This window comes from Stenella coeruleoalba (genome assembly GCF_951394435.1).
Source record: "Stenella coeruleoalba genome assembly, chromosome: 4".
In the NCBI taxonomy this organism is placed as follows: Eukaryota; Metazoa; Chordata; class Mammalia; order Artiodactyla; family Delphinidae; genus Stenella; species Stenella coeruleoalba.
The window spans coordinates 44,261,508-44,549,865 of NC_137149.1; the positions used below are offsets into that span (position 1 = coordinate 44,261,508).

The 288,358-nt window shown below is 42.6% G+C and overlaps 5 protein-coding genes and 2 long non-coding RNA genes across 9 annotated transcripts in view; 3 read left to right on the forward strand and 4 right to left on the reverse strand.

Moving 5' to 3' along the window:
* Positions 1 to 26,314: 26,314 nt before the first annotated feature.
* Positions 26,315 to 142,408, reverse strand: LOC307185365. Of its 3 annotated transcripts, none has more exons than XR_013828022.1 (4): positions 142,001 to 142,408; positions 119,225 to 119,313; positions 61,898 to 62,003; positions 26,315 to 28,294 (listed from the first exon to the last, which is right to left on the reverse strand). It is a non-coding gene; the product is annotated as an uncharacterized lncRNA (long non-coding RNA). The 3 variants fall into 3 exon arrangements; XR_013828023.1 differs by lacking the exon at positions 26,315 to 28,294 and adding an exon at positions 48,886 to 49,008; XR_013828024.1 differs by lacking the exon at positions 26,315 to 28,294 and having other exon boundaries at positions 60,843 to 62,003.
* Positions 142,409 to 155,191: 12,783 nt separating this feature from the next.
* Positions 155,192 to 172,553, reverse strand: QDPR (quinoid dihydropteridine reductase). Its single transcript, XM_079920646.1, has 7 exons — positions 172,354 to 172,553; positions 170,006 to 170,098; positions 166,189 to 166,285; positions 163,857 to 163,997; positions 159,490 to 159,598; positions 158,384 to 158,467; positions 155,192 to 155,889 (listed from the first exon to the last, which is right to left on the reverse strand). The coding sequence occupies exons 1-7, from the start codon at positions 172,450 to 172,452 to the stop codon at positions 155,784 to 155,786; spliced, it is 729 nt and encodes a 242-aa protein (XP_079776772.1). The 5' UTR covers positions 172,453 to 172,553; the 3' UTR covers positions 155,192 to 155,783.
* A 1,978-nt stretch (positions 172,554 to 174,531) lies between these two features.
* CLRN2 (clarin 2) lies at positions 174,532 to 185,952 on the forward strand (the record flags this gene model as incomplete). Its single annotated transcript, XM_079920633.1, has 3 exons — positions 174,532 to 174,796; positions 183,016 to 183,195; positions 185,687 to 185,952. Exons 1-3 carry the CDS (start codon positions 174,544 to 174,546, stop codon positions 185,950 to 185,952), a joined length of 699 nt encoding a protein of 232 aa, XP_079776759.1. The 5' UTR covers positions 174,532 to 174,543.
* Positions 185,953 to 220,100: 34,148 nt separating this feature from the next.
* LOC307185568 lies at positions 220,101 to 232,176 on the reverse strand. Its single transcript, XR_013828096.1, has 3 exons — positions 232,053 to 232,176; positions 223,798 to 224,253; positions 220,101 to 220,215 (listed from the first exon to the last, which is right to left on the reverse strand). It is a non-coding gene; the product is annotated as an uncharacterized lncRNA (long non-coding RNA).
* Positions 232,177 to 232,542: 366 nt separating this feature from the next.
* Positions 232,543 to 257,922, forward strand: LAP3 (leucine aminopeptidase 3). Its single transcript, XM_079919510.1, has 13 exons — positions 232,543 to 232,727; positions 235,105 to 235,220; positions 236,529 to 236,583; positions 237,046 to 237,151; positions 238,805 to 238,964; positions 240,277 to 240,441; positions 243,118 to 243,276; positions 247,931 to 248,055; positions 249,265 to 249,353; positions 250,228 to 250,330; positions 254,343 to 254,422; positions 256,221 to 256,330; positions 256,789 to 257,922. The coding sequence occupies exons 1-13, from the start codon at positions 232,626 to 232,628 to the stop codon at positions 256,976 to 256,978; spliced, it is 1,560 nt and encodes a 519-aa protein (XP_079775636.1). The 5' UTR covers positions 232,543 to 232,625; the 3' UTR covers positions 256,979 to 257,922.
* Positions 257,923 to 261,261: 3,339 nt separating this feature from the next.
* On the forward strand, positions 261,262 to 268,488 carry MED28 (mediator complex subunit 28). The gene is made up of 4 exons (XM_079919743.1): positions 261,262 to 261,430; positions 263,445 to 263,511; positions 264,484 to 264,596; positions 265,890 to 268,488. Exons 1-4 carry the CDS (start codon positions 261,272 to 261,274, stop codon positions 266,085 to 266,087), a joined length of 537 nt encoding a protein of 178 aa, XP_079775869.1. The 5' UTR covers positions 261,262 to 261,271; the 3' UTR covers positions 266,088 to 268,488.
* The window catches only part of FAM184B (family with sequence similarity 184 member B), a gene marked incomplete at its 5' end in the record, with an annotated part of 110,934 nt that continues 89,318 nt past the window's right edge, over positions 266,743 to 288,358 (reverse strand). The window contains 8 exon segments of the mRNA XM_079919742.1: positions 266,743 to 268,639; positions 270,458 to 270,657; positions 271,483 to 271,587; positions 273,321 to 273,438; positions 275,447 to 275,593; positions 277,236 to 277,414; positions 280,242 to 280,405; positions 283,352 to 283,505. Coding sequence (XP_079775868.1) covers positions 268,546 to 268,639; positions 270,458 to 270,657; positions 271,483 to 271,587; positions 273,321 to 273,438; positions 275,447 to 275,593; positions 277,236 to 277,414; positions 280,242 to 280,405; positions 283,352 to 283,505 — 1,161 coding nt within the window. The 3' untranslated portion in view covers positions 266,743 to 268,545.

Consider the following 288,358-nt stretch of genomic DNA (forward strand, 5'->3'; position numbering starts at 1 on the left):
TATATGGTGGAATTTAAAAGGCCTTCTCTTACGGAGGACAAACTTGTGGTTACCCAAGGAGAGGGGAACGGGGGTGGCGGAGGGATAACTTAGGAGTTTGGGATTGGCAGATACGAACACTGTGTAGAAGCTGAGTCACTTTGCTACACACCAGAAACTCACACAACATTGTAAATCAACTATATGTCAATAAAATAAATACATACGTGCTTGCATACATATATACATACAAGGTCTTCTCAGTCTCTGGGACTCCATGAGGCTGCGGTTTTGCTCAAATGACTAAAAGCTTAAGAAACAAGGAACACAAACCCCACCACCACCCCTCAGAGTCATGTACGGGAGGGTTAAGGTTCACAGATTGTGTGGATCAAGGGTTTCTGGGATACAGTGATGACTGTCGTACATTTGTAAATCTCCTTTCTTTGTGCACTTGTACAAACCTGAATATACGCTCATCCCTATTCAATGAACGGAAGCTTCAAATCCAGTAGAAGCATGAAGCAGTGACAGAGGATGAAAGAGAGTAAAAAATGATTTGCAGGAAAAAGTTATAAGCAATGATGTACAGTCCAAGGGAGTAAAATGTCCACGCCAGGAAAAGAAGGGGACTAACGAGATTCAGGACGTGGGTCTCCAAATCCCACCCTCCCCTTTTCCTCCCAGTTTGGTGCCGGTGGGGAGCCATCAACAGGCACCAGCAGATCTTTTCAGCTCTGAGTGTTCCCACTGGGAAAGGGGGAGGTATCAAGGCAGACGCTCTGGTAAGTGTGGGTGAGTTTGACGTCAAGTTTACGAGCCAAATGGCATTTGCTGAGTTCCACCTCTCCGGATGCCAACCAGAACAGACCCACAAACTAAAGCCACGCCCCCCTTTGAAGTCTCTCTTGGGCCCTCGATCATGGTAATCTTGCTTTCCTCTAAAAAGAATAAATGACTCTTGGAGGCTAAGACTGGGCTGCCCTGTAGACATTATGACTTGGCTTCATCGTTGACAGACGTGGCTCCTCAAAGGCCACAAGAGGTTCTTCTTTCTGTGTCCAGCTGCCCAGTCCGAGCACCCCAGGCTCAGTGCAGCCAGCGCATTGCAGGCTCTGGAGAAGTTGTGGTCAAGGACTGAACCCCTCCACCGACTGGTCACGCTCTTCCCATGTGGGCATTCCTAGCCGGCATCTTCATTCCTAAGCCTCTTTATCTGAGGCCTTGGGCAGAGATCTTCAGGCATCTCTGCCAAAGCCCCCTTACGGAGGAAAAAGGAAACCCTGAAGGCAGGTTTTTCCACTCTGAGTACCCATTATTTTTCCACTTTCAGCCATTCTCCTCTCCCCTCTCCCTCCACCCCAGGTCCATAAAACTGCTGGAGCCTTTCATTCAAAGCTCCCTCAACTACCAGACAACCCTCAAGTCTGTGCTGATCTATCCAACCCTCCATGAGGACACTACTCCACAGCGGCGGGAGGGGGAGAGGACCATTTCTTTCTCTGGTTCAGCGTCTCCCTTACGCCATCATGGCAGGCTCCCCTGTTAACTTTCGCGTTGGCTCCCTGAGGCTTTCATTGGCAGCTCCTATACCTGGCAGCTCAGCACTCTCCCCAGCTCTGCTAAAAGCCCCTGAAATAAATAAATAATTACACAGAATGAAATAAAATATCAAATGGAATTTCTAGTGTTGTCTTAGAATTTGGGCCAAAGCCCAAAGCTGAGAACAATAGGTGATAAAGAAAACCCACTCCACTCCCCTGCAAACTCTAACAAAAGGTACGGGGGGTAGACCACCCCGTCACCATGTCCTAAGAGGCAGGCAAAGCGGTCTGTGGATCTGTGACCCACAGTCCACCTGTGTCCCCAGCCTGGAGAGTCGGAGTGGAGTTACAGGTGGGTGGTGAAGGGCTCTCTTGTCCCCAGCGATGCCATAGCGCCAGAGCAGAGCGTGACAACAGACTTCCTGGTGGAGATTTCCAGTACCCTCGTGCAGAGACCAGAGAAAGAGTCCAAAGGTGAGAGGCTGGCTGGAGCTGCTGTTGATGTCAGAGAACAGGGAGGGGCCTGTCCTTCTGGAGTGTCACAGGGCAAGATGCCTGACGCTCCCAGTGGGCAGAATGTACGCTGCACAGAGCCGCCTGGCCTTTGTCATCTTGAAAGGCCTGCCCAGTGGAGTGAGACCACGCTAGCAGACAGAGGTGACGTGTGGTAAAGCATCAGAGAAGGAACTGTGGGACCAGGCTTCTCAGAAGCGCACCTGGGGCAGAGGATGGCAGGGAAGGGAAGGGAAGCCTTCAGCAGGAGGTCTGGTCTGGATGAAGAATGAGCAATTGTTTATCTGCGCTGACAGAGGACGCTGGGCAGTCAAGAGAGAACTGCTAACAGCACCAGCTGCCCAAAAAGGTCTTCTTCTGCCTCTCATTCCTTCCTCATCCCTCCTCTTCAGCCTGACTCTGAACATGCCGTAGAGGTCCAGTGGGGAGTAGAGGAAGAAGGTGAAAAGTGGGATGTCAGGCCACAGTGCTCCTTCCTGCTTCTGGTCAATAGGACCTTAAGTTAACTTTGAGCCCAGAAGAACAGAAAACTCCTTAAATTGGACGAGGAACTAAGGTTTTGACATTAAATTAGACTGAACTATTCCATATCTAAAAACAAGATGATTTTAAGACTCAAAAATTATCATAAAAGCCACAGAATCTGCTTGCAATATCATCCTTGGCAAAACCTTGCCAAGCAGGTTTGAATCTGTGGTAGGTGAAAAATAAAGTTATTTTCTGATCTTATCTTACCAAATATAGCTTGTTCCAAAGCCAGCTAGAGAAGCAAAAAAGCAGCTGAGAGGGAGACAAACAGGGATGAAATCTGCTTTAGAAACTGCCACCAGGGAAGGCTGAAGAGGCAACAGAAATGGGGAGAAGGAGCCATCTCTGTAAAGAGAGGAAAGATCATTTCCCTTCCTTCCATGCTGAGCGAAGGTTATGTGCAAAGGCCCTGAGGCAGAAAAGAGGAAGCTGTGGAACTATGAGGTCAGGAGCAGGACGGAGCACAGGCATGATGTTGGAGTCAGATTGTACAAGGTGACATGGTCTACAGTAAAGAGTTTGGTTCAATTCCCAGGGCATTCAGGGTTTAAGCTGCAAATGCCACAGTCCAACTTATATATTTAAGATCACTCTTTACATTGTTTGAAGAATAGATTGGGGGCAGGAGTAACAGCTGAGGCCTATTGGAAGGACGCATTGTACTTTGTAGAAAAGGCACAATAAATTCTCAGTGGTTGCTTTTCTCAAGTTTACAAACTCTGAAAATCAGAAAGACTGGTGGCCCTGGTACTTCAGGCTCCCAATGACTAAAGCAATCTAATGAAATTTAAAGACAACAAAAACAAAAAGCAAACAAACAAAGAAAAAGAAAAGACTCTCTCGCATGAAGCACTGCTGTGCGTAATGAGAGCTATATAATGCATTACATGCCTGTACATAGATACTGTCTCTCTCAACCACCAGGAAGCTCCAAACTAGATTTTAGGTTCTAGTGCAGTAATTTTCTCACCTCATCTTCTTCTCTATATACACAGTTTCTAACCTCTCTTTAAACATGATTTCAACATGAGAATGCGCTCTTTTGTTTTTCATGAACCACTTCAAATCCATTTTAAAGGTTTTTTGCACAATCTGCCACAAAAGGAAGAATGAGAATTTTTTTGAAAACAATGTTGCCAATTATCAAAAAATATATATTTTGATGCTTTTTCTCACCAACAGTTACACTGAACAATTCACCTCTGGCTTGACATTTTTTGGACAGCTGACCCACACAGACCTACCACCAGTCCTTGAAGGTGAGCTGCAAAAACCTCCTGGTGTTTGAGACAATTTTTCAGGAAGCCCCTCCCATTCTTACACCCTCCAGCCTAATTTTAATGGCTTCTATACATTGAGCACTTGTTCTGTGCCGGGCACCATGCTAAGTACTTTACATATATCATAACAATCCATCATCACAAAAACTCTTTAAGGTAAGAGCTATTATTATATATCCCTACTTTAGAGCTAAAGAAACTGAAGCATGGAGATTTTCAGTAACATGTTCAAGTCAACTAGATGGTCAATGGTGTCACCAGTGTTTCCACTCTAAATCCATCTGCCTCTAGTGCTAAACTTTTGGGTTTGAGACCCCTACCTTGACTCCCAATGCACTGCCCACCCTGATCCACCAGATGGGATGTTTACCTACAACCTCTCTAGCTCATGGGCCTTGTTTGTCTGCCACAGGCACTAGCCTGGCCCTTGGGAAACTTCAGGACTGGCTCAGGACCTAAGCCACCACTCTGTGTCCATGTAGGGGCTAATGGGATCAAGAGAGCCCGTGGTGTGCTAGGTCAGCTTGTCATGGTTTAGCAGGGCCAGTCATGTGCGTCACCTCTCTGTTATACATTCAACGACATCATGTTGTTAGCTTGAAATTAGCCACCATGGGAGTATTTACACCACAGAAATGGGCAAACACAACAAACCAGGGCTTTGTTGGAGGGAAAACCACATTTACCAGTACACCACTTGGGACAGACAATAGGAATCATAACAAAACCATCTCTTAGACAGTCTTTTTTTCATAGCCTTTGATAAACAAATCATTCTTAATTCCCAGGACCCCATCAAAAGAAGTTCAGGTGAAACTGTACATGTGGGAGCCGGGTCTTCTTGCCCAGAGGCAAATATCCTTCTTGAACCTGTGATGCTCTCCTTGCTGCATTAAGAGAAACGGGCTAGGAAACTTTTTTATGCTTTCCTACATTCTGTCGAGCTTGCAGTCTTGCTGGAAGGAGGGAGCCATTCTCAGGTGCTGAATTGGAAATTGCTTATTGGAACAGCTGCTGCTTTCAGCTGAGTAAGCAGGACATTCAAGGGTGGTGCTTTCCAGCTATGGTGCTACAGCCAGTTAAATATTAGTGTTAGGGGTAGAAAATAAGAAACAAAAGGAAAACCATCTGATGGTTTGATAGGAGCCACAGCCAGACGCTTCCTTTATACTTTTAAACATAGTGTAGGGTGAAGAAAAGGATGGGAACACCAAAATAAGGAAGGCTCGCATCTGAGCCTTGGCTCTTCCACTTGCTACATGTTCTGATAGGACAAAACGGTAGGAGAGAAAGCAAAGGTATAATGGGTACAAGGGAGCCATTTCAAGTCAGACGAAAAGACTCTTCTCTAGGACAGGAACTCAGTGATGATTTTAGTACAACACTCATTCACTTGCTTATTCAGTTTGCTGGGCACCTACTATGTGCCGTGAGATAAACTAAATATAGTTGTGACCAACAGAGGCACAGTTCCTGTCCTCATGGAGCTTACAATCTAGTGTGAATAGAAACATTCAATGTGTAGCACTAGTTAGGTGTGATGTTTGTTATGATAAAGAAAATAAATGAGCCATGGGAACAAAACAGGGAGGAATTGTGGCTGACCTGATGGAGGGACCACAGAATAAAGTCCTGCTCACAGAATGAGAGGGCAAATGGCTGGAAAGCCAGAACAGATGGGTTGACAGCATGACCAAGATTCATCAATCACTCTTGCAAGGGTCCTGTAAGAGCACTAGAATGGACCAGACACCATGGGTTTGGAAATCAGAGACCTGGGTTCAAATCCTTACTCTACCTCTGATAAGTTAAGTTATTTAACCGCTATGAGCTTGGTACCTTTGTCACGTAGAGGGACGGTGATACTTACCTTCCGGGCTTACTGTTTGGATTAAGTTAGTGTCTAGTATAGGACTCAGCATGGTGCATGCCCTATCACACGTGCTCAGTTAGTTATAGCTAGACATAAAGATTAATCAATGAGTATTTTTTAAATTAAGGATCTCTTAAACTGCACACACAAGCCACTTGGTGAGTAAGCGCCAAAATCTCTATCAGCAGAAGGATTTAATAAGGCTTAGTGGTCCTGTCCTGTAAGGTAACTTGAGAGTTTGCACAGCAAGAGGTTTCGAAAGTGCTTGCATTAAACACACCCAGAGTTGTCAGCATTTGTTTGCAGCAGCAGAACCATGCACTGTCTTTTCCAAGCTACCTTGTCTTGCTTTACCCAAAATGTAGTTCCCACCTACAGGGATTCTATTCCCAGATTTCCCCACGTGAATTTCCATTTCATTCTTTTCAATAAATAGCAATTGGATAAATATGTTTCCCTTTGCTTGCAAAACCTTTCTTTTAAACAAATTCATGAACTGGGGGGGGAAAATTCATTGTCAGATGTGCCAACTTCCTATTAGGGAAAACAGGGTCATGACAGAGACTTAAATCCTCCTAAAAGTTTGAGTTGGAATAGATCAATTCAATAGCTTCCCTGAAATGTGCCACCTCGTTTTTCATCTCTCTGGAGATGTATGCAAATGGCAAAAGTCTACAATAGTTTTATACATTGGAGTTGCAGCAGGGGTGATAGGCTGAAATGCATTGTTTCCTTTATTCCTTTGCTCACCTTTAGTGTCAATTACCAAAGAAGATAACAAAACGCAAGTTGATCAATCTCCCCACTTTAATTTAGCAAGACAGGTCAAAATGGCTTTGTTCCTTGGCCGACATGCCAGGGAGCTGTTTTCACATATTAATGTGACATGACTTGGAGGATCATAATAACTATGACAAGATAAAGGGAATTAGTTAAAACTTAATTAAAACCACATGGATAACAAGTAGAACACTGTATGCTTAGTAACCTGAATTTTTTGTTGCTGGATTGGCAAAAAAAAGGAAGATGCTTTGCAGCAAGCACAAGGGCCCCAATTAATAGAGCATTGCATCGCGGTCTGAAATAATCCAATCCAAATCAGAATCAAAAGGAAATGAAACTGGTGATTCTGATACCATCAGCCCCCTCCCGGCCCACCCAGGACAGAGTATGAGAACAAGGGTGGAGTTCTCATCAACCCAAAGATTAGAAGCACTAAGTCAGTGGTTACGACATTGTAGTATGCTTATTAAAAGGTTTGTTATAAAGCAGAAACGAACACACCGTTGTAAAGCAATTATACTCCAATAAAGATGTTAAAAAAAAAAAAGAGCTCTAAAAAAAAAAAAAAAAAAGGTTGATTCTTGGGATCCATTCCAGACATTCTGATTCGATGAGCCTGGCATGGCAGATCCAAAATCTTCATTCTCAGCTAGCCCATTTCAGTGTTAACTTACTTCTAATAAAAATATATTTGGAGCAGAAACTAACACACCATTGTAAAGTAATTATACCCCAATAAAGATGTTAAAAAAATAAATAAATAAAAAAATAAAAAAAAATAAAAAATAAAAAAATATATTTGGTTACAGTAGACAATGTGGTGAGCTACTATGAAGTTATGTAAATATCCTGCTCCTCCTTCAAGTTTCACTGCCTAGTTTTAGCACCCATGGATGAGCCTTACCTGAACCAATTATTACTATCATGGTTGCAAAACGGTGATTTTTCAAACTCCTATATTTACTAGTTGGCATTTATTATTTTTTTCTCTATATCAATTAGGAGATATTATTTCTTCCTCGTTCTTTTCTACATTTATTAGTTGGGATTTTACTATAGGGAAGAACTCTCCCATTGATTGAGGATGGATACTTACTTTATTCAGTGGGTGACTGATCCATTACTATAATTTAATTTTAATGCTCATCTTGTCCCATATTTGAGCAGAGGTAGCCCCTTCAAACTGGCTCCTGGAGACTTTTAAGCATGTCTTTACTTTATGGGCAACAAAATATTCCAGGCTTATCTGTACTTCCCTGCCCAGCCCTGGAATCAGACATTTCTCTGAGGAGCCTTCATTCCTCTTAGTGGGTATGGGACAGTATTTGAAAACTGAGAAGGATCCAGCATCATTTTTGTGGTATTCCAACCAAGCACGCATATGGTAAATATAATTGTGAGGAAACATCAGACAAACTAAAATTGAGGGTCTTCCATGAAACAAGAGGGCTGCCCTTTACAAAAATGTCAATGCTCAGTAAGGCAGAAGAAAGGAGACTAAAGGGACACGCAAAGCAGATATAATATGTGATACTGGTTTCGATCTTGATAAGAATCTTCAAAATGCTATCTGAAGAATATTTGGAGGACAATTTGAATTGGGGTAGAATCTGAATGACTGTAGATTAAACAGTAATACTGTACTAATACTAAATTTTCCGATTTCATGAGAATGATAAATGTTATAATATGTGGTGGAGGGTATATAGAAGTTCATGTACTATTCTTGCAAATTTTCTATCAGTTTAAATCTATTTCCAAATATAAAGTTTTTTTTAAATGGACAATATGGCATGAAGGCAAGATTTCTAAAGTGTGCTACTGGTCCAGATATAAATGATGATTTACTCGAGCAGACAAATTTTCAGATATAACAAACACATCTAAGCCATAATTTCACCAATATTGGTACTTAGAGGGGGCTACTCTTAAAGAACGACTATCAGTAAATAATTGCACAGGTGCTAGAAAATCCCTTGAAATTCTTGTTAAAATGCAGATTCTAGTTCAGTAGGTCAGGGGTGGGGCCTGGGATGCAGCATTTCTGAAAAGTTTGCAGATGCTGCTGGTGCTTCTGGTCTGTGGACCACTCTCATAGTAGCAAGGACTCAAGGCACTGAGGAGAATGGCTACGCGTAGCACATTCCATCGAATTTTGTTTCTCTCTCTCCTATGCCTTACCACTTGTTCGTTTTCTAAAGGCGGCAGTTTACTGAAAGAATTTACTAAGAAAAGCCAACCAAAAGATGACCAAAAAAAAAAAAAGTCTAAGAAATTCACAGCTCTACACTAGAGGTTGATTAGGGTCAAAAGAAGTTATCTTTAAACCTAATTAAGATAAAGGATTCCTCCGTAGGCTGAGAGAAACTCCAAGAGCAAAAGCTCCGAGGACACGTCAACTCCTGTCAGATTTCTGTCAGAAAAATGTTCCATCCAGGAAGCACACTGACAGCCTTGAAGGGTGACAGTCCTGACTGTAATTCTGCAGGCATTTTTAATATTATAAAACTCAGGAAGTAATAATAATACCTTAATACTGATCGGTTGTTTTAAACTTTATAAAACCCTTTTGCATGCACTAGTGCATCCCAGTCTTGACTTCTTAAAGCTGTTATTGTTCCTGTCAAATTAGCGGCTCTGGATTCCTTCAGAGTAGGGATCATGCCTTGCTCATGTCTGTCTCCCCAACATTTGGCAAAGGTCTGGCTTCCGGCAGGATTTCGACAAATATAAGTGTGAAAAGAAACTTTTCCTCTAGTCCTCAAATACGTAATAGCACATTTCATTGAAATTATCATAAATTATTATGATTCACTATTATTTTATGTATCTCTAAGAAAGAAAAGATGTTGCCGTGTAAACCTTGTGCACCACTGATTGTAAGACACACCCCAACTTCAGAGCTGTTGAAATGTGCGGGAGAAACGTGCATCTTAGAATTGAGAGATGGCAGCAGTTGTTCTCCACTATGGTGTCACCCACCCAGCGCAGACTGGAAATGGATAATGACCAAATGTGGGAGGGAGGGAGACAAATAGAATCAGGGAGAGGTTTCTTTTTTTTATATACTGTTTGATTCTATTTAAGTCACATTCTAGAAAAGACAAAACTATAGTGATGAGCAAACAGAAGAATGCATGAAGTTATATATATTTTTCAAAAGAAATCAAATTGTACTCAAAATTAGTGAATTTCACTGTATAAAAATTATACCTCAATAAAGCTGATTTGTAAAAAACAGGGTTTTTTTTTTTTTTTTTTTTTTTTTCAATGACTTTGGGGCAGACAGGAATCCTTCTCAGACTGTAGTCAAGTTGGCTGCCATCTTTTTTCCGGAAAAGCATTGCTGAACTCACACCTTTACAGGAAAAAGCACAGACCAGGTGAAAGAATCCATGAGACAGTGTTCCAAGTCCAATGGCCCTTTAACAGAAAGCATAATGGAGAAGGAGGAGGAAAAGGCGGCAGAGGAGGGATGGGAGGAAGAGAAGGAGGAAAGGGAAAGATGCCATTACGGTCTTGTTACACAAACCTGTGTAGTAGCTATCAGGGGAATCCAGCCCTACAGAAATCCAGTGAGCAAGGATGCTTGGAGGAATTGCAGAGAAAAAGACCAAGAATTCTCAGCCTCTGGTATAAAAGCCTTGATGCAGGGTAGACACCTTTCTGCTAGGGGTCAAGGAACCGTTTTTGTGTGTTGTCAAAGGAGGCTATCTCAACAGGTATTCATATTAAATGCCAGACTCTAGGGCCCAGTGGGACAAATGAAGAAATCTGAATGGCCCCCGAATGAGGTCATCCCTACCTAAGTGAGCCACATGTCACCATAACTCAGAGTGACAGCCACACCGCATGCTGCTCTGCAGCTGCTTTTCTTTGGGTTGAAAGGGCATTTGTTGAGATTCTCCCCTTAAGTAATGACCTTGGACAGATTACTCTGTGTTTGTTTCCTTGTCTATAATATGATGAAAGTAATAGTACTCACCTCATCTTGATGTGAGGATGAAATCAGTTTATCCATGAAAACCTTTGGAGCAGTGCCTGGTGTAAGGCAATCACTTCAATGAATGTTAGTTATTTTTACTACTATTATCTGATATATAATTGTGCATAATTGAAACAACGACATGATTCAGTGCTGGACTAGGGACCGTGCAACAGTTTGCATAGGCTGGCAGGGTTCCCAAATTAAAAAAAAAAAAAAAAGTCTTCCGTAGGCAACAGGGAAATGAAAACAGACAGACAAACCACAACGGCTAGAAAGAGTCCAGTTCTAGAAAGCCAGGAGCATGAACTTGCGGGAAACACGGCCATGCCACTTCCCGAGAAGTCACCTCACCACAGCAGAAGTTCAGAGACCAAGCTGCCGGTGGCCCGACCCACCGCCCGGCAGCCCTGCGTCTGCTTCCGGGATGCTGCGTAATATTCTTATGCGCAAAAACATTAACCTCCAGAATCAAATGTGTCTGTTAATCAACCAACACACCACTCACACGGCCACCCTCTCGCAGCGTTCCCCCTCCGGAGTGGCGCCGCAGGCACATCTCATTTGTCAGCTGGTTCAACTGCTTCAGCGTGACATAATTTGGAAATGGGAAAGATCCCAAATTATCTTATCTTGAGGTGACAAATCAAGTACAGTGCCCACAAGCTCAGACAGTTCACCTGCCAAATAAACAAAACGCAACAGGAGTAAGGGTATCAATCTTGTAACAGTTTAGGGAAAACAAGTTTATTTCTTATCTGAAAGATTAATGAACCGGGCTGTAACCTCACCTCTAATTGTGGCTGAACAGAAATTAGGTGCTGTTTTTAATCTATTCTGCAGTAACATCATAATGTCATGTGACAAAAGTTCATAAAGAAAGGGTCTACACTTCTCTGTGGAGTTATTTAAAATATCCAGTGACTAGTCATTAAAGCCAAATTATTAAATTTTTCTCAGATACACTGCTATTTTTTAAATATATATATTAGGTGAAGTCAAACTAATAAAAATATCTTCTTACTAAATAAAACTTTGTTTTCCTATTATAGACAGCTATAAAAAATGTATATTTACTTAGCTTATTACTGGTATATTTTTAAATGCTGTATATCTTTCTGACATTTTGCTGAACTTACTTGCACCAATGGCCCCTCAGTTTATTTCTTCCACTTGATTCCCCTAGCTTCCATATCTGAGTTGGGACCAAACCCTTGAAAATCTGGGGTGAAGAGGAAAAGGTGGCAGCAGAGGAATGAGGAAAGAGCACTTGGTTGCCTTTAGGACTGATAACCACCAGACTGAACGCTTTTGGAGGCTCAGTCACAAAGTACAACACCTGCTCTATCTCAGAATTCTGTTCAAAATAGTTGTATATTTCATGAAACTCCACATGGTTAAAAATAATCATACCCAGGGAGCTCTTTTCCAAGTGGAATGTATAATGTGTTTTTCCATCCACAAGACTCTGAATAAGTACAGGGGAGAGATTGATCCTGAGGAAAATCAATTTTATTAGAGAAGCAAGGGATGGTGATGCCTAGAGAAGCAAGGGCAACATTTCCCAAGAGCTCCCAACTGGGGAGGGAGGCTGGAACCTTGGGCCATGTTTACACTGCTGATTTGGGCAGTAGAATTTGGATACAAATTCAAGCTGAATCTTCTGTATTGTATTCATGTATAAACTAATTTGAAAGGAAAATGATAATGAACCAACACTGAAGTTTAGCCATTAGTCTAGGCGATGAACTGTGCTCACCTGATAACCTAGGAAATTCTAGGCACATCCAGGTGAAATGATCCTTTGGCGTGTGTGTGTGTGTGTGTATTTTTCAATTGAGATATTGTTCCATGTCTAAATTATCCAAGCCATGCATAGTCAACACACAGCAAACATTCAAGATACGTTACATGTATGTAAAATGGGCCTTTTTACTAAGGGGTGAATGATCAGCTGACTGCAGGATACCTTCATTTAAGAGGAAAGTAAGAAGAAAAAAAATCTGAAAACATATATATATATATATATATATATATATATATATATATATATATATATCCGAAACACTTTGCTGTACACCTAAAACTAACACAACACTGTAAGTCATATACTTCTATATATTTTTTTTAAAAGAGGAAACTAAAAAGCAAGGGGAGGAGGCTAGAACCCACTATTTTCTCCTTGTGAACACCTCACTTCTTGTACCAAAGAAGGCTTCAACAAGTGGAAGGAAAGTACACACCAAGGATTTCTGACTGCCCCTGCCAAAACTTTGATCTGGGAACCTCTGTAATTCTGGGGGTGTTCCTAGCTGGAACACTCTGGCCGAGACTTTCTTGGTCTCATGCTCGTTGGTGAAGGACACAAGGTCTGATTCTGCTGCTAAGAGCAGAGAAAAGCATTCAAGTACTGATTCCCTTTGTCCATGGCCATGAAATCTTCCCAGTGACTAGGAAGACTTAAAGAGAAATCCATAGAGTAGGCATCTTCCTTTCTTCTCACCAATAAGATCAAATCAAGACAATAGCTTCATCCCTCACAGTAACAACATAAGGACTTGTATTTAGGACCTACATAAAGGCACAGGGGTAAGTGCCTCCCTAAAAGAATAGGAAGACATCATGCAGCTTAATAAGGAAGGAAGATCTGGAAACAAATAATTAGATATACCGGTGTTACACTCAGATAAATGAAAAGTGCTACATGACATGAAAAAGGGATCCACAACCCCTATAAAGAAGCTATGGAAGCCTCCCTGGAAAAGTGTCATTGGTTTGGGTTATAAATGACAGGAAGGAATTGGTCAGCTGGAGAAGCAAAGGAAGGATATTCTGTCATAAGGAAACAGCATCGCAAAGGCATCAACGTATCCAAGGGCAGAGTGCAGCCCAGGTCTCTGAATAGTAAGCAGTATGGGAGTGCAAACACAAGATGAAGCCAGAAAGGTAGAGAAGGACAGGTTCTCAGGATCTTATTTACCATGTTAAGGAGGATGGCATTTTCCTAGGGATGAAGTGGAAATCCAATGGAAATTTGAAGTCAGGGGAGCAATAAAGTAGATTGGATCGCTGGGGGCTCTGTGGAGGATGAGAGAAAGGGCAGAAAAACATTTATGGAAGCTTTTCTAATTGTCTAGGTTGAAGAAGATCCTGGCCTAATTTGAAGTATTAGCAACAGGAATAAAGAGGAGTCCATCAGAAAGACATTTCTGATTTAGAATTATAGAACACATTGGCCAATTAAATAGGGAGAATAAAGGAGGAGAGGAGAAATGGATGACAAGATTTTTATCTTGAATGGTTAGGTGGAAATTGACATGATTAATCAAGAAGGATCAGGTTTGGACAGATTGGGTTTGAGATGCCAAGGGGAAGTCAAGCACTGATGTCCAGTGAACAATGGGGAATACTGATCTGGTTAGGAAATTTTACTTGTAATGGGTTCTTATGATTTATTTAGTTCCTCAAATGTTTAGAAATTTTGACAAGTATTCAGAGAGAGTAAAAACTATAGTCTATATCCTCTTAGAACTTATATTTCTAGAGAATCTCAACTAAAAATTTTGCCTATTCAAGTCCTTTCCAAACTTCCACTTTCCTCCATGGCACAGATCAGTTCCCATCTGCAGGAAGTTTTCTTCTGTTCCCAGATCTCATAGTTATCTCTCCCTCCTCTGAACACTGCTGCCAAAGTGCATGTTAACAATACCTTTCCTTTGGTATTTGTATGAAACTTGTGCCTAATTTTGTCAGTTAAGTTTTCACAAATATGTGCCTTGCTCTTCCCAAATAAATTGAGGATATCTTCAAAGGCAAGAGCTATACTCCATTCTTCTTTTATTATCTCTAAAGGTCTTGCACAATGTCCATTAGAGAGTGGCAGCTTAGTTGAGCCAGACTTCCTGGGCTCGAATCCCAGCTTTTTCACTAACTTGTTATCTGGGGCAAGTTACTTGCTCTGTGTCTCAGTTTCCTCATCTAAAATGAAGGCAATAACCATACCTACCTCATAAACTTTCCATAAAAATTAAGTAAGATAGTGGGAAGCAGCCGCATAGCACAGGGAGATCAGCTCGGTGCTTTGTGACCGCCTGGAGGGGTGGGATAGGGAGGGTGGGAGGGAGGGAGACGCAAGCGGGAAGAGATATGGGAACATATGTGTATATATAACTGATTCATTTTGTTGTGAAGCTGAAACTAACATACCATTGTAAAGCAATTATACTCCAATAAAGATGTTTAAAAAATAAATAAATAAATAAAAATTAAGTAAGATGACAAATGCAAAGCACTTCCTAAGTTCCTAGGATACAGCAAGAGTTCAACAAATATTTGTGTCAGGATAAGTTAGGATGTGCTGTGTTAACAAACAACCTCAGTGTTTCAGTTATTTAAAACAATTAGGATTTATTTCTTCTTCATGCTACACATTGAATGGATCTATAAGGGACTTCTGTTCATCACATCACTCAAGGACCCAGGCTGACTGTCAACATTATCTTGAACATTGCTGGTTGCCATGTCAGAGGGAAAGAGAGGCTGGAAGGTCTTGCACCAGCAAGTAAATATTCCATAATGTAGGTGACATGTCACACTTACACTGAAAAGTCATTGGCCATTGTGGTCATACGGCCTCATCCAACCACATGGGGACAAGGAAGTACAATCCTACCATGTGCCCAGAGGAAAGGGGAAGTGAATCTCAGTTGAGTATCTCTAATGGCTACCCAAATATTTGTTGTGCTATCGTTGTTTTGTTGTTGCTTAAACAAGTACTTAGAATACAGTCAGATTAATACTAGAAACTCCATTTGTGTTAGCTACTAGCAGTATAAGTACCACTGAAGTTTTCATGTGAACAATGGAGAAGGAGGAAATTAGATGAGTTTGACATACATTTAGGAATTGGAATTGATAAGAGTTGGTGATAGATTGGATGCTGGAGAAGGAGGAGTGCATGTGACAAAGATGAATCCTAGGTGTCTGGCTTGACTAACTGGCAAAACACCATCATCTCCTGCCAGAACACCTTCACTAACTTTTTAATGGGTTCCATTATATCTACTCTTGATCTCTAGCAGTCCATTCTACACTGCAGCCAGACTGATCTTCTAAAACCCAACTCTCATGTCACCCTGCTGTTTAAAACATTCAATGTTTTCCTCTTATTTTTAGGACAAAAGTCCAAATTTATTAATGCAGCCCCAAATGTTCTACATGTTCTCACCCCAGCATCTTCTCCAGATACATTTCACATCATCCCTGCTTTGCTCTCTATACTCCAGCCCAATTGACTCTTTTTCTGTTCTTCAAACTCAGCCTGTTTCTTTCCACCCCAGGGCCTTTACACATGCTGTGCCCTCTGCCTGGAATTCTCCCACCACCACTCACTCCTCACTTGGCTAGATAACAGGGCTTCAGATACGACCTCTGAAGTTCACTTCCTCCAGATCAGTTCTGGAGCCCCCTTCAGCAATTTCCCAGCACTTGGTACTGCTGGTTTATAGCACTTGTCACAACTGTACTTCATTAGTTAATAAAAAACTGTTTTATATCTATCCTCCTGATAGACTGTAACAGAGATTTTTGTCTCTTCTGTTCACGCTACTCTATTTCCAATGCCTAACACAGCTCTCAAGTCATAATAGACCCTCAATAAACACTTGCTGAATGAATAAATGGATGAACAAACAAATATCTTTGTAAACAAAATTTTTAGGACAGTATAATAGTCAATATAGGTATGATTATAAATTATCCAACCATTCTCCTATTTCTGTCCATTTAGATTGTTTTCAAATGTTTACTGCTATGGTAAAAATAGAGACAGCGATGTAAAAACAAAATATTATTTAAACATCTGGTGCTAAAACTTCTTTTAGGAGAGAAACTTTATTAGGGGAAAACTCTTAGTAAGAGTTTGGAGGTACAGTGATATTCTAAGGGTTGTATGGCTACTGGCCCCCCAAACTTCAAAGAACAGGAATTAACTGGCCTCACTGAAACAGGAGATGGAATTTCTCATTGTTCTGACAGAAACAGAGCAAGTGGAAGGGAAAGAATGGAGGAGCGAAGAGAGAGAGAGGCGGGCAGGATGTGATGGTGGGTGCTGGGTGGCCACGAGAGGGGCCCTGATCACAGGGTGACCCAACAAACCCTGGAGAACAGAACATGGTTTGTAGTGCAGCCGTCCCCATGAATCTTGGCTTTTAGGTAATATTTTTGGTGGTTTTTTCCTCCAGAACTGATGCAGGAGCTGGTTTTCATGTCTGGATTGACATGTGAAATGAGAAGCTGCATGAAAAGAAGGAATCAGGAGGCAGACAGTCAGAACATCTCCCACTTTTATCCTGATCTCCAAGGGGCAGGGCAAGGAGAAGCTAGCTCACATCTGGTTGCAAAAACAACCTGAAAACATACCTTTGGAGAGCAATCTCTATCTATCAGCTATCTATCTATCTATCTATCTATCTATCTATCTATCTATCTATCTATCTATCTATCTTCCTATCTCTCTTTCTCAATCTTTCTCCCATCTAAGATTGTCTCCTTTTAGGATAAATTTCGAAAACCAGAATTACTGGATGAAAGGTTAAACACACGTTTATAGTAAAATGATTTCTAGCCATTCATATTCCTACTTCTTTTTTCAGTGAGAAATTCTACAGAATAAAGCAGTGTTGTCCTCAGAAATGGTTGTCTTGGATTACAAATTCCAGTTCTTTTGGTTAAAAGTCATCCCCCTAATACTCTTTAAAACTACACACACAGTAAGTCCTTAATAAGTGACTATTGAATTAAATTCCCAGCACTCCTAGTGCTTAAAACTTGTCAGTTTTTATTTGGACTTTTTATTCTCCTATTTCTAAGAAGGCTGCAATGTCTTGATTTTTTAGATCATAAGTCCCTCTTCTCCTGACTTATAAGTATCTCAAGTCTTCAAAATCATGCTGTATATGTTACAAGAATCTTGGTTCTGTGAATTTTCTAATTCTGTAAAAGTTTTATTTTTTAAAGCATCTCAACACACATACTCCAGACTAGCATAATAAGTTCACAATGATTACCTAAATCTCTGAAATTCAAGTAAGATTTTGCTTGTGCTTAGTTTTTAAAAATGTAAAATTATTTTTGGCCATTACTTCCTTTTTTACCTAATTGATCCTTCTCTTTAATGTATTTCATTAAAAATCTAGCCAATATCATAATTAACCATATGGTTGACAAAAGCAAAAAGAAACAGAGTAATAATTTCAGAATCTGTCAAGGTGCCATTTTATTTGGAATCTGTTGACCCAAGTTAGAAAAAAAAAATGAGTAGCTCTAAGACAAAAAAAAAAATTTAATCTTTAATAATCCACTGAATAGCCATTTTGCCCTCTATTCATACTCTATCAATACTTTAAAGTTTTTTTAAAATCAAAATTACTCTCACGCTGCTGTTGATCACTTGGCCCAATACATTTGTGGTTGGGTTACTCTGACCATATAATGTTTTCCAGGGCATAACAATATCACCTTTAGAAACTTATTCTACAGTTGTACTCTCACAAAGATCCATGTACAAGAAGGTTTATTATAGCATTGTTTGTAATATAAAAAGGCAGGAAGCCATGTAAATCTTCAACATTTGTGGGCTAAATAAAGTGCAGCCAATAAAAAAAGAATGAGATATAATTACACATGCCAACACTAAATGAACTCTAAGATATAATTTAAGTGACCAAAGCAAACTGCAGAACATTGTGTATAATATATATTTTACATGCTTAAAATATTTCACTCGAAATTATTTTTATCTAATATTTATTATTATTAACTCATGATAATTGTTTCTTCTAGGGAAAGCAGTAGAAGACTTGGATTTGAGATAGAAAGAAAACTTACTTTTCACTGAAATGTTTTCATTTTTTACCGTGAAAATATATTAATTTTTAGTTAAAAGGAGACAATAAAATGGGAGGAAGGAGAAACTTTGCATCTATATGTCATGAAAACAATGAAAATCCCTATCAATTTCAATTCATGGTAATCAATTCAAGTTGCAATTAGCTACTGTTTTATCTCAGACCCCATCAGCAACATGCCAACATCTCACCAAATCTTACTAGAGTTTTAACCTCACACCAAACAGTCATTTATTCAGTCATTCATTTATTGAATCACTCAGTTCATACTGTGGGCCTGCACTATGCCAGGCCCTGTCCTGGGACGTAGGAACACAGCTGTAAAGCAAGAACAAAAACAGTTCCTGACCTCCTCGAGCTCCTGGTCTAGCTGGGAACACAACCTTCGAAGTAAGTAACTGGATGTATGTTGACCAGCACTGAGGGAACATGTGGAGAGGCTTACACCAGTCTCCGTGTCAAGGAAGACCTCTAAGGAAGGGAGGCTTAAGCTGACACCTGTAAGATATGTAGGAGTTAATCAGGTGACCGGGCTTGTAAGGCTTGTTCCAAGAAGAGATGGGCAAACAGTCTTTAAGAGATGGCTCCAGCTAAGAGAGAGCTCTGCTTGGAGAGAATGAAAGACATTAAGTTCAGAGGAAAGGATGAGGAGTGATGAGGCTGGAGAGACCATCCAGGGGCAGATCTAGTGTACCTGAACACGGTTAGGAATTCTAGACCTCACTCTAATGACAAGAACCACAGCAGGGCTGTAAGCATCTGTATTAGTTTCCTAGAGCTGCTGGAACAAATGATCACAAACTGGGTGGCTTAAAAAAAAACAGAAATTTATTTTCTCACAGTTCTGGAGACTAAAAGTCTGAAACCCAGGTGTCCACGGGACCATGCTCCCTCTGGATGCTCTAGGCGAGGTGCTTTCCCAACCTCTTCCTAACTTCCGGTGGTTGCCAGCAATCTTTGGTGTTCCTTGGCTTGTAGACACGTTACCCCAATCTCTACTTCTGTTACCACGTGGCTTTCTCCTCTCTGTGCGTCTGTGTCTCTGTGCCCAAATGTCCCTCTTCATATATGGAGTCTGGTCATATTCGATTTAGGGCTCACCCTGATCCTGGATGACTTAAATCTTAATTTGATTACATTGGCAAAGACCTTATTTCCAAATAAGGTCATAGTCACAGATTCCACAGACATGAATTTGGGGAGGACACTATTCAACTGAGTACAGCAGGGACATGATATAATCTGATTTATATTTTAGGAAAACTTCTGATGATACTAAGGGTAAAGATAAGGGGGGAGAAAGATGGGAAGGAAAGAGATTAACTTCATAGACATCTTTATTATATGTTGAGGTTTATTTTGAGGTCCTACAGGTGTCAGACATTGAGCTAACAGCTGTTTCCGTGACATCTTGTTCAGTCCTCACCCAGTCCTGTGAAGAAAGTCAGAGAGGCGACTTCACCTGTCCAGGGTCACACAGCAACACTTCAAACGGGGATCAGACAGGCTCTGGAACCAGCACGATTTCCCTCACTGCAGGCTCAAATCGGAAACTTGATGAAGGCAACGGGAATCCTCTGATATGGATTACCAGGAAGTGGAAACATCATCACACTAATAGAGTTCTGTTTGCAAGCATACTTCCTACTCCTTATGCAAAGCCAGGGCAAAAGGTGAGCAGCTAACATGTCCTAAAGGGCAATCATATTGTAATGTAAGGGAAGCTGACAGTTCCAATCGCTGTGTCCACTGATTCAACACTGGGTCAGAAATGTTTTTTTTTTTTTCTTTAAAAAAAAAAAAAAAAAAGACCTAGGTAAAATCTGTGCTTCACAAACACAAGCTCATATTAAAATAAGCCTGCTTTTTTTTTTTTCTTTTTAATAAGATGAAGAAAGTTGAAGCATTATCTGGAAACTCATACAACAGAAAAGAATTCAAAGGAAAAAGAGGTTAATTGGTGGGAATCGTTTGGACCCATAGCTGATACTGATCAAAAAACACAGCCAGCTGGATCTTCTCCCCCTTGGCTGCTTTGCCTCCATAGTCCACAATTTTAAAGATGGATTGAAATTTTAAGAAAAGACAATGAAGACCAAGGTTATTCCCTCTTGAGCTCAATAATTTTCGGTGGGCGGGGGGAGGTGGTGGGAGGTGAGATTAGTATTCCTGGTGTAGGTTATAGTGTTTATCACCTATCACAATTTTATAATCTCAAAATCTGACCAGAGCACCCAACTTTCAATTTTCTCTTTTTGTTCCATTGTCTTTTCCTTTCAATATATAAAAGAGAAAGGAAGGGAGGGAGGGAGGGAGGAAGGAAGGGAAGAAAGAAAGGAAAAAACTGGAAGAAAAGAAAGTAAACATGAAATCCCAAAAGGGAGAAGAAAACAATGATCCAATCAATGATTCTGATATTTATTACTGGTTAAAAAATAATAATAATAATAAAAATGTTAAATCAAGGCTTTATTTTAAAAACTGTTTCCTAAAAATAAAGAATAGATGTGTTTAAAAGCAATTAATAAGCAGTTTTTATCTAGGAAGTGAGTGATTTTTGTGCAAAGAGGGAAAAAAGGCTCCAGGCTTTGCCTCATCTCCTAGAAGCATCCCATATTCTTAGATGTGATGTTGCCTTGGTAACCACAACTTGGTGACCTCGTTATTTCAACCTAATCCTGCTTTGAAATTATAGTTGCTCCACCCTTTTGCCTGGCTAGCCTGATAACATAATCATTGTAAATGAGGATGGGAAAAAAAACAGCAGGATACAGTCCCTCCGGTGACACAGGACCGGTCTCACCTTATCATGGAAATAGACGAACAATTAAACGGCATGAATCTAAAACCCTAAAATTAGATTTTCTTATTTTTTATATGGCTTGTTATGCTTATTTTCAAAACCTACCAGTTGATTCAATGTAGCAGAGTATCTTGATATTACTATATGAAAATGGAAATTTCCTATTTTTGTTAAAAGAAAAAAATGAAGGAGTGCTAAACTGTCAAAGGTGACATTCTTAATATGCTATTGTTTTGCCCAACAGCCTAATAGAAGCAGGAATCAGAATATAATTTTTTAACAAATAAAATGACAGCATCCGGGTTTGTTGGCCCAGATTAGCTTCCCCTAGCTAAAGCCCCACAAATCAGTTGTCATCTTGAATTCAGACTTCTTTCATAACAAAGGGGTCTTAGGAGACTGCATTGCTTGAATTCTGAATACAGCAAGTGTAAACAGAGTTTAAAGGAAAAGTAATGAACTCATTTGTTTCAATTTAGGTGCTTTGAGATCTCTGTTCTGCTGGGAAAGGGAAGGAAATTCCGTTCTCTTTCTCAACTCATTTCCTCATTTTGTGTTCTAAAGTGGCCAGGGTACAGGGGTGCTGGATTCAGATCTCAGTAAAATTTTCATACTGCACCCAATTCATACACTGAGGAGTCTGAGTAGCTGTGTAACTCTGTCTCTTAGGCCCCTGAGCTCCCCCCAGTTTCCCCTCCAGGAGACCTTTCCTATATCTGATGGTCACACCTCAGCTTGCCTGTTGTCTTTCCAAGAGATCCCCAATTGTGGCATTTGGAGATGGGGGTGGGAGGGAATCATATGACTTGGCTATACTCCCCCTCTCCCCCAATTCTCTTGGTGGCAGTGGTTCCAATTCCTCTGCCTCTCCACTGTGTTTTTACCAAAGAATAACCCCTGGATACTGGTGGATGTGCTGTTGGCCTCACTGTTGACTGTCAACAATGGCTCACAGGTGAGAAGCAAGTTCCTGGTCAGGGTCATCATCCAGAGAGAAGCCTGAACCACATTGGATATGCCCAGGGCATAATACCACCCACGCTTGTACGCCTTCTCCCTGCAAAAAAAGACAGCCACCACCACTAATTTCTTATAAATATCAACACTATTATGATATTGTTTTAATGATGTAGGGAAAGTTGTAGCTTCTTGAAAAAACTATGCCACAGATGCACGTAGTTACTTTGTTATTCTGTCCCCACTGGACCAACTGTAGAACCAGGACCAAGGGATGTACTCCACAGGTAGACACATCAAAACTCATTATGAGAAGAAATTTCTAAATAGTACAAGCTTTCCAAAGACACAATAGACAGTCTCAACAACAAAGGAAATACCAAAATATAAAAACCTAACAACACATACCCTTGACCTCCCAGAACAGATACGAGAATAAATATTATATCCTACTACCTTCTAAGTATTCATCAGATAGTGTACTTTTGGCTTGGGAGGTTCTTAAATGATATACATCAAGCATCTGTGTAGGAACAAGCAAAGAAGAGTAATAAAATTATGAGAATCATGGTAGGATGAGGGTAAGGGACTGATAACAGACAAGTGTTAGGTCTAGGCTGAGAATAACTCAGCTAGTTATTGTAGGATCAAATGATAACACATGCAAAAATAGATAGAAAAAGATAAATCATGAGAAAACTATAAGGAATTATGATAAAATTGGTAGCTAGGAGCGCTTCAGCTTCTTGAAAAGTGGAGAGATGCAAACTCTGCCTGATGAAACCATTCTACTGAACCTAGTCGAACCAGAAAGAAACAAAGTTGAAAAGGATGACAAAGGTGGCTGGAAGCAGAGAGGGGAATCTATAAAGAGAAGGCATAATACCGCCAGGGTTTGGACAATGAAGTGTCCTGATTCATTTCTCACGGCTTCTACTCTGCACCCAATGGCGTTGTCAATAACCAAATTCCCATACCTTTCCCACATCTCCTTCACCCTACCTGGGATCACCTCCCATCTCCTCCATCATTCATCTCTTTCCTTCTTCTTCAGCTTGCCTATCTCCCATTTATGTTTTGGGTCTCTTCTCAGTTGTCACTTCCCGCAAAAACTCTTTCTGGACTCCCCCCCATGCTGAAAACAAGTCCTTTCCTGTCCTTTCTCTAACTCTATGTTGTTATTGCTTCTGGTCCCATCTTCTCCACCACCACCGTCACACCATAAACTTATAAACCCTGTGAAGGCAAGAACCATGACATTTACCCAGTGCCTGGTGCATAGAGTAGACACTCAATGAATTCATTCATGCATTTATACGCTCAACAAATATTTACTGAATATACATTCTGTTCCAGGCACTGGAGTAGAACCGTGAACGAAATGGATTAGTTGCCCATCTTCATTTTTGGGAGAAGGAAAGATTTTTTTTTAATCAAGTAAACAAAAACGCTCAAGATGGTTAAAGATTGCTGTAAGTGGAATGAAAAAAAATAACAGGCTGATAACATGGAAGAGGAAGATCTTCTGTTAGGCCCACCTCTTTGAATCCTTGCAGAACTTGTCACCAGCAGCTTTAAGCCATGCTCTCTCTCCATGGGGCACTCACCAAGGGCTCGCAAGGCATCAGGTGCTGAGGTCCTTGGGGAGATGTCAAGCCAAGGAGGGAAACTGGCTTGTAAGCCAGGGACTCCAATCATGGGTGTAAGTGCTATGACAAACATGTGATGGTGAGGGCAAAAGAATAAGTACGTGGAAGACTGGGGAGAAGTGTTCCAGAAGGGCTCCTGGTGAAGGTGACACTGAGCCTGGAGACTCTGAGCCCCAAGGGTTCTGGGACCAAACTACCTGGGTTTGAATACCACCTCCACCACTTACTAGCTGTGTGACATGGATGAGTCACTTAACTTCTCAGTGCCTCAGTTTCCTCAAATGTAAAATGAGAGTAATGATAATACTCACCTTACAGGGTAGCTGTAAACTATTTAGAGGAGGGTGCGCACTTCGTGAGTGCTATGTGTATTGACCACTATTAACATTTTTCAGGATGCAGAAGAGTTAGCTCAATGAAGAAAGGGAGGTGGAAAAGCATCCTAGGAAGAACAAGTATCTGTGGAGTGAAGGGAAGAATGGCAATGGCTCTAAGAGGCCAAGTCAGTTGGTCAACAGGCTCTGCCTTTGTGTACGAGTGACCATAGCGCGGAATTCACTGGGCCTAGCACTGCCCTATGGGTTAAGAACAGACCCAGGAGAAAGAGATGATGTAGTCTCTGTCCTGTGATATATTATATTCAACAAGACTAAACACACAAGAAGAAACTGAAGAAGGATCTGAGACAGCATACAACCAGCGCTGAACTAGGTAGCCAGATGTCAATGATAATAAAAAGAAAAATAGGATTACAATAGCTATGTGTTTATATTGCCAAGCACTGGGCTAAACACTTTACACGCTTTTCCTGCTTGAATTCAGCTTACAAACATCCACATTGTGACTTTCTCCAATGACAAAACCTCCAGGAGATTTCACTGAAGGAAGAGATTGGCCTTACTGCCTCATGAGGACAGGAAAGCTTGAGCTAGGCTTTAAAGGAAGGAATGAATTTGAATAGAGGGATGGGTGAAGGAGGGACTAGAGCAGGGCTGTCTGACGGAAATATAGTGTGGGCCCCAAATACAAGCCACGTGCATAATTTAAAATTTTCTCATAGCCATGTTTTTAAAAAGTAAAAAGAAACAGAGGAAATTAACTTTAAAAATATATTGATTTAACCCATTATATGTAATTATTATTCTATCAACATGTAATCAGTATAAAACATTATTAGTGAAATATTTTAAATTCTTTTTTTCTGTATAAAGTCTTGGAAATCCAGTGTGTATGTTACACTTCCAACGCATCTCAGTTTCAAGTAGCCATATTTCAAGTGCTCAAAAGCCGCATGTGGTTGATGGCTACCATCTTGGACAGCATGGGTCAAAAAAGAAAAAAGAACTGGCATTTATACCCCAGTGTACATAGCAGCACTATTTACAAGAGCCAAGACATGGAAGCAACCTAAGTGTCCATTGACAAAGGAATGAATAAAGAAGATGTGGTACATATATACAATGGAATATTACTCAGCCATAATAAAGAATTAAATAATGCCATTTGTAGCAACATGGATGGACCTAGAGATTATCATAGTAAGTGAAGTAAATCAGACAGAGAAAGACAAACATCATATGATATTGCTTATATGTGGAATCTAAAAAAATAATACAAATGAACTTATTTACAAAACAGAAACAGACTCACAGACATAGAAAAGAAACTTATGGTTACCAAAGGGGAAAGGAGGGGGAGGGATAAATTAGGAGTTTGGGATTAACAGATCCACACTACTATATATAAAATAGATAAACAACAAGGACCTACTTTATAGCACAGGAACTATACTCAATATCTTGTAATAACCTATAGTGGAAAAAGAACCACTATTTTTAGAAAAAGTTCTAAAAAAGAAAATATATATATATATATATGTATAACTGAATCACTTTGCAGTGCATCTGAAACTAACACAACATTGTAAATCAACTGTATTTCAATTAAAAATTTTTAAAAAAGAACTGGCATAGGGACTTGCCTGGTGGCACAGTAGTTAAGAATCTGCCTGCCAATGCAGGCGACATGGGTTTGAGCCCTGGTCCGGGAAGATTCCACATGCTGGGGAGCAACTAAGCCCATGAACCACAACTACTGAGCCCACGTGCCACAACTACAGAAGCCCGTGCACCTAGAGCCCATGCTCCACAACAAAAGAAGCCACTGCAATGAGAAGCCCACGCACCGCAATGAAGAGTAACCCCCCGGCTCCCCGCAACTAGAGAAAGCCCACGCACAGCAACGAAGACCCAACGCAGCCAAAAATAAATAAATAAATTTTTTTTTTTTTTAAAAAACTGGCATTTGGGCTTCCCTGGTGGCGCAGTGGTTGAGAGTCTGCCTGCCGATGCAGGGGACGCGGGTTCGTGCCCCGGTCCGGGAAGATCCCACGTGCCGCGGAGCGGCTGGGCCCGTGAGCCATGGCCGCTGAGCCTGCGCGTCCGGAGCCTGTGCTCCGCAACGGGAGAGGCCACAGCAGTGAGAGGCCCGCGTACCGCAAAAAAAAAAAAAAAACTGGCATTTATCAAAGTCTCGTAAGTCCTCAGCCGCTTTTGTTTTTTTAAACTTTATTCACAGATAATGTGTTAAAGAATGACATTCATTTTTAATTTTTTATTTTTGGCTGCGTTGGGTCCTCGTTGCTGCGCGTGGGCTTTCTTTTTAGTTGCGGTGAGCGGGGGCTACTCTTCATTGCCGTGCACGGGCCTCTCACCGTGGTGGCCTCTCTCGTCCTGGAGCACCAGCTCTAGGTGTGCAGGCTCTAGAGCGCAGGCTCAGCAGTTGTGGCGCATGGGCCCAGCTGCTCTGCAGCATGTGGAGTCTTCGCGAACCAGGGCTCAAACCCGTGACCCCTGAATTGGCAGGCGGACTCCCAACCACTGCGCCACCAGGGAAGCCCCACTCAGCCACTTTTTTTTTTTTTTTTTTTGCGGTACGAGGGCCTCTCACTGTTGTGGCCTCTCCCGTTTCAGAGCACAGGCTCCGGACGCACAGGCTCAGCGGCCATGGCTCACGGGCCTAGCCACTCCGCGGCATGTGGGATCTTCCCAGACCGGGGCACGAACCCGCGTCCCCTGCATCGGCAGGCGGACTCTCAACCACTGCGCCACCAGGGAAGCCCTCAACCACTTTTTATACACTATTTAATCTTCTCAATCACCCTCTTAGGAAAGTATTATTATCCCCATTTTACAGATGAGGACACTGAGACTCTAAGAGATTAAGTCGACAGCTAAATAAGTGGCTTGACCTAGAATTTAAACGCAGGCCCAACCAACTTCCAGCTTGGGCATACGCCTCAGGCGAAGATGGTTTAGTCAAACACCACAGGGGGCTTTATTCTACAAAGCAAGATGGTGCTTGAACAAGGAGAAACCACGCAGATCCTGGGGTCAACTTCTTCTCAACAGCTTCTTCCCCAGGCCTCACAACCCACAGAGCTGGCTTCTGTAGCCTCCAGGATTTGGAGGAGGGAAAGAAAGTGAAAAAACAAACAAAGCTTTCCCTTTCCAGTTGAATAGAAATCGAAGCTTTTGCATTGCTCCCTAACAGCAAAACTACAAAAGGATATTGTAGGAGGCAAAGAAGGGCACCCGTGGTCTATAAATATTGAACTTTTGTTGCAGGGACGTGCAGGATGAGGAAACACTTGGCTACTTCTCCACTGGTGGAGCAGGGTTGCCATACACCCCTTGGGGCCTTCATTTTGTTGTCAGTGACTGTTTCTGTAACTATTAAGAGACGAAAGTGGGTATAAACAGAATTAACAGTAATTTATGATCTGAAAAGAGACAGCAGGAGTTTGAAATCTGTCTCCATTAGGATACTCTCCCTGCACTCCACTGGAACCCCAAGCCACGGGATCCAGTAGGAAAAGGGTGTCTATCCAGCGGTCCTAGCAGGAGAGATGCTTTTCCTTATGCCCAAAGGTCAAGGTTCAGCCACCTTTCCAGAGGGATCTGGCCTGTGCTGAGCACGCTGCTGGGACCCTATCTCCAGTGTGGGGAGATACTGTGCTTTTTAGATTTTTGTTTTATTTATTTCTTGTTCAATGATCCCCCCCTGATTTCTACAGGGCCCTCCAAGCCTGCCCCTCTTACACCTCAAACATTGGCAAAGCCCACCAGGAAAACTGACAAGAGAGATACTCATCAGCTCTTCAATTGGAAATTTTCTATGCGGTTACCTTTGATAAATCCCGATTCTCTGAGACAAAGGTTTATTCCACCATCTAAGGCAAGTTTTATGCCCTTCAGTTTCACTTTGCCAAACCTACTTTTCAAGTCAAGGAATTGCAAGGCCACAATATGTAGCAACTTCAGTTGGAGTGAAAAGGAAAGCCAATTGAGTCCCAGTATTATTGTTTCTTTTCTTTCTCCTTTCTTTTGGTATGGGCATTGGGATGCCCTGGCCCGGCTTAGGACACAGTCTCTGGCACGGGCTTACAGTCCACTCAACATTAATGTGATCACGCCTTCGGATAAATCTTGGGCCTAAAGGAAGAGACAAAAAGAAAATTTCATAAACCACCCCAAATCTGTTAGCTGAAGTGCCACATGTTTCAGTCCTTCACCAGCCAGTCTCAGATCGCTAGCGACCCCAAGTGGCCAACTTCAAATGATGGTAATTTTTTTCTGCAGAAAAGAAACATAAGGTTTTTTTCCTCCCAAATCCTCATAGAATTTAAAAACTGCGGAGCTGGAAGATCCATTAATGTCATCTGACCCAACCACCTCTTTTTATAGGAAGGAGGGGTCCAGGGAGGTAAAGAGGGGCTCCAAAAGTCACACAGCATGTTAAGGTCAAGTTGGGAAGCAGTATAAGGAAAGGTTGGAAGAGATTCTATGGGACCGGATTTTAGTTCCTTAATGGAAGGGAAAAAAGTTCTTTTCCCCCAGGCCACAAAAGAAATATTGCTATTACAAAAGAACTGCCACGGTGAGGGTGCGTGTTCTAACAGATCCGAAGTTCCATTAGGTACACGCCAAATGCACACATTTCTTTTTTCCTTTTCTATGTCTAAACTGACCAGGGCACCTTAAATTAATCATGTCAAGTGTGGTGCCAGCCTGGGAGAGAAGGAAGAAGTCAGAATTTGGCAAACGTGGATTAGATGCTTATTCCCAAAGCCTGAGCCTCAAGTAAAGAAAAAGTTGGCGTTTGGTTTCCATCCTTATAACAGCACAGCTGAATGAGCACTATCATTCCGCCCTTAGAAATGAGCTAATGGAAGCTCAGGGAAATTAACTAGCTTGCGCAAGGTCAGTCACTACTACAGTGCAAAGCCAACTGTCTGCATGACCCTCCTATGAATGCCTCGATTTATCCATCCATCAGACGGGATAATAAAGCCTGCCTATAGAACCAGAAAATGCTAATGTTAGAAACGCTCCTCAGAGGAGCCCCCTTCCAAACAAAGTGGACCCCTACAATATATATAAAACAGACAAAAATGATTAGTGTCTGTTTATGATAAAGTCCGTCGAAGACAACATGTGTGCTGTTTTAACGAACACCAGGATATCCAACAGTCTCTAAAACAAAACCTGGAACCTCTAAGGTTTCACTCCAGGTCAAATCTCCACTCTTCCCCGCTGTGTCATCTCTCCCTTGAGGGTCTCATGTGGTCTCCTCCTGCCATCAGAGGGCTGGACCCCTGGCATGACACCCCCTGCTCTTGGCAGCTCTGTCCCAAGTACGCACAGAAGTGCCTTTGCTGTCGGCCCTGAGCACCATGGAGACAGTCTGGAATTTTCCCAGCGTTGTTCCTACAATTACTGCAGGAGAATAGAAGGTGAATGAACACAGAGGGTGAGAGAAACCTAAAATCTGTCTGATTTACAAAGCATGAAATTCTCATCCAAATTTTGCCAGAAGTGGTTCTCTCCAGACCTAGCAATTCCTGCTCTGTTCCAGGAAGGGTCTTAAGATAGAAACACTCCAGGTAAATTGTTACAGTCCTGAAAAGTAATGTGACAACATGCTTCAAGGTCTGTGAAAGATATTCTACCCTTTGGCTCAGTAATTCCACTTCTAGCAATGCACCTTAATGAAATAAACAGTGCAGACAGTAATTTATACACGAAGATTACCATCACTAATTTATTCTAATTACTTAAAAAATGGAAGCAAATTATACAATAGAGCTTATGACGTAACCAGAAGATGAAAGATTATGTAACCATCAAAAATGACGTTTTCAAGATAATTTTAATGACACTAAATGGAGAAAAAAGCAGTTTAAATGGCATTAAATGAAAAAAAGCAGGGTGCAAAACTGGTACATGTCATGTCAAATATTTTAAACCAAAATAAGAGAAGTGTGAGTGTAGAAAAAAATAAGAAGAAACCTGCCAAAATGTTCATGACCAAATGGTAAGACTGACCAAATGGTAAGATTAACATTGATTTCTTTCCTACTTATTATTTTTATTTAGCTTTACTATGAGGTTGCATTAATTTACAATCTGAAAATAAAATAGTCTTTTTTAAAGATATTGACTCTGCAGCACCCAAAGCTGATGCCCTTTCTCAGGCCACGTCCTCCTTCCTTCTGCTCTGCCCTCACCTTGCTCCTCCAACTCAGTGCTTTGTCCTCTACCCGCCTCACTTCTGCCATCCTTTCTGCTTGTCTAGCTGAGAGATCACATTCATGACCCAGCCAATGATGTGACCCTTCAAGAGACCCCTCGGAGTCATATTTGTCAAGATTCATGTGCCCCTTCTCAATTCTTTACCATTCAATAGAGCAACCCAGTGAGACCTACATACTGAGCATTTTAGAATGCTCTTTTCCTTCCTCCTGGTTGAAAGGCAGGGTTTTTATAAATTTGGAATTCATTCGACTAATATTTATTGAGTGTCCAAGCCCTGTTCTAGCAGGTCCCTACCCTCAAGGAACTGGCATTCTGGTGGGGGTGACAGATAATAAATAATCATACAAATAAGAAGAATATCAGCTGTGATCACGCCACACTAGGAGGGCCTAGGCGGCTGCTGAGATGATTACGCTTCAGATCTGTGATGGCAAAGACAAAAGGGAATATCCAGATGCACTCTGATGATGAGCTGGTTGGAAAAGTCCAACTTCTCCAGGGCTCGTGCACTGGTGGTAAATGTTAGAAGAGGCCAAGGATTCTCGAGAAGAAAGCTGTGGGAGACTTGGAAAGGCGGACATGCCCACACTGGGCAGGGCCAGCTGACTCCCACTTCCTGATAACCGCCCCCCCGCCCTCCCCCGTCAAGTGATGTGGGTTAGGAGAGAGACACCCGAAGAGGCTCGTAAAGGGATTTTTGAGACTTAAATATCCCTGCCCAAGAGAGACTCCTGTAAATGGGCTGTAGGTGACCTGTTGCTTACTTCTTGTGTGACTTACAGTTTTTTACCAGAAGAATAATAAAAGCCTTAAAACCACTAGTAGTCATAAAGGTTTTATCTTTATAAAGTTTCATCAGTGAATACCTTAGAGTCAGTTGAATGTACAATAGATTTAGGAGACTTGAGGCAGGGTGCACTGAGAATCTAAACTATAAAGAAGAGAAAACCTCAGACTCACCTCTGCTTTCCCAACACAACATTGCGCGCACGTGCACACACACACACACACTCACTCACACCCATCCTCCCTTCCTGGGTCACCTATGGGGTCACTTGAGCATGCATTCAGAAAAATCTCCTACTTTTCTATAACTTCCGTAACACTTCTTTCGAGACGTAAGGGATTTCAACAGGGCAGAAAGCTGTCATTAAATCACCAGAAGACTCACTAAGCACCAAACAGAGCGGAAAATATTTGAAGCTGATTGTAACAGATTAAGGCAAAGGGGTCTGTCTTTGAACAGGAAATCAGGGGACCTAAGGGGGGTGTTGGGGGAAGGGAGAGAGCAGACATAAATCAAGGAAACAGCATATACCCCACTGCTCTTGGGTCCATGTAAAATTTTTAGAGAAAACTCTAGAAAATCAAAGTGCCGATCTAGCTCCAAATACATCCCCAATGTCCACTTCCAACTCCCAAGAAGCAGGAAGATGAAGTGCAATAAAGCATCTTCCAGCTTTCCTAAAACTCTTTTAAATGAAAATGAACCCCTTGGACTATGCTGCCCACTAATCTGGCCTCCAGCACTTCCTTTCTCTAATTATTTAAACCAAATAGCAAACTGGCACTTAAGCAGATGCTCCCTTGTTCCCTGAATGTTCAGTGTAGGCTTTGTTTCTCCAAGTGTATTAATGGGCCTCAGAGGCTGAAGCCATAGCTGGTGCTCTCACTGAGCCCAGGGCTACTAAGGTGTTCAATATGTGTTTACTGATGGACTCAAACCGAACCTCAAAAATGTGAGGGTCTATAGATACATATTCCCTGTTAATAAAATGCATATAAGCGGCCAGACTGTGGAGAGAAAGGGTTTATGAGCCATTGGTAATCATCATAACGGTAAATAAATACCTCTTTACGATTTACAAAGCACTTTCATGAACTTTATCTCTTAACTCCCATGACAGACATGTGAAATACGTATTGAGGTTAATTCTCCAGTCCCAGCACCTTTCTGAGACTATAACCAGATGGACTAATTACTCAGTTCATAAAAGAGTATGCCCACTCTAACCCCAGGAATCCCAGATCAAGATGCGTTGGCAGAAGCATACAGCAGTGAGCTTTCCTTGCAAGCCCTCAAAAAGACAGAGTCTGTAAATAGAGCTGCAATGAACATTTTGGGACATGACTCTTTTTGAATTATGGTTTTCTCAGGGTATATGCCCAGTAGTGGGATTGCTGGGTTGTATGGTAATTCTATTTTTAGTTTTTTAAGGAACCTCCATACTGTTCTCCATAGTGGCTGTACCAATTTACATTCCCACCAACAGTGCAAGAGGGTTCCCTTTTCTCCACACCCTCTCCAGCATTTATTGTTTCTAGATTTTTTGATGACGTCCATTCTGACCGGTGTGAGATGATATCTCATTGTAGTTTTGATTTGCATTTCTCTAATGATTAATGATGTTGAGCATTCTTTCATGTGTTTGTTGGCAATCTGTATATCTTCTTTGGAGAAATGTCTATTTAGGTCTTCTGCCCATTTTTGGATTGGGTTGTTTGTTTTTTGGTTATTGAGCTACATGAGCTGCTTATAAATTTTGGAGATTAATCCTTTGTCAGTTGCTTCATTTGCAAATATTTCAGCTCTATTTACAATAGCCAGGACATGGAAGCAACCTAAGTGTCCATCAACAGATGAATGGATAAAGAAGATGTGGCACATATATACAATGGAATATTACTCAGCCATAAAAATAAACGAAATTGAGCTATTTGTAATGAGGTGAATAGACCTAGAGTCTGTCATACAGAGTGAAGTAAGTCAGAAAGAGAAAGACAAATACCGTATGCTAACACATATATATGGAATCTACGAAAAGAAAAAAAGAAAAAAAAGGTCATGAAGAACCTAGGGGTAAGACGGAAATAAAGACACAGACCTACTAGAGAATGGACTTGAGGATATGGGGAGGGGGAAGGCGAAGCTGTGACAAAGCGAGAGAGTGGCATGGACATATATACACTACCAAACATAAGGTAGATAGCTAGTGGGAAGTAGCCGCATAGCACAGGGAGATCAGCTTGGTGCTCTGTGACCGCCTGGAGGGGTGGGATAGGGAGGGTGGGAGGGAGGGAGACGCAAGAGGGAAGAGATATGGGAACATATGTATAACTGATTCACGCTGTTATACAGCAGAAACTAACACACCATTGTAAAGCAATTATACTCTAATAAAGACGTTAAAAAAAAAAAGAAAGAGTCTGGACAACAGCAGCTATAAACAGCAAAGTAAATTCACTGGGGAAGAGAAACTGTGGACTTATTTTTCATATTCCTGCCATTAATTGATTCATTTTGTGTTCATGGGAATTTTTATTTTGTGTTTTTAATATAAATTTTTGAATAGTTTAACCCCTGCCCCACAAATATCTGACACTAAAAAAAAAAAAAAACCTACTAAAATGAGCTGGGGAAAGAAAAGCTAGAAAATGGTTTATGCATCAAACTATTTCAGCTTTGCTTACTTTATTTTGACAACAAAACCATAGTGTGAACCAAGAAACTCATTAATAAACCTGTTCTTACAATGTTTCTAGACCAATTTTTCAATTTTAAAGGCTCTGAAAAGTGAGTTCAGGATTGTACAGTTCTCCAAAATTTTCAGACTTTTCATGTTATAATGTCTATAATTTATTTTAAAGTGCATCAGTATAGGAAGTGTAGTGTGTGTGCACGCGCACAAGGGTGCGAGCATGTGCATGTGTCTAAATTAGTTTTAATCTACCCCATAGGGTAGGTTAGTTAACATTTGAAGAACCCTTATCAGAAATATACACCCCAGGAGTATTAATTAACATTTGAAAGATCCTAATTAGAAGTCCCAACTCCAGGAGCTCCATGACAATCACTTCAAATATCAAATTCCCAATCTAAAATATAGGGTTCATTCATTCAGCATAAGGAATATTTGAAATAATTTCAAATATTGTTGAAATGAATAGTGTTCAAACATGCAGATTGGTTTGAAATACCACACAGGTATCTCCACTACAGCATAAGTGGAGTATAAAAATCTAAGGAGCCCAACGGTCTGCTTCAGTGGGAAACCCTGGCTTGGTCTCATTTTAATACTATGTTATACTTGATAGAGAACTCTGTTCCCTCAGCCAACTGGAAAGCTGGCTAATCTTACCTCTAGATGGACTATTGCTACAACTGCCTGCAGTAAACCTTTCTTGCAAGGTGCTTTCAAGCGTTATCAAAGGGTAGAGAACTAGAACTTCACCAAGATGACAAGATCATAGCTATGACTGCTGTGGGCCCTGCTTGCTAATAAATGTCTGCACCGCAGCAGAATTCATTGTAACTTCATGGTAACATCACCTGATAACAAGGTCACGGGGGAAGGGACCATGGCTCTCACCTACCTACGATCCTTGGAGGCAACCAATATCCGCCAAAGCAACATGACAATTACAAACTGACAGGACAGTTTGCAACAGCTCAGCTTGAACTAATACTACTGGAATATGTCAGGAGTAGAATAATGTTTATGCCCCTGTACCTGCATTCAGCCCATAGGAAAAGGCACTTCATCCTCCCTTCTATGGGGAACTTTGGGGAAGGCATTTCCCTCTCTCTCTCTCTCTCCCTCTCTCTCTCTCTCTCTCTCTCTCTCTCTCTCTCTTTCTCTCTCTCTCTCTCTCTCTCTCTCTCTCACACACACACACACACACACACACACACACACACACACACACACACACACACACACACACACACACCATGCAGGTCTCAGATTCAGATTCAAGCCTAAATTATGGTATCCAATCCATCTTTCACCGGGTAACGAAAGGTGGATTCTTGGGAGCCTGCCTGAACATCACTTAATAAAACAGTCCTCCATTCATCACTGGCTATTGATCCCTAGGTGTATATTCCACTGGTTGGAAACAGAGAAGAGGAAAGATGTGTGCTCCCTGAATCACTATCAGAATACTCTGCGCCCATCAAAATTATTTTTTCTAACAATATTTAATAACATGATAAAATATTTACAACGTAATTGTTAGTGGAAAAAAAGCTTAGTGTTCAAGAGGATATGTAGTATGGTTTCATTTTTGTTTTATAAATGAAGGATAATAAAAGAAAATATCCCCCAAACGTGTATCTGCTCATCTCAGAGAGATGACCCTGCTGAAGGTTTCTATTTTCAATCATTATACTTTCAAAATGCTTTGCAATGAACAAAAGCATTTATAACCAGTTAAAAAATGTTACTGTAACAATTTAAATATTTACTCTTTCCAGGGTGGGCTCTATATCACTGATGTTCAACAGGAATATAATGCAAGCCACATATGTAATTTTTAATTTTAAAAGTACGAAGAAACAGGGCTTCCCTGGTGGTGCAGTGGTTGAGAGTCCGCCTGCCGATGCAGGGGACATGGGTTCGTGCCCCGGTGTTGGAAGATCCCACATGCCACGGAGCGGCTGGGCCCGTGAGCCATGGCCGCTGAGCCTGCGCGTCCGGAGCCTGTGCTCCGCAACGGGAGAGGCCACAGCAGTGAGAGGCCCGCGTACCGCAAAAAAAAAAAAAAGTACAAAGAAACAAGTAAAATTAATTTAAATAATATATTTTATATAACCCAATATACCAAAATACTATCATTTGAATGTGAACTCAATGTAAAATTATTAGTGAGATATTTTATATTCTCTCCTTTGTACTAAATCTTCAAATAATTTAGGGTATATTTTACACTTAGAGCACTAGCTGTATTTCAGACTGGCCACATTTTAAGGTCTCAATAGCCACATGTGGCCAGTGGCTGCTGAAATGGACAGCATAGCTCTGTACACTAGCAACAGAAGAATCAACATTGAGATCTCTCCTAATGTGCTTTAGACCTTGACATTCTCACATAGTCATATTTTAAAGTTGGGACTGCAAAGGTCCCTGTTTAGAAAGTAAATATTCATCCTTTACACCTCATTTGCTCACTGAGCCATCATCATTGGTAAGGCACTTGGCTGGTGGCTGAAGATGATGAGGTGAAAGAAAGGGATTCTTGCCCCTCTGGTAGCCCACCGTCCAGTGGGAGAGATGAACCCAGACAGATGATTACAACAGCACCTCGCAGATGTGATGATTATACATCCCAGGTATAGATGAGTACAACGGCACACAGATGAGTACAACAGCTCGGATAGAGCGCAGATTCCTGCAGGAGGGACAACTGAGCTGTCCCTGAAGATGAATGGAGTCTTGGCAGAGGCAACAGAATGAGCAGCAGACACAGATGCTGAAAGGGTCAGGCTTCTCTCTGGGAACAGGATGAGGTCAAGGGTGTGTGGGTCCAGGCTGCCCTGGGAATTGCTGTGGGAGCTGGGAGCAGAGAGGGGGCAGAGGCCACGGGGTGGAGAATAAACAGGAGACACGGGATTAGATTCATGTTCTAGAAAGACTATTTTGACAGCTATATGAAGGGTGAATTGGAGCCAAAGAGAGACTGGCAACGTGAGGACTGATTAGGAAAAGACAACCACACCCATGGGGAAGGGGGTGGTGCCTGGCCACACAGGTGGCCGCAGGGAATGGACACAGTGAACAGAGGTAAAATTAACAAAACTTAGCAAGCAACAGGGGGTGGGGTATGAGGGAGATGGAAGAAGGTTCCAGGAAAGGTTGACTCCTACTGTCTGAGTTTGGCTGAGCAGGTGGACAGTCATGACCGTAAAGAGTGGAAGCCCAGCCTGCCACACCCACCAGCCCGAAGAAGAGGCTCGAGCTTGGATCTCTCTCTATAACCAGCTCAGATGCCCTGTCAGGGCCGGGGTCCCACCCTGACCCCTTGCCTTGACTTGGAAATCCCCTGGGGCCTAACCTGCCTCACCAGCCCCTGCCCTAGTGCCCCTGTCTGGACAGAGCCACAGCTGCCCACCTGCCCATCTGCCTTCTTGAATTTTCTCTCCTACTAGGAGGCAAGGGGAAGGGAATCATTTACAGTCATTCCTCTTAAATTTTTTTTCCTCTCAAATTTAATATGAGACTGATTAGAAAAAGTCACTCAGCAACACCAAAACACTCATATTTTCTTTCTAGTGCCAAAACCATATTTCCAGCCAATGTAATTTCTTATATTAACTACGAACATCCAGCATACACCAAAAAAACCTTAGAACTGTTATTCACATTTTTAGAACACTTTTAGTTTCTAGGGCACTTCACTGGTTTCCCATTTGCTTTTTTTTTTTTTTATTTTAAAGCCTTAAAACAATACAAGTTTATTATCTTACAGTTCCAGAGGTCAGAAGCCTAAAGTGGATCCCAACCCCTGCTCGTGACACGCCAGGCTCTTTCCGACCTGACTCGCTCGCTGCCCCTCCCTCACCGCTCCCGTCTTACACCCTGCTTTCCAATCAGACCCGCAGCTCCTGGATTGCATCACACCCTGTCTGTCACCTCCGTCTGCCCCTCTGCATGTGCTATACCTTCTGCCTGGAAAGCCTTCCCCCACCTCCTTCACCTTGTTCATCTCTTTTTTGCCTTAGCTTCCACCTGGAACACTTCCAAGCCCATGCCAGCCCCACCCCAGGCTGCGTTAGCCTCGTCCCTTGGGATCCTTAGCAAGTTGTCCACACCCTCCCCAGGCCTCCCCACACTGGATTAGAAGGGCCTGCCTGTGTCTCTGCCTGCCTCCTGCTCATGAGACTGAGTAGCTTGTGGGCACATCCTGTGTCTTATGCATCCTCTTTTCTGGGTTGAACAGTGGCCTCCAAAAGATATGTCCAAGTCCTAACCCCTGTATCTGTGAGCGGCCTTATTTGGAAATGGGGTCTTTGCAGATGTAATTAAGGCTCTCTAAAGGAGATCATCCTGGATTTGAGTGGGCCCTAAATTAAATGACTGGTGTCCTTATGAGAAGAGGAGAGTCCACACAGAGATGCACAGAGAGAAGGCCATGTAATGAGGGAGCAGAAATTGAAGTGACGTGTCTACAAACCAAGGAACGCTGAAGGTGGCTGGGAACTACCAAGGGGTAGGAAAAGACAAGGAAGGATTCTCCCTCAGAGTCTGCAGACGGAGCAGGCCCTGCCAACACCCTATTTTCAGAATTCTGGCCTCCAGAATAGTGAGAGGATAAATTTTTGCTGTGTTAAGCTACCACATGTGTGGCGATTAATTACAGCAGTTCTAGAAAACAAATACAAGGGATAAAGGTGACATAGGATACGAATGCACATATGATGCCTATATGCTAAGCAAAAAAAAAAAAAAAAAAAAAATTGCCTGCTTATACTACTGTTCGATTCGGGAAATCCCCATCAATGCCTAACCTGCTTCACTTTCTCTGCTGGGTGAATCATCCATGAGGGTAAAGTAAGCCTCTTACTAAAACAAGCAGGTTCATTTTCTTGACTTGACTGCTCTGTTTCTCCCACTGCCCCCCCACTAGGTTACAGTCCACTCCCCACGGTGGAGTCAGGTCAGGTACTGTGGCCCTGTATAGCCCCTGCACCTATGATAGCTCTCCCCCCAGCCCCAGTCTTCCACCACTGGCTCGCCTTCCAACACCAAGTACTGTAGGTTCCTCCTCTCGGCCACATGCTCTCCCAGGGCAAGTTCCAAGATCACCCCACCCCAGCCCTGAACTTCCCACTCTCCCAGGTACATATTCCATGCATCATGGACTCCAGAAAACAGAATCTATGAGTGTGTAATGAGCAAACACGTTTTCCACAGCTATCAATACACTGATAATGATGGTAATTGCTAATTTAGAGCAGCATTAATTAAAGAAGGAGGATCATTTCTTGTCTACCTACAACACATTTTCAGGTTCGAAATCTCAAAATCATACAAGGTATCCTTAAGAATGCCGTTGGTCCTCAAGATGTTTTCTTATTTACTTAAACTGAGATTTGGGAGTTACCTGAATAAGTATGAAGATATGCTGGCCTCCACAAATGGTATCTTTTGTGATACATGGTTTAAAAAGTCAATATCTAATCCCACCATAATTTATTTGCTAATTGCATGCCACAGATAATATTCCTACTCTTTAACTCAGCCAGCACTCCCACTCCCCCCAAAAAATAAATTCCAAGAATGCAGGGAAGGCAAACCAAGCGACGGGTCCATGTTCCTGGAATGCCACAGGAGCTTTTTATCACTAGGAATATGCCTATATGAAAATAAGATCCACACCCAGAAGCAAGATTAGCAGTTCTTTCCATGATGCAGGAAAGGCACTGTTGAGAACTCCAGGGTTTATTTTTGTAATTTTGACACAATTCAGTAATTTTCCAGAAGGTCAGAGGGCCGGCAGCAGTTGGTTGGTTTCCTCTGATACACAATAGTAACATCTTTCCTGGCGGGTCCTCCCACCCTGGTTCAGGGCCCGGTTATCCTCCCTCCTGCTATTGCCAATGCCTCCTGCCCACTCCCTTCCCACAGCCTCTCAATCCATCCCCCCAAGATGCTAGAGCATCTTTCCAAAATCCACATTTAAAGAGGTCATGACCTCTTCAAAACCTGCTTCTCACTATTGCCTTCGGGATAAAATGTGAACTGCTTGGCAGGGCGTCCAAGGGTCCTGCTCACCCTCAGTCACCACAGCCTCGACTTTACTCTAGCAGCAGGTGCACCTGAGCTCAGACCACAACCACGTCACTTGAATTTCCGGATCATTTCTCTCATTGCCAGTTTATAGCATCTCCTACATTAAGAGATTGTTTTGCTGTTTGTCATGCATAGAGCACTCTATTTCATTTACATTTGAAAGCTGCAGTCTCCGTCCTTGCAAATTTGGTTATTATTTAAACTATTTATTTACTTTCATTTGTTTTATTTTTATTGGTTTTAAAATCCTGAAAAGACTAAAAAACATAACAAGCTCCTTAAAAGTAAGCAAAAGCATAAAAAAAAGATAGGTGTGCTAACGGTCTTGTAGTTGGTGGAGAATGTTCTTGTTCTGAGAGACGCTTGCTGGAATATTAGGCTGTGACACAGCATCTGTAACTTTTTCTCGAATGATTCAGTTAAAGAAAAATGTGAATGTGAGAGGGTAAAATTTTTTCCATTGAATTTTAGGCAAACTTGTCACAGGACAAATGGACCCCAAATTAGCTGACTCTGGGAGAAGCTGCTGCACCCGTCAGCCTTCCGAGTCCTTATTCTGCTCCCTCTCGCTCAGTAAGTCTCTGAGATACCTGGTCAGATAACCGCTTGACCTTCCACTGGCTCCTCCGTGCCCTCCCCTGCTGACTTGATCCCCCTCCTTTACAATAATATTCTGTCACCAACTGTCTTCATTCCTACAATTATTGCGTTTGGGGCTGCAGTCAGCTTCCCAGGAGGAATCTGAGAGCTCCTAGGGCCTAGCATCAGGCACACAAAAGGGATTCAAACACCTTTTCCTACAAAGAATCAGTGAAGAAACAAGGAAACGAGTGGAAAGATACCATCTATTTTGTACAGAACTATATTCTTTTACTCACTAGGGCACTTGGAAAAATGAGGTAATAAGAAATGAACTGGGTCTAGAAGAGCTAACACTTAGGGAGCCTGAGGATTTGAGTTTATAAGTAAGAGAAATGGGCTCTGGCAGCAGAGTTTGCTGCTATGCTGGGTCAAGAACCATCCCAGCAGACAGCAGTGGGGACAAGCTCTCTGGATGCAGGGGGTATCGACACTGGGAGCTGAGGAAAGGCCCCTGGGAGCACCAGTCACAGTGCTGTTCTCAGACTTGTTGGAATGTGCTGGCTTCAGCCCAATCCATCCCCGGTGGTTGGTTAAGCATCCCTTGAGCTGACGGCTTCTAGTCTTTTTTAAGTACAGCTGATTTACAATATTGTGTTAGTTTCACAGTAAAGTGATTCAGTTACACGTATATTTTTTCAGATTCTTTTCCATTATAGGTTATTACAAGATATTGAATATAGTTCCCTGTGCTATATGGTAAATCCGTGCTGCTTATCTATTTCATGTATAGTAGTGTGTATCTGTTAGTCCCATACTCCTAATTTATCCCTTGCCCCTTCCCTTTCCTCTTTGGTAATATCTAAAAAATAATACAAATGAATCTATATACGAAACAGAAACAGACTCACAGGCATAGGAAACAAACTCTAGTCTTTTCCTTCTCTGTGGATTCACTGCTTTCCATGGGGCACTCCTCAGAGCGGTTCTCAAAGCCAAGTACGCATCCCCATGTTACAGCAGACCCACAAAAAAGAACAGGGCTTTCACAGCCAAGAATGCTCACAGCCCTGAAATGAGAGATGGTGCAGAAATGAAAATCTCCAGTGAAGCCTGAGTGAGGACATTTTACAGCTACCTCACCTCAGACTATCGCATCACCTAGTACCTTGTTTGACACCATCTTTACACCCATCACACCTTTTAATAAATCTTTTCTCAGTTGTTGAACCTCAACATAGTATAATTCAAACCACCTTCAGTCTTAAATGGGTCTTCAAAAAGCATTTCCAAATTCCACAATATCTTTCTTATTGGATAATCTATCAATGTATATATCACCTGCCATGTCTTCAGAATCGATATCTTCAAACTCTTCAAATATTTTTTTAAATGTAAGGTTTGGGTAATTGGATCATAATCTGGATTCCTACCGACCCCTTCTCACAACCACCTTCATGGAGGGAAGGCAGAGAGGAGTGAAAACACAACCCTTGCAGACACACCAGACTATAGGTAATAAGTACCCATCCTGTCTCTAAACTTGATTCCTCAACTCTAAGGAAGTAACAGCAATTGTGCCAACCTCAAAAGACTGCCCTGGGTAGTCAAATGATATAACAAATGCTGGGTGCTGAGCCCAGAGCATGTAGCAATAGATAGTCAAAGATGCCAGTCTTCTTCCCCATTCTAACAATAGCAAAGTCTGGTATTTACTGAGCGCTTACTACATGTTTCATATATAGTAATTCATTAGTCTTCACAGCAATCCCATGAAATGGGTTTTATTTTTATAGATGAAACTTGAGATAAAAGGAGTTGAAAGTGTCAAACCAAACACTGAAAAGCTACAGGTCGGAGAAATAGTTGAGGTGACTCTATTGCAGCAGAAGAACTTTGAACAATTACACTAAAACTATCTTCAAAGTGTTCAAAAGAGTCATGTGAGGTCACGGAAACAGTAACAGATAAGAGATTCAAAGGCCTGTGCTCCTGTCCTGACCCCATCATTTACTAGTTTTGTGACTGTTGTGGGAAACTCTCCAAAGGCCCACAATACGTTTTGAGACTGTTGCATTTTCCTTTCTCCTAGGCACGTATGCACTTGCTAGACGGGGACCACTGATCTTGAGAGCAGGGAATTCCAAAGTCCTGGTGTCCCTTCCTGAAAGATAGGCTACATATCTGCAGTGAGAGGAAAATAAATACCATCTGCAAATCTCCTGCCTCAAAAGCCCTTTGGTTTAGAAATCTGGCTTGCTTACACATAAGTCCTCCGAAAGGCAAAATGTAAGTTCCAATCAGATGGCAACACGGGCTCACAATTTATGATCCTAGGGAAAATTTTAAAGGCAGCTGTATGTCCCCTACCCTTGTAGAACCAGTTCCTCCAAGGCTTTGGCTGTAGACTTCAGGCAAGATTCCACTGATGTTCTTCTCCCCAGTCCCTCCTCACGCCACTGGGTAACACTGGGGCTCAGAAACATTTGACATGGGGATATCACAACCCACCCCCAGCAGGCAGTAATAACTGGATATGATAGCCTGACACTGTCTGCATAAAGCCCTTTGAATTGCCTCTGTCTCCTGACAATCAAAAGAATTAATCAAGGTCTAATGCAGAAAAGAGAGATTTGTACTAGGTTTGGCAGGCTCTAGGCCACTGACTTTCATTGAATTTGGTCACTTAGGTTCCCTGAAACTTGAGTTTCTTATCCAAATATAAGACAGCAATGATATCTATCTTGACTATTTCAAGGGCCACCGGGAAGATTAAATTTAGGAGGCAGCTTGGCATTGAGGTTAAAAGCTCAGATTTACGATCCAGACTGACTGGTTTCAAACTCCACCTCTGCTACCTACAAGCTACGTGACTGTGGGCGAGTAATTTAACTTGTCCATACCGCAGATTCCTTACTTGAAACAGGAAAAAGCAAAGATCCTATGCCAGAAGGTTGTGTGACAATTCAATTGGTTAATAGATGTAAAGCATTCAGAATGGTGCTTGCCATATAGTTAGTGCTTACGTAAGTGGTGGTTATTATTATGTGAAAGCACTAAAAAAGCCAAAACTGTCATCCAAAGATACTGGTACACTATGGAATGAGCCTTCTGTTCACTTTCTAACAGGAGCCTAGAAGTTTGCTTTTAGAGCACTTCAAAATATGCCCGGCCCAAATCACCAAGTAAAGGTCTCCATTCTGCTTTCTGTCACCCCGAACAGCAGAAAGGAGGACCACTTCCTGAGGACGGTGGTGAAAACTGGAACCATGTGTTATAACTAAATAGCATTTTCCAGCAAATGAAGTACTGGCTGAGCATTAACCCTTCAGTGATCACCACCAATTCACAGGACATCTTTCTCTACCATCCCCTCTCAGAGGCAGACATGAAAAAGTCTAGGCCACAAAAATCCACATGCCAGTGATAAAAATCCTCACTATTTCTGAAAAATCACTGTGAAATTCATCCCCAAACCCTCACTGCATCAGTTCCTGGGATCCAATGACTGAACAATCTATAAACTATGACCTCAATGATTCCATGACTTAAATTCAAATGTAAAGAGAGAGAGAAAAAAAAAAAAAGTTTGAGTCAGTGGCTTAAACTGCAAAACACACAAATAGACCCAAGCCATATGATCTTATTGTGTAACATGGTGGGAGAGATACTGGGTATCAGCAGCGCCAGGCACCCAGAACACTCCGTATGGTCATCGCACCTGTCAGTCACTTCAGTTTTAGCAGGCAGCATGCTAGCTAACGTTACCTAACACATATAAGGTGCTCCATAAACATTCGTTAGAGTTGGGGTTTCCTAAACACTTTCACATACATTATATGGCTTTTAAACCTCAAACTACAAAATAGGCATTTTTACTTATACACTCTCATTTCGCCATTAGCGAAACAGAAGTTCTTATTGGTTCCGGGATTTGCCCAAAATTATAACAGAGCTAATAAATGATACAAATGCAACCCATATCTGCATCTCACGATTGAAGACTAGTGTGTGTGATGTTGTTACCTAAGTATAAGAAAATCACAAGTAACATGGATTTGTTCAGATTAGACTGTCACACAACACCCCACTCCCACCTTATGGGCCTTGCCATGGTAAATGCAGTTGTAGCAAAAATACATTCTTACACTTTGATCAAAATTGGACAATGTACGTGAGAAGGTCAACACTATGCTAGCAGCAGGCCAGCTGAGAACCTGTCTCAAGGGGGAGATTTGACAAGAAGAGGAGAAGGCAAATAGGGCTCTGGGGGGAATAAGCGCAGGAGGATGTAAGCTTGTCAGACCTCTCCTCCCCCACCTTCTCAAAGTCCTCCCTCGACCCATGGCTCCTAGGAGGGGCTGCAGCATTTCTTTTCATCTCTTCACTTCTAGGAGGTTGTGCTGACTCCCCATTTCCTCACCTCCCACTCACTCCAATCTGCTTTCTTAGCATCGCTCATGAAATTGTTCTCTCTGGTACAAAAGAATTTTTCCCCTTCACTTATGAATAACATTAGTATGACAGAATATAAGCGCTCTCCTTTCCCTTCTGTCATTTCAATCAAGTCACTAATTCATATTCATTATAAAATGACTGGAAAAATTAGATAAGAAAAATAAAAATTGTTAAAGTTTTAAATCATCCAGAATTCCACAGTCAAGAGATAACTGCTATTAACACGCTGGTGTATTCTTTCCAGACTTCTCCCATCATACCAACACATATATACATATATATCTTTATAAAACAATACCAGAATATGACTATTTTAAGAACTGTTTGCTTTTAACTCAAAATATCATGCACAGCTTTCCATGTCGGTACATGAAAGCACGTAAACATCGTCAGGAATTTGGCTTAAACTATTTAATTAATTCTCTATTACTGAACATTTAGGTGGTTTCCAACTGTTTGTGATTACGGGCAACACATATGCGCATTCTTGAACATACATCTTCAGGCACCTGTTTTATCATTTCTTTCGGATAAATGCTAACAAGTATCTGATTATCTCATTTAGCGTTGAGAGTCCCTTGATTTTTAAGATAAATTTCAAACGCATTAGCTGAACTCATTTTTAATCTTATCTCCCTCTGCCCCATCATTGCCCCACATATACTGTTGACACCTTTTGCTGTTTTTACCCTCCTGTGCCTTTCCTCCACTTCACTTATCCCTTCCCTCTCCTTTCTCCAGTATTAAAATATCACCTTCTTCTAGAAGTCTTCCATCATCCTGATCCTTCACCAGTACAATCAATATTATACTACTGTCCCTTATAATCATCATCATCACATACATATAGCAATTATTTTGTGCCAGGCAATATTCTAAGAATGTTACATAGATATGTCATTTTATCCTTTCAACAAATCTCTGAGGCAGCGACTTAAACCCCAATTTTACAGATAAACAGACTTAGATGCTTAGGTTTGTTAGAATTTCTGAATCTATGAGTACTTACACAAAATTTTAAACTAAATAAATACATGTGAATATGTGCAGCTCTAACTCAAGGTACAACTTCAGCTGTTTCAATGAATAAATTATTTTTTAAAAAAGCTTAAAAGTGATGTCATTATCTATAAGGAAAGAACTATAAGACGCAATTAAAATGAACTAAGCAATTTAAGGTAAAGCTATTTGGATTTAAAAAAACAGAAATGAAGGCGAACTATGAGTATTCTAGGTTAAAACTCAAGTTCCAGAATCTGGTAAGCACTTTAATTGCCTTTACACATCAGTAAGAATTGGGGAAAATCCAGCCTATCTACACCATTTTAGTTTAAGTAACATGCCTTTTCATCAGGTACTTAACATCCTATAATAAAAATCAATGTTATTACTTTATTTTACCCAGTCAGTCAAAAGGAAAATTGGAATCCCTACTCACAAGAAAACAAAACCAAAACAACACCCCATTATATAGCTGTTGAGCATTTATCTAAGCACATTACATTTTTAAAGCATTCAACAAGTAATGAGTTGAAATTGGAATTGAATTTGCTTTTATTGTCAGAATGTGGAAGTAAACCATCCACTGAATAAGTTACTCAACTATTAAACCTTGACCAAAAAAAACCAAAAAACATTATTGTTAATTGTTTAAACTTCAATACAATTAAAACAACTTTGTTTTCCTTTCCAATTAGCTAACAAAGCCTGCATGACTTTCACTAAATCACTTAGTTTCCACCAAAGGTAAAATACTAGACACTCAATGAAGAAGGTGGCTTCCTGAATGGTGAGGTCTGTGCCAGGTGGTGTGAGAGACAAGACACAATCGACACCCACCCCCCTGCCAAGGACATCCACTTCTGAGGAAGAAATAGACATTATTACAGTTATTCTAAAACAAGCACAGTTACACCATGTATCAAACAACATTGCATAACTTTTTGAAATAAAAAACTATCATCTACTTAAATGCTTTCCTTTTCACTTTACAACTTGTATGCCTTTTGAATTTTGCACTATTTGAATGTGTTACCTCTTAGAAAAATAAGCCTTTTAACCTATAACATGGGGGAAAAGATTAAGAAAAACTAAAATAACAGTTTGGCACACCTGATTTGGTGGAGAATTCCTACCTGCTACGCTTGTGAACAGCTACAAAGATTATCCTTGTCCAAAATATGTGTATTAATCTCTCCATCTCTCAATATTTGTAGTACATCTAAAAGTTTCCCTCAAAAGAAATCCTAAAAGCCAAAATAAGTAAAAACTTGTCCACCCTCTCTCCATTCCAAAGGCATGACCCAGAGAGGCCACTAGAAATACTAATGTTTTTTTATATCTTGGTGGGGTTTTCTTTTAAGCTTTACTTTAAATTAAATTTTAATTTAATTTATTTAGTAGTTCCTTGATAATTTAAATTCATTTGAATAGATTACGGTTCGAAATTCAAAGGGAACAAAACTTTCCCCTTCTACCTCAGTCTCCAGTCACCCAGTTTCCTTTCCTGAAGGCAACGATCAGTGTTACCAAGCTCCTATGCATCCCCCCCAGAGCCCTTCTTAAATCTAACTCCACACCCAACACACTAGGCTGGAGAAAATTTAATATCATTTTAAAGAACAAACTTTTTCAGTATATAATCATGATTTTCATACAAATATAAAATGAATACATGTTAAAATTTTCATTATAACTTATTAAATAATGAACCAATAAGGCAAGGCATTAGAACCAGTTTAAAGAGGAGATCAAAGAACTACACCTATTTAGACAAGTAAGGAATGCCAAAGTGAATTTACAAATGGATACAAAATGAATCTTTCCACATAGCAATAATCAGTTGCATCCCACCAGGCATAATTGACTTGCATTTCTGTAAACAATAATCCTTTCACTAGCATCAGGTTTCTACAACTTACAGTTATAAAATAACTCAAAGTCAATGAAAGACGGAGATAAGCAGGAAGGATGTATTCAGACAGAACACTGAGTAATCTTTGCCCATTTTGGTCTTCCACCATTCTTCCTGATGGTCACTTAGGTGGAATCCTTACCCCCTCCACTATACTCTATGGGAAGGTGCAGAGATCTATCTCACAACAGAAAATTCAGGAAGACTCCTCCAGTCTTCGGTCTACGCACTGCTGACGTGTTCAATGTCCTTGTGGTAGTGCTATGAGGGAAAGGGGTCTTTCATTGTTTCCCAGATGCTTTATTTTGGGTTCTCCAGAAGCAGACCCAGAGATAAGGACTTGAGAGAAGGTACTTTATTTAGGAGGTACAGGTACCACTAGTATGGAAGGAAGGAAGGAAGGAAGGCAGGGAGGGAAAGACAGCAATTAAATTATTGGGCAACTGGAGCTTAATCCCATAGAAAAATTATGAGAAATGCTGCAAAATATCCCCCTCCTAACTAAGTGTCCTAACTAAGAGGTGAGGGAGCTGGGGTATTTATACTCCGACTCCCTAGAGTCATTGAAAGAGGGCTGCTCCCAGAGGTGTTAATTCTCTGGCACTTTTGGCTGACTCTGATGGAGAGCAGAGCAGACCTCCATGAGCAGGAGAAGTACCTATGCCAAAAAGATGTACAGACTGGCAGATAGAAGCCTGCAGGAACACAGGGAAGCAATGGGGTCTGGAGATGTAGGCAAAGCATGAAAAGCATCTGCCTCACATGCCAGGCTTGGATGTGAGAGCCTTGGCTGGGCCTGGAAGCTCTGAAACTGGAGACCTAAACTTTGTGCCCCTCATGGCCTCCCTCCTCTGAGGTCCTGCCCGCTCCTGTCCCAGGTACTCTGAAGGCACAGAACATGGGTCCTAACTACTTACAAAACCACCAATCCCCTGTCCCTTTCTAGTCCTGGGTCCACTTCTCCTCTCCTCTTAGAGATTTGGCCTCCCTGCTCCCAAAGGCACTCACCTCTCTAACTCCCCATGAGACCACCGTAAACCAAAGCCAAAATAGCATGTTGTCTTCAGTCAACTTTGAAGCACATTTCCCTGGAAGCAAAGGAAGCTGGAGTCTCAATCCCCTTCTTGAAACAGAGAGAGAAAACAAGGAGAACAAAACACAAGCTCATGTTTCAAACTTTATCCTGCCATGTAGGCACTCTGCTCCAAGCTGCCTGACAGAGAATGAGTAGTAAAAATGCAGCATCCTCTTCAGTTGACTGTGATCTGGTGGTTTCTGCTAAAGAGCACTCTCCCCACTTGCTTCTGGAATGCCCCAGTGAATAACAGAACAAGAATTTGGCTAAGCTGAGGACCGCTCTGGTCTCAGCAGCGACCCAAAGGCAACCCCCCACTTCAGTGTTCGGAGGGTAGTATTCCTTAGGTTGCCCCTTCCTCCCCACCCCTAAGCCAGAGCTCTAGGGCATATTTCTCCTTAACCCAGGACTGGGAAGTGGTAGCTATAGTCCCTGCCTTCTCTCCACATTTCATTTTCTCATTATTTTAGTTAATTAACTCTTCTATAGTCTATGGTGAGAAAAGAAAGTAGCTACCATTTTTTTGAGAGCCTAGAAAACATCAGCACCTTCAAACACATTATCTCTTAAAAACCACCACAACCCTGCCTTGTAGGAAGCATTATAAGAGAATATTGAGGTCCAGAGAGGTTAAGAGATGTCCCTAAGGTCACAGAGCTACAGTTGGAACTAGAGTTCAAACCTACTCCATGTGACATTTTCCACTGTACCATGATAGGTATTTTATTTATTAAATCCTGACTGGCTTTCATGTCTTCTAAGGCTAAAAGTTCATGCGAGGATGAAAACAATAGAATTTTCTCTCAATTTTTTTAATTTTTTTCAAATATTTGAGCTCTTTCCATTATAATTGATGACAAATAGAAAATAAAGTTGAAGAAAATTCATTACATCAATTAGTGGACATCAAAGTCAATTCTCCATTCTCCAGAAGCAACATTTTGCCAAGCAATTAACAATTTAACTTGACAATCTTGAGAAGAACAGTCTCCAGTGCCTTTCATCAGGCAGCACAATGGTTCCTTCCACGTAATATTTCATCTTTTTTTTATGCTCATAGGATGGAGTGACTGCACTGAAAAGATCAGAGGCTTTGCTGACAGACCGACCTGATAAGTAGCAGTGGATCCTGAGTAAGGCATTCATTCAATCAGTACATGCTTCCTGGGCACCTAAGTACCAGGCTCTTTTGGGCAACTGGTTCTGACTCACAGGAACTATGAGGTAGTAAACGTGTGCTGGTTTAAGCAAGTTTGTAGCAATTTGTTATACAGCAATAGAAAACCCATACAAAGCACAGGCTGCCCTGAGAAAGCCCAGGCTTGAAACTGAGTGGTGAGAATAGGCCCCCCTGAGGAATCACATTTAAGCAGAAGCTGAAAGGTGGGCCGGATCAGCCAGGAATGTTGGGGAAAGAGAATTCCAAGTCCCTTCACCTTGGCTGAGCCCCATTTTCCCCAGATGGAAAATGAGAATTTTCTCTAGGTACCCACCAACCCACCCGCCTGCCTTGACAGCTGTTCTGAGGACTAAGTGAGACAGTGTGTGTGTTATGCTTTACAAGGTGCAAATAACAAGCCCAGTTACAGTGATGGCTGGTGGACATGTTATTACCACTGGTATTTTATGAATAAAGTTCTACTACGGAATGGCTCCCAATGGTCACAAAGCATATGAATGAGCATTTCCTGCCCATAGAGTCTACTCTTTTTAACCCTCCTCTGGCTGGTCCAGGCCTTCCCCTGGTCAGGCTTACCTAGGCCTTCTCATGCAGGCAGGGGGAAGAGGCTGGGTGAGCCCTCTTACCAATCATTTTGCAGATACATTTGTTTCTCTGGGGCAAACCACTGTGGCATTACTGGACGGTTTTCTTACCAGCAAATAGCAAATAATTCCATACTTAGCTCTGGCGGCCCTGCTTTCTGATTCAGTTCACCACCCTCTACCTAATTAAAATGCACTTCCCAAAGGCAGGGATTGTGACAGGTCTTTCTTTATGTTCCCAATACCACGAAAAGTACTAGAGGGGCTATCCCATCCCCCCAGCCCCTCACACACCAAAGTCTGATGGACCAGTTCCTAAACACCCTCCAGATCCCAGCTCAGAATCACAGCCCTTGAGAAACCATCCCCCACCCCAAGTGGTAGAATTAATAATCTCTTCTCTCTGCACCTTGAACCTGCTTCCTGATCAGACCGTATCATGATTTATTCATTGGTGTTGTCTCCTCAACTAGCTGTTTCTTGAGCTCTAACAGCATTTTGAAAGCCTCTGGTGTGCCAGAATCTGGGCATACAGTAATGAATCTAACACAGTCCCTGCCCTGGAGGGGACGCAGGATGTAAGCAAGGAGTTTGAACATAATATGGTAAGTGCTTTGATCCATGTGTGTCCCAGGTGCTTTCAATCTGAAAGGACAATACCTGAGCCCTGAGAATCTAAAAAGTCTTCCTGGAGGAAGCAGCAGGGGATCTGAGCCCTGAAGCATGGGAGAGTTAGGCAGTACTATGGACTGAATTGTGTCTCCCGGGCCAAATCGTATGTTGAAGCCCTAACCATCAATGTGATGGTATTTGAAGGTGGGGTCTTCAGGAGGTAATAAGGATTAGATGAGGTCATGAGGGTAAATCCTTCACAATGGGATTAGGGTCTTTACAAGAAGAGATACCAGAGAACTTGCTCTCTCTCTTTCTCTCCCTATCATGTGAGGACACAATGAGAAGGTGTGTCTGCCTGCAAACCAGAGAGACTTCACCAGAAGTCAACCACACTGGCACCCTGATCTTGAACTTTCCAGATTCAAGAACTGTGAAAAATAAATTTCTATAGTTTAAGCCATCCAGTCTATGGCATTTTGTTATGGCAGCCTAAGCAAATTGAGACAGATGGGCAAAGAGTGATGGGCCTGGATTTTTTGTCAGAAGCAACCATTTAAGGAAAGGCATGGCGACATGAATCAGCACAAACTATGGAGGAAGCTATCAGAACTGCATGTGACTAGTGTGCAAAGTTGAGATAAGCAAGACTGTATGGCCCAGGTGATGATGGCAGTAATTGCCCAACTGACAGGAACCCACTTTCTCTGAGAAGCCCATCTTCATCCACAGGATTAAGCTCCCAGCAGCCATGCTTCTATCACATAACCCTCCTGGGCACAGCTTATTTGACTATGGTGCCCATGTGACCCAATCAGATCTTCTCTAGTAAATTCAGAATTGGTATGAGAATCTCCCAATAAGACCAGGACGTTCTCTTGAATATAGAGATGAAAATGTAAAAGCTATGTGGTGGCCATGCACAGAGAGAAGCATACAAAGATCTTTTCACGATGAGAAGAATAAAACAAGTGGGCCTGGCAAAGAAGGAGCCAGAAAAAAAAAAGAAGGATATCTAGAGTCCATGAAACATCCTTTCTAGTTCTTGCCTCTGGTCACTTGAAATACCCCCAAATCCTTCTGATAAATTCCTTTTTTTTCCTTATATGCTTCAGCGGTTTGACTTGGTTTCTGTGACTTGCTAACCAAAAATGTTGATGTATCTCATGTCTCTGTCCAAGGCCCCCTTTCTCTTAATCATCTTCTCTTTCCTCTTAGATAATCATCACCTAGCCCCTGGATAAAAATACCACTTATATTCTCTCAAGTGCCAAATTTGCCTTCTTCCCTCGCACATCCAACTGCCTACTTCACATCTTCACTTGAATTAGCTAAAGATATCTCAAACATATCACATCCACCAGAATTCTTTGAGTCCACCTTCTGTCCTGAAACTGTTTCCCCCCCGTCTTTCCCATCTCAGTAAATGACACCAGTATTTACCATTCCTCAAGCCAAACACGTGGAATTATCCTTATCTTTCCCTTCCCTCAGTGCCCTCATTCAGTCTTTCAAGAAGTCCTACCACCTCTATCTATAAACTCTATATCAAACTGCCCCATGTCTATCTTCTAAATCCAAGCCACCAAAATCTCTTACTCTTCTACCTCAGTCATCTCCTAACTTCTCTCCCTCTGCCACTCTTCCCGACCCCCTCCCTTTTCTCCACTACAACCAGCATGTACACACAATCATTATTCTCAGAGCTGCCAGAATAATCCTTTTAGAATATGTCAGGTCATGGCATTCACCCATTTAAAACCTTATAATGGCTTCCTGTTGCATTTAAGAAAAAGTATTTTAGTCTATAAGTCCTGATATGATCTGGTCCCTGTCTGATTTTGCTCATATTACTCACCTTCTTGCTTACCAAGCTTCAGAAACTGGTTTCTGTTGCTTTCTTTATTTTTTTTTTCTTTTAAAAATATCTAGGTATTTTTTACCTCAGGCCCTTTACATCTAATCGTTCCACTGTACCCTGTCTCCTCCTTCTTATCATTCAAGGATCAGTTCAAATGGAACCTCCTCAGAGAAGATGCCCTGATCACATGTGTAAATTAGGACCAAGATTAACTATCTCACATATGGTTCTATTTCTTTCAAGCACTTGTAGCAATCTGAAAAGATCTTGTTTATTTGTTGTTTACCTGTTTGTAACCTGAATTCTCCCACTAGAAAAGTCATCACCATGGAGGCAGGTACCTTGTCTGTCTCATTCACTCTGTAGACCAATGTCAAGCCCAATGTCTGAATATAGTAAACACTCAATGAAAATCTATTGAGTAAACAGATGAAACCAAGGACAACACTAAAGAGTTTTTAAATGGGACAGTAACATGAAACATCTTTCCTGCATCATCTATGTCCAACAACAGTATGGAGGATGGATTTAAGGTGGGAAGAGTCTATGTTTTATTCATCTTTGATGAATTCATCCCAATGTCTAGTATGGGATGGTCCAGTCTACTGTTATATAATAATGAGGTTCCCAAGCAACAGCATTTTATCCAAAATCTCATTAAAAACAGACTTGTTTTGGTGTGTTTGGATAGGAGATGGAGAGTTAGAGATATATAAAACAAAGGTATTTTTCTTGTATGCATTTCATTAATAAAGGCATAATTTTAATTGAACATGCATTTTATTAAGACAAAAATAATAAATTAATTTTTTCAAATAAACAAAAAAGTAAACATCATCTGAACACACCAAAATTTTTTTAATAAATTCTCATGATAACCCTTGAATTATAGAGTTTGAGTTTGAAGGAGACGTAAAGATGACGTAAAGATGACCTGGTTCAGTCATCTCAAAGAACAGATATGGTAACAGGCCTGGAGAAATTGAGGGTTCAAGACCAGAACACAAGCTATAACCCAAATTTCTGACCCTCCATCCTGGACACCATCCATTCTACCACCTTGAGTTGGGAAGGTGACACTAAGGGCAGAGTTGGCAAGATGCTGACCCAAAGCAATTCATGTCAAAAAGCCATTGGGCTATTTGAGTCTAAAACTTCAGGCTCTGACTTTTGTGATTTATTCATTAAAAGAAAATTCTTCTTAATCTCAATAAAAGAGGATCTTTCCCCAAAAGAAAAGGAAAGCCAAGTCTTGCTTTACATTGGCAACTCCACTTTGAGCCCTTTTATAGTCCACAACCAGATGTGCACTTAGAGAAACGATCTGTTCCATTTAGGATGCAAAACAAACCACATATAAGGGAACTCTCACCCCAGATCCTTCTCTGAATGTGAAAGGAAATAATAGGGTAAAGCATAAAACAGAAGTCGAAGAGATACATAGGTAATTAGATGGATAACGCAACAGAAATTGCAATCAATGGCAATAGATGTAGGTGTTTGATAAAAGTTGGCAGATGAGAAAGGTATTGAAACTGTGGCTCCATGTGTTTCAATTAGAAAATTCTCAGTAACTGAGGCTTTGGGGAAAGTCTGTCAGTTTGGAAACTTTTGCCTACGGTCATGTTCACTTCATAGACATCTACTTCAGTATCATTATTTTTTGGCCTTTTGACTTCATATTCTAGCTCTCTCTTACTTACTTCCTATTATTGCTTAAAAGTTTGTAGGCTTTATTTAAAATTCACTGTGTTTTTAGCTACACTCATTCAGGGAAATAAACACCAGAAAAGCTGCATTTGGCATGTCTTATAAAACTGCTTCTGGATATTTTTTGCCATACTTGCAACCTGCTTAGAGCTTTAAAACGGATTCCCCTATTTCAACGCTGTTTTCAGGCTGATTGGCTGGAGTGTGGCTGGAGTATTCACCACGCGGAAATTCCTCTTGGTACATGATGAACTCAACTGCGCTCTTAACCCAAATCCAAGAATGTGGGCCAAATTTAGCTTTCTGCTGAAAATCCTATTTACCACAGACATATCTTAGTGTTATCAGCAGCCTTGAATCAGGAAGGATTACAATAGCATGACTATTTTACTGGAGAGTTACAAGAACTTTATTCTAGTGCTTTCAATGTGTGTAAGCAACCATCGAGGCATTCTTTCAATCAGTGATTACTGAGCACCCATTCTGTGCCAGACCCTGGGCTAAATGCTGAAAATACCAAATGATGCATAGTTACTTCCACAGCTCCTGTCCCCAGAACTCATCAACTAGTGCAAGGGGTTGGTGTAATAGCCAGACCCCTCAATTCCCACCTCCTGACATTCATGACCTTACAGAATCTCTTGCCCCTGAATGCGGGCAGGATCTGTGACTTGCTTCTAATCAGCACGATATGGCAAAGATGATGGGACATCACTCCCTATGATTAAGTTACATCATATAAGCTTCATTCTTGCTGGCTTGATAAAGTACGAGGCCATGTTGAGGAAGCCCACATAGCAAGGAACCACAGCTGACTGTGAACTGAAAGTCAGAGCCCTCAGTCACACAGCCACAGGGAATGAATTCTGCCGACAGCCTCAATGAGCTCAGAAGTGGATTCTTGCTGAGTCAAGCCCCCAGATTAAAACACAGCCTGGTTGACACCTTGATTGCAGCCTTTGAAGACTCTGAGTAGAGGACCCAGCTAAGCTGTACATAAACTCTTGACCCACAGAAACTGTGAAATAATCAATGTGTGTTTTCAGCTGCTCAATTTGTGGTCATTTGTCACACAGCAATAGAAAACAAACACAGCAAACTATAGCCTATGAGCCAAATTTGTTCTGCTGCCTGTTTCTGCATGCCCTACAAGCTAAGGAGGATTTTAACATTTTTAAGTCATTGAAACAAATCAAAAGAAGACTATTTTGTGACACAGAAAAATTATATGAAATTCCAGTTTCAGTGTTTGTAAACAAAGTTTTATTAGAAAACAGCCACACCCATTCATTTGTGCATTTTCTAGGGCTGCTTATGCGCCACAGTGGCACAGTTGAGTAGGGGTGAAAGAGACCAGATAAACCAAAAAGCCTAAAATATTTACTATCTGGCCTTTTTCAGGGAAAAAAACAAAAAGTGTCAGCCCTTGATCTCGTGGAAGGGACAGACACTTAACTCGATAAATTACAAACTCAGAAGAGGCATGGGAGCTGGTCCTACTGTTGAGTAAGAGAGTTTTCCAGATGGAAAGTGGAGGAAGGATATCACAAGGAGGGATCAAAAGTAGACAGACAACAAGCTTTGGGGAAATTATTGCATATAATAAGATCTGCAATTTAATCCATATCTCTAAACTGTTATTGTGGTTTGCCTAGGGCTCTTGGCCAAATCATGTCACACATGCTTCTGCCTAAATGAGTCTGGTGATACAGCTGCATCCCCGCTTCCAAATGCCATAAAATCCACAAATGATCACTTTCCAAATTGGAAAGCATTAATCTTGTACTGCCATTCTTGTTTGGGGACTGCAGAGGGGGGGATATTTGTCTACAGTTTAGTGGCTACAGATCATAGTCTGTTATTGGGTTACTTAAAGATTCAGTTTCACCTCATTTTCTTGAATGCTCTACTCCTATCTTTGACACTCACATCTGTTCGTTTGTAGGTGGAACTGAAGTTTGAAAAAAAGGCACACAGTCAGAGCTCCACCCAGGGATGATCAGTTCATTGGCCTTACAGGGTGAATTTGTCAGGGTCTGGTCTTCAGTTTCTAAGTCTAGAATCTCCTCATCAGTGCTATATGTCTGTCATTATTATTATGATACTCTCAGATTTTATCAGGGGTTATAGCATCGTGTGCCTCCAAACTAAATGACCCCCCAAACTACTGCATATTCTGTGACTGCACATCACAATTTTTCTGTCTCCTTTGTGTTCTTGGGTGTGTGGGCACCTCTCCCTTCTGCTGGCCACCTTCCAGTAGCATCCACACTACTAAACTGCTGAGAGCTTAAAAAGGGATAACAAAGGTCTTTAAATTATGTAATTTAAAACAATAATCTACAGAGAAAGAGTAATAATCTACAGAGAAAGAGTGAGGGCCTAAAGTGTTCTTCAATCACTTAAATGATATGAATTTACTGTATTCAGTTGGTACCCTCTTTGGCTTTGAGGAATCCCTTTATGCTCTTGCCTAGTTATCAATTGCATTCCAGGGAGCTAAGTTCAATGTAAGTTAGAAGTTACTACTCTGCTCTTGAAATGCTCAGGGACAGTAGAAAAGGGAAAACAAAACTCTATCCTGCAAATGATTGATCTTCATTCAGTACATACCTGTTTACAGTCAATTGATCTACATTGTGTGTTATAAGAATTTCTAATCAATGTCCTTCAACTTAGATCTAAGTTTGAGGAATTCAGCAAATTGATTAAACCAATCAATGGCTCCATATCTTTAGGGCTTTATGACACTTTCAGAAGCTCAGCAGTTATTTACAGGCAGCAGCAAAAGACAGGACAGTATTGTGGCTGGCTGTTTGCCAGAGTGTCCTTGGATGGTAACTTTCCCCTTCTTACCCCTTCCTCCCTGGGCTCAGCAGGAACTAACAGGCTCTTAGTATTTACTTACTATTTTTAGTTTTAAAATATGGGAGGTGGGACAGAAAATGGGCAGGGAATTCTGTTCAAACAAATATGGAGATAGTGACCAACTGTCTCCATTTGCCAGGGACTGGGGAGGTTCCCAGGATGTGGGAATTTCACTCCTAAGATGGGGAGAGATCCAGGCAAACTGGGATAAGTTAACCACACTGTATATGATACTAATTGTGCTGTGATTATTTTTTTTTAGAAATCCAAAACTGAATTGAAAAGGAAAAAGGAAGACGGTTTTCTAGCAAAAGTAAAAAGAGAAAAACACATTAAGAGGCTCCTGGTGGTTCCACTGATTGGAAAAGTTTATCAATGAATATCAGTTACCACTGCTTGTGGTAACTTGACCTTCCAAGTCTTCCTTACCTCTGAATTTCCCCGCTAAGCCCACATCTTTCTCTTCTAGAATATAAATCTCCCTTGCCAACGGCGCCCGTAATTTAAAATACTTCAGCATAGAAAGTGCAGCACAAAGCACGTTTTCAAAGTTTCACTCCAGGATCCTTCTAAACGGAACTCACACTCTTGAGGGTGCTACTGTGTAAACATTTCCATTATCCTCATCTCAGTTAACACCGGAAGCTTTGATAATTAACAGCATGAGAGTCAGAAATGAGCCATCACTGGTGAAATCAGTGGTTTGTTAATTAGCATCGGGGATATCAGAAAGGAACTCTCACTGGTAAAATTCACAGTATTCAAGAAGATATGCGAGTTGACAACTATTTTAGAGACACTCCAGCTATATTACTTTCTTAAGGCTGCCATAACAAAGTACCACAAAGTCCAGTCCTGGAGGCTAGAAGTCTGAAATCAAGGTGTGGGCAGAGCCATGCTCCCTCTAAAGTCTCTAGAGGAGAATTCTTCCTTACTTCTTCCCAGCTTCATCTAGTATTTCTCTGCAATCCTTGGTGTTCCTTGGTTTGTAGCTGCGTCATTCCAAATTCAGCTTCCATCTTTACATTTCCCGCCCCATGTGTCTCACTATCTTCACACAGCCTTCTTATAGGACACTAGTCATTGGACTTAGGGTCCACGCTAATCCACTATGACCTCAGCTAACTACGTCTGCAAGGACCCACTTCCAAATAAGTTTCATTCTGAGGTTCCAGGTAGACATGAATTTGGAGGCACACTATTCAATCCATCACACTTCCCATGCCTAAAGAGGGTATAAGACCTTAACAAGCCTCTAACTGTAGAGATGGTGCTTGAGAGCTGATTTCTAACAGTGTCCTGCTACTGGGTTGAAGGACTTCTGGTTGCCCGATAATAACTAGATGGCATACCTCTGGCATACAGTTGTCAGCCTCACATGAACCTTTCATCAAAGTGAAGTTCATATCACTGAAAAGTTCAGAAAGGTCGGAGTTCATGAGACTTTCAGAAAATTTGAATGCATTGTCTTGCCTGCTAGACAATATATGCTTGATGAATACATATTTATACGTGTGTAAGAATTTGGTCTAACACTTGCTTTCATTATTACCTGGCAATGAGATTGTAAGAGAATAGTGGTCACCCTCACACATGCCAACATTTTGGTGGCCTCTGTTATTAACCAAAAAGAACCAAGGAGTTGGGCATAACCAAACTGATGTGTAAGGTGTCTGCAATCCTCTTTAACCTCACTTCTTTCTCTCTCCTTCCCTTCTCAGTCAAACTTCTAGAAAAAATAATCTACTCTCTCTTATCTGCACTTCCATCATTTCCATTCACCCCTCAACCCATTGAAACTTGGCTTCTGCTGACATCAAACCAATAGAATGCGTTCCCCAAGGTCACCCATGTTGTTTGAATTGCCAGACTCACCGGATGCTTTTCAATCCTTCTCTTAGGAACTGTGTCAGCAACACTGGTCTCTGCTGAACATTCGTTTCTTCATACAACCCTTTTTCCTTGGCTTCTATGGCAGCCCTTTCTCCTAACCCTCCTACCCTCTTTCAAGGGTTCTTCTCCTTCTTTTTGCCCCTTTACGGTGTGTATTTCTGAGAGTAATATTCTGGACCCACTATTGTTTTCATTCTACAACCTCCCCAGATGAGTAATTCAATTTTCACTGCTCTAAGTGATGACTCCAGAGGCATATTTCTCTAAGCTTCAGATTTGCATGCCCAACGCCTGCTCAATGTCCTGGGTGACCCATGGGGAGCTCCAACCTGCTTGCTTAAATCAATCTCATTGCTTCCCACCAACATCTAGACTTACTCTTGGGTTGACCTCAGGTAAAGGCTGCAGCAGACAAGGCAGAAACTTGACCACTCCCTCTCATTTTCCACTCTCATCCAATCACCAAGTCCTCAACCCATTTCTTCTCTCCCACTACAATGGCCCTGGTCCAGACACTCACAGGTTCTCTCTGTGCTGCTGCAGGAACCTATCCTCTTGCCTCAAGCCCCCTCAAATCTACCATCCATACATATTGTCTAACACAAGAGCATGCCATTCATTCATTTAAAGTCCTGCAATAACCCATCTCCCTTTCTGAAAGCAGGATTTCTCAACCTTGGCACTGTTGACATTCAGAGCCAGAAAATTCTTTGTTGTGGGTAGCTGTCCTTGCATTATAGGATGTTTAACCATATCTTGGTGTTATGCCCCAAGTTGTGACAATCAAAATTGTCTCCAAACACCACCAAATGTCCCCTGGAGGGGTGCAAAATCATCCCCACTTGAGAAGCACTGACCTGGAGAACAAAGCCAAAAATCTCTAATGTATCAAAAATGGACCTTCCTCAGCTGGTCCCTGGCTACCTGCTGACCCTATCTCTTCCCTCTCCCTGTGGTGTACCTGACGCCCTATGAAAAATCTTTATAATTACACTTAACATACTGCATCATAACTAACTCTGCATATGTCTGCATTTCCCATGAACCATGAACTCCTTGCGTCTGGAGGACCATCACTTATTCCTCTATATATTCAAAGCTCATAACAAGTGCAGTGCATGTAAGTATTTAATGTTTGTTGGATAAGTGAACAGTGAATTGGAGAGGACTTGGAAAAATAAAGCAACTTTGGCTTTTGTGCCTACTATTGCTGCATCTCTGATGAGCTACAGCCACACACCCGCCTCTTCAACTTCTGAGCACTTAACCAAGCGTATTCTTATGTGGCTCTCTGTGTCACGGTGTACACTTTGTTTTCCCAGTTAGGATATAAGATCTTCCAAAGCAAAGATCTTTGAATTAAGCTTCCTTCCTAAATCTCACATCCCCTACTACAATGCTGGGCTCATAATGTAGCCTAACAATGACTTTGAGAAACACACTCTCTGTAAAAACTTCACCTGTGGAACACAAGCCTGGGTAAGGGAGTAATTAAGTTGGATTCTACAGTTCAACAATCCAAATTCCAATCCAGGTTCTTTCCACATTTTCGTAGCTCCATAACTTTGGACAATTCATTTAACGTATCTAAGTTTGTATTTCTTTGTGGGGCAAAATGAAGATAGTAATAGTACTTACCTCATCTGTTCAAAAAATATTTATTGATTATTTATTACATGCCAGGCACTGGAGGTACAATTGAGTTCAAAACAAAGTTTCTTCCCACATTTGAGCTTACATTTTAACAGATAAAGACAAACAATAAATATGTAACAGATAAATAATGTAATTCCAGATAATGGTAAGCGCTGCAAAGAAAATATACTAGGGCTTTGGGATATCACAATGGGTAGGTGAGATAACCTTAGATAAAATTATCAATAAAAGCCTCATTGAGGATGGATTTGATCTCCTAAATTACAGAGGGTGTTGTGAAGATAAAATGAAATACATGCTTGCGAATTTCTGAATAATGAATATTCATAAATTGCAAATGTTCTACAAAAATTTACTATTGCTATTACAGGGAATCCCCACTAGAGGGAACTACCGTTCACTGAGTACTTGCTGCATGCCAGGCACATGGCTCATCATTTTACATGCAATTTCCATTGATCCTCCTAACAGAAACAACCCTGAAGAACAGATATTATTGGTTCCATATTCCAAGACTGAGGCTCAGAGAGCAACTTACCCAGGGGTCACGCAGTTGGTAAGTGGTGGAGCCATGCAGGTCTGTCTGACATCAAACCTGTGCTTTTTCAGTTAAACCATGCTGCCTCTTTCTTCATACTGACTTCCTTCAAAAACAAAGAGACAAGAGCACAGCAGTAGAAGATCAATAAGTAGGAGGGGGAAGGAGAAAGATCTATACGAAGTTCATGGTTCACAATTTGGAGTCAAAAGCCCTGGCAAGTCACAGAATGAACAAAGCCCTCACATTAAGGGAAAATTCTTCAGAACTGTTTTGAGAGATGGTCCAGCTTACTGCTCCATCCTGGGGCTTCAGACCTCCTAGATTCCCATGAAATCAAAGCTCAAAGCAGTGACACTTCGTAGCTGTGAAACAGAACTGACAGAAACACTTCCTCAAGGCCCCCCTCAGGACAGAAGTAGGTGGAAATTTTCACTCTGTGAGTCCAACAGAATTTATTTTCTGTAAACAATTTTCTGGGTTTTACCCCTGACTACCAAAGACTCTGCCCAGAAAAACAGGTAAAGTGACCCATAAACTTCCATTTCAGGAATCCGGAGTGTAGAGATGCACCTCGAATTCAATCAAAGTCATACTTTACAGAGTTCGCAGGGTGGAGAATCTGACTGCTCTGTGGATAAATTAACAACCTGCCGAGTGAACACAACCAGACAAGAAAAGTGGGAAATAAACTCCCAAATGGTTCATCCCATCATCCACCAAACATCCATTAAGCATTAATATTGTGTCTGGCTTAATGAAACGATTGCCATTTGCAGCAACATGGATGGACCTAGAGATTATCATACTAACTGAAGTAAGTCAGAAAGAGAAAGACAAATACCATATATCACTTATATGTGGAATCTAAAATATGACACAAATGAACCTATCTGTGAAACAGAAACAGACTCACAGACATAGAGAACAGACTTGTGGTTGCTAAGGGGGAGGGGGGTGGAAGAGAGAAAGATTGGGAGTTTGGGATTAGCAGATGCAAACTAGTATGTATAGAATGGATAAACAACAAGGTCCCACTGTATAGCACAGGGAACTAGATTTAATATCCTGTGATAAACCATAATGGAAAAGAATAAGGAAAAGAATATATATGTGTGTAACTGAGTCACTTTGCTGTACAGCAGAAATTAACACAACATTGTAAATCAACAACAAAAATTAAAAAGTTTTAAAAGTTTTTAAAAAAGAATCAGAAAAAAAATATTGTGTCTGGCTCAGAAGGAAGACACATTCTGCATTACTGTTCATAGTGTTAATTTACTTAACTATATTTGCATTTTGTCCAAGAGTAAACACAACTGTATAATATTTATTGTACAACACGTTCTGCATTTTTTAAATTAAAATAAAAGCGGTGTGCTGGTAAAGGTTTGCCAGCTGTCCAAGGAGGAGTCGGTGGTGAGAAGCCTAATGATAGAGTTTGCCAATTTCCATGGTGTAAATATTTCTACCATGACCAGTTTTGAGCTGCCACTGTGAAATAACTCAGATGAGGAGCTCAGAGAGATGCCAGGAGCTGGGGAGCCAGCTCCAGCACACCACTGAAAATCAGAAGTTTGCTAGTGAACTTTTTCCCCAGCAGCTTGAGAAGAAGTAAAATGTAGTCCACAACTTCCAAGTTAAGAAGACAGCGTAACATAACAGAAAAAGCACAAAATGAAATTTCAGAACCCTGAGTTCTAGGCTTGCCTCTGACTCGGATATCCTGTGTAATTTGGGAGTAGACATTTTTCCCACTCTGAGTCCAAGTGTCTTGTGCCTAAAAGGTGGGATTGAGACACATCAGTAGTTTTCAACCGTGGCTACACATTTGAATCACTGTGGATATTTTTTTAACTACAGCTGCCTGGATTCCACCTGTCAGAATGATTCTGAGGGTTTAGAGAGGTCTCTAGGGATCTTCCTTTTTTTGGTTTGTTTTGTTTTGCTTAACTCCATCTCTCTATATGTATATCTGAGATTGGGGAAGCATTGGACTGTTCTATGTTTTAGGCCCCTCCTAAGCGAAATATCCATATTTCTAGCCTAACTAGTGTTGCAGACAGATTAACGGTGACCCCCAATGATCCCTATCTCCCAGCATTCATGCCCTTGTATAGTCTCCTCCCCTGCTGGGTGGGCAGGGCTTGTGACTTGCTTCTAACCAGTAGAACATGGCAAAGGTAATGGGATGTCATTCCCATGGTTCCGTTACATTATGTAGGACCCCATCTTGCTGACAGACTTGTCCTAGAGATGCTCATTCTCCTGCAGGCCCTAAGGGAACAAGCGGCCATGCGGTGAGCTGCCTGTGGAGGGCCCACGTGGCAGAGAGCTGGGGGAGACACCAGCCAACAGCCAGCAAAAAGCTTCAGTTCTTAGTCCTACAACCACAAAGAAATTAATTCTGCCAAAAATATGAGTGACCTTGGCAGCAGAGTCTCCTCTAGCTGAGCCTCCAGAAGTGAGGCAGCCCAGCTGACACCTCAATTACAGCTTCATGAGACCCTAAAACAGAGAACACGGTTAAACTGTGCCTGGGCTCCTGATTCAGAGACACTGAGATAATAATTATGTGTGGTTTTTAAGCTGCTATGTTCGAGGTAATTTATTATAAGGCATAAAAAGCATACATCCCAAAACACTAGAACCTCATTCAGCTAGAGGTGCTGAAACCAACAGATTCACGCTTCCCTTTTCAAGCCCACTCCACGGCACAAGCTCACCGCATGCAGTGACTGGCAGGATTATGTCACACTTTTTTTTTTTTTTTTTTTTTTTTTTTGCGGTACGCGGGCCTCTCACTGCTGTGGCCTCTCCCGTTGCGGAGCACAGGCTCCGGACGCGCAGGCTCTGCGGCATGTGGGATCTTCCCGGACTGGGGCACGAACCCGTGTCCCCTGCATCGGCAGGCGGACTCTCAACCACTGCGCCACCAGGGAAGCCCCGTCACACTTTTTAAAATATAATTTGATTCCCCTTTTTTTTTTCAGCCTTTAGTTCTATTAAATTGAATGTGCAGATGATGTGACCTTTAGTTCTATTAAATTGAATGTGCAGATGATGTGACCTCACTATAAAATTATATTACACTTTCTGGTTTATAAACTTTATTTCTTAATCTTTACCATGTCCCTGTGTAGTACTTTTATTGTTGTACTACTTTTCTTTTGCTGGGTAAAAAAATTACCACAAACTTAGAGGCTTAAAAACACATTCATTCACAATAGCCAAAAGGTGGAAGCAACCCAAGTGTCCATCGAGAGGTGAATAAATAAATAAAATGTGGATTGGAATACTATTCAGAATATACATATATACACTGAATAACGGAATATTATTCAGGCTTAGAAAGGAAGGAAATTCTGACGCATGCTACAACCTGGATGAACTGTGAAGATGTACACGACGTGAAACATCAGTCACACACAGAAAAAATCCTGTATGATTCTGTTTTTATGAATTACCTAGATTAGTCAAATTCATGGAAACAGAAAGTAGAATAGTGGTTGACAGAGCTGGGGATGAGGGAAAATGGGGAGTTGCTGTTTAACGGGTATCTAGTTTTCAGTTTTGCAAGATGAAAACATTCTGGAGATCGGTTGCACAACAATGTGAATATACTTAACACTACTGAACTTAAAAATGGTTAAGAGTAAATTGTATACTGTGGGTACTTTACTACAAATAACAAACATTTTTAACTAATTACCAAAAAAACCCCACATTTATTATCTGACAGCTTTCATGGGTCAGGGGTCCAAGCTCAGCTTAGCTGTCTTCTGCTCAGGGTCTCACGGGGCTGCAATCAAGGTATCAGGGCTGCATTTTCATCTGGAGTTTCAACTGGGGAAGAATCCACTTCCAAGTTCATCCAAGTTGTTGACAGTTCCCACGTCCTTGAAGCTATATGACCGAGGGCCCTGTTTTCTCACTATCTGTCAGCTGGGGGCTGCTCTCAGCCCCCAGAGGCTGCCTGTAGTTTTTTGCCACAGGGGCCCACTGTCTCAGTCTGTCTGGGCTGCTATAACAAACTACCATAGTCTGGGTGGCTTAAACAGTAAACACTTATTTCTCACAGTTCTGCAGGCTAGGAAGTCCAACTTTCAGGCACCAGCAGAATCGATGTCCGGTGAGAGCCCACTTCCTGGTAATAGATGACCATCTTCTCATGTTCTCACTGGGTCCTCACATGACAGAAAGAGCAGGGAGCTCTCTCTAGGGTCTCTTCTATACGGTCAGTAAACCCATTCATGGTCCACCCTCATGACCCAGTCACCTCCCAGTGGCCCCACCTCCAAATACCAACACTTTGGGAGTTAAGTTTCAACATATGAATTTAGGCGGTAGGGGGACACAAACATCCAGTCTATAGCACCATCTCCATAGGGCCTCTGCTAACATGGCAGTTTACTTCTTCAAAGCCGGCGAGGGTAGCTTCTCTCTTCAGCCTGCGAAGACAGAGCCTTATATAACATAACCTGGGCAAGGAAATGTCATCTCGTTACCTTTGCCATCTTCTATTGGCCAGAAGCAATTTACAGGCTCCTCCTACATTCAAACAGAGGGAGAGACAAGGTTGTGACTCACTAGGAGTCACCTTATGTGTATCTGTCACAACTGCTGACCCCGTTAGTTATACATGAGAAAACTGAAGCTTAGCAAGTTTATGTGACAAACCCAAGGTCACCCATTCAGCAACAGGCTGACCAGAGACCTCTAGCTGTGGACTTCTGGATGCAACTTCCAGGCTCCATGCAGTCCCCACATGTAGGAGCCAACAGGCACTCACTGGGAAGACGGAGGCAGCCCATCTCCTTTTACTGGTGGCAGCAAAGACATCCACACATTAAGAAATAGGTCTCAAGTCTCAGCAGGAAATCAGCTGGATTGTGTGGCTTCTGTGTTTCTTTTCATTACTCCCAAGTTCAATGTCAACCATCAGGATTTTAGGAGCCTATTCTGAAGTCCAATCAATAATCTTGTTTGTAAAAATACTTTGAAAAATGTAAATCACATTTTGTCCCCAAAGAAAAAGATTATCACTTTAAAAATGACTGCACGTTTAGCCAAGTCTTTAAAAGGAAACTGTACCCTGACTTGTTAAAAATCACATCTCTTAGAAGTGAGATTTATATCATATCAGAGAATCTTAGAACACAACTAGAATACATAGTGCTAACTACTGGCTCAGCTTCAAGGAAAAGAGCTTCCAGCAAAGCAAATGGAGGTGAGGTCATACACAAAATAAAATTAACAAGGGAAGATGAAAACAAATTAGTGAGGTCAGCTTAGAATTTAGTTTTTATTTACACCCAACACTCATTTTATAACCTTATGTAAAGGTTTCTACCTTCTGAACCTGCCTGAGATCACCTCCCGGGATTCTCCTCTGCTGGACAAGATTTAGGTGCCTTTCCTTGTCATTGTGATAATATGCAGTGATAGGAAAAGGAAATCTATTCCTCAAACTTGTGAAACTAAGAAATTACTTATATTGCAATTTTTCATATTTATCCCACCTAGTAATGATTGTAGGTTATTGGAGAGTCATGATTACCAGCTAACTTAAAAGAGATTGGTATTCTTCCAAATGCATGCTTTCTGATAGAATGTCTAAAAAACAGGAATGAAGGAAGGAGTGGACTGATGGCCCCTTCCCTAGTAAAAATGAAGAGATCAAATAACATCATGGAGAAAAATGTCACCAAGGAAAACCATGTGCCTTTGTTTCTAAATTAATTATAAGATCCTTACCTTTCAAGTTCATTTCCTATTCATACTTATTGAAACATGCTACTACGAATGAAAGTTCATTTTGAAATCAATATTAATATATGTTTTCATCTTTCTTGGGAAAATATCAAGGAATGTGATTGCTGGGTTATATGGTAAGTATATACTTACCTTTTTAAGAAACTGCTAAAGGTGCTGTTTTCACCTTGTTTTCTAAAGGTGCTGTACCATTTCCCATTTTACCAGCAATGGCTGAGACTTCCAGTTGTTCTGCATACTTACCAACACTTGGTATTGTCAGCCTTTTGAATTTTAGCCATTTTAGTCAGTGTGGCTTTAATTTGGACTTCCTGATTAGTAATGATTTGAGCATATTTTCATAGGCCATTTGTATATCTCTCTTTGTAAAGGGTCTGCTCAAATATTTTGCTTAGTTTTAAGTGGGTTGTTTAGCTTTTATTGTTGGTTTGTAATATTTCTTTATATATTCTTGATATGGAGTTTTTGTTTTAATACATGAAAAAGATAATTAATAAAGGCTTAGACGGTACAAGGGAAAAAAATCAAACTCAAGTAGCAAATAGCCCCAAGATACATATGATTTAAACCTTACAGTTTCTTCAGCTATAAAGACCAGTGGTGGGAGCAGGTCCTGGGCTGGTGTCCCTTCCTATGTGGGTATCTCCATCATCGATATTGGAAAGCAAGCTACTTTCTTTACTGTTTCCATTTAGACGCAACTTCAGCATGCCTTCATCTCCTGTTAGCCTTCATCTCCCGCCATGGTAAGAAGAGAGAATTCTAGCCCACCCGTTCATCATCACCCCAACAAGCTACCGGAGGCGCACAGCTGTGATGAGCACAGGAGCTGTCACTGATCATCAGAAGGAATTATGGACTGGTGTTAAGTGGGAGGATTTCAGGCAACTTACTTAACCACTCTGTTCCTCCGTTTTCCCATCTGAAAGATGGGATGATAGTAGTACTCGCCTTACAGTTTGCTGTGAATATTAAATAGCTCAATTTATTCAAAGCACTTGAAACAGTGTTTGGTGCTATGTAAGCATTTGTTGTCACAATTCTTTCCTTTTGAACTACATGAAAGAGGCTAAATGCATGTTGATTGACCAACTGACAATATAGGTGACAGAGTAAATCATCAAAGAACTAAGATCTTCATGATCTGATACCTATTTCCATTGTCCAACCTTACTTCCCATCTCCCCACCCCCTTCTCAAGCCTGTGCTCCATCCTTGCTAAGCCTCTTCCAGTTTCATAAACTCTCCATCTTCTCCATACCTCTGACCTTTGCACCTGCTGTGCTCCTGCTTGGAACACTGACACCCACATTCCACCCCCCAGCCCCCCACAGTATGGCTCTCCTCACTGCTTCCAAGAAGCCTTCCTTGACCCAAGTCTCAAATAGATGACCCTCTCTGTGCTCCCATGCACCCCTGGACCACTACATGACATCACTTCACGTTCTGTACTGTGATGATATATTTGTTTGCCTCTCCCACTGTCGAGTGAGATCCTTGAAAAGGATCATGTTCACTGGGCCGTGTTCACTGGCTTCCCTCTACTTGGCACAGGACTTGGCATACAGTAGGTGGGTGTTCAGTATACACAGGCTTTTGTTGAATGAATGAACAAATGAATAAATGAAATGCCTAACAACACATGCTATAAGAGTCACTACTATGGGCTACATTGGAAAACCTAATAAAAAAAATCTTACAATCCAATTAGGAAGATAAATCCTAAGTAGATGAAAAGTTAAATAATTTTAAAAGATTCAGATACATAGGTAATTACAAATAAAAATTAAACCCTCTTGTACATGTCACTGACCATGATATCAGGGTGGCAAGCTAACTCCAAATAGCACTGGAAATGCTACAAAGTCTTCTACGCAGGTCCAGAAATCAAGACTCATATTTCATTGATGGTAAGATAACACATTTTCTCAAATTTTAACATCTCAAACTTATGATGCATCCTGTAAATAATGACACATTATAGTTTAAGCAGAAACCTTTCTCTTTCTTAGTGGTACATAAAACAGTGGTGCATCTTACAATCCTTGGTGTTTGATGACATCCATGATGAAATAAGGGGAAAGGGTCAAGGAAATCTAATTATTGTATATGCATTTTTTCCTTAGAGGAAACATCAGAGAATTTAAGAGCTGGATGGTGTGAGGACTTTGCTAATCTCTCCTGTAGCAAGTAATTAAAAATAAATGGCTGCAGGGATCCTGGAAGGTCACTCCTGCCCCTCAATGCCCAAGGTGAATATCTGATGCAGTTTGAGTGTAGAGAGCTTATCTCGGCAGCCGATGAGGATAAAAACCTAAGAGATGAAGGGGTGTGGGCTGCATTAACTACAGCTAAACAGTCAGTATAATACTTCACTATCATTTTTATGATCTTCTAAATGCAGATATTCTTGCACCTCTTCCACCCTGTTTTATGAATTTTATGAAAGATAAAAAATAATTCAGCTATCTTGCAAAGCCCTTTATAACTAACTCCTTCCTCTGCCCAATGATCATTCCTATGTGCAGAATATTTTGAAAGATGATACACGATTTATTTGTTCCATTAAAGACGCCTCCTTACTAAATGAGAGTGTTCCTTAAAATGACATGGTTCCAGCAAGAATCACACAATCACTTCTAGTGACCCAGAAGCTGAAGATGTGTAATACTCATCAGTATACTGCAACGTCCCACTTGGCAAGTATAATGTTTAATTTATTTGATTTCTTAACTGATTTCACACTTACTAGGATTTTCACAGGGTAGTCACACTAATTTTTTAAAATAATCTTCCTGTAATACCGTGGCAGATAGTGAAAAATAGATTTTTGCCAGAAACTGCTTTTTTAAAAATTGCAAAATAGGGATTTTGCAGTTAACTTATCCCATCTCTCCTCTCTCTCTGTCAGTCTCACACACACACACACACACACACACACACACACACACACACAGAGCAAAGCAATGCTCTCCTGTCAAGCTAAATCCATCTTATTTTGATATTTAAACATATCACGTAATTTGTATCTTTAATCAACACAGCCAATTTGGCTAATGCACATGGGGTGATTGGGTGTCTGTGTGCTAATAACAGTGGCTGGGTGCTAATGCTAGGAAAGGCTAAATGCCCGGAGAACAGACTTGGATTAACTGTGAGCATTTGCCTCTTGGCTTTCCTAGAACTGTTTGGTTTCACCTCCATTTAACCTCGACATTCATAAACAGAATCTAAAGGTTTGACAAATAGGGACCCAACTTAAACACAAAACAATGCCAAAAATCCTACACGTATTCCCCAAGAGGGGGTGAATGCAAAGCTGAATCAGACCATCTTCTTTTAACACCTTGCACTTTGACCTCATCCAGTAAAGATGGTTCAAGAATCAAGTAGTCTGTTATTAAAAAGACTTTTGTGTGGGTAAAAGAAAAAAAATGTGTATTTGAGGAGTACTTAATTGCCCATGAAAATATTCAAGGACCTCTGGCCTTGAAGAAATGATAGCGTCACTTTTACCAAGTGTCGTAAGGAACACTATCTAGTGTAATTCTGAGTGAATATAGAATTCTCTTTCCAAATAAGCTGGGAATTCTTGAATATAGTGCAGGCCCACCCTCCTCTGAGTTTCACTTTACGGATCTCCATCTTAAGGGCTCAAAAAACTCTTGCAGCAAAGACACCTATTTAAATTTGGTTAACCCATTGTTACCTAAATGTATTTGACCACAGAACCTTTTCTTTGAGCAAGAACATTTTGGGAATGTTAGCTAAATGAAAAGAAATCCAGGAAAAAGATCAGGAGACCTAAAACCCAAGGTTAGCTTTCCTTTTAGTTCACTGTACAGCTTGGAGCAAGTCCTTTTGTTTAATTCATGCTTTGAGAAAATAAAAGTGTTGGGCTCGATAAGTTCTGAAGTCTCTCCCAACTCATAAATGAAATGATCTGAGAAAATCTGATGGAAATGAAGGTGAGAGGCTGAAAAAAATATTAGACATCACCTAAAGGACTGGGATAAATGAGGTGAGAACAATGACCAAGTAGGTAAAAGGGCATGAAGACCTGGGCAATTCATTCCCAAGAAAGTCTTACTAAGCAACCCAGGAGCAGATCTGGGTCCTTGTCAAGAGAAATCCAGTTCAGACCCAGGAAGACAAGATGCTGAAAACGCAAACAGACAAAACAAAGACAGAAACAAAAACTGCGTCAGGAGGGTGGATGGAGAGTCAGCCATATGTGAGATGAAAGGAGGTCCACGAAATAGCTCGAGGTGAGGGGTTCATGAGTGAAACTGAGAACAGAAACTTGGCAAAACTACCCTTTTTATACCGTGGGCAACCTTCTGGGTTGCTGGACAGGAGTAGGCTGGACAGAAGAATCTGTGATAGACCAGTCAAAATTAAATTATAGGCCACTTTTTCAGCAATATTTGGTTGGCTCATTGAACCTTTTAATAAATTTTGAATGAAATTTGTCTTACACTCAGTAAACAAAAAGGAAAAGAATGTGGTTGAATAAGACCAAAGTTTTCCAACCTAGAATCCCTGGGCTGCTAAGGCTTGCGAAGGTCGTAAAGGGTCGCCAAGTAGCCTTTCTGCTCAAAGAAGTAGGACTGTTGTCACTGCTTTTTCAGGATGCTGAGCAAGAGGCCACTGCCTGGGGTTGGAGTCCTCAGGGACACAGCTAGGGCAGGGGGCCAGCATGGGTTAGGGGAAGGCAAAAATGCAAATGCATGACCAGAAAAACACTGGGAGAATAAGAGCTCAACCTGAACAGCCAAGACTAAGCAACGGTCAGCAGAACGCTGACGCTCTTGGCTTGTGCACCATCGTTAAAAAGAATTTTGAGGGAACTTCCCTGGAGGTCCAGTGGTTAAGACTTCGCCTTCCAATGCTGGGGGTTCAATCCCTGGTCAAGGAACTAAATTCCCACATGCCTCTTGGCCAAAAAAGCAAACAAAACAGAAACAATATTGTAACAAATTCAATAAAAACTTAAAAAAAAAAAGAATCTTGAGCACAGTGTATACCTGCACTGTATGCAAATTACACAGGTATAAAACTGTACTAATAAGTTATATGCATGACAAAATACACACAAAAAAGCAGAAAATTTAAACCAGTGAGAAAAAATAAAGAAGTATAAAGCTTCTAATACCGCATAACTCCTAGAGTGAAAGCACTCCACTTTGGGAGACCATTGACAAAGACAAGATGAGAGCAAAAGAAGATGAAAAACAAGCGAGAGGGGAACCATACAAAGAGATGGCTGCAGACATGTTGGGAGCTCACTGCTTGCAGCTGTACAGCATGGAGGCATCAGGCTGCTTCAAAGAATTAGGAGGAAAGATAACAGGAATCTGAAAGCCCTTTTTGGAAATTCATGACTATAATGTAAATATGGCTGTACCTGTGATAAGGCCACCAGAACTGAAAAACCACAATAATTTTTTAAATTTCAGCTAGAATTATATCCGCTCAATATAGTCATATCTACCTCCTAACAGATGGTATTGCATTTGTTTATGCCTTGACTTTACAAGTGGGGTAAGATATTATCTTTCATCTAATAAGAACCCTGCAAGACAGAACTTTTTTTTTTTTTTTTTTTTTTTTTTTGCAGTACACAGGCCTCTCACTGTCGTGGCCTCTCCCGTTGCGGAGCAAAGGCTCCGGACGCGCAGGCTTAGCGGCCATGGCTCACGGGCCCAGCCGCTCCGCGGCATGTGGGATCTTCCCGGACCGGGGCACGAACCCGTGTCCCCTGCATCGGCAGGCGGACTCTCAACCGCTGCGCCACCAGGGAAGCCCAAGACAGAATTTTTTAATGGAAAAATATATATGGAAGTTCTCAGATGTAAAAATATTAAGAATTACAGGACTAGAGTATCTCTAACTCTGTGATGTGAGGTCATCAACGTGGCCACTTTCCTTCACCAAAACTATTCTTCAAACTGAAAAACCTTCTCGACCAGTGCCATCCAACAGAACTTTCTGCGATAAGGAAAAACCTGTATCTGTGCTGTCCGCTATGGTAGCCCCTAGCTCCACGTGACAATCGGGCATTTGAAATGTGGCTAGAGAAACTGAATTTTACGTTTTATTTATCTTAATAATTTAATTTTAAACAGTCACATGTGGCTAATGGCTACTGTATGGGATAGTGCAGCCCTAGAATAAAATCTCAAACAAATGTATAACAATCAGTTATTAGAAGGAATAAACACAGTTTATGAAGATTTGGGCAGACTTGCTAAAATCCCACAGTCTAATTTGTCAAGTAGACTGAATTCAACAAACCACAAAATCAAAGGATGTTGTTTAATAGGCTTAAGATATTAGACTGTAACCAAAACAAAGAAAACCCACAGATACAAGAGGGTCAATGACCTGAAAAAAAAAATAAAAAGAGAATAAATCCCCACAGGGACCACAATGGGCTGCAAATGGAATAAGCCTGAAGCACGTCTAGAGTGAAGATGATCAGGGCTGAGCTGAGAGATAAGGATATAAAAGTGCCAGCGAGGAATCCCTCCTCTAGACTTGGCTTTTGCATTTTTGGCCTCCACCTCTGAAGAGGGATGAGAAAGAACTGGAGAAGGTCCAAGGAAGAACAAAATGATTCCACTGTTGGATCACAGATTCACAATGGGGAAATACTGGATGCATTGTGGCTTTTTAATCCAGAGAAATAGAATTTGAGGGTAACAATATCTGCCTTCAGGTACCAGAAAAGTCACAATAAGTGGCATCTGCCAGATGGTCCCCATGCACACAGAGGAGAAAATTACACTTAATATACAGCACGGATGATATTCCATTTAGCCAGAAGGAAGACTTATCTATTCATAGGTAATGGTTTAACAGGGAAGCAGTTTCATTTAATCAAAGAGATGTTGAGCAACAGAGCCTGCAGGGACTGAGCCTAAAATATAAATAAGACAGTCCCTGAGCTCAGGACCTTCACCTGGGAGAGCCGTAGGAGCACTATGCACTGCCTCACACCCAACCACCCAACACTGGGACACATTTGTAAGCAAGAGGAAGAGGGCTGTTGACGATTCCACACTCACACCCCCCTCCCCTCTCTACAAAGAGAGTTGTACAGGCACACCTTGCTTAATGCACTTGGCTTTATTGAACTTTGCAGATACATTTATTTTACAGATTGACCGTTTGTGGCAACCCTGCATGGAGCAAGTCTATAGGCACCATTATTCCAACAGCATTTGCTCAATCCATGTCTCTGTGTCACATTTTGGTAATTCTCACAATATTTCAAAGTTTTTCAATTACTAACCTATTTGTTATGGTGATCTGCGATCAGTGATCTTTGTTGCTACTATTGCAATTGTTTTGGGGCACCATGAACCATGCCCATATAAGATAGTGAACTTAATTGAGAAATGTTTTATGTGTTCTGACTGCTCCACCAACTGGCTGTCCACCCCCCTTGCCTCCCTCTCCTCAGGTCTCCCTATTCCCTGGGACACAACCATGTTAAAATTAGGCCAATTAATAACCCTCCAATGACCTCTAAGTGTTTAAGTGAAAGGAAGAGTCACACATCTCTCACTTTAAATAAAAAGCTAGAATGATTAAGCTGAGTGAGGAAGGTATGTAAAAAGCCAGGATAGGCCAAAAGCTAGACCTCTTGTGCCAAACAGTTAGCCAAGTTGTGAAAGCAAAGGAAAAGTTTTGGGTTTTTTTTTTTAATTTGTGGCCATGCCCTGTGGCACGTGGGATCTTAGTTCCCAGACGAGGGATTAAACCCGTGCCCCCTGCAGTGGAAGTGCAGAGTCTTAACCACTGGACCTCCAGGGAACTCCTGCAAAGGAAAAGTTCTTAAAGAAACTTAAAAGTGCTACTCCAGTGAACACACAAATGGTAAGAATGTGAAATGGCCTTATTGCTGATATGGAGAAAGTTTTAGCGGTCTGGATAGAAGATCAAACCAGCCACAACATTCCCTTTAGCCAAAGCCTAATCCAGATCAAGGCTTTAATTCTCTTCAGTTCTATGAGGGCTGAGAGAGGTGAGGGAGCTTCAGAAGAAAACTCTGAAGCTAGCAGAGGTTGGTTGATGAGGTTTAAGGAAAGAAGCCATCTCCATAACATAAAAGTGCACTTGCAAAAGTGCAGCAAGTGCAGATGTAGAAGCTGCAGCAAGTTATTCAAAAGCGCTAGTAAGATAATCAATGAAGGTGGCTACAATTAACAACAGATTTTCGATGTAGACAAACAGCCTCATATTGGAAGATGCCATCGAGGACTTCCATAACTAGAGAGAAGAAGTCAGTGCCTGGCTTGAAAACTTCAAAGGACAAGCTGACTCTTTTGTTAGGGGCTCATGCAGCTGGTGACTTTACATTAAAGCCAATACTCATTTACCATTCCAAAAATCCCAGGGCCTTTAAGAATTATGCTAAATTTACCCTGCCTGTGCTCTATAAATGGAACAACAAAGCCTAGATGACAGCATATCTGTTTACAACGTGGTTTACTGAATATTTTAGCCCACCTTTGAGAACTACTGCCTAGAAAAAAAGATTCCTTTCAAAACATGACTGCTCATTGACAATGCACCTGGTCACCCAAGAGCTCTGATGGAGATGTATAATAAGATTCATGTTGTTTTCATGCCTGCCAACACAACATCCACTCTGCAACCCATGGATCAAGAAGTCATTTCGACTTTCAAGTCATTATTTAAGAAATACTTTTCGTAAGGTTATAGCTGCCATAAATAGTGATTCCTCTGATGGATCTGGGCAAAGTCAATTTAAAACATTGTGGAAAGGATTCACCATTCTAGATGCCATTAGGAATATTCATGATTCATAGGAAGAGGTCAAAATATCAACATTAACAGGGATTTGGAAGAAGTTGATTCCAACCCTTATGGATGACTTTGAGGGTTTCAAGACTTCCGCGGAGGAAGTAACAGCAGATGGGGTAGAAATAGCAAGAGAACTAGAATTAGAAGGGACTGACTTACTTGAATCTCATGATAAAACTTTAACAGAGGAGGAGTTGCTTCTCATGGATAAGCAAAGAAAGTGGTTTCTTGAGATGAAATCTACACTTGGTGAAGACACTGTGAAGATCATTGAAGTGACAACAACAGGTTTACAACAAATATCACATAAACAGCTGATAAAGCAATGGCAGGTTTTGAGAGAATTGACTGCAATTTTTAAAGAAGTTCTCCTGTGGTTAAATGCTATCAAAAACTATTGCACGCTACAGAGAAATCATTCATGAAGGAAGAGTCAGTCAATGCAGCAAACTTCACTGTTGTCTTATATGAAGGAACTGCCACAGCCACCCCAGCCTTCAACCACCACCCTCATCAGTCAGCAGCCGTCAACGCTGAGGCAAGACGCTCCACCAGCTAAATAATTACAACTTGCTGAAGGCCCAGATGATGCAAAACATTTTTAGCAATAGAGTACTTTTTAATTAAAATATGTTCATTATTTTTAGATGTAATGCTATTGCACACTTTATAGACTGCAGTACAGTATAAACACAACTTTTCTATGCTCTAGGAAAGCAAAGAATTCATGTGACTTGCTTTATTGCAATATTTGCTTTATTGTAGTGACCTGGATCTGAACCCATAACATCTCTGAGGTATGTCTGTACTCCACTGGGAGGAAACAAAGCATTAATAAAAGAGAGAGAAACTGGAAACGCCTAACACCATGTACTCAGGTAAATGCTGGATTGGTATATATGGAAAGGCTCAAAGTTCAAAGAAGCCAGTGGGTCTCTTGTCCTGAATCTAGGATGACAGGGTCTGTGGGGCTGAGCATCCCTAACTTATCCTCTCATGTGCAGAGAGCAAGGCAGAACCAAAAGAGGAAGCAAGCTCTGTCTAGGTGAGCTTGGTACCTGGAAATGGGATGTATGAGGGATCCTGCTGTTGATGAGTCCTGGCCAGGGGTGCACACGTGGTGGCTAATGTAATTAACCAGGGCTAACCCAGGAAAACTAGATATAGGGTCACCTCCCTTTAAGGTACTGTACTCTTATTAATTAAACATTCACTTTGCCTAATCAAGGCTCAGGCTTTACCCAATCAGACAGCATCTTCTCTCTTGAGGAGAATGGGTGAAGGTTCCTGCCGCAACTGTTGCAATTACATCACAGATATATTTAAGCACTAATGAGAAATCAGAGAAGGGAGTATAATGAAGGGCAACTGCATATTATGCAACATTGAATTAATCTGAAACTATGTGATATAAAAATATTAATAAACTCCCAATTTATGCACAAAATTATGCAATTATCAAACCATTGTTTAACTCATCAGGAATTGTTTATTTTCAATGTTATTAGGCCAAGGGACTTGTAGAGTGTTTACACTACTAGTACTTGAGCTGGTGAACAGAAATGCCCACCATCAGAAATACTTTGTCAGATCTGTGAGAAAATTAATCTTAAATTATGTTTCTTTGATTTATGTAAAAATTTATATAAGTTATTCAAAAATCTATCCCTCATGTACATTATCACTTCTGTGTATGAGAGCAGAGGAAAGACATTTCAGGAAGAGATAAAAATTATTTGCAAATACATAGAGGCAAGAAGAAATTAAAGGAAGGAAAGCAGAAAGGAAGGAAGAGGGTTTGGAATATCCAAGAAACATTGGGAAGTGGGGGAGGGGAAAATGAGGCTGAAAAAAATTAGTTGTAAACCAGTGATTCCCAAAAGCCAGTCCTCATTTAAGTATCAGGCCATGGTGGAGTTTTCATTGATTCACAGTAACATAAGAAAAACAAGGAAAGTATTTTCTATAAAGCTAAATATATAAAGCGCTCAAAATTTTCAAATTATCCTTTATTATGAGATTATATCTTCCTTAATTTGTTGGCATTAAAATATTTTGTTATGAAATGTTGGCAACAGGAGATGACCGATGACAGGTAGGGTTAGGTATTTTTTTTAATCTCCTTATTTAACAAAATAAAATTTGACAACCCTGTATAGGTCCACAATTTATTTTTCAGAAATATTACTGCTCCATAAAATGCAAGAGACACGGAACCACCGTCATACAGTAAGAAATTTAGATAGTTGAACAAGGTATCAGATTAAGCACATTGAGAATAATTCTAGATATTGATTTTTCAATATGTTTAAATGTACATCAATAATTAAGAGAAACTACTAGAAGAATATATAGAGCATGCAAGTGTTCCAAAAAAAGAAAAAATATGACAAAAAAGTATTATAAATTCAACAAAAGGAGGAAAGAAAAAGGAAACTAAAAAAAAACAAAATAAGATAGCAAGAATAAGTCCAAATGTATCATTAATCTCAACAAATATATCTGGGTTATATTCACCACACGGAAATTCCCAGACTGGTCATGAAAACCAAACCAAACCAAACAAACAAATAAAAACTGTCTGTATGCTTTCTGTAGGAATCACATTAAAATAAGACCTTGGAAATTTAAAAATAAAGTGATGGAGAAAGATAAATCAGGCAAATGCTAGCTACTATTCTTCAATCTGAACACCTCAAAAGAAAATAGTGCCACAATATTAATTTCAGGTGAAATAAAATTCAAAGGGGTGAACATTAAATGAGACAAAAAAATTTTATGTTGATAAAAAATTAAAATCTACCAAATAACTACAACAGCACTTAACAAAATGGTTTCAATATATATAAGGCAAAAATTGTTAAAAAAGCAAGCACAGACTAAACCATAATAGTGGGATGGAATAGACATTTCTTAGAAAATGATTGTTTTCTATACAGAAGTAGAGATTAGGATTTCACAATTAACAAGTTTAATCAAATAGCTATGTAAAGAAGTTGTACACAACAGAGAAAAAATACAGTTTTAAGCACTCGTGAAACATTTAGAAATAAAGGTGGCACAAAATAGCTCAGTAAGTTCCAAAAATAGAGATTATTTCACAATTCATTTTCTTTTTCTTTATCAGTTATCTATTTTATACATATCAGTGTATATATGTCAAACCCAATCTCCCAGTTCATCCCACCACCACCACCACCCACCCCGCTTTCCCCCTTGGTGTCCATACATTTGTTCTCTATATCTATGTCTCTATTTCTGCCTTGCAAACAGGTTCATCTGTACCATTTTTCTAGATTCCACATATATGTGTTAATATACGATATTTGTTTTTCTCTTTCTGACTTACTTCACTCTGTATGACAGTCTCTAGGTCCTTCCACGTCTCCACAAATGACCCAATTTCATTCCTTTTCATGGCTGAGTAATATTCCATTGTATATATGTACCACATCTTCTTTATCCATTCGTCTGTCGATGGGCATTTAGGTTGCTTGCATGACCTGGCTATTGTAAATAGTGCTGCAATGAACACTGGGGTGCATGTGTCTTTTTGAATTACCGTTTTCCAGTAGTGGGACTGCTGGGTCATATGGTAATTCCATTTTTAGTTTTTTAAGGACACAATTCATTTTCATTAGAAATTTACAACAAAAGATAACGAGCAGCATCCAATCCCCAAAATAACTACTTAGAAATTTTAAAGAGCTCTTTTAAATACTTCCAAGTAAAAGCAAAAATCAAAACCAAAATTATAGATTCTTTCAACATTAACACCAATGACATACATCAAAATCACTGAGATGCAGTCTCAGTGGTATTTAGAAGTCTTTGATGTGTTTCTTGGGTTAAATTATATAAGTATTCAAGTCAAGAAATTAAAAAATGAAAAATAAATATAGAGAAAGGGGAAGAAAGGAATAATACATAAAATATAAATTAATCAAATGTAAAAGAAACTGTAAGTACAGAATGAATTTTAAAAATAGCCTTGATCAATAAAATGAAAATTGGTCCTTTGGATGGAGAAATAACAGCAACAATAATAAAACTGGCAATCCTTTGGCATGTTTCATTATGAAGAATAAAAGAAGGCAAAAACAAACTCTTAGGAAAGAGAAGACAGGCATAGCTACAGATACAGAAGGGATTAAAAAACATATAGTAGTTTCTGGAGCCAGACTACCTGGGTTTGAATCCCAGTTCCACCACTTGCTGGGCAAGTTAATAAATCTCTCTTCTGGGCCTCAATTTTCATACCTGTAAAATGGTTATAATAATAGTACCAACCTCGGGGAAGATTAAATGCCATATATAAAAATGCTTAACGCTATTCCTGGCTCCAGAGTAGGCAATGTATAAAGGTTAGCTATTATTATAATAGTATAATTTCAACTTTCATCTAGATGAAATGTATGGTTCTCTAAAAATATATAAATGAGCAAATTTGACTCATGAACTTAGAAACTGAATAGGTTAATAATTAAGAAAGAAATGAGAAATACAAAGATTTAGGACTAATCAGGCATCAGGCCTGTTTTATAAGAAAAGTTCTAAACCTTATATCGACTGTTTCAGAGCATGGAAAAATATGAGAAGTTTTTCAATTTTTTTCTATTGGGCTACCATAATCCTAGTACTAAAACCAGATAAAAAAAGAAAATACAGCACAGACATCATACAAACACACACGTACCCCTCTGGCCAAAACTTAATTACAAACATAAACAGAAAGTTCCAAATACAGGCATACCTTGTTTTATTGCACTTCACTTTATTGCACTCCAAAGATATTGCATTTTTTTTTACAAATTGAAAGTCTGTGGCAAGCCTGCACCGAGCAGGTCCAGCAGCGCCACTTTTCCAACAGCATCTGCTCACTTTATGTCTCTGTATCAATCACATTTTGGTAATCCTCAAAATATTTCAAACTTTTTCATTATTATCATATTTGTTATGGTGATCTCTGATCAGTGAGTGATCTTTGATGTTACTATTGCAAAAAGATTATGATTTGCTGAAGGCTCAGATGGTGGTTAGCATTCTTAGCAATAAAGTATTGCACACTTAATAGATTACAGTATAATGTAAACATAACTTTTATATGTACTGGGAAACCAAAAAAATCGGGTGACTCACTTTATTTCAATATATGCTTTTTGCGGTGGTCTGGAACTGAACCTACAATATCTCTTGAGGTATGCCTGCAAAATGTGAGCAAACCGAATCTGGCACGTATTGTTTAGATATTAGGGGAAATGGCAGGAATGGGTCAACATTAGGAAAAACACGTTAATGAAATTCGCTGTCATAACAGATTAGGAAAATATATATATATACATAATTAGATATTATAAAAAAGAAATATTGTATATAATTATATGTATATAATTACATATATAGTATACATATATTATATTTCTTTTTTCATAATCTGTATGTTTACAATCAGTAATCCTCCCTTATCCATAGGGGATATGTTCTAAAACCCCCAGTGGTTGCCTGAAACTACATATGGTACCAAACACTATGTATAATACTATGTTTTTTTCCCATACATACTTACCAATGATAAAGTCCAATTTATTAATTAGGCACAATAAGAGATTAACAATAATAACTAATAATAAAATAGAACAATTATAGCAATATACTACAATAAAAGTTATGTGAATGTGGTCGCTCTCTACCTCAAAATACCTTATTGTACAAATTTAATGACTTTTCTATCTTAACTAGGCACTTATAACACACTGTGACTGTAACTTTTATAATTTGATGTGACAGAAGAATTAGCATGAAATTTTTTCCCTTCTTCACAATTTCATGGATAGAAGATTCGTTCTTACTCGATATCTCAACATAAAATATTTTTTCTTTTTTTTTTTACTAAGTTGAGAACTTTCCCCTTTTCATTTAAGGGAAGCACTTTACAGCTTTTCTTTGGCATATCCAGATAGCCAGCATCACTACTCTTGAGATCAGGGGCCATTATTAAGGAAAATAAGAGTTACTCGAACACAAGCACTGTGATATCCAGTCAATCTGATAACCAGGACATCTACCAAGTGACTAACAGGCGGGATTGAGGAGGACAGTGTGAGATTTCATCACACTATTCAGAACGGCCTCCAATTCAAACTTTATGAATTGTTTATTTCTGGAATTTTCCACTTACTGTTATCAGACCGTGGCCAACCATTGATAACTGAACCTCAGGAAGGAAAACCATGGATAAGGAGGGACTACTGTACTTCCTAACACATTAGATGTATAAATTCTGAAAAAGTATTTTATAAAATTCAATACTCAGCTTAATTAAAGACAAATAGACAAACAAAATCTTGCTAATAAAGGGTATCTACCAACAGAAAATATCACACTTAATGGTGAAACACTAGAATAATGCCCGCTCATCAGGAACAATGCAGGGAAATCAACTATCTTCACTATTATTCAATATTATGCTAAAGGAACTGGTAATCTCAATAATAGAAGACAAAAAGAGAGATAAATTTTTTTAGAAAGAAAGGGACAAAGCATTTCACTTTGTAGATAATATAACCTACCTAGGAACTCAAAGAAAATCCATTTTCCAAACTACTAGAATAAGAGGATTTGGTAACATGACCAGACAAAAGATCAACATGTAAAATTTGACAGCTGTCTAAACACCAGTGCTAACTTACCAAGACTCACAAAGGATACCTTTTCACTTAGGGTCCAGTTGCAGACGATGAAAATTTCTCTAGCTGGTTCTTTAAAAGCAAGGAATTTATTTCCAGGTTTATAAAATTATTAGAAAGCCTGGAGAAACAGGCCTCACCTAGGCTGAACTTCCAGGAATCATAATCCTCTATCAGGACTGAGAAAACTGCCACAAAGGCAGGAAACCACCTGATTGGAAAGCTGCCGATCATGGATCAGTTGGCTTCTGTCACCATCAGAAAAGAGGTTTTCAGAGTCAGAAAGTTGCTGACACCAGAAACAGAGGGTAATGAATTAAAGGAAAAAATAACCAGCTGTAAAAGAATATATATAGTATAATTCTGTTTATCTTTTAAAGAATTAAATATCACATCTGAAGTGGCTGGATCATAGGGTAGAATACAATAAATGGTAGCTAGGTATTTTTGAACTTTGCAAAAATGTCTGGAATGGTATTTTGTAGGTTTTGGAAGCTACTGAAGGTTTTTCCACCAGGAAAGTAGTCTGATTGGATTTATGTTTTAGAAAGATTGCTCCAGCATCCAAGGGGAAGTTGAGTGATAACAGCAGCTAGCATTTATTGAGTGCTTACTGTATCCTAGGCATTGTTCCAAGGGCATGATACATCTTATTTCATTTAATGTTCACAACCATCCGATAAAGTTATTACTACTATTTTCCTCATTTAGCAGATGAGGCACTTCAGGCAAGGGAGGCTAAACAGTTTGCTCAGAGAGTCAGTGTCAGTTACTGGTGAAACAGGATTCGAATCCAAGCAGTCGGACCTCAGACCCCACAAATTGACACTGATGCCTTTGAATTGAAAGGGAATTGGAGACAGGGACCCCTAACTCTATACCAGTTAGGGGACTATCAAATTAATATTAGTCTGTGACAGATGATGATGATACAGACATAGTACAATGAGGTCTGATAAATATTTTGGTACAAGATAAAAAACGGAGTTTTAGATAGAGGGAGGAGGAACGAAGATGTGAATAGGAAGTGAAAGATTCAAGAATGTTTGGGGTTTCTGGAATAGATAATTGAGGGGAAATTTGTATCATAAGCCTGGACGAGGGATGGATGATGAACATCAGGTTTGGGTTCAGACATGCTGACAAATTCTAGACGGAGATGCCTTTGTCAAGCAGTGGCTATAGTAGTTAGGAGGTGGGAGACGGATGCAGTGAATTTCAAGTACAGGCTCTTCTCTCTCTAGCTGTGTGACCTGGGGCACTTTAATCCCTGTGAGTCCTAGTTTCCTCATCTGTAGAATAAGGATACAAAAACCTTCCTGCCAGATTTTTGTGTGACTCTCAAGTGAAAGAATGAACAGAGAAATACATTGTTGGCTATTAAATGCACACACACACACACACAATGGGATTTAAGAAGCCCTCACTGCTTTAGTAAAAGAATTCAGCCTCGTGTAGATAAAGCATGTCAATAATATCAATCCTTCCCGTACTTTGTTAACTTTTGGTCTTCTTTGATGAGAGTCAGCAGTTAGAACACAATAATGAGAAATCAAAATGACTTTATAGACTCAAGTTTTTAACAAAGTCTATACTTTCATAGTTTTTTTTTTTTAAAAAATGGCTTGAATTGTCTTTCTGAAATCAATACGTTGCATTTACAGAGACACTTTAGGAAAAAAGAACGGTGACTTTTTTAGGATCAATAGCAAATGACATGATTCTTACCTCGACAATGAGCACATCTAAGTTAACTCTTGGGAGCTGGGAAAGGTTTTCCTCAAAACCCAGGCTTGTCCAAGTCTTTCTTGCTCATCTTCAAGGCCCAGTGTCCTTGACACCTTCAAGATAGAGTAAGGGAGTCTTCAAGAGCACGTGCTTTTTTAAGGGTATCAGGCAGTAATGGGTTCGGACTCCAGTTTTATCACTTTTTAGCTCTGTGATCTGCAGCAAGTTACTCAGCCTCTTTAAGCCTTAATTTCCTAATTTGTAAAATGGGTAGAATAAAATATCATAGCATCATAGGTTGTGGTTGGGATTTTTTTGTTTTTAAGTACATGTGTCTTATGTCAGGTATCCCATCTAAGACTCTCAAATGGAAAGTGTGCACAGGAAGCTTTTTAGAGAGTGATACCCAAAGTCAACACCCATGAGGCAGTGAGGGATGCAGGATTGGACAGGGGGATGTACTGCACCGGGATGCAGTCATGACAGAGGCCTCAGCTGATTCCCTGGGGAGCTCTGGAGCCGGGATAGCCCTTCAAAGTAGTCTGAAATTAAGGCAAAGTGTTGGTCCTTTGTACCCCTCATCTGCTAGTCACTGGATGCAGGCTGCCTCCAAGAGGGAGAATAACCCAAGGCAAGGCAGGACTCTTTAGCTGATGACAATTCCTGTGAACTACCAGCTGTCAACACTGGTTAAGAGCTGGAGGAACGATTCTAAAGGGGGATCTGGGTGGTGCAAGACAACATCCACTACAACATACAAAGGAAGTCAGCTCTCTAGATTGTAAATGCTGCAAAGGTAACCACCTTCTCTACTATTTGCTGCCCATACCGATGCTAGTCCCAAGCATATAGTATGTGCTTAATAAATGTTGAATGCAGAGAAGAAGCACAACGTGTTAGTTACTATTATGATTAATAAGCCTTCCCTGATACTTCCTGAAAGGAGGTATCTTGTACCCTCATTGCTTTGGTCCTGTCTTTCCTATTCCCTTATTCTATTCTACCTTGCTACCCCACCATTTTTATTCAATTATTAATATCTCACACCATTCCACAAAACATAAGGTAACCCCTTAATTTTATCCTGTCAGATATTATCTGTCACTCTTCAGCTGAAACATGGAAAGAATAAGAGTCTTCATGGTATTATGGGCAGGAAGAAACCAGATTTACAATCCCATCCCCTAGGAATGTGGGAGCAGATAACAGTGTCCATATAAAAGAACCTGAGGGGGCTTCCCCGGTGGCGCAGTGGTTGAGAGTCCGCCTGCCGATGCAGGGGACACGGGTTCATGCCCCGGTCCAGGAAGATCCCACATGCCGCGGAGCGGTTGGGCCCGTGAGGCATGGCTGCTGAGCCTGCACGTCCGGAGCCTTTGCTCTGCAACGGGAGAGGCCGCAACAGTGCGAGGTCCGCGTACCGCAAAAAAAAAAAAATAAAAAAAAAAAAAATAAAAGAACCTGGGGATGAAAACAGTGGCCAAGACTGGAGGTGTTTTCTCAGATAATGATCCCCTACCCTGCCCCTCACAAACACTCAAGAGGTTAAGTTCCCATTATACCTCCACAGCAGCCTGAACTAATCTTTCCAACACTCATCACCCTGAAAATCACTCTTCCATTGTTGGGTCTCCCACTGGACTACAAGCTGCATGAGACCTAGGACCATGCAACACCATTTCTGGGGCCAAGACTTAAGCCAGGATGCACAAACATAGGTCCACCAATCATTTACAACAGGCATCCCTTCTGAGCGGCCTGCTCAGTCCTGAATGCTCAGCATCCGTGTCATAGCGGTTGTCAAGAATTTTGAAAATCACTTTCTTTTGGCTTCAGGGCTTAGCACAGGTCCTGACAAATGGTAGGTGCTTGTTATGGGCTGGATTGTGTCCCCAAAATTCATACGTTGTAATCTTAACCCCCAGTACCTCAGAATGTGACTGTATTTGGAGACAGGGTCTTTAAAAAGATGATTAAGTAAAAATAAGGCTATTACCATGGGTCCTAATCCAATCCAGCTGGTGTCCTTAGAAGAAGAGGAAATTTGGACCCAAAAGGAGACACCAGGAACTACTGTGTGAGGACACAGCGAGAAGGCAGCCATTTGCTAGCCAGAAAGAGAGGCTTCAGAAGAAACCAAACCTTGCAAAACTTTGATCTTGGACTTTTAGCCTCTGGAACTGTGAGAAATTAATTTCTGCTGTTTAAGTCATCCAATCTGTGATATTTTGTTATGGCAGTCTGAGCAAACTAATACAGTGCTTAATAAATTTTATTGGTTGACATATTGGTTACTTAGGTCTCAGGAAGTAAAGGGAAAAATTGATTATTTTACACACAGTTCAGCAAATATTTACCAACTACTGCCATATGCCAGGCCCTGAGCTAGGTGCTGGATAACATAAAAATAAATAAATAAAATGTGGCCCCATGACCTTTGTGAACTAACAATTGCCTGAAAGTAGTAAATAAGAAATATAAAATTGCTGGGACCCAGGGGGAGAGGGAGCTGCCAGCCCAGGGGAAGATTTCAGTCATGTAAAGAATTCTGGGAGCCCAGCTGAATGATTCTGGCAGGGGCATAAAGATACACACAGGACGTTATCCCTAAGGCCAGGTGTGTAGACCCCAGACCGTACATAAGGGACAAATAGAACTTGGCCTTGCTCATATCTGTCTTTTTGGATCCCTCTGTCCTTGGGCTCCCAGTAGCTGATCATCCTGGGGATAATGAGACGATTCATAGTGTTCTGGATCATTAAAGCTTCAAAAAGGTCATACAGTGTGGAACCAACCCTCCACCAATGATCCAGCAAATTGAGCAGAGCATCCAGGGGACACTGAAAAAACACGGGCAATAAATAGAGTTGCCTTGGCAACCAGGCCCCTCCCCAGTCTGTGATACTATCATTTTTAAAGCCACAGGCAAATGAAGGAAACTGGACATAAGGGCAACATTTGGCTTAATTAGCTCCACCTTAGGAAAGGGTCTTGGAAGTAGACCTTGGAAGGGTAGACCTTGGAAGCAGACATGTGCAGGGGCAAAGGATAAGATCATGAAGAGATAAACTTGATTGTAAATAGCAAGAATTGTATCTAAGTGTCAGAATTTCTTAGGTTCTGCAATGCATCTTCTATTGACAAGGGTGCAGTGAGTGTAAATAATTTAAATGTCTGCAAGCCCAGCACACATCATCGGATTTATTCTACCACAACCACTGCAAGAAAGAAAACTCTGGAGCCAGGAGAGCTCCTGCCCGCATCAGGTATTTGCAATTGGCTTGAGTTACCAGCTTGCTGCATTGATTAAACTCCCACTCCCTTGCACCCATCCAGAAGAACTGAGTCCACCAAAGGAATTCAAGGTGGATATAAGGAGAACCTAAGAGTTCTCTTAGCTTAGAAAACACATTTCCCAGATTTCTCTAGAACCTAGAAACCCTCACTATCTCATGTTTCAGTTCCAATTTTAAATAATTCTCTCTTCTCTCTTCTCTTAAATATGATTCTCATATTTAAGACTCAGTCCTTTGAGAGCAACATATTCCCTTGCAGTTTTTTTTAAAATAACTAAAACTAGAGCAAATGACAGTTTATGTGTTTCCCCAAACATTTTTTCTGGTAAAATCTCCTCTTTTCAGCCTATAACCAAAATGACTTTTTGCTTATACTACCCTAATCCAATGTTTCTGTTATAAAGTAAATGAACGGGCACAGGCCAAGCTCCCAAACATTTCAAGAAACAATGATGGAGTTTAGCAGAAAATAGCTCATAGAAAAGTTTAATGAGCCACAAATGTTATATTTTATCCTACAATGTCACCGCCTCCCTCCATCACCACCCATCCTCCCCCAGACATCTCCACTCCCCAGACACTCTGTTGCTCATGAATCCAGGAGAAGAGGTGAATTTTTCAGATTTTTTTTTTTTTTACATTCCTGGTCATTGTTTCTTATGAAGCCTTATGAACTGAAAAATCTCCCCAACCTCTCCCTTCCTTGAAATCAAGAAAACTAATAAAACAGTCAAGCATGGAATGAGCCGTTACAAAGAAGCAGCATATCATTCGAAGTGGCTTGTGGGTGGATCCACAAAGGGTCAAAGCCACACAAAACCAAACAGTAATGCCAAATTCCAAAACATTTGTATTCCACTGACTGCAGTGAAAGCTAGATGCGTCCTAATTAAACCACTAAACACTTAATACTTGTAATGAGCTTAGGGAATGGAGCTCATTGTTTCATCTCAGCATGCAGCTTTAAGAAAGTTTTTGTTTAATTTGGCTTTACCAATCCCACTGATTTGGGGCATGACCAAACCTCTATTTAGAAAAACCGTTAGCTAGACCTCTAAGAGGGGCAGCACGGAATGGTATTGAGGATATAGGCTTTAAAGTCAAACAGACTGATGTTCAAGTCTCACTTGGTGACTTAGTATAAGACACTTAATCACTCTGAGATACAGGTGCCTCATTGCCAAGTGGGAGTAATCATATCCAATTTGCAGTGCTGTTTTAAGAGTTAAATAAGATTATATTGCTAAAGTGCCTAACACAGCACTGGACCGAGAAGACTCAATAAATTTTAGGAATGATGGTCATAATAATGACAAAGAGGACCACTATGATGATGATGTTGGTGATGGAGACGATGGAAAGGATGAGGATAAAGATGGTGATGTTGAAAAAAGAGGACCAAGATCAGCTATTATTCATCTGCACAGTCCCACTGAATAGGTTCCTCAACTCGCAGAGTTTGAAGAAGAGTAAGCAAGTGCCACACAACCACCAGTTCTGAGCCAGAGTCAGGAGAGGACAGGAGATCAGAGACGGAGGTTTGATGCACATGCAGATGAGAACTTCACCTCCAATAAATCAGTCTTCTCGGGGCAATGCCCCCAGCATGATGCATTCATAAATCAAAGCATCTGTTACGTGGTATATCCACAGACCTGTCTACATCACAAAGCAGGCAATCACATGCCTGGGCTCCCATCTTGTTTCAGCCCAGATGCTCACAGAGATCTGAAACTGTAAGTGATTTCTCAGCTACCTGAGACAAGGAAATTTACCGCAATACAATACCGCAAAAATGAATCTTTGACACTTGATTCATATTTGTACTAACAATTGGAAACAGGAATAGCAGTTCTTTTTAAATATGAGATTCACTGGAGGCTGGGGGAGATGGAAGACTAAGGGTGAGCTTTGCTATGAGGGGTGGTGGTAATAAATGTCACCAAGTGGGAAATATTCGAGCCCTATTCCCAGAAACTGGGAGGCAGTAGCTCAAGGCAGAAAAATGACAATAATTATATTGCTCAGAAGTTGACAGCACGCATAAATCTGGTGCATTAAGCCCTGCCCGTGGATTCGCTTTCCAAATCACATTTCAGCAGCATCCTTTCTGGGAGCTAGAATCCCCTTTCTCTGCCTAGAGGTTTCAGGTAAATTCTGCTCCTGCAAAAGGTAATTATTATCAGACTTTCGCTGGCTTTGCTTGTTTTTTTTTGTTCAGGCAATACAAGTTCCACAGTTTGGTGAATTACCAGCCACAAGGAAGGAGTAGGGCAGACAGTCTTTGGGTTGGTGTTTCTCTGTCTTAAGGTGGCCATTGTGTGTGTGATTTTTCCCTGCTCCCTCCCAGACAAGTCCCAATTGAACCTGGGTTTACGTAATAAATCTCAGAAAACCACTGCTCAGGCAATTTCCAAGTTACTAAGCCGGCCTCCTCAGTCAACCTGGCTTTAAGACTCCATTGGGAGATTGTGCTGGTGTCTGTGTGTATCTAGGAAAATGCATTCAAAATTTGTCATGCTGAAGGAAGGGATTGGACTGTGTCTGGGGAAAGTTCTGTTTCACAGTGCAAATTCTGGAGAGATAGGAAGGAATCTTAGAGTCACACAGTTTTGAAATACAAATTATAAACATTCCTTTTAGTGGCAGATTTTACACTTTGGAGTGAATTTTAAACTTCTGGGTTTGGAAGCAATCAAAGCATTAGAATAGAAGATTCTGTGTTTGAAGGGCCTTGGTACTCCCAAGTTTTAAGTCTTAGCAATAAAAGAAAAATAAGTATTCAGGGAGAACTTCTCTGCTCAGAGGAACACTCTGAACATTGCCATCCTCTGAACTTCTGTGTTGAGACTCAGGACCAAGCAGGGGCTGGTGGTGGGAAAGCACTGCAGGGGGGTCAGATAGAGAAGAAGCCTGGGGGTTAGGGGGCAGGCCCATCCCTCCCCAACTTACGATCTGCCCCTGTCCAAGTCCCAGTGCCCCTCGCCATCATCCCACAAGAGTATACTAACACTTGGAAACCTAAGAGAACATGAAATAGAATGAGTGAATCCAGGAGGGTAAATTGTGGAATATGCCATGATTGCATTTATTCTGAGGTCATGTCAATATCACAATTTGTTCAAGATCAAGACCAAAATTAAACATAAACCAAGAGCACCATCTCACAGAGAGATCTATCTCCACCAGAGTGGCTCTTCCCCCAGCTGCTCCAAGGTATTTTTTTAAAGGACACCTTTGCCAAGCACAACCCCACAGCTTAAGGGACATGCAAGGTGAATGCATTCGTTGCCTACTCCTTAAGCCTCTGCAGAAGGGAGAGAATGTCCACTGTCTCCCACTGTAGTAGTCCTGGTTCTCCAGAGAAACAGAACCAATAAGATAAATATATATGTATCTAGGAAGAGATTTATTTAAGGTATTGGCTCAGGTAATCATGGAGGCCGAGAAATTCCCAGATCTGCTGTCTGCAAGCCAGAGACCCAGGCAAGCTGGTGGTTCAGTTCTAAGGCCTAGAGCTGGAGAGCCAATCGTATAGATTCCAGTCTGGGTCTGAAGGCCTGAGAATGGAGAAACTGGAGTGCCAAGGGCAGGAGAAGATCAATGTCCCAGCCCGAACGGTCAGGCAGAGAGCAAATGCAACCTTCCTTTGCCTTTTTGTTCTATTCAGGCTCTCAACTGATGAGTTGAGTCCCACCCACACAGGAGAGGGCCTTCTGCTTTACTCAGCCTACCAATTCTCACATGCTAATCTCTTCCAGAAGCACCCCACATTCACACTCGGAAGTAATGTTTAAACAGATATCTGGGCATCCCATGGCTCTGTCAAGTTGACACATAAAATGAACCATGGCATCTGCCCAAAGTAGAAATTACAGGAGGAACACAGGGGAGGTTTCAGGCTTGCTCCACCCCTGAAGCAGAGGCCAGCTGTCGAGGAGGCCACGGGAGGGCCACCAGTTCAAAGACTGCTGGCAAGTCCTACGTGGCCACACATCCAAGTCTCATCATCCAACTCAATTTTCTCTAGAAATAAAGCAGAAGTGCTTATCATCTTTCTTTCTTTTTTTCCCCTTTTTTTCATTGTTGTAAACATCCATAACATAAAATTTACAATTTTAAGTATACTGTTCAATAGAATTAAGTACCTTTACTCTGTTGTACAAAGATCACTACCATCCATCTCCAGGACATGTTCATCTTCCCAAACTGAAACTTTGTACCCACTGAACAGTAACTCCACATCACCCCCTCCCCCAGTCCCTATCCACATTACAGTGTGCATCAGAATTTCCTTATTTTTTAAGGCTGAAAACTATTCCTTTGTATGTATACACCACATTTTCTTTAAGCATTCATCTGTGGTTGCACAATTAGTCTGCTTCGGCCTTTTGGCTACTGTGAATAACACTGCTTTGAATACAGGTGTACAAATATCTAGTCTCATCCCTGCTTTCAGTTCTTTCAGGTATATACCCCAAAGTAGAACTGATATCTCCATTTTTCTGACTCCTGCATCCATCTCTGAAATGGTCTTGATCTCAGGCCTAGAGAAGAGTATCATCTATGACTCAGCCAGACCCCAACAGATCAGGCTGCCGCATCCATTTCTGTACGTTGGGCCCTACCCAAAAGACCTCTGGGCGGGTGGGGGAAGCTGAAACCCTACCTATGCATCCACCTGGAGAAGGGTCTTTTCCTAAATCTCCCAAAGGTACCCTGGTTGCAACTCTGCCCGTAGGACTCGTGTCCTTCCATGTTCCTAATTGGGTCTCATCTGGGTCCCAACTGTGTCTGCTCCCCAAGGCCCTTGCCCCTTGCTCCAGGGCATCATTGGAAGAGCTCGGTTTCTTCCTGCCTCTCTCAGTCCTGGTTCCTTCCAAGGGTCTCCATGGTCATTAATGCAGAGATAAATGAAAACCTACCTTCTCAGATAAGACCTTCTCCTCCTGACTAGTATTATGCATCCAGTCTAGGCAATCTGTGTTTGAGAAAAATGCTGAACTCTTCCAAACCATGTGAAAATCCAGTGCTAAAATCCCAACAGTCTGGAGTACAACCATTCCACAGCAATTATTGTCACTTAATACTTTTTTTTAAATACCGAAAGTACCATTCTTTATAGATGCTAGCCCAGATGCCTGACATCAAAGGTAGCAAGAACTCTTACTGATCAACATTTTCCAGTAGCAAAAAGTCAGGGAGCTTCTGTTGCTCTGTTCAGCTTAGTGTTTTTGCCGGGATTATGAAGCACCTCAAAAGAATTAGGTTCAAAACATAAAGATCAAGAACAGGCAAAAATAGTTTCATCCTACAGGAATATGGCAGTGCATTCATTTTTTTAATTGTTGCTGTAGCAAGTTACCACAAACTTGGTATCTTACTTAATAAAGACAATGTGGTTTTTTGTTTGTTTTTTTTTTTTTTTGGCCATGCGCGTGGCTTGTGGGATCTTGGTTCCTCAGCCAGGGTTCAAACCCATGACCCCTGCAGTGGAAGCGTGGTGTCCTAACCACTGGACTGCCACGGAATTTCCATAAACACAAATTTTGTATCTTATAGTTCTGGAGGTCAGGAGTCCAACATAAGCCTCACTGGGCTAAAACCAATGTGTCACAGGGCTGTGTCCCTCTTCTGAGGCTCTAAGAAAAAAAATTTTTTTCTTGCTTTTTCCGGCTTCTAGAGGCCACATACATGCTTTGGCTCATGGCCTCTTCCTGCATCTTCAAAATCAACAGAGATGCATCTCTCCAACCATTCTTCCATAACTACATTTCCCTCTGACTTTCCTCTTCTACGTCCCTCTCCCAATTATAAGGACCCTTGGGATTACATGGGACTCACTCAGACAATCCAGGTAATCTCCCTATTTTAAGGCCAGATGAACAGCAACCTTAATTTCACCTACAACCTGGATTTCCCATTGCCATGTAACCTAACACATTCACGGGTTCTAGGGATCAGGACACAATAATGGTCCTCTTTGGAGGACCGTTATTCCATCTTCCATAGCAGGTAACGTAAAAGAGTAAAACAGGCCAGACACAAGCCCAAAAGGAGATGCTGATTTTTATGTGGAACCTTTTGGTTCTTAAACGTTAGCAGCCAAATCAAGTTAAACCCAAAACAAACACTGTCCAAATCAAACTCCTCTGGAGGCCACATGTGCCTGTGGGCTGTAGTTTGCAACTACTGCTTCATAGTACAGGGCAGTGATTCCTAACCTTTTTTTCACCACCAAAAGCCCCTTTTGATTTCTCCTACTTAGACCCCCAGGTTTTAACAGATCCAAATAAATATTATTTATTAAGCAATTATTCATTTTCCAAAGTTTTATTAATCAAAGAAGCAGATTAACATCTATCATCTGTAAGAACAGCCTGAGATAAGACTTATTAATAATAAAAGCCAATGTAAATTGAGCACTTACTGACTGCCAGGCGCTATGCTAAGTGTTTTCTATGCATTAACTCCCTGAATACTCATAACAATTCTATGAGATCAGGACTATTCTTTCTCCCATTTTTATCAATGTGAAAATCAAGGCTCAAAGAGCTGTGTCCTTAAAGTCACATAGTCAGTGAGCGGCCAAACCATAATTCAAACCCAGGTCTGACTGCGGGAGCCATAGTTTTAAGCATTATGTTATTCTGCCAGTATACATCTAACAAAAGAAAAAATGTTATGGTTTCATGTGTCTGTGCTACCTAATGGTAGGCAAATGGATGTGAGTCTCTTTGGGGTGTTGAGAACACTATGCTTTTGTGTCACTGTTGCTTCCTTTGGCCACCACAGAGGACCATCCAGGAGTGGAGTTTGAAATCATTCAAGCAATAAAGCAGTGACATACGGATCCTATTCTATCAGATGAAGAAGTTGCCAAGGTAATCTTAAAATTGTCACTTCAAAGCAACAAAAAAATGCATAATAGACTGGGCATCATACACAGGAGACTCCAACCCTGCTAAAAAAGCCTTAAAAAGGAATCCTATTTCCTGAGAGACTTTCCCCACAGTTTGCATTTCAGAGTTGAACAACTGCTAAAGACATCTGACTTCCTGGTGGCATAGCTGCCCTGCCCCAGCCTGGAGCAGTTCTGGGTGTTTCCTGGAGGCCACTGCACCTGGAGCAGGTGAACCTCATCAATCTTAGAGTTATGGAATGCACAATATGATTGAAAATATGGTACAATACTGTATATTCAAACACAAGCACAGTCATTAATCACCCTCAGCCTCCCCGGACCAATGCAACCTGGTCCAGATGTTAACTGAATTTAGAGCTGTAAGAGCTAAAACAAAGGTCAGTCCCTCAGATGTCTCTGAGAGTCACATTCAAGAGTTATTTCTAAGACTTCTTATTTCTAGACTTATTTCTAAGTCTTGAGCCAATCCTGAAGACAAATGGGAGGGAGAGGGGACGCAAGAGGGAGAGAGAGGGAAGGGTGGAAAGAAGGAAGGGAGGAAGAGGAGGGAGGAAGAAAATAACCATGTATCTTAATTCAGGAAATACGGTGAAGTTCTAGTGTGCTTCATAGCCAGGTTCCTTATTCCAGGCCCAGAAGGCTCACACTTCCTTACCTTCCTTGGAGGTGGGTGGGTCCTGTAACAAGTCAGCTTTGAAATGTTTAATTGCTGGCACAGGCCCCTCTGTGTTCTCTTCCCCTGCTGGGATAATCATACAGGAATCAGAAGCCTTGTGATGGGATGGAGGAGCCACGCCATTGCAGCTTTGTCCTGGACAGTTGTCCAGACGCTCAGTGGACTTGAGTAAGCAAGAAATATACTTTGGTGTCTTAAGCCACTGAGATTGGCTGGGGGCGGGGAGGGGGTTATTAATGCAGCATCCCTTATCTTAACCTGACTAATATAGGATATTAAAGGCAAAGCTTACCGGAGCCAACTTACAAGAGAATTTTTTAAATTTTATAAAACAAAGTTGTACACAGCCTAGGACCTAATCAGGGCTCAATAAATATTTGTTGAATATTGCATAATTGGTTTTTCTCAACTACTATTTAGTTAAGAAACAGTTTAGAAATCTCTTATGCAAAATGTTTCCCATTTCTCTCTACCTCATATCTTCCATCTTCCTTTGCTTTAATGACTGTCTCAAAGAGTTGTTGTGAGGATTAAGTGAGATGATGCATATAGAGTACTTTCCATGGTATGAGCACATATTGAGTACTCAATAAATGTTAGCTATTGGTGGTGGTGATGGTGTTAGTGCTTTATTATTCCTCCCAAACTCCATCCTTATGATTTTAATTAGATCTATTTCTTTTCCCTCACCCTGTCTCTGCTCTTCCCTACACTCAAATTCTGCCCAACCTTCAACAGCGGGCTCAAGTCTCATCTTCTCCAGGAAGATGACTCTCAAGTCTCATCTCTCCCATCTGTATAATTAATGCTCTGAGCTAGTACCGCCCAATTCAATCCATTGTTTTTAAATTTTGTATGTGTAAAGTGGGCAGCAGTTCTTTTGTCTGCCAACATTGCTGTGATATGGGAAATAGACCACTTTTCTTTTAGTGAACAGTTTCCTCTCATCACCTCCCCCACCAGTTCAACTCCTTGGATAAGTGGATCATAGCAGACTGACCCTCCTGGTCACGGAGGTGGGTGTTGGATCCATCTTGAACCAATCTTAGTATCTTAACCTGATTGAACACAGTGATTGGTCCAAGAACCAGGTCCCATGACTCATATCTGGCCAATCAGAATTCTTATCCAGATTTTCTTACATTGGAGTTAAGGGTCCTTTCTTCTTAGGCTACACTATGGAAATTTGCATCTGGAAGCTACTAATTGTTGCTCCTTCTCCTCCTAAGAAGGCTGGATGTAGTAAGAGCAATAAAGCTGATATTCAGAAAGAAGTCAAGCCCAAAGAAAAAGGTCCCTGGCTTCAGTTGCCCCAAGCCATACCGCTCCCTTTTAATCTACCCAAGAAAATAAATTTCCCTTTTACCTAAACTAGAATTTTTGTCACTTGCAATCAAGAATCCTGACTAATCCAAAAAACTACCCTTGAGAAAAGCTTAATTCACAAATTTGGCAAACTTGCCTGAGCGCCCATTATGTGAAGTTACAGCTCTAGTGTAATTTCAAACACAGAATAGATGTGGGAAGAGATGTGATAAATGTAAAAATTGTTCATACTATTTATCACCTAGAGGGGCTACTAAGAAACTCGTATTTGCATTTGGAAACAAGGTCTTGCAGCCAAAACCTGTGAGGCAAGAATGCAGAACCTAAACATAGACATGTAGCCTGCAGTCTTCCTATGACTCTAGCCTGTCAATTTCACTAACCCCCATCTCGCAGTCACACCCCACATACACACCCAGCACTCCAAACTGTCCAGATTTCAACATCTTTTGCAACAGAATCTCATATGTTCACCAGGAGGATAGATTTTTACACTAGCACACTTGGGAAGTAGGATAAACTGGGGGTGATATTCTAAATATTTAACAACCAGACCTGCATGGGCATGGAGCAATCAGAACAGAAGCTGGCTAGCAACAATTCTATGCTCAAATGGAAGTCTCAAGGCAGAGTGGGTAAAAAACTAAAACTCTGGATTCCAGAAAAAGCTCAGGATTGAGGACTGAGAGAACCCCAGTGGGTTGACAGTGAGGAGGCCAGCAAAGGGACTTCTGGCTGCGCCTCAGCCCATGCATCACTCATTCAGCCATCAGTTGTCAGCAGGCACAGATGGTTACAAGCCTCTCCACCACTATATTTTTATAGGCTTCTGATCATCGCTACTTCAAGTTAACCCATTGCTTCATGAGATGTGCTAATTCCTTAAATCTGAGTATAGTCAAGTATAGCCAAGGTCCTCTGCCCAAGATCCCTTCCTATCTCCACCATATCACTATGCATAAGTATCCCAAACACAGTCAAGGCCATGCATGTTGCAATTTCTGCATTTCAAAGAATCAAGAGTCCAGCAATCAAAAAAAAATTCTAAACCAATTCAAATCTTTACTCAGACACTTGAGGAAATGACAAAGGTGGCCAGTACGTTCTCCATACACAGCAAAATATTTTAAATATCCTTTGAGTAGAGCTCTTTTGGTCAGTCTCTCTCCTCATGCTGTCTCTCTCCTTCATCCAGCAGTTGACTCTACTCTACTCCAGGAACATTCTCTCTCTGACAGTGACTGCTAAAAGCTCTCTTCTCCAGCTCTAATCATCCTCCAAATCTCCCTATAAAATTTAGCCCACAGGGCTCTACTTCCCTTTGCCTAAAGTTTCTCAATCATCACAGAGGCTCAGAAACCTTTCCCTCTCACCTCTCCCTCCCATCGCACAGCCTTCTTCTCCCACCACATCCCAACAACAACATTCAAAAGAGTGGAAGTCCTTGCTGGAGGCTTACTTCTTCCAGCTGGGAGAACAAGGGCTCCTTACCACCCAACTCACTCTCACACCCCACAAAAGGGAGGCTGTGAATCCCCCTGCTTTTTGCAAAAGGAATTCTAGTGGAGACTCTAGTGAAAGGAATGTTCCATCTGTTTGTACATGTCTCCAGTTCAGAACAGTTTGCACTGTTTTCCTAGGGTATCTCTTTCCCAGTCCTTGGAGATGCCTTATTTTTGACCCCGAGGCACCCTCAGACAACCCCTGCTAGGAGGCCTTCTCACCAGGGCCAGCTATGTGGCCTTAGCTAAGTCATACTCCCTGCTGACTTGGGAGGATATCCTCAAGGTACCAGATTAATCTGCTGCTTCTTTCTCCTTCTCTTTTCATCTGAACTCTAGAAGAACAGAAGACCTCAGAAGAGCATGCCACATCTTGCCTGGTTTAAGGAGCCCTGACCTAAGAATTGGGAAACATGGGCTCTGGTCCCAAGCCACCCTACCAATCACAAGCTGGGTGACTCTGAACCCATCAGCTCCTTTCTCTGAGCCTCAGTTTGAGGGTGTTGGACTAGATGGGCTTTTCAGCAGAAGGGGGAGAGAAGTTTGAGCAGATGGCATTTTTTCATTTTTATTCATTTACTGGGATTGATCATATGATTGATTGCACTTGGGGAAAAATATCCAGTGGCTAAAAACTTTGAAAAACACTGCCCTAGATGGTATCTCCAAGGTCCTTTCATCTCTATTTGTCCAATAGTCTATGATTTTCTCCACTGACCTCCATTTATAGAGGAAGTCTGCAATAAGCAATAGTTTTTCATTTTTCAAATCAATCGAGAATGGCAAGCAGTTACAATTGAACTTCCTTAAGCACTCTAATTGGGAGATGTCTTAGGAAAATATCATTACCCTAGATCGTGGGTTAAATAATGGATGCCATTTCCTCTCTGGCCGTGCTGTTCACCCTGCTCAACATCTCTAGGGATGGCTATTTTTAAGTGGCCTTGGCCCTCTGGGCTCCAACGAAACCACTGGTACCACCCTGAGGACCAATGACTTTCACTATGGCCACAAAATAATCATGAGGGAATAAAATCCTTCTCATGGGAGAATAAAATTCTGTAGGCCACCTGTAAATCAGGGGCAGGCAGTGACTAAAGGAGGGAGCTGGGGGATGGGAGGGGACATGGTTCTTACCAACTGATGCCGAAAGAGATTTAGAGGCATGCAGCCAACCCACAATACCTCCTCCCTCCACGCCTCTAGCCTCCATTGACCTTCCTGTTCTCTGCTCCTTCTGCTGCCTTCAACTGAGACACACTGTCTCCCACCTGCCGCTCAGACATCAGGGAGTACCAAAATTTAGGAAATGCTCGAGGTTTTATGTGATAAAATTATAAAAGCAAAAATAAATAAGGATTCTGAAGGCCCAAAAAAAGCAATTTTTAAGATAACTCTGGTTCCTATTTTAAATTATGTTTATAAGGCATTTAAAATAATATAGGATACCTTACATTATATACAAACATTGACTCAAAAAATGGGTCAAAGATCTAAATGTAAGAGATAAAACTATAAAACTCTTAGAAGAAAACATAGGTCAAGATATTCATGACATTGGCTTTGGCAATGATTTCTCGGATATGACACCAAAAGCATAGGCAACAAAAGTAAAATAGGACTTTGGCAAAATTTAAAACTTCTGTGTACCAAATGTCACTATCAACAGAGTGAACAGGCAATCCATGGAATGGGAGAAAATATTTGCAAATTATAAAGCTGATAAGGGTAGGTATAGAGGGAACTTTCCTCAACATAATAAAGGCCATATATGACAAACCCACAGCCAACATCGTCCTCAATGGTGAAAAACTGAAATTTTTTCCACTAAGATCAGGAACAAGACAAGGTTGCCCACTCTCACCACTCTTATTCAACATAGTTTTGGAAGTTTTAGCCACAGCAATCAGAGAAGAAAAAGAAAGAAAAGGAATCCAAGTCAGAAAAAAAGAAGTAAAGCTGTCACTGTTTGCAGATGACATGATACTATACATAAAGAATCCTAAAGATGATACCAGAAAACTACTAGAGCTAATCAACGAATTTGGTAGAGTAGCAGGATACAAAATTAATGCACAGAAATCTCTTGCATTCTTATACACTAATGATGAAAAATATGAAAGTGAAATCAAGAAAACACTCCCATTTACCATTGCAACAAAAAGAATAAAATATCTAGGAATAAACCTACCTAAGGAGACAAAAGACCTGTATGTAGAAAATTATAAGACACTGATGAAAGAAATTAAAGATGATACAAACAGATGGAGAGATATACCATGTTCTTGGATTGGAAGAATCAACATTGTGAAAATGACTCTACTACCCAAAGCAATCTACAGATCCAATGCAATCTCTATCAAACTACCACTGGCATTTTTCACAGAATTAGAAAAAAAATTTTCACAATTTGTATGGAAACACAAAAGACCCCGAATAGCCAAAGCAATCTTGAGAAAGAAAAACGGAGCTAGAGGAATCAGGCTCCCTGACTTCGACTATACTACAAAGCTACAGTAATCAAGATAGTATGGTACTGGCACAAAAACAGAAACATAGATCAATGGAACAGGATAGAAAGGCCAGAGATAAACCCATACAGATATAGTCACCTTATCTTTGATAAAGGAGGCAAGAATATACAGTGAAAAAAAGCCTCTTCAATAAGTGGTGCTGGGAAAACTGGATAGCTACATGTAAAAGAATGAAATTAGAACACCCCCTAACACCATACACCAAAATAAACTCAAAATGGATTAAAGACCTAAATGTAAGGCCAGACACTATAAAACTCTAAAACATAGGCAGAATACTCTATGACATAAATCCTTTTTGTCAAGATCCTTTTTGACCCACCTCCTAGAGAAATGGAAATAAAAACAAAAGTAAACAAAATGGGACCTAATGAAACTTAAAAGCTTTTGCACAGCAAAGGAAACCATAAACAAGATGAAAAGACAACCCTCAGAATGGGAGAAAATATTTGCAAATGAAGCAACAGACAAAGGGTTAATCTCCAAAACTTACAAGCAGCTCATGCAGCTCAATATCAAAAAGCAAACAACCTAATCCAAAAATGGGCAGGAGACCTAAATAGACATTTCTACAAAGAAGATATACAGATTGCCAACAAACACATGAAAGAATGCTCAACATCATTAATCATTAGAGAAATGCAAGTCAAAACTACAATGAGATATCACCTCACATGGGTCAGAATGGCCATCATCAAAAAATCTATAAACAATAAATGCTGGAGAGGGTGTGGAGAAAAGGGAACCCTCTTGCACTGTTGGTGGGAATGTTAATTGATACAGCCACTATGGAGAAAAGTATGGAGGTTCCTTAAAAACTAAAAATAGAATTACCATACAACCCAGCAATCCCACTACTGGGCATATACCTTGAGAAAACCATAATTCAAAAAAGAGTCATGGGGCTTCCCTGGTGGCGCAGTGGTTGAGAGTCCGCCTGCCGATGCAGGGGACATGGGTTAGTGCCCCGGTCCAGGAGGATCTCACATGCCGCGGAGCAGCTGGGCCCGTGAGCCATGGCCACTGAGCCTGCACATCCAGAGCCTGTGCTCCGCAGCAGGAAAGACCACAATGGTGGGGGCCTGCATAACGCAAAAAAAAAGAGTCATGTACCACAATGTTCATTGCAGCTCTATTTACAATTGCCAGGACTTGGAAGCAACCTAAGTGTCCATCAACAGATGAATGTGTAAAGTAGATGTGGCGCATATATACAATGGAATATTACTCAGCCATGAAAAGAAATGAAATTGAGTTATTTGGAGTGAGGTGGATGGACCTAGAGTCTGTCATACAGAGTGAAGTAAGTCAGAAAGAGAAAAACAAATACCGTATGCTAACACATATATATGGAATCTAAAAAAAAAAAAGGTCATGAAGAACCTAGAGGCAAGATGGGAATAAAGACGCAGACCTACTAGAGAACAGACTTGAGGATACAGGGAGGGGGAAGGGTAAGCTGGGACAAAGTGAGAGAGTTGCATGGACATACATACACTACCAAAAGTAAAATAGATAGCTAGTGGGAAGCAGCCGCATAGCACAGGGAGATCAGCTTGGTGCTTTGTGACCACCTAGACGGGTGGGATAGGGAGGGTGGGAGGGAGGGAGACACAAGAGGGAAGAGATATGGGGACATACGTATATGTATAACTGATTCACTTTGTTATAAAGTAGAAACTAACACACCATTGTAAAGCAATTATACTCCAATAAAGATGTTAAAAAAAAAAAAGAAAGAAAATGGAGAAGAAAATGGGTGAGGGAAGATCAAATGGCAAAGGTTGAAATAACATAATTGATTTTTTTAAATTATTGGGCACATTTTATAATTTACTTCCACTTTATATTATTCCTTTGATTCTTATGGATGTGTCTCAGGTTTCTGTAATATCCAGTACCATTTCTTTTATATTAGCATTAATCAATAAATAATTATTGAATGGAAGGGAGGGAAAAGAAAATAAATAATAAATAAACCTGCTAAGGGATTAATATCCAGAATACATAGGGAGCTCCTACAATTCAGCAAGAACAACAAAAAACCCATTAAGGAAATGGGCAAAGAACTTGAGTAGACATTTTTCCAAAAGACGAAACACAAATGTCCAATAATCATGTGAAAAGATGCTCAACACCACTAATCACTGGGGAAATGCAAATTAAAACAAAAATTAGATATCACTTTACCCATTACAATGACTATTATCAAAAGACAGATAAATAATCTCACAGAAAATAACAAGTATTGGCTAGGATGTGGAGAAACTGGAATTCTTGTGCATTGCTGGTGGGAATTTAAAACAGTGCATCCACAGCATCCTCAAAAAATTTAAAATAGAAATATGATATCATCCAGCAATTTCACCTCTTGGTATAAACCCAAGAGAATTGAAACTAAGGACTCAAAAAGATATTTGTACACCAATGATCACAGCAGCATTATTCACAATAGCCAAAAAAGGAAGCAATCCAAACATCCATCAATAGATGAATGGATAAACAAAATTGTATACATATATGTGTAATATACATAATATATATAGAGAGAGATACTTATATATGTGTATATGTATAGAGACAGATGTATATGTATATATACACATATATATATTAGAGTACTATTCCTTAAAAGTTAATAAAGTCTGATACATGCTACAACATGGATGAACCTTGCAAATATGCTAAATGAAATGATCCAGACACAAAAGGAGAAATATTGTCTGATTCCACTTATATGAGGTATCTAGAATAGTCAAACAGATAGAGACAGAAAGTAGAATGGTGGTTACCGGGGACTGGGGAGTTATTGCTTAATGGGTACAGTTTCAGTTTGGGATGATGGATAGCTCCAGTCCTGGAGCTGGATCGTTGTAATGTCTGCACTTCAATGCAAATGTACTTAATGCCACTGAATTATATACTTTAAAATGGTTAAAATGCTAAGTTTTAAGTTACGTATATTTTATCATAATGAAAAAAGTTACAGTAATAAAAATAATCATAATCTGGGAAAGAGACAGTCCATAGGCGAGGGCAGCACATCACAGGGTGTCTGAGCCCAGGCTGGGCGAGGAGGACTTCCACATGGGGCTGGAGAGAGTAGAGGCAGCAGCCTAGGCAGGAGTGTGAGCTCTTGTGGGGCAAGGAGGGCATTTGCACAGGGAAGGGGCAGCTACTGCAATGGAGATTGGTTACGTACTGGGTAACAGATTGAATAAGTAAATATATTAGGGATAATATATTATTATCCCAACAATACAAAGTTCATTCTTGTTTTCTCCCTTTTAATATGTGTAAGTTCCTTCTGTGGCAATAAGGGAGAAAATAAGAATGAACTTTGTATTGTTGGTTTGGAACTGAAGGCATTGGTGTGAATGCATGGTTTCCAACAGACAGATACATAGATAGATAGATAGATATAGATGTAAATGTGAATATATGAGAGAGTACGTGTATGTATGTATACATATGTCATCTTGCTTTGTCCACTGAGAATGCCCAGAAACAGCAATATCCTAAAAACAATGAGAACACTTAGTGTCCAGATCTAGGTTTCTAAATGTCATTTTTTTTAGTAAGAGGCATCAGAGGTGCTTGAAGAAGTGGTTGATTCCAGGACTGGAGGAAGAAAAGTACAATATGAATCAGGAAATGCTCCAACAATGATGTGAACATGTCGAAGGACACAGGAGCCAGTTTGAAGGGATGCCACTGGTTAAATCTGTGAAATTTTAGCATTAAAAAAAAAGATAGTTGTAGATTATACCCACTAAATAAAACAAGAAACCATGAGTCCCTCTGATATAAGTAGATAAGGAGAATTAGAGACTGAGAGAGGAAAGTTTGGTGAGGAATGGGATATTTACATAGTTTGAAAATACCTCCCCATCAAATGCTTATTAATTACAAAAGGAAAAGGAGTAACGTTACCATGAAGAAGCCTGAACAACAGCACACTAATCAAGTGGTCAAGGTGAGTATCATCAACTCTGGAGCAAACTGAAATTCTATGCCACTTGCTAGGGTGCAATGACAACATAGCATCACTTTTGTGATATTCCTGCCAAAAAATTATAACCCGAATCTAGCCATAAGGAAATAGCAAAAGCCAAACTGAGGGGCATCATGTAAAATAAGTGACCTTTAATCTTTAAAAGTGTGGAGGTCATCAAGTCCAGAAAAGACGGAAGAACTGTTCCAGACCGACAACTAAATGCAATGTGTGATTCTGAACTAGCTGGATCCATTTGCATCCACAAAACTCAAGTGGGGTCTGAGGATTAAGTGCAATACGTTAATATTAACTGTCTACCTTTCATCACTGTAGTGCAGTTATATGAGAAGATGTCCTTATTTGTAGGAAATAAACACTAAGGTACTTGGAGGTGATAGAGCATCAGTGGCAACTGTCTCTCAAGGGCGCGGGGGACGGGAGGCTCTTTTTCCTGTACTTGCGACAACATTTCTGTAGGCTTGAGACTTCTGGATGTTAAAAATTGTTTTAAAAAATAATATTGGGTAATTCGTGATAGGTTAAATGAAAAAGCAGGACATAAAATCATATGTACTTGAAGAGTTAAACTTTCCTAAAAAGAGATATTCACAGGGAAAAAAAAGTCTTGAAAGAAGTACACCCAAAATACAGTAGTTGACTGTAACTGAATTACGCAGGATGCTCTTCTTTACTTTATATTTTATATTTCAAATTTTCTATAAGCATGCATTTTTAATAAATTTCTCTTTCTTTTAAAATTTAATATTTTTCTTTCTCTTTCGTGTTCTGGTTTTCTAAGATACGGCTATAAATTAATTTGCTTCATTTATATTTTTTAAAACTCTAAGGATTCCATTAATACCTTACAGGTTTCTCTGAAACTGAAAAATTCTCCATCATTTTACCGTGAGGAGGGACCTCTTCTCCGGTATCTCCAGTCTAATTTTCCGACACTCTGATTAAATATATTTTTAATCATTTTGATCTATCTTACTTTTCTAATAATTTCTCTTTTATATCTGTGCTTCATTTTGCTCATTTACTTAGCTCTATCTTCCACTTCATTACTTATCCCTTCGAATATTTTCGTCTACCTTTTAATGAATCCTTTTTGTCGTTTCAATGACTGCATATTTGTTTCTTTAATCTCTATTTGGTTCTTCCTCAGGTTCACCTGTTCTCTTGCCATGATGCCCTGTTCTTTCCTACCGGTTTCTATCCCTTCCTTTATCTCGTTGAAGTTTATAAATGTACTCATTTGAAAGCATTTCTTAGATTGTTTTATTATCTATAGTTTCTAGAGTATAAATTTTACCATCTCTTGCATTTTCTGACTGACTCAGCAGTTCACTTGTAATTTCACTCATTTTAAGCAGGAGTTAGCTTCCATCAGAGGGTCCTAACCTTCCTTCCCCTAAAACTATCTTCTCCCCTGGCCATATGCACCTGGCCATGGGGATCACACATTGCCTGAACCCCCGCCCTCACTCCTAGAGGCACACCCCCCCCCCCCCCGCCATCATGACTCTGAAACTGAACACTACATCGACTACATCAAGGGTTACCATGGCCTCTGGTCAACATCTCTGAAGCTCTAGCTGTCCTGGAGATGCTGCAGCTGAGCACAGTCTCCTGGTCAACTCTTGGCTCCATCTCTCTCCCTGCCACCAAAGAGCACTTGAACTTTTTCCTTGACCTCTTAGGTGCTGAGTTTCACCAACATGCCTGACTGGACTTTCTTTCTTGCCTAAAATTGCTCCTCGTAAGGCAGAAGAGCCTTAGCCAGGTGTGGCCCCTCCCACTCTGCCCATGCCTCTTCAGCAAGGCCCTCCACCCACTCCTGCATCAGGAACAGTGCTCATGGCTGCAGGCATCTGGCCACAGTCATCCACCTTAGCAAGGCTCTCCATCCTGTGCACTGGGTCCCAGAACACCCTCACTTTCCTCTTTTGGTGCCAAGTCACTTGAAGGCAAAGACTTAGTGTTGCAAACATAAAGCTAAGCATTTTATATGCCTCATCATTCAATGCTCACTGTTCTAGAAGGAAGATATTATTATATCCATTTTACAGATAAGGTAGCTAAGACTCAAGAGAGGTACAGTCACCCAGAGAGGTCACATAACCTGAAGATGTCAAAGTCAGGACTCCAACCCCCGACAGTGTCTTTGGTACACTGTTCTCTTGGTCCTCATGGCCTTTTCCTTCTGAACATGAGCCAGACACACCTCCCTCTCTAAAACTTGGAATATGCATCTTTAGCTTTCTTTTAAGCTACTCCAGTGAGCCCTTCAGGAACTGACATCCCAGATTTCTGAGTATCAGCCACTGGGCGTATGCAATCTTTATTAAATTAACAAATGGCCAACCAAATAAAAGCTATTTTAAAGTGATTCGTAATGGGCCTTCTGCTTTCCCTAATGAAGTTTCGTGTGTCCCTTCCTGAAGAAAGCTTGTGTTAGAGTAAGAGGTGACCAGAGTCACTTGCGTCTTTCCCAGGAAGAAACACTTAATACAATAAAATCTCAGACCTGTCAGAGAGTTTGTCTGAGTGCTGCTTCCTGGAAGAATTTTTTAAAGTTCTATTTACATTAACATAAACATTAAACTAACCTCCACTCCATCGCTCAAGGCCACTTTCTATTGCAACTGAACAGGAGATACGTTCCAACAGGAAGAAATCAGAATGAACTTGAGTGATGCTAAGTCTTCCATCTTTCTACTTTCCCTTGGGGGAGAAAAAATGAAGCTGCCTTTTAATTCCACCATTGCCAGGTTTGAATAGGTACCTTGTCTTTTCAGCCTCATGCATGTTAACTAAGAATCCTGGAAGAGACATCTCAGATCCTCTATTCCTACCACCCTCCTGACATAAAATTAGACCCATTACATTGGGTAGTATTCATTGGAGGCTAGAACCATCTCACACATTTAAAAAAATGAAATCTCCATAATCACGAACACTTCTCACTCCTCCTCTTCATCCATTTTCCTAATTTCACTGCAGTTCCTACTCCTTAGACTTGAATAAAGGCACATATAATTTTTTCAACTCTACCTCCATCTTTGGACCTTCCATAGTTCAGGACTGGCCCATGTGAGGCAAGAAGTCACTTGTCAATTATGCCCCTCGCGGGAGGCACCTGCAGGTTTTTACCATGCGTTAGGCTTGACTTCAGTCCTTACCACTGCCACTCCATCTGCCTAAAGGAGGACATCCTACCTCCTACCTCCCAATTTTAATCAGCCAATGCCTGCTCAGCCTACAAATTTCAACTCAGAGCTCGCCTGCTCTTGACTATGCAACTTGTGTCCACACAACACCCGTGCATCCCTCCCCACTGGGACCATAGCAACACAGTAGGCACACAGCACCTAGAATGGCTGCTCTGGGTTCAACAAATATAAACAGCTCTCTGTCATAGTCTCTGGTTGGAAAAGTAACCTTGGGTAACTAAAACCTTGCTCTTCAGGAGAGTTAGAAGTGGGGTTAATAAGACATAGGAAGCTTCTGCACAGCAAAGAAAACCATCAACAAAATGAAAAGGCAACCTACTGAATGGGAGAAAAGATTTGCAAATCACATATCCGATAAGGGATTAATATCCCAAATATACATATTTTTAAAAACTCACACAATTCAACAGCAAAAAAAACAAACAATTCTTTTTAAAACTGGGCAGAGGATCTGAATAGTTATTTGTTCAAAGAAGATATCCAAATTGCCAGCAGGTACATGAAAATGTGCTCAACATCACTTATCACCAGGGAAATGCAAATCAAAACCACAATGAGATATCACCTCACACCTGCTAGAATGGGCATTAGCAAAAAGAAATATGAGCGTTGGTAAAGATATGGAGAAAAGGAAACCCTTTTGCCCTGTTGGTGGAAGTGTAAATTGGTGCATCCACTATGAAAAACAGTATGGAGGTTTCTCCAAAAATTAAAAATAGAACTACCATATGATTACAGCAATTCCACTTCTGGATATTTATCTGAAGGAAATGAAAACACTAACTGGAAAAGATATATGCACGCCCATGTTCACTGCAGAATTATATACAATAGCCAAGACATGGAAGCAACCTAAGTGTCCATCAGTGGATCAATGGATAAAGAAAATGTGGTAGATAGATAGATAGTGGAATATTAGAAAAAATAGGAAAAAAGGAAATCTTGCCATTTGCAACAACATAGGTAGACCTTGAAGGCATTATGCTAAGTGAGGTAAGTCAGACAGAGAAAGACAAATACCATATGATCCCACTTATATGTGGAAGCTAAAAAAATTAAAACCAGCAAACTCATAGATACAGAGAAGATATTGGTGGTTGCCAGAGCTTGCGGATAGGGGGTAGGCAAAATGGGTGAAGGGGGTTAATGATACAAACTTCCAGTTATAAAATAACTAAGTCATGCATATATACACTACCAAATATAAAATAGCTAGTGGGAAGCAGCCACATAGCACAGGGAGATCAGCTCCGTGCTTTGTGACCGCCTAGAGGGCTGGGATAGGGAGGGTGGGAGGGAGGGAGACGCAAGAGGGAAGAGATATGGAGATATGTGTATATGTATAACTGATTCACTTTGTTATAAAGCAGAAACTAACACACCATTGTAAAGCAATTATACTCCAATAAAGATGTAAAAAAAAAAAAAAACAAAACTACCGTATTGCACATTTGAAAGTTTAGAGTAAATCTTAAAAGTTCTCAGCACAGGGCTTCCCTGGTGGTGCAGTGGTTGAGAGTCTGCCTGCCGATGCAGGGGACACGGGTTCGTGCCCCAGTCCGGGAAGATCCCACATGAGCCATGGCCTCTGAGCCTGCGCGTTCGGAGCCTGTGCTCTGCAATGGGAGAGGCCACAACAGTGAGAGGCCTGCATACCACAAACAAACAAACAAACAAAAAAAGTTCTCAGCACAAGAAAAATAACTGTAACTACATATGATGACAAATGTTAACTAGATTTATTGTGGTGATCATTTCTCAATATACACAAATATTGAATCATTATGTTGTACACCTGAAACTAATGTTAAATGTCAATTATCTCTCAATTCTTTTAAAAGGCACAGGAAAGAGGTGAATCCTTTATCAGAGTCTAAAACTACAGTTATAGAGCATTTGCAAGGCTTGTGCTAATGCTTAACATATTATCTTATTAAATCTTCAAACAACACTGGGAGGTAGGTGTACTTATACCCTTTTCACATGAGGAAACAGGGTCAGCAAGGTTAACAACGTGCCCCAAGCAGTGATGGAGCTGGGCTCAAGTCCAGGTCTAACTCCAAAACTCACAGACATTCCTTGCATCTGACTGCCTCTGAGTATCCATTAGTCCAAAAGGCTCCTACTTTCCAGTCCCCACAAAGATTCTTGCACCCACTCCCCTACACATTTGTAATGTGTTTGCTGTATTATTTAAGATATTCAATTCTGCTACGTAAAATCAGAAACACAAACAAGGGAAATAAACGAAACTAAGCATAGAAGCAAATATTGGGCTGGCCAAAAAGTTCGTGCGGGTTCTTCCGTAACCTGTTACGGGAAAACATCCGAACGAACTTCTTGGCCAAGCTAATAGTTTGTGAGACACAAGCAGAATTCATTAGATGCGTTAAGTATATATAAATAAGTTACATAGGGAGATATTAGCATAGATAAAGTAAGGAGAGCATGTGTGTGCTGAACATAGAAAGGGATGAAAGACCAAGAGGCATCAAATATTTGTGACTCACTAAATATACATGAGGCACCTGAGGTTTCAAATACTCATAATATATTCAATATACACGAGGCACTCAACATTTATGGTGTCTGAAATCAGCCACCCATTGGTGACTCCCATTCGGGCCCCAAGAATCGTCTGCCAAATGAAAGCCATAGCTGCTTATCAGGGTAACTGGTGAGCTGCAACTCTGAACCAGGCGTAATTGCTCCTGCATCCCTCCGATAGAACAAATACACTGTGTTGGTCCCAGGCCCCTTTCATTTGTCAAGCTTCCTCTTCAGCCTCAACTTTGCTCCTTGTAACCATTCCATCAGCAGGGAAGGCTGAGGAAGCAGGCAGAGATGGGACATGGGGGCTCTGCTGGGCAATGTGGTCCTTCTCCCCTACTTGCTACCTGTACTAAACGCATCAAATACCCACCCTGTTCCTCTTGCTTTGCACTGTGTGTTTTAAATTCCTACACTAAACCATGTGATTCAAGCATCTTAACTTGGTTCCTGAGCCTTTCTATTATAAGAGCTTTGCGACAGCCTCCCTTAGATTTAGCACTGTAGCGAGATGATTTCCCATGGGACACTTTTGGGCAATTCTTTTGTCTCCTCAAAGGATGCCCTTGACACCGTGGTATCAGAAAGCAAGCAATGGATTTGCAGTTAGGCTCCTGGATTTCAACGTTGCCTCAGCCAGTGTCCACCTCTTTAAGCTTTTGTTCTCTCCACACCTGTCAAATGAGAATGATAATCCTTCTCTTGCAGGGTTGCTGTTAAGATTAAATGATGGCATTTGTTAAAATGCTTTGCAGGGCTTCCCTGGTGGTGCAGTCGTTGAGAGTCCGCCTGCCAATGCAGGGGACACGGGTTCGTGCCCCAGTCCAGGAAAATCCCACATGCCGCGGAGCGGCTGGGCCCGTGAGCCATGGCCGCTGAGCCTGCGCATGCGGAGCCTGTGCTCCACAATGGGAGAGGCCGCAGCAGTGAGAGGCCCGTGTACCGCAAAAAAAAAAAAAAAAAAGCTTTGCAAAACCATGTAACCTGTATGATTTTTTCTGGGGCACTCAGATAAAATATGTTTCTTATTTTATATCTCAGCATTGATGGGAATCCTAATCCCAGCCTTTGGGTGGCAGGCTTACCCTCACTTGGACAAATGAGGGTCCTAGGGCTTTAGCAGGAAACCCCGGGGAGGTGCCTCAGGTCCTCAGCTCCTCGTGGAGGCCCCTGAGATGCTCAATATTCAGGCCAGCATGGTGTGACAGGAGGTGACAGCTCTACGGCCCATAGCACTTAGTCTCTCAGCACTAGACTCAAGTTTGGGACCTTTGCCCTGACTGGGTCCAGGCTGCTTGCAGATGTCCGGTACCCTGGCATCCATGCAGTCCCTCTGCTGGAGGTCCTGCCAACTGTGTGCTGTTTGGGGGATAGAGCACATAATCCTCACCTCTCCATCACCCAGATCAACTCTCCCGGGGGTGGAGTTCTCGTCTCCACCCTGAACATCACCCTCTCCCCAGCCAGCCCCAGCTTTACTACCTGGTGTTGGAGGACACGGTGTTGCTAATTGTCCCCTGGGATAGTAAGTCAACGAGGCACACAATCCTGGGTTAGCAGGGTCACAGGAAGCATAACGGTCAACAGCAGGGGAGGGTCCCTGCCCTGGTTCTGTCACTGTATGACCTTAAGCAAGATTATTATTTAACCTCTCTGTGACTTGATATCAGTAAAATGGGTTTAATAATAAACTCACCACACAGAACTGTTTTGAGGATTAGACAGATTTTTAAATGCTTGGAATTGGAAGAGGGGGAATGAATAGGCAGAGAACAGAAGTTCTTAGGGCAGTAAAAAAAAATTAAAAAAAACCCAAAAAGCGGATACCATAATGATGGGTACATGTCACTATACATTTGCCCAAACCCATAGAATGTACAACACCAAGAATGAACCCCACTGTAAACTATGGACTTTGGATGATTATGGTGTGTCATTGTAGGTTTATCAATTGTAACAAAAGTACCACTTTGGTGGGGGACGTTGATAATGGGGGAGCATTGGAGGGGAGGGGAGCAGGGAGTATATGTGAAATCTCTATACCTTCACTTCAATTTTGCTGTGAACCTAAAACTGCTCTTATAAAATAAAGTCTTAATAATTTTTAAATTAACAAACTCTTGGAACAATGCCCAGCATAAAGTATGCATTCAGAGCTAGCCATTATTTATTATTATTACTATTTACCTTTCTATACTGGAAGAAAACAAGACAGGTTATAAAACACAGTTCATTTCTTTCCTTTTAAAGGTATAATTCACATACAATAAAATGCACAAACTTTAGCTGTACTAGGAGGCCATCAGGATCAAAGCAGACATTTCAATCTCCCCAGAAAATTCCCCATGTCCTTTTCCCAGCCAACACCCCACCCACCCAGATACATTATCAGCATAGATTAGTTTTGCCTTTTCTTGAATTTAATGCATCATTTCTAAACCAGGTTATCCTGTCGTGCAATAAGAGGCTTCTCGGTAGCTAGATTTCCTGCGATCACATGTGTTTCCACTGGATATACTCAGAGAAGCAACATAGGAGAATGGCGTAGAGGGTTCTGAGCCTGACTTGAAGGGCTTCTGCCCTCCCCTCCATACCCCCTGCTCTTGGCTCTACCCAGCAGGGCAAGAACAGGGGCAGAAGCCACAGCAGAGCTGAGCTGCTGTGGCTGAGCAAGAGATGGCTGCTTGAACCCCGGGTGTGATCAATAATTGATTCAGAGAATGATTCCAAGGGCGATGGAGATGCAGTATGTGGATGTGAATCCCAGTGCCCTGCATCGGGCCAGGCGGCCTCAGGCAATGGACCCCGTGCAAGCCTGTTAATAATTTTAACTCTTTTCACGTGCATGGTTTGTCTCACCTCCCAAATAAAATTAATTATGGAGACTTTAAAGGATTTTCAGAGGGAATCTTATTACTAACTGCACATTCGGCCTGACCAATCAATAGTCCCTTCATTTTTACATAGCAAGTGGGAGAGTAAAAGGGGTTTAAAAAAAGAAAAACTTCTTCCATTTTTCATTTCATCATCTCCAGCCTTGACATTTAATGAGTTCTCTGAAATATGTTCAAACTCTCAATCCCCACTGTGTGACCTTGAGCAAATTAGTTAACCTCTCTGAGCCTCACCTTTAGACTATCTTTGCTTTTCCCTCCACCTTCAATGCCCATCACCCTGGCTGTCCAGATGAGACACTCCTACTCATTCTACGAAACCCTACTGCATTCATAATGGGCAAGAGTTTGGCACGGTGATAAGAAGGCCAAACTTTAAAGTCAGACCATCCTAGATTGATATGCTGCTCCAGCACCTACTAGCTAGGGTGACTGTGGGCAAAGGACTTAAGCCTCAGTCTCCTCACCTGTAAAATGGTATCAGTATACATAACTCACAAATGGTTATGCAGAACAGGTGATAAAATGCATGTAAAGCCACTTACAAGGCTGGACACATGATGTGTGCTCAATACCTGTTGGCTATTATTGTCGTGCACTTATTTTTTCCACAACTATCTATGGAAAGTCTACTATGTGACAAACACTGTGTTTAGACAGAAGTCTTCCATGAGCCACTGCCCCTATCTAAACAACATCTCTCAACTCCCCTGCTTTATGTTCCTTCCATTACCTTGTGTGTCACATTATATGTTATATTTTGTGGCTCAGTGGACTCTTTAGAAGGCAGGGACTGGTCTTATTTGGCTTTGCACCCACAGAGCTTAGCATAGTCTGAAACGCTGGTGCCAGGAGTCACAGCACCCAGGAGGGCCCCTGGCAGCAGGTAATCCATGAACCCCTCGACTAGTGAAGGCTGAGGGCTGGAGAAGGCAGAAGCCAGATCTTAGAGGACCTTGCTCCATGCTAAGGAGCAATGAGGTTATTTTGTGGGGAAAGAGGTTCTTCTAGAATGTTCCAAGGAGAAGAGAGACACACTCAGACTTATATTCTAAAACAGATGCCTTGGGAAGCCAATAGAAGATGACCTGTAGGAGATTGTCGAGGCTGGAGGAAGCCTGTAAGAATTGGGAGGTGGCCATGTCTGATTCTGTTCATCATTGCATCCCCCAATATCTCACACATAGGAGATGCCCAATAAATAGTTACTGAATGAACTAGGAAGGCATACTAAGAACCTGGACATCACTTAGGAGATGGCAGTATGAGTGAGAAACTATAAAAACCTAGACTAGTGCTGTCCGAGAGAACTTTCTGTGATAATGGAAATGCCTTGTAATGTGATGACCGGTAGACACATGGGGCTACTGAGCTCTTGAGATGTAACTATTTCCATTGAGGAACTGAATTTAATTTTAATTAATTTTAATTTAAATAACCACATGAGCTTATCATAGCCCAGACCCATACTAAGATTGGGACAGCATAAATGGAGAGGAAGTATCCCCCAGTGGATTTCTTATTTTGAAATATCTCAATTTCCAAGCTTTATGTAAGTAATATTTCTTTTTATACATTTTTATTCATCACTACACCAGTTAGGGTTTCTTAACATGCTGTAATTCCAAATAAAGATTGGATACTCCAGGCCCTGAATGATAATAACAGTTATCATTTCTTAAGTAATTACTATATGACTACAGTGGCAGTAGAGGGTGGTGTTTGAGAACACAGGCTCTGGAGCGAGATGGCCTGGGTTTGAAAGTTGGCTCTGATTATACAAACTCCCTGTTTCCTTCTCTGTAAAATGATAGTATCTATGTCATGACATTGTTATAGGATTAAATTGTTTGATACCTATAAAAAGCCTAACACATAACTGCTTAATTCATATGAGCTATTTTTTGTGTTTTACATACATTATTATCTCATTAATCCCCTCAATAACTCTCCAAAGGAGGTGTTATCATTCCCATTTTGCAGGTGAGGAAACATGGTCAATGAGGATAATTATAAATAATCCACTGTTATACTGATAATAAGCACTATGACCAGGGATCAAGCCCAGGCTTATCTAACTCCAAAGCCCTGAACTAAAACAAATGGACAACAGATATGAAATTACAGTTTTCTTGGACATCAGGCAGCACAGAACAGTAATCCATGGAAAAGGATAAACAAGCCCTTTAAGTGCCCCAGCTTACCCCTTGGAGAGAATTTCCAGGCTGCAGTGTAGGAAGGGGAAAGATAGGAGAAGCCTGGCAGTATCTCTGATTTGAGTTGATAAATCTGGCAGTCCAGGGAGGCCAAGAAAGCTAGATCTTGCAGGACAGAGTACCAGAAAGTAGAGAACTTCACATACACAAAGAGAGAGAGAGGGAGGAGAGAGAGAGGAAGAAGAGAGACAGAAAGACAGACAGAGGCAAAGAGAGATAGAGACAGAGAGAGAGCTCTGAAGATCTATGCAAGCTCTTCATGAAATCTTCAACTGATTATTGATACTTTTGAGGAAACCTGAAGCTGGGAGGATAAATGCTCTAAAGGAGCACAGGGATCATTACCAGGACTCAGAAAGAGCCAAGAATAGTTTGTTTCCACAGTCTTGCCCATCATGGAGCATCAGCTAGAGTGGTTAGAAAGATACTGCCTCAGTAGTAAGACCTAACATCTCCTCTAGTCCTACCTGACAAGGTTTACATATAATCTTTGAAAAGATCAAACTGTTTCCACATAACTGCATCTCGTAACAAAGCTCAAGAACGTTTACAGGACTACAGATGTTACTATTAGCATCTAAAAAGGTAAAATTAACAATGTCTGGCATGCAATCAAAAATTACCAGGCATGAATGGATCACAGATCTAAATGCAACCTAGATGACCTTGGGTATGATGATACCTTTTGAGATACATCAAAGACACAATCCATGAAAGAAATAATTGATAGCTAGACTTTATTAAAATTAAAAACTTCTGCTCTGTGAAAGACATTACCAAGAAAATTAGAAGAAAAGCCACAGAGTGGGAGAAAATATTTGCAAAAGACACATCTGATAAAGGACTGTTATCCAAAATATACAAAGAACTCTTAACAATAAAAAAAAAACAACTATAAAATGGGCCAAAGATTTCAACAGCCACCTCATCAAAGAAGACACACAGATGTCAAATAAGCATATGAGACGACGCTCCATATCATGTCATCAAGGAAATGTAAATTAAAGCAACAATGAGATACCACTACAAACCTATTAGGATGGCCAAAATCTGAAACACTGACAACACCAAATGATGGGGAGGATGTGGAGCAGCAGGAACTCATTCACTGCTGCTGAGAATGCAGCGTGGTACAGCCACTTTGGAAGACAGTTTGGTAGTCTTTCACACAACTAAACATACTCTCATGGTATGATCAAGGAATCACCCTCCTTGGTATTTACCCAAAGGAGTTAACTTATGTCTACACAAAACCCTGCACATGGATGTTTATGGCAGCTTAATCATAATCACCAAGCCTTGGAAGCAACCAAGATGTCCTTCAATAGGTGAATGAATAAATGAACTGTGGTACATCCAGACAATGCAATGCAATACTATTAAGCATTAAAAAGTAATGAGCTATCAAGCCATTAAGGAATCTTAAATGCATATTATTAAGTGAAAAAAGCCAATCTTATAGGGCTACACACTGTATGGTTCCAACTATGTCACATTCTGGATAAGGCAAAACAGTAAAAGATCAGTGGTTGCTGGGGGTGAGAGGTAGGGAAGGGAGAGAGATGAACAGGCAGAGCACGGAGGATTTTCAGAGCAGTGAAAATACTCTGTGTGATATTATAATGGTAGATACATGCCATTATATATTTGTCCAATGCTACAGAATGAACACCAAGAGTGAACCCTTAGGTAAACTATGGACTTTGGGTGATGATAATTTTCAATGTAGGTTTATCCTTGGTGAAAAAATGCACCGTTCTATTGAGTGATGTTGATTATGGGGAGGCTATGCACTTGTGGGAGGCAAGGTTATATGAGAAATCTCTGTTCCTTTCTCCCAATTTTATTGTAAACCTAAGCTGCTCTAAAAAAATAAATATTTATTTTAAAAAATTACTAGGCATGCAAAGAAGCAGAAATGTATAACCCACAATGAGGAAGAAAATTAATCGACAGAGACAGACCCAGAAATGACACAGATGGTAGACTTAATAGACGAGGACTTTAAAATCTTAAAAGCAGCCAAAGGGGAAAAGAGACATATTACATACAAAAGAACAAAGACAATAACTAGAGCATACTTCTCACTGGAAACAATGCAAGTGAGAAGACATTGGGGCAACATCTCTAAAGTAGTAAAAGAAAAAAGTATCGATCTAGAATTCTATACTTAGCAAAAATATTGTTCAAAATTTAAAGTGAAATGAAGTCTTTCGAGTGCGGCCTCATTGCCTCCAAGTTAGTAAATGTCCAATAGCTTTTGTTTCATCACTCAATTGATATTTATTATATTATTTATATTATATTATAATATATATTATATTATATTTATATAATATAATATATATATTATATTTATTATATCAATATTTATTATACCTGTGATATAACAGACACTAAGTGAGGCACTGAATTACAGCAAAAAATAAATTATAGAATGTCCCCGGAGTCAAGAAACGCCAGTCTCTTTTAACTCCCAAAACCACCCAGCAAAGTTGACATAGATATACTCATTTTACTAGTAAGCAAACCAGTGGTGGAGCTTGGATAGCAAACTAGGTCTTTCTTACTCCTAAATCTACATGCATTCCATTAAAAAAATTAAAATAACATGAGCCGCATAGCAGAGGGAGATCAGCTCGGTGCTTTGTGACCGCCTAGAGGGGTGGGATAGGGAGGGTGGGAGGGAGGGAGACACAAGAGGGAAGAGATATAGGAACATATGTATATGTATAACTGATTCACTTTGTTATAAAGCAGAAACTAACACACCACTGTAAAGCAATTATACTCCAATAAAGATGTAAAAAAAAAAACATGATCCAGAACTGACTGATCTACACAGACAGCCATTTCTGCATAAAGGTATTCACCAATTCTTTGAAAAAGGAATTGAAAATAAGTATTTCTCAAAAGTCCACTGCATCATAGTCATTACATAAAATTATCCTTACACTGGCTGTATTCAGTTCTTGTTCCAGACCGTGGGGATGGAAATTCTCAACAAACCGTTTTAAAGTCATCAAAGAACATCTTGGATATTATTGCAGATAGAAAATATAACCTGCATAGCTATGGTATAGAGTAGCCATTAAGAGCAGAGACTCTAAAACTAGGATTCCTAGGTCAAAATCTTGGCTGTACTACTTACCAGATATGTGACCCTGGGCAGGTTATCTTCATAGCTCAGTTTCCTCTTCTGAAAAGCGGAGGTATTGACAATCGTATTTCCCTCATAAGCTGTATTAAAGGTTAAATAAGTTAATACGTATAAAGCATTCAGAATAATACATTACATGTAGTCAGCATAACATAAGCATTAGCCAAAATATTATATCCAGATTGGTATATGTCTATACCTAGATTGGTGTATTATACCCAGATTGGCATAATGTTATATACCTCAATTGCTGTCTCACCAAGATCCTGGTGCTCAGAAAGAGTGACTGAATAAATCAGTAAGTGAATGAACAGAAGTTGCTTTCACAAGGAGAGTTTCTGGGTAAGGGGCAAAATGCGTTACCCTTGCACTGGCAGAGATATACTATGTCCACCCCCAGGCATGCACATAAGCAGGTAAGTTGTTGAACCGTGAGATCTGAAGTGACCTCGGAAATCAACTGTCACTCACATAAAATCCAGTTTAGATTTTTAAATATCTTGCTTATAGAAGCTCAACTCTGAGTTCACTTAACCGTGAATGAATATTTTAAACATTATTTTCTAGAGTGCCTCAGATTTCTTTTAAGTGGCATCAGAGGAGTAACTTTCAATTAATACTGAATATGTAGAATGGAACTGCTTAAGATCAATATCCACTTTTTTCCTTACTTTATAATTAATGGAGTGACTGCTCTGCTTTGGCAGCTACAACTTACTATGCAAGTGGGGAACCCCTACAGGGTGAGAATGGGAGAAGCAGGTGACATATACTACTTAAACAATACAGTAAGTACTTGAGAGTCTTCTCATTTTCCTGAGGCTTTTTTTGAAAGCTGCTGCCGCTGCTCCATTTTTACTCACGTTGCTAAGAACAGTGATTTAAGCATTATGAATTTGTTTTGCAATGAACTGAGACATGATTGTTGCAGTTTTTAGAAATGTTTAAAGAGGAAACCTCTTGGCTGCTGTCAGGGCACTAAAGGAAGCTGTGCTCTTTGGAGCTGCCCTAAGGAGCTGGCAAAAAAAGGGCCAAGGGGAATGTATGTTATAACCTGAAAGAGTAGAGGAGAATGGAAAACGAAACTTGCTTCTGGAGCATCAAAGGTGTAGTCAGAAAACCTAAGTCCTACTCTGGAACGTGGGTATTCACAGTTGGTTTTGCCTACCCAGCAGCCATCTTTAATCTCCCTTAGAGTCCCTCATCTCTTGTTCTCAGCTTGTGGATTTCCAGTGGGACTGATCATGCCCATCTCAAGAATGACCACATAATTTATCCTTCAAACTGGGGTATTTTTGGTCTGTTTTTTATAGTGGTATTTTTTTTAATATCTTTATTGGAGTATAACTGCTTTACAATGGTGTGTTAGTTACTGCTTTATAACAAAGTGAATCAGCTATACATATACATGTATCCCCATATCCCTTCCCTCTTGCGTCTCCCTCCCACCCTCCCTATCCCACCCCTCTAGGTGGTCACAAAGCACCAAGCTGATCTCCCTGTGCTACGTGGCTGCTTCCCACTAGCTATCTATTTTACATTTGGTAGTGTATATATGTCCATGCTACTCTCTCACTTCGTCCCAGCTTACCCTTCCCCCTCTGCATGTCCTCAAGTCCACTCTCTACGTCTGCATCTTTATTCCGGTCCTGCCCCTAGGTTTCATTAATTTTGTATCCTGCTACCAAATTCATTGATTAGCTGTAGTAGTTTTCTGGTAGCATCTTTAGGATTCTCTATATATAGTATCATGTCATCTGCAAACAGTGACAGCTTTACTTCTTCTTTTCCAACTTGGATTGCCTTTATTTCTTTTTCTTCTTTGATTGCTGTAGCTAAAACTTCCAAAACTATGTTGAATAATAGTGGTGAGAGTGGGCAAACTTGTCTTGTTCCTGATCTTAGTGGAAATGGTTTCAGTTTTTCACCATTGAGAACAATATTGGCTGTGGGTTTGTCATATATGGCCTTTATTAGGTTGAGGTAAGTTCCCTCTATGCCTACTTTCTGGAGGGTTTTTATCATAAACGGGTGTTGAATTTTATCAAAAGCTTTTTCTGCATCTATTGAGATGATCATATGGTTTTTCTCCTTCAGTTTGTTAATATGGTGTATCATAATGATTGATTAGTGTATATTGAAGAATCCTTGCATTCCTGGGGTAAACCCCACATGATCATGTTGTATGATCCTTTTAATGTGTTGTTGGATTCTGTTTGCTAGTAATTTGTGGAGGATTTTTGCATCTATGTTCATCAGTGCTATTGGCCTGTAGTTTTCTTTCTTTGTGACATCTTTGTCTGGTTTTGGTATCAGGGTGATGGTGGCCTCGTAGAATGAGTTTGTGAGTATTCCTCCCTCTGCTATATTTTGGAAGAGTTTGAGAAGGATAGGTATTAGCTCTTCTCTAAATGTTTGACAGAATTTGCCTGTGAAGCCATCTGGTCCTGGACTTTTGTTTGTTGGAAGATTTTTAATCACAGTCTCAATTTCAGTGCTTGTGATTGGTCTGTTTATATTTTCTATTTCTTCCTGGTTCAGTCTCGGAAGGTTGTGCTTTTCTAAGAATTTGTCTATTTCTTCCAGGTTGTCCATTTTATTGGCATATAGTTGCTTGTAGTAATTTCTCATGATCCTTTGTATTTCTGCAGTGTCACAAACTGGGGCATTCTGGAGACTAAATTTTTTAAGATGACAATTACATAATTTTTGAAATATTTATTTACTGACCAACAAATTGCTTTTCTTCAATTGGTGGACCTATAAAATTGTCCTATTCAAAAACTGTTTTCAAAAGTAAATACTTTATTTTTTAAATTTTTATTGAAGTATAGTTGATTTACCATGTTGTGTTAGTTTCTGGTGTACAACAGAGTGAATCAGTTTATACATACACATATATCCACTCTTTTTTAGATTCTTTTCCCATATAGGTCATTACAGACTATTGAGTAGAGTTCCCTGTGCTACACAATAGGCCCTTATTAGTTATCTATTTTATATATGGTGGTGTGTATATGTCAATCCCAATTTCCCAGTTTATCCCTCCCCCTAGAGTCACAGATATAGAAATATTTTCTAAAAAGAAAATTTGTGACCATTAGAGTAAAATGGGAGACATTTTCTTTATGTTGATTTTCTGAACATTCAAAGTAACAGGCAGCATAATTATTCTTTACACATTGAATACTTCAGTTTCTTAACCATATCTGTCTCTAGTAAAATGTCAAAGTTATTTTCTAAATAATTAACAGTTTTATCATTTTTAATGTTTTCATAAAATTGCCTGTCCTATTTTTCCAAATTGCATTATATGGTTAATCAGTTTGAAATTGCTGAACACTTCAGTTGACACTTGTCTGTAGATACTGATTATTAGTGGGCAGCTAAGAAGAAAGGTATGTCCTGATATTCTGAGGGTTTTTTAAATCTAACACTAACTTAATTATAAAAAATTGGGTTGTTCAGTTACTCAAACAGTGTATGTACAAAAAAACTGTATAAAATTTCACAAGTAAAGCTCTATTTTCATTAGTAGAATATCACAGCTTATTTGGATGCGATTTTGAATCATGTATACAATCAAACAATTCTGAGTAAAAAATTTGCTCCATGGTTTCATAAGTTAGTAAAAATATTGTTTTACCTTGACATTGTGTGGCACCAAAAATTGTATTTCTCTTACTATGTTAAGACAAATCATTTTATTTTTAATGTTGAACTTTTGAACTTAATTTACAACAAGAGTCACCATAATATCATATGATTCACCTTCATTAAAATAAATTTCCAAATTTATTTAGTTTCCAATAATTTGGGTAAAAAATTCAAACCATTACAGAAATTAACTAATTTTCTATTTGAAGCATCTCAAGACATGGATATAAAGTTAGCACCACTTAACTCTTTGCAAAGTTCTTTTATTGGAGTCAACCCATTAACAGCTATCGTATTACTTTTTCTATTGCACGGGAAAACCTGGAAAAAAAGATGAGCAAGTTTCGTTTAGAAGAGAAGTCACTTGATCTAAATGAAGAGCCATGCTTCACAGAGTATATGCAAAAGCACCTATGGCCACAGCACACATCAATTCATCATTATTAGCCACAATATTATTAAAACAACTACTAACATTTGAAGTAGATTCTGATACTCCAGCAGATTTGTACCTCTGGTCATCATGTAGTCAGGGAAATATTATGGCCCCCATTGTGAATGATAAATGTCAACAAATATCTGGTACAAGTTAATCTTCATTATCAACTTTCTTGAGAAATGGAAATTCATTTTCTAACTTTTCGTTAAACATTCCCTTTAAGTTCATTGTTGTTAAAAGAATGTAAATATCATCGTAAAACAGAAAAGTATTACCTGACAATGAAATAAATAGTTGCAGATTCCACCACACAATAACTGAAAAAACCACAGTAGCAAGATCATGCAGATGACTCTCTGTGCTATACACACGCTTCCTCCACATTACTTCACTTAAACCTCACTTATAATTTCATTGATCCTGCCAGCTGGAGGCCTGGCACAAGCCACAGCACTTCTGTCTGGTACCTATAAACCACCTGACCAGCAGGGACAGCAGCCTGGAATACTTACCCCACTACCACCCAAGACCAAAAAAGTTAGCAAGCCCTGGCAGCTCCTCTCCAAGCATCCTGCTTGCAGTCCTTGAGGGGGTGTTAGTTATTTTATGTTAGAAAAGGCTCAAGACTAGAGAATCATCATGACTGGGTGCCTTTTAAATTTAGCCATGGGCTAAAGTCAAAAGTCTGTTCACTATATATGCTTCTCTCACACAACTAGAGGAGTCCGTGGTAAAAAGTAGAAGTGCAAAGTGGAGATCTACCAAACCCATTTTTTTGGTCACTGTTAATAATATTTTATTAAAAATAAAGAAACAAGGATAAATGCTAAACCGCTTAGGAAAGCCAACAGGTATAAATCTGGGGGCCATCTCATGCAAACCAGAACACATAGAGGTGGGCACAGCTTCCAGCCTATCAGAACACTGCAACCTCTGGGTCACAGTGATTGGTTCAAAGTTGAACACATGACTCTTGTTGAACCAGTGAGAATGAGCTCCAGATGTTCTGCTGGAAGTCTCAGAAAAGAGCTGCTTCCTCTCCACTAGGGTTGCTGGGCTGGATCTGTCATCTTGTCACCAGTAGAAATAACCTGCCTGAGAATAAAGCCAACACAGAGAGGCAGAGCCACCTGATTCCTGATGATGTCAGTTGAGCAGCGGGTCCAGCTCTGCCCAGAAATAGATGAGACTTAGTTCTAGCTTTCATGAAGCTAATTATATTCTTAGGAAAACAAGTCAAACCAGGAGTCCATTCACAATTTAAGTTGATCATTTTGCGCTAAAGGTCATTAGCTTTTTATGATAAAATAACCACCCAGGCGAGGTATTTAGTAGCATCAGAGATCACCATGGGCTGCATTGGTGGGAAAAGGCTGCACGGAGAAGGTAAAACCTGAACCAGACTTTGAAGAGAGAGGAGCAAGAAGAGAGGACAGAGAATAGCCTGAGCAAAGTTCAAGGCAGGAATGAAAATGGCATTTGTGAAGCCATCTTGCTATTCACACAGTGACTTTCATAATGCAGCTATAACTCAAGGCCCACTTTAAAGGTCTGAACAGTTGAAAGGGCCAAAGAGATGGTCAACAAGTATCAAATATCTACCTAGCGCCTATTAAGCCCAAGCAACTCTACTGGTGCCATGTAGAAAAGAAAAGAAGAATGGAACAAGATCCTTAGTTTTCAAGGAACTTAAAGAATTATTGATATAATCTATAAATTTTAAAAAAATTAATTCAGAATCATGTAATACTTCGCACATCCAAACATGAATAGGTGCAATGCTGTAAAGAAGTGCAGCTTATCCATTCTGCCCATTCAGAATCTTGAATATAAATGATAGGCAGGTCACTCTAATTCCTATCCTTTCCTTTAAACATCCTGGCATGGCTCTTTTTCAATATTTACATTCTGAAGAACAATGAAGACAGTAGCTGAGTAAAAGTAAACTCATCAATGAAATGATGATTACACACAGTTTCCTACATAGTTTTCTTGAGCTTATTTATATACAACTAAATGACCAAAACAGAAATATTTAACTATGGTGCAATTCTGGCTTTAACTACAATTCTCCTTATTAGGGAACTATTTCCTTAGGGAAAAAAACGTCCCTGTCCTGATCCAATTGTTTGTGTTCCTTGTTCAACATTTTTCAAGGACCTTCCTTTAATTCCCATGTTTACTCATATGTCAGGCTACACTGGAAGGATGGCTACATTGCACAGCATTTCACCAGCTCGTTGAGAGAAATTCTCTGTTTCTCTCTCGGCCATTGCTCACAGGCTTCAGCATCCATATTTCTAAGCTGCAGCTATTATTACCACTGATTTGATACCACATAGATCCATGTAATGGTGGAAATAAAGGAGGCTCATATTTCTCCAACTACACTCTGCAACATTTCCTGCTGCAGTGGCCACTTTCTCCACGTTGTGACATCAAATATCGGGCCAATAATGGGTTTTCGTTATATATATATATAAATTCTAATATATATGTATATATATACACATATATATATGTTCTAAACTGTTCTCAAGATCGCAAAAGGCTTCCACTATTTTGGAGGGAAAGGAAAAACAAACTACTGTTATTTACTGGGTTATTCTAGCAAATACTCCCCACCATCTACAAGTGTCAGAGTTTTACTGTCTACCAATTTACTGTTCAGTTATTAGGGCAATATTGGCACTCGTTAGGGTGATATTGGACTTCCAATAATAAGTACCACGTCAATGGTGCAAACAAGAAATGCCATAGACGTCTACAAAAAGAGAAATCTTACTTCAGGGGTAGCTGTCCGTTCATTTACTCATCTATCGATTCAGGGAATATTTATCGATAACCTGCCACACGCCAGGCACAGAGTTAGGCACGGTGACGAGCCAGAGACATGACTTCTGTCATCATGGAGCTTGTAGTTTAGGTAGAGACATGTACAGGGAACAGTCACACAAATAGAGAGATCATTCAAAGTGTTATAAGTGCTGTGCAAAGTGCTATGAGAAAGGGCAACCAGTATGGGGAAGGGTTTAATTTAGATTTGGAGAGAAGTTAGGACTTGATTGAGCTATAGGCAATAATCAAGATTTATCATGATCAAAGGAGTATGAACTAAAAACTAGGTTATCTAAATATTGGGGCCCTGTAAGAGGGTGTCAGACAACCAAAGACAATTATGACGACTTCTAGGTCCCAACAGGTGGTGACCCCTAGCAGGTCACAGGACTAGGGTGTCACAGATGAAGCCCTTCCAGAAGCTGGTGGCTCATCCCCTCTCTGACATAGGTTTGCTATTCAACTTCTCAGATTCACTCCCACCTGTGAAGTCCCCCAAACTATGATGGTGGCAAATCTCATTAGTTGTTTTAATAACAGTATTTGGGATACAAGTAGTCCCATCCAGGGGTCTTGCTGACTAGCACAGCAGTGGGTAAGAATTAGGGAAGTCTTGGAGTGAGCCTCGGTTGGTCAGTCACTTAGCCCTACTGGTCAGTCACTGAGTAATGACCCCAGTGTTCTTGCACCTGTTGCTGAGCCTGGGGGAGAGAACTAGTCAAGGTTGGCATTTTCTCAGCTCAGGAACAGCAAAGAGTAAAAGAGTAAAGGGGAAATGAGCATCCAGGGCATAATTCTAAACTATCCCCTCAGCACCCCTCCTCTCAATTAAACCAAAGGCAGAGTTTCTTTACTGCAGGATTTCTCCATGTCTTTCTTAAAATGCCTTCGTTTACTGTGAATCTCCAGGGAAGAAGTATATTATGCAATATTTTCTAATCTCTTATGACTAATGTGATAGATTGCAAAATTATTTGCCATGTTTCCATTTTCCCTCCCTGAAGGAAGAATATACATCTCTACACTGATGAGCTCAAGTATGACCATATGGCTTGGTTTGGCCAGTGCAATGTGGATGGAAGTGACATGTTATCACTGCCTGTAGCCATGTCTGTGCAGAAGTCTTAAAAGCCAGCTCATAGCTCCTCTTGTGTCTTCTCTCTACCAGGACAGTCATCAATATTCCAGAAACAGTCTGCTCCAATTCCTGGGTCTTGAAGTGAAGATGACACAGAGCAAACCTTTAACCATTCCATATGGACATGTAGTATGAGCAAGAAATAATGAGCCTGGGAATTCCCTAGTGGCACAGTGGTTAAGAATCCACCTGCCAATGCAGGGGGCACAGGTTTGATCCCTGGTCCAGGAAGATCCCACATGTCATGGAGCAACTAAGCCCATGCGCCACAACTACTGAGCCCATGTGCCTAGGGCCCGTGCTCCACAACAAGAGAAGCCACTGCAATGAGAAGCCTGCGCACCGCTACGACGAGTAGCCCCTGCTCGCCTCAACTAGAGAAAGCCCGTGCGCAGCAACAAAGACCCAACGCAGCCAAAAATAAATAAATAAAATAAATAAATGTATTTTTAAAAAAAAAAGAGACTTTGCAGTGTAAGCCCCTGAGGTTCTGTAATCATTTGTAATCAAGGCATAACACACTCGAAGTGTGGTTCTCAACTCCTGTGAGCCCTCAGACGATTTCAGTGTATCCAAGAAGTCAAAACTATTTTCATAATAATACTAAGGCATTGTTTGCCTTTTCCACCATGTTGACACTTACATTAATGATGGAAAAGTAATGGTGGGTAAAACAGCTGGTCCTTATCACAAATCAGAGCAGTAACACCAAACTGTACTAGTATTCATGGTATCCTTCACCCCCATGCACACATAGTTTTAAAAAATACAAGTTTCACTTTATCACTTAATGGAGCAGAAAAAAGGACTAATTTTATTAAATCTCACCCTTGAGTACACATCTTCTTAATATTCTTTGTGATGAAATGGAAAGTGGGCATAAAGCTCTTTTGCTGAATACCAAAGTACTACGCTGTGTTGTGAGGAAGGGCACTTGTAATTGTTTTGAGTTGCAAGCTGAATTAGCCACTCTTTCATTTAAAAAATTCTTTTTATTTGAAAGGATGACTGACAAGCTATGGTTATTCAGACTTAGTCAATTGTCAGAGATTTTTCTTGCCAATAATACACTTCAGTGAATATTAGAATTCAATTAATATTAGAACATTAATGTTAGAATATTAGAATATTAGTATTCAAGTGAGTATTTGAATTTTCTTAAGCTTGTATCTGTCACTGTGATCTTGACACTTTTCTAATAAAGATTTTTTTCTGATGAGATCGGTGGTAATATTAATGAATGTGGTTTTCTGATATTGTATAATGAAATATGTCGCCACTTGGAAGATCAGTATAACTCAGTGAGCCAGTATTTTCCAAATGACCAATTTTGAAATTGGAAATGCATGGGTAAAAGACACTCAAAGTACAAGAGAGATCAATGAATTTTAATTTCAGATTTCACATTGCAACTAACCTCTTGAAAACTACCACTTGTTGAATTTTTATGTTGCATCAGAGAATATCCACAATTATCTTAAATACTCCCGCCTTTCCAACTATATATCTGTGAGAAGCCAGATTTTCTTCATTAATTTCAAACTAAACAACATATCATAGGAGACTGTAGAAGCAGATATGAGAATCCAGCTGTCTTCATTAAGCCAGCTATGAAAGATATTTGCAGAAATATAAATCAATTCTACTCTTCTCATTAACACTTTTGGTTTGAAAACTATAAATATTTTTCAACATGATTTAACATGTAATGAATGAATGGGCTTATCGTTTTAAAGGAATTAATAAATACATGTGTTTAAGTTTTGTTTTACTTTTATACGGTAAGTAAAATAGATACAACGTACTTGAACAAAAGCTCTTTGGGGTCTTCAATAATTTTAGGAGTATAAAGGGGTCCTGAGAATCAACGTTTAAGAACTATTGCTGTGTAGTCAAGGTCAAGAGCCATGAAGGAGACAGAAGCCACGGGAAACTTGAACAGGGAAAGCTTAACATAAAAGTTACTAACCATAAAGGATTTTTCAACATAATAATGGAGTAACTATAAAAATGAACCAAGAACTCTAAATAATGCCCTAGACCAAGGAAGAGTAACGAAGGAAGGACAAAATCTTGCAAGACAGGGCCTGTCCCCACAGCTGGGATTCAGAGGAAAAGCTGTGGCTGAAGCACACTGGATGGCCAAGAAGGCCTTGGGCTAGAGCTGGCCCACAGTCTCAAGGTGAGCAGGAAACACCCCTCCAGAGAGCAGAGGGGCAGGCTGCAAGGTTGTCCGGGCAGCAGGTAGCACAAACCCTGAGTGCAGAGTGTCCACATCAGGACGACTGTGTGAGGCGATCACCAGGCTCGTCAGGGGCTGTGAGCTTGCTGGGGAACCGCATGCTCTGGGCTTGCAGCTGGGGAATGAGTGCTGCTGACAAGGGTGCATCAGAAGCAAGAAGAAACAAACGCAAGAGCATCTCCTTCTTCCTGCAGTGACTCTCCTGCGCTCTCTACTGACAAAGCTGAATATCACAGCCGCTACAAAGGAGAATTACTGAAAGCTCCATGACAGAGCTAGTAGTAGTCAGGGTGAATTCGGAACTGAGAGTGCTGACTTAAAACACACCACATAAACCCTTTTTATTTCATCTATTCACAGTTCCAAAAATAATGTTCTGGGGACCACAGTTTAAGAAACATTGATCTTTGTATATTGTAGGTTTGTTCTGAGCCTCGTATCCCCCTTGTACGTATTCGTTATTGTGGAATTCCAAAATTCACTTGTCAACAACCACATCTGGAAAGCACACTGCTTAGGAAGGCTGCCAAGGGCCAACAACTGGGTGCGTATACGTGTGGGTTAAATTCTACAGCAAGATTTTTTTTAGTGCAGAAAGCAAAAAAGATCTGATGAATCATTAATAAGGGCGATTTAGCAAAATATATCAACAAGTTCTTGCATTCAGTGACAATGATTTTCCCATTAGCCCAGATCTCTGGTTACATTGGCTTTGAAAATGGCCAACTTGCACAACTCCTGCACTAGTGTTTCCACAGCATAGAAATAAAAATCCAAAAAGCTAGAGATACAACACTGGCTGTTCTTCATTTCTCACAGAAAGCTGTCAAGGTCTATTTCTCATCCTTCAAGCACTAGCTCAAACATATAGTCTTCCCACCATGCCCTCCGGCCCCCTCACCCCATCAATGAATCTCTCTCTCCTCTAGACCCTGGCTTTCTGTGTTTATGCCTCCATTGAAGCACTTACCCAGGCTAACCTGTTTTGCAGCTAGTTATGTCTGCATCTTTCTCTCCCACTGCACTGTGAGTTCCTCCAGGGGAGGGTACATGCCTCATTCATCTTTGCATCCCAGAGCCAGACATCTGACTTGATGTGGTAAGCCCCCAACCCATACATGTTGAGCCAAATTTGTTCACTTCGAGTGAATGAAGGACAGGAGCTTGAAGTCTCCCGATTATCATTCCCAGCTTGAAAAGGAGCCTGGCCACAGACAGGCACTCAGCTGCTTTCTGCTGTGAGCAATCTTCAAGGCATTTTGAAAACAGTGGTCTTCAGGGGGATTCTTCTGAGTTGGGCAAAGAGTACAGAATTTATTTGAGAATTCCAGAAAGCAGAAAGTTTATACGGTAATTCAAAACCCAGAAGAAATAATCAGGCACTATTCAATGCTGTACTTCTCTTGCAGCTTATCTTGATTCATTGCTTCCCTTCTTCTCACCTCCCACCTCAAGCCTTGATCCCCCGTAACATAAGACAGGACTATTTGTCTGGATATAAGATATTTTGTTGATAGCATAGAATGCTCCCCACCCTATTTAAAACCCTCCTAAAGAGTCTCTGATGGTCAAGATCAACTGGATTATGAGGCAGTAACAAATATCAATAAATTTCTGGGCCTTAACACCTTAATAGTTTATTTCTCACTTTTGCAAAGTCCACTATGGGTCCAGGCAATTCTCCAGGGCAGCTGTGACTAATGCATTAACTCAATGATGCAGGTGATTCACCCGGTGCCTCTGAGACAAGGTGAAGAAGAGAGAGCATGGATATTTCATGTCTGCACGTCCTTTGCTTTGACTCAGAAGTCACACATGCTGTTTCAGCCACAGCCCCTCGGCCAAAACTAGACAGGTAACCCCACTAATAGGCATGAAGGCTGGGAAGCGCTGTCCTCTGTGGACCCAGGAAGGAGAAGAAACCAGGTATTAGTGAGCTCTGGTGCAATCTACTTCCAAGGCTTCACAAGGACTTTATATGTTAAAAACGTGCAAGTGCCCTTCCTATCAAGTCTGTTCCCCTTGTGAACCTCTACACATAACCGGCAGAGGGAAGGCAGAGGGAAGAGGCAGCTTGCTTCTCTCACCTTTGCCTTCTGTCCTAAAACACACCTAAGAAGCCAGGAAAGTTGTCCTCAGCATCTCCTGAATCAGACACCGCAACTGCACAGAGCGGAAGGAAGAAGTGTATCCCCCTTCTTTTCTCATCTATGATCTTATTTACCTGGAGTCATGTTCCTGTAACAGAGGGGTTCTAACCAGCTGGGTAGTTAGAAACAAAGCAAGTAGTCGAATAATTGCCCCTTCCAGGACATATGGCCTTGAAGAGTTCCATGACCAGGAAAGGAAGAAAGAATTAAGTTTGAAAGGTTTCAGCTTTCTTTCCAACTTCAATAACTAATTTTATTTTAACGTTATACCCTATTTTGATTATTAATATCATAACTCAAAACCTCCAATAAATATTCATAAATACTTACAATATACCTGACTGCATAAAAAGGAGAACCACGCATTTTTTGAACAACTATGATGTTCCAAGTTTCACAGTCTATGCCCTTTACAAATAATAAATTATTTTATCCTTTGTACCACACTTTGAGGTTGTCATGTTTGCTCCCATTGTAGAGCCAAATAAACTGTGGTTCAAAGAATTATGTCGTTTGTCCCAGATGATGGCTGGTAACAGTGGGAAAGGGGGATCTCAACCCATATCTATCTGGCTTATAATAAGGGAATCCCACATATTCACTTCAAATTAATTAGAACTTAGAAGTTGTTGGCTTACAGCCTGATTTTTAGACTTTATATACTTGAAAAGTATAATCAAGAGATTATTCATTCACTGGAATAACTAGAGTTCTATTTGAAGTTTGAAAGAATGTTAATCATCTTGTTTGTGTACTATTCATTATGCCATGATGATCTTTTCAACTACATCAAATTTCCTTTCTCTCAAATAACTCACTGAACAGAATGCAGTTCTATTATATGGTCCAGAGATGCCATGTAACTCCAACCCCAGGATTAAATGAAATCATGCTCACTTAACAAAGTGTCCATAACAAAGTAAGCAGTTTATAAAAAAAGATCAACTATTATGTTATTTGGCAAGGTTGTAGAACATTGGATACTTATCTCATATGAGTAAAAATCTGAAAATAATAAAATCCTAATACTCTGGTAGAAGTATAAATATCATAAACCTGATAGAACTGAGATGTAGATGGAGATCGTTATACATGTGTCTAAAGCAGCAAGTCTTTAGCTTCAGACTCATGAGCTTAACATAAGCAATGGTGGGTTCAATTATGGAAGAGCAAAAACAAATTTAGAAACATCCTGAAATGTTGGAAATGTATTGGCAAAATTCCGACTAAAGGACAAGATGTAAATAATACTGTTGGACTTTTCGAGAACAAACCCTCCCTTATACTAGATAAGCCTGATGTTTAGACTTTCTTACATTTGATTTTATACCCATTTTCAGTAGCCACTATACACACTCTTCGGATAATGCCAGTGTGTAGTTTTGTACTGTGTCCCAGCATCCAAAGCAGTACCTGGCACACAGCAGGCTCTCAGCAGATATTTGATGAATAAATAAATGACCAGATCTACATAGGAGAAGAGATGTGGCAGTGAGAGAAAAGTATTTCAAAAGGTGGAGCTGATCTCTTCTTGGGGAGAGAACTGCCTGTTTTTTGGATGATACAGTGATGGGACTTTTATTTCTGGCAGGATGGCAGACGAGGTACTTTGAACTACTTTTCCAATGAAGAATCACTAAAATGTGAAATGAAATCTTTAAAAAGTATCTTTTAAATGCAACGCTAGGTCGGGCTTCCCTCATGGCGCAGTGGTTAAGAATCCGCCTGCCAATGCAGGGGGCACGGGTTCGAGCCCTGATCCGGGAAGATCCCACATGCCGCGGAGCAACTAAGCCCGTGCGCCACAACTGCTGAGCCTGCACTCTAGAGCCTGCGAGCCACAACTACTGGGCCTGTGTGCCACAACTACTGAAGCCCGCGTGCCTACAGCCCGTGCTCCACAAAGAGAAGCCACCGCAATGAGAAGCCTGCGCACTGCAACGAAGAGTAGCCCTCACTCGCCACAACCAGAGAAAGCCCGCGCATGGCAATGAAGACCCAATGATGCCAAAAATAAATAAATAAATAAATAAAATTTATTTTAAAATAAATAAATAAATAAATGCATCATTAGGTAAGCTGCCACAGATGTAAGGAGTGTACAGAAACAAAAACAAATGAGACAAAAACAAGAGGTAATTGAGCTCTAAAACTTTCACTGAAGTTTTCTGCTGCACCCCACAGACCCTGAACTTTCCTGGGTGATGGGCTGGGAAGAAGGAGTGGGAGGCAAAACCAAGTCTGCTCAAGGTGGCCAATTATTATTTTTACCCCTTTCTAACGTTGGCTGCATATAAAGCTACATATAAAGCTGGTACTACAAAGGGCTATAACTCACTTGTAGAGAAGAACTAGAAATTAATTTGCTGTTCAGAAGGGGAGTATCTGAAAGGGGGGAAGGTGAGTGGAAGGTCTTAGAGTGAAACCCAGACTCTGTGACCCCTCTTCCCATTGGGTGATGAAGCCTACTTGCTTTCAGATGTTTTATCCAGAATACCTCCAAGCTCCAAGTTCACATGAGGTTTCTTCCCAATTCAGTGTTTTAGTTCAAGGATTAAAAAGTAGAGCAGTGCACTCATTTTAAGGAAACGGCTCATCTTTCTTTACTGTATCAACATTTGTTTTCCTTCGCTTAACCACGAATATGGAAAATGGTCACCTGCTCAAAATTCTCTCTACTTTATAGAAATCTGCTGCCCTTGATTTTGGTGTGATTTGGTGAGAACAGCACATTGCTTGGAGAAGCCACTGGTGACTGGCTATGATGGTCATTAGGACATCACACAGGGGTTTGCTGTCACGTTCAGGATGTGTTGAAAACTCAGCCCTGGGTTTGACAGACACTTTCAGAGTATTGGAGAAATTACATCTCTTCATATTCAAACCTCAGTATTCTATTGATGCCTCCCAGGAACAAGGGGTGCGATTAAAGTTTCTGCCAAAATAATCAACTTGCTATAAACAATAGAAGAGGACATTGATATGCCAGTGAGTGAGAGGGAAAACAAAGGAGAGGAAATAGATTTTCAAAAGGCACCAAGAAAAAACAGAGCATTCAGTTCAGTTAGACTCTACAGAAATCTACTGAACATCTACGTGTAGGTCACAGGACAGGACGAGGCCTGGGCATAAAAAAAAAAAAAAAAAAAAAAGACCAGATAACATCTGGATGCACACACTCCATTCTAGTGCCATAGTCAGTGCTTCTAACAATCCAACCCACATTTTTGTAAATGTCTTTATTGAAATATAGCTGACTTACAGAAAAGCCCATGAGTGTACAGCTCTATCAATCTACACAAGGTAACCCCTACCTGGATCAAGAAACAGGATATTACCAAAATTTATTTGCTGCCTTGGTTGTCCTCTGATGCCTTCAAACAGCTGTTTTTGTAATTTTTCCAGCGTGGCTATTTTTGCTATTGGCAGGGTTAGTCTCTTATCAGCTAGCTGCGCCCTCATCCTTCAGCAGAATTTCATTATGTACTACTGAATTCTCGCAAAACCCTGTGAGGTGGCATCATTATCCTAATTTTCAATTTTAGGATACTGAGTTTCAGAGACACGCACTTTACTCAAGAACACCAGCTGGTAAGTATCAGAGCCAAGGTTTAAACTCCAGGATTGACTCAGAGCACATGCACTTAACCACAATAGTACAGTGCTTTTCAAATAAGACACAGCCTGTGCATTAGAAGCTCACAGTCTTGAAGATATATTATAATATTACATGTAAATTTGGGTATCAACTTCTTTCTCTATCATATGCACATATATATTCTATACAGATGAATTACACAACATATATTGTCTCATTTAACCATACAGTGTATTGTCTCATTTAAGCACTGTAACAACCCTATGAGGTAGAAATTATTCTTCATGTATTATGGTTGTTAAGCGACTTTCCTAAGCATGTCACCAATAAGTAGCCTGACTCCAGAGCACTGGCCCCTCCCAGCTCTCTGTCAATCACCCGTCCCTCACCCACACCACCCATGTAATCTATGGATGTCTGTGGAATAAAAGAATGAAAGATGTCAACACTCACTGGTGACTTAAGTTGACAATAAAACAGGACAATACCGTTGTTCTGAGATCATTCACAAAAATGGAATGGGATGTGCTTAAATGTCAGCCCCAGTGAGAAGAGACAAAACCCCTTGATCGAGTTGCCTTCTCATTCTTTATCAGCAACTAGGAACTGGCGTGACCTATTTGTCTTGATGCAACCCTCTTCTTACAGGTTACAGGTCCTATCGATGTCATTCTTTAATCTAAGAAGGGAGGCATTCAGAGAAGGGAAACTAGCAGGTTCCTGAAGGCCAGCTATGTGTGTGCAGGAAACTATCAATACAGTTCATCATTTCATCCCCACAAAGAACCTGTAAGGTAGGTGTCAGTGCTCCCATTTTACAGATGAGAAATCTGAGAATCACAGGGGTGCAGTCATGTGTCCAAATTCACATAGATAGAAGCGGAAAGACTTGGGAATTGGATTCTGCCATCCACTTCAGAGTCACATTCCACTGTAGGTCTTCCCCACTGTTCTGGAATCTTAAGGTCTTCAAAGGCAGTAACTGTCTTGAATCACCAGGAAACCACGCAGTGCTGGCACACAGGAGGACTGACCAGTTACCACTAATAGATCGCTGATGCCCAGTGCTGGCATCATGCCAACTCCCTGCCAGCTTTATAGACTTGAAACTCTGCCTTGTATTCACTTCCCATCCTAAAACGACTCTTGATTAGTTTGTCCTCTTGATAAGTACCTGTTCTCTTAAAACTCAAATTCTCTTTCATATTTTATCCTTCTGCCCCTGGGGAAAAGTTTCTCATTTCCCTGCTCAGACAGCCGGTTTAGGGAAGTTGTACCCAGGAAGGAGATCTGCTTGTCCACTGCACTGCCAACCACGAACACGAGCTACATTTGGAATTCACAGCACAGGAAAACATCCAGCCCGCTAACAAAGCATCTGCGGAGGCTCAAAGAAAACCAGATACAACATAATCCTTTTCTTGTGCTAATTACACTCTCATTTACATCCTCACCAAATTAATTCTCTTTGTTTCAACCTTAACTAAAGTCAAGGAAGCCTTCTTGGGCAACATTATTCACATGTATTTGACAACCCTAAAATGACAAAATGCTCTAATTCCATCCGCTGATAAAAGCCAATCTGACACCAACACTAACCTGTTATTTTTCAAATAACAATGGTAACATTTAATTAGAATTTAACTTGGCTGCTTGCTTTCACTTAACAATGTACATACACTGGTGGTTCCCTGACCAAAGGAAATATTGACATTCAGTGTAAATGCTGCATTTTTAAAAGAGCTGCACACTAGTCCTGTCTAATTATGCATAACATTCTGCTTTTAAGTGCTAGTATTTCAAGTGGCTTGAAGGGTCACCTGGTCTTTAGTCCTTCCTATTATGATTGCAGGTTATGTTAAGTCTTTGTGGGGCTACCACTATTGCCTTGTAAAACTTACTTCTATTGGCCGACCCTACAGAAGTCCTCCCAGATGACTGATTATATCTCTTGATCCCATTTTAACTAAAAAAGATAATATAAGAAAGCATCTAGCATCATGCCTGGCACACAGTAGGTGCTTAGTAAATGGTAGCTGTTGGCATAGTAAATGTTTGATAAATACTTTGGGATTCAATCATTACCATAGTCTTGAGTATTGATCAGAGAAGTTCTCTTTCCCCTCCTGGAACTCCTTACATCATCTGTAACATTCACCCACTGGTTTATTCATGCCACACACATTCACAGAGCACCTGCTCTGTGTCAGGCACTCATTCTCTCTAGATATTGATCCCCAAGGAAATGCTGTATGTTATATCTCCCTCTTAGAGATTCCCATTGCATATATTAGAGGTTCTAAGAAGTTCTATAAGAAATACATAGACAGATAAATGAGAGGTAGGCAAAAAATGGGTGGATGGATGGATAGATAAATTGATTCTCAGTATTTTCCTTACTTGTGGAAACTTTAAAAATATCTTTACCATCTCTTTTTTATTGAAGTATAGTTGATGTACAGTATTATATAAGTTACAGGTGTACAATATATTGATTCACAATTTTTAAAGGTTATATTTCATTTATAGTTATTGTAAAATATTGGCTATATTCCCTATGTTATACAATATGTTCTTGTGGCTTATTTTATATATAACAGCTTATACCTCCTAATCCCCTACCCCTTTTTTGCCCCTCCCTCCCTTCCCTCTCCTAGCCGGTAACCACTAGTTTGTTATCTATTATCTGTGAATCTGTTTCTTTTTTGTTACATTCAGGAGTTTGTTGTATTTTTTAGATTCTACCTATAAGTAATCATACAGTATTTGTCTTTCTCTGACTGACATTTCACTTAGCATAATGCCCTCCAGATCCATCCATGTTGCTGCAAACGGCAAAATTTCATTCTTTTTTATGGTTGAGTAGGAACGCTTTTTGTCACGAAGACCTATTACCACCCTGAGACAATGGTGTTCTTAGGAACACACTTTGGGAAAGAGTGCAGGTGCATATCCATTACAATGCCCCATACCCCACCTACAGGCATAGTTATCCGTACATTATAAATTTTCAGAGCAAACTCATTAAATTTGATACTGGACAATATAATTGATGTAACAATGAGTTTCAGGTGAGGCCTGAGCTCTAGCTTCAAGACCACCCTATCTCTAAAATGCTATAACCAGGCATGTTTGCCCATGACAACCAATTTGAGAACTGGCCTTCAAGCCAACACAGACATGACTAAAGACCCAGCTGGTCCATTAAGTCCACTGCATAACGTCTCTGGGTCTCAGAGTGTCTAGTGGGCATTAAGTGAGATAATCCACAAGGAAGACCAAAACTTCCCCTGAGATATTTGCAAAGGCTTTACTCTCTCGGGTCCCTCTACTTGGTCCAACCTATAACACTGTCCTGACACCTGTTCTGTTCACAATCTGTCCCTCAAGACCTGGACGTGTAAGTCAGTCTTTCCCTTATTTAGGAAGAGGAGGGGCCGGGGATAAAATGCTGGCCAGTGGGAGCCAATAACGTTTTTCAAGCTCAGGTTCACAAATGTATAAAGCATGTTTATCCCACCCCAAGCATGAGACCAGACGAAGGAGTGACAAGGCAAGAATGAAAACAACTCTAGATTAGATATCAACATCCTGTTCTTTAAATGTACCTCAGCCTCACACCACCTGTACAAGGCTGTGCATCACCCTTCCCAGTAATTCTTCTCATGCTTTTACATAGAACAAGTCAGTTTTTTCCAGCGCCCACTTCCAAATTAAACTCCATGTCTACCTGCTCTCAGAAGGGCTTTCCCATGGCACGACCTGCCCTCATTAACAGGCAATTATATATAAACAACAAGGTCCTACTGTATAGCACAGGGAACTATATTCAATATCCTGTGATAAGCCATAATGGAAAGAATATGAAAAAGAATATATATATATATGTATAACTGAATCACTTTGCTATACAGAAAAAATTAACACAACATTGTAAATCAACTATACTTCAGTAAAATAATTTTTTAAAAAAAAAACAGGCAATTATGCCCTCAGACAGCAAAGCTTTCCTCTACCTGACCCTTCAAATACACAAATCCCTAAGGAAGCTGGTGTCATGGCTGTAAATGTTCTCCAAGGAAGCAGCTGGGATGTGAGACAGTATTTCCCAAACTTCAGTCATTCAAAGAAGACCTTCGTGATTTCACCATATATTTATACCATCTCTACTCTATGACAGAATAATGGTCCCCAAAAGGTATTTATGTCCTAATCTCAGAACCTATGAATGTGTTCCCTTACATGGAAAAAGGGATTTTGCAGATGTAATTAAATTAAGGATTCTGAAATGAAGAAATTATCCTATATTATCTGGGTGGGCCCGATGTAATTACAAGGCGCCTTATAAGAGGGAGACGAGAAGGTCAAAGTCAGAAAAAGAAGACGTGACAACAGAAGCAGAGGTTGGAGTGATGCAAGGAAGGGATCTCAAGTCAAGAAAGGCACGATTAGAATCTAGAAAAGGCAAGGAAACAAATTACACCCTTCACAAAAATTAGCTCGAAATGGATCACAGACCTCAATGCAAAATGCAACTTTAAAACTCCTAGCATAGGAGAAAACCTAGATGATAGGTATGGTGATGCCTTTTTAGATAAAACATCAAAGATACAGTTCATGAAAGGAATAACTGATAATCTGAATTTCTAGGGGATGCTGTGTGCCCAAGAGCCTCTAGAAGGAATGCAGCCCTGCTGATCCCTTAATTTTAGGACTTCTGACCTCCAGAGCTACAAAATAATAAATCTGGGTTGTTTTCAATCACTAAGTTTGTGGTAATTTGGTACAGCAGCAATAGGAAACCTATTTTAGGTAATGTATTTTTTCAAGACTACCTTTTCAAGAGCAGGGTTAGGTTTACCTAAAAATTGAAAGGACGGTACAGAGATTTGTCATAAACTCCCAGCCCACACACATGCATAGCCTCCCCGTTAGCAACATCACTCCCCAGAGTAGTACCTTTTTTTACAGAGGATGAGCTTACATTGATACATCATAATCACTCAAAATCCATAGTTTATCTAAGGGTGCTATGGGTTTGGACAAATGTGTGATGACATGTACCCATCAGTATGATATCATACAGAGTATTTTCACTCCCCTCAAAATCCTCTACGCTCTGCCCATTCATCTCTTCTCCTACCGACCCCCGCCACCAACACTGATCTTTTTATTACCTTCATAGTTTTGCCTTATCCCAAATGTGATATAGTTGGAATCATACAGTCTGTAGCCCTCTCAGATTGACTTCTTTCATTTAATAATATGCATTTAAGTTTCCTTCATGTCTTGTCATGGCTTGACAGTGCACTTCTTTTTAGCACTGAGTACTATTCCATTGTCTGGATGGACCACAGTTCATTTATTCATTCACCTACTGAAGGACATCTTGGGTGCTTCCACGGTTTGGCGAGTATGATTAAAATTGCTCTAAACTTTCATGGGCAGCGTTTTGTGTAGACGTAAGTTTTCAACTCCTTTGGGTAAAGACCAAGGAGGGTGATTCCTGGATCGTACCTGAGAGTATGTTTAGTTGTGTGAGAGACTGCCGAACTGTCTTATAAAGTGGCTGTACCACACTGCATTCTCACCAGCACATGGTGGTGTTGTTTCAGATTTTGGCCATTCTAATAGGTGTGTAGTGATATCTCATTGTTTTAACTTGCATTTCCCTAATGACATATGATATGGAACACCTTTTCATATGCTTATTTGCCAGCTGTATATCCTCTTTGATGAGGCATCTGTTGAAGTCTTTGATCCATTTTTTAATTGGGCTGTTTGTTATCTTACTGTTGTTTTTTAAGGGTTCTTGCTATATTGGCTAACAGTCCTTTAACAAATGTGTTTTTTGTAAATATTTTCTCCCAGTCTGTGGCTTTTCTTCTAATTCACTTGATATTTTTGTTATCAAACACAAGTCCATGTGCCTGAAGCACAGTGAGACCAAACAATACCAAAATGTCACAGCTGGGAACAGAGAAAGGGTTATTGTAGGCCCATGAAAGGAGACGGGTGCTCATGCCTTAAAAACCCTGCACTCCTCGAAAGCTTCCAGCAAAGCCCTTTTATAGGAAACGTGAGGGAGGGGCATGGTTAGTCCCTGCAAACCTCTTGGTGTCAGAGCCTTTCTTTGAGGTCAGGTCACAGAGTTCCCAAAAACCTCCTCCAAAACAAAGGTTATCTCTGTTCTGACAAGGGGCAAGGTCCCAAGGCTCAACTTTCCCCCTCTGAGGTCCAGGCCCTGGCTAAGAGGAGAGGGTCGCTGCACGGGCCGGGTACCCTGCCCAGGAGCATTCGTCCAGCACCCAGTCTGGATCCTCCTGCACGGGCCCAGGCCTGACTAAAGAGGCAGATCTCAGCTGTTGGCACCCTCAGGGCCAGGTCCCCAGATCCCGCCCAGCCGTCATCACTGAGGGAGCCAGGCACCCAGGATCTATCGGTCCTTAGGCTTTTCATTTAAGCTGGAGAGAATCACCTGTATAGGCTCAAATGGAGCAAATACCCAGCAGGTGAATTCCCAGCTCCCAGAGGCCCTTCTCTGAGAAAAGCCCTAACCACAGGGGTGGACCTCAAGGAATGCTGTGCAGTGTCCTTACACCTTAACCCTGACCTCTGGCCACCTCCTGGGAGCAGACAACTCATCTCAGCTGTACCAAGTTTTGAAAATTGAACGGAGAGACGGAAGCTGGTTGAAAATGTTACCTTAATGGCCGTGTCCATATACTCCAGCTGCTGAGGCCTCCGTGGATTGTGACCCATGCTGACTGCCACCACCATTAGGTCGACGAGGTGGGGATGGGGGGAGAAGGGTCACCGCTGCTTCAAGGCCTAGGCCCGGCCAGGCGGCGGCCGTGGTGACGGCTCTGGAGCTCTATAGGACACAGCCCTCAGGCTCTCCCCGGGACCCCCAGCTCACCCGCCGGCCTCAAGGCCAGAGGGCCCGGAGGGTCCCGGGGAGAAGGCTGCAATCCGCCTCTTCCCGCATTCTCTGCCGCGAGACCCACACTGACTGCCTGCACAGCCGTACCTCCGCCCGCGAGACTCACAGAGTCTCGCGATAACAGCTGCATGCCCGCTCCGCCTCTATTACATTTCCTTTCACAGAGCAGAACTTCTTAATTTTAATGAACTCCAGCTTATCAATTATTTCTTTCATGGATCATGTGTTTGCTGGTGTATCTAAAAAAGCATCACCATAACCAAGGTCATTTAGGCTTTCTCCTATGGTATCTTCCAGGAGTTTATAGTTTTGCATTTTACATTTAAGCCTGTGAAATGGGGAAATGATCCTGTATTTTGAGTGAATTTCCTGAAGGATGTAAGGACTGTGTCTAGATTAATTTTTTTGGTCCAGCACCATTGTTGAAGAGACTATCTTTGCCCTGTTGTGTTTCCTGTGCTCCTTTATCAAAGATCAGTTGACTGTATTTATCGGGGTCTATTTCTGGGCTCCTTATTCTGTCCCATTGATCTGTTTGTCTATTCTTCCATCAGTACATCACTGTCTTGATTACTGTAGCTTTACAGTAAGCCTTGAGGTCAAGTAGCATCAGTCTTCCAACTTTGTTCTTCTCCTTCAATATTGTGTTGGCTATCCTGGTGTATTCTTTATGTAACATTTAAATCGATCCACTTTTTACTTGCTATCTAATTTAGTTGCATCCTGGCCATAATATCCATGGAATTGAAAGCTTACTATATATTTTTTATATAAAATAGATGATTATTAAATAGAAAGCATTCTCCTGTGTCCCACCCCACATCTCCCTGTACACATGCCCCGATGGAATGGCTCATACTTTGAAAAACTGGTGTAAGGAAACACTCAAAGCCCCCAGAGTTCCACACTTTGCTCGACCATTCATTGATCTTAATCTGGTCATAGCCAGACCCCTGGTCTTTTGTCTTCTCATCTGTGCAAGGGGTTCGATGGAACAAATATTTATTGGACCCCAGCCCTATGCTGGCCACCAGGACTATCCAGGACAGTCCCTGGCTGAGCAAAGGGTCACAGACCACCAAGTTGTCCAAAGTTTTCACTCTCTGCTCCCTTAAGTCTGCTCCCCTGACTGAGCCCTCCAGCCTCTGACTGACTTGGAGTGAAAAAGAACATAGACAGCCCCTGTCCCCTCATGCCTCTTCTTTCCCTCTGGAGCATCTATGCACTGAGCTTAGTTGACATCAGAAGAAAAAGCTGCCTCTCTCTTCCCCACACTGGTCACCCTGAATCATTCTCACATTGGGAGATGGGGCTACATCAAGCAATCCAGTGTGGTTTAATGGCAGGAACACTAGAGTAAGAAGTCCACACTCTGCCTTATATTATGTTTCTGTGACCTGCCAGCGGCATGATCTCTCTGAGATTCAATTGCCTTATGTGTAAATAGGGAAAGGCCTACTGAGCTCAAAGTACTGGTGTGAAGATTCAGTGAAATAACATAGTCTCGATCTCCCAGCACCTAACCTGACACACAGTAGGCATTCAGTAAACGTCAGTGAGACCTGAATTGGAATCAATAACCATCTCCTAGCGTGTACGGGTGATGGGAACTTTACAGGGACTCCTGACATACTGACAGGGAACAGGTCCTTGTCCCAGTGGCTTGTGTACATTCTAGCAATTTGAACTGTTGTTTCTCGTGTGTGTGTCGTCATTTGTTTGCATGGAGATTGGGCTTTTAAGACGTTGCAAGCTTGGCCATGTTTAGGAAGTATCTACTACTTTTTTAAACCTGACTTTCCACTTCAGTGAAGAAAGTACACAAGAGGATGCAGGGGAGAAAGGGTGAGAGGAAAGGAGGAAGGCAGGGAGAGAGAAAAAAGTCAGGATGCACAGCAGCTAGTCTCCAGTGCTTGAGGTTACGTGTCCATCTTAGACCTACTCAGAGAGCTGAGCAGAGGCCCCACAAGGAAATGAAAATTGAACCAGTTTCACACGCTGCTTTTCCACACCAATGTTCCCATCTATTGCCAACGCCTGCCCCCTTGTGGACGTTCTTCACACTGCTTGGAGTTTCTAAAATGCAAGGAAGCAGAAAGCCTCACAGTGGAAAAAAATGTTTTAAGCTTTCAGAGGTTCCCCAATGCCTGCAAGACAAAATTCACTGAACAGAGATCCTTCATGATCCAGCCCCTGCCAACCAAGACAGCCAGAATGGACTAAGACAGGGATGGATACTAAGCTTGGACATATCATGTTCAAGTTACCTCTGGGACACCCAAGTGGGAAAGGTGAAGCAGCTCCTAGGAAGCTTTAGCGCTGGAGTATGGAGAGATGGAACCGGATGTTGAAAGGGACCTGGTGTGTCAGTTTTTCTGTTGATGCCCACAGGTGAGAACGTGATAGGTACTAGGTCCCCACATGCCCAGACACAGCATTAGATCATTTATGCAGGGCCCATCGAGAGCCTGGGAAGTCATTACCAGAATCCTGGACACCCACCTCCAGTCTGTGACAGAGGAGAGATTGCAGAGGGGGAGACAATGTCCTGGGTGAGAACTACTGGAGAGCTATGGCGCTTCCCTTCCCTTCTCTGTAAGCGACAGGAGGCAAAGGCTCATGTTTTCCCACAGGCCAGATGTGGGCCATGTGAGAAGGAGCCAAGCTCGAGGCATCTTGTAAAGGACACCGCCCAGCAGAATGGCCTGGAAAGACAAAGTGGCCCAGCACAGAAGGGAACCATGGCAGGTTAGCAGCCGAGGGTTACACCTGCTCAAGGAACAAACTATATTCAGGGTTGCTGGTCAGAGGACTCCAGCAGGGATGCACCCAACAAAAGAACCAGCATTTAAAACTCTGCCATTCAGCACGTGTAGCTGAATATATCTGAACTAGTCCAGCACATCCTTCCTGTCCTGTACCGTTCCTGGAACCAACTTCCCAGTACCTTCGGAAGTGGATACTCCAGCCCCAATCAAGACTCCAGATGACGTCTGACAGCAACTTCATGGGAGACCCTGAGCTAGAATCCCCAAATTAGCCCCTTCCAAATTCCAGACCCACAGAAACTGTGGGAGATAGTAAGTACTGTTCTTTTAAGCCACAATTCGTTATGCAGTAGCAGACAACCAATACATGACTCTACCCTACAACTATGATTCAGATCTGGGGAGGGTCCCAGGAATCCATTTGTAATAAGCTCCCTAGATGGTCCTTTTGACAACTAACTAAAGTTAGAGGAAGAAGCGGACTGAGACAGTATCTGGGAGCCCTGACATTCAGTGCCCCCATGAAGCTTACTGTCCTGTGGGTGCAACAGGCAATAATCACACCAAATACTGGATTAGGGTTTGGGATTTTGTTTTTATCGAAATATAACTGACATATAACATTGTGTAAGTTAAAGGTGTACACCATGTTGGTTGATACACTTATATAGTATAATATGATAACCACCATAGCTTTCAATAATATCTCTATCGCATCACAGAATTATCATTTCTCTTCCGCGGTAAAAGCATTTAAGATCTACTCATTTAGAACTCTGAAGTATATAATATAGCAATATCGACTATAATCCTTATGCTGTGTGTGCATCAGATCCCCAGAACTTACGCATCTTCTCGTTGCAAGGTGTTTAGTTCTCATTGTAGAATCTGGGTTTGAAGGAGCTAGGAGTTGTCTGGGGCATCCATTTCCAAGAGTCATTGAAATAGCACTGAAAATTACTTGCAGGTAAGCAAGCCAATCACACTTCCACCTAAGCTGACAGCTCCACCAAGTGGACATTTCAAAAACTCCTCTCACCTGAGTGTTACCCTTTTCTACACTCGAAGTCACAAGCAGCTAAAAGGCCAGCGTCACCACGGGCTAAAATGCTGATTCAGAACTTGTTTGCCTCTCTGCTGCTAACCAGCTATTGGCCTCCTAAACTGCAAGCCCCTCCGTCTGCCTCCCGAGAAGTCTGCTTTAGAAGATCAGACAGGAAAACTGTGAATTCGGAACAAACACTACAAAAAAGTGATGTTGCAGAAGTATCTTCAAAATACTGGGTCTGCTTCTGCCCATGGAAATAAATATGCTTAAAAAAAAAAAAAAAGCATTCTGCATGAAGTCTTTATTAACCGAAAATCTATTTCTCCACAACAGATAATTTTCACATTCCTTGAGGATTGTCTCATATCAATAAGAATTGTTTGAAAATGTGGTCTTTGATAATGGTATTATATTTGTTATTGGCATAACTAAATTGTGCTAATCATATGGCTTATTTGCAGGCTGCTGTAGTGTAGTGGCTGAGAACACAAACACTGAGTCGAAATGCCTCTTCAAATCCTGGCTCTCATTACCTCCTGTGTAAACTTGGGTGAGTAACTTCTCTCTATGCCTCATTCTTCTCAACTGTAAAATGGACTTAAAACTAGGAGTTTCTTCAATAGAATTGTGAGGATTTGTTAATCCTTGCAAAGCCGTACCTACAGCATAGAAAGTGCTCAATAAATGTTAGCTACAGTGATTACTTAACAATACTTTATTGTTGATCTTTTGAGTTGTTTCAAAGATGGCAGTAATTAATGATGCAGGAATTAATTTATTTGTTATATTACTTGTCCTTGTTTCTTTTTTTATTTTATTGAAGTATAGCTGATTTACGATGTTGTGTTCATTTCTGCTGTACAGCAAAGCGATGCATATATATCAATATATACATTCTTTTCCATATTCTTTTCCATAATGGTTTATTACAGGATATTGGATATAGTTCCCTGTGTTATACAGTAGTGCCTTGCTGTTTATCCATTCTGTCTTGTTTCTGATCATTTCATAGAATCTAAGATATGCGATTACTAGATCAAATGGTGAAAAGTGTTAAGAGTATTGACAGAGTATCAAGTTACTCTCCTAAACAGTTCTATGTGGTCCTCCCACCAACAGGCTTCAAAAACACATGTCAGCACGTGCTTTAAAACTAGTTACTAGTTTGTGTGTGGGGGGGGAATTTTCCTCTACCCTTCTGGGTTCTTCTGGCTGGTCTAAGAATTAAATTGACATGAGACACATTAAAAGGAAAAATCAAATAAAAGTTTAATAACATGTATGCATGGGAGAGACCCAGGAAAATAGTAGTAACTCACCGAAATGGCCGGAGCCCTCACCTTAAATACCATCTTTAGCTAAAGACAAAAGAGGACGTTGAGGGTAGTGGCTGGGGACTTCAAAGGGGAGAAAGACAATTCACATGAAGATGAAAAAGAAAATGTGTGATAAACAAATGTTTGCTAGGCCCTGCAGAGACAAGGGACACAGAGTGGACTCTGATCTCTCTCCCACCACACCCCGCCCTTATTCTTTGCAGATATCTCTGGTGGTAGCTCTATTCTGGGAACAGTCCCTTTATCTAAATTCTTTAGGCAGCTAAGGGAGAGGTCAAAAGAAGGAATTCCTGAATCTTCTTCTTCTTAAAGATAATCAGCCTAAAACAATCCTCATGCCAAAGGTATACATGTTTCCCTGGCAAATTTGCTCCCCTGCATTTACCTAGTACGACTGCCATCTCATTGTTTCAGTTTGCATTTCTTAAAGAACCAGTCAAGTGGGACATTTAATTTTTCTCTCAGTCAGACTTCTAGTCCAAATTACTTTATCCAGAGATAACGTAATTGGCAAAAATTTTAGTAAGAAATTCTCCCTGAAAATGGAGCAAATGTATCTCTAGGAAACTGAGGCAGAGGCCAGAAAGGGACTTGCTTAACTTGGGAGTATTCCTCAGGACACAGTCTCTCAATGCTAAGAACATTCTAGAAATACAGCAGGTTCCTACCCATAGTCCCCTGCACACAGGCTGGTCTGGACCCCAAGACAACAGAAGCCTCTGGCTGAGTAGGATTCTCTAGCTAATGTGCTTCCCTTAGCCTCCGTGGAGCTTCTTCCCCCTAGAGTGTCCCAAATGGTACGTATTCTAATCTAAGTGATAGAGTGTCACAATAGAATTCATCTATGGGGAAAAAATTGGACTCAACTCTGATTTTTTTCCACCAACAGAGACCCAGAAGCAGAACCTTCCCAGCCCTCTTTCCAAGCCCCCAGAGAGGCTCTCAGCTGCACTTTGGATGAAGTGTCTGCCTTCGCATTTTCCTTAGACACAGTACTTCAGCCTTTCCATTTTCTAGGGTTGTAAGCAGCTGTGACTTGAACAGGCTTAGAGTAGCAGCACTGCTCTCCCCAGGTCCCCAGCTGAGCTGACCTGCCACAGAAGGAACATGGGCACACTGGGAGGGTCTCTCTCCAGTCCCAGGTTATTCGGCTACACTGATCCAGCCCCTCAGGAGTGTCCGGAAGGGTGAGCGGTGATACTGCCACCACCTCCCTTGAGTGAGAAGTGAACTTGAGGACCAATGACTTTGAGGCAAATTAAAAATGCAGAACTCAAAACATACTCTTTCCTAAAATAGGCCCAGTATTTCCCCCTGAAGTATGATAATAAGAATAAATAATCATGTACTATTTCACTGAATCCTCACAGCTACTCCATAAGGCAGGTACGATCATTCCCATTTCACAGACGAGGACCAGCCAGCAAACAGGAACTACTCAAACGGGGGGGATTTAATAAAGGAAATAAGCCATATGGGAGGTGGAGAAATCCAGAATCCAAACGTGGGATGGTGAGGTGACCCACAGGGGAGGGGCTGGCCAGTGGGAGCTGGGGCTGTGGAAGTGATCCTGCCATAGCCAAAGATGCCACTGCCCCCAGAGATGCCACCAGAGGCAGGAGGGAACATGGAGACACTGTGGTTTCTCCCCTCTGCCCCCCTTCAGTCTTCCACAAGGGAGCCTGGGAAAGGCAGGTCCCTGCAATACAGAGCAGGACAGAGAAGGGCAAGGAACGGGGCTGAGAAAAGAGACCAGTTCTGGCCCATGGCTCATGGTCCTGCCACTACCATGTGGCAGAGCCAGGTATGCAAACAAGGTGCACTTGAGTCCACCAGCCTGGGAGGGGCAACAGGGGAGATGAGAGGTGGACAAAATAGCAGATGGAAGAAATAAGATGGTTTAAAAACTGGGAAAATGACAGTCTTATGTCTCTAGCCAGGGTATCATACAAGCAACAAGGGGTGGGGACCTGTGGACACTTGGCTCCATCACTTACTTGCATCACGTACTAGGAGCACACTGATTAGTTAACTTCTCCAAGCCTGCCTTTCATCCACTCATTCAACATTTACTCAACACTGAGGATGGGGCGATGCAAAATGGAAAATAATGCTTTAGGAGTTCAGGGGAATCTAACCTTCATCCCTTCTCTCCTCCTAGTTCCTAACCTTTGGGAACAGGCAAAAGAAGACAAAAAGGCGAGAGAGAGAGCAGGGGAGTGGGAGACCTACACTGCCACAGTCCATGTGGTGGCCTGGCCCCTGGTCCATATGGCCAGTCAGTCACTCTTTATGCCCAGTCTCTCCAGTCGGATAAATCCCTCAGCCTCCTGTGGCAAGGACCTCAAGAGAGGAAAAGATGTGTCCCTGCAAAAACTGCCCCTGGATGTGAACCCCTTAAGAATCCATGAGGAAGACGAACCAGGAATGCAGAGGCTGACCTCTGAGCTGGTGAGAGCCCATCTGCGGAGGGAGCAGAGGCCGACCTCTGGAGTGTGGCAGGAAATGGGCACCTGGGACAAGGGCACTTCAGGTGAGCTCAGGTGAAGGCAATCAGAAGATGCCATAAACCAGGCTGCAAATTACATGCCTCAGATCAGCTCCCCGAGAAAGGGCTTCAGCAATAAAGTAAATCTATGAGAACAAAGCAGACCCAAAAGCCTGGTAGACTTTTTTAGATTCTGTCCCAGGATAAAGTTTAGAAGACTCTAACAAAGTTCACTCCTTTAACTGAGTTAAAGGCGTCTGTACACCCATTCCTCTTCTCCCCTGCTCTCTTAAGCTCACTCTAATCTTTGACCCCCACTGATCTACTGAACGTGCTTGTCAGCACCATCCGTGAACTGCCCACGGCTAAGTCCAACGGTCAGTTTCTAGCCTTTATCTTCCTTCACTTCCCAGCAGCATGTGGCATTGCCGTTCATTCCTTCTTTCTCGATACACTTTCTTCACTTTACTCCCAGGACTGCACATTCTGCCTTATTGGTTGCTCCTTCCAGTGTCCTTTGTTGATTTTTCCTCTTCTTCCCCATCTTAGAGAGCTCAGTCCATGGTCATCTTCTCTGCACACATTTAATGTTTTGCTAGTGGCTTAGTTCAGGCTGCTATAACAAACTACCATGGATTGGGTAGCTTATAAAAAAACAGAAATGTATGTCTCACAGTTCTGGAAGCTGGAAGCCTGAGATCAGAGGGTCAGCACGTCTGGATCAGGGGTCCTAGTTAGGACCCACTTCTCAGCTGCAGCATGCTGACTTCTCACTGTGTCCTCCCGTGGCAGAGAGAAGAGTAGAGGGAAGCAGGCTGTCCCGTGACTCTCACAAGGGCACTGATCCCATTCATGAGGGTTTCACCCAATGATCTCATCTCATCCTAATTATCTCCCAAAGGCCCCACCTCCTAACATCATCACATTGGGAGGGTAGACTTTCAACATACGAGTTTTGGAAGGACACAAACATTCAGTCCATAACAGCCAGTGTTTTGCCGCACTGCTCCAAGGTCACCTTCATGGGCTGCTCACAGGTAGACCCTGTGAGCCTTCCTGTGCAGTTGACATCACGCAAAGTTTTGCCAACAGAGAGTGTTGGAAACCCTGTAAGAAGAAGGGGCTTCTCCTCCTGGTTCTGGCGTGTTTCCTTTCTGCTCCTGCCACATGGATACCACGTGCGTGTGGGAGACGTGAAGCAGCACTCCCAGGGACAGCTTTGCCTTGAGTTTCGGCAGCACCCCATGGGCAAGATCCCCAGGGAGTCTCAAAGGTACCCCAGTGGGAGTGCTTCTAGCCTCGGTCTCCCTGCACCTTGACACGGTGTTTCCTGCTTCCCCAGTGACTGTAGAGCAGCACTGGCCCAGGAAACCCAGCAAAGCCACAACCATGTGGCATGTGGCATGTGCCATCCACGGAGCCACAACCATCCTGGCTCCAATGAGGTTCAGATCCCAGCCTTCGGGAGGGGTCTGTCTTCCAAATGTGTCTTTCCTTGAGTACTCTCCCCCAGCCAAAAGGTATTCTTTGGGGTTCTCTTTAGTCCTTTAGAGTTAATCTCTTGTTATTCAATAATTCTTCATGTTAAACTTGCCCTGCTTTCATCATTGTGTGGTTTCCACCTCCTAGATGCCATTGACACACTCCCTCAGTGATCTCAGCTAGTCTCCTAGCTTTAAAGCTGTGACAAAGCGAGAGAGGCATGGACAAATGTACACTACTAAACGTAAGGTAGATAGCTAGTGGGAAGCAGCCGCATAGCACAGGGAGATCAGCTCAGTGCTTTGTGACCACCTACAGGGGTGGGATAGGGAGGGTGGGAGGGAGGGAGACGCAAGAGGGAAGAGATATGGGAACATATGTATATGTATAACTGATTCACTTTGTTATAAAGTAGAAACTAACACACCATTGTAAAGCAATTATACTCCAATAAAAAATATAATAGTAATAAAAATAAATAAATGTCAACTGTATGCTCATGACCCCAAGTTTTCATCTCCATCCCAGTTCTCTCTCTTGAACTCCAGACTCAAAATACAGTTCGACTTCACCACCGGGATAGGAAAGAGCAAACCTGTAAGTCCAAAACTACATTCCTGATATTCCCAGCAAAACTTGCTCTATCCACAGCCTTCTCCATCACATTCGGCAAAAAACTCAATCCTTCCTTCTGCTCATGTCAAAAACCTTGGGAGTCATCTCTGACTCTTCTCTCTCACCCTCACATTCAGTCCACCAGGAAATCCTGTTGACTCTACCTTCAGAATACACTTTCCTCTCACCACCTCCACCGCTACCACCCTAGCCACCATCATTTCTTGCCGGGATCATCACAACAGTCTCAGGATTATCTTCAACATAACAGCTGGAGCAATCTTTTAAAATATATCATGTCACGCCTTTGCTCAAAATCCCCACAACGGCTGCCAAAAGTCCAAGCCAAAGTCCTTAAAATGCACAGCACCTCACATTTTCCATTTTCAAACTGTGCACCAGGCACCCCCGGGAATTCACAGGGTCACCACAGGATAGTTTCCATCTCCTAGGTTAACACAGCGATATCTGTCCCACTGTGACTATTAGATTGTTAGGATCTAACTATTTATAAAGCCACTGTTAGGTATTTCCTTTGATGTAGGGGCACCATGAAAAATTGCTAAGACACTAATGGCACCACGGACCTAGCAAGTTTGGGAACCTCTGCGCCACACGGTCACGTCTCTGGTCTCATCTACAACGGCTCCTTTACTGACCCTACTCACTCCACTCCAGTCCCCAAGTTCTCCTTAAGCTCCTCAGCCATACGTGGCACACTCATGCGGTGGGGCTTTTGTCTAAAACACTCATACTTCAGATATCCAAGGGGCTAACTTCTGCACCTCCTTTAAGATTTGCTCAAATGTCATCTCTTCAAATGAGGTCCTCCCTCACTGTCTTAGTCAGCTCTGGCTGCCATAACAAAATACCACAGACTGGGCAGCCCAAAGGACTGAACTTAATTTTCTAGAGGTCAGAAGTCCAAGACCAAGGTGCCAGGTGATTTGTTCTTATAAGGACTCTCCTGGCTTGCAGATGGCCACCTTCTCACGTGTATCTTCACGTGGCCTTTCCTTGGTGTGTGCACTGAGACAGACAGAGAGAAAGCACTCTCTGGTGTCTCTTCTTATAAGGACACTAATTGTATGAGATCTGGGCCCCACCCTTGTCACCTCAATCAACCTTACTTACTTCTTTAGAGGCTCCATCTTCAGCCACATTGGGGCTTAGGGTTTCAACATAGGGATCTGCAGGGGGGACACAAACATTCAGTCCATAACTCTACACTGTCTGAAATTGCAACCTCACCTCCTCAACATTCCTTAACCCCCTTACCTTGCTCTTCTTTCCTCACAGTTCACACCTTTTTCACCTACTCTAACTTATATGCAGGCTATATTTCATTGTTTATCGTGTCTGCCCTCAGTGAAACTCTATTGAGGGCAGACAGAGGGCTTTGCCTACTCCATTCACTAGATGTCATACATTAGCGCCTAATACATAGCTGGCACTCAAAACTTACTTGTTGAATGACTGGCTAAAGCATAAGAGAAAAAACATCCCACCTTCCTCATACCTGATCCCATTGCATTCTCTTGGCATGTCACCAGATTGTAAGGCCTAAGGAAAGGAAAAGAAACACATCTAAATAATCAATGATAAGGTCTGGTTTCTAAATGGAATGAAAACATCTCCTGAAATTAATTGTATCCTCAGCAAGTCACTTAACTTATGGGACTGTTTCTTCATCTGAAAACGGCAACCATCTATCTCAGGTATTTTGGGGAGGATGAGATGGAAGAGTGGGCATGTGAGGTGCTGTGACTTCCAGCTGTACTGCTCTCTGGCTGGGGGTCTTGGGCCACTCGGGATGCTATAACGAAATACCAAAGACTGGATGGCCGATAAAAAAAGAAGTTGATTTCTCACAGTTCTGGAGCCTGTAAGTCTGAGATCAAGGTGCCAGCAGGGTTGAGTGAGAGCCCTCTTCCAGGTCACAGACTTCTTATTTTGTCCTCACTTGGCTACAGGGCTAGGGATCTTGCTGGACCTGCTTTTAAAAGGGCACTAATCCTATACATAAGGGCTCACCTCCCAATGGCCCCATCTCCTAACACCATCACATTGGGCATTAGGATTTCAAGATATGAATGTATGAATTTTGGAGGGGACACAAAACATTCAGACCACAGCATTGGGTGACTTTGAAGAAATGAGTCCTATCAATCAGAGCTCACATCTTCTTTCCTATAAAAGTTGGATAATATCTCCTTGAAATGCAGTGTCAAGAATCAAAAAAGACTCCTCAAATAGTTACACACAGAATTACCAGATGACTGAGCAACCCCACACCTGGGTATATATCCAAAAGAACTGAAAAGAGGTACTCAAATACCTGTACAGGAATATGCATGGCAATAGTATTCACGGCAGCCAAAAGGCAGAAACAACCCGAACGTCTATCAACAGATGAATGGATGAATGGAGTGTAGTATATACAAACAATGGAATATTATTCAGCCACAAAAAGGAATGAAGTGCTAATAGCTGCTCCAAAGTAGATGAACCTTGAAAACATGCTAAGTGAAAGAAGCCAGACGCAAAAGGCCAGAGAGTGCATGATAGTATTTACATGAAATATCCAGAAGAGGTAAATTCACAGACAGAGAGCAGATTGGTGGCTGCCAGGGGCTGGAGACAGGGGGAATGAGGAGTGACTACTTAGTGGGTATGGGGCTGGATTTTGGGGTGATGAACATGTTTACAGAACACTGTGAGTAGACTAAACGCCACCAATTTTTTTCATTTTAAAATGGTTAATTTTATGTTATGTGAATTTTACCTCAATAAAAAAATTTTTTTTTTAAGAACTGAAAAAGAAAACACATGGTAAAAGCCTTTATGAATAGCAGCCATCTAGTGACTGGGTTCTGGGCTTAGTTCTGCCACTTACTGGCCATAAGGATGGAAAGTCATTGCTCTGTGTCTCAGTTTCCTCATCTGTAGAATGATGGGGTGCACTAGACCACTAATTCTCAATCAGAACGGCCGGTATCATTCATGTGGGGCACTGCTTCTAAATACACAGGGCCATCCCCCCAGCTTTCAGATTCTGATACGCACAAGAAGGAAATGTGCCTCTGTCACTGTGCTGAGAACACTTACTTCAGGATTTGAATCCACCCCCCTTTCCGAGAACATCAGGCTAAAGACCACTAGCAGCCTATGATTCTAGTACCTTCATCTATGACTGTTTATAAGGTGCATTTTGATTAAAGAAGACAACACAGTAAATGAAGTCCATTTATTAAGAAGATAAACTCCAAACAATCACAAGTAGTTCTCTTGCGTACTTGGCAAATGCACAGGACAAAGGTACCTTAACAGAGTCCACGGAATTTTGCTTACACTACAGAAGGAGTTCTATGGCAGTTTAATTCGAGGCTACAAAAACTACGGCTGTGACATAAACGTAACGTTCAAAAATAACTCAGGGTCCAAATGTCCCTGACCCAACAAATCTCTGAACTAGTCAGGTCGACACAGCCACTGGCAGGGACACAGAAACAGAGCCTCAAAAACAATTCAACATGACGCTGAAGCGGAGGGGGCCGTCCTGAGACCTCCTAAATTCCGTGGTTAACACAGACTGACAGTGCTATCTTTCTGTGGGCTCCACATGTCTTTATTTCACATAAACCTGTTACCCTGTCCTAGGAGAACAAATGCACATTAGATGAGAGAAAGATAGGACTCACTGTCTCGTACCACGAACAGGATTACAGAAAATGCAAGGCCGGATGTGGCCATGCTAATAGATTAATTACTTTTCTGACAGGCACCTCACAGGCAATGAAACGTAGCTTAAAAATACGCTGGGGTAAGCTCCGTCCTTCCCTTTGTGGTTACCACCTGGATTAGGCTTCCTGAGCTTGGTCGGTTTTTCTCTGTGATCCAGTCATGGAAGGTTCTAGAACAAAGAAGAGAAGCTTTATATTTTAAAAGGAAAAATGTGGACACATGCTTAGAGTCACATTACTGGTTGGGCGGGTGGGGGGTGAGGGTACAGCAGCAGCTGTAAAAAAGCCTGTAAGGTCTCATGGACACAAACCCAGGTCCCTGATGATTTCAGAACTTTACTCCTAATTCCTGAGTGGCTAGATTTGGCAAGGTTTTCCTTTTGCTATTTTTCTGCATTGTTGGAATCCTTTATAACACGGTGGTACGATTTTATGTGATTAAAAATAGATTTTAATTAGTGCATTCTAAGAGACAGACATGGGCACAATACTTGACACTTAGCTTATATCACTTCCCAGAATTTAAGAAGAAAGAGAAAAAATTTATTATTTCTTTAACAAAGATTTATGGAGCGCCCACAGCTGTGCCAAGCAATGGGAAAAGATGAAAGAACAGACTATTACAATAAAACGCGTTCGGTGTTGGAATGGGGCATTTAATAACCAACTCTGTGTGGGGAGGGGCAACCAACCGTGCCTGGGGAAGACGGGAGACCTCGTCTAAGAAGAGAGGAATGAAAAAGGGCACAAGGAATTCACAAGGTTTAACAAGTAGCTGATCACTTTTTAAATATTTACTCTCGGTGCTGAGTATACCATCCCCTCCAACAAACCCCAGGTGGGACCTTGGCCCTTCCTTCGCCAGAGAACTCGCAGGAGCTCCCGGGATCTTTAATGCTGATAAGCAACCTGTTGGACCACAGCTGATGTTCAGCTGTCCAGTCATTCGAGCTCCCACTCCGGGGGTGGAACACGTGAAGGGAAGTCACGCAGGCTCAAAATCCCAAGCGCTGCTCCAACTCCCTAAAGTACTGTCATGTGTCCTGAGTCGTCTCTGGGGGCAGGGCTCAGGGGACAGTTCTGAAGGAGCCCAGTCACAGCTGGATGTGCAGAGGCGTATGTGTTACTTAGGCAGGTTAATAAATGGTCTCACTTCTCCCTCCTCCTTGTCAGCCGTCTGGAGTGGGTGGGAGAGAACGCCATTCTAACCATGGACAGCCAAGAAGGTAACGTGCTCACAGACGTTGCAAAGCCAGCTTTATGTCAACTTGTCACGTGAGTTTTCAAATACCACAAATGGGTGAGCATGATTTCTGGGGCAAGGCATGGCTGTCCCAGCCCACCCTCTGTCAGTTGTGGCCCAGCACTGGATTACACACATGGCCCCAGATGTTCCATCTAGGGTCCTGGGTCAATGCCTCTGTCAGGAGGCATTGCTGGCAGTAGTGGCCTTTAAAAAGAAACTCAAATGCAAACACCATTCAAGAGTTGTTCCTTCCACAACTTCAAATTTTTTTTTCTTTTGCAGATCCAGCATTAAGCATGATACCCGGTAAAGACAGGAGTAACTGTCGGGACAGTGGTTAAGACCGAGGGCTCCGCAGCCACACTGCCCGGGTCAGATCCTGGCTCTGCTGTGTGACCTTGGGCAAGTTCCTTAGGCCCACACTCCCCATGCCTCCGAGCCCCCAAACCTTAAATAAAAGATGACGGCACCTCCCTCACAGACCTGCTATGAGCATTTAATAAGATCATGGTTATGAAGTGCTTAAACAGTGCCTGGCATATAAGTGCTATGTAAGTGCTTGTTCCAAACACAGAAGTCCCAATTCCATTTAAATAAGATGTAACCTCAGGCCAGAAGCAAGCTTCTTCTCAGCCCAAGCTTTCGAAATATCCTGTGCAAACAGCCGTCAAAGCGGCTCAGACACCGGCTCTGCTGGGCGAGTCCCTCCCCACTCCACGAAGGCAGGGCCTGCATCTTATTCCTCATCGTCCCCGGGCCCAGCAGAGTCCCTGGCCCGAATGGGTGCTCAGTGAACACATGCTTAACACCCCCTTAAATAGAGGAGAGCGGGAAACTGAGATCTAGGCAAACACAAAAGAGCTCACTCTCTCTGTGACCTTGTAGTGCCACCCATACTCACAAAGGGCTGAATATGATTTCGGGGACAAAGGATGCTTCCTGTGGGTTTGTGGCTTGGCACTAATTCAGGCATGTGGGCCCAGATGTTCCATCTAGATCAGCGGCAGATTCCATGCAGCTACTCCTCTTTAACAGACAGAACACGGTTTACAGGCTCCAGGCTTACCCAGCCCTGCTACGGGTCACACACAGTGCTGAGACCTTGGCACACACTTCCACGTCTTACCCTCCCAACAATTATCACCGACCCCCATTATATAGACGGAGAAACTGAGGCCTAGAGCAGTTAAACAACGTGCTCAGATTGGCCAGCTGGTGGGTAGAGGAGCCAGGATTCAGGTCGGCACCATCAACCCCTCCACCCCGTGATACTGACAATGAGGTGCAAGGTGCCCTCGGAGGTCAGGTCCTCAGGAACCACCCAAGCTGATAAGCCAAGATAACACGGGCCTGTCCTTCCTCCCACAAGAGGCAGAGAATGGAGGCTGCTGAGTCACTGAAATGACTGTGATACTCACTCGACCAGGAATTCCAAGGGTGTCCAGGAGCTGAAGTCGGCCTCAGGCATTGATTTCCTGTTCATCGGTGTGTCCAGGGTAACCCTGCGAGCACAGAGATAAGCGTGTCACATGTGCCTCTCCCTCAGAACAACAGCTGCCCGGCCCTCCTTGGCCGGGAAAGTATGTGGAGAGATCACACGAAGATAATCAGAGAGAGGCCAGGAAGCCGTCCACAGTTACAGAGATCACATCCCAGTCTGACTCAACCAAGCGCTTCAGAACTCACCCTTCAGGCAGACAGGAACAAAATGAAAGGGCCATGTTTTGCCTTTTTTCTAAAACACCGTCTTTACTAAAGTAAACTGTCCTGCTGTTTATGTCTCCATTCACTCCCTAAAATGTGGCAGACTCATTTCTCAGGTTTTTTTTATGTGTAATCATAATATTCCTTTAACTATGGGGAAAAGACAGCCTCATCCTTCATTTTGTGGCTGTTTTCCATGAAATCTTCCAATTTTCAGCAAGGGAATACAGAATTCAGATATGTATGACTTTCCCAAGAAACTTCAGGCCTCGGAAATCATTCAAAATAGCCGTGAGACCAAGTCACAGAAGCCCACAAATGAATATGTGGACAGCCCAGTCCCCTAGCAGACAGACATCCTCTTCATAGGAGCACAGCTAAGAGACAAGCCATTTGGTCCTGGAATCCCTCCAGAAATGTCTCCCCGTAGTTTCCCATATTCTTCCCCAGGCTCCCCCTCTCCCATCCCACAAACCTAATACAGTCTCTCTTCTACACCGACCTTATAATGACTTGAAAGACAGAACTACAAATAATAAAATTAAATGTGTAAACTATTTTTTAACAAGGAGGGAGGGAGGGACAGACAGAGGGAAGGAAAAAAAACAAGAAAGAGGCAAGAGAGACCCATCCCATCAGCCAAGCAACCATTCTGGAAAGCCCAGGACAATCCAAAACCTGAACAGGTACCTTCAGGGCCTCTGGTGAATTTCAGAAGCCAAGGTGACGGCACACACGCACCCCCGGTGCAGAGTGACTCTAGGACACATGTGAACTCTCAGCCGTGGGGCAGAGGTGGGGGAGACTCCCCAGCACTTACGGGAGCACGGCGATGGCAGCAGACCCGGACGGCATGCCGCTGTCCTTCCCGGCCAGGCTCTGGCAAAGCTGGTGAACCGCACCCTTGGCCATGCCGTAGCCAATCATCCCTGGGAAATAAGGAGAAAGCATTTCAGTGACCACTGGCCGCCACTGGTATGTCCAAAGAACACCACGCCAGGGTCCAGAAGAGGACGGGAAAAGAGAACCAGGGACGTCCATGGAGAGAAAGTGGAAGGGACATAACCTTCTATTTGCCTGGTACTTAATATTTATCACAGAAGCCATGAGGTTAATCCTATTTTTATTGCTAAGGAAACAGAGGCTCGGACAGGGTGAGTAATATGCCCAGGCTCACACACAGACTCGCACCGAGGCCAATGGAGAGGTTAAAAGCCAAGCAAGAGTTCTGAACCCCTGTATCGACAACTGCTTGTGAGTAGCCTGCACACATCCACCCTGGGTGCCCAATGGGTCAGCAAAACCGAGCAGTCATTTGAAGCGCAGGCTTTAGAGTCAGGCTGAGCAGGTTCAAAGCCCACCTCTTCCACTTACCACTAAAGAAATGCAGGCGGGTTCTCAAAACCTTTCTAATCCTCAGTTATCCCATCTGTAAAATGGGGATAAAGTACTTAATTCTAGGCTCAGGACAGGGCAGGACTTCCATAAGTGTTTCCCATCAGATTAATAGAAGTGCTATGGCCTGGAGTCCAACTCCTTGTTTAAAGTATACCATCTGGGGAAATTCCTTAGTGGTCCAGGGTTAGGACTCCACGCTACCACTGCATGGGGCACAAGTTCGATCCCTGGTCCAGGAACTAAGATCCCACAAGCCACGCAGCACAGCCAAAAAATAAAAGAATAAAGTATACCATTTGAGCAATTGTGACATATGGGCATACAAGCTACCTATTAGCCTTCCTTTCCTCCCATGAGTCAGCAAATGCTTGCTGACAGAAGTAAGGCATGCCTTCTTTTATTGAAGTACAGTTGATTTACAACGTTGTGTTAATTTCTGCTGTGCAGCAAAGTAATTCAGTTATACATCTATATACATTCTTTTTTTAATATTCTCTTCCATTATGGTTTATTACAGGAGGTTGAATATGGTTCTCTGTGCTTCACAGTAGGACCTTGCTGTTTATCCAGTCTATATATTGAATACAATAGCTTATTAGGACAGGTTTCCGTCTGAACCCCCAGACACATGGCAAGCGAGGTCTCTCTCCTCTCCAAAGTTCCCCACAGCACTCAGCTGTAGGTGCACTAAATGCAGTTATCACAGTAACAAAGAATGGTTAATTGCTGTCAACACCCCTCCACCTTCAGAAAACCACTACTTCCAAAGGTCAGCAGTGCCCTTAAAAACCCCAGCAGGCATGCTGTTTAAAGAATAACAACTGAGGAGGCATCAGAGGTCCAGGGGGAGGTGGGGCTCACAGCCCAGCCAAGAAACCAATCACTGAACCGCTTCCACAGTAACCTCAAATTGCAAAAGAGGGTCAAGGTTTCAAAAAGTTATTTAGAAGTACAAGAAGAATATTTCACCAAACCTGGCTTCTCTGTTTAATTAGAGGCAGGAGGCCAACAATGGCAGGAAGATCTAATAGTAATTAAAATAAACCAGTGCATGAATCTCATTCGTTCAGCCCCTGTCCCCAGCAAACTCCTAGGACTCTCTCTTCATTCCACTCGAACAGCATGAAAGCAGGGAATCGGATGAAGAAAGAAACAAGCAGCCAGCAGCCAGCAGCCCTAATGGTTTAATTCCACAGAATTCTACACAATGCGGGTAAGGGCATCACTGGCAAGATATGGAAAAAAATGCATATCATTAAGAAGATAAAAACTGTCTTTCCAATTACAAAATGATCAGTGTAGTCCCTAAGGACTGATTTCCAAACATAAAACACATCCTTAAATGGTAAACAAAAGTGATCACCATCACTTCCATACAGTTTATGCTCCAGTGGACAGTCTACAAATATAACCTTCGACATAGGAGGGTGAGGGTTTTCTCAGTATCTTTCCAAGTGAAAAACTTTCTTTTTTTTTTTTTTTTTTTTTTTTTTTTGCGGTGTGCGGGCCTCTCACTGTTGTGGCCTTTCCCGTTGCAGAGCACAGGCTCCAGACACGCAGGCTCAGCGGCCATGGCTCACGGGCCCAACCGCTCCGCGGCATGTGGGATCCTCCTGGACTGGGGCACGAACCCGTGTCCCCTGCATCGGCAGGCGGACTCTCAACCACTGCGCCACCAGGGAAGCCCCAAAACTTTCTATTTTTGAACAACTCTTCTTGGGTTTGAAGGACTCTTAAGCCTGCTCATCACCTGCTTTCACAGATTTCCCCCATATTTTTCTGGGGTCCGAATCAGTTAAAAGATTTCATGACTCAAATAAGTTTAACAACATCTAACTAACGAGCTGAAAGATGAACAAATTTATTAACATCTGAAGCAAGAGTAACTGAGCAAAAGTAAGCCTGGAGCAAATAATAATAATAGTTCACATTTACTACTGACCTAATACCTTTTCTAAACCATTTACATCCATTAAGATGTTTACAAGTCACAACTAACCATATAAAGGAGGTATTACTATTTACCTTCATTTTACAGATGACAAAACTGAGGTTCAGAGAGGTTAAGTAACTTGCCAAATATCGCACAGCAACTAAATGGCAAAACCACAATGCAAAACCAACCCAGGTAGTTCCAGATCCCATAGTCTTAATCAGTATCTGAAACTATAAGCAAAGAATGATATTTACAAACCAAAGGCAAGTAGAAGACTCTTTTGTCCTTCAGAAAAATTTTTTCAGTCCTAGAGTTTTTTTTCAATGTCAAGCTATTACTCATTTCTCTATTTACTTTCTAGTACCTCTGCTCTATGTCACCTCTAATAAAAATCAGATCTTAACCCAACTAGCATCTAGCATATGCACAGCTTTAATCATTGCAATAGCCACGGACTTGTAAGATCACATGCTCTGAGAAACATGATAAGAAAATGAGTGGCAAGAAATTATTAATTTGTAACAGCCTCACAGTTAAGTTAGTTACATTAAAATCGAAAAAGGTGCTCAAGGTTTCCACCACTTGCTAAAGAGATCCCAAAAAAGCTCCCCCCCCTTTTTTTAAGAAGAGTTCAATGTAGATAGTCGAGATAAGACAGTTTCTGCCTCCCTGTGCTAACTCCCTGACCCCCTGCTTAAATTCTCTTAGCCCGATCTCAAAGGGAGAGTGACGGGTTGAACTGTGCCCCCCAGCCAAACTCAGATATTGAAGTCCTAACCCCCATACCTCAGAATGTGACTGTATTTGGAGATGGGAGGTAATTAAGTTAAAATGAGGTCATTAGGGTGGGTCCTAATCCAATATGACTGGTATACTTCTAAGAAGAGGCAATTTGGACACAGACAAACACAGAGGGAGGACAATGCAAAGACACAGGGAGAAGACAGCCATCCACAAGCCAAGGAGAGAGGCCTCAGAAGAAAGCAACCCTGCTGACACCTTGATCTTGAACTTCTAGCCTCCAGAACTGTGAGAAAATACTTATGCCACCCAGTCTGTGGTACTTTGTTATGGCAACCCTAGCAAGCTAACACAGGGAGTACAAAATGCAAAGGGAACTTGGATCTGCGTGATGTAATGAAAAAGCACAGAATTTAAAAATGATCAGGGTTTCAATTCAATGTACGTTTGCAACTTATTTTTTGCATAACCCAGACAAATTACTTACCCTCTCTAAGTTTTAGTTTCCTTATCTGTAAAATGAAAAAGATAATAATGACCTCTACCCCAGGATTAAATGACTATATATAATAAGACTTACCATGTGCCGGGCACTTTGTACATATTAATACCTCTAACACCTTATAACTACCTTCAAAGTAGATATTACTGTCACTACATTACAATTAAGGAAACTACAGCAGAAATATCGTCAAAGAGAACAAATGATTTTTCTAGGCCACACAGCTAGGGTGAAGAATCTACCTCAGCGTCTCTGGCTCTACAGCTCACACTATCCTTGGGACACGTGAACACAATGTGACTATTACCTAGCTGATAGCTACTGCAACACCATTCATTCCCTGGGTGCATCACAGATAAATAAACAAGATGAGGGGCTGCCAGATTACAGCGGTCCTTCACCACCGCGAACATGAGGACAATGCAAATGAAAAGATCAGGAGTTTTTCCCCTAAAAAAATTTGGGCCTAAAAGGAAGCAAAATCCATCAAACTGTAAAGCACCTGAGGGGGTAAAGGGCTTTAATTGTCCTCATCTCACGGAAGTGTCCAGCAACCCCAGCAAGCAAGTATTAGCATCCTCATTTCACAGACAGGGAAATGGAGGCTCACCCGGAGTCCCATCCAGGGCGGCCTTGGCCCCTGCCAAGGTCAGGAGGCCTCCTTCTTTGAGGTGCTTGGTGGCCAGGTGGCTGGAGATGGTCGACGTCCAAATGCTCTGCTTCCACATCAGGTCACAGTTTTTAAAGAGAGCTGAGCAAAGAAACACACGAGGTGAGCGTTCACAGGGAAGAAAATGACAGGTGAGCTCGACTCATGGCGCCCGACACTCCAGGAAGCCCTCACAGCCACTCTGTGTCTACAAGGAGATCTAACACAAACAGCCCAGGGCTTGCGGTCAGAGACACGGGTTCGAATCCAGGCCACGTGATCACCTGAGTCTCAACTTCCTCACCTGTAAACTGGTAAACGTCAGCCGATAAATGAGGACTGTTGACAAATATGCAGGACTGGCTTTAATTCAAACATTGTCCTACTTCATTAAGGGCATTAGATCTATAATTAGAACCTATATATCTAAGTCAGGTTTTATCTGTGATGAAAATCTCAGGGACTATTACCATCTGGACATAAAGAGGGCTTTGATGGAGCTACATTTTTTTATGGCTGAAAGTTTAATGCCAGCTTTAAAGACTCTTTAAAAGAAAGCTGAAATAACAACCATTTTGCAGTTGTTTTAACCCTCTGGCCTTCCAGAGACGTGAAGAGGAATAAGTGGTAAGGAGTGTCACATCACCAGCTGAACAGCTGTCCCCTTCCTCCCTCACAGGACACACAGAACCCAGTGAACCTGCACCCATGACCCAGAAAGAGAGACCTCCTGATACAGAAGGAGGGGTCTTCAGTAGGTGACAACCAAGGTACTGCATTTCCCTGCTAAAAAGAACTACAAAAAAAAAAAAAAAAGAGGATGGACCCACACGTATCACTTCTTGTTACCAAAATACACAAAAGGCCATCAGGGTGTTTTGCCAACCTGATCACCACACAAAATACCAATTTCACATTTAAGTGTGGTTCACAGAGAATCAACTCCTTTTTAAATGGCTTTGGCTGATAAATGTAGAAGGAATGATAGAATTAGAAAACTACCATTTTCCAATCCCCAATGGGATGACTGACTCAGGTAGAGATTACCAATGGATGCCTATAACCATTAGGTTTTGGGAATCTGGGGTTCTCAAGGTGTTTGGGAACAGGATATTCATACACGATGCCAAAGTACCATCCCATAGGTCACTTATAATTGCAAACAGAGAAATGAACCTTTATGATGGAAATCTATCAGCTTGCCACCTTAACCAAGCATGAAATTTGGCATCCCTCTGGATGGAGAAGGCCATGTGACATGGTAAGCTCCCTATGTGATGCGGTGTGAAGTCCACATCACTCAGGAAGCATTCTCACCTCAAAATATTTAACCTGAATCTAAGCAAGCCTCTAGACCTACCTTCCAGTTCACAGGAAATACGAGGGACAGAGGAACAAGGTAAATGATACCTTAAAAAAACAGTTTGACAAATTCAGTGTGGGTGACAGTCTATATGAAAACTGCCCTGGACCTGCCAAGTCTGTCACAGGAAAAAAAAAACCATTCTAGATTAAGAGACTAAAAACAACAATAAAATGCAGTACATAAACCCTGACTGGAACAAATTTAGAAAAAACAACTATGAAAGATATGGAATAAACTGAGGTAATCAGAACATGAGCTGATACTATTAATCTTATAGAATCACTGTTAATTTTCTTAGGTATGAGAATGGTATTACGATAATGTGGGAGAACAGCTTCATCTTTGGAGGCGCATGTTGAAATATAGCGAAGTGTCAAATTACTTTCAAATGATCAACAACAACAACAAAATACACACACAGAGGACACACATGTAAGAAAGCAAGAGAATGCAAGTATAGCAAATGTTAACAAGGATTGAATCTAGACGGAGGACATAAGGGTGTGCGTTGAACTGTTCTTTCAACTTTTCTGTATATCTGAAAATGTTCATAATAAAAAATGGAAAATATACTCAGCTTTAACAAAAGCTCAATTTTGAGTCCTTTTGACCTTCAGAATGATCTCTCCATTCCATTCACATCCCCCAACTCCCAGTAATAAGCCCTGAAAGACTGGGGTAGAAACAACGCTGATTTCATTTCGTCTCCTTTTTAAATGTCAATCTCAAGGTCCCTCTGCCCTAACCCCCTTCTATGGGAAGTTTTTTCTTTATCTGTAAAACAAGGTGTTGATCCCTACCTCACAGCTACGGTAAAGCTTCTGGGAGACATACAGGAAAACATCTGACCTGACACGTAGTATAGACCCATCCCCACGCACCTGGACAAAGAGAAGAGCAAAATGACTAACTCAGAAAAAGACTCACACTTGGACTTGGCATTGCCCCCAGCCCATCCTCCAGCCACACAAAGGATAGCGTCCACCTTCTCTGCACCCAAGAGCTTCCCAACCTCAGCCGTCACCTGAAATAAAAGGGTTGGGAAGACGCACAAACAGTCAGGTAAACCGCAGCAGGCTGACATCTTTACAGTCATCTCTATTTATTTTTCACTTCTTTTTAAGTCAGTTCACAGTACCTGGCAATTAATACTTTGAAAATAAGATGCAGGACCAATTTATAATGGACATTTGGATAGTGAAGCTCGACTACATTTCAGTGTGAGCTTTATAAAGCAACCCAGTCTTCTTCTGAACATCTAAAGGGTGGAGACATATGCATCCCTGGAATAAAACAATAAATAAAGTAGGAAAAGTTTTTTAAAAAAATCACCTAGGGCTTCACTGCCTACAGCTAGCCTTCTGGTATACTTCTTTGCCGACTTTCTTTGCAAATCACAGAATCATAATCTGAAATAATCAATTCCACTCTCCTTGGAATACAAGTATCCCATTAACTGCAACTCCAAGAAAAAAAAAAGCCAAAGAGAAATTATTTTTTTTTAAAAAGCAATAAAAAATAGTCAACAGCAAAATGTTGGTAAATAATGAGTACATGGGGGTTCATTTTAATTCTCTATTTCTGTCTGATTAAAATGTTTAAAGTGTTGAAAACATATACATGTCCTTTTATTACAATTTATTAAAACAAAAGTCTGACAAGACAGACAATCCTGGTCATTACCCATGACCCTTTTCCATGTTTTTCTGGAAGGCATCTATGCTCACCACTATACCATATTTTTTCTGGAATGGCTGAAAGGACCACAGCCTCTCAATAGCTTTGTTAAGATCAATCTTCTTAAGACTTAACACAATGGTGTTAAGTGTAAATGGTGTAATTCTCCCAGCAGTAACATTTCAGTCTCTGACTGCTTTCCCTAACTATTTCCGAGCCTTAAATTACTTTTTCCAGGGACTTCCCTGGCGGTCCAGTGGTTAGGACTCCGCACTTTCACTACGCAGGGCACAGGTTCAATCCCTGGAACTAAGATCCTGCAAACCATGAGGCCCAGCCAAAAACAAAAATTACTCTTCCAAAGAGACTGCATTAGCAACGGAAATCAATCTTTCCTCTCCGTACATTCTATACCTAAAGCTTTCATTTTAAGAAGATTTCTGAATATCCCTTGGCAAGTATCTCACCTAATCCTGCTTTAGCTTTTGTTGACCTTTTGCCTGTTACCCTGGTTCCCCGGCTGCCCCTCCCTTGATTTCTAAGCCACACCCTGCTGCCAAGAGCCCAGATCCCAGCTGCAGGAAATTGGATCATTTCCCCTGACCTCTGTACAGGCACACAACCTGTGCTCTCTACTTTTTAGGGAAGCATGGAGCCCGTACCAACAATGCACCTGCTTGATTTGTTTTTTTACAACCTCTGTCTTTTATTTTTATAATAAAATTAAAACGAGGCATTTTAAAACTCCTTCCCCTTAAATTCTGCTTTCTGCCCAATAGTCTTCTAAAGATTTAGTACTTCTCTCACTTCTTCATCTTATCACTGTCATCGTGAATTTCCAATCCAGGGGCCAATTTTACGTGTATTAGGATTGAACTTCCTCTTCTGGAGCTTTAGAAACAAAAACTGGATGTCATGTTTTTGTCCAGAAATTCTTAATTGAGTGACTGGGGGATGAGAGAGTCTCCTACAGGAATGGTTAAAGATTTTAAAAGCTAAGCTTATAATAATGAAGGCATTTCCCAATCTTCATCGCAAAGATGCACTGTATGGTCAAGACTCAGATGCAGACAACTTCACATTCAAAAAGGGATACAGACATCAGAAACCTGCAATTAAAGGAGCAGGAGAGACGCTGATTACAGAGAACCACGTCTGGAGGAGCTGCTGCTATCCAAGCCCAGATGCCTTCCTAGCATTTGGTTTTAGTTTTCATTACTTTATTCACATGAAGCTATTTTGCTGAGAATCAACTTAAGGTACAGTTAAGAGCATAGACATCAAACCCCCACTGCCCAGGTTCAAATCCTAGCTCTGCCACCTACTAGCTTTGACCTTGAGCAAACACCAGGGACTTCTATGCCTCAGACTCCTCATTTCTAAAAGGAAGATAAAATGAGAAACTGTTTTACAGAGATTGAGTTAATGCAAATGCAAATACGGCACTTAGTATGGTATCTAACACACAACGAAGCCACGTCAAGTTTTACTATTAGGTCCATTAAAGACAATAATATCATTAAATATAGGAAACATTGAGAGCGTATTATAAAAAGTAAGGACAACAAAAATCTACATTTTGGAATAAGTCAGCTGGGTTCCTATATTCTAAACTATGTCAAACTGATGCTTTAGGAAGAGCAAATGAGCAGTTACAGTATAGTCATAATTTATTTGGGATTTTTGGGGGGGGTTTGCCACACTGTACAGCATACAGGATCTTAGTTCCCCAACCAGGGATCGAACCCAGGCCCCCTGCAGTGGAAGCGCAGAGTCTTAACCACTGGACAGCCAGGGAAGTCCAGGGTTTTTAAAACATTTTTAGATTTATACATGTATATGTTTGGAGAAATGGACTGTCAGAAAATATAACAAAATATTAACTGCATCGTGAGAACAGAAATGATTTCCTTCTCCTTTTTGCTTTACTGTATTTTCTATATCATACATGCACTACTTTTAAAATTTTAAAAATTTGTTTTAAGAAATAGCTGAGGGTTGGCATGAGAACCATATAAAGCACATCCTCATGCAGCTGGTGGGAACAGCTCTTTCAGAAAGGCAGAACCGCTTAAGAGCATCTCAGATATTTATACCAAGATATCCATCAAATTGTTAACAGTGCTTCCTTCTGGGCAGGGAGAGATGACACTATCACAGAGAGAAAGAGGGGTATTTCACAATTTACCTATATATTTGTATAGTTTTGTTTGACTTCTTATTTTACAGTAAGCCTATAATTTTTTTTTTTTTTTTTTTTTTTTTTTTTTTGGTACGCGGGCCTCTCACTGCCGTGGCCTCTCCCATCGTGGAGCACAGTCTCCGGACGCGCAGGCTCAGCGGCCATGGATCACGGGCCCAGCCGCTCCGCGGCATGTGGGATCCTCCCGGTCCGGGGCACGAACCCGAGTCCCCTGCATCGGCAGGCAGACTCCCAACCACTGCGCCACCAGGGAAGCCCAAAAGCCTATGATTTTATAATTAGAAACAACCTGCTTTGTTAGTATTCTTGCTTTGAATGGGGGGAGCCCACTTTTTAGAATGTATGCTAAATAAATAATCAGAGATAGAGACGAAGAAGTTCACCACAGTATTCTTGATAATGGTAAAAAAAAAACCTTGCAAAAAACTTAAATGTATAATTAAGTGCAAACTAAACAAACTATGGCCAATCCACACAAAGAAAAATTACATGTCAACACAGGTTTTATTAAGTGATCTGAATAAGTATCTAAGTTAAAGGTTAAGTTTTTTAAAAAAAGCTGACCATGACATATAAAATACGAATTTATTTCAACTTGTAAAACTAGTAACATATAGTATGCATAGTTTGTAAGACAAGAAAATGGGCCAAAATGTGAACTAACTAGTGAGCTAACTAGACATGAATTATGGCCTATTTATCTTTGTGGTTTTTTTCATTTTTTCCAAATTTCCCTCCATGAGCACAAATGGCTTTCATAATTAGAGAAATAATACCTGAAAAAAAGGAAGAGCACACAGCCGGTGGAACCCTATCCCCAGCATTCCCCTACCACAGGCGCGGTAGGGCCTTCCCTAGACTTACCTGGTCAGCCTGCTCCGTAAACGAGTCTGTCATTTTAACCAGGACGCTGGCACTGGCCTCTTCATTCTCCACAACGTCGATGCTGGCGACCCACTGGATCAAGGAGAAAACAGCTTCGGTCAAGAGACAGTCAGTTGTTAAAGATCCATGCCCAGGAACTCGGGGAGTGGAGGCACGTAAGAGGCTTTACATGAAAACCCCCTAGAGAAGGATCTAGCAACCGACCTCTTGCACTCTTTGCAGGGCATCTGGCTTCAGCCAGTGTACCCCTTACTGAGCCCCAGGCTAGCCCATTCTGCCCCCAAACACCTCTTCCTTCTCCACTCTCACCTCTGAAAGCCAAACCCTGATCGTGCAGAGACCCCCTAGACCAGGGGTCTGCAAACCTTTTCTGTAAAGAGCCAGAGAGTAAATATTTTAGGCTTTGCTGGCCATACAACCTCTGTTGCAACTACTCAACTCTGCTATTATAGCTGGAGAGCAGCCACAGACAACAGTAAATGAATCAATGAATGAGCGTGGCTTCTGTGCCAATTAAACTTCAGACACTGAATTATGAATTTCATATAATGTTCACATGTCACAAAATATTACTCTTCTTTTGATTTCTTTTCAACCATTTAAAAATGGGGAACTATTTCTAGCTCTTGGGCTCTATGAAAAAAGGTGTCAGGCAGGATTCAACCCACGGAGAACTGGAGTTTTCTGACCACTGTCCCAGAGCATAAAGGGATGACTGTGGGTTCAGAAATCAGATCAGGCTTTGAATCCTGGTTCTGCCCTATAGCGGCTTTCTCGTTCACCCACTCTGCAGAGGTTCCTCACCTGTAAAATGGGGGGTTGTCAACAATGAACGGTGTTAGTGTGAGAAGTAAATGAAATGTAAGATTCTACAGCTGCTGGCACAGGTGACACATGGTTCTTACTCAGAAAGCTCCAAGGTCCGGGAGTCTGAAGGTCCCAGAGATAAGCATGTCCACCACAAGCTTTGAAGAACACAGCATCCTTTCAAAACACTCACTACTTCTGTGTCACAGCCATGGGGGATACTGAGACAAAGAAAAGGTTCTATCCCCGCCCTCCCGGAGCCCCCAGGAAGAAAGGCAGAGAAAGACAGGAGAGTCACAGGTAAATCATCCCCGCAGATTCACCAAGTCAAAGGGCCAAAGTGCCCGCACCGGGAGGAAGCACAGCCCTTGTATCTATAATGTAGGTGGATACAGGAGCCCTGTGTTAAAGTTACAGGAAAGAGTAAAGGAAACTGAGAGTATGTAGGAGCACAGTGCTTGGCCTTTGGCTGGCAGTCCTTAAGTGTTCCCATTGTCACCACCATCCACGGCTGCAGACCTGGGAAGATACCCTAAGACAGGTAAGTGGTGGGAAGGTGATGTATTTAGAATCCTTCAAAGCATATTCCTATACCAGACTGTGAGTAAGAAGAAAACCCTGGCACCCTTTCTCTCTGGTCCCAGCGCACCCTTGCTCAGGCTGCTGCTAAGTAAACACCCACGAAAGCTCCCCGGAGTGCGGTCCCTGAGTAATTAACAGCTGCAGCAAGAAGAAACTGTGGGCTTGCGCGCGGAGCCCTGTGGCTGCTGGGGTCAGGGTCCCTGACCCCGCCACAAGCTCTGCGACAACCTGGTCTCTTCCTTGCTGCTTTCTGGGGAGCGGCTACTGATTATGCAAAGTAGTAGAAGTAATCTTTGCAAAACAAAAGGCATTTGCAGGGCTTCAAAGTATCACATATACCGGAAGCAAATGGAACAGAGGTATATATCAATAATATATATGTATATATATCAATAATAGCTAACATTTAAATAGCTTTTACCACGAGTCAAGCAATTTACAATTTATGCACAACGACGCCATTCATCTCATTTAATCTTCGTAACTCCCCTAAGGGATAAATACTATTATTATCCCCATTTTACAGATGGGGAAACTCAAGTTCGCTGACGTTAAGCAATCCGTTCATGGTCATAGGGCTAGTAACCCCAGGCAAGCAGTGTGATTCCAGATCCTTCCCTCTCATTACCTCTTCCTCCGTCTCTGTTCTCTCGAGTCATGCCAGACTTTCCGGGCCTGGAAGAGGCCGACGGAGCAGCCGCCGCATGCCCCCGAACCCTTCTCCTTGGAGAGCAAAGGCCCTGCACCTCGGGCCCCGGGGTACGCACGCACTCGGAGACAGAACAGACGTGTAGACGTGTGCATACATGTGCAATCACCCATGTCTGGGGGGTGTTCGAGGGCCCCCAGCTTCCTACCAGACCGCGCTCCGGCGCTGCACCGGCACGCCCCTCTGGGCCCCAGTCACCACGGTGCCCGCCCGGAGCCCGCCGAATTACCCAGTTGCGGGCGCGGAACGCCTGCACGCATCGGGAGCCCAGTGCGCCCCGGCCGCCGTACACCAGCACCCGGCGCGTCTCCCCTGCTACCGCCGCCATCCCGCTCCTCCGGCTCGGCTTCCGCTGCTCTGAAAGGCCCTGAGCACGAACGTGGCGCTCCGCCCCGGCCGCCTACCCCGCCAAGAGGGACCGCGCGTCTGCCGCTCCCGCAGCCGAGCCCGCTGCCGCCGCCTAGCGCGCAGCCACACTCGGCGAGCAGGGCCGCGCCCCCTCATCCCCCGCCCGCTGCCCCGCCCCAGCCCCAAATAAACACCCACGCACGGCGAGAAGTGATCTCGAAGTGCCGTTTCGTTTTAGTGTGCACAACAAGCCTATGACAAGTTAGGAAACTGAAACAGGAGAGTCTCAGCCGCTTGCCCAGAAGAGTAGGAATTCGAACCCAAGTCTTTAACAGGGTTCTGCCTAACCACACCTCCATTCAGCCTGGAGGAGCATGGGCTTGTTGAAGATCCGTGGATTCCCGCAGAATTTTTCGAAAGATAACTGCTTAACCCCTAAAACACCAAAAATTGACATAGGTCCATCATTTGGGGCAGAGATAGGATGCAAAGGTATTACACATGGCCTGCCTTCTCAAAGCATGCTTCATGTTACAATAAGGATAACGAATGTTATCGGTCACTTACTAATGTGCCAAGCACTCTCGTAAGCCTTTTATAAGTATTTTGTTGTTCATTACCAGAAAAACGTTTGCTATGTCAAGGTTATTGTGATGAAGACAGCTGTTGCATTTCAAAGACCTGATCTCCAGCCCCAACCCTGACATCCAGTTTTCTCAGGAGAGAAATGTCTGGAATAGCACATCCCCTGCCTACCACAAAGGGTTGCCGCACCATCAGGGGTGAGCAAGCATACGGTAAGAGCCTTTGTACACCGCACAAGCTGTGGAGACACTCTTTATTTTCATTGCGGAGAGACCACAGAAGTGAACCCCCATTAGAGGGAAGAAAACTATTTCCATCACCATGTCTCTCTGCCCCTCTGTGCTCTCCAAGTGAGATTCCCAGAAGTCCTGTTGGTTAACAGGGCAACCTCCTGAACTCCCTCCAGAGCTCTGTGACCAAATAAGGAATTTCACTGCCACTTCTGCCCCACTTTGCCCCCAAAGCTACTGACAATGACTGTTACCAGTCTCACATGATGTGAAGTTGACATTCAGCAATAGACTAAAAGTTAAATTTTTAAAGTCACAGTATAAGGTAGAAATCGTGGAATATTTCATTCCTTGTGCCAGTAAATCAAAAGAAAAGGACAGATCTTCACTCTTAGGAGAGACAAAGACCCCAGCAGGGTGATGGGAGATTATTATTTGCTAACACATTAGAAAAACACTTTCCTTTCCCGTTTCAGGTGACACAACAGGTGGGGGCAGGGGGGAAGGGTGGAGATAAAGGGGGGCTGTACGTGTTGGGGTCCAGGTTTCCCCAACAGTCACAAATTAACTCTGACTCAGGCTGCAATTTTACCCGCAGCAGATTCACCCAGTGATAAATTTAAGAATCATAAAGTCTTGTTTACACATTTCAATTAAAAGGCTTGAGAACAGAGGTCATTTTGTGGTATTAATAACACTTCTAGGGATTCTGACAGCAGTGACATTTTAGAGAAAGAAATGCCAGGGCATGCATCAAAGAGATCAACATTTGATACGGTGCATTGTTGGCAATGTTCAAGGGCTAATCATTCCATCTTTGTTTTCCTTCTACTGTATGCATTTTTTGAGACTGGTTAGCATCTCTTTATAGTCAGATCTACCTGGTTACGCCTGCTAATAACTTCCTTGCCATTAAGAGGTCCACACCAGGGTTATTCAAATACTTGAAACGAGGAACAATTAAGCCCTCTGCTGAAACCTTAGTCTAGTGGGGGATATAGGGTTACTTCCTTCGGTAACACACTCCTCTACACTCCAGTCAGGTGAAGACGTCTCTGTAGAGACTTCCAGTGCAGTTGTAGTAAACATGGGCTGTGGAGGCAGGCGCTGAGGGAGGGACAGGAGATGGACCTGAAATCTTGAAACAGTGTGTTTGGAAGAGCTGACCCTAGAGCAGGGGATTGCCGAGTGTCTGGAAGATGTCAAGGACCCCCGCTGTTGCTCAGACACCTGGGGCATGACCTGCACCCACCAGGATGCCTGGATGGTTCAAAAAGACGTGGTATGGGCTGGCATCTTTACTCAGCCTCTCTTCCTTTATCCTGATCATCGTTGCCCTGGCGTTGCCCCACTGGCTGAGTGGGAAAATCCTTTGTCAGACTGGAGTTGATCTTGTCAATGCCACAGATCCAGAGCTGGTCCAATTCATTGGGGACATTTACTACGGACTCTTCCGCGGTTGTAAGGTGCGGCAATGCGGGCTTGGGGGCCGCCAGTCCCAATTCACGAGTGAGTATACTGGGGGGCACGAAACCTGCTTTAGAACACTTATTTTTAAATATTCGTAAGGATGCTTGTGTCTGAATGCGAAATTCAAGTGCCACTGCAGTCTAAGGCATAATGACTTAATCCACAGTAAGCCATGGACTTACTCTTGTTCAGCACCCAAAAGAGACCTTTTATTTCTGTGGAGGCTTATGGAAACATTAGAAATAAGGATTTGTATATCTTTGTAGTTTACCTCTATGAATAATCACTAAAAATATTGAGTGCTTACGTGTTCAGACATTCTACTAAGTGCTTTACATGGTTTGTCTCTTTTAAGCCTTATAACAAATTTATAAAGAAGGAATTATTAACATTCCCAGTTTGCAGAGGACTCCACTGAGGCTTGGAGAGGTTAAAAACTTGCCTGAGGTCACCCAGCGGAAAACTTTAGACCCAGGTCACAGGACTTGGGTATGCTCAGCCAGTGTGGCCTGAGGGTGTAGACGACCCGCTGAAATGACCCTTCCTCTTCTATTTATATAAACGCTTCAGAGTCTGCGAAAAAGCAAAAGGGCTGTGCGCCTGGGCTCTGGAATCAGACTATCTGGGTTCAAAACTCAACCCGGATATTTCCTGGCAAGGAGACCTCGGGCAAGGCTGCTGTCCATGAACGTGAGCGGGTACTGACGTAGGCGGGCGGCCATCCAGCGTCACAGCAGAGCTGCTCAGCAGGTAGATAGAGCAGGAATCCAAGACCAGCTTATGAAGGATCTTCTGGGAAGGAAAAACTGAAACAAAAAAGGCAATATTCTGCACATCTTTAGACTCATACAATTAGATTGCTGGTGAGAACAGTATCCTACAAAATCATAATTAATCAACATAATGCAAATGCAAGGGGATAAGGGATTTATTCATTATATAATTTCTATATTTCATAACTGTAGTTTTTAGAATCCTGACCAGGGTATCTTATTAAACGTATAAAGACAGAGAGCTGGAACCATTGACAAATATAACGATACAAATTGGCATCATTTATACACATGAAGGATATATATATTTGTTATGTATAGCAAGAAAAAATATCGCTGGGAATATTTATATTTACCCAGAAATTAAATTGGACCAGGGATATTGAAAAGCTCTGTTAAAAACATAACATAAAAAGCTGAAAACACACTTAACATAAAGAAATAAATAAAACAAAGAAATAGGACATGCTAAAAGGGGATGATGACAGCTGTATGCAGTACTTGGTTCTGAGCTGGGTCAGTTTACTATAAAGGATGTCACTGGGACAATTGGTGGAACTTGAATGGGGTGTCAGGATTAAACAGCAGTCATATGCCAGTGTTAACCTACTGATTTTGATAGTTGTATCGTGGTTGTGAAAGACAAGGTCCTTTTTGAGGAAATTGACCCTGAAGTGCCAGGGTTGGAGGGGCAATTTACCCTCAAATCGTTCAGAAGAAAAAAAAAAATTTCTTTGTACCATTCTTGCAATTTTTCTGAAGTTTGAGGTTGTTTCAAAACCACAAATACATTGGGCTTCCCTGGTGGTGCAGTGGTTGAGAATCTGCCTGCCAGTGCAGGGGACACAGGTTCGAGCCCTGGTCTGGGAGGATCCCACATGCCGCAGAGCAACTAGGTCCGTGAGCCACAACTACTGAGCATGCGCATCTGGAGCCTGTGCTCCGTGACAAGAGAGGCCGCGACAGTGAGAGGCCCGCACACCGCAATGAGAAGTGGCTCCCACTCGCCGCAACTAGAGAAAGCCCGCGCAACAGAAACGAAGACCCAACACAGCCAAATACAAATAAATTTTTTAAAAAACCCCGCAAATACACACACAAAAAGGGGGAAATGACACAATTTTTAAAACGATTGTAGATAATAGGGTTTTTTTTAATTTTTATTTTATATTGGAGTATAGTTGATTTCCAATGTTGTGTTAGTTTCAGGTATACAGCAAAGTGATTCAGTTATACATATACAAATATCCATTCTTTTTCAGATTCTTTTCCCATATAGGTTATTACAGAGTATTGAGTAAAGTTCCCTGTGCTATGCAGTATGTCCTTGTTGATTACTTTATATATAGTACTGTGTAAGTTTTAGGGAATTGAAATTAACAAACCTCATGGAGGAAGTTCCAAAGCTTGAACAAGGGAGCAATAGATTCAATACTCCAGAGACTTTAATAAGCAAGCCAGTGCTCAGGGAACATAATAAAAATAGCCCATATAATTATGTAATTATATAGCATGATACACCACGTTACCATCATAACCACCTTCTTACACACTAGATCATTTATTTATGTTATGTTTATTATTTATTATGTCTCCACCCCTTTGGTATATAGCGCCATTAGGGCAAGGATCTTGTCCATTGATGATCCCAAGCCCCTAGAACAGTGCCTGGCACACATTCAAAAACATTGGTTGAATGAATATCGATAAAGTACTTTTAAACTCATTTATACTGAATGTTCACGTACAAGATGCCAGACATGTGACCTATGCTATACTAATCTTCCACAAACCTGCCAGATAGAAGAATGAGGCTCAGAGAGGTTAAGCAACTTGATCAAGGTCACAGAGCCTTGAGTGCCAGAGCCAGTCTCCAACCCTGGTCGGTCTTACCCTAAAGTTCCCACCGTCCATTGTGTGTTGTTCCCTCGGGAATCTGTGACTGGCAACTTTCCCAAGGCGGCGTGTTACCCTAGTAGTCTTTACTGTTCTCCCAGAATTCAGCAAGTTCTGGATGTTGGGGAGGTGGTGGATGGATGTGAATTCTCTAGGATGGGAGGATGCAGGTGGATGGCTCCTGTCAGAAACGACTGAGGGGTCATTTGGGAGGGTGTGTTAGTCCCCTAGGGCTGCCATAACAAAGTACCACAAACGGGGTGGCTTAAATAACAGAAATTTATTCTCTCACAGTTCTAGAGGTTAGAAATCCAAAATCAGGTTCTTGACAGGGCCGTTCTCCCTCTGAAACCTCTAGGAGGAGTCTTCCTTGCCTCTTCCAGTTTCTGGTAGCCCCAGACATTCCTTGGCTTGTGACAACATTACTCCACTCTACACATGGCATTCTCCCTAAGCCTCTTCACATGGTCTTCCCTCTGTGCATGACTGTCTCTGTGTCCAAATTTCCCCTTTTTTATAAGGACACTAGTCTAATTTCCCCTTTTTTATAAGGACACTAGTCTTACTGGAATAGGGCTCACCCTAATGACCTCATTTCCACTTGATTACTTCTGTAAAGACCCTATTTCCCAATAAGGTCGTATCCTGAGATGATGGCGGTTAGGACTTCAACACATTTTTTGAGGCTGGGTACAGAATGCAACCCATGACAGAGGGTGTGGAGTGGCAGATGGTGGGCCTAGGATAATTAAGGAGGTCACCAAGCACAAGCACTGTTTCTGGAGAAGCAGCTGAAGCAGAGACAGGCTTTGCAGAAGGAGGAGTTCAAAGGAGGGCAAGACAAGACTGGGCCCTTCCACTGTGATGCTAATTAAACCCCTGCCATCCCAGCTCACAGAAATGCAAACTACCTCTAGCCCTGGAAGCCATAAGCTAAGCAAATGAGCACTTACTGCTTGTCCACTGGAGGCACTCAGTACATGTTCTTTCCCTCCGCCCTCTTCCTTCTCAGAGGGGTGACTATGGGAAAAAAGCCCCCTGGGTTCATCTAACGTGGTCTGCTCTCTGAAACATCAGAACTGTGTAAGAATCATAAAGGACTTTTTAATATTAGTTCTGAGCAGGATAATACTCAGGAAAGTTTTATTTCTGGCTGCCCTGGGTGGGGTCCCAGAGGAGGGTGTATAACCATGATGTGATTCTTTTTGAAAACTTGCACCGGGAGCTGGGGCCAGGTTCCTCCTGGCTTTGGCTGGTTTTACACCAATGCCACCCAGGGATACCGCGTCTGTTACCACATTCTCTAGCCTCAGAGGTGAGTCTCTCTACCTTTAGATGTACAGCTCCTAGAGCCAGTACCACCTACTTGTGTGAGGCAGCTATGGGGTGTATCAGAGCCCCCAAACCCCAAGTTGGAATCAGGATTTTCCTGCTACTGTCACTGTTGTTCCGAAGAAAGAAAAAAAAAAAAAAATCCCTGCTCCCAGGGCCCATGTGCAGATCAGCGGAGAAGCGGGGTGCGAAAGTGCTTTGTAAACTGGAGTAGGAAAGTTCGATTGGGTCTCGTGGACAAACAGCCTCAATTCGCACCTTCATAGGGGTCTCCCCTAGAATCACCCAAGAGAGTCAGTTTCCAAACCAATCATGGAGAAAAGCAGAGAACTATACAGCATAATCCTAATTAAGATCCTTTTTTATAGCCAGACTTTCTGAAATAAAAACAAATCAATCTAGCAGTCTGAGCGGCTGGGGAAAGAAAGGGACAAACGCTAATTCAGCAGTGTTCACCTATTCAGCCGTACTGTATTTATGGGCCTGGCGCTTTTAGGAAAACAGGGATAAACTAAACAGAGGAGTGTCTGCCCTCCAGAAGCTTTCCATCTGGGAAAGAGAAAGGCAGTAAATGAGCACTGGGCAGTAACACATTAATGTCTCAAGCTGTCACCTCTTTGTTCATTTCCTCCAACCCACTCTGCGCTAGAGGAGAGATTTTATTTATGCCCATTTTACTGATGAGGAAATTGGGGGTCAGAGAAATCAATAAATGAAATAATTTCTGTAAAAGCACCTGATGTGGTGCTTGATCATTTTTAATTCACTGGTTCCCCCCTCATCTCCCACCCCCAAGCATTCCGTCAACAGGCAGACCTGGATCTGACTTCAGATCTCAGGCTTTTCTTACCATTGTCCGTTTTAGATAACAGCCCTTTCTCAGATGTGTCTTTTGCAACTCTTTTCTCCCATTGCGGTGGCTGTGTTGTCATTTTTTTGACATTGTCTTTCACAGGGCAGAATTTTTTCATTGTGAAATCCAATTTATCAATTATTTCTTTTTTAAAATTAATTTTTGCCTTGCTGGGGCAAAAGGGACTGCTGGACGTCTCTGGAGTAGGGAGCAAACAAATTACTTAATAATTAGATAGTTATCTAATTTGAGTTGCTGACAGGATGATTAATCACTTCTGGGATTCAAGTGGGTTAGCTTTCATATGTACACCATAAGACTATATATTCAAATCCAAAATAAGACCTCTAGACCTCCAGCTGTACTAGGATTAAACTTTTAAATCTTTGCTTCTCCAAGTTATCTGCGGCAAAATCCTGAAGCCAGCACTTCCTGGCTGGGTGACCTGACTAAGCTATTTAACTTCTCATTTCTAAGACTCTAACTTACGCATCTGTAGGCGTGAGGGAAGGTTGCCGTGAGCAGTGAAAGAGAGAAAGTGTATATGTGCTGGCACACAGTCTGCGCTCAATATGTGTAGCTATTGTCACTTGTCACCATGGATCGTATCCTCTCATGGTCATGGATTTCAAGCTGGAAACTTAAATGTAATCCTTAAGTCAGACGTGTCTCAAGCTTTTGGAAACTGGGTACAAATATGAAAGGCAAGCAGGCAACAGGTCTCCTGGGATGGCACTTGTGTGACAAGAGCAACAGTAGAGTCACCCCTTAAAGAATTTATTAATAGAAGGAACTGATGCATGAAAACTCATGAGGGAAGATTTGAATTTCTAAATAATGACATATGTAAAAAATAATAAGATCTCAATTAACTGGGAGATCTAGAGCCTTGGAGTGTGGCCCATGATTGTGGAGGCTGAATGAGATTCAGCCCTTTATCAGTAAAGATTTGTTTTTTTTTTAATATAGTCAATACATTTCCTACTGCGGAAGCTAAGGATTGGGTATTCTTTCACCATCCCTCTCCGTATCACTCCATATGCCCCAAATCCCCTCGCCCCATCATCATAATATGGTTATTTCTCAATTTTTTTTATTAAATCACACCTGGAGATGGGTTCATGTCATTATATGGATATGATTAATTCTTTTTATAAGTTGCTTTGTGTGACCGTGCTTTAATTTATTCAATCTCCTATTGACTCGTGATTTGGTTTTTTCTCCAATCTTTTGCTACTGTAATGAATATCCGATATATACAGCTTTGAGCACACATGGGAGTGCTTTTCCTAGAAATGAAATTGCTGGGATAGATGTTGCCAAATTGCTCTCTAAGGACATTGTATGAACTAATATCCCTACAAGTTTTGACAACTGCCTCCTTCCCTACACCTTCATTAACATGGTGTATTAGCAAACCTTTTGATCTTTGCCAATCACACAGGTGATGATTTTCTATTTTAAGTGTTTGGTGAGGATTATTATGCTGGTTATGTGTCCTAAGGGCTGCATGGCATGAAACAGGATTATGAAACAATTAGGTAATCAGGCATAAGCTACCATGTTTGGAATGAAAAAGTGCTGTGAGTTTGCAATGAAAAAAAAAAATCTAAAGGACACTGAAATGTAAGGACAAGAAATGGAAGAGAGAAGTCCTACAGAAAAAAATCCCACAGGAAGGAGTTCATTTTCTGGGGTAAAGTTTCTGATGCTGATGAGATAACCACATAGAGATAAATATACATGGAAATACAGAACTGGAAAGAAAGCTAGATCAGAACTGAAGACATAACTGTGGAGTGTCTGGACACTTCTGAGTGGAAAGGACACTTCAAAGGAAGAAGGACAAAAATTCTTGTTCTCAGGCTTGGGAGACACCAGCCTTCTATGAATAAAAATGGGCAGGTGAGCCAGCAAAGGAGCCAGAGCGGGACGGGGTCAGGGAGTGAGTGGAACCCGGAAAGCTTTGAGTCCTGGCTCCCAACTGGGGCCACAGACGGGCTGGTCAGTTGTATCAAGTAATTAAGGAGGGAGGTTGGAATTCACAAGATGGACCCAGATTTGACCAGGAGGTATTCAGTAGAAACTTTGGAGTAGTTGCAGAGGAAGGGGTTTTCCCCAGGAGTTTTTTAGCTTTCATCATTTTAAATCATTCATTTACAATAACTGAAATCAGTGACTCTAAACTCTATATACCATGTGATATATAGGACTTTGGTCCTGGATAGAGTTCAGGATCACCTTGCCCAAAGACAAGGAACTTGGTGTCTCCAAGCCTGTGGGTAAGGGCGTTTAATAAAATCTACTTCATATCCTTGTCACAAGGATTGGATGAGATAACAGACGGAAAGGGCTTGGCCCCTGACTGTACTCGGTAAATGTTGATTACACTCAACTCCTATGCAACTATTACTATCCACGTTATACTGATGAGGAAACTGAGGCTTGAGAAGTCACATGACTTTTCCCAAGTCAGAGGGTAAAATAACAACCACAGTTGCCATTTTTGAGAACGGACTCTTTCCTAGACAATATTTAAACACTCTACTATGATATATCATGTAATCTTCACATAGAGAGAAATATAGAGAAGACAAATCCAAATTAATATTTCACTAAATTATCCTGCCACATTAATATGGCAAATTAATATTCTAATAAAGTGCAACATGAGAATTACATGTCCATTATACACAGGGAATTAATATCTATCTTACTGAATCATTATGGGGAATCCAAAATGATGCTCCTAGCTTTGCATTAGTGCCCACAAAGTGGGCACTATGATTATTCCTATGCCCTTCACTTGACCCCCTCAATATTGTAAGATGGGTAGGAGAAGTAGGGTTTAGATGATCCTAAATATTTTATAATTGTGGCAAATCAGCAAAGCTGGGATTTGAACCTGGAACTTTGGATGCCAGATCTAGGCTTCACTTTGCTACACCCCTCTATACTCTTCATGATATACCTGAGACCGCTTCTACCTTTCTGATTTAATGAAGGCTACTCTCTGACCCAGATGAAAACTTTGTGATCGATCAGCCTTCTTTGACTGATTCTCTTGCCAGCCTCCTTTGCTAAAGCAACACCATCTGGAGCTTGTACGGATTAGCTCACACCAGATCCCAGAGCTGCGAGGCCGATGCAACTTAAACGCCCAGCTGGGGCACATTCTGATTTTGCAGCCACCCCAAGGAAGCGAAGATTGTTGGCCAACTGATAAGTGGTAAATCTGGGGGCCATGAATTCATCTCAGGAAGTCTCCTGCTTTTTGAAAACCCAGCACTTGCTGCCTTGCCCTCACTCCCCTCTGCTAAAGCCTTCATGGTAAGCAAGCCTGGGACGTACGAACTGGAGCCAAGCTCTGAGGCTGACATCTTGGCTGTGTCTTCTCTCCCCAGTCTTCCCACACCTGGTGAAGGAGCTCAATGCAGGCCTCCACGTGACAATTCTGTTTCTCCTCTTCCTGGCCTTGGCGCTGGCTCTGGTCAGCATGGGCTTTGCCATTCTCAACATGATCCAGGTTCCGTACCGGGCAGTCAACGGCCCCGGGGGCATCTGTCTATGGAACGTTCTCGCAGGTAAGGAAGACCCCTGGGGAGACAGATTCCTGTCCATGCCATCAGGAGGCTGAGTTCCAAGTAGGTGGGCAGAGCATGAAGGAATTAAAATGCCCCACCTCAGCCTTCACTTCCCTGGGTCTGTTACTTCCTTGATGGGCATGAATATCCTTTTTACTAAAAGTTGAAGAATCTCTGTCATCATAAAGAACTGAAGTATTAGCGTGCATGAGTGGCTGAGGACTTAGAGCAGCAAAGAGAGGTCGGGATGAGAGAAGAGAGAAGACAGAGAGCTGTGGGTGAAGAAGAGGGGACCATGGGATGAGTGAGGATGTGGGACTGCTGCTGTGATTCTGAAGGAGCCTCACAAAGGACAGAAGAGAAGGGACCTGGGGGGCTTACATGCCTTATTTTGTGTAAACCTCACAACCTCTCTATGAGGCGGTATTATTAGACCCATATTTACAGGTGAAGAACCTGAAGCTCAGAGAAGTTAAAAGATGCACCCAGGGCTTCCCTGGTGGCGCAGTGGTTCAGAGTCCGCCTGCCGATGCCGGGGACACAGGTTCGTGCCCCGGTCTGGGAAGATCCCACATGCCGCGGAGCGGCTGGGCCCGTGAGCCATGGCTGCTGGGCCCGCGCATCCAGAGCCTGTGCTCCGCAACGGGAGAGGCCACAACAGTGAGAGGCCCACGTACCGCCAAAAAAAAAAAAAAAAAAAAAAAAGATACACCCAAAGTCACACAACGATGAGTAACAGAGGCAGGATTCCAACCCAGGTATAACTGAGTCCAAGCCTTTTGTCCTTTCTTTAATCGTCTATGACCACCGTGACCTATTTTCCAAGACAAAAGTTGTGTGTGAATGTATGTGTGTGTGTGTGTGTGTGTGTTGATTTGGGAGAGTATCTGATATACAGAAATTAATTCACATTTAGTTCAGCACTGAAAAAATCACCTGTAATGAAAGTAACAAAATCCCAAGAATGATTTCAGAAAACCCAGGTCAAATGGTCAAGATATCCCGATGGCAGGGATATCCCGATATCCCTCACTACCTTTTACTGTATACAGGATGACCATAAAGTATAGAAACAAGTAATGTTGTTTTATCATGCATTGGAATGTAATGTCAGTAAATCAATTATTACGTATTGGCCTATGTTTGCAGACTGGCCATCCTGTAGAATTTCTTATAAACGTGGCTCACTCCCATGTAGACTTGTTTATCTCTGCCTGAATGCTCACAGTGGTTGGCATGTAGAAAGTGCTCAATGCTGCTTTTGAAATAAATGCTTATCTCTGTCAATTCCCTTCCTCAGAGAGACAGTACTCTCAAGCTCTATTGACAAGAGTATTTTAAAAAACGCAATTTGAAAAACTTTACTCTCAAAAGGCATAAAAATATGAGTATCCTTTGATTAAACAATTCCAAACATTAATTTATGCTAAGGAAATAACAGGAAAAGAGCACAAAAAATGTATATTAAAAGGAGTTTCCTGCAGCACTTTATACTATCAAAAAATTGGAAGCAATCTAGATATCCAGAAATTAGGTCACACTTAATTAAACTTAAAATAATTAGGTGTGTCGCTCGTATAAAACATCATACACAGTTTAAAGTGGTGCTTTAACAGAATATTTAACAACATGGAAAAATATTCAAGTAAGGGAAGTAAATCAAGTGTAAAGCAGTAAGAGTACCATAATACTAATTTTATTAAAGAGATGGAAATGTAAAGAAATATACTAAAATGTTCGAAGTGTTTATATTTGGCTTTTAGGAAAAGAGCATATTTGTCTTTTCATCTTTGTGATTTTCTCTGGCATCCAAATTTTCTTCAATAAGAAGTAATAGTCTAAACAAAGGGCATAATAAATGTGTTTTTTAAATATTAATTAAAATCAGGGCAGGAGAGAAGTAGAGAGAAAGAGAGAGAGAAAGATGGAGAGAGAAAGAGAAACAGAGGGAACCCGGAAGGCCAAAGTCTGAAGCAATAGGTAGGGAAGGACATGAAGTTTGGAATCTTCCAGTTTTCTCCTTTCTCCTTTCCTTTCCTCCTTCTCTTATCTCCTCTTATCATTAAGCTTGGAAAGAGGATAACTGAGGAGGAGAGAACAGTCTAGCCCTCCGTTCTGATCCCCCAATCTGCCCAGTACGATGCTCTTGTCTCTTCCCTCAGATGCCTCAAGGTCTACATACACAGGCTGAAATACTTAGAGACTGAGCTTATCCACATGTGCACACACACACCCTGCCCCGCCGTGGGTAAGGGAAAAAGTGGCAGAGTCGAGGCTCAAAGTAGATCTGATAGGAAGCTTATTCTCAGACCTCTCGCCCCTCACAGAGTGGATTATCTGCTGCTTTTAAAAGCATTTTAAAATTTGTGTTGCCCTAAGCGTGTTTTACACCGCAAGTTTGTTGCCTGTGCCACAGAAAAGCCACCTCACACCTAGTGGTTGAATTGCAAGGAAAAGAGCTGAGCATGAGGGTGTCCTTTCTGGGTTTCAGGAGGAGTCGTGGCCTTGGCCATCGCCAGCTTCATGGCCGCGGTAAAATTTCACGACCTGACAGAACGAATCGCCAACTTCCAGGAGAAACTCTTCCGCTTTGTGGTGGTGGAGGAGGAGTATGAAGAGTCGTTCTGGATCTGCGTGGCCAGCGCCTCAGCCCACGCCACTAACCTGGTTGTGGTGGCCATCAGTCAGATTCCCCTCCCGGAGATTAAGACCAAGATAGAAGAGGCCACGGTCACGGCCGAGGATATCTTGTATTAATAACCTTCTCCTGAAATCAGTTCTTAGGAGAATGGAAACCTCCTTTTTCTTTTTTCCAGCTTGCACAGACTTGAATGTCTTCGTTTTGGCAGTAAGAAGAAGGAAGTGGAAGGGGGAAGGGTAGTTACCTGGGCCAGAAAAGAAAACTTTCCGAATTTCTGGCATCCCTGCACTTCTTTCTCACTGACCTTGGAGTTAGACACTCTGCCACTTGCCAGCCGTGTGTGACACTGGACAATTCATTTAATATCTACTTCTCAGTTTCTTCATCTGTAAAATGGGGGTATTAACGACCTCGCAAGGTTGTAATGAGGTCTAAATGGGCGATAACGTTGCCAGCCTTTGTATATTGTAGAGCACCCTACACGTATAAGGTACTGTACACTCCAAGAAATGTCTATAGACCCTTGGTATATCCCGCACAATATTAGGAGGAATGCAAAAAGGAATATGATAATGTCCCTGGCCTCCAGAAACACCTAGTCTTTCCACACGACACAGGAATCAGAGAGAAACAATAACAGTAAGAATGAAAATAACTACCATTCTTTGGAGTGGTTACTACATGCAGTTCTAAAAGTTTTACATATAGTAAGTCATCAGGTCCTCACTACAACTCTGTTGGTATAGTACTACTTTAGTCCCATTTCATAGATGAAGAAACTAAGGCATAAAGCAGTTGGATAACTTGCTGAGGTCAGGAATTAAATGGACGGAAGTCTGGAGCCAGAGTTTACATTTTTAACCCCTTTGCTGATCTGACGTTTGGTGTACGAGCAATTGCAAGGCAATGTGATCAGTGTTATAACAGCACATGGAGAAAGGACCTGAGAAGGAATTAATGTTTCAGGATAGGATGTGGTATTAAAGTATCTCAGAGTTGACAGTTGATCTGAACTTTGAAAGATGAGGAGACTTTTTCCAGTGGTAAAGGAAGCAAGGCTGGAGAAGGGCATTCCAGGATAAGTCAGTAATGAGGAGGAAACACAAGGTATGAATTTACAAAGGGGGCTTGGAAGTATGTGAATACCCAGTGGGGTTAGAATATTGCTCTAATGCAGCTGTTGGAAAAACCCAGATGTTTTGTGTTAGGTTTTCCTGAGTGGTACTGTGACAGTTAATTTTATGTGTCAACTTGGTTAGGCCATGGTACCCAGATATTGGTCAAACACTATTCTAGATGTTTTTGTGAAGGTATTTTTTTTGGACGGGGTTTATCAGTTGATTTTCAGTAAAGCAGATTGCCGTCCATAGTATGGGAGGGTCTCATCCAATCAGTTGAAGGCCTTAAGAAAAAGACTGACCTCCCCCAAAGGAGAGGGAATTCTGCCAGCAAACTTCCACTGGACTCAAACTTCAACTCTTCCCTGGATCTCCAGACTGCCCGCCTACCCTGCAGATTTTGGACTTGCCAGTCTCCACAATCATGTGAGCCAGTTTCTTATAATAAATCTCTCTCTCTCTCTCATACACACAGACACACACACACAGACGCAAACACATTCCTATTGGTTCTATTTCTTTGGAGAACCCTCACTCATGCAGGTCCACAACTCAATTCATTTTCGCACCATGTCAGCTGGGGTGAATCCTTTCCCAGCTCTCCTGTCTTCATGCCAAGTAAAAGTTATCTAGGGCTTCCCTGGTGGCGCAGTGGTTGAGAATCCACCTGCTGATGCAGGGGACACGGGTTCGTGCCCCGGTCCGGGAAGATCCCACATGCCGCGGAGCGGCTGGGCCCGTGAGCCATGGCTGCTGAGCCTGCGTGTCAGGAGCCTGTGCTCCCTCCGCAAGGGGAGAGGCCACAGCAGTGGGAGGCCCGCGTACCGCAAAAAAAAAAAAAAAAAAGTTATCTAATCCCCCCAGATTAGCTTCATCTAAAATGACACTTGATTCGGACTCACTCTACTTTGCTTAACACTGAGCTTCAGAAAGTTTCCATGGAATCTCTTCTGTTCTAACTGCTTCTGCTTCGCTGCTGTGTTCTTCTGCCCCTTCCGGCCCTCTATCCCCACCCCAGACACAGCTGCACTCTTACTTAGCAGACTGATGTCACTCATCAAATATGCAGATGGCACATGGCTGGAAGGGAGAGTTAACATGATAGGAGATGGGTCCGAAAGGTAACGACACACTGCAGTGCTGTCTTGAAAACAAGTGGAAAGGTCAATGTTCTATCAAGTTTAAGCTAAGGTCCTCCTGACAGTTTTCCTTTAAAATCAATAACATAAACACAAGACTCTGGCAACAGTTTATATGATAAACATCTGAGGGTCTTAGTCCATTTATTCATTCATTCAACAAGTATTGAAACTTCTGGAAGTAGAGCAGTGAATGAACAGACAAAAATTCCTGCGCTGCAGAGATTTCATTCTCCAAGCAGCTGGGGGGAAGGGGGGATTCATACTGAGACGGCATGTGAGCTACTAAAAACGTTATCCGAGCCCAGCCGTAGCCTGCACCCTGATCACTGCCTCAGATCTGTGCAGGCCATCAGGTGGCGTGATGGCAGAGTGAACCGGTTTTGCTTCTAATAATGGAATTATCTTATCAAGGTGGTAACCTTGATCAAGCTGCATACGTTCCATGGTGTCAAAGTGCAAGCTTTTGTATGAGTGTGCATTTTTCCAGTGACAGAGTCTATAGCTTTACAAAATGTTTCAGAAGCGTCTGTAACACCTTAAAAATTTCAAACCCTGATCCATCAGGTAGCAACCTTCACGTTGCTGGAGATAATCAGGTTCGGTCATCTCCCAGGGATACTGTAGAAGAGATTCCTACATGGAATTTACCGAGTTCTGTTAGGCGTGAAGGGATGAAGGAGGGAGGGAGAATACATATCTGGGTCACAATACACTTGCGTGATACTCAAAGATATGGAGAAATTGTAGCTCATTTATTTTGACTATAGTTAATCTGGTCATTTTAGGAATAAAGAAAAACTAATAATAAATGCCTGACTCAGTTTACATTTAACCCGATCTGATTGTTTATACTTAGGGGTAATGCTGAGCCTCTCTGGGATAAAATGGCTGGCTCCTCAGATAAGCTCTCCGCCCCTGCCTCTCTCCTGAAGGTCCTGGGGTTATGGGAGAGGAAGGTAGGCACACATATACTCCCGATCTCTGGGAAGCATCCCCTGGTATCCTGATGGTTCTTGGGGGGAGGGTGCACTGGCTGGGCTCATTGGGCTTCTGTCCCCCTGGGTACTGCTTGCCCTGCCAGCCTTCCCAGGGCAGCCTGAGGGTGGAATAATGTATGAAATGTTCTTTCAACTGGTCAGAGCCCGATCACTGCCTGGAATACTTGTCCTCATCTTGGATCCTACCAGCTGCAGACCCCCGAGTGACCACCAGGTCCTCCCTCCGGCTCACCTGTCCTCTGGCCCACACCCAGCCTTCACTGAAGAGCTGCCCACCTGCTTTGGCAGCCTAGGAGCCTCACCTGGTGTCAACATAGCATCCTGCCCCGGGGGTCCTGGAGACACCTCTCCATTCCCTCCCACGAAGTAACTAACGTGATTTATAGGCTCTTATTTCCCCCAAAATTGCAGACTTGAGAGGTTCCCTGCTGCTAATATGGCCTAGTCTAAATATGAAATAAACTTTACTCAAAAAATTAAGTCTCTGCAAAATATTAACAATTGTTAAACTCAGATGACGGATATTCATTATATTATTCTATTTTTCTTCATGTTTGAAAATTTTAATAAGAAGTAAAATAAAGAAATAAAAAAGAATAAACACACACACAAAAATTAAGTCTTTGTTTTTTAAAATCACCAGAAAGAGCTGTAAGTATACAATTGGTATAAAGTAAAACCTCAGACTCACAGCCCATTGAGATGGTTATATTTTTCCCACACTTAGAAAAAAAATGCACCAAACTCACTTCCTGCCTCACCAAACTCACTTAATGCTTCAAGGAGGCTCAACAGTGGCTATAGGTCAAACACGGAAAACCTCTCAATATGCCTTAGGTGAGCCTGGCCTTTTCGAGGCTTCTATTTCCTCATTTTTTAAATGAGAAATTTATACTGCATGATAATGACCACCATCTAGTGTGAGTCAGGCATTTGACGTACTTTGTCCCTAATTTTGAGCACGATTATTCAAGATACATATTACTGTCTGTATCGTACAGATGGGCCATTTTAGGTTCAGAGAACATAAGTCACTTGCTCAGGCCACCTTACTAATAAGCAATGGAGAAAGGAGTCAGCTCCCATCTATGTAATGTCAAGGTCACCATTTTCCCACTACAGGATTGTGCTTCTTGCGGGACTTCTAAGGCGCCTTCCCAGGGCTCCGGCAGATGGCTGTGCAGGTTGCACCTCATCCAAGGGATGGATAACAGCTCAAATCTAGCACATCCTCCCCTGGCTGCTCATGGCCTGAACCCTCCAGATGCTTCCACCCAGAGAGGGTGCCTTTTCCTCATGCTCACCAAGGTGTCAGGTGGGATCACAGTGCCTCATCCCAGTCCATGTAAAATCAAACTCTTAACCATAATATTATTTTATGACATTGTTTATCAGCTTGTGATAATGATGATTAATTTCCATATGTCCCTTAAAGGTAACTATCATATGCATACATTGTCAGATGATTACTAACACTAACTGTAGGGACCAAAGCCAAGGAAACTTAAACTGTAATTCAGGGAAGTAATTAGTTATCCATGAGATGAAGTCCTACTCTATGTTCACTCTGTGAAATCTGGGTAATATGTGATGTCTCAGCCCACTCAGGCAGCTCTAACAAATCACCATAGACTGAGTGGCTTAAACAACAGGAATTTATTTCTCACAGTTCTGGATGCTAGAAATCTGTAATCAATGTGCCAGCAGATCCCATGTCTGGTGAGGACCCTCTTCCTGGCTTGTAGACAGCCACCTTCTCATGGTATCCTCACAAGGCAGAGAGCAGAGAGCTAGAGCAAGCTCTCATGTCTCTTTTGTAAGGGCACTAATCCCATTCATGAGGATGCCACCCTCATGACCTAACCTCTTATAGGCCTCACCCCTTAATACCATCACATTAGGGGTTAAGTTTTGGGGGGATACAAACAGTTCACTTCACATTGGGATATAGTTGTTTTACAATGTTGTGTTAGTTTCTACTGTACAGAGAAGTGGAGTTCCCTGTGCTATACAGCAGGTTGTTTTTAGGTATCTATTTTATACATATTAGTGCATATATGTCAATCCCAATCTCCCAATTCACATCACATTTTCATTAATAAAAATATACCAATAAAATATACAATTAATATTGGGATATTAATTCTTGGGATTACAAGAACCCTTCCATATCAAATCAGAGTAGACATATTACAATATGCTTCTTTCTCTTTTGAGAAAAATATGAAACACTATGAAAATTTAATTAAACAATTTTTCATACTTCCAAAAGCATGTAATAAAAAATACTAGCTCTTCCATTCTAAACAAAATTCATTTTCTAAATCATAAGGGCACTTTGCAGTAGGTGATAAATGAACAGGGCTAATCGTTGCTTTAACAAAAGTCTACGACATAATCCTAATGACAATTGGATACGTTTCCTCTTCTGACTGTAGCAAATTACACAAACTTGATAGTTAAAAACAACAAGAATTTATTATCTTAAGAGTTTTGGAGGTCAGAAGTCCAAAATGTGCCACTGGGGTAAATACATCTGTGGGCAAGTCTTTGTTCCTTCTGGAGGCTCTAAGGGAGAATTTGTTTCCTTGCTTTTCCAGCTTCTAGAGGCTGCCTGCATTCCTTGGCTCCTGGCCCTTTCCCAGCAATCTCATCTCTCCACCCTCTGCTTCGGTCATACAGTGATGATTCTGATAACTGGGACCCTCCTGTCTCCCTCTCTAAAGGATCCTTGTGATTCCATTGGGCCCACCCAGATAATCCAGGACATCTTTTGGGGGGCATTTTTCTACCTACCAGAACAGTGTTTCTCAAATTCAGTGTTTCTTGTTCTAACAGTATTCCTGAAAATATAATGTTTGATATCAAATAAAAGAACAAAATATTGTATTATTAATCATTACTAATATATAGGCACCACAATTTAGAAAATTCTTGCTGGGAGTGGAGTGTTTACCTATATTACCTACATGAATTTCAAAAAGTTATATATTATGCCAGGTATATATTTGGAAATCATAAGTGGGTAGAAGGAGGCTAGGCAAGACACAGGGAATCACAAAAGTGAAAAGCAATTTGGGGATACAATGCTGGAGAGGGACACAGCCACAAAGAGAGGTCCCTGTGCCTGTTTTAGACAAATTTCCAACACTGTCTATAAACACAGTATGATTCCAAATCAATCGAAATTGCGAGACTGACCTGTTTCTCTAGCAGACCAACTCTCTTAATTATCACCAATACCTAAAATAATAAATATGCACAGATTTTAAACCCCAAAATATCAATATCTCGATTTTGCTTCTTTTGAATATTTCTGTGCTTAAGTCTAAATCTTGTCAGAGCAAAAGATGCTTACTCACCAAGTAAATAATTTACCACCTGTCACAATTTTAGGGATTGCCTTCCTGTAAATTTTGGGAATTGACTTCTCAGAAGACTTGAGGACACATTATGACCTTAAGTCTCACCTCCAATATCATCTCCTAAATGACCACCCAGTGTAGTACTGAAACCTGTCTTGCATCTTCCCAGCATTTCTGATTCTCCCTACTCAGCTCTACATTTTCTTTTTACTTTCATTTAACATGCTGCATAGTTTATATATGTATTATGTTTATTGCTTATTGCCTGTCTTCTCCCATGAGAATGTCATCTTTTTTTTTTTTTTTTTTTTTTGCGGTACGCGGGCCTCTCACTGTTGTGGCCTCTCCCGTTGCAGAGCACAGGCTCCGGACGCGCAGGCTCAGCATCCATGGCTCACGGGCCCAGCCGCTCCGCGGCATGTGGGATCTTCCCGGACCGGGGCACGAACCCGTGTCCCCTGCATTGGCAGGCGGACTCTCAACCACTGTGCCACCAGGGAAGCCCGAGAATGTCGTCTTAATGAGGACAAGGATCCTTCTAAGTTTTTTGTTCATGATGTATCTCAGGCACCAAGAACTGTTTCTAAATTATTTACAAAATTATTTTTCAATTACCACAAAAAGTTTAAAATACACAAAAAAAAGTTTTTGAAAGTTTTTCCTTTCCCCCCTCAATCCTACTCCCAAAAGGTAACCATTTCTAAAGTTTCTTTGCACATTTTCCTATATTCTTTTCTAAATATACATCTACTTTATTTTTCTTACACAATGGATTATCTGTATACATATTGTTCTGTAATTTGCATTTTATATATTTCTAGTCAAGCAACTCCTCTCTGGAAAAGAATAGGTTGGACAATATAACTTTTTCTTTTTACAAAGAGGAAATCACATATGACAGGAAGTGAGCTGGTGCTTTTTTGATCTATAATTTGTCTATAGGAATTCAGGAAAAGGAGAGAAGGGTACAGAAAGTAGCCATAGTTTCTTCAAAAAGAATTTCTTAGGGCTCAGCTAAAGTTGTTTCATGCTAACCAGGAAGACTACAGGGTACATGCCAGGCAAAGTCAGAAACCCAAGAAAGCAGGGCAGGAAAGATGACAGGGTGTATTCTGCAGACAGTGGGCAGATGGACTGGAAAGTTTGGAAGGTTGTATATAGGAAGATACATTTATAATACTAGCTATTGTGCAGCAAGTATTTCCTATGTGCCAGGTACTATGCTAAGTACAATATTTTAACTGCTTTACTTGTACTGTCACATTTAATTCTCATGGAAATTTTTAAACTTTTTATTTTGACATAATTCTAGAAATTTGCAAAAGTCATGCAAAGTATCCCTATATATCTTTTATCTAGATACCCCAAACATTAGCATTTCACTACATTTGCTTTATCACATTCTCTCCCTCCTCTCCCCATCTCTCTTCCTCTTTCTATGTGAGTATGGAGGTTGGCTGGGCACCCCGGTGATGGGGCCCAGGTACCGCCCTGGCCAGGCGCCCCTGAAGTGGGACGCAGGCTCCCACCTGTTGTACTCAGTTGTGTATATGCATTGTGTAAACAAAGTTCCTTTGTGGACACATAGTATGTCCACAGCTGTGTATATGCCTTGTGTACTCAAAGTTCTTTTGGAGAAACATAGAATCTCCACAGTTGTGTATATGCACTGTGTACCAAAAATTCCTTTGAAGAAACATAGTATGTACACTGTTGTGTATATGCAATGTGTACCCAAAGTTTTTTTGTGGACACATTGTATGTACACGGTTGTGTATATGCAGCGTGTACCCACAGTTTGTGGACACTAGTATGTAAACAGTCGTGTATACGACAAAGTTCCTTTGTGTACACATATTCTATACACAGTTGCAAACATAGGTAGGTGCTGTCCCGCTGGGGGCGATGGGTGCTTGGGCTGATTCAATCAGCCCCTTGGAGAACATGACTCCTATTGTTAAATCAGTCCCCATAAATCAGGTGACTCCCATTGACTCAATCAGCACCCTTTTATCACGTGACTCCCATGTATGAAACCAGCCCCCTAAATCAGGTGACTCCAATTGATTAAATCAGCCCCATTAAATATCCCTACCCCCATTAAAGATTTCTTCTTAAATCTCCTGACACCCATTTTACTAATTAAACCTCTTAAGTTTCCTAACCCACACCAGCAATCAATCTGCCTTCTTAACTCTCCAGACCTGCATTGTCATTCTGTCTTCTTAATTCTCCTGAACCCCATTAAATTAATCACCCTTCTTAATCTCCTGACCACCCTTAAAACAAAGGGCCCCCTTAACTCATGTGTTTGCCTTTGATTCAGTCAGTCCCCTCAAATTATGGGCTGTAAATGATTCAATCAGCCGCCTAAATCACATGACTCCCATTGATTATATCAGCTCCCTTAAACATTGTTAACCCGTTTAAATCAATTGGCCTTCTTAAATCTCCTGACTTTCATTAAAACAACCAACACCCTTAGGTTTCCTGACCCCATTAATACAATCTGGTTTCTTAAGTCTCCTGACACCCATTAAATAGGATGATTGATTAGATTAGAGTCACCATATTTAAGAAAGCAGATTGAATCAACGGGTGTGATGTCCCCCATGGTGGGTGGCCATACATGGAATACACGTATACGTGTATTCCATATACATGTCTGAAATCATTATCATGTACACTTGTAAATAAGATGACGTTATATGTTAATTATATCTCAATAAAAAAGAGAGAGCTACAGTATAAAAATTGTTCCCCGAAATAGTCACAGTATTCTAAATTATCTTTGTTTAAATTTTGCCATTTAGAAGAATACATAAAATAGAATTATAGTGAGAATGTATGTAAGAGGCAGGGCTCACGGGAGGCAAAGTCTTAATTTTGACTGAGATGAAACCATGCAATGGATAAAGTTGTTCATATGCATTGCACGTGTACCTCAAATCTTGGACCCAATCTGATGCCCAGCCACCTCTGATTGGATATATTACAATCTGCAGCTCTTGGTTCACAGATGTTTTGCAGAGGAGATCTCTATCTGACTCTCATGAGTACAACAAGATAAGAGCAAAGAAAGTTCTCCTTAGGTTTTGACAGGTGAACCCAGGCAAAATTAGTCCTATGAGTGGCCAGAGTGATGAGACCTTCAGAATTTATCGGCTCACAGGCTGGCTAAAGAGATAAATTCATAAGGTCTATATCACCTTTCTTCTGAATTTTGTTATGAGCTAATCACAAAAACTGATGAGGATGGACAACATGATAAACAACTTACCTTCCCTATCACAGGTGGACAGACCCCTGAGACAGAGCTGAAGCAGCCCCAGAGAAACTGCCCGATTCCAAGTCAAGGGCTTTGGTCAGAGGGTAGAGAAGGTCATGGCTGGATCTCAGGGAGGCCTGCAGGGGTGCTCAGAGCCATCTCCACAAAGAAGCACTGGAATAATATATTGATCAGGCAAGCCTAGATTTATAAATCCTATAGGACCCCACTTTGACAGTCTTCATAATGTGTCAGAAGTAGAAGCTCACACAATGGTATTTATAAAATTTTGTAATCTGGACCCAAGTTATTTTAGGGAGATGTTTCTATTTTCCTTTTGCCAATATCACATTCTATTTTGAACTGTTGAGAAAGTAAATATTTCATTGTTTTGTGTCTTTACTGCCTACAGATATTTTCAGTTATGCCTCAACCACAGATAAAGTTATATAAATTTATATATTTTGACTTAATGTGTCATACCAATTGGCCTATTGACCTAATGTATAGAATTTTATTGGTTAAAAAATGTTTTACTAATATTCGCATCTATATAAAAATGTAGTAACAAAAACAGCAAAAAAACTAAAACAGTATGAAAAAAAATGGCAGTCAAGAGCAAAGAAAGTAGTCTGTGAAGCTTATCTGATGGGGTCTGAACACAAATTCCACTTTCTTAGCTGCACTCCTAAGTAGCTGTGTGGCCTCAGGAAGATTCCTTAACCTCTCTGGATCTCGGTTCCCTCATGTGCAAATGTGATACCATAGTGCCTGCCCTGGGCCAAGTGGGGCACATTAAGTGGGTGAGACAAATATATCCCATAGAACAGTGCCTGGTGCACAATAGGTGCACCATAAAGTTTAGCTATGACAACAATGACTGCTTGGTGTTGGGCAGCGTCCCCTGGGAATGCCTTTCCCACTTGACGTCAAATGGAGCCTGTGAAGCAGGTCCTGTCATCAACCCATTTTACAGATGAGGACACTGAGGCTCAGAGGGTCCTAAGTCTCAGAGCAGATGAGTAGGGAGCCAGGATTCAGGCTGAGGTTTCTGTTCCCAGCATTGCAAAGGGAAAACGAGGAAGAGCTTGGTAGAACCTGGCGGCCCGCTTGGGTGAGGAACTGCATTTCAGGTGGGAGAGTCTGGGGGTGAGCCAGGGTTGGGGAAGGAGTTGGTAGAGTGGGTGAGGAGACTTGGGGGGTGCAGGGAAGGACTGAGCCATGTCTGGGATGGCTGCCTGGCCCACTGCCTGGATGGAGACTGGCCTGGTTAGAGGTGGACACAAGTCCAGGGTGGTCCTAGGTACAGGGGCCGGACCCATCTCAGCAGTCCCTGGGCAGAGTTGAGGAACCAGGGCCTGGGACCCCCGACTTACCCAAGGCCAGAAGACGTACGGTGCCTGGAATCAGGTGGCCCATCACTTCACATTGTAAACCAGGATGTCAGCATAGCATGCGATGTCACCCTGAGTGATGGATACCTCCATTTTGGGGTACATCCCAACCCTGGGTGGATCTGTGAAGACAGGTTCTCCATCCTAGTAAAACCTTTCACTGAGAGAGAAAGGAGTGTTAGGGGGCCACCCTGCCGGGAGAGCAGGCAAGGCCCTGCGAGGCCACAGTGTATCTGAGACTGCAGATCCTGCTCGGGAACTCCGCCTCCCATCAGTTGGACGGACAGGTCAGTGGTGGGCAGATGAGAGCTTTGTGGACAGAAGGCGCCACGTTTCAGCCCTCTGGGACCTCGGGCACATCACCCTGCCAGGCATTCAGAGCCTGGTAGTAAGTCCCCACCTGGCCTCTTCTCCCAGCTGCCCCTTCATCCTGCCTGTCAACCTGCCTTGTTCAAAGAGGGGCTCACCCCCTGCCTGCGGCCTCACAGGTACAAAGGGGCAGAAGGGGATGGAACCCCGGGTCGTCCAACCAGACAGCCCGCAGGAGGGCTGTTCCCGAGACTCGAAGGCCTTGGAGCTGCCGCCTGAGCCCAGCTTTGCTGCCCCGAGTACCACGGGAACTTGGCTGCGTTTCTAGGCCTCAGCTGCTCTTTCTGTAAGATGGGTGCTCAGCGAGTCAACCTCAGGGGTGGCCTTGAGCGCTGTGGCTGAGGTAATACAAAGAGAGTGCGTGGAACAGGGCCTGGCCCAAGGCAAGTGCTCACCAGCAATAGCTGTACCGGTCCAGGACGTGTGTAAAGATTTCCTGCTGTGCCAGCTGGGACCTGGACCATTGCCACACGAACTGCAGTGCCTGCAAACCTGGAGGGAACAGAGTGAGGGCCCAGGGGCAACACAGCTGCCCTGGCTCCCCTCCCTAGTCCCCACCTGAGTGTCGTGGCTGCCCGCACTCTGCTCTCTCTCACTGGTTCCTGGACAAGATCTCCCCCTGCAGGATCCTCCTCAAGATTCCTCCTGACCTCGCAAGCCACAGGGGGTTGAGGAACTTGCCTTCCAGAAGGCACCTGCCTGCACTCTCATCCCACCCCTCCTCAAGGCAGGACTCGGTCTGCCAGGACCTGCCAGCCATTCTCTCTCAAACTCTGCTTGAATGCCCCCAGACACAGGGAGCTCATCACCTCGCACTAAGGGTACAGTCCATTTTTTAAGTTCTGATGGTTAAAAGTGCTCAGGGTTACAAAGCAGGGATAAAACCCTGTTTCTATGGGCACTAGGCAGCCCAGCCCAGCTGAAGGGGGGAGGAGGACTCATAGCAGCAGGCATCCGAGCTGGGCCTACAGCTCAACCAGGAGCTAGACATGCAGGAAGCGAGGGCCACTCGTGCTGAGGGCTCAGCAGAGCAGAGAATGGGCCTGGGACATCCAATGGCCTAGGTAGCCACCAAGCATCCTTAATGCTCTGGAGAATGGCAGGGGCTGTGCCCACATCATTTGCTCCTGCATGGATTATCACAAAGTCTCCAGGCTGAACAATTCCTGTGACAGAAAGTACAGGAACCATTTTCTTTACTTTGCAACTGCTACACATTCTCCACATAGGCTTGTTCTACCATGATCACCTGGCCCTGGGACCACCAAATGTCAAATCTCTTGCTGTTTTAAGAGAACATATTGACTTTTTGTCTTATTGCCTCTGGTCAACGTAGGAAACAACTTTTGGAAACAGAGTTATTAGCAGCCACATCTATAATCTCTGTTTTACCTGTGAAGTAATACCAAAACGTATCTCTGATCTACATCTGAATGAGTAAGAAGAACCACCATTCCCGCTGTCGCCACCTGAAGCCAGCCCCTCTTCAGTCTGAAACTGGCCTCCAGCTGGTCTCACAAATCCAGGCACCACACCCAGACGCCAGGCTCCTCCTGAAATGGAGATTTCAATATGTCCCTTCCTCCTCAAAATGTCAACTGGTTCTTGATTGGCTTTTGTGTCCAGTCCACATAGCCTGCCACTCAAGGCTACCACAATCTAGTCCCAGGCTCATCTTTCACAAATTATAATTGATATCCTGCACTTCTGAGTGAAGCAGCCGATCTCTGACCCTCTTAGGCCACCTTGGTATGCCACCTGTCCATCACAGCTCTACCACCCTTCAAGTCCTTCTATTCCAGAAAGCCTTCTCTGACCACCTTTGCCCACACCAACTTTTCCCATCTTGAGCTTCTGTTGTAGTTAGAGACAGGGCCGCCCTTCCAAACGCTATGGTTGTCTTGTCAGTTAGGCTGAGCTCCCCAAAGCCAGGGACCCTCATGTAAGCTCTTGGCTGACCTCAGTGGGATTGGGGAGGAATTAAAGAGTTGATCGAATGGCTCCTTCTGCTGCGCTAGGGCTCCCAGAGAGAAGCTTAGCATGACTGAGAAGCTGGGACTACTGCTGGGCTTACGGCGTGACGACGCTCACAGGTCTTCTATCCAGCGCTTTCCAGGTTTTCTATCTGCTAACCGTGATTTTCAGCCTCAGTATTGCTACATAGTATGAGGACCTGATACTACTGGTGGTACAGTAGGCTGAGGTGCTGGGGTTGGGTGTGGTCCAGTGGCCAGATCAAAGCTGCCCTGCAGGACTGCTGGGTTTTCAGGTGGCTGAGTCACGAAGAAATTGAACCATGCTGTATGGAGTGAGCATAGGGTGGGGTCGGGTGGCCCTCACCCAAGAGATGTAACAGCTGGAAGGCGGTGAGCCAGGCCCCTGGGATGATGGCAGCCTGGGGCATGGTCAGTCCTGCCGCGATGGGCATGGGGAGCCCTTCAGGGACAGGGACATACTGAGCTTGGCCGCCATTAGGCGGCAGAACCGTGGCTGGGTCCCCGATCTACAGTGTCCCTGGCAGCCAGGCCCCAGCGCTGCCACGTGTCCGGATGCCTCGAGTCCCCAAATGTTGCTGGCTCCGGGGCGAGGGGCATACTGGCCTTGTCTCTGCAGGGAAAGAGTGCACTAAGTAGTAAGCATGATCAGAAGTCTGTGTGTCACCATCCCTGGCCCTCTTCCCATAGCCCCTTTTTTTTCAAGACAAAGTTCAGGGTAAATTTAGGTTTTTTAATTCAAGAAAAAAGAGAGGAGAGGTAATTTGCTTCATGCAAATAAGAGACTATTGGTCCCATTATCAGTGGATGTCTAACTGGTAGAGTCCTTAGCTGTTTCTCTCATCTAAACCCCTTGTTTTACAAATGAAGAAACTGAGACTTGGGCAGGGAAATGCCTTGTCCAAAGCAAATTAATAGCAAGACTGGGAATTAAACCGTGGACTCCTTTTGTTGTTTTACTGAATTTTGTTTTATGTTTTTTCATACAGCAGGTCCTTGTTGGTCGTCTATTTTATACATACTGGTGTGTGTGTGTTGGTCCCGGTCTCCCATTTCATCACACCACCACCCACCCCCGCTTTCCCCCCTTGGGGTCCATGCCTTCGTTCTCTACATCTGTGTCTCTATTTCTGCCCTGCAAACCAAACAGTGGACTCCTTAATGAGAGTTCTCATATATCAAGCGCCAGGCTCTGTGCTCACTCATCACAATCCTTAGAAGCCTCCAGAGGCTTGAGACCAGGGGGACTGAACCAGGAGTGTGCATCTGAACCACTGAGGAGCTTTTGCAAAGTACACGTGCCTAGGTCCTGGTCCTATTTATTTTGAATAAGTGGCCCCTGTGATTCTGGTGTACATTTCTTAATTACTCCAAAAAATGCAGCTGGCCCAGTTTAGTGCTTCAAAAAAAAGTCAGAAGAAAATTCTTAGAGTACTGTCCCCTGCCAGCTATGGAACCCTCAACGTGTAAAGAATACAGACTTTGGAGATTAAGACAGAGACCTCAGTTTGAATCACAGCTCCCCTGGTTACTAGAGTGTGGCATTGGGGGGCTTCCGTGGTGGCGCATTGGTTAAGAATCCGCCTGCCAAGGCGGGGGACACAGGTTCGAGCCCTGGTCCGGGAAGATCCCACGTGCCGCAGAGCAACTAAGCCAGTGAGCCACAACTACTGAGCCCACGTGCCTAGAGCCCGTGCTCCGCAACAAGAGAAGCCACCACAACGAGAAGCCCGCACACCGCAACAAAGAGCAGCCCCGCTGGCCGCAACTAGAGAAAGCCTGCGTGCAGCAACAAAGACCCAACGCAGCCAAAAATTAATTAATTAATTAAAAATAAAATCATTCTTTAAAATAATAAAATGTATGACTCAATGGTTTTTAGTGAATTTACAGAATTGTACAAACATCACTACAATTTTAGAACATTTTCATTACCCCCAAAAGAAACCTCGTACCCGTTAGCAGTCAGTCGCCCATTGTCTTCCCAGCCTAACCCTAGGCAACCACTAATCTACTTTCTGTCTTATGGATTTACCTATTCTGGGCATTTTATATAAATGGAACTATACTATATGTGGGTTTTGTGACTGGTTTCTTTCACTCATCCTAATGTTTTCAAGGTTCATCCATGTTGTAACATAATGTCCCAACCTTGTAATTTTTGTATGTCATCATGTACTTATTTTCATCCCCCTTTCTTCACACAGAAATGTCAAATCTCTTCTTTTATTTCTATGCCACTTTCTTCTTTGTGACTTCTAATGAATATATCAGTGTCAAGTCTCATGGCATCCCCCTGCAATGAAAGATTCCAGTCCTGACATTTCAGACAATCCCACCAGTTCCTGTAATCTTCCACTCATGCCATCATTAAAAATGAAGCTGCTGGGCTTCCCTGGTGGCGCAGCGGTTGAGAGTCTGCATGCTGAGGGAGGGGACACGGGTTCGTGCCCCGGCCTGGGAAGATCCCACAGGCCGCGGAGCGGCTGGGCCCGTGAGCCATGGCCGCTAAGCCTGTGCGTCCGGAGCCTGTGCTCCACAACGGAAGAGGCCACAACAGTGAGAGGCCTGCGTACCATAAAAAAAAGAAAAAAAAATGAAGCTGCTTACAAAATCTGAGCCAATGACAGTGATCACTGTATTACTCAACTGTTCCCTTCTACAGCTAAATGAAGGTTTTATTCTCAGGAATTAGCAACACCACCTCAAGGGCTGACTAGCCACACAAGCGACATCCTGATCTGGCTTCTCCCCGGAAGAGATGGAAGTCACTGCCCTGTTCCTCAACTAAGGACCATTATGACAAATCCCAAAAAGAAAAAGAAAAAAGCTTTCTTTCTCATGCTTACTTATGAACAAACAGGTCTTTCTTGGGTGTGGTTTTTTTTCTGGTTTTTTTTTTAAGGAAAATTTCAAATATATTCAAAAGCAGAGAGACTACTATAATGCAGTCCCATTATCCAGCATCAATGACGATCAATTCCTAGCTAACCTTGTTCGATTTGTACCTTCACCTCCACTCCCCACCTCCTTTACCAAAACCTTCTCGCTAAAACTCCTTGGAAATATTTACTTGGACACCCCTGTTCTCCCATAGTTCTGGTTATGTTAACTTTATTTGCAGTAGATATTTGGGGAACATTACTCTGTGTCCAGCGCTGGGTCCTGAGGACACAAAGATGAATAGGACATTGTCTGGGCAGTTTACACACCAGGAACATGAAACACAAACATTCCATTTAATTACAGCACGAGGCTGGGGGATGGACAAAGTTGGTTCCTGACACAGCTTCACGCGGGTGGTAGTGGCGTTTGTAAATAAAATCATTAATAGTAATCACATGCCGGAGAGGGGGTAACGTTTCCGATAAAGTTGCTGGTGTGGAAGTGCTTACATGATATTATTTTAAAGGTTATATGGGGTTAAAGGAGCTACTGCAATGAGGTAGGAGTTGGTTAAAATGTGAAGGCAGAGCCATTTCTCTGACTGAATGCTTGGGCATGATTCACAGCCTGGAAAACCCCCGGACTGGAAATCCACCCTGATAACCCTCCTGTGTCCCATGTTGTCACGATCCACCCCTGAAGCCAGGAGATCTGGGGCCTGCGATCGGCTGGAAAGGACAAAGAGAAAGGGTTGGGGAAAAGGAAATATAAATGAATATCTCCACAAATGAGTACCAACCTCACAAGTATGAGTCTAAGTTAAAATGTATATAAAATAGAAATACATATGTAGCCAGCCATAAATGGGAAGAAACTGAGGTGTCTATGTGAAACCATGAAGAAGCCTCCCTTGCCCAGAGGCTCATACAAGCCACCTGATGCAGGGCAGCTGTCACCTCCAGAAGTGAGGGGACAGCTCTTTGGGACGGTGAGTTCCCAGTGTCAGACCTGGATCATCATTTCCTTAACAAACTGTTCCAACAATCAGTGATATTGATCTTCCCCTATTCAGTCCCTCATAATGCCCCAAGGGGCACTCATGCCCACAGGTTGTTCCGGGGACCAGAGCTTTAATCGGCCTGAAGGAACCAGAAGAGGCTTCCATTTTCCGTCCATTTTGAAGAATGAGGAAGAGGCAGGCAGAAGGTCTTAGGGTGAGGGCATAAATATAAGCCAAGGCGTTGAGGCGCGAAGCAGCATGGCCTGGTCACGAAGCATTTTAGCATCAGTGGAGGTCAAGTGTGAGACAAGGGGTGTGGAGAGAAAAGAGGCAGGTGAGAAAGGCAGGGCCAGGTCCAAGAGGTCTTCTCTTGTCCTGTGAAAGAATGGGGCTCGGTTGAAGAATTAGAAGCAGGGGAACTTGCACGATCAGACCTGTATATTGGATTGATCCCTGTGGACAGTGAATTGGGGCAGAGGATCCAGGTGGGAATAGGTTGCATTGTGCAGGGATGAAGGGAGGCATCCCTCAGCCAGTCCAGAGCTGTAACAGGGTCATTAAGGGCTGAGTTGCACCCCTCCCCCAATTTCTTATGGTGAAATCCTGACCCTCAGGATGTGACCATACATAGAGATGGGTCTTTAAGGAGGTAATTAAGTTAAAATGAGGTCATTAGGGTGGCCCCTAATCCAATATGCCTGATGTCCTTTTAAGAAGAGGAGATTAGGGCTTCCCTGGTGGTGCAGTGGTTGAGAGTCCGCCTGCCAATGCAGGGGACACGGGTTCGTGTTCCGGTTTGGGAAGATCCCACATGCCGCGGAGCGGCTGGGCCCGTGAGCCATGGCCACTGAGCCTGCGCGTCCGGAGCCTATGCTCCGCAACGGGAGAGGCCACAGCAGGGAGAGGCCCGCGTACCGCTAAAGAAAAAAAAGAAGAGGAGATTAGGACACAAACACCTATGGAGGGAAGACCACGTGGAGAAACAGTGAGAAGATGGCCGTCCACAAGCCAAGGAGAAGAAACCAGCCCTGCTGACACCTCAGTCTCAGACTTCCAGCCTCTAGAACTGCGAGAAATAGATTTCTGGTGTCTAAGCCACCCAGTCTGTGGAGCTTCGCTATGGCAGCTCTAGGACAGTAACATGAAGTTGAAACAGGATGTGGACGAGGGTCACGAAACTCAGCAAGACTTGTTGATTACAAGTGGGGACGGAAGAGGAAGAAGGCCAGGAGGCCTGCCAGACTTCTCGTTTGATGAGATTAGTGGAGGCAGGGCCACTCAGTGTGACAGAGATCCTGGAGAAGGAGCTGCTCAGGCTGAGTTACATCTGAGAGCATGTGAGTGGACGTCCAAATAAAAATGCACGGCCGAACACTGAATGTTGAGTCTGAAGCATCTCCCAAAGAGCGGGACAACCACGGTTCTTATTCTTGTCCCATTTCTGAGACTGTTTTGTTGTATGCTCTCTGAGCCTCAGTTTCCTCAACCATTAAAAAAAATAAGGTAGGATAATAATACCTTCCCTTCTACCTTGGAGAGTTGTCGAGAGTTCCGATGAAAAGGACATCACCGTATGCTAACACATATATATGGAATCTAAAAAAAAAAAAATGGTTCTGAAGAACGTAGGGGCAGGACAGGAATAAAGACGCAGATGTAGAGAATGGACTTGAGGACACGGGGAGGGGGAAGGGTAAGCTGGGACGAAGTGAGAGAGTGGCATTGACATATATACACTACCAAACGTAAGGTAGATAGCTAGTGGGAAGCAGCCGCATAGCACAGGGAGATCAGCTCGGTTCTTTGTGACCGCCTGGAGGGGTGGGATAGGGAGTGTGGGAGGGAGGGAGACGGAAGAGGGAAGAGATATGGGGACATATGTATATGTATAACTGATTCACTTTGTTATAAAGCAGAAACTAACACACACCACTGTAAAGCAATTATACTCCAATAAAGATGTTAAAAAAAAAAAAGAAAAGGACATCAAAGGATGATCTAGAAAACTTACTGAGTTCATTGAGTTTCTTAAAAGCAATTTGTCTCAAAATGACAAAGTGTTTTCTAGGCATGAATTGTTGATCAAATCCTGGATCTGGTAGTAAACTGTCACAATCCTTCTTTGGTTTTGTTCTGTTTGTCACCAAAGGCTATAACCACATGATGGAAATTTGTGTTTCTAGAAACTTAATCATACTGACTTATAATGCTGTCTAGTGATAAGGGCTGACTTAAAACAATTACATGCATTTATGTAAGATTTCTTAATAGTAGGAGTATTATAAATCAGAGATAAGTTGTTTCATTTGAAACAATTAGTGAGTCAGAAAGAAATTAGAGAACAGGCTACGACTTCTTAGATGTTGTTGCTTTGGTTGTTAAAATCATGAGCTAATGGTTTTAGCATAGATATTATGTGATATTATCACAAAAGCATAGATTGCAATCATTGTCGTCAAAGAAATCCATGGTGTAAAATAATTTATAAACTATGTGAGATTAAAAGCTTTACACTAAAATTGAAGTGGTATGACCACCTTTCACCACTAGAGGGAAGCAATCCACTGAAATAAATAAATTGTGCCCTTGGGGTGTTACTACTGGTTGGGCAGGGAGCCTTAAATGGTTCTTCCAACACAGATTCCAATATGCTAGATTACAATTTCAAATTCCAATGTTTTATATAACATTGCTGGCTGAGGATAATACGCATCCTTCCTCCAGGGGTGTTGCAGAACCCTAAAGAACAGAAAATGTTAGAACTTCAGAGGTCTTCTGCCTTACCAGGAATCTGTAAAGTAACAGGTGTGAAAGTTTTCCTTTCTAGTCCTCTGGGGAACAGACAGTCCTAAAAATTAAAATACTTGGTTAATTGACAACTCACTAAGCATAAAATAGTACACAAGCAGGGCAACACTGATAAGTAACTGGATCAATTTTTTAATCCATAAAAAATTAGTCTTTTTAAAAGTTATTATCGCTATAATAATACATGGTAAGAAAATTTGGAAAACATAAAACTATGAGAAAGTAGATAAAGATTAAACTATTATTGATCTTTTTGTCTATTTTTTTAAATGGTTACTTTCCTACGTGACTATATTAAGACAGTACCTTAAATCTTTTTTAGAATAAGGAAAGGAGGATAATGGATGGATAGATAGAGAGATAGAGAGTTAGATACACAAGAAACCATCTCAATAGTTTCCAAAGCTAGCTGATAGTCAAAATTACCTAGTGAGCTTTTAAAAACTAAATCAGAATTTATTGAGGGAAAGGGAAAAGAATAGGACAGTGGATCCCTGAGTGTGTGTGTGTGTGTGTGTGCGTGCATGTTTGTTCTGAGTTCCCCAGTTGATACTTTAGAGTAGACATGTGGGTGATGCCATGGAAAATATAGAGCAACTGAATGGTTAAGAACTTAAATTTAATTGACCCAACTTGTGGAAACCAAATTGAAATTAAACTACTTTTCAAAAAAATCATTTTGCAATAAGAAAAATTGTGAAAGGCATACAGTTGACACATTGACAGCTCTAATAATACATTTAAATCTATGATATTTTAAAGAAAAAAGTTTATTTGAAACTACTCAGAACAGTTTGTCTCTGGAAGTGTATAAAGATGAACAAACTGTTGAACAAAGAAATGAGAGTTCTTATTCACTAAAGACCCTCACAGTAAAAACAAACAAACAAAAAAGTGCACCTTATAGCATCTCACAGGTCTGTCACTTATATTACAAAGGAAGATTATTTTCCAAGAAGATAAAGTTCTGGGGTTACTGAAGGAAGATCTCAGACCTGATAGATATGAGAATAAGAGAAAAGGATTAATCTTCTTTACTCTTAGCTCATGGAGGCAGAAGAATGCAAGGAAGTTCTTTTTATTTATTTATTTATTTTATTTATTTATTTTTGGCTATGTTGGGTCTTCGTTGCTGCACGCGGGCTTTCTCTAGTTTCAGTGAGTGGGGGCTACTCTTTGTTGAGGTGCACGGGCTTCTCATTGTGGTGGTTTCTCTTGTTTCAGAGCATGGGTTCTAGGTGCATGGGCCTCAGTAGCTGTGGCTCGTGGGCTCTAGAGCAAGGCTCAGTAGTTGTGGCGCACGGGCTTAGTTGCTCCACGACATGTGGGATCTTCCCAGACCAGGGCTTGAACCCGTGTCCCTTGCATTGACAGGCGGATTCTTAACCATTGTGCCACCAGGGAAGTCCCAAGGAAGTTCTTTAAAAGGCATGTGGACACACGTTCAAGTATAGAGAACTTGGGATTTGGTTCTTATAAACAAACCATAGGACTGGATTCCCTGCTAAGGCTGAATGACAGCAGCCATGGAAGGGAGGCCAGTTGCCCAGGTGAGAGTCCTGGCAAAATAGATAATTAAAACCTGAGTTGTCTGAGGCATAGAAAGCTCATTAGGACTGAAACTTGAGGGAAGAATTGGAAAATAACAACCAGAAAACAACTAACAAAATGGCAATAAGTACATATCTATTGATAATTACTTTAAATGTAACTGGACTAAATGCTCCAATCAAAAGACATACAGTGGCTAAATGGATTTTCAAAAAAAGAGGAAGAAGAAGAAGAAGAAGACCCATATATGTGTTACCTACAAGAGACTCACTTCAAATCTAAAAACACACAGACTGAAAGAGAGAGATGGAGAAAGCTATTTCATGTAAATAGAAATGAAAAGAAAGCAGGGTTAGCAATACTTACATCAGACAAAATAGACTTTAAAACAAAGACTGTAACAAGAGACAAAGAGGACATTATATGATAAAAATCCAACAGGACAATGTAACAATTGTAAATATAAATGCACCCAACATAGGAGCACCTAAATACATAAAGCAAATATTAACAGATATAAAGGAAAAACTTGACAGTAACACAACAAAGTAAGTGCTTTAACACCCCACTTACATCAATGGACGGATAATCTGTACAGAAAATCAATAAGGAAACACTGGCTTTAAATGACACATTAGACTAGACAGACTTAGTAGATGTACAATAAGTCCCCTACATATGAACGTTCAAGTTGCAAACTTTCAAAGGTGCAAATGTATGTTCTCATGTCCAATCATGTAAGGAGTGAGTGAAATTGCAGCTTGCCCTCCGTCTCCTACTGCTGATGATCCTTCAGCTCTACCATCTCCCACCTCCTCTCCCTCCTCCAGTCAGTAACTCTTCTTGCCTGTTTACTCAATGCCAGCCCCTGTATGCCAGCTGTTATACTGTACTACTGTACTTTTCAAGGTACTGTAGTGTAAGATTAAAAATGTTTATTTTTTGTGTTTGTTTTTTATGCATTTTTTGTGTATAATAAAAGTATTATAAACCTATTATAGTACAGTACTATATAGCGGATTGTGTTAGTTGGCTACCTAGGCTAACTTTGCTGGACTTACAAACAAATTGGACTTATGAACACGCTCTCAAAATGGAACTTGTTCATATGTAGGGAACTTAATATATATAGAATATTCCATCCAAAAGCAGAGAAATACACATTATTTTCAAGTGCACATGGAACAGTCTCCAGGATAGACCACATGCTGGGCCACAAAATGAGTCTCAGTAAATTTAAGAAGATTGAAATCATATCAAGCAGCTTTTCCAATCACAGTGCTATGAGACTAGAAATCAACCACAAGAAAAAAACTACAAAAAACACAAACACATGGAGGCTAAACAACAAGCTACTAAATAACCAATGGTTCACTGAAGAAATCAAAGGGAAAATTTTAAAATACCTGGAGACAAATGAAAATGGAAACAGAATGATCCAAAATCTATGGGACACAGCAAAAGCAGATCTAAAAGGGAAGTTTGTAGTGATACAAGCCTAGCCGAGGAAACAAGAAAAATCTCAAATAAACAATCTAAACGTACACCTAAAGGAACTAGAAAATAAGAACAGATAAAACCCAAACTTAGAAGAAAAGAAATAATCAAGATTAGAACAGAAATGGAATTGAACTTTAAAAACAACAAAAAGAGCAAGGAATCTAAGAATTGGTTCTTTGAAAAGATAAACAAAATTGGTAAACTTTTAGCCAGACTCATTGAGGAAAGAGAGAGTGCTCAAATAAATAAAATTAGAAATGAAAGAGGAGAGTTACACCCAACACTACAGAAATACAAAGGACCATAAGAGATTACTACAAGCAATTATACATTAATAAAATGGACAACTTAGAAGAAATAGATAAATTCCTAGAAAGGTACAATCTCCCAAGACTAAGGAAAGAAAAAATATGAGCAGAAAAATTACCAGTAATGAAATAGAATCAGTAACAAAAAAACTTCCTACAAACAAGAGTCCAGGACCAGATGCCTTCAGAGGTGAATGCCGTCAAACATTAAAAGAAGAATTAACATCTATCCTTCTCAAACTATTCCAAATAATGAAGAGGAAACAATGCTCTGAACACATTCCATGAAGCCAGCATCACTCTGATACCAAAACCAAAGACACCATAAAAAAAGGAAATTACCAGCCAATATCTCTGATAAACATAGATGCAAAAATCCTCAACAAAATAGTAGCAAACCAAATTCAACAATACATTAAAAGGATCATATATCATGATCAAGTGGGATTTATCCCAGAGGTGCAAGGATGGCTCAATATCTGCAAATCAATCAATGTAATACTCCGTGTTAATAAACTGAAGAATAAAATTCATATGATCATCTCATAATGTAGAAAAGGCTTTTGACAAAATTCAACATCCATTTATGATAAAAACTCTCAACAAAGTGAGATTAGAGGAAACATAACTCAACATAATAAAATTATATATGACAAACCTACAACTAACCTCATACTCAAGGGTGAAAAGATGAAAGTGTTTCTTCTAAGATCAGAAACAAGATAAGGATACCCACTTTTGCCACTTTTATTTATATTTGAAGTCCTAGCCACAGCAATCAGACAAGAAAAAGAAATGTCATCCAAATTGGTAGGAAGAAGTAAAACTGTCATTGTTTGCAGATGACATGATACTACATATATATAGAAAGTCTTAAAGATATCACCAAAAAACTATTAACACTGATAAATAAATTCAGTAAAGTTACAAGATACAAAATTAATATACAGAAATGTGTTGCGTTTTTATGCACTAACAACATATTACCAGGAAGAGAAATTTTTTTAAATGTCATTTACAATTGCATCAAGAAGAATAAAATGCCTAGAAATAAATCTAACCAAAGGAGTAAAAGACCTGTACTTGCAAAACTATAAGAGACTGATAAAAGAAATTGAAGATGATACAAACAAATGGAAAGATATACCATGCTCATGGATTGGAAGAACTAATATTGTTAAAAATGACTGTACTCCCCAAGACAAGCTACAGATTCAATGCAATCCCTATCAAAATACCAATGGCATTTTTCACAAAACAAGAACAAATAATTCTAAAATTTGTATGGAAACACAAAAGACCTCAAATATCCAAAGCAATCTTGGGAGAGAAGAACAAAGCTGGAGGTATTGTGTGCCTTGATTTCAAACTATACTACGAAGCTACAGTCATCAAAACAGTATACTACTGGCACAAGAAAAGGCACATAGATCATTGGAACAGAAAAGAGAGCCTGGAAACAAACCCATAGTCATATCATGGTCAATTAATCTGCAAAAAAAGATTCAAGATATCCAATGGGGAAAAGACAGCCTCTTCAATAAATGATGCTGAGAAAACTGGACAGCTACATGCAAAAGAATAAAACTGTACTACTTTCTCACACCACATACAAAAATAAACTCAAAATGGATTAAAGACTTAAATATAAGGCTTAAAACCATAAAACTCCCAGAAGGAAACAGAGGCAGTTTTCTCTTTTAAATAAGTCTTAACAATGTTTTTTTGGATATGTCTCTTCAGGCAAGGGAAACAAAAGCAAAAATAAAGAAATGGGATTCTATCAAACTATAAAGCTTTTGCACGGCAAAGGAAACTAACAACAAAATGAAAAGGCCGCCTACTGAATGGGAGAAGATATTTGCAAAAGATATTTCCTATAAGAGGTTAATATCTAAAACATACAAAGAACTCATACAACTCAACATCAAAAGAAAAAATAACCCAATTAAAAAATGGGCAGAGGACCTGAATAGACATTTTCCAAAGAAGACATACTGATGGTCAGCAGACACATGAAAAGATGCTCAACATCACAAATCATCAAGCAAATACAAATCAAAACAAAAAGATACCACCTCACACCTCTCAGAATGGCTATTATCAAAAAGACAACAAATAACAAGTGTTGGTGAAGATGTGGAGAAAAGGGAATCCTCATGTACTGTTGGTAGGATTGTAAATTGGTACAGCCACTATGGAGGTTCCTCAAGCAATTAAAAATAAAACTACCATAAGATCTAGAAATTCCACTTCAGAGTACTTTTCTGAAAAAAAAAAGACACCAATTCAAAAATATATATGCATCCCTACATTCATTGCAGCATTCTTCACATTAGCCAAGATATGGAATTGACCCACATCTTGCCCACTGATAAATGAATGAAGAAAATGTATCTATAAAGATATAGATAGATACATACATACATATATACATATAATGCAATAGTACTCAGTCATAACAAAGAATGAAATCTTGCCATTTGAGATAACATGGATGGAACCAGAGGGTCTTATGCTAAGTGAAATAAGTCAGACGTAGAAAGAAAAATACTGTATGATTTCACTTATATGTGGAATCTAACAAACAAAATGCATGAATAGACATAAAATACAAACAGACTCATAGATACAGAGAACAAACTGGTGGTTGCCAGAGACAAGAGGTGGGGGGATGAGTGAAATAGGTGAGGGAGATTAAGAGGTACAAACTTCCAGTTATAAAATAAATGAATCATGGAAATACAATATACAGCATATGAAATATAGTCAATAATTAGATAATATCTTTGTATGGTGACAGATGGTAACTAGACTTATCATGTTAATCATTTTGTGATGTATAAAGGTAGCGAATCACTATGATGTATACTGAAACTAACATAATATTGTAAGTCAATTATACTTTAATCTTTTTTAAAAAATGGAAAATAAAGAGAAACAACTACTGTGGGATTCAGACACCACTGAGCCATTGAAGGCTTACGAGATGTTTAAGGGCAGTCATGGTCATTATCAACAGTTCAGGAGATGTGTGGGGCAGCCAGGCCAGAATTCCAAACTTATGATCCCAGAGAAAGAACTAGCTGGTTTAAAAGGTTCACAGTTGAGACCTGGATCAGGTACGAAAGGGAGAGGATCTTTATCATTCATCGGCAGCCAACACAGCATTCATGTCAGGAGCTGCTGAGAGCAATGTCCAGTGCTGCATTGCCCGTATGGAGTCTTCACCTCCTCCACCAGCAGTCCAGCTCAGAGATATCCAGAGACCAGAGAGTCTCAAAAAAGCCTTTCTGGAGGCCAGAAAGAAGACAGTGCTTCTTAAACAAGTAATACTGCTATCAATGTTGTCCATGGACCAGCACCATCAGCATCACCAAAGAAATCGTTAGAAATGCAGAATTTCAGGTGTCACTCAAGACCTGTTGAATCTTATACTGCATGTTACAAGACACCCCCAGGCAGTGAATGTACTTGTGGTTAGGTCTCCTAGACCACCTAACCGCTAGTTAGATGAGTGAACAGTGAGTGAACGGCGAGTGAATGGCAACAAGAATGACCAAGACAGACTTGTTAGTTCATAAGGTTAGAAGGACCTTCAGCCTGGGGGCTCAGATGCAAGAGCAGAATTACCCGAATCTATACACTTATCACATACTCCCAACAGATAAGAGTACCAGATCTTAAACAAAGTGCTTGAGATACAGAAACAGTCATATTTTTCTTCATTTTTGGAATTGATAAAGTTGAAATAAATCTATTTTTGAGTAATTCACTCCTCAGAGGCAAATTAAAATACTCCCTCAGCTCTAAGAAAATCATGACTACAACATGTGCAGTGCTCACGTGTTCTGGGCATTCTTCCACCCTCTCCACACAGCCCTTCTTCCTCGAATTTAATCCTTACATAGGTTCAACCAGTGTCCATCTTCTCAGCTTGTATCTTGCTGTATCCTATTGGAATTGTTGGGCATTCATACTCTAATTCTAGAACCAGATTCTGTGGGACTCAGTAATATACATTTTGATAATTCTCAAATTTTAGACTCACTTAGAAAGCTTTTTTCTTTTTTTAATGTAAACTTTCAATTGACAGTCCCAGAGACTCTGATTCCGAGGGTCTGGGATGAGACCTGGAAATCTGCATTTTTAACAAGTATCCCAGGTGAATTTTATGAACTTGAACCACAAGCACACTTTGAGAATCATGGGTCTGGTTGTTAATGATCATTTCATACTCATACACAGACCACCTCCCAAGGAGTTATGATGGGTTAATTAGAACAGCACCAGAGATGTGCTGGCTTTACAAGTGCTTCTGGTACCAATGAAATCCAGTTGAGCTAGGGCACAACTTAGAGAAAACTGCCCTGGCAGGAGGTACCTTGAACTTGACTCTCTGCCACCCAGAGGGGAGAACAGTGACTCACAGGACAACCCATTTGGAAATGATAAAATCGAGGAAAGCATTTTATTTAAGACAGAGAAACATCTGTACAAATGTAAACTCATAACAAGGTAACGTTAGACCTGAAATGTAAGAGAGTTTATATTCTCCAGTAATTATGTATGTATCTGTAAGAAAACTGTCCAATATAATACTGATAGAAGAAGTCACAGTTATTGGGTGACGGAGAACACAGCCAAGCTCAATGCAGGTGCATGGTGGTTAAACCAGAATGCCTCTCAGTTACTATGGAAGGGGTGGGTGACATTTAATGGCATTACACCTCACTCGTGTGCACATGCACGCACACGTGGCTGCTGTGTAACAAGAAATGTGATGGCGCAACATGTCAGGGACATCAGTGATACTCACTCTGATAATGAAAGCACACTAAATGCTAAATTCGCTGCATCAGGCTTCACCTTTCTTTGAAAACACAGAGGACACGTGATAATTGCTAACTTCAGTTGCGCCCTTTTAATGTGCAAAACTGTACTGAAAGTGTTTTATCTGTACTGATTAATTTAATTCTCACAACAACTGTAGGAGGTGGGTATACTCTTATTCCCATTTACAGTGATGAAATGGAGGCAAAAAAGCATTGAATAATGTGTCCAAAGTCGCACCAGGAAGTAGCTATAGGCAGTTGTGTTACAGGGAAGAACCAAATCTCATTACGTGTTGGATCTGTTTCTCTTACTTTAACCTTTGCTTCCCATTGCTTTTGTTCACTAAAAGGATACTGTCTATACATAATGGCCTGCCTCAGGGAACACTGCCCCTCTGCCTGAACGGTAAACCAAAGTGCCTTTGTTCAGGGAAGCATCCTGACCCTGTCCACCTGTGAATGGCTGCAAGAAAAAAAGAAATTAACACATCCCCTCCCTGAGGCTGGCCATTCCAGGAGATATTTGCAAGACTTATGGCCTTTTTACTTTACTTCTCCACCTCCTCCCCCTCCCTGTTCTGTAAAAGAAACTGGCCTCCAAACCCCAATAAGATGGTTCTTTTGAGACACTGGTCTGCCATCTTCTCTGTCCGCTTGCTTTCCAAATAAAGTCTCTATGCCTTGCCTCAACACCTCCTCTCCCGATTTATTGGCCTGTCGGGCGGCAAGCAGAGCGAAGTTGGACTCAGTAACAGTCTAGCTCTATAGTCCAGTTTTCATTCTGCACTGTCTGTCTATAACTGGTTTACAGTATTTGTTTATTCTAGATACAAATCCTTTGCTGATTACATGGATAGCAAATGTCTTTTCCGGTAATATGGTTTGTCTTTTCACTCACTTAATGTCTTTCTGTTGAACAGGAGTTCTTAATTTTAATGTAATTGAATTCATCAACCATTTCCTTTATTGTTAGTGCTCTTTGTACTCTATTTAAGAAATCTTTGCCTACCTTCAAATTCATCAAAATAGTCTCCGATGTTATCTCCTAGGAGTTCTATTGTTTTAGTTTTCACGTTTACTTGTAAATGATTTTTGGGTTTGATATGAGGTAAGGGTCAATACTCCCTTTTTCCCATATGGATATCCAGCTTCATTTATTGAAATCGAAGGACTTTGTTTATTTAAAAGATTGCTCTTTCTCCATTTCTCCACTGTTCTACTTTTATAATAAATCAAGCGTTCATCTAAGAATGTTAATTCATTTTTAAATATCAGCTTGGCATAATTAGTGCAACAACTAAATTATACTGGAATACTTTTTACATATTAGAAGATTTTACTAAAAATCTGATCATTAATTTCTGATCCCACACGTATTTAAATTTGGACGTACGCCTCTCGTGGAGAGGGTGAAATTCCATGTATTGCATGGAATACATGCAATGTTCCATTGTAGCTATATTCTATTCCAGAGCTTTCCAAATTGGTGTGAAGAGAAAAATTGTTCTTTGGGGGTTGGTGTGGGGGAATTGAGAGGAGGGTTTAGAAATACATGTGGAGAGCAAAACAAAATTAATTCTTCACCACATAAATTCATTTGTTCAAGCCACAAAGTATGACTGGTCTCTTTTCTACCCTAGGATTTTTCTAAACTTTTAATGTGCTAATAAGTAGGCTGTGACATTAAGAAACATTTCCCAACCTAGCGTGACCACAAAGACCTTTGATGTCAAAACACTTCACTCTCAGCATGGCCTTCATTCACTGTTTAATCAGAAGAGAAGCCATTAAGTTCCTGCCATCAAACCCATAAAGCCACCAGCATCCGACCTCGCTCCTTCTTCAGCAGGTAACTAGTGCACACCCTCCAGAGGAAGAAGCATATCTTTACCTCACTCCATGTTCACTTGCTTCCTCTGGACTCAGCTCTCTCCTCTGCATCCTTCCACTTCCTGGGGGCTGGCTCCTCCCCAGAACACCCAAACGGGCTTTACATCGCCCCACCTTTTAAAAAAAAAGACCATGAGGAATCTAAAATAGTACAGCTGGACTTCCCTAGTGGCGCAGTGGTTAAGAATCCGTCTGCCAATGCAGGGGACACGGGTTCAAGCCATGGTTCGGGAAGATCCCACATGCCGCGAAGCAACTAAGCCTGTGCACCACAACTACTGAGCCTGAGCTATAGAGCTGGTGACCCACAACTACTGAAGCTCGCATGCCTAGATCCCGTGCTCCACAAGAGAAGCCACCGCAATGAGAAGCCCACGCACCGCAACGAAGAGTAGCCCCCATTCGCCGCAACTAGAGAAAGCCCACACTCAGCAACGAAGGCCCAAAGCAGCCAAAAATAACTAAATTAATTAATTAAAAGTAAATAAATAAAATAAAATAGTACAGCTTCTCTGGAAAACAGTTTGACATTTCTTAAAAAGTGAAATATACATGTATCATAAAACCCAGTGACCATACACCTGGGCATTTATTCCAGAGAAATGAAACTTATGTTCACACAAAAACCCATACACAAATGTTCATAACAGCTTTACTTGGAACAGACAAAAACTGGAAACAATGAAAATATCTTTCAATGGGTGAATGGCTAAAAACTCCTGTGGTACATCCATACCATGGAGTACTATTCAGCAAAAAAAAGGAATGAACTCTTGCTACACACAACAGCATGGATGGATCTCAAGAGCATAGGATGAGTGAGAAAAAACAATCTCAAAGGGCTTCCCTGGTGGCGCAGTGGTTGAGAGTCCGCCTGCCAATGCAGGGGACATGGGTTCGTGCCCCGGTCCGGGAAGATCCCACATCCCTCGAGCGGCTGGGCCCGTGAGCCATGGCCGCTGAGCCTGCGCGTCCGGAGCCTGTGCTCCGCAACGGGAGAGGCCACAACAGTGAGGGCCTGCGTACCGCAAAAATAAATAAATAAATAAAATAAAATCTCAAAAAGTTACGTACTATGTGATTCCATTTATATAACGTTCTAGAAATGACAAAATTACACAGATGGAGAACAAAGTCATGGTTGTCAAGGGTTAAGGATGGAGGAGGGATGGCATGAGGGAGATATTTTTGGTGCTGGAATAGTTTTGTATCTTGATTTCAGTAGTGGTTACACAAATCTGCACATGTGATAAAGTAGCATAGACTTATATGCACATGTTATACCAATGTCATCTCCCTGGTTTTGATATTGTACTGTAGTTACATGGCTGTAGAAGTAACCATTGGCAAAACTGGGTGAAGGGTAAATGGAAACTCTCTGTACTTTCTTTCCAACTTTCCGTGAACCAGTAATTTTTTCGAAAGAAAAAATATCAGTGTACACTAAACAGATAAAAACATATAAATTTCCCTAGACCCCATGTTCCCCTCCAAGTACAACAACATCCTTCTCCACTTCTTTGCAGCTAAATTTATTGAAAATGTTTACTTTTTTTTTTTTTTTTTTTTGCCACACCACGTGGCATGTGGAACTTCCCAGACCAGATATTGAATCTGTGTTCCCTGCAGTGGAAGCATGAAGTTTTAACCACTGGACAACCAGGGAAGTCCTGAAAATATTTTCTTTAACTTATATTCTCCATGTCTACCTTTTTCTGCACCATTGCTCGATTCACTAATTTATTCATCAAATATTTGTTAAGTGCCTACTATGCTGGAGGCACTGTTCTAGGTTCTTGGGACATATGAGTGAACAAAATCTCTTCCTTCATGTAGCTTACATTTGGGGGAAGGTGGGGAGACAAACAATAAATAAAGTAAGTAAGTAAAACAGAAAGTATGCTCAATAGTGTTAAATGCTTTGAAGACAAAGTTGGAAAGAGGGATAGCACTTGAGTGGAAATAAATGTGATTTAAATAGAGTGTCAGGTAATGCCGCACTGGAAGGTAACATTTGAGTAAAAACCTGAAGGAAACAAGGGATTGAGTTTGAAAGAAGTCTGGGAGCATTATTCCTGGTAGAGCAAACAGCCAATGCAAAGGCCTTGTGGTGGGAGCCATCCTGGCTATTGCAAAAAGAGCAAGGAGGCAAGTCTGATGGGGGAGGGAGAGTCGAAGGAGATGAGGTCCAGGAGATAACTGGTTGGAAGTGGAGAGACCAGATCACTTGTCCAACACTGCAGTCTGAAAGGTGAGATATTATGAAGACCTTGGTGAGTTTTGAACAGATCAACGTGATCTAACCTACACTTTTACAGGATCTGCTGAGGATGGAAGAGACCTTTGAAACTGCTCTGGCCAGGGTAAATAATCGCCTCTACTTTGCATGATCCACTGGATTCTTCCCAGTCCTTATTCTTGCTGAGTGACCTTTCAGCAGCACCTGACCACATTGACCACTCTTGTCATCTAATCAGTATGTTTACCTCCTTCCTCTTGGGCTGCTTCTTCTCAGTCTCTTTTCCTCTACCTGTCCCATAAGCATCTGACTTGCTTAAGACTGTGTATGTGGCCCTCATATCCTCTAAGAACATGTACTCTCCTTGGGCAATTTCACCCTTTCCCCTGGTTTCATTCCAGCTATATGCTAATGTTTGCAAAATCAGTATCTTTAGCCAGGATGTCTCAACTGAGCTCCAGACCCACACATCTAGCTGCCTACTGCATATTTCCACTTGGATGTCTCAAAGTCCTTCAAACTCATCTTGTGTAAAATGGAATTGTTTTCTCTACTGCCTCTTTCCTTAACCCCCACCAGGACTGCTTCTCCTCCTGGGTCCTCAGTCTCAGTTAAAAGAAGGATATCCACCTTGTTGCTTAAGCTAGAAATCCAGGAGTCATCTCTGAAACTTCACTTCTCTCACTCTGCAAATCCAGTCCATTGCTAAGTCATCTTGATTCTACATGCAGGTAATTCTCCACTTCTCTATTTTGCTTTAGCCACCACATAGTACAAGCCACCATCAACTTTCCCCAGGGTACAACAAAAGTCTTTTACCACTGGACCCTGCTTACCTGTCCAGCTCCCATCATTCCCTCACTGTGTACACTGCAGCCACATTGACCTTCTTTCTGTTCCTTGAAAGACCATCCACATACTCTTGTCTTTCTGCAAGCCCCTCACACTCATTCTCATCACCTATATCAGTCCAGCTCATTGTACAGGTCTCAGCTGCAGTGTTCATTTCTCTGGGAGAACTCTCCTGACTCAGGAATCAGGGAAGAGTCCCCTACTCTCTGCTCGTAATTCTCCTTTATTTCCCCAGTCACAGCCCTCACTCAGCACACAACCTTGGCATTGCCTTGCTGAGTTGTTTTCCTCACTGCATGATGTGCTGAGTGAAGGCAGAGATTGTGTCTCTTATTTATCTTGTATCCCCAGAGCTCAGCTCATTACCTGTCATATCGTGAGCCCTCAAAATATTTATGAAGTGAATGGAAGAAGTGAATAGGTAGAATCTGGGGCTCATATAAGTCAGATCACTCTTGCCTGTCTTGTTCATTGTTATATCCCCAGCACCTACATTAGGGCCTGACACAAAGTAGACATTCAATAAATATTTGCTGAACAAGTGAATCATTACACATAGTGAAATTCCATTCCAGTGGTCTGAGGAGTAATAAACTATTCAGTCTGTGATCCAGTTACATTGAGAGCCATCTTCTTAATTCTTAATTGACAGAGCAATCATGAGACGAAATTATATAGAAATGAAGAAAATATAATCTGAGACCTGAAATAATGTTTCAATAGATCTTTACATATTATATCCATTCTCCCCCACATAGATACATCTCCAACTTAGCAGAAGACTGGATTTTCTCTCGAAAGGGGTTGAGTCAGAGATGCTCCAGATGTTGGGGTCCCAAGTCCAACTGGGGGAAGGAGACACCTAAATAAAAATAGATAAACTAAGTCAAAAATCTATGGACTGAATTATATGAGTCAAGACATTTCTTCTGACTTGCTTCCAAAATACTAGCAGTCAGGCTCTTGAAGGACAGAGAAGCAACTGAAGGATCCTTTTTTTCTTTTTTTAATTTTATTTATTTTTGGTTGCATTGGGTCTTTGTTGCTGAGCTCAGTCTTCCTCTAGTTGCGGGGCACGGGGGCTACTCTTCATTGTGGTGTGCAGGCTTCTCATGAGGTGGATTCTCTTGTTTTGGAGCACGGGCTCTAGGCACACGGGCTTCAGTAGTTGTGGCTCACGGGCTCTAGAGTGCAGGCTCAGTAGTTGTGGTGCATGGACTTGGTTGCTCCGCGGCATGTGGGATCTTTCCAGACCAGGGCTTGAACCCATGTCCCCTGCATTGGCAGGCGGATTCTTCACTGTGCCACTAGGAAGTTCCAAAGGATCCTTTTTGAGGAAAAAGGATCCAAGAGGAAAAGCTTACAAATTTTGACATTTGGGGATGTCACAATGAAATGACAGGGTGCTACCTAATCACCCTAAGGTGATGGCTACGAATTGCCACAGTCTTCTCATGAAGTTCCACTTAGACTCTCAGTGTTCCACTTTTAAATATTATTAGACAGCCAAAGATCAGCAGGCATTTGAGGAAATCCACCAACATTAAAGTCAAAGACCAAAACAAACAAAGAAGAAATAGGGACTCAGAGGAAACAGAGACAATTCAGAGAGAAGAAGAAACTTCAGAGAACGTGTAATTAAGATGTATAGAAAATAATAGTAAATATTGCATCAATGAGAAAAGAAAGAGCTCTTGGATATTTAAAATCAAGTATTAAAATATTTGATAGCAGAAATAAGAAATTCATAGAACGAAAAGACAGGAGATAGGAAAAAAGATCAATGTTAAAAAATCTATGTTAAGCATACGTTCTGCTCATAGTAGACTCTTAATATATAGTAGCTATTATCTCATTTAGAAAATAAATTTGTCAGTGATCTTTGCACATGAGATTCCTTCCAATTGGAATGTGTCTTGTAGGACTACTTTATTAAAACATAAAATTCACATATATGATTTTAGAACACTAAGCTTAGATTTGTACATGACAATGAATTTACCCAACATACCTAATACACAGTGCAGCTGCATTGATTTCAACATTAACAACCCAGTATATAAGCTCTCAGCCCTAACTGCTTCTTTGGGTCTTCATTTTTCTCGTGAAGCCTCCTATGCACGTGTAAAAATGACTAAATAAAATTTGTATACTTTCCTCCTGTTAGTCTGTCATGTCAGCTTAATTTTTAGGTCTAGCCAGAGACCCTAAAAAGGTAGAGGGGAAATTTTATCTACTCTACAGTCTTAAAGAGTACCGCCAGGGCTTCCCTGGTGGTGCAGTGGTTAAGAATCTGCCTGCCGATGCAGGGGACATGGGTTCGAGCCCTGGTCCGGGAAAATCCCACATGTCGTGGAGCAACTAAGCCCGTGTGCCACAACTACTGAGTCTGTGCTCTACAGACTGCGAGCCACAACTACTGAGCCCGTGTGCCGCAACTACTGAAGCCCACACGCCTAGAGCCCGTGCGCCTTAACAAGAGAAGCCACCACAATGAGAAGCCCGCACACTGCAAGGAAGTATAGCCAAAGGGAACTTGATCTAAAGAGGGGCATCAAGAAAGAATGCCTTTTGGGACTTCCCTGGTGGTCCACTGGTTAAGTCTCCGCACTTCCACTGCAGGGGGGCGAGGGTTCGATCCTCAGTCAGGAAACTAAGATCCCAAATGCCACACTGCCAAAAATCAGAAAACAAAAAAAGAATGTCTTTGGGAAATGAACTTTGAGCTGGGACCTGAGGGGTAGCAATTACTATGTGGGCAGACATTGCTTGTTGCCCACAACATCCAGGCTCCCTTTCTTTGTTAGTTTTAGAACTCAAATCTTATCCTGGGTATCAACCCTCCTTACAGATAGGGATGGACAATGGAATTACGCAAAACGTTGAGTGGAGCTTCCAATCTCTGTGCATCACTCCAAAGGGGATGACTCAGCTGGAAGGGAGGGTGATTTGACCTTTGTCTTTACCCTTCCTCTTATCTGGAAGGTAGAGGTGATGGCTGACATTTCAGTAGCCAGATGACCTCAAGGATGAAAACTCTGCACTAAACATTGGGAAAGGCAATCTTGTACATGCATTGTTTCAACCCAAGCTTGACCATGTAAGAATGGGCCTTGGGCTTGGAACACTTCCTAACCTAGAGATAAAGAACCCACATGGGCCTGTGGTGGACTTATCACCTTATGTGGAAATATTTTTCTGTCTCAGGCTCCGTGTGTATTCCTTTGTTTTACTGGAGCATGTGTGTCAACGGTCCTCAGGCATGTCACCAGCTTTCAGAATTTCAGACTCTACTGAAATTCTGAGTCTGGAATTCTGACTCTAGTCCCACATCTGTTCATCAAAAAGATGAAAGGGAGAAAACAAGCCACAAACTGGAGGGGGCATATTTACAACAAATTTAACTGGCAAAGAATAGTGTCCAATATATATAAAGAACTATAAACCAATTTTAAGAGACAAACTACCAAATGATAAATGGGTAAAAGGCACTAGCATTTCACAGAAGAGGAAATGGAAATTGTGAATAAATCTATGTAAAGATGCTCACCTCATTTGAAATTAAAATCACAATGAGATACTACACATGCATCCAATTAGATTGGCAAAAAAATCTAGCAAAATCAAGGGATGAGAAGAATGTGGTAAAATTAGGACTCTTATACACTGCTGGCAAAAGGAAAACAATTTGATATTGTCTCACAAATTTAAGCATTTATACCCTACCTCCCAGCAATTCTACCCCTACTTTTCTTTCTAAAGGAATTTTTGAATTTGTCATTCAGGAGACATGTTTAAATTTTTTTGCACAGCACCATTGTTTGTAATAGATGCTAGAAGCAAGCCAAATGTCGACTGATGGGAGGATGAAAAATACATTCTGGTAGTCACATGCTAATTACATATTCAGGAAAGTGATCCAACTGTACATACACAGAGCAATATGGATGAATCTTAGAAATACAATATTAAGGCAATAACATCACAGAAAGCTATATCTAGTATAAATACCCTTTTATAAAGCTCAGAAACAAGATGAGGAAGAAGTGCAACAATAACGTCAATGGAATTGGAAATTTCTAGTCTCAGGTTAAGTATTGGGTTCACAGGTGTCTGATTTATTGCTATGCTTTATAGGTGGCATATACATTATAATTATTCTTCTGATGTATGAAATGATTCATTTAAAATAATTTCTAACCATAAAAAAAAAAACAACTATTTGTGCCTCTGGCCTCTTTCAGCTACCTTCCTGTTTGTCTCCTTTGGTGGCTGTTAAACGTCTCATCTAGAAGTACTGGTGGTGGACATCTCTCGTGTTTGCTGGTTTCCCAGCACCTCTTACCCGCTCCTCTTCTGTTTAGGGAATGACCCACCTCGGGAACCCCTCTCCCTCAGGAGCAGCCCGATGCCTGGCTCTCCCAGCATGGGGGCTGGCACATACCTAGCTCTGCCAGTCAGTCAGTGGCACCCTCAGCAGATTCGAATTCAGAGGCGAGAAACTTGAGGAGGGAGGCTCCCGTGGCATCAGAGTTGCTGGTGGTTTGGAAGCAGAGGCACCTGATGTTCGGAGGTAGCAGTGGCTGCAAGATGGAATTCATGGTGCAGGGGTGCCAGGAGTATCAACCGTGGCGGTGGGGACTGAGTGGGGAAGATGGGGCAGTTGTCTCGTCCGATCAGGCCTGTGGCAGGTCTAGGGCATTGTTTCTAGAAGCTCTGCCCCTCGGGTCTTTTCTTCAGCCCTCAAGCCTCCTTTCAATAAACTCCTCTGCTGAATCAGCCAGGGTTGCTTCTGTTGCCTGCGTGGAACCACCACCAGTGCTATTTTTCTCCTGTAACTCCTTTCTGATAGATCTCACTCCCGATATTTTATGTTCCATAAACCAACATGTTCTTGGCACTAGGAATACAAAAAATAAAATTAGATAGATAGATAGATGACAAATAAATAGTGGATGGATAGATAAATAGATAAACAGATGTAAACAGATAGATAGATAGATAGATGATAGAGTTCACACCGTCAAGGAGTGCAAAGTCTTGTCAGGAAGGGGGTATTAAACACCAGTGGTTGGTTATCACAACATCCATTCCCATCCCCCACCCTTCTTCTCTGCTTCTGCTATAGAAAATGGGAAAGATCCAGCAATTCCACTTCTGGGTATATATCAGGAGGGAATGAAATCATTGTGCTGAAGAGATACCTCCATGTTCATTGCAGCATTATTTATAATAGCCAAGGCACGGAAACAACCTAAGTGTCCATCAACAGATAAATGGATAAAGAAGATGTGAATTTTATGTATATATAAATATGTATATATAAATGTGTATATATATATATTCAGTCATAAAAAAGGAATCCTGACATTTGCAACAACATGGATGGACTTTGAAGGCTTATGCTAAGTGAAATAAGTCAGAGAACAACATATAATGTATGATCTCATATGTCTTTAAAAAAAAAAAAACCCCACTAAACTCATAGAAAAAGAGATCAGATTTGTGGTTACCAGAGTAGGGGATGAAGGGTGGGGGAATTGGATGAAGATCATCAAAAGGTACAATACAAACTTCCATTTATAAGACTTGGGGATGTAATGCACAAAGTGACTATAGTTAACACTGTATGTTAACTGTATGGTATATTTGAAAGTCGCTAAGAGAATAAATCCTAAAAGTTCGTATCAGAAGGATAAAACCTTTTTCTTTCTTTTTCTTTTTTTGTATCTCTACAACATGATGGATGTTAACTGAACTTATTGTGGTAATTATTTCACAATACATGTAAGTCAATTCATTAGTTGGTATACCTTAAACTTATATGGTGCTGTATGCCATTTATATCTCAATAAAACTGAAAGAAAAAATAAAGAAGCTGGGAAAAAGAAATACTTCCCATCTCTTGCACCTTGGAGTAGCCATATGACACAGTACCGGCCAATGACAAGTAAGTGGAAGTCTACTTTGGGGGCTCCTGGGAAAGTTTTTGCTCTTCAGACAAAAGACAGATGTGGCTGGTGCCACTCTTCTGGCTTCCTGTTGCCCTGAGTGTGGATACAATGCCTGAACCCACATGCAACCATGAACATAAGCCAAGCAAAGAGCAAGAACAGCAGAGGCATCAGTAAGCAGCTAAACTAACACCTGGAAAAATCTCTCTCTGGTCTTGTTGTTAGATGAGAAAAACAAACTATTTGTTTATGCCACTGTTAGTCAAATATTCTGCTGCTTGCAGCTGAAAGCATTCCTAATTTAAACAGAGCAAAATTGCAAACAAGGAGTGGTAAGTGTTATCATAGAGGTGTGAATGAAAGTCTCCTTCTTGACAAATACAATGGAATATCCTCTATTTATTGTACTAGCTAGCTTGAAACCAGGGTCAGGGAATTAAATACATGTCTTGAGCAAAACTTTGTGATGTTATCTATGTGTATTAGTTAGAATTCAAGGTCAGCTGCTCTAACAAAGGTCAAAATAACAGTGGCCTAAAGAAAGTCACAGTCAGGATGTTAATAATCCAGAAATGATTCACTGGCCACATGCTGTTGGTGACCCAGCTCCCTCATGTCTTATGGTTTAAAATAATGCTGCTCTGTCTCCTACCATTGTGGCTGCATTCCAGTGAGAGAGAAGGGAAGAAGGGGGAGAAGTAGGTTCACCATTCCATTTTATAGAAATCTTAAGGCTTTTTTTCCTCAAAGAACTACTCTTTTGGTTTACCTCCTGCCCCACTGGTTGATACATTTCATTCTCTGTGCTGGTTCTTTTTCTTTGTTCCAACATCTTTGTGTTGCAGGAAGCTGCAGCTTAGTCTTTGGCCCTTTACCTTTTTTTTTCTTAGCTGCATTCTTTCTTTTCATGGACCCATGGCTTTAGGTACCATCTTCATACCAATGACTGCCAAATTTATACCTCCAGCCCAGAACATTCTCCTGAACTCCAGACTCATCGATCATGCTACTGCCTCCACCTCTCCACCTGGAGGTCTAATGGATGTCTCACACCCCTGACCAGTCTCTGCAACTCTGCTCTACCCACAGTCTTTCTAGCTGATGGCACCTTCCTTACAGCTGCTCAGGCCAAAACTTAGAGTCATCTTTGACTCTTCTTTCTCTCACATCCAACCACCCAACCTCCAGTCCATGGAAAAGTTCTAATGGCTCTCTAAAAATACACCCAGAGTCTGACAACGTCTCAACACCTCCACTTAGCGCCCTAGTCTGAGCCACTGTCAACTCTTCCCTACATTATTGCAATAGCCTAACTGGTCTCATTGTTTCCACCTTGCTCCCTGCAGGCTGTTCTTAACCCAGAGACCAGAGTAATCCTCCCAGGGCTACCACTGCACTCAGAATAAAAGCCCTTAATGTGGCCCGTGGGTCCCACATGGTCAGCTTTCGCTGTCCCCATCCATCCATGAGCTCATCTTCTGCTCTCCCTCTCACTCGCTCCACTCCTGCCACACTGGCTTCCTCGTATGCTCCAGCCTCAGGGCCTTTGCAATGGCTGTTCTCTAGGCCAGGAAATCTTTTCCCCCTGATATCCACAGAGCTCATCCCCTCACTCAGTTCCTTCAAGGCTGCGCTCAGGTAATTTTCTCAATGAGACCTACTTGACCACCCTATGGAACAGTACAACACATCCGCTCCCTCACTGCTCTCAAGCCCCTTACCCTGCCCCACCTTTGCTTTTTTCTATACCACTTATCTTCTAACATGCTATATAATTTAGCTATTCATTCCATTTATTGTTTGACGCCTCCCACTAGAATATAAGCTCCACAGAAGCAAGGATCGTTATCTCTTTTACACACTGATGGATTCCAAAATGCCTAGAACATTGGCTGGTACTTAGGAGATGCTCTACAATTATTTTTAAATGAATGTAGGCATGAGGAAGGGCCATGCTTTGGAAGTTACACATTCACATTTCACTTCCACTCCCTCCCATTAGCTGGAAGCTAGTCACACAACCACCCTACCAGCAAAAGAGACTGGAAAATATAGTTTTATTTTGATGGTGATGTGCCTGACTAAAGCTGTCAATACTAGAGAAAAAGGGGGAGAACAATACTAGGGGACAACTCACAGACTCTACCATGGTGTGGAGGTTACCTCTATCTTCAGTGACTGAGAGTGATGAACATTCTTCGGTTATGATTTGGGGAAAAAAAGTATAAAATGATTTCAAGCAAGTTAAGATGTTATTTTATGGTTAATACGTGTGGCAACTCCCTTAATTTGAACATAGCAAGAGATAAACAATTTTTATCACTAGAAACTGTTCCTTCCTTCCCTCTCAAATGTTGATATTTTAAACAAATCAGCTAGAAGCAGTGTTGAATTATTAGTCTGCCCAGCACCCTGGAAGTGCTGAATAACTGTTACTCATGAATGTTGATAAGATGAATCTCTTCTTGCCTCTCCCCAACCACTCCCTACTTTTCCTCTTTCTAGGGTTCTTGCATCTCCTGACAGAGGGCGTCTTCCACAGGCTCTGTCCTTTCGCTTTGCTTGTTCAGTTCTGTGATGGCTCCTTTAGGGAAATCGCCAGACTCCTGCTGTTCAGCTCACCCCGGGAGCATCCGCATCATCATCTGAAGCTCCCACTGGACTTTTTTCCATCTGTTTTCCCCTCCGGTGTCCCACTGTTACTTGAGAGTCAGCATTTATAATTAAACTCCCCATCACCTTAACAGCTTCTTTCTTCCTAAGCAAGTGGGAAGTGTTAGGGCCCTAAACAGGCTAGGGGTGTATGTTTTGCCAGTTTCATAAGCTGTATCTAGCTGATTCTGTGGTCCAGTTCCCAAATGGAGTCATCTGGCGAGTTCCATCAAAAACTCATGCCTCCATCTCTTCAATAAGTGCTGCTGGGAAAACTGGACAGCTACATATAAAAGAATGAAATTAGAACACTCTCTAACACCATACACAAAAATAAACTCAAAATGGATTAAAGACCTAAATGTAAGACAAGACACTATAAAACTCTTAGAGGAAAACAGGCAGAACACTCGTTTTTTTTTTTTTTTTTTTGCGTACACGGGCCTCCCAATGCCATGGCCTCTCCCGTTGCGGAGCACAGGCTCCGGACGCACAGGCTCAGGGGCCATGGCTCACGGGCCCAGCCGCTCTGCAGCATGTGGGATCTTCCCGGACTGGGGCACAAACTCGTGTCCCCTGCACCGGCAGGCGGCCTCTCAACTACTGCGCCACCAGGGAAGCCCCAGAACACTCTTTGACATAAATCACAGCAAGATCTTTTTTGACCCACCTCCTAGAGCAATGGAAATAAAAACAAAAATAAATAAATGGGACCTAATGAAACTTAAAAACTTTTGCATAGCAAAGGAAACTATAAACAAGATGAAAAGACAACCCTCAGAATGGGAGAAAATATTTGCAAACAAATCAAAGGACAAAGGATTCATCTCCAAAATATATAAACAGCTCATGCAGCTCAATATTAAAAAAACAACCCAATCCAAAAATGGGCAGAAGACCTAAAGAGACATTTCTCCAAAGAAGACATACAGATGGCCAAGAGGCACATGAAAAGCTGCTCAACATCACTCATTATTAGAGAAATGCAAATCAAAACTACAATGAGGTATTACCTCACACCAGTTAGAATGGGCATCCTCAGAAAATCTACAAACAACAAATGCTGGAGAGGGTGTGGAGAAAAAGGAACTCTCTTGCCCTGTTGGTGGGAATGTAATTGATACAGCCACTATGGAGAACAGTATGGAGGTTCCTTAAAAAACTAAAAATAGAATTACCATATGACCCAGCAATCCCACTACTGGGCATATACCCTGAGAAAACCATAATTCAAAAAGAGTAATGTACCACAGTGTTCATTGCAGCTCTATTTACAATAGCCAGGACATGGATGCAGCCTAAATGCCCATCGACAGACAAATGGATAAAGAAGATGTGGTACATATATACAATGGAATATTACTCAGCCATAGAAAGGAACGAAATTGGGTCATTTGTAGAGACGTGGATGGACCTAGAGACTGTCATACAGAGTGAAGTAAGTCAGAAAGAGAAAAACAAATATCGTATATTAACGCATATATGTGGAATCTAGAAATATGGTACAGATGAACTGGTTTGCTAGGCAGAAATAGAGACACAGATGCAGAGAACAAACATATGGACACCAAAGGGGGAAAGCAGGGTGGCGGGATGAATTGGGAGATTGGGATTGACATGTATACACTAATATGTATAAAATAGATAACTAATAAGAACCTGTTGTATAAAAAATAAATAAGGAAAAAACAAACAAACAAGTAAGAACTCATGTCTCCAGCCAGCTTACCTCCTATTAAAAGATAATTTTCCAAAAAAGTTAAAATCAAGACTCATACAGATATAAAAATGAACACATGTTAAAGATTTTCTTTAGCTCATGGAGAAAACAATTGTTATCACTGGTTCAAAAGAGAATTCTGAGAACTGATACATTTATAGATCAGGAATATTGAAATGATTGTGCAAATGGAGACAAGACTGGTCCCCCCTCCCTGCCACACACACACACACACACACACACACACACACACACTTCTACTAGACAGGATATAATCTACATATCTACAGACAAGACTTGTGTTGCAATGTACAACAATTTACAGAGTTGTGAAAGAATTTCGTAGAATCTGAATCAGTTTACCCACAGGAGTCATCTCAAATCTCTCTGGACAGTACATAGTTTTCCACCAAACCACATCTCTCCCTATACTGCTTGGTCTTCATCCTTAACTCCAACCTCTATTAACTGTACTAAAACATAGATTTTACCTCTCCCAGCTTCTACAAAAAACATTGTTGATTCCATGTTGACTCCCATATCAATAATAAACTCTTCTAGCCTTTCAAAATCCTCTTTAATCCAGCATCACTGTCTTTTATAACCTTTTCATCCAGGCAAGACTGATCCCTACACCGTAAGCCAAATCAACTGCCTCCCACACACTCCTCTATATCCTGATGTCCTCCTCAACCATCTATATCCTTTACACTCTACTGGCTCCTTTCAAGCTTTTTCTGTTTTTTGTTTTGTTTTTTTTTTCGGTATGTGGGCCTCTCACTGTTGTGGCCTCTCCCGTTGAGGAGCACAGGCTCCGGACGCGCAGCCTCAGCAGCCATGGCTCACGGGCCCAGCCGCTCCACGGCATGTGAGATCTTCCCGGACCGGGGCACGAACCCATGTCCCCTGCATCGGCAGGCAGACTCTCAACCACTGCGCCACCAGGGAAGCCCAAGCTTTTTCTGTTTTTGTTTTTATTATTTGAAGGCCACAATCGGGAACTATTCTGTTCTTTAATTAACCCTGCCGCATCCAGTAGACCCTGATCATGCATTCATTCAAATATTTTATGAACACCTCGTATATGTGGCAGTCACAGTCTAAACTCTAGATCTAGGCACTGGGAGCTCAGAGATGAGAGCCGTGGCTCCCAAGATGCCTAGGGGAACCAGGGAGAATACAGGGGATCAGCACGTTGAGACAGGCTGCTTTGGGAGCAAAGGGAGGGCACATAACCCAGATGTGAAATGTCAGTGAAGGTTTCCTGGAGGACATGGCACCAAAGTCTCAGTCAAGCAAATAAGGGGACAGAAAGAACTGAAGCATATGCACTTATAACTGTATGAAACTGTCTATTTTTTATCTCTTTACAGTCATGATATATCCTACCTCTACTAGATAATAAAGTCTTTGAGGCCAGGGACCCTTTTAAATTCTGTTGCACTCCATGGTTTCTAACAGAAAAACATACTAACACTTTGTAAGCTCAGGGTTTGATGGATGGCTAAATCTTGCATCCCAAAGTGGTCAAAAATATTGTTCAGTAAGGACAAAAGTTATTTGCAGGCTTTGACATTTATTTCTCCTTTATTCTATTTAGGCATGTGAAAATGTAAATGGTGTGGTCCTTGAAGCAAAGCGAAAAGTAAATGAGGCTATGGCAGAAAGCGCATTCTCCCTGGCAGGAGCAGCAAGTAAATAAAATGAAGGGAACAGAATTTGCTAAAAGGAGATAGTCACAAATGTAACCGATGGCTCTGCAGCACTGTCACCTCTGAAGCTGACACAGCCCTCCTCCTCACCACTCCCACAGAAGGTTGGGGGACACGTTTTAGCAAGTTTCTGGTTATGGAAACTGTAGCATGAGTTCGTTGGAACGAGAAAACAGCTATAACGTGAATACAAAATTTCTCTTAAATGAACATAGGTGAATTTTGTTGAGTTTATGATGCAATTCCTCTTCAACTATCTAAAGGAAGTCAAAGAGGACCTACCACCCCCAACTAGCCCAACCTTCAAGAATGGACAGTCAAATCTCTGCTGCGTCCAGCCTTTGCTCAGTGAAACAGACATTTTCTCCTTCCCGCGACTGAGACCAGGACTTGACTCACTTCAGTTGGGGGACCCCGCCTACCCCGCGCCCCTAGCTAAAATCAAAGATCCAGCTAAAATTGGGTTCAGACACTGGTGTAACATTAAGGACGGCTTTCGTATCCCTCTTTGTACTTCATCGTGTTCTCCAAGTTCCATTCAACCATGTATCTTTTTACAATAAAAAATGTAAGGCCCCTTTAAAAAATATATATTAAAACACTGAGCGCTATTCGCAAAGCTTCTCTTTTCAAAAAACAGTATTTGGGCTAACTGCCTTACCATGCTGAACCCTTGGACCAGATGCAAGTTCAAGAAAAGGAAAGTAATAAAAATTACTCAGCAGGAGGGTCTTCTCTTCCCAGCTAGAGCTCTGCTGTAAGGCTGCTTCTCCCCTTTCTCCCCGGTGCCCCGCCTCCAACCCCGCCCCTCGCGGTACAGCATAACAGCGACTCCGCCCCTCTCTAGAGCGTTTCTCCAAGAGCCCCGCCTCTTCGTCTCAGTCCGCACTTGCACGCCCTGAGCGCCCGCCACAGTCTCGCGTCTATCCCAGTACCGCCCAGTCGGCCCGCCCCGCCCCTTGGGCGCACGCATGCTCGTCCGCGCCCAAGCCCTACCGCGCCCGCGCTGGCCCTCACCCGACAACCCCGGCCCCCGACGCCCTCCCGCCACGCCCCTGGCGCACGCCCGGCACGCCCCCTGGCACCTTCCCCGCCCCCTAGGCGCGCGCCCTCCGCCCACCTACCCCCCCTTACCCACCCCTCCAACCCGGAAAGCTGGGCTCCCAGGCGCGCACTCGCCCTCCTTACGCCACGTGCTCGGTGGAGGGCGGTGCGGGGGGGCCGAGCCGAAAAGATGTTCTTGCTGCCTCTTCCGGCTGCCGCGAGACTCGCCGTCCGACATCTGAGCGTGAAGCATTTCTGGGGACCCGGTCTAGCCGCCGCAGACATGACGAAGGTGAGAGGCCGCGGCTCGCTCCGGGGCCGCCGCGAGTCTTGCCCGCGGGCCACGGGGACTTCGGGTCAGGTCAGGGCCGCGTTGTTCCTGGCTTCTGAGCCGAGTTACAGACATTGGCTAGAAAGAAACGTTTCGTGTCTTTGCGGAGCTCGGCGTTGGCAGCGGGCTGCGCGGGGCTGCAGACCCCCCCAGTATTCTCCAGCCGGCTAGTGCCGAGGATGCGCTCTTCCTTCTCTTGCTTGAAAGTGCTAGGACCCGAACTCTGCGCGCGAGGGAATGATAGCCGTAGCTCCCGTTTCCTGAGCTCCCACTCTGTGCCGTGCCCTTATTTCATTATTTTGTTTAGTCCTCGCAGTAACCCAGGGAAGGACGGCGCCAGGATTGTTCCCACCTTAGCTAGGAGGATGCCCAAGTTTGGTGAGGTGAAATGCCCTCTAGGGTCCCAGAGTCGGCCAATCACTGGCCCCGGCTTCCACACCAAGACCTCCCTCCCCCGCTGAAGTTAAAGGCCAGGAAGACACAGGCTCTCGGAGTAAACTGACTAGAAGGGTTTCTAGAGAAAAATGTCTCTCTAGGGAAAAGGGCTTTGCAGGGAGACCCATCTGTTCGTGAGATTAGAAGTGTCCTGCAGAAAAGGCGCCTCCTCCATCTAACTGAGCTCCAAAACATTGTGAAGAGGGTCACTGTTCGGTCGCGGGGGATCTGGAAAAGGGGAACGGCTTGGCGGAAGGAGCACATGTGTGGGAGTCACGCTTGAGGACCAGAAAGACTGTGCCTGGCTAGGAGTGTTCTAGATGGGGCTTGAGCTCAGGCCTCTCCCTGAATCACAGATGGCCGAGGGACCAGAAGCTTGTCCCCTAGTCTGTTCAACACTATGGAAATGGATCCTACTCAGGTAACATCCGTGTTCTGTCTGATCAGTTCCCTACTTGGTTCCCTGGAATCCCAGACAGTGGGCAGTCTGGGTAAGTTAGAACCTGGGAAGGTTACCAACCCCGAGGAAGCCTAGTTTTCTTTGATGGAAAGGACAGGACATGATTTGGTCTAAGTACCAGTGTGATTCTGTAGAAAGGACAGAGGACCTGAGGGAAGGCATCCGGGTTCTTGACCAGTTATGTTGCACACGGGCTAGTATGTCAAACCAGGTTTCAGTTTCCTTATCCATCAGATGCGAAGAAGACTACTTTTCTTTCCACCTCACAGAGGTGCCCTAAGTCAGAACACATTTTTAAAGTCATAAATTGCTGTGCAAAGGCAAATAGTGATTCCTAGGTTTACTTCCTTATTTCACATGTTTGGGGCCTGGAGCTTAAGGAGATGAAAGGGTAAGCCGCTAAGTGCTGGACAGAATGCTCTGGCCCGACCCTCCCGGTGAAGGTGCATCCTTTTCCTTTCTTCCAGCCTATGAGTTGGCCAGAGTACGTGTTAGTATTGGCAAGTACAGCCATTGACTTTATTGGAATGAGTATTGCAGATTTGCATTTGAAGCTTGTAGGGGAGGAAGAACTTACTTCTACTCTCCAAGGTTCTAGGGCTGCACCTAAGAATGAAATGGACGTAAAACAGATTAACAGGAGAAAGGCATACAAGTTTTATTTCATATTTTTATGTGTACATGGGAATCTTCAACAGGGAAATGAAGACCGGAAGAAGCCTATAGGCCCGAAAGCTTATATACCTTTTTAAACAGAGATGGGGAAATTGTGGGGATGTGATAAGGCAAAGGAGCCTGGGGGCATTAAGTTGAGAGACAGGGAAATATATGGGGGAAACAAAGGGAGGATAAGGGTTATTTTAGTAGGTTTGTTTGGTGTTGACTCCCAGTCTATGGTGATAAGAATGTTCTCTTCCTGGTACAGGGAGAGAAACGTTCTCATGGGAAATTTTATGACCAGCTTTTAGATAGGAAGGGGGGGGGGGGTGGGCGGTCAGAGAGCCCTTCCTGCATCTGCTTTTTCTCAGCTGCCTGCACCTCAAAGTAATCAATATGCCAGAGTGGCATATTTTGGGGTGGCATGTTCTGAACCCCTTCCAGATCTGACTTCATTACAAATGGAATTGTTTTCTTAAAGCACCTTTCTGCTCTTCTTTATTTGAAAGTGAAGGAAGCCCTCAATGTTGTGAAAGCTCTTGGGAGGGACCATCAAGACCAGGACAGGTAGTAATTGCGCTCTTGCATCGGCAGGAGTTTGAAACATTTAGGCAGTATGTGATTGTAGCTGACTGCCCAGCACCTGCTGCTGTTTTGGACTTGTTCTTCTGTCCTTGAGGGGGACACGGTTTTGTTGAAATGATTAGCCCTTTCTGGAATTTGGGAACCCTTGAGTCCCTCTCAGGGATCTACTCTAATTGTATTCACCTTTTCTCTTGTTTTCAGGGCCTTGTTTTAGGAGTCTATAGCAAAGAAAAAGAAGATGATGTGCCCCAGTTTACAAGCGCAGGAGAGAATTTTAATAAATTGGTGTCTGGAAAGCTGAGAGAAATCTTGAACATGTAAGTATTCATCTGTGGGTTCCAGTTTTTAAAATGCCCTGAAAGTGAAAGAGAATATCTTTTCTGTGCTTTATTATTAGTGGATGAAAATGCATGGAAATACACTGGCTGGGATCTTCTCAGTGGAAGTATGTGTCTGTGGAATGCACATTGGTACTTCCGGTTCAGTATTGGGTGGGTCCACAGTTCTGGGAAGTCAGGCCGCTTCAACCAAACCACAGACTTCTGTGAGAGGCTGACCCAGAAGGATCTGGAAAGTACCATATTTCCTCAGCCCACCCTCCTGGCTCCGGTTTGTTTCTCCCCACCCCCTTCCCACCTTCCATCTCTCTACCTCTTTAACTCCCCTTCACTTGTGGGGAACAGCCTGGGCTGGTTCAGAATAGGCTGAGGAGGCTGCAAGCGTTGAGTTTCAAGGGCTTCTCAGATCTTAAATGACATGTGAATCGCCTGGGGGTGTAGTTAGAATGCACATTCCAGTTCAGTAAATCTGGGTGGGGCCTGAGATTCTAACCACTCTTGGATTAGCCAGGGTCTGGGGAAGGTAGGGAAGCATTGGGGTTTCCAAGTCCTTCTGAGCTGCCGGCCACATTTAACAGACACAGAGGTGACAGCATAGGCCACTGCAACTGTATATTATTTGGATTACAGATAGCCTATTAGCATCTGATAGGTGTAGTCTAATAATTAGAGTAATTGTCTAATTATTGAATGACAGAATTTGCATCGCCTGTCAATTTATACCAGTCCTTCACCAGTAGGCAGCTCTTTCAGCTGCCTTGATTAGTTCATTAACCCCAAAGCTAACCTGTACGAGTACAGAACAGCCTGGCCTTCCTGACTGCGAGGTACCAGGGCATCCGGTCCTCCGGCTGTAATTGTGCGTTGCCACCTGCTTTGTTTTTAAATTGCCCGGTATCCCATCTGTAGATAAATCACAAAAAACCTGCAGGTTGAACACACTGCCGTCAAGTCAGCCACTTAGGTTGGTGTCTTGCGTCTTTTATGAGGTTTAAGATTGAGGTCAGCCTCCATCCAGTGCTCAGCTCTCCCCTCCATTACCCATCCACGGCATCGCTTTCTGTAGTTGGCATTAAATCTAATCTGGAAGTTTTTGCGATAGAATTAGAAGTGCTGCATCTGAGAAATCTGGCCTGAGAGAATTCTGTATTTGATAAAAACATAAGTGTAGCAAATTTGCAGAAGCATCAGAGCATACTGTAATAATGCTAAAGGTTTGTTTATGTCACTTTTTAATGGAGCAGAGCAAACTATAATTTTTAAAACAACTGTTCCTTCTTGTTGCAGATCTGGACCACCCCTGAAGGCAGGCAAAACCCGAACCTTTTATGGTCTGCATGAGGTATGAGGTGAAAATAAGGTTTATGTGGCAAACTCTGAGTTAGCACCTGTATGTGCCAAGTACTGTGGCTGACCAGTCAGGCAGAAAATTTTGTATCGGATTATGTGTTCGTTTTATCCCAGGAATAAGCCGCAAGTATTGGTTAACATTGTAAAGAGACGAGTTGTTGTCAAAAAGTACTGCATCTCTTGTATTCCTCAGTCTGCAGGCTTTCTTGGTTCAGTGGCCCTGTCTTACACAGCAGAGTTATTTGCAGGATTATCCTCGCTCTCCCTTTGCAACACAGTTATAAAATTTAACCAAGATAACAGGGCTTACAAAAATAAAACAAGCAAACTTCGTGGAGGGTTTTGTCCCGTGCAGCGCTTTAGGGGATTGTGTGCAAGCTCCTGTGCCATTTCGTGCTGGAAGTGGATGCTTTAAAGACGTAAAGCAGCTGATTTCATGTATCTTTTGGAACAGGACTTCCCCAGCGTGGTGGTGGTTGGCCTCGGCAAAAGGACGGCCGGAGTCGACGAACAGGAAAACTGGCACGGAGGCAAGGAGAACATCAGGGCCGCTGCAGCAGGTTCTTTAACTTTTGAATTTTAATGTTGGTAAAGATTCCTAAGGATCACTCGGTCAGATTATGTCTCCCCTCTTTCCATCACCATCCCCTCACGTTCACACAAATAACTCTGAACAGATATTCAGTTTCCCTTACCTAACATGCTTGGCTTTACTTTAGATACAGAAGGTTAGCTTGTGGAATTTTATTTTTATATTTCTTTAGCTTGTGTCTGGGGGTTTCAGGACCACTTGTTCCCTCTTGCAGTATCGGCCTTAGAGCTCTGTTTTGCCAGAAAGTCCTGGTGGGTGATTTTTTTCCTTTTTTTGGAATGCAGCCCTCATGTTGCCCAAATTTTATTTTATTTTATTATTTTTATTTATTTATTTATTTTTAATTTATTTTTGGCTGTGTTGGGTCTTCGTTGCTGCGCACAGGCTTTCTCTAGTTGTGGCGAGTGGGGGCTACTCTTCGTTGTGGTGCGCAGCTTCTCACTGCGCTGGCTTCTCTTGTGGAGCACGGGCTCTAGGGCATGTGGGCTTCAGTAGTTGTAGCTCTCAGGCTCTAGAGCGCAGGCTCAGTTGTGGCGCACGGGCTTAGTTGCTCCGCGGCATGTGGGATCTTCCTGGACCAGGACTGGAACCCATGTCCCCTGCATTGGCAGGCAGATTCTTAACCACTGTGCCACCAGGGAAGTCCGTTGCTCAAATTTTAAATCACGTGGAGTCATCATATTTACAAATCAGAGAAAATGGATGCCAAGGGCAGGATGCTTGTATCTCACTAGTTACCAAAGGTGCAAGCCTGTCCCAGTTTCGTCACGTGGACAGTTCAAAAGTTGAGGTAGGTGCCATTGGGTCTCTTCAGAGCTGACCGGCAGGACAAGGCCGTCACCACGGAGACTGGTTAAAGATGCTTTGAAATCATTGCTGAGGTGGTGATAATTAGCTTGATTGATCTTTGACCCCGTGTATATCATATTTGCTTGTTAAATGTACTTTCAAAGTTCATGTTCAGAGATTATTTCATAACTTTTATTAGGGAGATTTTGCTGACCTGATCTTAATAAATGCTGTATTAATAATGGACTTTGCTCAGTTCCTTGGGTGTAATTTCAGTGTTACCACTTCTATGTCATTTTTTTTTTTTTTTTGCGGTACGCGGGCCTCTCACTGTTGTGGCCTCTCCCGTTGCGGAGCACAGGCTCCGGACGCACGGGCCCAGCTGCTCTGCGGCATGTGGGATCTTCCCAGACCGGGGCACGAACCCGCGTCCCCTGCATTGGCAGGCAGACTCTCAACCACTGTGACCCTAGGGAAGCCCTTCTATGTCATTTTTAATGTGGCAAGCTCCCGGCGATTGGGACGCTTCATCAGGAAACCCTAGTGTTTCAGAAGTGATATTAGTGATAGCAGCCACTTCTTGAGGGCCCGCTTTGTGAGGTGCTAGACTAGTCATCTTATCCATCAGTCTGTCCTCCCACCCTCTGTGAGGTGTGTGCTCGTCCTCACTCTACAGAAGGGGAAGTGGAGGCTCAGAAAAGTCAAGTGTCAGGGCCAGGATTTGAACTCCAGTTCTGATGTTTTCTCAGGACCCCACCCCAGGCCTCTGCCTTCTGCCCTCAGAGGTGTCCCTGACTGACTCCGGTTTTCTGGTTCCTCTGTCCCTGTGAAGCGGGGTGCAGACAGGTTCAGGACCTGGAGATCTCGTCCGTGGAGGTGGACCCCTGCGGAGACGCCCAGGCGGCTGCGGAAGGAGCGATGCTTGGGCTCTATGAGTATGACGACCTGAAGCAGAAAAAGAAGGTGGCCGTGTCAGTGAAGCTCCATGGAAGGTGATGGAACAAAACCAGGACCAGGCCCATTCCCTGCGTGCTGATGGCAGGGCCTTTTGGACATGAGCTACCTGCCTTTTAGCATTGGGCACTGCCGTGCAGCTTGTCTGTGGCTCTCCCATGGCCTTAGCCATTTTAGGAGTTTGGTGACTGTGCCTCCATTCTGCTCCTGGCTTTCGTCCTGTGTGTGTTTCCCCCCTGACTCTCTAGACCCCTCCGTGCTTGCTGGTTCCTAGGAAACCATACCTGGTTGGCTCCCTGAGGAGGGAGGGAACAAGATGACAGACGGGTCCCAGCAGGTTTTGATGCAGATCATTTCCATCTACCCAGTGCCTGCGGGCCCTGTACTAAACGCCAGAGATACGCAGACACAGGGATCCGGCCCTTGCCCTCCTAGTCTAGTGGGGAGACTCATCTTTGAGCAGATTTATTGAGCACCAGCTACACTCCAGCCCTATTCTGTGTTCAGGAGCAGACAGTGTGGGATCCTGAGGAGACGGTGCTGGGAGGACAGCGGGGGTCCCTCCCGGTGGTTGGCAGCTGTGATGTAGTGGGTAAGAATGAGGGCCCTGCGACCAGTCAGCCTGGCTTTGAATCTGCCTCCCACTTCCTGGCTGGGTGACCTCAGTGAAGTGACTGAAGTCTCTCTCTGCTTCATTTTCCTCATTGGTTGAGTAGAGTTGTGGCTCGGATTTCATGGGGCTTTTACGATCGATCGCAAGACAAAACCCATCAAGGGTGTGTCCCATGGTGAACTCCGTAAGTGATGAGTGTTGTCCTGCCTGTCCATGCGCCGTGGCAATTCCTGTCGTGCAGGAGAAGAGCCAGGGTCGTGGAGAGCTCACCCACGTCCTTTGTCTCCTGAAGCCGGCCCTGCTCTCTGGTGGGTTGGAGTTCAGGGTCCCGACCCAGGCAGGGAGAAGGTGGGAGGCCTTCCGTTCCCCGGCAGGACTGAGCAAGGGGAGCTTGCTCTGTAGTCACACCCTGGAGGAGTGTAAAAGAGGCCTTTCTGTGGAAGCCTCTGCCGTCAGATTTGGGGGGTAGATTGAGGGCTCCAGAGGTCCCTCAGGCCAACAGGTGAGGTGAGGATTCTAGGTTTCCTCTAGCTCAGCTCTGGGGGGGGGGGGTCGTGTTTTCCAACACTTCGTAAACCATAACAGCTGCCCCCCTGGATCAGATCCCAAAGAATAAATCGGGGTCCCCGTGTGCATCACGTTTCACTGGTCGTCTGCGGCAGGAGCCCTCCTAGCTGGGCTGTGGGGAGTGTTCCGCAGAGGCTGTCTGACGATGACCTTGTGCTTGCTTTTGCCAGTGGGGATCAGGAGGCCTGGCAAAGGGGAGTCCTCTTCGCTTCTGGGCAGAACCTGGCGCGCCACCTGATGGAGACGCCTGCCAATGAGATGACGCCAACCAAATTTGCGGAAATTATCGAGAAGAATCTCAGAAGTGCTAGTAGTAAAACAGAGGTCCACATCAGGTAATTCAGGATTCTGTCATAGACTCTTATGGCTAGAGGCAGACGGAGCCTCAGAGATCCTAAAATCCAGCTCTCTCGCTCTTCGGAGAATTAACTTGAGACTGGAGAGGTGAGGTCACCCACCAGCAGCCACATACAAGTGGGGGTAAGGGCTCAGTTTGAGGTCTCTCCCATCATACCTTGCTTTGCTTTTGAGAGTGTTGTGACTGCACACTGCACATGTGTGTGTGTTTTGTAGCAGCTCTATTGAAATATAATTCATGGAATGTACAATTCACTCATGTAAAGTACGCAATTCAGTAATTTCTAGTGTATTCACAGAGTTGTGCTACCACCACCACAGCTAATTTTAGATCATTTTCATTACCCCGTAAAAGGAACCTTGTACCCATTAACAGTCACTCCTCATTTCCCTCTCCCCCTTGGCCATCAGTTCATGGACATATGGGTTGTTTATACCTTTTGGACTCTGAATAATGCTGTTGTGAGCATTTGTATATAAGGTTTTATGTGGACGTATGTTTTCCTATCTCTTGGGCATATGCCTAGGAGTTGAATTATTGCATTGAATGGTTAACTCTTAACCTTTCTGAGGAGTGTGCAGATTGTATTTTGTTTTGGTGAATCCTTTCTGTCTTTTCTCTTTTTGACGTAAGTGAAGAACAGAGCACGCCCTCCTTGGCATAGAACGAGAATCTCTACCTGGTAGATTCCGTTAGCTAGATCAAATAACCAGAACTGGTGTTCCCAGACCGTCCTCAGGTTCGTTGTCAGCAGCCAGGCTGTTGGATGTAAAAGGCTGCCCCTCCAGGCTCCCCGTAACCCTTTAAGCAAACCAAGTCTGAGTATTTGGGGATTTATGATTAAAGTAAATCCACAGATATTTGCTTTACCTAAAGAATCCTTTACTATCAAAGTTGCTTCTCAAGGGCACTTCCATTTAAAAGGATTCTTCACTATTTAGTTGTGAGTAGAGTTCGCAGTTTTCAGGAAAACCCCTGTGGTCTAGATAGAGGGAAGGAAATGTATAATCTATAGAAAACGTAGTATTGGAGCTTGATAAAATTTCTGGAATGGTTGCTATATATTCTGTAGCAATGTTTAGTCTCTACAAAGGTGTCTTGGTAAAGACTCTTCCTTGGTTTATTTAGGGAGACATCAGAGCTATGTTGTGTCAGCAGACTGTGGCTGTGTGGCCTCACATTATCGGTAAGGGCACCTCCTGTGTGCCTGGGAACTTAGCGTACAAAGGTGCGTGGCGATGGTTCTTGTCCTCAGACAACTGAGGACCTTGCAGGAAGGAATAGGCAGGGAAATGGCTGTGCAGGGGATGCTACAGGGGCAGAGAGCCAGGGAGGATTGTGGAAGAGTCGAAATGGCTTGCCAACAAAAGTGGTGCCTAAGCAGAGTCAGGGAGGTGGCTTAGAAGTGAACAGACAGGAGGGCGGGGCAGGAGTACCTATGCAGTGGCCTTGGGAAACTGCATGGCTTGCGGTGGAGCAAAGGGAAGTCGGCCAGAGATGAGGCAGGTCAGGTGGGCGGAATGTAGCCCTTAAACGGAGGCAGCTGTGTCAAACACGCTCTAGCGTAGGTGGGTGTAAATCAAAGAAATACAGACTGTACTTCCAGAAGGGCAGGACTTTAATAAAACATCAAGTACTGGGTTTGTGAATAAAAGTGCCCACATTATATGGCCTCGCTTCTTTTGAAGCGTTTTTTTTTTAAATTGTTATACCTTCCATTTTTATATTCTTTTCCCTCTGAAGTTGGGTGGCCCTCTCTCTACAATGACGTCCTAGATTAATAGTTTCAACAAGTGTCTAGGCAGGTGCGGGAGGAGCGTTCCTTGAATGAGGTTGTTTCTGGTCTGTCTGTAGCAGGGTAGGATTTCTCCCCTGGCCTAGTTACTGTGGCCAGAAAGCAATACAAAGCCCTTTTGGGCCTCCAGCCTAGGAGGAATAGCGATGTGGCATCTGTCTTCTGGTTGGCACTAAGGACTATTCCCATTAAATTATCCCCATTGATCCCGTGTTTATTAAGTAATAACTAGTTTTCCCACTTCAATCAGACATCTCAAACTGTGAGAAATAGTGTGACAACATTAAAAAGATGGAATTCCAGCAATTCTGTAAAAGCAAAGAAATAGGTAGTTCAGTCTAATCAATGGAGTGTAGTTTTGTTGGTTCTTTGTTTGTTGATTGGTTGGTTGGCTATTGCTTTGTCTTTTTCAGAAGTACCAAAAATAAATCAGTGGACTCCTCAGCTATCTTTGAGTACCCTTTATGGTCTCAGAGCCTTGCTAATTTCATCTTTAAATTAAAACTTTAGAAATACATGAGTGGCTTGGGGAAAGAAATCAAGTAATAATTGTTTATTGACTATGCACTATTACCTGACGTTGTATTGAATACCATACATGAATTCTCTTAGTAATTCTATAGCTAATCTTTTGATGGAGGTGTCATTGATCTCATTTTATAGATGAGGAAACAAACTCAGAATCAAGTGACTCTCCCAAGAAAATACAGAAAGCAGATAGGAGGTGATAATTGAAGCATTAACGTGTCTGTATTAAGAGCTTGTCTGTTATACTTTTTTACACACGGATGAGTTATTCTAAGTTATTGAAATGGAGATAGCAACATGTATTTACTCCTTCCCTTTTCTGCTCTATAGACCCAAGCCTTGGATTGAGGAACAGGAAATGGGATCATTCCTCAGTGTGGCCAAAGGGTCTGAAGAGCCTCCAGTCTTCCTGGAAATTCACTACAAAGGCAGCCCCAATGCAAGTGAACCTCCCTTGGTGTTTGTTGGGAAGGGGATTACCTTTGACAGGTACTTCTTTACTGCATCCATGCTTTGTATTTTGGTGAATGCTTTGTATGCTGTTGTATTATTTGGTGTGTAATTTGGTTCAGAAGCATGGTGTTTGGTCAGATCTTATATGTAACTTTAAATATATTAGGCTGCCACTTACAAAACACCTACTGTGTGTCAGAGGCTCTACTAGGCATTTTACATATATTAGCCCTGATCTTACGCCTAGGAGCTAGGCATTGCAGACATTCTTCAGGTAAGGAAACCATGACTCAGGTTAAATAATTTGTTCAAAGCCCCATAACTAATAGAATGGGAAGTCAAACTCAGCTGTGTGTTTAAAATGTCTTAAAATATTTCCATCATGCTCTTTGATTCTCCTGTGTGGATGTTAAGGATTTCCAAGTAGATAGTGGTGAGGCAGCTTTCCAAGTAGATCATGCTGTCTTCCCTTTGCTTACTTGAGATTACTTTTTTTGCTGACCAGTCTAGCTTTCATTAATCTCCTTAAACCATAAGTGTTCCTTAGCATTGGAAGCTGTCTCTGGTTATTTCAACCAGGGAGAAGCTGAGTTCGAAAAGATGATCTGAGTCAGTATTTCCCATGGAAAGCATTTGCTACTGAATACTAGTTTCTGGGTTGCTAATTAAATGTGAGATTTGAAAAGGATTACTTGATCAAAAAACTAGGTTAGATAAAACAAATTGTTTTTTATTTTGTTTCAACTACAGGACTTCTTGGGGGTATAAAATGCAGCATTTTCTAAATTTCCTTTTTTTTAAATTGAAATATAAATATAGTTGACATCTTAATTTCCTTTTGAAGGGAACGTTTATCTCAGGAAATCAAGGTTCATAGAAACTGCTTTGGAAAATGCTGCTAGAGATCATAAAATCTTGATGTCCCCTAGTATGTTTTTGCACCCATTCAGGAACTCCATCTGAAACGTGAATGAATCCCACCCTTACAGGAGTGTTTCTAGGCACTGTGATGCCTCTGTCCTGGGCAGATCTGGCCTCCAGGCTGGTCTTCCTTGTACTAGCAGATTGTAATGCCTCCTGTGTTTTCCATCCACTGGTTCACGTTCTCTCCTTTAAAGCATTGGTCTCCAAACGATCTTCGTTATGTAGCCCATCAGTAAAAGATTCGAGCTCATACCACTCAAAATACGCATATTAATTTATGTTACATGCATATACTGTTGTATTAAAGTGTGTATTATAAAACACTACAGCAGGGAATTCCCTGGCGGTTCAGCGGTTAATACTTGGCGCTTGCACTGCTGGGGCCTGGGTTCGACCCCCGGTTGGGGAACCAAGAGTCCATAAGCCGCGTGATGCAACCAAGAAAATAAAAAAATAAAAATAAATAGAACACTACAGCAGATAAAAATAAGAGAATGAAAGCTGTTTTTAAACATCTTGCTAATTGTGATGGTTTTATACTATCATGGGCTAATATCTTAATTGAAACATTTATGCTTAGGGTGAAGTTTATTGTTCATTTAAATCTGTACTTGAATTTTTTGCTATGGTAATATGAAGCAAGTAGGCCTGACCTAGTCTTCTGGGTTTAGAGAAGGCTTCCTAGAAGGAATGACAGTTTTAGCTTAAGATGTGAAGGATAAGGGAGTTAGTTCTGCGGGGAGTAGGGCAGGGAAAGAGCCCGGTGGAGGCTGCGGGTGGGAAGGAAGAGGGGAAATTCCTGGTACTGAAAGCATGCCAGAGTGGCCATGACAGAACGTGACTGGGGGAAGGGACGAGGCACAGCTGGAGAGATAGGCAGAAGCTGGGTTGTTCTGGGCCTGGTTAGATTTTGGACTCTGAACAGTTGGAAGTAACTGAGGGGTGTCTAGCAGAGGGAAAGAATGACGTGAGAGTTACACATACAGTAAAGTCCACCCATTACGTGTTCAGTTCAATGAGCTTAACAACCGTGTGCACCCATGCAGCAAACCACCTCTGTCATGAAAACAGAACATTTCCCTGACACCCCAAAAACTCCCTTGGGGAATTTTGGGGGGATGCTCTTTTGCAGTCGTCCTCTCCCCTACCCCACCTCAGACAACCAGTCATCTTTCTGTTATTGTAGATTAGTTTTGCCTCTTCCAGAAATTCATTTATGTGGAATCTTTTATGCCTGGCCTCTTTCTCCGCATATTATCTTTGAGATTTAACCATGTTGTGGTCATATCAGTAATCTGTTCCTTTATATCACTGAGTCATATTCCGTTGTATGGAAATACCAAAATTTGTTTATCCAGTCATTGCTGAGGGAAATTTGGGTTGTTCCAGTTTTGAGTTATTAGTAATAAAGCCAGTATCATCTAGAAGCCTTTATGTGCGTATATGTTTATCTTTCTCTTAGTTAAACACCTAGGAAAGGAGAGTTGAGTTGTGTAATAACTGCATGTTTAACTTTATAAGAAAGTACCAAAGTTTTCCAAGGTTCTTATACCATTTTGCATTCCCACCACCAGTGTACAAGGTTCTAGTTGTTCTCCATCCTCCCCAGCGTTTTATGGTGTCCGTCTTTCTAGTTCTAGCCACTCAGGGAGTGTGTAGTGGTATTTCTTTGAGGTTTACTTTGCATTTCTCTGACTAATGATGTTTAGCATTTTTTATGTGCTTATTAGCCATTGGTACATCTTCTTTCATGAAGTGTCCAGATCTTTTGTCCTTCATTATAGGAGTGTTTGTCTTACTGAGTTATAAGTTTTTAAAAAATATATTCTAGATACAAGTCATTTTTTCAGACAGATGTGTTGAAAATATTTTTTTTTCCACTGTGAGGCTTGCCTTTTCATTTTTTGAAGTGGTGCCTTTCGAAGAGCAGTTTTTAATTTTAATGAGGTATAATTATCAGTTTTTAATTTTATAGTTCATACTTTTTTTGCCCTGTTTAAGAAATTATTGCCTATGCCAAGTCTGTGTTTTCTTTGACAAGTCTATGGTTTTAGCTTTTAAGGCTGTGATCCATTTTGAATTTTTGTGTATGCTTATAAAAAGCATTGAGGTTCTTTTGTTTGTTTTGTTTTTTTCATCTATTTGTAAAAGTTTGGTAGTTGTATGGGTAATGAAGTGAAGGGGTAAGACTGCTATAGGGACATCTGAATATATATAGGAGCCAGGGAAACATCTGAATGACTGATGGTGGTAGCCTCAACTTGGATGGATGCAGGAGAAAAGAAATGGATGGATTGGAGGGGAATCTAAAAGGTGAGCAGAGATAACTGCTGACCTTTGACTAGTGGTTATTTAGAATGATAGTCCTATACACAGAGTGGAACCCCCTGAGCAGAAGTGGCCTAGAAGTAGATAGAAGGACAACCTCATGCACCAGCTTGCTCTCCTTGCCCCCATGGGGTTATGTCTGGACTTCTTGGACCAGGAGTGTACTTCTTTTCTTATTCTGAGCCAGTGGATAATCTTTAATTCTAGGTGTAAATGACAGCCATCTAAATATCAAGTGCAGGGCTTCCCTGGTGTCACAGTGGTTAAGAATCCACCTGCCGGGCTTCCCTGGTGGCGCAGTGCTTGAGAGTCCGCCTGCCAATGCAGGGGACGCGGGTTCGTGCCCTGGTCCAGGAAGATCCCACATGACGTGGAGCAACTAAGCCCGTGCGTCACAGCTACTGAGCCTGCGCTCTAGAGCCCGCGAGCCACAACTACTGAAACCCACACTGCTAGAGCCCGTGCTCCACAACAAGAGAAGCCACCGCAATGAGAAGCCCGCGCACCAACGAAGAGTAGCCCCTGCTCACCGCAACTAGAGAAAGCCCACGCATAGCAACAAAGACCCAATGCAGCCAAAAATAAATAAATAAATAAATAGATTTAAATATCAAGTGCTTTGGAGGTGAATGAGAATTAGGACCTGATTTCTAAGGTGAGCAGATGTCAGAGCAAGGAGTTGACTCTCTCACCAAGGCAAGTCAGCAGCAGAATCCAATTAGAACTCAGAGTAGAAACCCCTGGCTCATTGCCCAGCCTGCAGAGCCAGTGGCTCTGGATTCTCATAAACCGGAAGCAGAAAAGTCACTAGTTAGTTCAGGAAGTCTGTTTGGGGCAGTGGCTTGGGTTTCTTGGTAATTGAAACCTTTCTCAGCTCTTGTGTTTGGGCACCGTCTCGAGGCTTTGGGCTAGCATCTTCCTCGTGCCTGGGTTGTATTTTGCTGTCTGCAGGATCCAGCACACCTTGGGGGTGTCAGAACGAGTTCTCTCGTGTCTTCCTAGGAGTTGAAAGGGGTCCTCCCGGTCTTCTGTGAGCTTGTCAGCTTTCCCCAACAGCTTGTGACGTTCAGGTTCAGTAAGTTGATCCATTCATAAAATTTGCTGAAAAGACAAATCTACCTAGGTGTCAGGAGTTCAGATGGGATTTGAGCCGTGTTGACTGCATGATGTAGTCATGTTTCCAGTGGCACTGCTTAAATTTCATTCATACAGAAATAAAATGAGCTCACATACCCACCTGTATTTCTGGAATTATTTTGTGTCTTTTATAAAAACCACAATATTATCTTCTTCAATGCTGAAATCATTGATTCCCAGTTTGGAAATTTCTTGGCATTTGTATGTGGTAGTTTACCCTCAGCTTACACGTTCTTTTTAGGGAAATGGTCCTGGCCCCCTTCTTTGCTATTAATGTGGTACCTTGTCCTTTTCTCCCCAGTGGTGGCATCTCCATCAAGGCGGCGGCAAACATGGACCTCATGAGGGCTGACATGGGAGGAGCCGCCACTATCTGTTCAGCCATCGTGTCTGCTGCCAAGCTCGACCTGCCCATCAACGTCGTAGGTGCGCGGGAGAGGGAGGGTGTCTTGGAGAGCTTCTGGGATCCTGTCAAATGGTAGAACGGAGACAACAAACATGGTTTCCTCTAATCTGAAAAGAATCAAGAAATGGTTTTTAAATAGGTTTTCATCAAGTGGAAGATGTTTGGTTAGCTGAGATCGGTGTTATCTTGTCTGAACTGGCAGAGTTAAATGTATTCTGCGTTGTGGGCTGTAACTAGAATTGATTTGTTTTACTTCTGCAAAAAATGGTTAGCAGTCAGGGGCACATAATGTCAAGTTTGCGGTTAACTCCAATGGAAAATGCTCAGTCAGTAGTCAGGGTAGCGATTACCTCATAGGGTTGTGGCTGATTAAGTGCCTCGACATGCAGAAAATGCCTGGGACAGAAAAAGTGCTCAGTACGCAGGCGATTTTTGTAGTGCAGGATGCCAGACACAATGCTGGGGGGTTGCCATGTGTCAGGGGGAGCTGGGAGCGGGGACTGAGGTCGAATGACTTGAGCAGTGTCACTTCCACTGCATGGGAAGGGAGGACTGCAGCCCGGGTCTGTCTGACATGCCCCCTCCCTCTCCTCCTCCATTTTTGCTGAACTGTTTGAAAGTGAGTCTCAGACATCACGACACGTCACCCCTGAATACTTCTGCTTGTGTCTCCTAAGAACAAGGGCATTCTGTGTAATGACAATACCATTATCATTTCCAGGGATTGATACAGTAACCAAATTCAAACTGCCCAGTTGTCAAAAAAATGTTTGTTTTATATGTGTGTCTATACACACACGCATTTATTTATTTCTATTTGTATTTGAAATCTTGGAGCCACTCAAGGATCACCCCTTGCGTGTGGTCACCATGGCTCTTTAGTTTTCTTTAATCTAGAGCCTATTCCTGCCCCCCCTTTTTTTTCTTTCATGACACTGGCAGTTTTTAAAGGTTCAAGGTCATCTTGCCATGTCCTACAGTTCGGATTTATTTGGTTATTTCTTCACAATAGAATCAGGTTAGACTTCTTTGGAGAGAATGACGTGTATTTCCTGTTGCTGGTGCGCGTAATGTCACCTGGGTCACTGGTGTTGCTAAACTCGATCACTTGGTCGAAGTGGTGTCTGTGACTGGCATCTATTGAGGGCCCGCTGATGACCTAGGTCCCATGGGTGGTGTATTTGGACCTAGAACACTCCATGTTCCTTCATATATTCTTTTTTGGACAGGTTTGGCCCCTCTTTGTGAAAATATGCCCAGCGGGAAGGCCAACAAGCCTGGGGATGTTGTTAGAGCCAAAAACGGGAAGACCATACAGGTTTGTAGGTGGAAGACACAGCCTCTGAGTTCTGCTCTTTCTGAAGGACTCCCAGCACAGCCACATCAACACATCTTGAACGGGTGCAGAGCACTGGCTCTGTAGGGAAGGCCAGTGCCTTTATTATGAGTAGCTTTTCATACAGTCAAAAGTACTTCTTCATGGGAACTTTAAGATTGTTTTTCCTACCTTACTCTTCCTCCTACTTCCTGAATGCTGTACACACAAATTACCACGAATTTGCAGCCAACCCTGCAGAACAGGGAAAAGCAGTAAAAGTGCAGGCTGTTTTCTAGATTCACCTTCGACGTGATAACTTTTTCCATTTAGCAACTCATTCGAGTGGAAAACGCATTCTGCTTCATGGGTGCTGCATCTGGGGGATGTGGCAGCAGGTCGTCCGCTGGGCACGTGTATGCATGTACACACACACTGCCCATAACGACTGAGCCTCTATTTAACAGAAAAGGATATAATATATATGAAGTTGCTGAAGTTGCAAGAGTTCTCCGGTCTGGAGATCCAGGCTGCTGCTTCGATGTATCTTTCCTAAACTCTTTAGCCTTTTTGTTTTCAGAAATCTTGATATTTTTTCCCCTTCCTGTTATAAACTTAATAGTAAAGTGAACCAGACACTTCTCTTCATTTCAGCCTCCAAAGTCATCAGCATTTGGTTATCAGCTCTGATACAGGGATTATTAAATTACATTTGCTCTTCAGAGTAAATATACTATTCCCGTTCTCATGGTAGTATGTTTTTGATACTCGATGACAAACATCACACCAGCGTTTTCTTTTAAATTGTGTGTAGATTTTATGTTCATTATTTGTATCATCTTACCCTTTTTTTTTCTTTTGACCTTCCTGTTTGCAGGTGGATAACACTGATGCCGAGGGGAGACTCATCCTGGCTGATGCGCTCTGCTACGCACACACTTTTAACCCAAAGGTCATCATCAATGCCGCCACCTTGACAGGTCAGACAACGTGCTTTTCCTGCTTTTGTTTGAAGAAGGTCTCATTTGTTGGCATCGAGTGCACACATTGTACTCAGGGCATTGTTTTGCTGAAACCTGGCTCGCTCCATTTGCATTCAAATATCTTTCACCAGAGGAATTGTTCTGCAGTTGTAAACTGCTTTGAATATTAGCCTTGTTGTTTTGAAACATCCCAGGCTGTACCTTTAAGTAAAGAAAGAACAAGTGGGTCAGGTCAGCCCATCCACAGCGACGACGTCTATGAATGATACTAGCGATGTTTTCTGTTACGATTGCTGTTTGATACAGGTCTGAAAAGATTAGTGATAAATTCCAAAATCAGTAGTTATTTTTATTAATCATACGCATCTAATGCCCCCTAAGTGTTTTCTGAACTTTTGTACTTGAGGTTATACAGAAATAAAAACACTGGGGATGGAGGTGGCAAGGTCCTCATGTAGCAGAGGCGGGGCCATGTAATGTGTTGTGTGAAGCTTGCTGGCTTTAAGGCCAACCCAGGGGTGGCTCCCAGCTGTGCTGCTTCCTAGTCCACCAGCCTTGGGCTGATTCCCTGACACCCCCGAGCATCAGTACCTGGGGACAAGTCTGTTCGTCTCGCAGAGTTGTGAAGACTGGAGGGAGTTTCTGGAAAGCCTCTTTAATGCAGCGCCTGCACGCGGCAGGCAACACCACCTGCTCTGTAGAGTAGGAGTAAATGCCTAAAGGGACGACAGTGGGCATTGCCTTATTGCAGAAACCCAGTGTTCATAATCTTTTATCCAACAGTTCTCTTTTTAGGAATTCATTCTGTCTCCATCTTTTTTAAGATTAAAATTCAGATCATTTTTTATCCTTTGGTTTTAATTCTTCCCCTGGTCACGTGAGCCTTTACTTTAAGAGAAGTCAGTTCATGTTTCTCTTTTATGTTTTTCTAACAATAGTCCACAGATTTATATGCTAAGAATCCTCTTTTCAAGCTGGCATTATAGTATTTTTATGGTCTTTTGTCTCCCTTTTCAGTTCAGCAAACATTTTAAGCTGAACAACAGAGGTTCTGGGGCTGGTGTTTGAGGGGCAGTGCTGAGGTGGGTGATAGTACACCCTTTCTGTAAATGAGGAATCACAGCCCTCCACCCTCTTTTTTTTCCCAAGCCTGAGGGTGTGAGAAGGTGGGAAAGTTGGTTCCAAGTAACTAAGGGCAACCTGATGGGGGAGCCTTCAAATCACCCCAGCCGTTGTCCTTGCTGAAGGCTGTTGATGGCTCATTTTAGTTCCCTAAATAACTTACTGAGCCCCTTCTTGAGTTCCAGGAGCTGGGATTCAAAGGGCGAGGATGAGAAACAGTTTCCAACCCCAAGTTCATAGCAGGAGGAGGAACGTAGTCTTTAGAAGGAGAAAATAATTTGTCCTGCCTCTTAATAGCATGTGACTTTGACAATGTCTCAGTTGTCTCGTCTGTAAAAGGGGTATAATAGCACGTCATTGGCAGGAGGGGTGCCTGTGAAAATTAAATAAGGTGATACGGGTTGTTGTGCCTGGTTGGTAGAGACTGGACTGATGTTACTGACCTTTGAAGGGTAGGCCTGTAGCAGAGTGTAGGAGCAGCGACTGCTCAGGGCCTGCCGTTCAGTCGTGGTACCTCTCATTTTCTTAATGCCTGTGATTTAGGATGGAACGAGAGTGGTGACATCAGCACCTTCCTTGGAGCTTTGATGTTCCTTCCATACTCTGAGAAATTCTGGTAACACTGATGAGTTAGCACCTCAGCATACAGCTTCAAAAGTACCTTGTAAAAGAAAATGGAAGGTATGCCCCCGATAATGGTAATTCCGAAGTTGGTGGTGGTACTAGTTCTGTAATTATGTAGAAAATAGATTATTTTCTGAAGTATGTAATGAAATCATCTCTAGAGCCATGATCCCTGTTGGATCACATTAAATATTTGTCTCCCATTTTCTCTTCCTTTAAGAGCGGATATCACATCACATTCTTGTTTGCAGTCAGTGCTCATCTTCTCTTTGAGAAATTCACACACTGATGCAAGACTCTTACAGGGCTGATAGGAATGTTTTGAGGACAAGTGGATAAGTATGGAAAAAGCCACTAACTTGAAAAGTAAAGCATTAATGAGTGTGTATCCCCGCAATCATATAGACAGACCATAGGCAGTGAGTAACCAGCAACCATCGTAGTATCTGGGATATAGGGGATGCCATGAATGATTGTTGACACAGTCGGCCTGTGTTTAATCCCTTCAGATGGCTGGGGATACAGAGGTGGGTCAGGACAGAGGTGAGGCCTGCGTCCCATGGGGCGGGGCATTCAGCAGATCCTCACACTGACCAGCACAGAGGAGCGGTGAGAAAAGGAGTCTGTGAGAGCCGGTGCATCTGGGGATTTGACAGGTCTGAGATGTCAGGCATCTTGTCTGAGAAGTGCTGCTTGAGCTGGGATCTGAAGGAGGCGGCGTTAGCGGGTGGAGGGGGGAGAGCGAAGGCACCTCTTGAGGTGTGTGTGTGTGTGTGGGGGGCAGCGGTGAATGGGGCCGAGAGGAGCAGAGCATGGCTGGGTGGGGACTTTCGGGACCTGTGTGCTGATAGGCACCAGTCCCCCACTGGCCTTGGTGTGTTGCAGGATTTAGTCTGGAGCCAAGTGCAGCAGGAAGCTAAGGGTGGAGACTGTGGGATCACATTTGCCCTCTGAAAGGGTCCCTGGCCGGCAGCGTGCTGAGTGCAAGGGAGAAGGGCCGAGGAGACGCTGGCAGGCCAGGTGGGCTGGTGAATGGTGTTTGGTTGTTGACTCCGGTGGATGTGTAAGTGTGTCTGTTAAGGATCAGTGTCTGTGTTTAGCTTCAGAATAATCTGTCAGGTCTGAGAGTGTAGGTGAAACAAGTTTGCCTGTGACTTGATAATTGTTTGTGGTGGTTAATGGGTCTTACTTGTATGTCCATTACATTATTCTCTTTGCTTTGTGTATATTTGAAGTTTTTGACAATAAGGTTTTTTTTTTGGTTTGTTTTTTTAAAGTATTACCATAGTCCAGTGGTAGATGATGGTGGTAGCGGTCATGGTGAAGGGAAGTGAATCGGTTTGAGATATAATTGGGAGGTAGAGTAACAAAACCCCAAGGGACAAGGACCCAAACAGAGTTGCCCACATGTCATGTGGAATCACAGGTTTTTACATATGGGTCACCGTTATGTTTACACTACACTGTAGTCTGTTATGCGTGCAGTAGCATTATGTTTAAAAACACAATGTACATACCTTAATTTAAAAATACTTTATTGCTGAAAAATGCTAATTAACCATCATTTAAGCCTTCTGCGAGTCACAGTAGTAACATCAAAGAAGACTGATCACAGATCACCATAACAAATAATGAAAAAGTATCAAACATTGCATGAATTACCAAAATGTGACACAGAGACACGAAGTAAGCAAATGCTGTTGGAAAAATGGCTCTGATAGGCTTACTTGACACAGGGTTGCCACAAACCTTCAGTTTGTGGAAAATGCAGTATCTGCAAAATGCAGTAAAGCAAAGTGTAATAAAACGAGGTATGCCCGTACCTCTACCCAGTGGGCTTTTCAAGTCATTAAGAATACTTTCAACGAATTTGTTTATAAAAGAATAAACGTTTAAAGCATAAGAGGAAGAGCACCTATTGGACATGTACAGTGTGGTCTTAATTATGTTTCTTTTTTAAGTTTAGAAGAAATCTGGAAAGAAATATTAAAAATATGTGGTGGTTATCCCTGGGATGAGATTATTGGTGATATTTGATGTTTGCTTTTTTTTCATTTTCCTTAATAATTGAAGGTGAATTCTAGCTTGAGAAACTAGAAAGATATTAAATATATACAGCAAGGATTTCCCAACATCATCTATTTTCTAAAATGAGGGAGACATTAAAATAGGGTAATGGCTAAAGTTTTGGTCTGCATAGCAGCAGAGAAACCTGTCTCGCCGGAAGAGACTGAACGCTGACCTGAAGGGCTGTGTCTTGCAGGTGCCATGGACATAGCTTTGGGGTCTGGTGCCACTGGGGTCTTTACCAATTCTTCCTGGCTGTGGAACAAACTATTTGAGGTAAGAATAACACATACAGACCTAGATTATGGAGATGATTTAATTACTCTAGCCTTAGAATGCTATATTTCTTCATTAAAGTGATTTTTATGTTGTAGATTTGCCTTTGAAATGAAAATTCAATAAACTCGATTCAGTGTGGTTTTCTATAAATGCTCCAAAATTATGGGTATGATGCTATATTCCTCCTCTCCTCCAGCAGCTTCAGAATGAAGTGAAAATAACTTTAAAATATCCCTGATGTAGAAAAGGTTACAAGGACAGCTTTGTAGAAGAAGGAATGGCCTTTTAAGGAATACGGGTCATGAGTCAAGTAGGGGAGCATGTAGATAGGGCTCACCCGCGTCCCTTGTCCCTTCGCGGGTGGTGAGTACGATTTCTGCAGCTGTGCTTTGTGCCTCCTCCCAGCCCTTTCACAGCAGCCTCTTCCAAACAGTTTCCCGTCACCACCACCCGCCCCGCCGCTCTCGCTGCCATCAGCTTTGCCCAGCGACGCCACTCTGTTAGCCTCCTTTAGCTTGTCCAGAGGCAGCGTGTACCTCTGGCGTCTTGGTGACACCCTGCTCTTGGCTTCCACGATAATCTTTTCTGGTTTCCTTCCTCGCTGACTTCTGTTTCAGCCTCCTTGGCCAGCTTTTTCCTTTGTCTGCCCCTTTGGTTGCCTTCAGTCCCGGGCAACATGTTCTGACTCTGCATGGTCCTCACCGGAAAGCCCGTCTACTCCCCTGGCTTCAGCTGGCACGTCTCTGCTGAGCTCCCATCTCTCCTGCAGCCCAGCCCCTGTGCATCCCGCTTGGCTATGAAACAGCTCCATCTGGCACCTCATTCTTTCAACAAGTAATTAATGCAAGCTTACTATGTGCCAGCAGAAACAAATACAAAATGTCCCTGAATACATTCTTGATGTGGTTTAAGGTCCTAAACTGTCCTTCCACCCTAAACTGCTTCCCTTTCACCTCTGTCATCTCACCATTTGTGAAGCCCCCCTCTACCGTCCCCAGCCTCAGGGAGAAGCTCAGCCCCCTTGTCTCCTTTCAGGTAGGCTGTGGGGCCTCTCTTCTGTGCCAGGCACCCAGTGTCCAGTGTCCCTCGCTACCGTCCACAACGTTGTTGTTGGTTTTGATTTTTTTTTAATTTAATTTTCTTTAAAAAATTCAAGTTATATGTACATAAACACTGAAATGACAGTCAGCGTCTATACAGCCTACAGCCTCTTTTCCTGGAGGCAGTTGCTTTCAACCCTTGGTGGGTTCCTCTGATAACTACTCAAGTCTCAAGACGGCAGCTTATATTGCTGCTTCCTGACTTTTCACTTTTGGCTCTCACCTTTGACCACAGTGTATTAAAACAACCTTTATCTGTTTCTCCTACTAGCCTGTGGGCCCTTTGATGGCTCAGTTATTAAGTGTCTTTATATCCCCAACACCTTGGTGCTCAGCAGTTCAGTAGGTGATGGATGGATGGATGAATGAATGTGTAAATGATTACATGAATTAATGAGGTCACGTTATCTTAGGAGATCTGGCCAAATCAAACCAGCAAAGCCTGTCTGTGCTACAGGTTACCAGCTTATTCATTTAAACTGAGACCCATAATATTAGTTTGACAATTTTAGCAGATGCCCTACAGATTTGCGGGACTGTTTGACAACATTCCTGGCTTCTTTTATAATTCTTAAGTAAACCTTTTAACTAACTGAAATAATTCTGGAATCTGTTGTATTGCATCATGTTTTAGAGTAACAGGTCAGAACCTGCTTCATCTCCTCCGCCAACTAGCATACCTATTTGCTCTTTAGGCCAGCATTGAAACGGGGGACCGTGTCTGGAGGATGCCTCTCTTTGAACATTACACAAGACAGGTTGTAGATTGCCAGCTTGCTGATGTTAATAACATTGGAAAATATAGGTATGTAAAATAAGCTATAAAAGTACATTTTTACAGTCATCATTGGTTGCCAGAATGACCATTTTCAGTTTAATCCTCTTTCACAAAAGGTTTAGCTGTCCAATTTTCTTTTGATGTAGTGCTTGTAAGCACTAATTTCTGTCTTTTATTTTCAAGGTATTTCCCAACTGGTTCTCAAAATCTTGCATGTTTTCAAATCTAAAGGTCATTTTAAGCAAATGGTAAGGGAATGAGATGCAAATATGGTCGTTACCGTAGGAAAAAGAATTTATCCTTTATGCTTAAAGCTATGTCTGAAAATCTTGAAAGTGGTTTCTGGGTTAACATCTTAAGAGGTCTCATTAGCTTGACTTTGCTCTCTGGCCATAGAAGCCACTTAGCAGGAATGGAGGATCTTAATAGAACGTTCAGTGCACATTTACATGGGGTTAAATGTTGATTATTGTCTTCCCCTTCAGATCTGCAGGAGCATGTACGGCTGCAGCGTTTCTGAAAGAATTCGTGACTCATCCTAAGTGGGCGCATTTAGACATAGCAGGTGTGATGACCAACAAAGATGAGGTTCCTTATCTGCGCAAAGGCATGGCTGGGAGGCCCACGAGGACCCTGATTGAGTTCCTGCTTCGGTTCAGTCAAGACAGTGCTTAGTTCAGATGCTCTAAAATGCCTTCATTCTGTCTTCAACAGGCAGTAGAGCTTCAGAATACTTTTGAATGAATAGATCAAAATCTTTTAAGGGAAACAAAGGATGGTATTTAAAAACATAGAACAAAATGAAATTTGTATGCCTTGATTTGTTTTTCATTTTATGCAGAGATTTATAAAGGTAAAGCTGATACCTTGCTTGGCAAAGATTTTTAAGATTCTCTCTCTTAAATGAATAATGATGATTTTTTAAAAGCTACCTAATCACTTTTCAGAGTATATGTTTGTAACTGAGGAGCAAAATTGTATTTCAGATTTGTGATGCTGGGAATATGAGCAAACTAAAAGTTGCTATGCAGTTGTCAGAAACAATAAATCCAACTTCTTGTGCTCCCCGGTGTGGCTCTGGTTTACTTATATAGTATTATAAACCCAGTGATGCTATAACTTGTCTCTTCTGGCTGTGTTATATGAACTAAGTTGGATTTCAATGTTAATGATCACTTTGGGGCACTCAGTGATGAGCTTACGAGTTTGTGAGGCGGTACTATTATCCCCACATTACAGATGAGGAAAATGAGGCACAAGATGGGGGTTAGTAACATGCCAGCAATGTCACCAAGCCAATAAGTGGGAGAGCAGAAAGCAGTAGAGCTTTCTTTTTTTTTTTTTAAATAAATTTATTTATTTATTTTACTTTTGGCTGTGTTGGGTCTTTGTTGCTGCCCGCGGGCTTTCTTTAGTTGCGGCGAGCAGGGGCTTCTCATTGCGGAGGCTTCTCTTGTTGCAGAGAGCTGGCTCTAGGCACGCAAGCTTCAGTAATTATGACACTTGGGCTCAGTAGCTGTGGCACATGGGCCCTAGAGCACAGGCTCAGTAGTTATGGCGCACAGGCTTTGTTGCTCCGTGGCATGTGGGGTCTTCCCGGACCAGGGCTCAAACCCGCGTCCCCTGCCTTGGCAGGCGGATTCTTAACCACTGCGCCACCAGGGAAGTCCTAGAGCTTCCTTCTAAATCTGCACAAGTGGAATTTTGATTGGTTTTAGTTCCAGGTGGTAAGTAAATAGTTTACCCATTGACAGTCCCTTTTATGGTCTTCTTTCAGTATTTCCAAATAAATTCCACATCCATTCAAGTCCCTGAACTGAAAGCATTGCAGTGGAACAATTAAGAATGCCAGCTCTGGAGGCAGACTGCCTGGGTTTAAATTTTTTTTTTTAAGTATTTTTATTTTTATTATATTTTATAAATTTATTTTATTTATTTTTGGGGCTGCATTGGGTCTTTGTTGCTGTGCGCGGGCTTTCTCTAGTTGCAGCGAGCTAGGTCTTCTCTTGAGCACGGGCTCTGCGTGTGCAAACTTCAGTAGTTGTGGCACGCGGGCTCAAGAGCTCAGGCTTAATAGTTGTGGTGCAGGCTTAGTTGCTCCACAGCATGTAGGATCTTTCCGGACCAGGGCTCGAACCTGTGTCCGCTGCACTGGCAGGCGGATTCTTAACCACTGCGCCACCAGGGAAGCCCTGGGGTTAAATTTCTGCTACATTTGTATTGGGTGAATCAAATTACCCACAAATAGGATCTATTTTTTTTTTAAGACTTTGACAACGTTTGACAGTTTTTTTTAATTGGAGTTATTTTTAACATTTAATATTTTAAAAACTTGACATGTAAATGCATATTATGTGTCTAAACTGGCTTTTAGAGAGGGAATGACAATGGACATGCATATCCATGTTAATAAATAACATGAATTTAAATTAATTAAAATCAGGCAGGAATAGTGTGTAAACACAAGTTCCTCTGGGTATCTATATCCAGAAGCTACTTCAGCAGGAAAGATGGAAACGGAGAGGTGGAATTACCGGCTTGTGAAAGGAAACTAAAAACATTTAGATTTCTTCTGTGTGATTCTCAGAAGACCAAATAGGGATTTGACCTTTCTATCAAAGGCTTTTTATAAGTAAAAGAACAATAGAACTCTTGTGTTTACTAGAGTGTGAGATACAAAAGGCATGGTTGTAGTCCTAGATTCTTGTGCTTATCTAATCTGGTTGAGATGAAATTTAGTTGCCACTGCTGGTGCATCTGGCTACCAGGTACTCACAAAACCTTGGTGGATCCTTAGAATGATGTTCCAGAGACTGGTGGTATAATCCGCATCTAAATCACTAAGGACAAGGCAGGGCTTGAGAGAGCCGTGGCTTCAGAGAGCAGCAAATCCAAAGCAGCGGTTTAGAATACAGTAGTGTTAAAAGACAGCTGAAGTAAGAAATCCAGAATTCAAGCAGCCCTATGGCCATTGGAAACCCAGGAGTAAAATGTAAAATGGTTCCACTTCTCTATTTTTCATTGTATACAATAGTTACATTTTTAATTAAAATATTATTTATGTTAACATAATCGGCTTATTTTTACATGAATATATTTTTAAAATTCTGTTTTAATATTTACCTATTATTTTTAATTAATAGGTAAATATTGCCCAACATAACTCCCATAAACAAAAACATTTGGAGTCCTCAATAATTTTTTAGGAGTGTAAAGGAGTCCAAAAACGTTTGAGAACTGCTGGAGTACACTAAGTTCCCTCATGGCATTCTATTTGTGTTCAATTAAATATTTATTATGTCTATTTTATGCCACGCACAGTTCTGGGTGTTGGGAATACAGGTGAACAAGACAGGCAGGCCCTGAACATAGATCTTGTTTTCCAGTTCGCGTGTTGTGTGCGTGTGTGCATGTCTGCAAGGCAACTTAGTGAAGAAGAAAAATGAAAAAGATAATTTCAGGTAAGTGTTCAAGTGCTGTAAAGAAAATTAAACAGGGTGAAATGGCTGGGAGTGTGGGTCCAATCAGACTGACGCTGGGAAGGTGACTTTTGATCTGACCTGACTGGCAATGGGAAGCCTCCGTTTTTTCCTTACTTCTGCCTGCCTCACTCACTCTGGCCCTGCTGGCCTCTCTGTAGCTCCTTAAATATGCCAGGCAGTTTCCTTCTTCAAGGCCCCCCCCGGTCTAGAAAACTTTCCTAATTAAACTTTACTCTAGTCACTCCAGTGCAGATCTCCTGAGAGAGGCCTTCGCCAACCACCCATCTAAAATCCATCACGTGGGACTTCCCTGGTGGCGCAGTGGTTAAGAATCCGCCTGCCAACGCAGGGGATACGGGTTTGATCCCGGGTCCAGGAAGATCCCACATGCCACGGAGCAACTAAGCCCATCCGTGCACCACAGCTACTGAGCTTGCGCACCCTAGACCCCACGCTCCAAAACAAGAGAAGCCACTGCAATGAGAAGCCTCTGCACCACAATGAAGAGCGGCCTCCGCTGACCACAACTAGAGAACACCCGCATGCAGCAATGAAGACCCAATGCAGCCAAAAAAAAAACTTAATAAAATCCAACATTAGTCATCCCCTTACTGGGCTTTATTTTCCTTCTTGGCACTTATCTCTACATGATTTCACTCTATATATGTACATGTTTATTAATCTCTCTCCCACAAAACAATGGTAAACTCTCCAAGGGCAGAAACTTGGGGTGATTGCTATAACCCTCAGATCAGTAAATAGAGCCTGAGACATGGAAGGCTCAACAGATATGCTGGATGATAACTGTAAAGTTAATTAAAATGAAAAAATATATTTAGCTTCTGAAAAGTTGAATAAGCAAATGTTTTTAAAAAAAGATTAGCATAGTGACTTTCCTTGATGTAACCATAAATATCTAAAGCAAATAGCTCCCAGCACATAAGACAGGGAGCCTCAATAATGTTAAGCCGGTTTTGTTACCTGTATCTCCCAAAGGAAAATTTAGGGGACATGTTTCCTCTTTATTCCCGCTACAGTGACTGGATTAGTAATTGGCACACACTGCGCTCTCAATAAATGTTTGTGGGATGGATGAGCACCTCCCTTCTACCAACGGGTAAACCGAGCCCAGAGAAAGCAACTGGGCCAAAGACATTTCAAGAGTTGAGAGCAAAGGCGGGGCTGGTACAGGAATATCCTGACTCCGCCAGAGGGCTCGCCCCACCGTGGTTACTGATTCTCCTCTTCACACAATTGTGTTAAACCCTATCAAAGCCTTCAATTCTCAAGTTAAAAAAGCAAAAGCAAAAGCCACCTTGCCTGCGTAGCGGTAAGAAGAGGGCACGAAGCACCAAACAATAGCTTTCCTGGGCGTCCAACAGACGCCAACGTGCACTCAACAACATCACGTGACCATCCACATCACGTGACCCGCGGCTCCAGCTCCCGCGCAGGCGCAGTGAGCCTCTTAGCCGCCATTTTAGAAATGGCGGCTCCACTAGGAGGCATGTTCTCCGGGCAGCCACCGGGACCTCCGCCACCCCCGCCGGGTCTCTTGGCCCAGGCCTCGCTTCTTCAGGCCACACCAGGCGTTCCGAGGACTTCTAACAGTACCTTGGTGGACGAGTTGGAGTCATCGTTCGAGGTAAGATAAGACGTGGGCGTCTCTGTTCCCAGCCTCCCTTCTTTTCTGAAGCGTATGCTGCGCGCGCGCAGCTTCTCTCTTTCGGCGATACCTGCACGTTAGTCTCTTGCATTAGTCTTCAAATTGAATGGTGGCCGGAATTCTCCTTTAGTTGGCTGGCAGAGATGCCTAAACTTGACATTTCTGGAGCCACGTGGACTTGAAGTTTGTCTGCCCCCAACCGTGGGACTCTTCTAGGTTTTCAGTGGGTTGTTCCCGTCCCACCCCATCCTTGGTTCCATCCCTGAGTATCCTTTCCCGCGTCCCTGCGTGTTTAGTACGTGCTCATCCTCTCCGGACTGTAGCGTCCACTCCTATGTCCTGTATCCTTTCCGTTGGGCTCCACCCTTAAACGGTCCTAAAGTAGTGGGACTTTGGAGCTGGGAGTTATTTAAAAGTTACTGTGGGAGGGGTTTCCCTGGTGGCGCAGTGGTTGGGAGTCCGCCTGCCGGTGCGGGGGACACGGGTTCGTGCCCCGGTCCGGGAGGGTCCCGCATGCCGCGGAGCGGCTGGGCCCGTGGGCCGTGGCCGCTGAGCCTGCACGTCCGGAGCCTGTGCTCCGCGGCGGGAGAGGCCACAGTGGTGAGAGGTCCGCGTACCAAAAAAAAAAAAAAAAAAAGTTACTATGGGGAAGTTGGTACTCAGGGCCGAGGAAGGAGGAGGAAAGCTGGGGGGTGAGGAGAGAGGCAGAGGTGACCCAAACTCTGAGTTCTGCTCAAGCATTAACCCTGTACCAAAGAAGATGGGGAGTGATAGCAGACAAAGGAGAGGTACAAAATAAGTGCTTAGAAATAAGATGGCTTCCTGTGGTCTCTAAAGTGGAAGATGAGCCATTAACGTGTGGAAATAAAATAACTTGTAACTGGAATTACCTTTTCTACATTTTAAATCCTAGTCGTGTGACTTTTATACTGTATATAATAGCAGAGTAGTTGATAAACATAGTTTGTAAATGAACGTGTTATTGGGGTTGCATGGACAAAATGCTTTTGCTGGTGGGGTGTACATTCAAAAGTTTGGAGACAACAGATTTAAAGAACAGAAATCTCTTCCGTCTGGGAGGAGGATGAGACGCCTTTGGGGTGGGGCTAAACCATAAAGGAAACTTGTAGAGCAGCATCTAGCACGGAGAGGGAGGTGGCTCTCATCATGAGCTCTTGCTGAAACACTGGCCCTGTAGAAAAAAGTCCGCAGCTGACCACCAGCACTCTAATGCTTAAAACCCTTTAGTGGATACCTGTGGCTGTGGGGATAGCCCAAGAGGTGCTGTGGTCTTCCTAGCTCTGCGTGTTCACGTCTCTGCTCCAGACCCATCTCTTCGTACTCTGGCCACAAGAGACCTTCTGCTTGTGTTGTTCGTTTTCTCTTTGGGCTTCCAGGTCCCTCCCCCAGCTCACACATCACTTCCGCATCGACCTTGCCTTGCTGCTCTTTGTAGCACACTACATCAGGCTCCGTGAAGTCAGAGAACACCTGTTTTGCCCTCCTCTCCTCTCATTGTATCTGTAGTGCTAATCCAGTGGTAGCAGATAGCAAGTGCTTGATGAATATTTGTGAAACAGTGAAGGAGCCTGTTATGTGTCAGGACCTGTCCTGGGTGCTAAGAATACACAGAAAACAGTTCCTGCCTTCAAGGAGCTCATGACTGTGCAGTGGAAAAAACAGATAGATAGCAGGCAGCTGCTGTGCTGTGGGATCAGTGCTCTGATAGAAGAAACCCGGGATACTCTGAGAGCACATCTGGGCATGGCTGTCAAGGAAGGCTTCCCAGAAAACATGAAACCCAGGCGGGCATTGGGAATTAGCCAAGTGAAAAGGATGGGGAGAGGTGCTACCGGGATCACCCACCTAGTCTTCTCGCGAGACTCGGCTCAGCCTTCGTTTTCCATCAAGAGAAGTTATTTCTTACTCTAAAGTAAGATTCTTGATGTGTGAATGACATTTTTTTCTTTTGTAATATGTTTTGATCACACAGGCTTGTTTTGCTTCTCTGGTGAGTCAGGATTATGTCAATGGTACAGATCAGGAAGAAATTCGAACTGGTAAGAATTCCCTCATTGCTGATTTTACACTTGATGTGTTTCAGTCCCGCTTGTATCCTAAGAGAACTTTTCCAGGGAATAAGATTTTTGTAATCTCTATATACTGCTGGTTCTTTGTTCAGTTTATTGACATCTTATGTCACTCATAATAAGCCACTTATAATGAATGAGCTATTCATATTGGTACCAAGACAAAGAAGACCAATAGCGTGTACTGCTTTTTAAAGAACTAAGTTGGGCTTCCCTGGTGGTGCAGTGGTTAAGAATCTGCCTGCTAATGCGGGGGACACGGGTTCGAGCCCTGTTCCGGGAAGATCCCACATGCAGCGGAGCACCTAAGCCTGTGCACCACAACTACTGAGCCTGCGCTCTAGAGCCCACAAGCCACAACTACTGAGCCCGTGTGCCTAGAGCCCGTGCTCCGCAGCAAGAGAAGCCACCACAATGAGAAGCCTGCACACCGCAACGAACAGTAGCCCCTGCTCGCTGCAACTAGAGAAAGCCTGCGTGCAACGAAGACCCAACACAGCCAAAGATAAATAAGTAAATTTAAAAAGAAATCCTCTGTGTCTTTTTAAAAAAATAAAGAACTAAATTTTTTGCTTCCCCTTCCTCACCCAAGTTCTGTCCCGAGAGAGGTACTTCTGATTTCTTTGTACTGTGTTTTAAATGTTTCATTTTAACTGGAAATCATGATGTTAATTGTTGGCTCTCTGGATTGTCTTTCTTCAGAAGAACTTTTGCGTTGTAGTTCGGTTTCTTATTCACCTGGTAAAAGCACAGATTATCTGCTAGTTAATGTTGCTTAACACATAGGGGGTTGAGGTCAGTAATATTGCTGTGGGCAGAATTAAAATCCCCGATTACATCTACAAGAAGGTGCTGTTTTGGTATTCCAACTGTTGATTTATGAGAGAGAGATATGTGTCTAGTGTTTTCCTTAATTTAATACTTTGGTCTTTTTTTTTTAAGGTGTTGATCAGTGTATCCAGAAATTTCTAGATATTGCGAGACAGACAGAATGTTTTTTCCTACAAAAAAGATTGCAGTTATCTGTCCAGAAACCAGAGCAAGTTATCAAAGAGGTACACGCTGAGTTCTCTCCCTAAGTTTAAGGAAGAGCAAATGTTGTCAAAATTCCATTTATGCTTTAAATGAGATGCCCCATTTGCCCATTAGTTATAGTGGGGCTTCATAGCTTGAATGTATAATGTTGGTTGTCAGTGTTCATGACAACCTGGACCTGGGGGTCAGAGGTGGAAAGCAGTGCTTCAAACACAGCAGCTGTCGGCTTTTACTCATTTCATACACTGGCTTTCATGGAAGAATTTTCTTTTAAGAAAAAAAAAAGAAAAGGTTCTGCTTGAAAGGTTGAAAAGCCATTAATGTAGATGATAAGCTCATTTTGAACAGGAACTGATATGTGTGTCCCTGGTGCCTTACACACAGGAAGGGCTCTAGGCAATTTTGTTCAAGGAACCAAAAAGTAAATGTTCTGTCCCAGGCTTCTTGAAACTCAGGATTTCATTTATCTCAGTTGTTTGAAACCAGGGTATTTGGAAGTCTGTTGAGGTTGTCATTAATGGCATTTAGTGGGTAGGGCCAGGGCCTGCCCCCTGCAGTGTGGAAGAGGGCAGAATCTTCCTGCCCAAAACACAGTGATGCCCCCAGTGGGAAATACTAAAATTGGGATGATTATTTTTTTTAGCAGTTTTTAAAATAACTCCTCCCACAAGCTGAGCAATTAGTCAAAATGTTCATTTTATTCTTTGCTACCAGCTGTTGGGAAGGTGAATGGTAAGAAGATGATATTCTTACAATTCACCATTATCAGATCATTTCCTGATTTGAATACCTGAGTGACAGTCTAGGTGTGTTCAAGGCCAGGTCTTAATATAGGATTTTAATACTGTTACTCATTAAAAAAGCTCTTGAAAATGAGATTTTAACACTTAATAATCTGAAATGATAGAACAGTGGCTGTGGATTCTTTTAAAACAGTTAACATATGTTTCAGATTCTCAGTGTTTTAGATTCTTCTCACAGTAGCCTTTGGATAGAGAGATATACTGAGTACCTGGAGACCAGGATGGGAAAGAGACTGACTTCTTTTTGGCTGTCCTTTGGTACTTTGGAATTTTGTAATGTGTGTATTACTTACTAAAAGAACATGAATTAAAAATGAAAACTGTTAAGCAGGCATCTTTCATGAGAAGAATTGTTTTGGGTTATTCAAAGTATGCAGCCAAGCAGAGTAATCAGCCCACTATGGTTCAGTTGGTTCTCTGTTTTGAATTTACTTCTTAGTGCTCTTAACTAATCAGAAACTATGTTCATGTTTTGTGAGTTTACTCTGGCTTCATTGCTTTCGTTTGTAGGATGTCTCGGAACTGAGGAACGAATTACAGCGAAAGGATGCTCTGGTCCAGAAGCACTTAACAAAACTGAGACATTGGCAGCAGGTGCTGGAGGACATCAACATGCAGCACAAAAAGCCAGCCGACATCCCTCAGGGTTCCCTGGCCTACCTCGAGCAGGCATCTGCAAATATCCCTGCACCGATGAAGCAAACCTGAGGAAAAGCCACCTGAACATGAGCTGGTGGCTGAGTCAGCCCAGATACAGTTTTGCCAAACATCACTTCTTGTAGACATGACATTTTGGGAGAACTCTTTGCCAGAGAGTGAGATGATTTAGTTTTGCGCTCTCATCTAAAAATTTCCCCCTATTTTTATAAGCGTTATTTCTGGAGTACTTTATAAAATGCTTATTGCTTTGGTAAACCAAGTGTATTGTCTTTAGCAAAATTTAAGACTGTTAATATGATGCCGTTTACAGATTCCTTTTTATGTTTTTGTTTTTTGCTGCTTGTTTTTATTTTTGTATGAGTGTTTATCTGTTTCCAGTTTTAGATTATTTTGTATGATCTGAGGGGAAAAGCTTGTATGATCTGATCTGCATATCAAAGGATGAGGATTTTGGTTGTAGGCCTTTTATGATAATTTACCTATCAGTGGCAGTATATAAAAATATGTAAATTTGCTGTTTTTCAAGACTGAACTACCTAAAGAAGAGGAGTCTAATGCAACGATGTAACACTTCCAGAACCTCAGAATGAGGATATTTTGTAAATAGGTTGGAAGAGGATTATAATATCGTAGGTTAGTGTAATAACTGTTACTGTACTGCAGTAACTAGTGCTATAGGAATCCAGCAGTATCCTTAATGTTGACTTTTTTTTTTTTTTTTTTTGTGGTACGCGGACCTCTCACTGCTGTGGCCTCTCCCGTTGCGGAGCACAGGCTCCGGACGCGCAGGCTTAGCGGCCATGGCCCACGGGCCCAGCCGCTCCGTGGCATGTGGAATCTTCCCGGACTGGGGCACGAACCCGTGTCCCCTGCATCGGCAGGCAGACTGTCAACCACTGCGCCACCAGAGAAGCCCCCTTAATGTTGACTTTTATTTGGGGTGAGTTTATATTTTGTGTAGTGTTCATTTACTTTTGCGGGAGGGTAGGAGCAGTGATATTTAAAAATTTATGTTATTGGGCCATATGTTTTGATTAGGTAGTAAATTTACTTTTAAATTGTGAGTCTGAGTTGTAATTGCATTTCTCTCAAAATGACATAAGTGCGTGAGCAGCTACGTTTTATTTTTTTATTTTATTCTAATTAATTATTTTTAACATCTGTATTGGGGTATAATTGCTTTACAATGGTGTGTTAGTTTCTGCTTTATAACAAAGTGAATCAGCTATACATATACATATATCCCCATATCTCTTCCCTCTTGCGTCTCCCACCCTCCCTATCCCACTTCTCTAGGCGGTCTCAAAGCACCGCAGCTACGTTTTATTGATGATCTGACTGAGGTTAATGTGAGCTTCCTATTTCCAAGTTCAGCCTTCATCTAATTTCACCTTTCTTTGGAAAATTAATACAAATCACAACCATTTTTATTGCCCAGTTGTTTATAAAGTTTTATTCAAAGAGCAAAGATTTGATGGTGCATAGAAGAGACAACTGTTTATGGGCCACTTGCTGGGCCAGCACCAAAGGATTGAGAACATATTTTGACCACTAAAAGTTGTACTGGCTCTTGTCAAATTGCACCGCTCCATCAGAGGGTCAGACAGCTCAGTGTGGACTGACAGCGAGGTCAGCATTGTGAATGGCCATTCCCAGTTCCCTTCAATCTGCTGAGCATCCATGCATTGGGGAAGCAATGCACCATGAGGCAAGACTAGAGGTTCAGTAGATCTTTCACTTCAAAGAATAATCTAGAAACCATCACAAATGACCAAGTTGATGCTACAGTCATTGAAGTTGAGATGTATGATGGGGTGAGGCTCAGTTATTCACAGAAAAATCCTGGCAAGGCTTAATTCCAATTCACGATTAGTATCATTACCCATATTTTGCTTAAACTTCAAAAAGCCCCTTTGAGGTAGCTGTTATGCCCTCTGTAATCTTCTTCACGTCCTGGACCTAGGAAGTCAAAATATTTGATCCAAGTGTGCCAAGGTCTGCTATAGTCCATTCCTAGTAGTTTTGTTTTCTTTGGATTTTTAAAATTGGCTTTCCTGGTTATTTTGAGCTTTGTTTTATTCCTCTACCTATTGAGGTTACATGTGTATTTTGGAATTATATCATTTACATAGAAACACTTTTCAAGTGAAAGTGACCAGTGTCCTAGGAAAATGAAACCACTTTAAAAGTAGACCATGGAAATCACAAAGTCTGATATTCCACAATGCGGATTGCAGTCTTATGGACACTAGAAATACCATGGGTAGGTCATCAGTAACAATAATATTTCCCTGTGGGCACTTTCTGATAACATTGGCTTGTTTTATCTTAATGTCACAATGAAACAGTATGAAATGTTAATGCAAGAATTTGTTTTAGCTATGTATGTAAATCATATTACAAGCAAGTTATTTGGTTGGTTGGCTTTTTAGTTCATTCCTTCAATCAGATGCTTCAAAAGAAATGTGTTTCAAATGTCCACTTTATGATCAGTTTAAGGATCAGTTTAGAAAGAAAAATATTTGGTAAACCATTCCTGGTGGGCTGAGCCCTGCTTCTGCTGGACTTCTTTGGGCTGGGCTGGTTCATCATCTTGTGTCCTAAAAACAAACAAAACGTTTTCTTAGATGGTTTTGAAAATTATTCAATAAACAACTTAATAGTCTACTATCTTTTTAGGGAAAGATAACTGCTTCTTTACTCTTAAAAAGATACTAGGGCTTCCCTGGTGGCACAGTGGTTGAGAGTCTGCCTGCCGATGCAGGGGACACGGGTTCGTGCCCCGGTCTGGGAAGATCCCACATGCCACATATTTTGCAACATGTACTATTTATTTCAGGCACAAATTAAACAACCCCCTCCAAAAACAGGTGAAAGAAGAAATGGTTAATCAATACAGTATTACACTTTATGGCTTCTTCAAAAGTAATCTGATGTGCTCTGGCATTTCAATGAGGTTGTGAAATTAGCCTAATAAATTGAAAAGGGGAGACGGTAGGTAAGAAAGTACAGTGTGTATCTGTCTGAACGGTCTCTAACTGCATTTATGAAGCTTCTTATAAAACAGTGGGGGGACGTTCCCCGTGGTCCAGTGATAAAGAACCTGCCTTACAATGCGGGGGACGCAGGTTTGATCCCTGGTCAAGGAACTAAGATCCCATATGCTGTGGGGCAACTAATCCTGCGTGCCACAACTACTGAGCTCGGCGCCTCAACAAGAGCCCACATGCTGCAAACTACAGAGACCACAGGCCCTGGAGCCTGCGCACCAAAATAGAGAAAACCCGCATGCCACAACTACAGAGAAGGCTGCACGCTGCAACAGAAGATCCCGCACGCCTCAACAAGGGTCCCGCGTGCCGCAACTAAGACCTAATGCAGCCAAAAATAAATAAAATAAATCTTTAAAACAAACAGTGGGAACACAGCTTTAAACAGAGGTGTGTGATAATGAGATGAACTGTAGCCAGTCAGGCTGGCTCTGGCAGTTAACAGACCGTGTGCTTGGGGCTCCAGGCCTCAGTGTCCTCAGCTGTGACACAAAGGGCTGGACTCGTTCAATGACTGACAGCAAGTCTTTCCAGCTCCACACTCATATTTGTCCAAATAGCCTTGGGGAGGCAGGGCCTTTGGAAAAGGAACATTTCAGAAGGGGCCCTTTAAGAAATGCAAACTTCAAAGCCCAGAATTAAAGATACTGCTCTGAATGGAAGGCTGGACAGGAAGGAATCAATAAACAGGGGAAATCACACATTTCCAGAAGCTGCAAGGGCTTCTGGAAAAATAAGGCAGTATCAGAGATCATCATGCATGATCAAACCCACAGATTAAGAGGCCTTAAAATTACAAGATTATACAGTGAATCATGAGAAATAACCTTAATAATAATAGTGGAAAATTACTGAATGCTTCTGTGCCAGGTCTTGTGCTAAGCATGTCCTATGGATTAATTCTTTCAGTCTCACATTAGTCTAATGAGGTAGGTGCTGTATTATCTTCATTTTAGAGGTGAGGAAACAGACTCAGAGAAGTCAGGTGAGCTGCCCAAAGCCAAGCAAGCTAACAACGAGGATGAGAATTGGAATCCAGACTCAAGGCCAGATGAGTCCATCTTCTGTGTGACCCACTCTGAAGTGGTCAGCTAAGTGATTCAATGTCCCCTGTCTAATCATCCATGGGGGAAAAAAAAAAAAGTTTTCTGGAATTTGGTATCAGGAATAGTGCCTCTTCTAAAGAATGACCTATTTCCCTTCTCTTACATATCTTCCTTTTTGGCTGGGTTGTAATTTGTCCAAGGCAGGGCTTGTTTCGTTACCCTTTGTATTGGCCCAAATGCTGGGTATTTAACAGGTACCAGAAAGGAATACTAATTTCCCTCCTGACCATGGGAAAATGGAATCATAGCTTTGGCCCCCTACCTTGTGGCAGTTTTTACATCTAGAGATGGGGTGGGTTTGTAAGGCTGGCCACAGCTGGGGCCTGGGTCCAAGCTGGGTGACTTAGTTATCGGAGGAGTGTTGATCCTGGAGCTCAGGTCGCCACTCAGAAAGTTCTTAGCATAGGAAGCGAGGTTTGGCACACTGACCACTCGGCTGGGCACTTCCTCCATCTTCTTTTTCTGTTGGTATTAAAGGAAAGGCCCGTTAGTACCACCCAAAGAGGCATTGTTGTAAAAGTAGATAAGGCCTGCCCAACCAAAATTATATGAGCAAGGAGGCAATAACTTACATGTTTGTTTTTAAAGCATTTTTTCTTCCAATCCACTTTGTGCTTTAAAAAAACACAGGCTCACAATCTCTTATCCAAAACTTCTGGTGACAAATGTGATTTTTAATTTAAAATCTTGTTTTAGATTTTAAAAGGCTATATAACACCCCCAGCAGAAGCTGGGCCCACCTTGTCCTCAAACACATCAATATTTCTGGAGTGAAACTTACATTTTGTCACACCAAGAGCGATATATAAAAGTTATAAATGAGCTTACATGAATTCAGCTTGGGTTAGGTTTACTGTCCTATGAGTTACCAAAAAAATACAAATTTTTAAGCACTTTAGGATTTTGTGATAGCAGATGAGAGATCTGGACGTGAATATTCTCACTGTAATAAATTCCAAAAATTTTTGTAAAAGGAAAAAAAGTTACAGTGAAGGATTCCTGCTCTTTTCTTTCTCTCCTATCACCCAGATATAGCCATTATTAATAGTGACACATTTATATATAAAAAGTTTGGAAAATTAAAAAGTCTCATAAAAAACACAATCTGCCTAGCCAGATATAAATACTGTTTATTAATAATTTGGACTGTTTCCTGGGGGGTCTTATTTTCAATGAATATTCGTCTAAATGAATGCTGGACAATTGATAAATAAGCTGCCATTACCTTTGGGAAAAACAAAGCCAGCAGAATTATGTAATGCATTGAAACCAGCAGGACCAATTTACCTTCATGGAAGGCGTCAAATACCCTGGGCGAGGATTGAAAGAGAAGGACCGATTCCGATGGGACACGGCGCTGGGGAATGCTGCGTAGTGAAATCTTCTCTCCTCCTGGAAAAACAATACAACTGAGTCTAAATGAGCCTAACTACCCAGCACACTGAGTTTAATTTGAAGGAAGATGGCTGTGTGAGAGCAGACTACAGAGAGGAGGAAAGACCAGGGAAGGGAGGGGAAGTCAGTGGGAATCCAGCTGCCACCCACTGAAGCTTTGAGGAAGCACCTTTATTTCTGGGGCCTTTGTGTCCCCAGCACCCCTTGTGAAGGAAAAGGCGAGCTTTTCTGGAATGCCTTAGGGAAGTCAGAGATCCAGGTGCTCTCAGGATCTGAGCAGAATCTACTGCAGAAAGTTATTAGTTAAGACAAAGAAAAGGAAACACCCAGGTACAATCACTATATGGCCAATCTTCTTTACCTGTGTCATTCTCCACTTTTTTCTTTCCTGCTGTATTGTTTCTAAAGCAAGTTTCAGTTGTTGTATAATTTCATCTGTAAAAACATTGAGGGCTTCCCTGGTGGCACAGTGGTTAAGAATCCGCCTGCCAATGCAGGGGACATGGGTGCGAGCCCTGGTCCGGGAAGATCCCACATGCCGCGGAGCAACTAAGCCCATGCGCGACAATTACTGAACCTGCGCTCTAGAGCCCGCAAGCCACAACTACTGAGCCCATGTGCGACAGCTACTGAAGCCTGCAGGCCTAGAGCCCATGCTCCGCAACAAGAGAAGCCACTGCAGTGAGAAGCCCGCACACCGCAACGAAGAGTAGCCCCCTCTCGCCGCAACTAGAGAAAGCCCGCGCGCAGCAACAGAGACCCAACGCAGCCAAAAAAACCCAAAAAACAAAAAAACATTGATAAGTGTTTCTAAGAGATAAGGACTCTTTTTAAAAAGATAACCACAATACCTTTGTCACACTTAGCAAACAAGCAATTCCTTATTAGTATCATCTAATTTTCAGTTGGTGGTTAAGTTTTCGTCTTTATCTTGACATGAAGCAACGTGACTGGGGAGCAGGAGGGTACAAGGATGGGCGTGAGATACAAGTGTGCATGTGTATTGTGGGAGGATGTGTGGCTGTGTGAACCACCATAAGACCATGGATTTTACTCTCAGGACGGGGAGCCACAGGAGGTACTGAACAGAGCCATGTTGTGGTCCGAATTACATTTTTATAAGAGTACTCTGGTCGCTGTGAGGTCAACAGAGTGGGGTGAGGCTGGAGTGAGTGGGGAGCCCAGTGGACTCTCCATCATGCATGAGAGGCAGCAGGGCCTGGACCAAGGTGGTGAAGGTAGAGATGGCAGGAAGAGGCTGGACTTCTGATGTGGCTAATTAGCTGACCCGCGTGGACCACGCTGACAGGAGCAAGTGTATCACCCAAAGTCCCCAGAGCTGAATGTAAGCCACTGGGAACTGGCTTACAGAGAACTTTCAACCAAAGCATGGAGCACAGGAAGGCTGGGCAAAAGCCTAAAGCAATGGTTAAAGTGTGAGGAGACATGAGTGTGAGGTGGAAACCGTTCTAGATTTTCCCAAATGCTGTAGGTTAAAAAAACCAAACCAATACCAACATCAGGCAGATGGTGTGGGACTTGAGAGTGATTTTTCTTTTTTTGCCTTCTACTTTCCTGTGTTAATTTTTTTTAGTGAGCATGTCTTTTTTTATATAATAGGGGAAAAATAACCACGGGCCTTTTGTAAGGTGGTTTTGGGGTTATCAGGATTACAGTTTTAGGCACCCATGGAAGTGCTAGGCTAAAGCAAATACCCTGGACAGCCTCACCGTGAGCTGCTTGATGATCTCCTCCCTCTCCTTCAAGCGGGTCTGCAGACGGCCTATGAGCTGAACGTCCTCCGGCCTCGACTCCCCCTTCCCTGGCTTCTCTCCGGAATCTTTCAGTCTGTTTGGAGCAGGCATGCAGTTAGCCACCATGCTGCAATGACTCAACCGCAAGGAGGGAGAAGAGGTGGACGTGATGGGGACGCTGCTATGTTGCTTGGCCTGGCTGGCCACTCTCTGTTCACCAAACGGGAAACTGAGGCCCAGAGAGCCTGCCCAGGGCCACCCAGCGAGTTGGCTGCAGAGCTCAAGGTGGAGCCCAGGACTGCAACTCCCATTCTGACACTTGTCAGTTCCCCCAGGTTCTGTAGGGCCCAGGACCCAAAGGCCTGTGTGTGCACACTGATGCCACATTCAGTGGGGCTTCAAGAACCAGCGAAGTTTGGGAGAAGAGGCCTCAGCCGGAAACCGTCCCCACCCACACCAAGGCCAGCAGGTTATGCCAGTACAGATGTGGCTCCCGCCCCACCTGCAGGCAGCCAGAGAGCATGGGCGAGAGAGGGTGAGGGCTGCCGGTGATCTACTGACTGTAGTTGATAAGAGGCCAGGGCTTTGGGGTGAGATGACTTGGGCTCTTATCCCAGCTCTGCTCTTTTCTAGCTATGTAATCTTGGGCATTTTGCCCGTGAGACTCAGTTCCTTCTTTAATATGGGTGTGAAACTGGGTGGTTGTGAGGATTCAGTGAGATCATGCATGCCCAGCACGTGCTAAGAACCCATTAGATGGTAGCTGGTAAAACCTTCCACTCCAGATTCTGGATGATTTGCTTTGTATTGGAGCCAGTGGAGGACAGTTTTTAAAAGCACAAGTTAAGGGTCAGACAGGCGACGTTTAAATTTACTTAGTGCTGCTTGCCCTGATCTCCCTGTCACTAACCCCGACCTCCCAGTCTCTTCTCCTCTCAGCAGTCAGAAGTGACCCTGTTAAAAGGTATCTCAGACCGTGTCAGTCATGCTCAAAGCCTTACAAGGGCTTCCCAGTGCACTCCATCCGAATACACCCAAACCCCTTCCTGCTCAGTGCAGCATCTCCTCCACCCCTCGCAGCTACCTTGCCAACCTCAGTTCCTATCATCACTCTCTCACTCATTCCACTTAAGCTTTCTGGCTGTTTGGTCTTGGGAGGCGGGCCCCAGGGCCCTTGCACTTGCTGTTCGGGCTGCTTGGAATGCTTTTTGTTCAGATGGCTCTCTCATTTCCTCTCCTCTTTCTGCTTAAATGTCACCTCCTTGCCCACCCTTGGCATTCTAGACACTGATCCTGTTTTCTTTCTAGTACCTTCAGGTACTTTCATTACCTGATATGAAGTTAAATATTTGTTTGCTTATTTCTTTGTCAGAATCCCCATCTAGAATTTGTGAGCGCTATGAGAGCACAGTCTTTGTGTTATTCCCATTGTAACTCCAGAGCCTAAAACAGTGCAAGGCACACAGTAGGCCCTTAACAAATATTTGCTGAATGAATAAATGAATGCTTGCACGAGGGGCCCTTGCTTTCTTAATCAGTCCTTGGGAATAATGGTTTCCACCCTGAAGAACTGATGTGAAGATTAAATGAGATGGTGCACATTAGAAGGTGGAAATGCTCAAAAAAAAGTAGCCCTGATCTTCTTGTGTGTGTGAGGGTCAAACCATGCTCATTCCTCACAGATTCCCAGTACCCTGCACAAGACAGGAATGCAGTCTCATAAAAAGACGGGTGGCCAACCATCCCAGTTTGCCTGGAACTGAGGCGCTTCTGGAACTCGGGACTTCTAGTTTTAAAACTAGGAGAGGGCTTCCCTGGTGGCACGGTGGTTGAGAGTCCGCCTGCCGATGCAGGGGATGCGGGTTTGTGCCCCAGTCTGGGAGGATCCCACATGCTGCGGAGCGGCTGGACCCGTGAGCCATGGCCGCTGAGCCTGCGCGCCCGCCTGTGCTCCGCAGCGGGAGAGGCCACGACAGTGAGAGGCCCGCATACCGCAAACAAAAAAAAAACTAGGAGAGTCCTGGGGACACTAGGATGAGGTCCCCCTAATGAAACGGTACATCTACTAGTCCCTTCCAACCTGGGGCCAAGTCCTCACTTACTCGGTTTCCAGGGCAGCCAGCCGGGCCTGGAGCTGCGCTTGAGCGCTGCTGAAATCGGCCACCATGGCCTGCATCTCCTTCCGGTGTTCCTGGCGTAGCATCTCCACCTCCCGGGCCCGCTGGGCTTGCTGATCCTCTTCCAGCAGCCTGTGGGGCGGGGTGGAAGCACAGCTGGGCTTGTCCAGGCTCTAGGGACTGAACCTCTAGGGCACTGGAGTTTCTCCCCACTCTGCTGGGTGGCCTGCAGAATCTAAGGTCAGGACACAGTGGGAAGGAGATCCGGGGTCTCTGCGTTGTGGGGTCCAGCTTGTGGAACCTCTTCTCAGTACCTTCCACCCCAGCATTCCATGAAGGAGAAACCTGAGCACAAAGGGCAGCCTTCTGGGGGAAGGGGTGGAGGAGAGCTCAGGAGAGGAGTCCCAGAAAGCACTCCTTTCACTTGGAGGTGCGTAGGCCTGGAGGCTGAGATTCTGTATCGGAATTACCAAACGTTGTGGACTCTGAGAGCTGGGAGACCAGCGGTCCAGGGTGGGGAGGCAGGATGGGAGAGGGATTAGGAGAACACTGTTTAGAGCCAGGCTGCCTGCGTCCCTCCGCGGCCTCCCCCATCACTTCCTAGCTGCGTGACTTTGCGCGAGCTACACTCTGCTCAGTTTCTCCATCTGACAACAGTGGCTACCCTACAGGGTTATTGAAAGGATGAACTATGTTAATTCACGTCCAGAACAGCCCGTGGCACAAAGCGTATGTTCGACCATCAGCTATCACTTTTCTTAACCTTGGGGTGGGGCACTAAGGGATCCTCAGACCAGCCTCAGGGGGCCTGACACCTTCTGAAAGTACATGCATATTTTTGTGTGATGATATCCTTCTCCAGGAGAGGGACATCGTTTTCCTCACCTGGAGGGGGCTATAATCGGAAATGGTTAGGAGCCCCTACTCTGGTCCAGTCTCCTTATTCCAGTGTCACATGGTGAGTCTCTAACTGAATTTAAGGTGCTCCACCTTGGCCAGGTGGATTCATGGCTGTTTCTCAGATGAGCCTCAGGCCTACTTTCACGTGAACTTTACGCCAGGGACTGGAACATTCAAACTCTGGGATGAAATGGACAAATGCCTTCAAAGATACAAACTACCAAAGCTCACTCAGGAAGAAACAGATAACTTGAAAAGCCCTATATCTATTAATGAAATTAAAGTTGTAGTTATAAACTTTCCAGCCAGGGAAAAAAAGGCCATGAATTCAGGACTTGATAAAGGGCTATCCAGCCTGGACAAGGAAATCAGAGTTGCCACCACCACTTACCGAGTACCAGGGTCAGTGCTAAGCATCTTCCTATACATTTCACTGCATTCTACAACAGCCCTGAGAAGGGGTGGTGTTTTCTACTTTTTACAGGTAAGGGCAGGGTCTTGGAGAGATTCGCAGACTCGCCCAAGGTCACACAGCTAGTTAAGAGCAAACAGAACTGTCTTAACTATTCCACTGCACTGACTCCCTAAGGCTAGTTTTGAGGATACTTTTGGCATCGTTAAGTTTGATTCCATAGATTCTCTGATCTGTAGGGAAACGGTACCCCTCCCCCCATTTCAGGGCTAACCCTAGGCGTTTCGAGATCTAGAATTCCTAGACCACCGATACTTTCCATGGGTCAAAGGAGTAACATCAGTGAAGTGCTGGCGTACTTGGGAGACCTTTCTTTGGGAAGATGCCAAGGGTGCAACCCAATCCTAGATCCCAGAGGCTCGCCAGGGGGCAAAGGAGAGAAGCACCGACCCGCAGACCTACCTGCGCTGGTCGCGGAGCTGCAGCGTCTCCTGCCGCTGCTGTTCCACCTCGGCCCGCAGCCGCCGCACTGTTTCGTGGAGCTGCGAGTTCTCCTCCCAGAGGCCGCATCCCTCGCTGGGCTCCTGCTCGGCGGCGCCCTTGCTCGTCGGGGAGCCCGCCTGGCCCGCACCGCCCCCCTCCTAGGGAGAAAGCAGCCAGAAGAGCCGTTTGCAGGAGGCGCAATGGCAGACAAGGGCCAGAGATGTGCCGCGGCAAAGACCCCAGCCTGGAACCCAAATCGGGCTCCTGATTCAGGAGCTCACGTCTAGTCTCTTAAAGTTTTCTGCTTTGAGAGTTGGCCAAATGTGGGCCTCAAAACGCCTAATAATGCTGGTGAGCCAAGAATGTGGCTTAAATGAAAACAAGCCCAACACTGCACCTGTGTGGAGTGGGGGGGGGAGGGGGTAGGATGTCTCTGAGCTGCTTCTTGTTAGGACAATAATTCACTAATTACCCCCCAAAGGTCTCATTCCCAAATTCCATCATATTGGTGGTTAGGGCTTCAACATGTGAATTTGGGGCGAAACCACACAGGGCAGAGGAAGGGGAGAGTGAATGTTTGCTGAACAATAACAATCTGTCACATCACCTCACAGGATCCTGATACAGCGGGTCTGGGTACATCCCAGCCCTGTGTCTTTTGAAAAAGCTTCCCAGGTGACTCTAAGGCCACCACAGTTGTGATCCACTGCCCCACACTTGGCCTTGCCCGTCTCTTTACCTAGGGTCCACACCCAACCATTCCTGCCTTGGTGATGCCTTCTCAACCCCTCAGGGGAGAGGCGACAAGCTTTCTCTTCTCTGAGAGCTAGATCCTCTCCGTGTGGAGGCTATAATGAAGTGCACTGATTTGCTGAAATGCCGGTTTCCTCCACCAGACCAGCAGCTGTTCCGGGAAGGAGCCATCTCCTCTTCATCTTCCCAATCCTATAGCACCTAGCACAGTGGCTGGGATTCAGCAGGTGCCAAATGAATGCTTGCTGCGAAATGATGCTTGAATGTCAATGGTTCCGACAGAAATACAAAGACTGATATCCACCATTAAATGGGGTCAGGGTTAATCCCCGATTAGTGAATGTAGCAGTTTTCAAGTCCATGCAAACATGCCTGAAGGTTTGTGCATCTGTTCCTTCCAAAGACTGGACAGCATTGCACAGGGAGCATGTGTGGCCTAGACCCTGTACCTCTTGCTTCCAGCCCTGGGGTTTGCATAGTGTGGGATGCCCATGGGCACCACCTGGCACTCACACCTGCACGACCTGAAGAGCCTGGTTAAAGTCCTGTGGGACCTCCCTTGACTAGTGGGAGAGAGAAGCTGCTGGATAAGTGCATCCCCCTCTGTACTTGGCTGCGACAGATCTGAGAATTATTTCATGGGGCTCCTCAGAAGATCCCAGTGGATGCAACACCACTTACCTGCAGTGGTGGCCACGCTGGGAATGCATCCCGACATTGCACCCCCCTTTCACTCCTGCTGCCTGGGGCTGTTACTTCTTGTGGATATACTTCTTCTCTGTGTGGGATATCACCCAGGGCCTTGCTGTTCCTCCCGGAGGGTTCAGAGCTTCCCTCCAGTGAGGTGTAGGCGAGGATTGGATGTGGATGACCAGGTACTGTCTCATCTACCCAGCCCGGGTCTCTATCCATAGCCCTCAGGCAAGTCTGTCATTCATTGCAGAGGGCCCAATAGTGGGCCCTCCAGCCACCAGCTGTCACCATCCCACACTCCCCCTATCTCCTTCCACAGGTCCAGGTGTCCTCCACCAACCTAGAACATTTAATGGATCATATTCTGTTTTCCCTCTGCTAGACTTTACCAACCGAGCTGAATTCATCGTGATACATCATTTGTTAATAATTCTCATTAAACACAGAAATCATCTTCAGGTTCTCAGTACCAGCAAAATCTGGAATGAACCATCCCCATGTTCCTGCGATCTTCAGCAGGGCTGGGACACCAACTAATCGTGGCCGTCCACACACCCTGGTGGAGACTCTGCTGTGTGCAGAGCTGTGTGCCGAGCACTGGGGGTGGGGCTGGGGGATGAGATGAAGCAGACATGGCTTGTTCTCAAAGGATGCCTAGTCCAGGCAAGGAAACAAGGGCATCCATGAAGCGACGGGTCTCCAACAGGACAGGCAGGAGAGGCGGGTGCCAGCTGAGCTATTGCAACAGGAAGTGCTCCAGGAGCCCAGAGGGTAGAGAGGTCACGGGTGTGGAGGGGAGGCCTGTAGCATGGAGGGATCGACTGGGCACTGAAGGATCAGCTGGGCACTGGAGAGGGAGGAAGGGGTCCCAGGCAGGGGGCAGGGCATATGCAAAGGCAGTGAGGCAGGATGCAGAGCCTGCGTTTAGAGCAGAGGGGGATATGCAGCCAGTGGGTAAAGGCTTTTCAATGCCAGACTGACCATTGGGAGCTTATTCTCATAGCAGTGGGGAGCCACTGAAGGCTTTACACAGATGCACTTTAGATGAATACCTGAAGCCGTATGTGGTGGGCTAGGGAGAGATGCCTGGGTTGTTAGGAGGTCCCTGTGCTACCCAGCAAGGTAGGAATTATGGAGGGCAAGGAGGGGGATGATGGGCCGAGTCTGACCAGAAAGTTCAAGGAGAGTCAGCACTGACCTTTGGTGACAAGCTCACCTGTCCTCACAGGAACAGGGAGGTCTAGACAGGGAGTCTGTCTGGGGAGGTGTTCTGAGAAACTCTCTGCAGGTCTACAGGACGGACCCTGTCTGGCACCAACACCCTGAGATCCCACTGCATCTGCATTTAAAATAACACGCTGCACTTAAAACTTGTTTTTGCTTTCCAAAGATGGGAGCCTGCAGGCTCATCGTGTCCCCTCCAGGCCTGTGGAAAGAGAGGGTCTTTCCCCCTTCAGACAGGGGGTGACCGAGCACCCAGAGCCTCTCCCTGACACTGCTCCAAGAAAGGTGTGGCATGGGCAGGGCAGGGGTGCTGACCTCTGCAGTGCTGGCACAGTCCTCGATATCCCCTGGACACTGGCTGACGGCCTGTCGCTTGCCCACACTGCCCGGGGCCCTCAGCTCAGCCTGCAGCGCTTCCAAGTCCTTCTGATGCTCAGAGCAGGCAGCCCGCTGCTCCGCCAGCTCCTGCCTCAGGGCCTCTGCAAAAGGAAGAGCATCGGAAAGTCAGGAGCACGGTGAGGCCAAAGTCTCTTCTGCAGGGACCACAGTCTCTGGGGTGGGCTGCAGTGGGGAGCTGCTGCAGGCGCTGGTTCGAGTTCCCCAAACTTACTTACGTATTTCAAGAGAACAGTAACAACAATACCATGTATAGAGCACTAAATGTGCTAAACCCTTGAAAACTGTTCTCAGTTAAGCCCTACTACCATCCTATCCAGTATTAGCCCTCCCATTTTATGAAGAGGGAACAGAGCCTCAGAGAAGCTGAGTAAGTAGCCCAGAGCCACCCTGCTAATAAGCGGTAGAGTCAGGATTCAACACTTTCCATGGTTCTTCTTCCCTTGGGACCATCTGCTTCGCCATTGCTGGTTAGTTAGGATGGGTGGTGGGTCAGGGTGGGACAGCCTGGGTCCAGAGCTGAACCCCGAGGCAACACCTGGCCTCAGCACCAAGTCAGAAAACTAAGAAGAACAGGGAATTAGCAAATGACCCAGTGGCCTCTTCTGGGGGTGCGGGTCTCAAATCGGAAATGTTGATATTTGTGCCAATACTTAAGGAGACAAAACATTCACAGGTTCTACTTCTCATGGATGTAAGGTCCCAGCTGGATTGTGAAGGTGGGAGATGGCATGTCATCCCAACAGGATCATGATTAAAACCAGAATCATTCAGGAGAAATGTACATGCCCTCCTTAACTCAGGGACCAGTACAGCCAGAAACTCGAATTTCTCCTCTGAGGTTAGTAGGTGATTTCTGATAGTGTAACGCTTACCAGCATGATCAAAAGGCAAAGAAAACAATCATTTCAAAAAGAATATTCTCTGATGGAGTAGACACTATTCAGTGAGCTATTAATTAATTAATTAATTTATTTTTTGGCTGCGTTGGGTCTTTGTTGCTGTGCGCGGGCTTTCTCTGGTTGCGGCGAGTGGGGGCTACCCTTTGTTGCCACGTGCGGGGTTTTCATTGCGGTGGCTTCTCTTGTTGCGGAGCATGGGCTCTAGGCGCGCGGGCTGCAGTAGTTGTGGCTCACAGGCCCTAGAGCGCAGGCTCAGTAGCTGTGGCGCGCGGGCTTAGGTGCTCCGCGGCATGTGGGATCTTCCCGGACCAGGGCTCAAACCTGTGTCACCTGCATTGGCAGGCGGTTTCTTAACCACTGCGCCACCATGGAAGTCCGAGCTATTAAATTTTAAAGAGAAGATGATTTTCAAGTGCTAGTAAACTTGATACTTTATTTTCTATTATGGACTTCTGAGACCATATTTTAGTTATTGCAAATTACTTTTGAAACATTGTTCCAATAATCCTAGAGGCCATAAGATACCCAGTACAGGCTGTAGTACAAAGCAAGTGCTCAACATATATTTGTAAAACAATTAAATGATGTTTAGAGTGAAACTTAATGATATTGTGAAAGCGTATCAGTTGTAAAAGATTTCCCATAAGTTTACTAAGGTTCTCTGAAAAGGACAGTATTTAAACACATAGAAAAGTTTAATGTATTCTGATGCTTCATACCAGTGAAGCCCGCGTTTCCTTTAGATGCTGCTAACTTTAGCATTTCCCACGCGGCCGCCTCATTCCAGGGTAGCTGCTAACTAGGAAATCTGTGGGACTCTCTCTCTCTCTCTCTCTCTCCTTCATCCAGAAATGTGCAGAGCTGACGTGCTGACATGCAGTGAACAGGACATACTGTATAATGAAAACTCAACCAAGCAGCAGGTAGAACTTATTCACTTATGGAGGTAAAGAAAATGCTCTTCCCAGAATTCTCTTAAGGAGAGCCCTGTCTGGGATTGAAGAAATATTTTAAAAGGTCAATATGGGGCTTCCCTGGTGGCGCAGTGGTTGAGAGTCCGCCTGCTGATGCAGGGGACGCGGGTTCGTGTCCCGGTCCGGGAGGATCTCACATGCCGCGGAGCGGCTGGACCCGTGAGCCATGGCCGCTGAGCCTGCGCGTCCGGAGCTCCGCAATGGGAGAGGCCACAGCAGTGAGAGGCCCGCGTACCGCAAAAAAAAAAAAAAAAAAAAAAAGGTCAATATGGTCTTGAATGCTAGGCATGAAATAAGGAGGGCATTGGTCTTGCTCTTAAGAGTGAAAAAGAAGATGAGAGTAAAAGAGAAAATGACGGAGAGAGATGATCTACAAAAATGGAGAGAGGCCCTTGGAGTCAGCCGTGCAAAGTTGGAATATTCAACAATAATGACAGTGAACATTTACATAGCATTTACCATGTACCAGGCTCTATTCTTCCCATGTATATACTCACATAATTCTAATAACAGCCCAATGAGGTGGATACTATTATTATTCCCATTTTACAGATGAGCAACTGCATCACAGAGCAGTTAAGTAACTCGCCTGAGGTCACACAGCTAGTGAGCACTGGAGTCAGACTTCAAGCCCAGACAATTTAGCTCTGGAGCTCTTTACTGCCTCTGGAAACTTCTAGAATGCTTTGTGTGACAGGTTTTTGCTGTAGAAACTGAAGAGGAAGTGAGTTTCATGCTGGGGATAATGCGGGGACAGGGAACAGCAAGGAGCCTGGGGGCCTAAGTCCCCAAATTTGCAGAAATCTTCAGAAATGAGCGTTTGAGGTTATCTCAGGAAACTCTCACGAAGGCTCAGAGATCTGGCTTATGTTCATCAATGACGATGATATTATCTGCACTCACTGGGCTCATGCTATATGCTAAGCATTTTATATTTAATATCTCATCAAATCCATACAATGCTTCTATGATAGAAGGACAAGTGTAACTCCACTTTATAGAAAAGGAAAATGAGGCTGAGGGCAACCTGTCCCACATCTCACATCTTGTTGGTGTCAGAGCCGGGAGAGTCACCCCGGCCCCTACCCCTGGGCCCCCTGCTGCCCCTGATTTCCGCATGTGAACCCTGCTGGGTGCACAGCCGGCCGCGTACCTAGCAACAGCGCCTGCTGAGCCTGCATCCTCTCCAGCTCTCCCTGGAGCTCTTGCTGGGCCTTCTCCTCCAAGGCCTGTAGCTCTAGCCGGTGTGCCTGGTGCTGGATCTGGAGGCTGCGGCTGGATTCCTTCTTCAAGCGCTCCTCTGTGGCCTGTGGGCAAAAGTGGGAGGAAGGAGGCATGGAAGTGGGCACAGAGGGGAGACCTGTCCCTTTTGCCTAGCTCCTCCTCTGTGCTGGGGCCCCCGCCCTGAGCACTCACCACTCCCTGATGGAGAGCTTATCAGGCTACAGCGAATGCTCCCCTGCCCATCTGGAATGACAGTGATGGTCTGGCCATAGCAGCCATTTTGTGCTGTGTGAACCTAACCCCTGTTCACAGCTGACTGGACCAGAGTGGACACCTGATCCAAGCTGGGCCAATCGTTGGGAATTTGGTGTTAGGAGGAAGAGAGCAGGAAAGAGACAGACAGACACTGGCTATAGGAAAAGCAAGAAAACACGTTCTCCCCTATAGGGCCCTTAGAAGGGACACAGCCCTGCCAACACCTTGATTTTAGGATTTCTGACTTCCGGCTTCCAGAACTGTCAGATAATAAATTTGTGCTGTGTTCGGCCACCAAGTTTGTGGTAATTTTGCTACAGCAGCAGTAAGAAACTAATAGTTTCTCTTTTCTTGGCAACAGAGAGTTCCAGTATCACATACCACTTTTCAGGTGAGGAAACTGAGGCTGGGAGGGATGAATTAGCTTTCCCAAGGTCACACAGAAAAGATGCAGGATTAGGAGGAAAGAAGCTCGGAAAGGTGAAGCGCCATGACTGAAGACAGGTAGTGGCGGGGGCAGGAGTGTGACCCATGGGCGGCGGCGTCCAGGGCCCAAGCCCTACCCGCTCCCTCATGCAGCCCCTGGGAACAATGAGAAATAGGACTGCAGCAAATGCATGAGGCTCCCATTAGGGGTGAGCAGGCAAGGCAGCTACCTGAAGACCGAAGCATCTTTGCTTTGCTGCTCCCCAGCAAATGGGGAAAAACGGTCTTACTCCTCTCATGGGAAACTCAGTCATCCCCTGTTGAGTTTAATAAGACAGAAAAGTCTTGCACTTTTCAAACTCTCCGATACTCTCCTCCTCTTGCACTTGCTGCAAGGCTCAGAGAACTCCAACTGGTGACCTTTTTATCCCTCGGGGAATGTGAATGGAGAGATTGAAGCAGAGGTTTGTAAAAGATGGAGCCAAACTCTCTCACTCTGACCCGGCATCTTCAGATCAGCCCTGCCTGCCTTCCGGCTCAGAAGCCCTTGGCAGTGAAGACCATGCAGGGTTTAGCCGCCAGATTTTCTATCAAGTCAGACTCTCATCCCTGGCAAATTGCTCTAGCCTCTTGTTTGCCTTGCTCTTGTTGTGGCTGGTTTAGGGCCTCCTAAGCGGCCTGACTTCACCCCCAACTCTCCATGTTCCATCCTATATAAAGTCTCCTTCCCCTGTGCTCCCAAAATACCATGCGCGGCCATCTCATGGCTCCAATTTACTGAATTACAGCAACCTGTTTGAGTGGCTGCCTTTCCCCTTAGAGGTGAGCTCTTTATGGGCAGACTGTATTAATCATCTTCGTATTTCCCGAGTTCAGCACGATGGTAGCTCAAGGTAAATGCTCAATAAATGAGCATGAGTAAGAAGAGTGGATCTTCTTAAAATTGAGCTCTTCTATGGACTGAATGTTTGTGTCCCCCCACCCCCAAAATTCATATGTTGAAACCTATTCCCCAATGTGATGGAATTAGGAGGTGGGGCCTCTGGGAGGTGCTTAGGTCATGATGGTGGAGCCCTCGTGAATGGGATTAGTGCCCTTATACAAGAGACCTCAGAGAGAGCTCCCTTCCTCTTCTGCCATGTAAGGTTATAGTGAGAAGACGGCCATCTATGAGCCAGGAAGCAGGCTCTCAACACACCCCATATCTGTCCGAGTCTGAGACTTGGACTTCCAGCCTCCAGAACTGTGGGAAGTAAATTTCTGTTGTTTATAAGCCACTCAGCCTGTGGTATTCTGTTAGAGCAGCCTGAACAGACTAAGACAAGCTCTTATTCAGTCATGTACTGTTCTAAGCACTTTATGTGGATTATCTCTTTTGACGCTCTCAGTGGTCCTATATGGTACATACTATTAGCCATCATTTTATGAATGAGGAACCTGAGGCACAAGGAAGCCTAAGCTCTCTTTCCTCTTAAGTGGCAGACCCAGGATTTGAACCCAGGCATCCCACTCTTAATCACTATCCTGTGTTAGGAATGACCAGATGTCTGCCATCTCCAACGAGAACTGCAACCTGTCTCTTTTGTCTCATTCTGGAACCATCCCATGAAGACTGGAGCCAGCAATAAAGACCCCGTGAATCTGGTTCCAGGGTGACCAGGGACTGGGGCTTAGAACCGCAGGGTCCGCCCAATGGGCAGAGCACCCTCCCCCTCTCCCACCACCAGATCTTCCTTCCTCCAATCAGTTGGAGGCCCTGGGACACCTCCCTTGCAGGTGGGCCAGCCCTCTGTGCTTCCTCTGCCTCCTGCAGGGGATTGAGGCCTAAAGCCTGGAGGGGTAAAGCTCAGGCCAACGCAAAGGCTGGCATGACCCAGCAGCAAATAACCTGGGAATCTCGGCAGCCTGAGCCCTTATAGATTGCAAGCCAACCTGGAAAAAGATTTAAGAGAATAAAGGAAGAAAAGGAACTCACAAATTTTATAAATTTATTTATTTATTTATTTTTGGCTGCATTGGGTCTCCATTGCTGCGCGTGGGCTTTCTCTAGTTGTGGCGAGCGGGGGCTCCTCTTCATTGCCGTGCGCGGACTTCTCACTGCGGTGGCTTCTCTTGTTGCGGAGCATGGGCTCTAGGCACGTGGGCTTCAGTAGTTGTGGCGCATGGGCTTAGTTGCTCTGCAGTATGTGGGAACTTCTTGGACCAGGGCTTGAACCCGTGTCCCCTGCATTGGCAGGCGGATTCTTAACCCCTGTGCTACCAGGGAAGTCCCAGAACTCACAAATTTTGAACACCTACTAAGTGCCAAGCAGTCCACATTGCATGATCTCATTTCTTTTTTCTTTTCTTTTTTTAAAAAGCCTATTTTATATTTTTATTGGGGCAATACATGCACATAGTATAAAGAATCAAATAATATTTTCAAAAAAGGAAAACCAGCACCTCTTAGCCCTCTTTCTTCCTCCTTCTGCATCCTGCCCACTGGAGGCAGCCACTGGCAACTCCTGTAGTTCTTTCTTCTGATATTTACCGCCATTAACAAGATAGTACCTTCCTACTGCTTTTTTTTTTTTTTTTTTTTTTGCGGTATGCGGGCCTCTCACTGTTGTGGCCTCTCCCGTAGCGGAGCACAGGCTCCGGACGTGCAGGCTGAGCGGCCATGGCTCACGGGCCCAGCCGCTCCGCGGCATGTGGGATCCTCCCGGACCGGAGCACGAACCCACGTCCCCTGCATTGGCAGGCGGACTCTCAACCACTGCGCCACCAGGGAAGCCCCGCTCTATCTTGATTATTTTAGAAATTATGAATTGTCTTCCCATTATGGTGGATGAGGATTTTGGTCTCATACATTCTTCCCCTTCCATTCCTTATATACAGTTATCTTGCTTTTTTAAATACAGTAAAATATATTCAGTATTTATCCTTCTTGTAAGTACCATTTACTGCTGAGCTAAATGAACTATAATTATTAAAATCTACCTTATACATAGTTTTGTTTTTCCTTGCATTAATAACTACTGCATTTTTAATTTGCTTAGTTTTCTTTGGATATTTGGCTAAGTCTTCCTACAACCTCTAAAAGCTTTGTAAAATACTTTCACTACAATCTTTCACATGGCCAAATCGGTCAGAGAAACCATCAGGTCTATTTTTCCTCGGAGGCATCTCTTCAAGAGCCCTCAGTCATCAAGCTCCAGTCTAGACTGAGTTGTTCCCTCAGCCAGTGGCATAGCTGGGCTCCTAAAACCTTCCTTCTCCTGTGTTGGATTCTCTGTAGCCTAGATCCCTTTTCTTTCCTCTTTCTTGATTTGCTTCCTTGTTTTGGTGGGATATTCTTCAAGGAACTTTCTAAGGAAAAGTGTACGGAAGATGTATGGGTCCAACAGGAGACAGAAACCACACAGTAATTTAAACAAGGGAAACTGAACCTAAAGAACTATTAAGCTCTGATAGGAGAGTAACTGTAGAGATGCAAAGAGAACTCTGAAGGGTATCCTGAGGCTGAGGGAGAGCATTCAAGAAAGGGAAAGCTTGGAAGGGGGAGCCCTTCCCCAGCCTGGGATCCAGACCTTGTTGGAGAAGGTGTGGTGGCAGCTCACGGATGGAGATCACCAGGTTGCCCAGGCCAGAGTCAAGCAGGAGTAACCCTCCACAGTGCTGGTGAGCCACAGATGGGCAGGTGCCCAGAGGGCACGGGGGCACCAATGCAGGCATGAGGGCCAGAGGGAACAGTGTTTGCCTTGGGAGCGTTGCAAGAAACAAAGTTCTGGGGTGCAGGCAACAGCAGCCAACAGGCAGCAGCCCAGAAAGAGTCAGGGTGTGCAGGTGTGAGGATGGAGTCTGTGGTGTCCACATCGGGAGGCCACAGGATGGTAGTCACTGGGCCTGGACCAGGGCTACGAGATTACCGTGAAGTCACTGGGGGAGTATCACCCGATGTCCTCACACACCCAGAGCTCTGTTCAACTGTGCAACAGAAGCCAGAAACAGAGCAAAAATGCAACTGCCGGAACCAGGAAGAGAAGCCTCCTTCTTCCTGCAAGGTGCCTCCAGCGCCTTCTACTGACAAAGCTTAACACTGTGCTCTCTGTAAAGGAGGAGAAATGCTTAAAGAATCCAGATCATTATTGCAAGCAGGCATCAAGAGCTGAGAGGCATAAACTGATAACAGAAGGTAAATGTCCTAATATTTCATTTGTCTGATATATTTTTATTCAATTTTCACTCTTGCTAATGGTTTTAATTGAATTTCTCA

What these genes read in the sequence shown, in the direction of transcription:
- QDPR (XM_079920646.1), bottom strand. Translation starts at nt 172,452, where the DNA reads ATGGCGGCGGTAGCAGGGGAGACGCGCCGGGTGCTGGTGTACGGCGGC. An exon ending in CGCCCTGGATGGGACTCCGG is followed by an intron (nt 159,599 to 163,856) that starts GTGAGCCTCCAT and finishes CTTATTTCCCAG; the next exon opens with GGATGATTGGCTACGGCATG. An exon ending in GCTGCCATCGCCGTGCTCCC is followed by an intron (nt 158,468 to 159,489) that starts GTAAGTGCTGGG and finishes CTGTGCTCGCAG; the next exon opens with GGTTACCCTGGACACACCGA.
- LAP3 (XM_079919510.1), top strand. Translation starts at nt 232,626, where the DNA reads ATGTTCTTGCTGCCTCTTCCGGCTGCCGCGAGACTCGCCGTCCGACAT. An exon ending in CTGAGAGAAATCTTGAACAT is followed by an intron (nt 235,221 to 236,528) that starts GTAAGTATTCAT and finishes TTCTTGTTGCAG; the next exon opens with ATCTGGACCACCCCTGAAGG. An exon ending in CAATGCCGCCACCTTGACAG is followed by an intron (nt 250,331 to 254,342) that starts GTCAGACAACGT and finishes TGTGTCTTGCAG; the next exon opens with GTGCCATGGACATAGCTTTG.
- MED28 (XM_079919743.1), top strand. Translation starts at nt 261,272, where the DNA reads ATGGCGGCTCCACTAGGAGGCATGTTCTCCGGGCAGCCACCGGGACCT. An exon ending in TCAGGAAGAAATTCGAACTG is followed by an intron (nt 263,512 to 264,483) that starts GTAAGAATTCCC and finishes TTTTTTTTTAAG; the next exon opens with GTGTTGATCAGTGTATCCAG. An exon ending in CAGAGCAAGTTATCAAAGAG is followed by an intron (nt 264,597 to 265,889) that starts GTACACGCTGAG and finishes TTTCGTTTGTAG; the next exon opens with GATGTCTCGGAACTGAGGAA.